Source organism: Aquarana catesbeiana, linkage group LG04 (assembly GCF_042186555.1).
Source record: "Aquarana catesbeiana isolate 2022-GZ linkage group LG04, ASM4218655v1, whole genome shotgun sequence".
NCBI lineage: Eukaryota > Metazoa > Chordata > Amphibia > Anura > Ranidae > Aquarana > Aquarana catesbeiana.
In genome coordinates this window covers 54,443,506-54,731,863 of record NC_133327.1, presented here as the reverse complement: position 1 = coordinate 54,731,863, position 288,358 = coordinate 54,443,506, and the positions used below count along the sequence as shown (strand labels likewise).

At 44.0% G+C, this 288,358-nt stretch overlaps 2 protein-coding genes and 3 pseudogenes across 2 annotated transcripts; all 5 read left to right on the top strand.

Annotated features, from left to right (window-relative positions):
• Positions 1–41,291: 41,291 nt before the first annotated feature.
• Positions 41,292–41,423, top strand: LOC141141919 (U2 spliceosomal RNA; annotated as a pseudogene).
• Positions 41,424–42,439: 1,016 nt separating this feature from the next.
• On the top strand, positions 42,440–48,350 carry LOC141139256 (uncharacterized). The gene has a single exon (XM_073625214.1). The coding sequence runs from the start codon at positions 43,304–43,306 to the stop codon at positions 47,207–47,209; it is 3,906 nt and encodes a 1,301-aa protein (XP_073481315.1). The 5' UTR covers positions 42,440–43,303; the 3' UTR covers positions 47,210–48,350.
• Positions 48,351–56,001: 7,651 nt separating this feature from the next.
• LOC141141890 (U2 spliceosomal RNA) lies at positions 56,002–56,135 on the top strand (annotated as a pseudogene).
• An 18,821-nt stretch (positions 56,136–74,956) lies between these two features.
• Positions 74,957–218,208, top strand: LOC141139255 (cytochrome P450 2G1-like). The gene is made up of 10 exons (XM_073625212.1): positions 74,957–75,103; positions 94,463–94,632; positions 104,826–104,988; positions 107,566–107,715; positions 127,851–128,011; positions 137,724–137,900; positions 141,857–141,998; positions 178,613–178,800; positions 217,596–217,737; positions 217,833–218,208. Exons 2-10 carry the CDS (start codon positions 94,465–94,467, stop codon positions 218,021–218,023), a joined length of 1,482 nt encoding a protein of 493 aa, XP_073481313.1. The 5' UTR covers positions 74,957–75,103; positions 94,463–94,464; the 3' UTR covers positions 218,024–218,208.
• LOC141141377 (uncharacterized) lies at positions 86,338–88,074 on the top strand (annotated as a pseudogene).
• Positions 218,209–288,358: the final 70,150 nt, after the last annotated feature.

Below are 288,358 nucleotides of genomic sequence, written 5' to 3'. Positions count from 1 at the left end.
TTGTCTGGCACCCTCTTTTAAATTTTATGTTAGCAGTTCTTTATGTAAGTAACTTTTTTCTTCCCCCTATTTCAGGGGTATTATTATCATCAATACCTCTTTCTTAATGTCCATTTTTTGATGTCCATTACTTCGGTGTCACTAGATTAATCTACCATTAATAATTGTAGCTTGGCCTTCTGGTGTGCCCTCTGTAGCGGCACGGCTCACCCTGCATTTCTTGCGGCGTCCGGTTGGTTTTGGTCTGGCAATACAGGAGGCTTTGTCCGGGTAAGCTACTAAATGGCTGAATGTGGCGAATAATGACAATATAATGCTATACAATGAGTATTGTTTATGTTTTTCTTAGAATTATAATTATACTCATTATACAATGAGCATTGTTTATGTTATTTTGTTTGATTCTTGTGTATATATTGTTCTTTTTTATTATGTTTTTTTCCTTCTCCTTTTCTTCTTTGATTAGTGATCTTGTTTGAATAAATCCCCTGAGAAAGCCCCTCTGGGAAACATGTCAGGATAAAAACATCATATCATAACTTACCTGCAGGTATGCCTTCCATGATGAGAAATAATGTTAATCTGCTGTTTTATGCTATGCATTCTTTTAATTATGTATTAATAAAATTCTGTACATTTTAAATAATTTTGAGGTATACTTTATGTCAAGGCACCACCAAAACTCCCACAACAAACCATCCTGCATAAACACTATGTTCAGGGATGTTGGTGCCTCTTTTGATTTTGTACCTAACTCACACTATCCATGTTTTTTATGCATAATATGAGTTTACCTGAGGATATTTGGCATGCTGTGCTAATACTGAGCATAAAAGTGTGTGCTAAGGAAACAAGTGATAACATGGCTAAAAGGGTGTGTTGAATATACAGTATACCGTATTTATCGGCGTATAACACGCACCGGCGTATAACACGCACCTCAATTTAGGTGGGAATTTTAAGGAAAAAAAACTTTTAGGAGGGAAGTTGAAGGGAAAAAAACTTACATTTAAATGCCCATCATTGCAGCCTTCTCAGTGCAGCCTTGCCCCAGTCCAGCCTTGCCCAGTGCAGCCATGTCAGTGCAGCCTTGCCAGTGCAGCCATGTCAGTGCAGCCTTGCTAGTGCAGCCATGTCAGTGCAGCCATGTCAGTGCAGCCTTGCTAGTGCAGCCATGTCAGTGCAGCCATGTCAGTGCAGCCATGTCAGTGCAGCCTTTCCCAGTGTCCAGTCCAGCCTTGCCCCAGTCCAGCCTTGCCCCAGTGCAGTCTTGCTGAAGCCTCTGAGCTTCAAAATCGCAGACCGCGATTTGAAAATGGCGCCGCCGGCGCCGAAATACACAGAGCCAGTCCTCGGCTCTTCTCGGCGGCTCTCGTTTACTTTCGGTTCCACTCGGACGGTGAGCGGAGCTATCCGAAACTAGCCGAGTATACTCGGCTAGGTTCGGGCGGCGCTCGAGTGAAACCAAAAGCCGCCGAGAAGAGCCGAGGACCGGCACTGTGTATTTCGGCGCCGGCGGTGCCATTTTCAAATCACGGTCAGCTATTTTTTAGTTCTGACAGGTCAGGATCGCAGGGGATCGGCGTATAACACGCACCCGCGATTTTCCCCTGATTTTAAGGGGAAAAAAGTGCGTGTTATACGCCGATAAATACGGTATTTTTCAGTTCTTAGTTGTATATGCATTATGGCATAATGATTCCAAGTAAGTGAAGAGTTAATTCTGTGGGTGTGAAGTATTAATGCCCAATTATGAAGAGTGGAAACATAAATTATACCTATTTGTTAGAGAAATATTTGCCTTGACTGACCTGGATTTGGCAGTAGATCTAAAATTATCAATATATATTCATCAACAATTGCAGCATAACATTTTCCTGTATGCCTCGTGCTTCCTTAAATATCTCTGATGCCGCGTACACACGGTCGGACTTTTCATCTACAAAAGTCCAACGGACGCCGACGGACTAAAGCTGGCTGGTAATCCGATCGTGTGTGGGCTTCTCCGGACTTTCAGCAGACTTTTTCAGCCTCAAATCCGACGGACTTTAGATTTGAAACATGCTTCAAATCTTTACGTCGTAACTACGACGGACCCCGAAATCCGCTCGTCTGTGTGCTAGTCCGACGGACAAAAACCCATGCTAGGGCAGCTATTGGCTACTGGCTATGAACTTCCTTATTTTAGTCCGGTGTACGTCATCACGTACGAATCCGTCGGACTTTTGTGTGGTCGTGTGTAGGCAAGTCCGTTCGTTAGAAAGTCTGCTGCAAGTCCGCCGAAAGTCCGCCGGAAGTCCGCCGGAAGTCTGTCGGACAGGCTGTCGGACTTTTGTAGACGAAAAGTCCGACCGTGTGTACGCGGCATGAGTGTGTACAATCTCTTTAAAAAGAAAACAATACTGAAGATTTTATTTTGTATGATAAGGCAATCAAACCAGTAGGTACTACACAGACGAGGTGGGAGCTTTTGTACAATTCCAATATTAAGCAAACTGTGAGATTAAGACATTTAAATAATTTAAAGGAGAAGTATAGGCAAAGCTTTTTGGCTATAGTTCTCCTATGGATCACAGGAGAGCAGTTCTTTCTGCCCTCCTGTGACCCGTTTGCAGCCGACAGTGGGCTAGAGCCCACTGTCGGCTGACGTCAAAGAACTGGTTCAGGCTCTGAAAAGATCCTGACCATATGGTCGGGATCCACCCAGATGCCTGAACTAGCAGCTGGCTCAGCCTCTCAGCGAGCAGCTTCCACCCCCTCTACACACCAGAGATCCAGTGAGCGCTGGGGGGGGGCAGAGCAGGGAGCCAGTGACTGACAGTCCCCAGTTTTCTGCTCAGCAGTGGCGGCTGTTGGTATATTTTTTTGGGAGGATGGCAAACAGTGCACCCACAGCCACCCTCCACAGTTGGTCGGGTCACCCACACACTTACCCCATCTATGGTGCAGGCAGCGCTACCCTCCAGGCGGTGACTTCCCCTGTGTCTCCTTTTCGGCATCATGGCGGCTTCCCCCGTGCATCTCCTCCCTCCTCCTAGGCCAATAGGATTATTTCTCCTTTCGGCAAATCTGGTAATGGGTCTTAGGACCCGCTTCCTGATTGGCCGGGAGGAGAATCAGTGTGACAATAGCAAATATTAATTCGCTATTGTCACACAACTGGGTGGGCTCAGTATGCAGTGCTCTGTGCCGTTAGGATGAATATATAACTTTCAATATGGAAAAGCTTGCATCTGAGTTTACTAAAGAAGTAAATAAAGTTTCTATAAAAGACCATGGTATCAATTCACTAAGAGATAAATACCTCATACATTTTTGTGTTAAAATAATTCATACAGTATTCGTTGGAAAAGTAGTCAATTCACTTAAATATGTGATATTTACCGAATGTGTAAAATATTTATGTTTTGTGATATTTATCACTTTAATTTAGCATTGTTTTCTTGCATTTTTTTTATACATGCTAACACTGCACCAGAGGAAGATAGTTCTGTAATTGAAGGCACATATAAATATTATGAAACTGTGAAAACATTTTGGTGTGCTTTCATTCACAGAATGTTCCTCTGGTGAAATGTTACAATTTATTTTCATTCCTGAGCTCAGGGAAGAACAATTCCACACTGATAAATTTTATAAAAAGAAAAAAGGAGTCATATGCGCTAGTGATAAATAAAGCTGAACACTATACCTCTGATACTAGGCACACATAAAACATGGAAAAAGTGGAGCACATGAAATCAAATTATGTGTCTAACATATATTTAATAGCAAATAAGAATCCATAGTGATAACATGTGGATAATGTCTTTAGAGAAATCCAGAGAATACACTGAGAAATGTACTGATATACTGTATAACCCTCAACAAAAATTGTGAAGTAAGTAGAGAAACAGTCTCAACTGAAGTTCCATGTTGGATTGGAAAGAGATCGAAAGATAGATGCTGTGACACCCACAGAGTGTCCACACAGGGGGCTTACCAAAATGCCAGTGACCCCCTTACACAGGGTGGTCCGAAAACATTCAACCAAACAATCAAGATGAATAACTTGGCAAACAGTCAAGCGAATCTCAACCCACTCTCAGTGGATCATAGGATATGCAAAATAAGGGCTCAACATAGTGAAATAAAACATCTACATTTATTAAGAGGTATTGCACTTACATTTCTTTAAGATGCAAGATAGCATGTAAAAAACGCCAATATCGAAGATAGGTCTTCCTCCAGAAACCAAAATGGTCGACACTCGGCTGAAGAATAGTTCTCCTATGGATCACAGGAGTGCAGTTCTATCTGCCCTCCTGTGACCTGTTTGCAACCGACAGTGGGCTAGAGCATGACCGCATATGTGTGTGGCTCTACCCTATGCGTTTTGTCAGATATGATGTAATCAGGGGCCCCTGGATGGGTTTGGTTGAGCGTTTTCTGAGCACCCTGTGTAAGGAGAAGTTTCCCATACTAGCTGAGGGGTTTTAATACTCCCCAATTGGGGAAAATAAAACCCCTCAGCTGAGCCACAGATTTACCACCATCTGACCACTCCCCCTTTAGCTGCAGAGGTTGCGGTTGGGTGTGTACACATACTGCGGCCATAATGCTTTGGTTCATGGCCACAGAAGGAATTATATGTCCTTACTTAATATTGGGGTATTGTAAGTAAATTTATTTTTCTAGAAAAATGAATTAATAAATGAATAAATGAAAAGGCGCACCCCAGTGATCTTTGATCTCTTTCATATTGTTCAGGTAGATCTCCACCTTTCAAAGGTTGGCTTCCCCTGGGTTAGAGTAAATGGGGATTTAAGCATAAATGACTATACAAAAGGCAGGTTTAGACACAGTTTGCTAGACAGTAGAATTACTAAGCCAAAGTACCTTAGAATAGAGTTCTGTACCACTAGACTGGAATTAATGCATAAATCAGCAAGATCAGTAGTAAACAGTGAATATAAACATTAACTGTGTTGTGGATAAGGATATTGTAACAGGCTTAAGGTGTACCCAAAGAAAATGACAAAATCCTATGTAGTATCCCCTTGGAGATACCTCTGAACTAAGTAACTAGCAAAGGTCTCTGTGTGGCAACTGTAAATGAGCATTCTTTAGTCCTGAATCTTCAGCCAGCTAATGTTGGGGCCCAGTTACTATTGGTGTACATGAGAACAGTCACAATAGCACCTCCATGTTGAGGGAATGTGGCCTGTTACGTTTCAGGAGAGGGAGGCTTGCTCATCCCCTCCCTTTCCTGACCTGCAGGGCTGCATGCTCGGATAAGGGTCTGGTATGAATTTTGAGGGGGACCCCAAAATTAATTTTTTTTTAATTTTGCCATGTGTTCTGATAACTGATAGCTGATGATTCATCCGTTGTTAAGAGCTCGACCTGCTCCTTAGAAACCAACTATTAGGGGGGACCTCACACTGTTTCTGACAAATACTGCATGTGATACTGCCAGCAAAACCCTGGTGATAAATATTGCATGTTTTTTTTACTCTCTTTTCCGTTTGTGAATTTGACTTAAGAGCTTATCGCATGGTTTTAATGCCATATTTACCGGCACATTTTTCATTTAGCGTTACATACCACACAATCGTTATTTTTTTTAGTGAATTGAAATTTTTTTACAGCATGGAATAATTTATGAAAATTAGTCAAGTGACCTCGTTATTGCATGCGGTAACTGTTAGTGAATTGACCCCAAAATGAGGGATGGCTGCTTAAAGTATCAAATGTCCTATTCTTTAATTCTGAAAGAGGCATCCATGTCTTTAAACTCTCCAGCAATGTGAACTATGCCATAGCAGGCCACTACAAATGCCATTAAGGTTTGTAGAACTATATCTATTGGTAACGTCTTATCTTTCTAATCAGCCAACGGCATATAAGAATGATGCTGGGCCGCTGAGAAGGGCACATGTGCCAAGTCCGACCCCCACCAGCCCTTTCCAGAATGAGGACACAATATTAGCCCCAAAAATAAACTTAATTAAAAAACAAGAATTTATTAAGGAAACAATTAAAAATCCAAACCAGGACAGATTCGCTCACCCCTACGAGACCCAATGCACAGCTGAACCAGAGATGGATACATTTCCAGGGCCACTGTGGCATGGAAGGGTGGATGGGATTGCAGCAGGTTTTGCAGAGGCTTTACTGAACTGGTGCAATTATCCTGTCACCTACAGCAGCCATTTTAGTTGGGTAAATAGCAATGTTATATTCAGGGCTTTTTTCAGTGGGAAACAGGAACAGAGTTTCGGCACCTCCAACACTGCTTGTATGGAATGGCAAGGTATGCTGGGGTGTTCTGGAGGGACTATTTATGCCGGCTGATGGGGGATCTATTATCGCTGGGGAGGTGGTGGGATTGTAGTATTGCTGGTGGGGAATCTATTGTTGCTGGGGAAGGGGGGTCTTACTTTGTTGGGGTTGTCAATTGTTGCTGGGAGGGATCTACTGTTGTGGGATAGGTGTTTTTGCTGCTGGAGGTCTATTGTTATGGGGATCTATTGTTGCGGGGGGGGGGGGGTCTATTGTTGTGGGGGATCTATTGTTACTGGGGGTGTCTATTTTTGTGGGGAGATGTATTGTTCATGGGGGTCTATTGTTGCCAGCTGCAGGGGATCTATTTTACTGCGTTTCTTGTTAACATTAACAAACTCCATACAAATTACTTGTACTTGCACCACAAAATGATACTTGGTTCTGCATTCTCTAAAATGAATGGTACTGGGAGGTGGGTAGGAATTGGAACCAATGAACGGTGCTTGGAGGTGGTTAAGGGGTGGAGACAATGGGTGACTTCAAACGGGAGAGTTCCTGTACCTATTCTCAGAGACGAAAAAAATGTCCTGGGCATATATTATGTAATACATACAACTTTTGCATTGCAGCCATAGTTAAGTTGCAGTCAACTTTTTAGCTTAGAATGGAGTTTGAAAGGTTTATAGAAAGGTTTTTTAAATTTGTGTGTTCCCACTTGGGAGATTTAGCATTACTTGATTTCTAATTAAAACCTGACAAGGGTTCTAACTCTTTCCCACTTAATACAAATCTAGTTATGGCTGGATTCGGCCCTGAACTATACTCACAACTTCTATAAAGGATAAGTTTACCTTTGGGAACATGTTCCCACTGCTGCAGCCTCTCCCTGTGGCAATCTCTCCCTGTGACAGCAATGCGGGGAGAAGTTCCCCATACTAGCTGTCAGTTTTTCAAAAGAGTGCTGCCATGTGGGTCTCCGCCCACAGGACCATCATTCATTCATGGAGTTCTGCGAATGAATGAACTACAAGTACTGACATCCTTTTCAGGTGTCGGCATGTAGTTTTTAATGAACTACCATGGTGATGTTGAGCGCTGCAGTAATTAATTGAGTCTACTTGTCAGTGTATAACTGCCTCCTCATATGAGGTATGAGCAGACAGCTCACACTGACAGTCTGCAGCAGACCTGCATGGCATCAGCAATCTGCTGATCGCTGGTGCTTTTCAGGCTTCTAAAAAAGATAGTAAATGCACATTTTTTTTCCTGCAAAAAAATTGGTATTTTTTTTTCTAAACCTATACTTTTTTTTGCCCAGTAAGTTTTATTGAAGTTTTTGCATGAATACAACAAAACAAACATTAAAGAACGTGGGGGTGTGTCCAAGATGGTGGAGTGACCAGACATCTTTGCTGGAGTTCTGCTGGAGTGTTCTCCTAGTATAATCCGTACCTCAGTCTGGTGCTGTTCTGCGTGGCTGGAGAGATGGCGGATGCCTTCTAAGTCTTCGGGCCATGGGAAAGGAACCAGGAAGATCGGTTTTACCCTGGGTATACCCCTTGTGGATGGCCCCAAACTCCATCCTAGGCCTGAGCAGGGGCAGCGTTAGGGTTGTCACCTCATCCCTTTAAACCCGAACACATATTAATTGCACAGGTTCTGCGGCTGATTAAGGTGGTAATTTAACTCACTTGGTGCCTTGTCTGCATTAAATTAGCCTCAGAACTAGGGATGAGCCGAACACCCCCATGTTCGGTTCGCACCAGAACATTCGAACAGGCAGAAAATTCATCCGAACACGCGAACACCGTTAAAGTCTATGGGACACGAACATGAATAATCAAAAGTGCTAATTTTAAAGGCTTATATGCAAGTTATTGTCATAAAAAGTGTTTGGGGACCTGGGTCCTGCCCCAGGGGACATGGATCAATGAAAAAAAAAGTTTTAAAAAGGGCAGTTTTTTCGGGAGCAGTGATTTTAATAATGCTTAAAGTGAAACAATAAAAGTGTAATATGCCTTTAAGTTTCGTACCTGGGGGGTGTCTATAGTATGCCTGTAAAGGGGCTCATGTTTCCCGTGTTTAGGCCCTTCAGGCCATACCAGGCCCTTCAGGTCTGGTATGGATATTACGAGAAAAACCGCGGCCAAATTTTTTTTTTTAAATGGCGTGGGGTCCCCCTCAAGATCTATACCAGACCCTTCAGGTTTGGTATGGATTTTAAGGGGAACCCTGCGCCAAGATTAAAAAAAAAATGGGTGACCCTGCCCCCCTCTGAAGTCACAGTCCCCGTCAAGTACCAAGTGCGTCAGAGGGGGGGCGGGGTCACCGGGTGGCCCCGCCCTCCATTATTTAAGAACCGTCAGAAGAGGAGAAGTGTCACACAGCGGGAGCCTCCCATCATGGTGGATGCGGAGCGGCCCGAGAAAACAAAGGGAAGAAGATGCCGCGGAGGAAGATGCCGGACAAGAACACCGGAGGAAGAACCAGAAGAACCAGGAGAAGAATAAGATGGAAGAAGAAACCGAAGGAAGATAGAAGATAGAAGATAGAAGAAAGAAGATAGAAGATAGAAGAAAGAAGAAGCATTTAAATAAAGAAATTGTCAAAAACTGTCTCTTGTCATTTTTAACATTTTTGACACTTTTTTTGTGAAATGGTAGGGGTACCTTACCATTTCACACAGGGGGGAGGGCCGGGATCTGGGGGTCCCCTTGTTAAAGGGGCTTCCAGATTCCGATAAGCCCCCCGCCCACAGACCCCCACAACCACCGGGCAAGGGTTGTGGGGATGAGGCCCTTGTCCCCATCAACATGGGGAGAAGGAGTTTTGGGGGGGCTACACCAAAGCACCCTCCCAATGTTGAGGGCATGTGGCCTGGTATGGTTCAGGAGGGGGTGCACTATCTCGCCCCCCCTCTTTTCCTGCGGCCTGATAGGTTGCGTGCTCGGACAAGGGTTTGGTATGAATTTTTGGGGGGACCCTGTGCCATTTTTTTTTTTAATCATGGCACGGGGTTCCCCTTAAAATCCATACCAGACCTGAAGGGTCTGGTATAGATTTTGAGGGGGACCCCATGCCATTTTTAAAAAAAAATTTGCCCGCGGTTTTTCTCTTAATATCCATACCAGACCTGCAGGGCCTGGTATGGAATTTAGGGGGACCCCCACGTCATTTTTTTTTTTAATTTTGGTTTGGGGTTCCCCTGTGGGAAATTCCAATGCCGTTTTTATATCAATGAACTTTTATGTGTATTGTCGGACCGGCAATTCATTAATGAGAAAACAAGAAAAAGAAAGCACCTCTGAGTGCAGGTATTTATTGATAGCAATAATCAAGTATTCACACTTATGCCCCGTACACACGGTCGGACTTTGTTCGGACATTCCGACAACAAAATCCTAGGATTTTTTTCCGACAGATGTTGGCTCAAACTTGTTTTGCGTACACACGGTCGCACAAAGTTGTCGGAATTTCCGATCGCCAACAACGTGGTGACGTCAAGCACGTACGACGAGACTAGAAAAGGCCAGTTCAGAACCAAGCGCGGCACCCTTTGGGCTCCTTTTGCTAATCTCGTGTCAGTAAAAGTTTGGTAAGAGGCGATTCGCGCTTTTTCAGACTCGTGGCTTTCAGATCGTTTTCTGCGGTTCAGTTTGTGCTTGTGGGTTTGTATCTGCTCTTCAGTGCGTGCAAGCAAGTTCCACGTGACTTTAAGTAGTCATTGTGTTCTTGTTCGTTCGTTACTGTTTTTCAGGTCGCTCTTCACAGGCATTGCTGTTCTTCAGTGCGTTCTGTTACTTTGTTCTGAGCAGCCGACCGTTTTCTAGCCATGTTGGGTATACGTACTCCTCGTAGAGTTCGTGCTGTGCGGGTGCTTGGTGTTGGGGTCCTGACCTTGACACATGTCCAGTCTATGAACAGGGTGGGGAGGAGTTCATGGACCAAGAATTGGTTGCTTCAGCGTGACCAGTTCTCTCATATGCCTTTGCTCCGTGAGATCCTTGAGAATAATCCTGATGATTTCAGGAACTTTCTCAGGATGATGGACCCCGTATTTCACTGTCTGCTGGCTTCGCTGACCCCCTATATCAGCAGGCAGGATACCTGCATGAGGCAAGCCATCACTCCGGAGCAGAGGCTCGTCGCTACAGTGCGGTACTTGGCGACAGGGAGAAGCCTGCAGGACCTCAAGTTCTCGACAGGCATCTCCCCCCAGGCTCTGGGTATCATTATCCCAGAGACCTGTTCTGCCCTCATCCAGGTCCTGCAGAAGGAGTATATGAAGGTAAGATTTTTATCCTTTAATATCACATTTTATTGTATTAAATGATTGATAATATATTGTATTTCTTTCCTCATTCCCTAATTACCATGATTGTAATATGCTGTGAATGTCCCCTTTGTTCTCATGCATGCTGGATTTTTATGTAATTAATTTTTTAAGTCCTTCATACATATTTGCCTTCAATAACCTCCCCAGCATGCTCTCCTGCCCTATATTCACCTCATGTAGTCAATTAACAATTTATTTTGTCAGCTCCATAGTAGTGCTTTACCCCAAACACCCCCTAAAATGTTTTTAAATGTGATTTGTGCTTTGAATTCAGACAGAGTGCCAGAGGCATTTTTTGTAGTGTCCCCAAATCATTTTTAGTAACCCTCCCTCCCCCCAACTGCTAAGTCAGCTGATCCCAATTCTCTATCTATCCTCAATCATCTATTTGCTGACTTTGCCAAACCCATACACACTATACCCATCTCTTTTGTGGTCAGATGTATGGATGGATTACCCAAAGCATGTAGTGCAAGGGCCTGCCTGTATACTTTAAAATGGTACTGTTTTAACTTTTTATATCCTATTATTATCTTGACAGGTAATAGCAGAATGTCCAAATGTCCTCAAATGTGTACAGTGTGTAACTAAGGAGGGGCTGTTCCAAGTAATACCCTGTATTTAGGCATTCATCTCTCAATGAAGTGGAGAGGGTTACCTGTCCTAGATTTCCCCAACCCCCATAATGTTAGAAATGGCCCATGAGAGGGGGGGGGGGATATGATAGGTGTACTTTATACTTTGGTGTTGTTAAATTCCCCTTAATAAATGCTATCTGGAGGTTGGCCAAGAATGTTTGTGTCTAATCTGCTTGCCATGTTTATGTGCAAAAATATTAATTTATTTTTGTTTTCCTCAACAGTTTCCTTCTATGCCACAGGAATGGCAGACTGTGGCCTCCCACTTTGCCCAGCGGTGGGACTTTCTAACTGCGGAGGGGCAATTGATGGGAAACACGTCCACATCGCCCCACCACCCAACTCGGGGTCGTACTATTTCAACTAAAAGGGGTTCAATAGTATTGTGATGTTGGCGGTGGTGTCAGCTAATTACGACTTCTTGTATGTGGACGTGGAGAAGAATGGCCGGATGTCCGATGGTGGAGTCATCGCCCCGACGGAGTTCTACAGGCGTCTCCATAATGGCAGCTTGGACTTGCCACCTCCAGAGGACAATGTGGAAGGACTCCCATTTGTCTTCGTTGCTGATGAAGCGTTTGCGCTGGGGGACCATCTTATGCGGCCATTCCCTATGAGGACCCTCACCCCGGAACAGAGGGTTTTTAATTACCGGCTGGCCAGAGCCAGAAGAGTGGTGGAGAACACATTTGGAATCCTGGCCATCCGGTTCCGCCTATTTCTGACACCCATCCATATGGCGGAGTATAAACTTAATCATATAATCCTGGCGTGCTGTATTCTCCATAACTTTTGACGCAAACATTCAGCCAACTATGCTGGCTCAGTTGGGCCTGAGGCCGGAATGATCCATGAAACAACACTGACAGCGCTTGAAAGTGGCCGTCCTCGCTTGCCCTCCCTGAGTGCCCGTGATATCCGGTTACGATACCTGGAGTTCTTTGCGGGTAGGGGGGCCATCAATATGCCAGCAAATTTGTGAAGCCTTTATCAAATAAAAAAGCAAAAAAAAGAAAATCTTTGTGGACATTTACTGCTTGTGTTTGTTTTAGCTGACCATGACAGAAATGTGTTGAGTCCAGAAAATGGCGTGATTGTGTAACCTTATACAAAGCACTGTTGGATGTTATTTACTAAACACTTTACAAGACACTTTGCACTACAAGTGCACTGAAACTGCAATATCAAACATGAGTATTTAGGAACTGTGTTTGATATTGCGTTCAGATGGGGTGAAGTCACCCCCGGAAAAGCCAAATTTGGAAGATGCACGCAAATTTACCAATGTCAACATGTGCTAGCTGCCATCACAGGGGATCAAGGGACGTGTTTTGGGGGAGAAACCCCTTCCTCACAGCTACTTTATTATTGAGGAAGGGGTTGCACCCCCAAAACGCGTCCATTGATCTCCCGTGATGGCAGATAGCACATGTTGGCACACTGTGTGCATCCTCCAAATTAGGCTTTTCTACAAATCTTTCAAACATTTTTAAGATTGTAGCACACAAAAAACAAAGGGATTGGGAGGGGTTTTAAATTCGCCCCAAAACATCAATGATGTTTTTATTTTTTAGAATAACATCATTGATGTTTTTCTGGAGGTTTTCCAAATCTAAATTACACCCCATGATCTCCCTGATCAGGATCTGGGCACTTTCTGATATGAAATGATCTGGATCCACAACATCACGATCACCTAAAAAGAGAAAACTAAAAAAAAAAAAAGGTATCAAAAATATGCCGTCATCCATCTCTTACCTGAGCGTGAGCGTGCAGACACTCCCTTGTTGTGGTGACAATTTCCACTACGTCTTCTTCCTCCTCCTGCACTTCTTGGGTTGGGGGTATTTCCCCTTCTTCCTGAGGTGGGGGGTCTGTGGTGTCCTCGGATGAGGGGTGTCCTCCGAGTCTTTTCTCCCCTATGTAAAACAAAAATGCTATACTTAGCACACAGATATTTGATGGCAGAACTATAAATATAAAACATTGCTTGGAAGTGGGGTACAATTGTCTATTTTTGCCGAGTTCCAAAATGGAGCATTTTCAGTGTCCTTTGTCAAGCTTCAATACTTTACCTGTTTGGTACAAGCTTCACAGATGTAGCCCCCCCCTATAGTATACACTGGAGCACCTGTGTGGCCCCCTAATAAAAATGGTGTTCTTGTGTCCCACACTAGTGCTCCAGTGTCCAGATGTGAAAACAGCTGCTGAGTGTCCTCTCCTTACACATAATCTAGTTTGCATTTCATTCTAGTAACAAAGCCATCTACCCAACCAAAATAGTTTCTGACAAGTAGGGCGTAAAAATTGTGGCCAAATGCATATGGCCTAAACAATGGTGTTTTATAGGCCGAAAGAAAAATGTTTGATACGAACGAATAATGTGCCCATGAACATGAAATTTGCCGTTTAAAAATGTACACTTGTAAGAAAAGCACATGGAGCATCACGAACGTAAGAAACATAAAGAATAGGAACACAGGACAACTACTTACTTTTTTGCAGCACTCTCCGGATCTTTCTGTACTGCTCATGTTCTCGTAATTTCAGGTCCAACCACCGCTTCCTGAGCTGCTCTTTCGATCGTCTTCCCCCGAAATGCCGGTGCAGACTCTTGACCACTTTCGCCATTATCTTGGCCTTTCTGACATTGGGGTTGGGGTAAGGTCCATACTTCCTCTCATAGTCGGCCCTCTTCAGGATGTCCACCATCTCCAACATCTCCCCAAAGGACATATTTGAGGCCTTAAATCTCCTTCTGGATCCAGACGTTTCAGGCTCCGGGCTTTCCTCCCCCTCCTCCTCATTATTATAATTAGCACGCACCTGCTGTGTATCCGTCATGTGCTCTTCCCCCACTGCACAGAACAAAAAGGGGCTGGGAATAGACTAGAAAGAACGTCAGGGGCGGGCGGAGTTACACGCATGCGCAATGTGTATAAAGCCTAACACGCGTGCGTATTACGTACGATCTGTGAGCGGAGGAAGGATCATCGAAAGCGCTGATCGTGAAAACGAAGGTAAGATCTAAACTTGGGCCTATACTGCTTCGAAATTGAAGCCTATATTGTAACAAGATTAGGAGAGTTTGGCCTGACCTTAGGGTTTGTCTTGTGTTGTGTCTTGCAGAGAAAATGGATGGGTTCAACAACCACAATTTCCTCCCCCTGTTCATAGACAAATACAGGGAGCTGCCCTGTCTGTGGCAGGTGAGACATCCCCATTATAACAATAAACAAAAGAGGCAGGCAGTGCTGGAGAAACTGCTGGAGTTGGTAAAGCCGGTGGTCCCCACAGCAACCATCCCCTATTTAAAAACCAAAATTTGTGGCCTGAGGAGCACTTATCTTAGGGAGCGCAAGAAGGTCACGGATTCCCAGAGGTCCGGAGCTGCAGAAGATGACGTTTATGTCCCCAGGCTGTGGTACTGTGAGAGACTGCGATTTCTGTCAGACCACACTGAAGTCAGGGAATCCCTCTCCACTCTTCCTTCCACTCTTCCTTCCACCCCAGCTGAGGCTTCCGATGTCCAACCTGGGCCTTCCAGCCAGGAAGAAGTGGAGGAGCCCAGCTGGAGCCAGGTATAGCATTCTTCTACAGATTTCTGGTCTATAAATAAATGATGTTTACTAGATGTCATTATTGATCACTAATTGCTGATTGAAAAAAGTGTTTTACATATCAATAGACAGTAGTGGGCAAAAAAAATTGGGGCAAGAATGAAAAATCCTGGGCTCAGAAGGATAGTCTGTTATATTTGTTAACATTCAATTTGCAACAGTCAGGAGGTGAAAACTGTGTGTGATTGATGAATAAAAAACTAAAACTATGTCCCTTTTTCATACACAGGAAGACCTCAGCCAGGAGGAGGTTGTGGAATGTGGCAGTCAGGAGGAGGTGGGGATTAGTGTCAGCCAGGAGGAGGCGGGGCTAAGTGTCAGCTAAGAGAAGCCTGAGACCAGTCGCAGCCTGACTGAATCGCAGGTTCCTCCCCTCCGCCTTCCATACAAAAGAGCGAGGAAGGCGACTCCCATGCAGGATTCAGCGCTCAGGCTCATTCAGGAGGCTTCTGTGTCCCTCCGAGCCTTACCCACTCCTGAAGAGGCATTTGCCTGCATGGCTGCCACCAAACTGCAGGGCATGCAAGAGGGTCAACGCCTCCTGTGTGAGCAACTTATTTATAAAGTCCTAACTAAGGGGGTGAGTGGGGAACTAACACCGAAGACCGACGTGATTGAGTTGGACCATCCTCCTCCTCCTGCTGTCACAACTCCACCACCAGAGCCACCGCGTGGAAGGAAGCGTGGAAGGAAGACCAGAGAGTGATGGCCCTGGGTTCAGTCTGGTCTGACAAAAGCTGCAGTCTCTCGTATGACCACAGCCTGGGGACACAGATGTCATCTGCCGCTTTCCGGATCTCTGGGACTTCTGGACCAGACTGCCCTCCCTTAGGCTAGGTTCACACTGCTGCAGTGCGAATTTACCGCGATTTTACCGCGAAATTTACCGCGATTTTACCGCGATTTTACCGCGATTTTACCGCGAATTTCAGGAGTTGGATATAGCTGCGATTGATAGTCTAGCCAATGGAATCATAATGTAAAAAAAAAAAGGGTCTTAACTTCCTGTGTACTTCCTGGTTTTTGTGGAGAGTAGTGTGGTGGAATTCGCACATATGTGAACCAATCAATGCGATTCAAGAACGATTTACATTGATGTCTATGGAGACTAAATTCGCAACGCAACGCAGTAAACTCGCACAGGACCTTTTTTTCACGCAGGTTATATTCGCAACGCGTCGATGTGAACGGCACTAATGTTAATCTATGTAATTTAAATGACTTGCGAATTTGAGCGATCGCAACGGCTCAAATTCGCAATAGAATTCGCAGCAGTGTGAACCTAGCCTTAGATAAGGACTCCTCAGGCCACCAATTTTGCTTGAAAATAATTGATGTGTGCCCTGTGGGTCCAAGGCTTCACCCATATCTGCAGTTTCTCCAGCGTTGCCTCCCTCTTTGTTTAGTTGTGACCCCTTAATAAAAGGTTTTTTTTTGGGAAAATTATACTTTCCTATGTGTGTTTTCATCCAAAAAGGACAGTTTGTTGGTGACGATTCAGGTACATTTCTAACATAAATGTGAAATTAACAAGGGACACCAACACCAAACAATCTCCTACAGATTAAATAGAACAACATATCAATGGTGTTGTGGAAACTTGACACAAAAAACACACACCAAAATTTTCAGGAGTACAAATAAAAATCCCAAAAACAAAAAATAAGCCTTGAAAAAAAATACAAACCAAAAAAAAAATAATCGGCCTTAAAAACAAAAACAAAAAAAACAAAAAAAAAAAAAAAACAACACCAAAAAAATGTTGTCAGATGTGACAAATCAAAATATATTGAGGGAATCCCGATAAATAGTAAAGAAATAAGTTTGTGAGAAGTGTGTGTAAATATGAGCAGCGAAACTACTTAATTCTTATCACATTATAAAGAAGAAGAGAGTGCGCTGTATTAAATCATTTTTAACATTGCAGCGTGACGAAAGTGCTGTATCCATTGCGAACGCTAATTTTACCAGACCGAGCTGTTCCGTGTCTGAATTTCTTCTGAGCATGCGTGGCACTTTGTGTGTCGGAACAGGCCACACACGGTCGGAATTGACGCGATCGGACTTTGTTGTCTGAAAATTTTATATCCTGCTCTCAAACTTTGTGTGTCGGAAAATCCGATGGAAAATGTCCGATGGAGCCCACACACGGTCGGAATTTCCGACAACACGCTCCGATCGGACATTTTCCATCGGAAAATCCGACCGTGTGTACGGGGCATTACAATGAAGTAAGGAAAGTTCAGCTCCGGAAGGGAAATTATCCTCGATCAGTCCCAACGTCCATGGCAGGAAGCTGCGAGATGGCTCCGAGGGGATGGCCACGGTCCCCCGCATGGAGAGACAGGCAGCTGGGCTAGATGGAAAGGAATAGAGAGGATTACACAACGCGTTTCAGAACATGCGCGAAGCTTACACTGGGCATGCACTCCTTTTTCAAGTGTGGAGTGAATGGGAAAGAAGGAAGACTTAAATAGCTCTGCATTTAGGACTAAAACACACTCCAGCTGGCACGAGAAAACAGACATAAACATAGCTTATTTGAGCTATTTAAGTCTTCCTTATTTCCCATTCACTCCACACCTGAAAAAGGAGCGCGCATGCCCAGTGTAAGCTTCGCGCATGCTCTGAAATGCGTTGTGTAATCCTCTCTATCCCAGTGATGTCACACACCCACGAGCGCCTTGTCAGACTTACGGAGCTTCCATCTAGCCCAGCTGCCTGTCTCTCCGTGCGGGGGACCGCGGCCATCCCCTCGGAGCCATCTCGCAGCTTCCTGCCATGGACGTTGGGACTGATCGAGGATAATTTTCCTTCCGGAGCTGAACTTTCCTTACTTCATTGTAAGTGTGAATACTTGCTTATTGCTATCAATAAATACCTGCACTCAGAGGCGCTTTCTTTTTCTTGTTTTCTCATGTTTGCCTAGAGAGCTGACTTCGCTCATCTTGAAAGCCTGCCCTCAGTGCTGGTGTCAGCAAAAAGACTTTGTTTTTTCCCATCACAGCCCTTAATCACAGTGGCTAATTGCTATGGACATTTTACAAATTTTACATAATTTCCAGCAACCATAGCTCTACTAGTCATTGTTATGTTATTTTATTCACTGAAATATTCACTGTAATTTATGTTATATCACCATTGGTCCTGAGCGCTGGCACATATGTGTGTATAGACTTGGCAATTCGTTAATAGCCGCGAGTAGTTTTAAATGACTTTTTTTCCTTTGAAATGTCATTTTGCTGTCAGCCTGTTATAAACATGGGAAACATGCTCCCCTTTACAGGCATACTATAGACACCCCCCAGGTACGAAATTTAAAGGAATATTGCACTTTTATTGTTTCACTTTAAGCATTATTAAAATCACTGCTCCCGAAAAAATGGCCGTTTTTAAAACTTTTTTTTTGCATTGATCCATGTCCCCTGGGGCAGGACCCAGGTCCCCAAACACTTTTTATGACAATACCATGCATATAAGCCTTTAAAATTAGCACTTTTGATTTCTCCCATAGACTTTTAAAGGGTGTTCCACGGCTTTCGAATTTGCCGTGAACACCCCAAATTGTTCGCTGTACGGAGAACTGGCGAACAGCTTGAAGCTCATCCCTACTCAGAATCTGTGTAATTCATATGTGTTTGGGTTTAACGTGCCAATATGGCATCCCAAACGGACACTTCTGAGGAGCCTGCGCCTTCTGAGGAGGTCATGGCGCCGATTGCTTCATGTCACTCTGCCATTGCCTTATGCCAGATGACCCTTACGAGTAAAATTGAGGCGGTGCAACTGGACGTGGGCCGTATCCAGCAGGGCATAGACAAGGTCCACTCCCATCTCACTAATGCAGAAGGGCAGATGGGCCAGGTGGAAGACACGTTAGGGGAGCATGATGGTCACAGCTACAGTATAGATTCTACTCATCTGCCTGTTAATTCTGGGTTGGAAGCTATAAGATCATCCTATTTTTTTCTTTTTTGGCCCTTTTTGGGGATCCCCCCTTTTATTTACCCTGCTTTATCCCCACTTCTTGTGTTTAGGGGGCTTCGCTCTTTGTTTTGGGCTCCCCCCAGATTACAGAGGGAATCAGGATACTGCTGCTGCATGGACCTTTTCAAGTTTTGTGCCCCTGGCCTAGTCTAGGTGAATACTCTAATTCAGGTAATATTACTCTTTTATCCAGCTCCTCCTGCTGGGCCCTGTATGTATCTATCGCTGCTATCATTTCTAGAAGGCTGGCAGGACTAAGGACTGTTATGGGTTGATTTTCACTCACGTTTTGATACACGTCTCCCGAGTTCCAGTTGCCTTCGGGCCGGTTATTGTGGATCTAAGCGGTCTCACATTATGGGGGATATGCAGGGTAGGGGGAAGGGAAGGTCGGCATGGTTGGAGAAGGGATTTTTTATGTTCTGTTATCTATTTTTCTGTGGTTATACTATGTACCATTATATTGTTGTTCCTGTATGGCATGGACTGGTTTTCCTTGATATACCAACTGGCAATATGTTACTGACGAGGGTTACTGCCAGTGACAGACTGGCTCTGTATGGGCAAGTCCCTCTGGCTGGGCTCCCTTGGGTGTTGGAGTGTGGGCTTATGTATACATGCTAAATTTCAATTATGTGGCACTATCCTTATGTCAACTGTATCTGTAATTTCCTGGAATGTATGGGGGCTTAACTCCCCCGTCAGAGGTCCTTGGTGTTTAAATCCCTCAAAAAATACAACCCCCAGATTGTTATTTTACAAGAGACTCATCTTGTGGCATCTCACATTCTAGGTCTCAAGAGGGGCGTGGGTTGGCTCGCATTATCATGCCACGCACTCTGGATACTCCAGGGGGGGGTCAGTATACTGGTGCACAGATCTCTTCCCTTTCAACTTTTAGACCTCAAAACAGACCAGGAGGGTCGCTATATAGTGTTGATATTTGCCAGCACACCAAGGATCGGCACAAAGTGGTGTCCAAACGAGTGGTTTATTGCATGATCACAACACAGGAAAGGTGCAATGTTTCAGAGTCACTCAGGACCCCTTCATCAGGCATGTGAGGGATCACGAAGGGGTCCTGCGTGACTCTGAAAAGTTGCACCTTTCTTGTGTTGTGATCATGCAATAAACCCCCCGTTTGGATGCCACTTGTGCCGATCCTTGGTGTGCTGGCAAATATCCAGCTGGTTGTTGCTGCGGCACCCAAATCTTGAGAGCTTATACCAGGAATGTGTGCGATGGGAATATGAAGTATTGCTATATATAGTGTTGCACACGTTACTAGAGGATGTTCTCCTGGTGTTAGTGGGCCTTTACCTACCGCCTCCAGCTGATACTTCTTTACTTGGTTCTATTATGCAAACTGTGTTGACTTATTGGGTGAGTGATGTACTCTTCCTAGGTGAATTTAATATGACCCCTGCTCCAGATCTGGACAGGCTCTCTTCTGCATCCCGGTGGTCTCCCGGCTTGGCTCAGTGGATGGGAGCGTTTGCTCTGGTGGATGCCTGGTGACACTTTCATCCCACTCTTTGGGAGTTCACGTGTCAGATGTTCTCACGCATTGACTTAACTCTTGCTACCCACACCATGCCTAATAGAGTGTCCAAGTTCACCATCCTTCCCAGAGGGGTCTCGGACCATGCCCCGGTGAGGATTGCACTAAGGATCGGGGGGGTGAAGGGGGAGCGGCTGTGGAGGCTGTCCAGGTACTGGATAGAGGATCCTGCTGTCCAGGAGAGTAATCATGAGGGGGTGTGCCAGGACTGGATTGATAATGCTGACTCTATTAACCCGGCGATCGCCTGGGATGCCTTTAAGGCCTGGTCTCATGGTGCTTACATCTCCCACATCGCAGCAGCTCTTCTCAGACACACGATGAGTTAGAACAGGAGGTGGGTATAAAAGAGGCCTCCTTTGTTGCTGATCCCAACTCAGTGGCATATGGGGCTTGGCAGTTTTCCCTACAGAAGCTATCCTTGCTCTGAATAGACAAGATCCAAAAGTCTATGTTAGATACAGCGCAGAGAATATTTGAACATGACAATAAGAATGGTAGGTTGTTGGCATGGCTTGCAAAGGGTCAGTTTGCTATGACGCACTTTAGTGGGGTTAAAGATGTCACAGGGGAAATACTTAGGTCCCCTCCCCGTGACATAAATAACAGATTTGGTAGTTGCTATCGACATTCATATTCTTCCGTGTGACTTATACTGTACCTGACTTATATATTTCTTTGGAGGAGGTTCAGCTGGCTTTGACTCAATTTAAACTAGGGAAGACCCCGGGGGCAGATGGACTTCCTACTGACTTTTTCACATGTAGCACCCTGATGTTTAGGCAGGGTTGCTAGTATATTTACCTGCCAGGTATAGTTGCCTTGGCAGATTGATAGGAGATCAATTGATTCCACTTTAATTCTGGAATTGCTGCACTTCTCTCTTCTGTCGCTAGATGGCCGGGTATCTGGTGACATTAAATAAGACAAGGGCATTGCAAGGACAGATTAGGATTTGGGTCCCTTGGTCAGGTGATCAATGTTCTGTGCCACCTGGACAGCTGTCTGGGTGGACATGTGTTGTGCTGCCCCAGGCTGCTAGGCCAGAGTCTGAGGCCTATCTCAGTGACATCTGGCTGCTAGGCTGTCTGAGGGCCTATCCACAAGCAAGAGAGCAGCGTAGGGTTGGGACTGCGGCTTGCAGTCCAACCTGAAGCATGGTTGCCAACATTGAAAAAAAATTTGTAGGGACTTTTTTTGGCTGTAGGTGGAGTTGCATTATAATAAGGGGGCATGGCATGCGTAAGTAGGCGTGGCATAGGAAACAAAAAAATGCGGCCAAAAAATTGGGCGTGGTTTAGGTGAAATAGTGGGTGTGGCTTGAAGGGGCATGACTTGAAGGGGGTGTGGTTAAAGTATGAGATGAACGAGGGATGGAGGTAGAAACAAAGGGAAAGAAAGGGATGGAGGGACAGCAGGCCCAGATCTTACACCACAATAGAAATATGTGTATTTCAGAAAGTTTAACAATCAGCAAATAAAGATACTCCAAACACCTGGTGTTAGTGCTTCAATCATCCCTTCACCATGGTTGTTATGGTGTCAGGATGATAGAAGCACATTATTATCATTAGTACATTGTAATAAAAAATTAAATAGTTCAACTCACCATAATGCAGAACCAGTGGGAGCCCCAAGTGTGTCACTTGTCACGTCGCCTGCCACCAGATGCCATCAGATTTCCCCAGTAGATTCCCTCCTTACATCTCAGGTGTCCCCAGCGGAGTGCTTCCTTACATCTCAGGTCGGTCAGTATGCAGTGTTGCAGTGTAGAGGTCCCTCTATGATAGGAGTAGGTGAGTGTGGGGGTCCCTCTATGACAGGTGGTTAGTGTTGGGTATAGGGGTCCCTCTATGACAGAGGGTAGGTCCCAGAGGGACCCCTACACTCCACACTGCCTACCCCCTGTAATAGAGGGACCCCTACACTCCACACTGCCCTACCCCCTGTCATAGAGGGACCCCTACACTCCACACTGCCCTACCCGCTGCCATCGAGCCTCTATGACAGGGGGTAGGTCAAGAAACATCCAAACTGGTGCACTCACTCACAGGGCTGCTGTTAGAAATTATTGGGACCCCGTACAGCCTATCTCATAGGGCCCCCACCCCCTGAGGAGGGAAAGAGGGAGGTAAGAGGAGGAGGTGAGAGAGGCAGTAGTGAGTGGGGGTGAGAGAAAGGGGAGAGGAGAGAGATGAAAGAGGGGGGTCTGACAGAGGAGGGTGGTCTGACAGAAGAGGGGGGTCTGACATTACAGGAGGACTATACGTAACAGCCTTTCATGTCCCACAATACAGGAGGACTACCAGTCCCAGACTACCATGCCCCCCAATACAGGAGGACTACAAGTACAGCTCCCAGCCTCCCATGTCCCAGCTACCAGGAGGACTACAAGTCCCAGCCTCTCATGTCCCAGCTACGAGGTGAACTACAAGTCCCAGCCTCTCATGTCCCAGCTACTAGGAGGATTACAAGTCCCAACCTCTCATGTCCCAGCTATGAGGAGAACTACAAGTCCCAGCCTCCCATGTCCCAGCTACTAGGAGGACTACAAGTCCCAGCCTCCCATGTCCCAGCTACTAGGAGGACTACAAGTCCCAGCCTCCCATGCCTCAGCTACTAGGAGGACTACAAGTCCCAGCCTCCCATGTCCCAGCTACTTGTAGTCCTCCTGTATATAGGAACATGGAAGGCTGGGAGGAGGGGGGTCTGACAGAGAGGAGGGGGGGGCGGCTGACAGAGCAGATGAGAGAGACCAACCTCAGGAAGCAGAGACACACAGCACTAGTTAGAACTCCAGGAGCATGCAGGGCTGGTGTGATTACCCACAGACACAGTCCAGCCCTGCATCCACATGTAACCAGTTCCCTCATGTCCTCCGTCCGTCCTGCACATGACCTGCTCGGCCAATCACAGGACACCTGCTGCTGCCCAATGCTGAGCTTGGCTCAAACACAGAGCTGATCAATGTTTAGGCAGCAGTGTGAACAGGCACAGAATGATCATGCACCCGCTGGTGGGGGGGGGGGGTGTGGGCAGCGCCGCAGCTCTCTTTCTATTGTAGCTTGAACCTGCCTGGTCCTCTGGAAAATGGCGGCCGACGGAGACACTATGTCCGCCGGCCACGGTCCTCTAGCAGCGGGAAAAAAAAATCGGATAAAAAAGGATTTCCCGGGAAACACTAAAATTGGGAAAAGGGTCCAAATCCCAGGAATGTCACGGGAAATTCGGGACTATTGGCAACTATGCAGAAGTGACGGTCCTGCCGGCCGGAGAACCTGGTGTGGTCAGAGGTAGAGGGGAAGCTGTCACCACTAAGGGACCAACCACCTTACTGCCAGGGACCACAGTGAGTAGCTGAAACAAGTACCAGAGCAGTGTTCTCACCAACTGGGGATGGTGAAAAATTGGGAAACTTCAACAGAGGTCAAGCCAGGGACCCAGCCAGCAGAGGTGACGCTTACAAAGCAGCCTTGTGTGCCAACCCAGGGATGGAGCAGGCCAGTGGGGTGACGCTTGAGGAATATCTGTGAGTGCCAAGCTGGGGACCCAGCAGGGAAGCGAGGGTGACGCTTGAGGAAGATACTCAGGGAGAAGGTTGGAAGAGCTCAGGAGATCCAGTGCCTGTGGATCTGCAAGTCTAGTGGGAGAGACTGGGAGCTCATTGGAGCGAAGATCTACAAGAGGTGATTGTAGAGAAAGCACAGTTTGTTACAGCTTGTGTTAGAAACTGTTATAAGACTGTTGCCATAGGAGACAGCAAGTCTACACATGCAGATGTGGTGTCCAGCTGGGAGTCTTTCCCTGCATGGCTGTCTACCTATAGAAGTCTCGGAGTCTGACAATTAACATTGCAACTACTAAAGGGTGTCCTGGCCCTAAATCCTCTCTCCCACAGTTCTGTTTAAGAGACAATACATTTCTTTGCATTCAAGAAGTGTCTGGCACCCATGAATCTACCTTGCACTACACCCATCATGCCTTGTAACCCACTCTACACTGAAGGATGTCAGCTATCCCTAACTCTGGAGGTCCTCATTAGACCAAAAGGGGTCCGGGACATCGCTACACACACACACACACACACACAGCATTTGGATCTGCTTACTTCCTTATTTAAACAGTTTTTTCTACTGGGGGCTCTGGCCGATTTTATGTCAGAGGTGGTGATGGTACTGGTGCCTAAGTCGGGGAAGAATACTGAAGACTGCTCCTCATACTGCCCAATATCTCTCCTCTAGTGGATGCAAAAATTCTGGCTAAGATTTTGGCCAATCGCTTATCCGGAGCATTGGAGCATGTCATTCATGTTAATCAAACTGGGTTCATGCCTGGGAAGGGCACTGATCTCAACCTCCGCTACCTTTTTCTGAATCTCTCTATTTCCCATGATAATTGCGGACAACAGGTCATAGCGTCTTTAGACGCAGAAAAGGCTTTCGATTTGGTGGAATGGGGCTTTCTTTGGGAGGTGATGGGTAGATTTGGGTTCGGACCCAAATTGCTTCAGTGGCTGAAGATGTTGTACAGTTCCCCTAGAGCTAGGATACGTACCAATAATAGAATTTCTGGTTCCTTTTTCGGATACAGCGGGGAACCAGGCAGGGATGCCTCTTGTCCCCTTCCCTCTTTGCCCTAGCCCTGGAGCCTCTGGCAATTCTTATTAGGGACTCTGACTCAGTCAAGGGTTTAGGGTAGGGCCTTTGAAGGAGAAGATATCTTTATACGCGGACAAATCTCCCCTCTACTTGCAAGATGCACGTCCCTCTCTTTGTGCAGCCCTGGACCTGTTCAATGAATTTGGCCACTTCTCAGGGGTAGGTATCAACTGGGATAAATCCACTCTATTTCCTCTTGATCCCCAGGGGCTAATAGATAACCTGACTACCCAGTTGATATTGGTTGAACAGTTTAGATACTTGGGCATCAAGGTTGGGAGGGATTCAGCTAGGTTTTCTGACCTTAATGTATTCCTGCTGCTGTGCCAACTTTGGGAGAAGTGTGCGGGGTGGGTGTCTCTGCCGATGAACCTGTTGGGATGTATTAATCTCCTTAAAATGATCTTCCTCTCTAAATTTTTCTGTCTTTCACAATTGCCCAACCTGGATACTCAATTCATTTTTTAAGATTGTGGAGCAATGTATGGGAGATTTCTTTTATGGGGGTGCCGTTCCCAGATTGGCAAGATCAACGCTAATTCTCCTGGTGGGTTGTGGTGGACTGGCACTACCAGACCTTAGGGTGTATTTCTATCATAGTCACTGTTCGATGGTGGTTTATGCAATTCCGGGCAAACGCGGCGGCATGTCTTGAAAACAAGTAAAGGCGCAAAAAGGTTGGGCATTCCTATGTTCCCATTATGTAGATGGCAAGAGGTAATTATGACTAATAAAGTCCATAAAAAGTCTATGTGGGCAAACAGACTTAGTTAAAAATTCAAAGTCCACACAGATGGCTGCCTTCCTGGAAGAGCTGAACCTAAGCCCCAAAAATCTGCAGAAAAAACACAAGGAGAGGAGGCGCCTCTAAGTGCAGTATTTAAAACCAGATTTAATAAAAAAAAACTCTGTGCAGAACACTCACATTTAGTAGAATAACATAAAGCGTGTAATACAGTTAAAATCCAGGGAGAGGGGGGTCCGTCAGATCCATCACAACAACGCTGGGTCCTGCTGTGCGTACGGCTATGCTTGAACACCGCTGAAGCCGGCCGCGGTGACGAAATTCCAAAGCGAGGCCTGGGACGCTGATGGAAGGCAGGCGCGGAGCTGTGACGTCACTGGAATGCGACGCGTTTCATGAGCGTACGGGCTACGATGTCACAGCTCCGCGCCTGCCTTCCATCAGCGTCCCAGACCTCGCTTTGGAATTTCGTCATCGCGGCCGGCTTCAGCGGTGTTCAAGCATAGCCGTACGCACAGCAGGACCCAGCGTTGTTGTGATGGATCTGACGGACCCCCCTCTCCCTGGATTTTAACTGTATTACACGCTTTATGTTATTCTACTAAATGTGAGTGTTCTGCACAGAGTTTTTTTTTTTTTTATTAAATCTGGTTTTAAATACTGCACTTAGAGGCGCCTCCTCTCCTTGTGTTTTTTTTTTGCGGCATGTCTTGAGGCTGCCCTATTAGGATCCATTGGGGAGGTGGGCAACCTGGTTTATCATTGATAACGGGCATACCCTGACCTGCCACATCCCACCAGGACAACGCTTAAAGTTTGGTCAGTGGCCAGAAGACGATTCCATCACCCCGACAGGTGGTCTCCTGTTACCCCGCTATGGGGCAATCCCAACCTTCTGCATCTTCGCTCCATCCCTGATGGGACAACTTTGGGCTAGGTATGGTTTAAAGACTTTGCCTGACATTTTGGTAGTGTGCATTTAACTTCCTTTTGCAGAATTTAGAGCCAGATTCCATTTGCCAGGTTGGATGATCTTTAGATACATTCAGCTGCGTCATGCGATACGTTCTCAGTTTCTTACTCCACCTAATTTTAAAATGGATTTTATAGAGGAGCTACTGGCCCAAGACTCCCTATTCAAACCTTTATCTGCCCTATACTTTGACTTGCTTAGCGTAGACTCTCCCAAGATGGAAGGCCTATAGAATAGATGGAAGGCTGATGTACCCAACCTTGACAGGGAGGACTGGGAGGGCTGCTTGGGAGACAGTGCCAAACTGTTGAGCTCTTGCCAGGATAGGCTTATCTAAATTAAATTTCTACATAGGGTTTATAACACACCCCAGAGACTGCATAATATATATCCTCAAAGATCCCAGGACTGTACTTGTTGTGGGGTGGATGTTGGCACTTATATACACATGTTTTGGACCTGTCTGAGAGTGACCAGCTTCTGGGAAGAGGTAATTGACCTTATAAAGTTCTGCCTTCAATTGGCCCTTCCAGTTACTCCTGAGTTGCTGCTACTAGGTGTCCATGATGATGAATACCAGAGGCCTAGGTACATCAAATTGCTAATTTTTTACTTGCTATAATATGCTAAGAGAGAGATTATCCTTAAGTGGAATTCCCATTCCGCTCCCTCCATAGCCTCTTGGGAAAAGGCAATAAACATTGCGCTTCCTATTTACAAAATGACTTACAGTGGGGACGGAACGTATTCAGACCCCCTTAAATTTTTCACTCTTTGTTATATTGCAGCCATTTGCTAAAATCATTTAAGTTCATTTTTTTCCTCATTAATGTACACACAGTACCCCATATTGACAGAAAAACAAAGAATTGTTGACATTTTTGCAGATTTATTAAAAAAGAAAAACTGAAATATCACATGGTCCTAAGTATTCAGACCCTTTGCTCAGTATTTAGTAGAAGCACCCTTTTGATCTAATACAGCCATGAGTCTTTTTGGGAAAGATGCAACAAGTTTTTCACACCTGGATTTGGGGATCCTCTGCCATTCCTCCTTGCAGATCCTCTCCAGTTCTGTCAGGTTGAATGGTAAACGTTGGTGGACAGCCATTTTTAGGTCTTTCCAGAGATGCTCAATTAGGTTTAAGTCACGGCTCTGGCTGGGCCATTCAAGAACAGTCACAGAGTTGTTGTGAAGCCACTCCTTCGTTATTTTAGCTGTGTGCTTAGGGTCATTGTCTTGTTGGAAGGTAAACTTTTTTCGTCCAGGATATCCCTGTACTTGGCCACATTCATCTTTCCCTCGATTGCAACCAGTCGTCCTGTCCCTGCAGCTGAAAAACACCCCCAGAGCATGATGCTGCCACCACCATGCTTCACTGTTGGGACTGTATTGGACAGGTGATGAGCAGTGACTGGTTTTCTCCACACATACCGCTTAGAATTAAGGCAAAAAAGTTCTATCTTGGTCTCATCAGACCAGAGAATCTTATTTCTCACCATCTTGGAGTCCTTCAGGTGTTTTTTAGCAAACTCCATGCGGGCTTTTATGTGTCTTGCACTGAGGAGAGGCTTCCGTCGGGCCACTCTGCCATTAAGCCCCAACTGGTGGAGGGCTGCAGTGATAGTTGACTTTCTACAACTTTCTCCCATCTCCCGACTGCATCTCAGGAGCTCAGCCACAGTGATCTTTGGGTTCTTCTTTACCTCTCTCACCAAGGCTCTTCTCCCCCGATAGCTCAGTTTGGCCAGACAGCCAGCTCTAGGAAGGGTTCCGGTCGTCCCAAACGTCTTCCATTTAAGGATTATGGAGGCCACTCTTAGGAACCTTAAGTACAGTAAGTACAATTTTTTTTGTAGCCTTGCCACAATTCTGTTTTTGAGCTCTTCAGGCAGTTCCTGTGATCTCATGATTCTCATTTGTTCTGACATGCACTGTGAGCTGTAAGGTCTTATATAGACAGGTGTGTGGCTTTCCTAATCAAGTCCAATCAGTATAATCAAACACAGCTGTACTCAAATGAAGGTGTAGAACAGTGATATGCAATTAGCGGACCTCCAGCTGTTGCAGAACTACAAGTCCCATGAGGCATAGCAAGACTCTGACAGCCACAAGCATGACACCCAGAGGCAGAGGCATGATGGGACTTGTAGTTTTGCAACAGCTGGAGGTCCGCTAATTGCTTATCCCTGGTGTAGAACCATCTCAAGGATGATCAGAAGAAATGGACAGCACCTGAGTTAAATATATGAGTGTCACAGCAAAGGGTCTGAATACTTAGGACCATGTGATATTTCAGTTTTCTTTTTTAATAAATCTGCAAAAATGTCAACAATTCTGTGTTTTTCTGTCAATACGGGGTGCTGTATGTACATTAATGAGGGAAAAAATTAACTTAAATGATTTTAGCAAATGGCTGCAATATAACAAAGAGTGAAAAATTTAAGGCAGTCTGAATACTTTCTGTCCCCACTGTATATCAGCAGGAACTGCCCTAGGAAGTATGATCAAGCTGTGGAAGGCATTGGAGGGGATGTTTCTTATGCTGGCCATACACTATACGAAAAATCGGCCGAAAAATCATTCGTATAGACACTTCGTTCGTTTTTCGGCAAGTTAATGGGCACAAATCGATAATCGTTTGTGACGTTTTTGTGGAAAAAAAACAAACGGGAAGTTTGGAAAATTTCTGCCGAACGTACGATAAATTGCAAGGTTAATGTGTTTCCCGTCCGAACTGTCTGCACTAGGTATATGTAAAAAAACGAACAAAAAATTATTTATTCATGTCCACTGAACAATTATATGATCATTATATGATGGCACGAACGTTCGTTTTTCGAAAATGGGTTCGGCCGATTTTCTGTATAGTGTATGGCCAGCATTAGTTCCTTTGCTTGTTTATGCACACAGCTGTGATGCTCTTTCCAGATACTCCTTACTTGTCTGTGTGTATGTGCTCTGTTATTGTGATATCTGTAATTTACCATTGCTCTGCAAGTTTAGACATGTGAACTCAGCTCCTCCCTTAATGTATATGTATATCAAGTGACATTGTTACTTCACAGTTGATTATTAATCAAACAAAAAAATATATAAAGTAGGCGCTAATTAAACTACATACATCCTAAAATTAGCATGTGCTAGATAATAAAGATTACACCCACTGTAATAATCACTATTGTGCAATACCACAAATAACAAAAAAATGAACACAAAAATCGCACAAAAAAGTAGCACAAAGATGCTGTAAAAAAACTTTTTCGTTAATGCCAGTGTTCTATCAGTCAAAACTTAGTGCATATACATTCAAAATAATGTTATAATCACTATTGTGCAATGTCAAAAACAAAAAACGCACAAAAAAATGCATACAAAAAAAAAATCACACAAAAATATCGCACAAAGATACTGTGAAAAAAGTCTAAAAAATTATTAATACCAGTGTTTTATCAGCGATAGCTTAGTGCATATACATATCAAAGATGAAAAGGACTATAAAAGTGTGCAGGTTGAAGTCCTTATTCAACTGTGACCATTTCCAAATCCTTGCACTTTAATTAAATGATTCCAATCCACAGTGCATCTTTATATGATTCCAAGAAAAAAACATGCTTCACCACCAATAATGCAAATGCTCACTCACCAGAACCGGCACCAGCTTGATCATCATAAACGTTTCAGTTCAAAGTTTTGTTGCAAGGAAACACTTCCACTATGGCAGTGGTTCTCAACCTTTCTAATGCCGTGACCTCTTGATAAAATTTTCCAAGTTGTGGGGACCCCTAACAGTAAAATTATTTTTGTATCGTGGGTTGTCAGCACCCAAGGCGAGACAAGTAATTTGCACCCCTAACCCACGGACATTTAGTGCTCTCCAAGTCCCTTCCACTCATATAGTAATAAAACCCCTTATGGTACATTTTAGGATGTACCACTCTTTCTCTTGGTTCTCCTTTCTTTCCCTTTTAGCTCTCTCTATCCTAATTTCTTGTTTTTTTTCCACCATCCCTCTCTCTAGACATCTTTCTTGTTCTTTCTCTTATTCTTTCTCTCCCTTTTTCTTTGTTCCTCCCCCTCTTTTCCTCTCCCTTCCATGTATTCTCTATTTTTATTCCCTGGTGGGGGGTGGGGGGAATGGAATGAGTAGCAGTGCTGGCGGGGAGTTGGGATGAGTGGCAGTTCTGGTGGGGGGTAGGATCAGTGGCAGCGCTGGGGGGGAGTTCTGATCAGACAACTTAGGTACTCTTGATCAAGGTCATCTGCTGATCCGAGAACTGTAGATGGGACTTTTAATGGCAACTCTAATCACAGGTAGTGTTACTCACTTTGTCTCCTGCATCACTGTGTCTCCAACTCTGTGGTGTCTCGCAGCAGTGACACCTATGCTGAAATCAGGAGATAGGGTCTCCTCCAGCCCCTCCCACTTCACATTCCTCACCTGTCATGCTGACCTCTAGTCTCTGCCCCCCAACCATGCCATGAACTGAATGGGTGGCTGCAAAGAGGCTGAGTGAGCGGCTGTGGGCTCCAGGAACAGCCCATCTGGGCAGCCACAGGTTTCAGAGACAGCCCTGCTGGGTGGCCATGAACAGGCTGGGAGAGTGGCACGGGCTTCAGGAACAGCTCAGGCTTTGGTGACCCCTGGCAAATCATCATTCGACCCCCGAGGGGGTCCCAACCCCCAGGTTGAGAACCACTGCACTATGGTTTTGGCTGAGTAGAAGTGTTTCCTTGCACCAATGACATTGCAACAGTGGGTATAAGGTCTTCGGGAAGAGGACGGGCGGCCATCAACTTCCTGATGAAGCTAAATGCATAGAGGTCAGATTGCCATCACTATTCCCGTGGACCGCATGTGACGTCACGTCTGTTTGAGCAGTGAGACGCACGCCGAAATCTGGTGAGACAAATGGCGCCTTTGTCTGTACAATTGTAACAGCAATGTGATGGATATTATCCTTTGAACGAAAACGTTTATGCTGGTCGAGCTGGTTGCCGGTCTGGTTTTAAAAGGGAACTTTAAAAAAAAAAAATTATGTTGCACTTTCACCGTGTTTATCTTCTTTTTGGGTGATTGATGTATATTCTGCTGAGGGGAAGGAGCTGTAAAGGAGAAAACTTGGAACCCCATGCTGGGAGATATAATAATATCATTACACAGGCTTTGTGGTCCAACAGGCTTTTGGGTTCTTATTAGTGAGCATTTGCATTATTGGTGGTGGAGCACATTTTTTTCTTGGAATCATATAAAGATGCACTGAGGATTGGAATCATTTAATTAAAGTGCAAGGATTTGGAAATGGTTACAGTTGAATAAGGACTTTAACCTACATACTTTTACAGCACTCTTTTATCTTTGATATGTACAGTATATGCACTAAGCTATTTTTTCACAGCATCCTTGTGGACATTTTGTGCGATTTTTTTTTTGTTGTGCATTTTTTTTGCGTATTTTGTTTTTGGCATTGCACATTAGTGATTATAATATTATTTTGAATGTATATACACTAAGTCAGGGGTCAGCAACCTTTTTCTACTTAAGGGCTTCAATGTATGTGAATGCATGGAGGGCCGCATTCACTAGCTAATAAATTAAGTTGGGGGGTACAGGAGGGGATACAGTGGGAGGAGGTGGCTGTGGGCAGGGAGGATACAGAAGTGGCTGTGGACAGGGGGGTACAGAGGTTGCTGTGGACTGGGGGGTACAGAGGTGGCTGTGGATAGGGGGGGATACAGAGGTGGCTGTGGACTGGGGGGGGATACAGAGGTGGCTGTGGACACAGGGGGTACAGAGGTGGCTGTGGACAGAGGGGGATACAGAGGTGGCTGTGGACAGGAAGGGGGGAATACACATGTGGCTGTGGACAGGGGGTACAGAGGTGGTTGTGGACAGAGGGGGTACAGAGGTGGCTGTGGACAGGGGGGGATACAGAGGAGGCTGTATACAGGGGGGGGTACAGAGGTGGCTTTGGACAGGGGGGGCGGGGATGCAGAGGTGGCTGTGGACAGGGGGGAAGGGATACACTGGTAGCTGTGGACAGGGGGGAAGGAATACAGTGGTGGCTGTGGACAGGGGGAAGAGGATACAGTGGTGGCTGTGGACAGGGGGGAGGGGATACAGTGGTAGCTGTGGACGGGGGGAGGGGATACAGTGGTGGCTGTGGACAGGGGGGATACAGTGGTGGCTGTGGACAGGGTGGATACAGAGGTGGCTGTGGATGGGAGGGACAACAATCCTGCACGTACAGAAGTAGCACCTTGTTGGGGCCTTTCCCTGTAAGGTTGTCCTCCTGTTGAAGTCTTGGGGTCTGCCATTTGAAATTACAACTACTTAAGGGTGTCCTGGCCCCAACCCTCTTTCCCCCTGCAAAAATACAAAAAAAGGACTGTGAAAGAAATAAAACCTCTTTTACATCCAAGAAGTGTCTGGCTCCCAATGACTTTTACCATCTTTGCACCCACTATGCCTCACAACCCACCTTATCTTGAAGGATGTCAGTTGTTCTTGGCCTTGAAGGTTCCCATTAGACTAGAAGAGGTGAGAGATTCTGCTACACGCGCTATAAACAACAATCTCTTAATTAGCACTAATATGAAAAGCACCATTAATCGTGTTCACTAACTCTCACCGGTAACTGACCAGTTGGGGGCATTTCCACAGCATATGAAGTAAATTCTCCAGAGATTGTCGGCAGCGTGGGCATTCTGGGGTGTCCTGACTGCCCCACTTAAATAACTTACCATTGTCCTATATGTCCTTTGTATGATAAACAATTGAGACAGGCGTTATGCAGATAATAGATATACAAACAGTACCCGCTCTAAAATAGTCTGCTAAACATCATCTGAGATGGCACCCAAGTTTTTCTCCCACCCTCTACTGCCTGGGCCAGTGGAGATATCTTGATAATTGGTCATTAGTTGGCTATATAGAGATGAGATAAGGCCTTTTTTCTCAGTAACCACTGCCAGTGAGGTTAAAAGTGGCATAGGTCGTATGACTATTTCGGCACGTTTAAACTGAGCCTGTAATGTGTGCCGTATTTGTGGATATTTAAAGAAAATGTGGCGGGGCAATTGGTAAGATTTCTGACGATCCTGAAAGGATTTCAGAACAGTTTGGGAATAAAGCTGGACAATATACTGGAGCCCTTGAGAATGCCAGCATTCAAACCCCTCCAGTTTACAGAGCTCTTCATAGTTTCTGTTCCCCCAGAACGGTGAGTAATTTGAAGCCCCTTCGTGGTTCTGTATATGTCTCATTCCCTGCCAGACTTTATTCATAAGTACCAATGTTCTGCGAAATTGGTCATGGGCAAAATTTAACGACTCTAGCTGGGCCAGCAGGTGATATTAGGGATAATGACTCAAAATCAGGGTCTGTATAGGATCTTCCCAGTTTATTACTTCCTAACCAGCGAAATGCTGAAGTTAGGAAACAATAAAGTATAGTCTCCGCTGAGGCACCGCCATCCACCCCCGTCCTTGGATAACTGAAGAATGGAGAGTTTAATCTTGAGGTTTTTTGCCTTTCATAACAATATAGGGAACAGTGGATCTATTTTTTTTAACCATTTAAGGCAGGGGTCGTCAACCCCCGGGCCACGGCCCACTCCCGGGCCGTAGCGTCTCTGCAGCCAGGCCGTGGCGGGCGGCATGACTATGTAAGGAGGGCGGGCGGACGGGTGAGAGAGAGAGAGAGCCCGGTGGATCAAAGAGGCAGGTGGGCTGGCGAGCAGAGAGGTGATGCTAGGCGGGCGGCCCGCCTAGCATCACTGCTCTTCCACCCTCACAGCATGCGGAATGTCAGAGGTGCGGAGGGGAGCAGAGAGATGACATCATCTCTCACTGCCCACCCCGCATCTCCGCTCTCCTTTCCTTACTCAAGAATGACCACTGAACCAGTGCCACCAATGCAGTGATAATCCACATCTGGTGGCACTGGCAGGTGACATGGCAAGTGGCATTCCTCATCTGGTGGCACTGGCAGGTGGCGTGGCAAGTGGCAATTAGGGATGAGCTTCGAGTTCGAGTCGAACTCATGTTCGACTCGAACATTGGCTGTTCGCAAGTTCACCGAACAGCGAACAATTTGGGGTGTTCGCGGCAAATTCGAATGCCGCGGAACACCCTTTAAAAGTCTATGGGAGAAATCAAAAGTGCTAATTTTAAAGGCTAATATGCAAGTTATTGTCATAAAAAGTGTTTGGGGACCTGGGTCCTGCCCCAGGGGACATGGATCAATGCAAAAAAAAGTTTTAAAAACGGCCGTTTTTTCAGGAGCAGTGATTTTAATAATGCTTAAAGTCAATCAATAAAAGTGTAATATCCCTTTAAATTTCGTACCTGGGGGGTGTCTATAGTGTGTCTGTAAAGGGGCGCATGTTTCCTGTGTTTAGAACAGTCTGACAGCAAAATGACATTTTGAAGGAAAAAACTCATTTAAAACTACCCGCGGCTATTGCATTGCCGACAATACACATAGAAGTTCATTGATAAAAACGGCATGGGAATTCCCCAAAGGGGAACCCCGAACCAAAATTAAAAAAAAAAAATGACGTGGGAGTCCCTCTAAATTCCATACCAGGCCCTTCAGGTCTGGTATGGATATTAAGGGGAACCCCGGCCAAAATTAAAAAAAAAAAATGACGTGGGGTTCCCCCTAAATTCCATACCAGACCCTTCAGGTCTGGTATGGATTTTAAGGGGAACCCCGCGCCAAAAAAAAAAAAAAAAAAAAACGGCGTGGGGTCCCCCCAAAAATCCATACCAGACCCTTATCCGAGCACGCAACCTGGCAGGCCGCAGGAAAAGAGGGGGGGACGAGAGTGCGGCCCCCCCCCTCCCTCCTGAACCGTACCAGGCCACATGCCCTCAACATTGGGAGGGTGCTTTGGGGTAGCCCCCCAAAACACCTTGTCCCCATGTTGATGAGGACAAGGGCCTCATCCCCACAACCCTGGCCGGTGGTTGTGGGGGTCTGCGGGCGGGGGGCTTATCGGAATCTGGAAGCCCCCTTTAACAAGGTGACCCCCAGATCCCGGCCCCCCCCGTGTGAAATGGTAAGGGGGTACTTACCCCTACCATTTCACGAAAAAAGTGTCAAAAATGTTAAAAATGACAAGAGACAGTTTTTGACAATTCCTTTATTTAAATGCTTCTTCTTTCTTCTATCTTCCTACATCTTCTGGTTCTTCTGGTTCTTCTGGCTCTTCTGGTTCTTCCTCCGGCGTTCTCGTCCAGCATCTCCTCCGCGGCGTCTTCTATCTTCTTCTCCTCGGGCCGCTCCGCACCCATGGCATAGGGGGGAGGCTCCCGCTCTTCTCTTCTTCTTTTCTTCTCTTCTGTTCTTCTTCATTTTCTTCTCCGGGCCGCTCCGCAATCCATGCTGGCATGGAGGGAGGCTCCCGCTGTGTGACGGCGCTCCTCGTCTGACAGTTCTTAAATAACGGGGGGCGGGGCCACCCGGTGACCCCGCCCCCCTCTGACGCACGGTGACTTGACGGGACTTCCCTGTGGCATTCCCCGTGACGTCACAGGGAAGTCCCGTCAAGTCACCGTGCGTCAGAGGGGGGCGGGGTTCACCGGGTGGCCCCGCCCACCCGGTTATTTAAGAACTGTCAGACGAGGAGCGCCGTCACACAGCGGGAGCCTCCCTCCATGCCAGCATGGATTGCGGAGCGGCCCGGAGAAGAAAATGAAGAAGAACAGAAGAGAAGAAAAGAAGAAGAGAAGAGCGGGAGCCTCCCCCCTATGCCATGGGTGCGGAGCGGCCCGAGGAGAAGAAGATAGAAGACGCCGCGGAGGAGATGCTGGACGAGAACGCCGGAGGAAGAACCAGAAGAGCCAGAAGAACCAGAAGATAGAAGAAAGAAGAAGCATTTAAATAAAGGAATTGTCAAAAACTGTCTCTTGTCATTTTTAACATTTTTGACACTTTTTTCGTGAAATAGTAGGGGTACAGTACCCCCTTACCATTTCACACGGGGGGGGGCCGGGATCTGGGGGTCACCTTGTTAAAGGGGGCTTCCAGATTCCGATAAGCCCCCCGCCCGCAGACCCCCACAACCACCGGCCAGGGTTGTGGGGATGAGGCCCTTGTCCTCATCAACATGGGGACAAGGTGTTTTGGGGGGCTACCCCAAAGCACCCTCCCAATGTTGAGGGCATGTGGCCTGGTACGGTTCAGGAGGGAGGGGGGGCCGCACTCTCGTCCCCCCCTCTTTTCCTGTGGCCTGCCAGGTTGCGTGCTCGGATAAGGGTCTGGTATGGATTTTTGGGGGGACCCCACGCCGTTTTTTTTTTTTTTTTTTTGGCGCGGGGTTCCCCTTAAAATCCATACCAGACCTGAAGGGTCTGGTATGGAATTTAGGGGGAACCCCACGTCATTTTTTTTTTTAAATTTTGGCCGGGGTTCCCCTTAATATCCATACCAGACCTGAAGGGCCTGGTATGGAATTTAGGAGGACTCCCACGTCATATTTTTTTTTTAATTTTGGTTCGGGGTTCCCCTTTGGGGAATTCCCATGCCGTTTTTATCAATGAACTTCTATGTGTATTGTCGGCAATGCAATAGCCGCGGGTAGTTTTAAATGAGTTTTTTCCTTCAAAATGTCATTTTGCTGTCAGACTGTTCTAAACACAGGAAACATGCGCCCCTTTACAGGCATACTATAGACACCCCCCAGGTACGAAATTTAAAGGGATATTACACTTTTATTGTTTGACTTTAAGCATTATTAAAATCACTGCTCCTGAAAAAACGGCCGTTTTTAAAACTTTTTTTTGCATTGATCCATGTCCCCTGGGGCAGGACCCAGGTCCCCAAACACTTTTTATGACAATAACTTGCATATAAGCCTTTAAAATTAGCACTTTTGATTATTCATGTTCGTGTCCCATAGACTTTAACGGTGTTCGCATGTTCAAACGAACTTTTTTCCTGTTCGCATGTTCTGGTGCGAACCGAACAGGGGGGTGTTCGGCTCATCCCTAGTGGCAATCCTCATCTGGTGGCACTGGCAGGTGGCGTGGCAAGTGGCATTCCTCATCAGGCGACGTGGAAAGTGGCAAGCTGCATCTGGTGGCAGGCAACGTGGCAAGTGACACACTCAGGGTTCCCACTGATTCTGCATTATGAAGAGTTGAACAATTTCATTTTATATTAAAATGTAATATAAGAAATAATGTGCTTCAATAATTCATACCAACCATGGTGCTGTGATGATTGAAGCGCCAACAGCAGAACACCAGTTTTTGCCCCGATGAATTGCCAGTGAAAAATCGCTTACCCCCCCCCCCCTGCATGTGCGTACATCCCACCCTCGCCGGGCCTTGGCACAATTTTCTTCCACGCAGCCGGTCCCAGGTGCCAAAAAGGTTGGGGACCACTGATTTAAGGGATATCCAGATAGGCGAGTTATGAAGGAAGTACAGTAATTGGGGGGCCCAGATTATTTTTTAAGATTTGCTCGGCCTACCACCGATAAAGGCAACTTTGTCCAAGTATGACTTTTAAGTTTAAATTTATGAAGAATGGGGGTCAAATTATGTTGAAGGTAATCTTCTAGCCTGGGATGTACCCAAATTCCCAAACATTTAAAAGATGACACAATTTTAATCTGATGGGCCCTTCTTGGTATGGATAAGTTGGGATCATCTAAGAGGAATAAGGCCAGTTTGTTCCATATAATAACAAAGCCCGAAAATGAGCCAAAGGTTTGCATAAGTGACATAAGGGAAATTAGGTAATTGTCTGTGTCCACAAGAAACAGCAAGGCTACATCTGCATATAGTGAACTTTGTTCACTCCAGACTCCCCTATTAAAGCCACAGATGACACCAGATTGCCTAATAGCTTTGGCCAATTGTTTGATGGCCAGAGCAAATAATAGTGGGGACAGGGGGCACCCCTGCCTAGTACCCCTAAATAATGGAAAAAATCTGAAGACTGGGCCATTAATTTGCATGTGGGCCCTTGGGGCAGAATAAAGTAACTTAACACAACATATAAATCTATTGCAAAGGCCAAACAACCCCAGGACCTTCCATAGGTATGTCCACTCAATGCTGTTGAAAGCTTTCACAGCATTGTAACAGAGGGCCCAGGCAGGAGAGGGTGTATATTGATTGGTTTGCGCAAAAGTTATAGCATCTACAAAATAGGGAATAGATTTATGGCATTTTTATTATAATTGTTTTTTTTTTACTAGTAATGGCGATAATCTGCAATTTTTATCTGGACTGCAACATTATGACGGACAGATCAGACACTTTTGACACTATTTTGGGACTATTGACATTTATACAACAATCAGAGCTACAAATAGCCACTGATTACTATATAAATGACACTGTCAGGGAAGGGGTTAAACACTAGGGGGTGATCAAGGGGTTAAGTGTGTTCCCTGGATGTGTTTTAACTGTAGGGGGGTGGGCTCACTACAACATGACAGAGATCACTGCTCCCGATGACAGGTCATGTTGCTAGGCAGAACAGGCAAATGCCTTGTTTCTATAGGCATCTCCCCGTTCTGCTTATCCTCGCCACAATTGCAGGGCCGCCGGGGAACATCAAGTTCACGGGACCTGGGGGAACGCTCCCGCGGAGCACAGCAGGCGCGCATGCCTGCTAGGTGGCAAATTCAAAGGGACGTACGTGTACACCCTTTTGCCTGCTTGTGCCATTCTGCCAACGTAAATTGGTGTGCAGCGGTTGGCAAGTGGTTAAAGTGCATTTAGGCCCCTTTCACATGGGCTGGATCAGTTTTTTGCTCAGCAGGGGATCCGTTCGCTGATCCCCTGCTGAGCTGAGTGGAGCGGGCGGATGACAAGTCCATGCCCCATCTGCATATGCAGAGTGGACACGGACACAGCCCCCTTTGTTCTATGTGCAGCCAGATATAAATTAACCGGCTGTCCATTTACACAGCTGCCCTCCAATATGATCCAGCGAGCCAGAGGAGAATGGATCCCCTCTCTATTTTTATTTGCCAAATCCAATCAGACCCAGAGGTAGCCGGGTGTAAAAGGAGGAGAATGGAGGGTCCAATTGGGTCCGGCTGTCCATTTTTCAGTCGGACCCGATTGGACCCTCCATCTCTCATGTAAAAGGGGCTTAAGGCAGCCTATATATTTAAATGAGCTTTCTAATCCACCAAAACACTTTAAGAAAGATACATGCACTATTTTTTGCAACACAACACCAATAACTTGTTACTGTACAATGTGGTGCCCTGCAACACAGTTGGATTGCCAAGATTTGTTGGGTGGAATGGCAAAATAGCACCCCAATGTACGTAAAGTGCATTATACAGCATTACCAAACCAAAACAGTGTAAACGTAGGCTAAGTTTTCAGTGAGGCACAAAGGATCAAACATCCAGTAACAAATGAACATTCACAGGGACACTGTAATGCTGAACTGGAAAATGTAAAAGAGAATACATTGTGCATAAACAGATCAATTTATGGAGGAATTTTTATTTCCAGGCAGGGGTACATTCTTGTCTCCTACCATTTAACAGACATGCAATGGGAGGCTTCTGTTAGTAATGTAATAATTTAAATAACAATCTACATTCCAGAGGCTGACTGAAATGCAAATCTCTCAGCTGATTGCAAGAACACAATGCTGCTGTGCTGGTTTTTCCATGCTTGCTGGTACTCCACCTTCCAGTGACATGAATGATGGTTCAGACTCGATGACTGTCATATTGGCTTAATTAAAACAAACTTAATTTGTTATTAGGCTTCTTTGTTTTTCCTTTGTTAGTTATTGTGCACAGATTGATATAGGGATGACATTTTTGCAAACATAAGGATGTCAGTAGCTGTCTGATCAGAGAACATCCTTCAAATATGCCTAACCATATAGATAAAGTACCAACAATGATCACCTTACCCACTTGTCAAATTTCAGTCCTTTTGGCTAAGATCAAGTGTGGTATCTGTTCTTATCAGTTTCCAGGAGGTGGCGCTTGCTTCCGTCCCTGATCTATGGCGAAATAGAGACGGGATTGCGGTTGCTATGCAAAGCCTGCTGGAGTAAAGGTGACCTAGAGCGGTTTGTAGCCGAAAGGGAAGCCTTCTGATGGGGATGGAGAACCACAGGGTCCGATCCGGAAGGTCGGGACCCTGGCCTTCTGGCCTAGATTGGGGCGGATCTAGCCCTAGACAGTTATTTGGGAGAGAACGCTTACTCCTGCCTTGCAAGGGGGGAAGGAGTGGCAAGTATTTCCCGAATGTAATTAGGAAGAGTGATGGGAGCGATGGCAGAGCCTGATGGTAAAGGGCTCTTTCCGGCTTCCTGATCTCCATATCCTTCCTGTCTGTGGTGGGGTCTGCTGTGGTCTGGGATGCTTCGAAAAGCCAGTGGTGAATGTGCCCCTGAAGTGGCAGTTCAGGGGTGCCGTATAGTCACGGTGTGAAAGCACTTGATTTTATGGCACCATGGTCACTTCACCACAACACACGTTTTTCGCACCTTCCTCTTGGGCCGGGCCTCACTTCTCGGCCTTTTGGCTAAGATCAAGTGTAGTATCTGTTCTTATCAGTTTCCAGGAGGTGGCGCTTGCTTCCGTCCCTGATCTATGGTGAAATAGAGACGGGATTGCGGTTGCTATGCAAAGCCTGCTGGAGTGAAGGTGACCTGGAGTGGTTCGTAGCCGAAAGGGAAGCCTTCTGATGGGGATGGAGAACCACGGGGTCGGGACCCTGGCCTAGATTGGGGCAGATCTAGCTCCGGACAGTTATTTGGGAGAGAGCGCTTACTCCCCTCTTACAGAGGGAGGGGAGTGGTTAGTACTTCCCGAATGTAATTAGGAGGGAGTGATGGGAGTGATGGCAGAGCCTGATAAAGGACTCTTTCCGGCTTCCTGATCTCCATATCCTTTTTGCCTGTGGTGGGTGTAACGATATCACGTACGGGACATGAAAAGCTGTAGCTAGCTGCCATCTTGTGTGGAAGTAGCCATGACAGTTTGGCTAACCATGTAACCTTACAGAAAACTCTGAACTCCCTCCTTCCTCGTCTTAGGAATTCAAAGCTTTTTAAGTTCAACAGAAAAGGTTATCTCAACAGAGAAAACAGAACCAGGTTAGGTCAGTAGAAAACATTTGTTGTAAGGGCAGTGTTCAGGCCTGTCGTAAAACTGTCACCCTCCCCATTCAGAGACCTAACAGGCCTCGGTTGTAAATTTTCTGAATACACCTCAGTAGAATAAGTATGAAATTTCAGCATGTTTCATAACTTCTGACTTAGTAATAGCACAGCCATAATCTGGACATATTTAGTTTCCTCAGATAATATGGAACGTTTCAAGTCCAGACACCCCTATGTCAGGTCATATGGGAAACCCCTGGGACCACTTATTCCTCCAAAGCAGGCTATACGTTATAGAGATGGCATGTTTAGACTTGTTTTGAAGGAAATCTCAAGTTGAATAATAATATGGATATTTGGAGTCTGTAAACACTATAGATGCAGATATATGAATATGTATTACAAAATCTACCTGGGACGTGGTCATGAGTGTAGACACCTCCCAGCAACCAACCCCTAAACAGGATGACCAGATGATTGGTTACTGGTCGCTGTCAACACCCCCTTTGATTTGACAGAAAAGAGGAGATGCCAAGACAATGGGCAGTTCTCCTTTTACCATCCAAGAAGAAACATCTGCCAAGTCGAGAACCGAGTACCTAGCTCATCGATCAAACTCTGATCAACCCTCGGATTAATTGCAAGTATTCTTTCTTCCCAATTCTACCTTATTTCTTTGTGGCTGTATATTGTCTTTATCTTTTGAAACATCTTTTTTCTGTAAATATTTTATTTGCATCAACTTTGACCTTTTCATAATAAACCCTTATGTTGAAAAGTGTTAACCTTGTCTCTAAAGCTCTTAATGCAAGCTATAAACGAACCTGCCTCTTGAAGGGCGCTACTGTTGTAGAGTAAGACTCTGAGCAGACCTGTCTGTGGTGGCAGTGTGTGTGGCAGACGCTTATTCTAAAATTATAATTGGTATTGCTAAAATTACGAGTCTCCCCCGGCTCAGTCTTTTAAACGGTGGTGGTGGCAGTTAAAGGGTTAATTGTGTAATTAGCCCAGTGACAATAACTCTCAGGTTGCTCGCACCTAGATTGTGGTCCTGCAAGCTGGAAAATCTTTGTGCTGGGCGCAGCTGAGAGTGGCATTGTTACGTAAGTGACAGCGTGGTGTGAGGTTGGCCGGTCCTTCGTTGCAAGTTAGCGAGGAGGGCGGGGATCTGACACCCGCATTCGTCACATATTGGCTGGCAGCGTAGCGGGATAGTTTCGCATTAAGAGCATTCAGTGCATTGTTAGGAATTAGCTCTGCACTGAAGGATTGTAACCTTTGTGGAAACAGTCCTTAGAGACAAGCTGGTGCATATTTTTTTTGATTTTTTTTTAAGAGAGACATACAGCAACAGCTCCTTTCTACACCTTCTTCCTATCTCTTCTTTCTGTTCTATCTTTTCTGCTTGCAACATGTCTGGGTTATCAGCATATAAAAAGATGAGCAAGAATGAACTGACTGTTGAGTGCGCAGAAAGAGGAATTGATGTCGGTGGCAAAAATCGTGAAGGCTTTATACATGCCTTACAGGAGTTTGATATCCGTGCAGACCAGAACCTGGGGGAAACTGGACCAGAAAGGGTTTCCGCTACTCCAGAGCCCAGTGGTTCAGAGGCGGCCTCACCAGATGGGCAAGCAGAGACTGACACTGGAATACCACGGATTGTTACCTCCAAGCCACCACAAGAGCAGGCCAGCATCAGATTGCCTGAAACCATTATAGACTCTCTTCAAATGCAAGAAACTCTACAAAACCTCAGGGAGACGGATCCTGTGGTGTACCTGCAGTTTCTTGAGCGCCAGGCTGCGGCCGAGAGAGAGGCTGTGGAACGCAGGGCTGAGCGAGAGGAACGCCAGGCTGAGAGGGAGGCTGATCGTCGGCACGAATTGGAGATGGCTAGGCTCCAGCAGCAGCGACAGGCTCAGAACCTCGGATCCCTAGAGCACAGGGATGCCTCTCTGCCAGTGATCCCGGCAGCCAAATTTCCAGTTATGGAAAAGGACAGTGACATTGACGTGTATCTACTGTCGTTTGAAAAAACTTGCCGTCAGTACCATCTGCCCCCAGCACAATGGGCCCGGTATCTGACACCAGGGCTACGAGGCAAGGCCCTGGATGCTTATGTCGAACTGTCAGAAGAGCAGTGCGACGATTATGAGGCCTTAAAGGCTGCAATCATCCAAAAGTTTCAGCTAACCCCGGAAGTGTACCGGAAGCATTTTAGGTCCTTGCAAAAGGGGCCTGGAGACTCATACATGGATGTGGTAGGTCGCTTACGCACCACATTCCGTCAGTGGACTAAAGGCTTGAAAGCCGATTCTTTTGAATCCCTGGAAGATCTTATGATTGAAGATCAACTTTTGCACCTCTGTCCTACAGACGTCAGACAGTTTGTGCTGGAGCGAAAGCCAACCTCTGCCAAAGCAGCAGCAGAACTGGCAGATACCTATATCCACTCTCGGGTATCTGACCATCGCAAGGCTCCTCTGAATGGCTGGAAAGGAGGGAAATCGCACACGGCAACCCCTCCTCTGCCTACCAAACAACTTCCTCAGCAGCCGGAACCTGCAACTCCTGGAGCCAAGGCCTTCCTAACTGACAAACGCAAATGCTACAACTGTGGGGAAGCCGGACATCTCAGGATGCAGTGCCCTGAGCAGAAGAAGATGACATCACCTGGCCATCCGGCCAGCAACCCTTCTTCCGTGCTGTTTGTCCGCAGGAAAACTGGGGTAACCACCGCCAACTTGCAGCCAGTCACCGTGGGCCACCGGATCGTTACTGGTTTCAGGGACACAGGAGCTGAAGTCACTTTGGTCAGACCAGAGGTGATAGAAAGAAGTTACATCATCCCTGGAAAGTTTTTTACCCTCACCGGAGTCGGGGGGACCCACTCACGAGTACCCTGTGCCTATGTTTTCATTGATTGGGGTGCCAGAAGTGGGATGAGAGAAGTGGGAGTCTCGGAGGAGATCCCCACTGCGGTGTTGTTGGGTGCTGATTTAGGTACCCTTGTTTCTTACTATGCCCCTGCTAAAAGCACCCAGGATGCTCCCACGGAACTCTCTGGACCTACCAAGGTACTGTTTACAGATGTTGGGGTAATATCTGAGCAACCTGTGGATGGACAGAGGGAGGGGGAGGGTGGAGTGGAGGTTCAGGGGTCTTCTTCACCTACAGAAGGAGAGGAGGCCCCCTTGCATGTGCCAATATCAAATGCTTGTGTAGCTGATGTTAAGAATGTAATTACTGAATGTAATGATGTTATGTCGTTGTTGGAGGTCACCCACAATGCTGGGAGGGTGGAGAAGATAGAGTCTCTGGCGGCAGAGCCCAGGAGTGGCCCAGGTGGCCCCATTCCTGACTCTGACCCAGAGTATTCTGCCTTGACTACACCCCAGCAGTTGTCCTTGTGTGTCACAGGACGGCTGGTTGGTACTTGTAGTCCCACGCCTCAGCCAGCACTGCTGAGAGACAAAGGCTTTGCAGTGTTCTGCAGGCCAGCTGTTAGCTCCCCTGCTGAGAAAAATAAACAAAAGCATGATAGGGACAGTGGGCAGAGAGGCTGTACTGGTCTACAGGCAGGAGGCCTGGAGACTGAAAGGGTTAAACAGTTGCTCACTGTGTCCAGTCAGCCTAAGGGGAATGTGTTGAAGGTGTCACCTGATATGGTCTGTGAAGGTCCAGGTGAAGTCAGGAAGGCCAGGGTTGGAGTGAAACACAATGGTTTGTGGCCTAACTTGATGTTCACACAATGTCCCAGCACAGCGCCTGTCATTGGCAGAGACCGTATACCTGAACGGAAAGAGTTAGGTGCCCTGGTAGAAGTGATAGCTGACACTCAGGGAGGGGGCTTAGGCCTTCAGTCCCACTCACCTTTCCTTCCACTCCAGGCACCCATGATGCTGGCAGTGCTTACAGCATGCCGTGTTTGGGTCATGGGAAACCCTGGGAGGGCACCCCATGGCGTCCACAAGGTGGGCGACCGGGTGTATCCTCCCCTCACCCTTGCAGCCCACCTTGCCTTGCAGGAGGCGCAGACAGGCGGGGCAAAGGAGACTGAGGAAATTATGCAGTTAGGGGTCCTTCAGGTAGCTCGGACAGTCTGGGCGCCACTGGTAGTCTTGGTCCCCAAAAAGGACCAGACGACCAGGTTCTGTGTGGACTACCGGAAGCTGAATGCCATCACTACTGCAGATGCCTACCCCATGCCCCGGATTGATGAGTTGTTAGATAGGCTGGCGGCCGCCCATTATATAACAATCATGGATCTGAGCAGGGGTTACTGGCAAATTCCTCTGGCCCCTGAGGCTCGGGAAAAGTCGGCCTTCATCACCCCATTCGGATTGTTCGAGTTTACCGTCATGCCGTTTGGGATGAAAAATGCCCCAGCCACCTTCCAGAGAGTCATGAATGACTTACTGGAGGGGCTGGAAACCTTTGCCGTAGCCTACCTGGATGACATCGCCGTGTTCAGCCCTACCTGGGAAGAACACCTGGTGCACCTGTCACAGGTCCTGGACCAACTGACGTCTGCCAATCTGACTGTAAAACCCAGTAAGTGTCAGATTGGCATGACTGATGTGCAGTACTTGGGACACCAGGTAGGAGGAGGTACCCTGAAACCCGAGACAGGGAAGGTTGAGGCCATCCTGGCCTGGCCTACCCCTCAAACCAAAAAGCAGGTTATGTCTTTCTTGGGAACCGCTGGCTACTATAGGAAATTTGTATGTAACTATAGTAGCCTGGCCAAACCTCTGACTGACCTAACCAAAAAGAAACTGCCCAAGGTGGTGTCTTGGACACCAGAATGTGAGCAGGTATTTCAGGCCTTGAAGGAGGCGCTGGCCAGCGCACCTGTGCTGCAGGCTCCAGACTTCACCCGCCGTTTCCTTGTGCAGACGGATGCCTCTGCCTTTGGATTAGGTGCAGTCCTGAGCCAGGTGGACGACGCCGGAGAGGAGCATCCCATCCTCTACCTGAGCAGGAAGCTGCTTCCCAGGGAAGTAGCATATGCCACGATCGAAAAGGAGTGTCTTGCGATCGTGTGGGCTCTCCAGAAGTTACAAACGTACCTTTATGGACGGCACTTCACTGTGATCACGGATCACAATCCCTTGAGCTGGCTAAATCGTGTTGCTGGGGAGAATGGCAAACTACTTCGGTGGCGCCTAATTCTTCAGCAATACGATTTCACCATCCAGCATAAGAAAGGCAGCACCCATGGCAATGCTGATGGGCTGTCACGACAAGCCGAGCCCGCAGGAGTCGGTTGCGTCAGGAGGGAAATTGTAGTTCCCTCCCATGCAACCACCTAAGGGGGGAGGTGTAACGATATCACGTACGGGACATGAAAAGCTTTAGCTAGCTGCCATCTTGTGTGGAAGTAGCCATGACAGTTTGGCTAACCAAGTAACCTTACAGAAAACTCTGAACTCCCTCCTTCCTCGTCTTAGGAATTCAAAGCTTTTTAAGTTCAACAGAAAAGGTTATCTCAACAGAGAAAACAGAACCAGGTTAGGTCAGTAGAAAACATTTGTTGTAAGGGCAGTGTTCAGGCCTGTCGTAAAACTGTCACCCTCCCCATTCAGAGACCTAACAGGCCTCGGTTGTAAATTTTCTGAATACACCTCAGTAGAATAAGTATGAAATTTCAGCATGTTTCACAACTTCTGACTTAGTAATAGCACAGCCATAATCTGGACATATTTAGTTTCCTCAGATAATATGGAACGTTTCAAGTCCAGACACCCCTATGTCAGGTCATATGGGAAACCCCTGGGACCACTTATTCCTCCAAAGCAGGCTATACGTTATAGAGATGGCATGTTTAGACTTGTTTTGAAGGAAATCTCAAGTTGAATAATAATATGGATATTTGGAGTCTATAAACACTATAAATGCAGATATATGAATATGTATTACAAAATCTACCTGGGACGTGGTCATGAGTGTAGACACCTCCCAGCAACCAACCCCTAAACAGGATGACCAGATGATTGGTTACTGGTCGCTGTCAACACCCCCTTTGATTTGATAGAAAAGAGGAGATGCCAAGACAATGGGCAGTTCTCCTTTTACCATCCAAGAAGAAACATCTGCCAAGTCGAGAACCGAGTACCTAGCTCATCGATCGAACTCTGATCAACCCTCGGACATTAATTGCAAGTATTCTTTCTTCCCAATTCTACCTTATTGCTTTGTGGCTGTATATTGTCTTTATCTTTTGAAACATCTTTTTTCTGTAAATATTTTATTTGCATCAACTTTGACCTTTTCATAATAAACCCTTATGTTGAAAAGTGTTAACCTTGTCTCTAAAGCTCTTAATGCAAGCTATAAACGAACCTGCCTCTTGAAGGGCGCTACTGTTGTAGAGTAAGACTCTGAGCAGACCTGTCTGTGGTGGCAGTGTGTGTGGCAGACGCTTATTCTAAAATTATAATTGGTATTGCTAAAATTACGAGTCTCCCCGGCTCAGTCTTTTAAACGGGGGTGGTGGCAGTTAAAGGGTTAATTGTGTAATTAGCGACAATCACTCTCAGGTTGCTCGCACCTAGATTGTGGTCCTGCAAGCTGGAAAATCTTTGTGCTGGGCGCAGCTGAGAGTGGCATTGTTACGTAAGTGACAGCGTGGTGTGAGGTTGGCCGGTCCTTCGTTGCAAGTTAGCGAGGAGGGCGGGGATCTGACACCCGCGTTCGTCACAGTGGGGTCTGCTGTGGTCTGGGCTGGGGGGGTCAGGGCTCCTTTGAAAAGCCAGTGGTGAATGTGCCCCTGAAGTGGCAGTTCAGGGGTGCCGTATAGTCACGGTGTGTAAGCACTTGATTTTATGGCACCATGGTCACTTCACCACAACACACGTTTTTCGCACCTGCCTCTTGGGCCGGGCCTTTTGGCCGGGACCAGAGGAAATTTTTATGCCTGGCCGGAGGGCCGGCCATTGTATAGCACAATGGCCACTTTCACTCTCCCATCTCACTATCTTCCCCACTCTTTCTTTTACCCCTGTTTGTCACCTTTTTGTCTTTTTTTTTGGTTGTCTTTGTATACACGTTTTGTCACTGTGTGGCGAGTAGGGTGTGGGTCCTCGGGCCTACTCTGAAAGTCTTGGGAGGGGGTGGACATAGGCCTTTTGGCTTGGTTCGCCCTCTCCTTTGAGGGGTCTCCCTTTGGGGGAGCCCCACTGTACTTGGGTCGGTCTGCTTCGGCAGACCTTCCAGTTGTGGGGATCTGCCTGGTTTCGGCCAGATCAACCCTTTGTCTGAGTACCTCAGTCCCTGTCTGGAGCCTAACGCCCCGGGGGATCAGGGTAAGGTCCTTCCCTAGTGGAGGACTCTGTACACCCGTTGCACGTTTTTGTGTTTTACTCTCTATGTGTGGGCACTTTTTTTTGGCACCGGGTGGAAGTTTTTGAGGTGTGTTTTGCACGCCACTGGCTTTTCAATAGAGAATAAAAGAAAAAAAAAAAAAAGTGGGTCCTCGGGCCTACTCTGAAAGTCTTGGGAGGGGGTGGACATAGGCCTTTTGGCTTGGTTCACCCTCTCCTTGGAGGGGTCTCTCTTCGGGAGAGCCTCACTGTACTTGGGTTGGTCTGCTTCGGCAGTCCTTCCAGTTGTGGGTAGGACCCCACTGTCGCCACGTTTTGTTTCAGCGATGTTTCTATTGTTTTATCTGGATTTACATGTGAGTGTATATCTGCTTATTTTTTAATAAATCACTAAATTTTACGGATTCACACTATGTGGCCATTCCTTCTTTTTCCCACGTGTCCACATCATCGTTTGGCTCCACTAATCTGATTCTGAGGGATATGATACCATCTGGCTTGCCTCAACTATGTTGTCTCCCCTGGTTTGGGCATCCACCAATCAAAGGGATATAGCATCAAGCCGGTCCATCCATCAGCATCATCTTTCCAGGTCGCTCTGAACCACTCACCACCCAAGCTTACCTGACCCAATTCGGCGTACGCCCTTTGGGTCCATACCATCTGGTAAGCCTTTCCCTCTTCAGGTGGTGCTGTGTTTATTTTCACCATAGATGTCTTCTTGAAGTATCCATTTTCTTGAAGGACTTCTCATACAATATACATAAATGTACTTTTTGGTTCCTTTTTGGGAGTATTAACCCAACACGTTTTTACACATTGGACATTTCATCCTCTAGCGCTACACCTGTTTTGTTTTTTTCAGTTGTGGGGGTCCGCCTGGTTTCGGCCAGATGGACCCTTTGTCTGAGTACCTCAGTCCCTGTCTGGAGCCTAACGCCCCGGGGGATCAGAGTAAGGTCCTTCCCTAGTGGAGGACTCTGTACACCCGTTGCACGTTTTTGTGTTTCACTCTCTATGTGTGGGCACTTTTTTTTGGCACCGGGTGGAAGTTTTTGAGGTGTGTTTTGCACGCCACTGGCTTTTCGAAAAAAAAAAAAAAACTTGTCAGATTTCAGTTTCAACTGTGTTTTCCTCCAATAGACAGATACGGATCAGTCCATCACAGTGAACAGATCAAAATTGCTACATAGTAATTAAGAAACTTTATGCTTATAGTTAATAGATGAGTATTGTGAAGGAACCAGGGTCGGTGCTAGCCTATTTTGCGCCCTAAGCAAGACTAATTGCACCCCCCAGAAAGGGGAGTTGAGGGGGAGGGAAGAGGGAGGGCTGAGAGGGGACGGGCTGAGAGAGAGGGGGTGAGAGAGGGCTGAGAAAGAGGGGGGCTGAGAGAGGAAGGAGAGAGGGGGCTGAGAGGGGGGTTGTGAGAGAGGGAGGGGAGAGGGAGGGCTGAGAGAGAGAGAGTGGGTTCAGAGAGGACTGAGAAAGAGGGGGGCTGAGAGAGGGAGGGGAGAGGGGGGCTGAGAGAGAGGAGGCTGAGAGAGGGAGGGAAGAGGGAGGGCCGAGAGAGAGGGGGAGAGGGAGGGTGTTGAGAGAGGGGGGAGAGGGAATAAGGCTGAGAGAAAAAGGGGGTTGAGAGAGGGGGCACTGAGAGAGGGGGCACTGAGAGAGTGGGGGCTGAGAGATGGAGGGCTAAGCAAGGGTGGCTTAGAGAGAAGGGGGGCTTGGAGAGGGGGGCTGAGAAAGAGGGGGGCTGAGAGAGAGGGAAGGGCTGAGAGAATAGGGAGGGCTGAGAAAGAAGGAAGGGTTGAAAGAGAGGGGGGCTGAGAGAGAGGGGGGCTGAGAGACTAAGGAAGGCTGAGTGAGGGGGGATAGCTTAGAGAGAAGAGGGGCTTAGAGAGAAGAGGGGCTGAGAGAGGGGGGCTGAGAGAGAGGGGAGGGCTCAGAGAGCAGGGAGGGGGCTGAGAGAGAGGGGGACTGAGAGAGGGGGAGGGCTGAGAGAGAGCGGGGAGCTGGGTGAGAGGGGCGAGGGAGGGGGGCGAGAGAGGGGAGGGCTGTGAGAGAGGGGAGGGCTGAGAGAGAAGGGAGGGGGCTTAGAGAGAGGGGGTTAGAGAGAGGGGGTGCTGAGAGAGAGGGGGAGCTGAGAGAAAGGGGAAGGTTGAGAGAGCGGGGTACTGAAAGGGGGGGTGAGAAAGAAGGGAGGGGGCTTAGAGAGAGGGGGCTGAGAGAGAGGAGGGGCTGAGAGAGAGGGAGGGGGGAGATGAGAGAGACCCCTAGCCCTGCCCCTGAAGTCCCTCCTCTGTCCCAGTCTCTGTCTGCAGATCTGCAGGCCAGGTCTGTGTATGATGTTAGAAGGTACCTTCCATTCCATGATACCAGCTTTGATCCATCCAATTCCAGGGGCTGCGCCTCCCACTTATCCTCTGTGACAGCTCTGTGCCCCCAGTGAGCCTGTCCTCCGGCACCGGGCCTTACGTTGGAGCATTCCATTTTACCAACAGTGAACGACCCAATAGGTGAAAGAGCATCAGACATAAAATCAATCATTTGCTCATGTGCTGCTCTATAAATAATGCCGCGTACACACGAGCGGACTTTACGGCGGACTTTGCCCGGCGGACTGGATTTCGTCGGACAATTCGATGTGTGTGGGCTCCAGCGGACTTTGATTTCTCAAAAGTTGGACAGACTTAGATTTTAAACTTGTTTAAAATTTATCCGTTGAAATCGAGTCCGGTCGAAAAGTCCGCTCGTCTGTATGCTAGTTCGACGGACAAAAAGGCACGCTAGGGCAGCTATTGGCTACTGGCTATGAACTTCCTTGTTTTAGTCCGGTCGTACGTCATCACGTACGAATTCGACGGACTTTGGTGGATTGTGTGTAGGCAAGTCCGTTCATTCACAAAGTCCGTCGGAAAGTACGTCGAAAAATCCGCCGGGCAAAGTCCGCCGTAAAGTCCGACCGTGTGTACGCGGCATAAGACCCTAGGTACCAGGACTAACAATGGAAGTTTATCAAATTTGTCCAAATAATTATGCCAGCCATCAGGATCAGTGTCATTTATCATTTCAGAAACCTTGTTTGAAAAAAATGTAACCAGTTTAACCTGTTAACCCCTTCTGAATGTAGGATTATAATCAATGATCATTTATTGTGGCTGTGGTGTAGAATGGGAACATCCAACAGTGTCTAGCAAATGGTAACTAGAATCAGCTTTATTGGCCATCTGTATATGGCATCCAAGAAATTGTTCCTAGGTTTAAAGTAGTAGAAGTACTGTAGTTGAGTCTGCCTAACCCTAGTAGGTTTAGATTATTTGTGCTGGCGCAATTCTTTCTTTTATTCTTTCTTTTGCAATTTGTGTTTTCACGCCCTACTCCCTACACTCCCTACACTGGAATTTCAGGCTATATATATTACATATAAAAGTTGGTAGGTATAATGCCCATTGATTTTAGTATTACAGTATATCCCTTATTTGGATGAGTTCAAGAAGTCCCCTTAATCAGTGAATAAAAATTTAAACACAAAAAGGAACTTTTATTTGAACTATTTGCTTACTGGGCACTTAAACCCCCCTCCTGCCCAGACCAGTTTTCAGCTTTCAGCGCTGTCACACCTTGAATGACAATTGCGCGGTCATACAGCACTGTACCTAAATTAAATTTGTATCATTTTTTCCCCCACAAATAGAGCTTTCTTTTGGTGGTATTTAATCACTGCTGGGTTTTTTATTATTTGTTAAAAAAGCAAAAAAAAAACGAAAATTTTGAAAAAACAAAACAAAACAGTTTTCTATTTTGTTATAAAAGTTTGCAGATAGGTAATTTTTCTCCTTCATTGATGTACACGGATGAGGCTGCACTGATGGGCACTGGTAGGCTGCACTGATGAGCACTGATAAGGCAGCACTGGTGGACACTGATAGATGGCACTGGTGGACACTGATGAGGCAGCACTGGTGGGTACTGATAGGTGGCACTGGTGTGCACTGAGCGGTGGCACTGATGGGTGGCACTGATGGGCGGCACTGAAGGGCACAGATGGGTGGCATTGATAGGTGGCACTGATGGGTGGCAGTGATGGGCACTGATGGGTAACACTTATAGGCAGCACTGCTAGGTGGCACTGATAATAAGGCACTGATGGGCACTGATTGGCACCACTGGTGGGCATTGATAGGTGGCATGGTGGGCATTGATAGGTGGCACTGATTGGTGACACTGATATGCACTGGTGGGCACTGATTAGCATTGATATGCACTGGTGGGCACTGGCAGGTGGCACTGGTGGGCACAGATGATGTGGCTGTGCCTCTTCCTCTTCGGGACTGGTGTCCCTTTCACAGAAGCCGCGGAAAAGCTTTTTTTTCTCCTCATGCTGTCAGCTCTCAGCGTGAGAAGAAAAAAAAATGATTACTGATCTTGTTTACATCACGTGATCAGCTGTCATTGGCTTACAGCTGATCATGCGGTAAGGGGCCGGGATCGGCCCCTTACTCTGATCTGCGATCAGCTGTCTCATTGATTCTGTGATCACAGAGCACGTCAGAGCAAAGTAAGTCCGCACTGTAACCGTCATTCGGCTATAGTGTGGACGCAAAGGAGTTAAATTGCCTGGAAAGTAGTTATAGGTGTTTTAACTTCTTGGTAATCTCCTCTAATTACCCTATTGCACATGTGTCAAACACAAGTCTCAGGGGCTGAATCCAGCCCTCCAGGCCATTGCATGTGGCCCTTACATCTCCCCTGCAGCTGCAGCACCCCCTTTGTCTCCACCCCCACTTTGTCTCAGCAATCGGCAGCAGAGAGGAAAACAGAACTCCTCCTACAGATCCTTTGCTTCTCCCTGCCGCCATGGAGAGGCTTGTCTTGGCCCCCCTCCCCTTCTCAGCAGTCAGCAGCAGAGAGGGGGACTGAATTCCTCCTACAGATCCGGTGCCTCTCTGTGAAGCCAAAGCACCCCCTAGTCTCCACTTCCCCTAATATCAGCATTCAGCCCTCCTCTGGTCCTCCTCCAGACTCTACACTTTCTGCTTCCCAGCTTTGCAGTAGCAGAAGGTCAGGGGGGTGCACTGTAATGTAAGGGAGGGTGGGGGACTCTTGACTTCTGATGGTGGGGGGGCTCTTGACATCAAAGGGGAGGTGGGGTGCTCTGGAAATCTAGTCCTACAGATAAAACTGGCCCTTTGAGGGCAACCATAATGCTGATACGGCCCGTGATGAAATTGAGTTTGACACCCCTGCCCTATTGTATTTGGTCCAGCTTCTTCTACATAAGGGTAATGATGAAAATAAAAAAATAAGGGATCCCAGGGTACTTACTCCTTAAGATCGACCATTGTTTTTTTTTGTTTTCTATATAGCATATACAGTACATTAATAGGGATTATTTCGGAACACAAAAGAAAAGTTTTCTGTGTATCACATGATAGACTAGGGACAAATTGAAGAGATAATTCAGTCTACTCCATTGGCATCCCCTGGATAAAAACTTCTGCTCCATCTCTCATATATGAATGTCACGTTAATTATTATCACTTACTATTATTATGACAAACACAAATTTTCTCACAGGCAACAACGTATAGGTAATAGGAGGGCAAAGCTCTTAAAATACAAAAGGTTACAGTTAGTCACTTTTCATGTTTAAATCAATATGTAGGTCAAGGAATGGCATTGATTCCTTATCTTTAGACATGTTCAAATCCCTGTTCTAAAATATGGGCATTCATATATATTATGATTGTACAGGTCCGGGACTCTTTGTTGCTCTGCCATAAACTGTAGCAAAAAAACAACACCAACAAATACAATACCAACAGATATCATTTTCAGCACAATAATGCAGATGTAAGCATTCTCAATCATGTCCATGAAAGTATTTGTGTCATGCAAGCCCATGGCTACATCTCTTTCTTTAAAACAAATAACTAAATAAACTGGACTTGGCCTTTAACTTTTTCAGGTTGTAGTATAACAGAAAATTTCCAATCAAATGCTTTGCAATTTTCCTTTCCTGATAGACTCCATGGCAGCATATATTCGGGTCCCCTTACTCCTACCCCATTCCCAGCACAGAAGATTTACTACTGTGCCACAACCGAAGATGCAGTCTCTCTCTCTCTCTCTCAATTTTGTTTGGGTGCAACGTCGCACGACCGCGCAATTGTTAGTTAAAACGGCGCAGTGCTGAATCGCAAAAAGTGGTCTGGTCAGGACGGGGGTAAAATCTTCCGGGGCTGAAGCGGTTAAGGACGCTTTATGGTGCGCCAGAAAGCGCCTCATCCACCAGCGGAAGAGGATGTCCATTGGGGACTGTTGTAGACTGGTTCACAGTCTGCTCAGAGACTATAACTTGATAGACTTTTAGGAGGAGGTCTGCTGATTTTCCCTTCCCCCACTCTCCCCTGTGTGTCTTTGTCTTTTCAATAAAGCTTCGGGCCTGTGAATTCCCCTTCCCCTATGCCTCTTCCCCACCCCCATCACACCCTTTGCCTGTTGAAATGTAATTTGTTTAAAATGTTACATGACTTGCTTAAGTGATATGTATTTCGTAAAATGCCTTCGGGGTAATGCAGCGTCATGCATGATGTGATGTTTCGGGGGAACCATTACTCTGCACAACACATCAGGCACCATACCGCAGGATGAATGTCATTTATTGTATGCTTGAAACTGTATTGTCATGTAGTGTATTTATGTGCTGCATTGCAGTACAGGGTGGAATGTACCCTGTCAAAGTATTTGTTTTTTGAATATTTAATGCAAAATAAAGTATACATTTTCAATCAAAAAAGCTGTTCTTATCAGTTTAATATCTGATACGTCCCCTATCTGGGGACCATATATTAAATGGATTTTTAGAACAGGGAGATGGAAGAAGAGCTTGCTCTGTCCAAAAAAAAAAAAAAAAATATATATATATATATATATATATATATATATATATATATATATATATATATAATAATTCTAATACAAAGCTGAGTGCAACCCATGTTGAAAAGGTGCAGAGGCGTATTCATATACATCAACACATTTCAGTAAAAAACACATTAGGGGAAAATATGCATAGGCTTAATTCCAGGTGGATTTATCAATGGGATAATTTAACACAGATAATAGAAAAATTGTAATGAAAAAAAAAATAAATGAGCATTTCTGTTTAGCAGCATTATATGTAATTTTGTAGCAATGTGAATGTTGGCAATAGGTATATTGTGTATAGTGTCATCAATTCTAGCAACTGCATGAACAGCGGTAGTAATGATGCAGTACACAGCGCCATCTATTGGTCTGTATATTATCTGTTGGCTTTCTTGTTCACGAATGTTGCAAACTCAGTACACACAGTGCCATCTATTGGTTTTAGAATGCTAGTTTCAGCCCTAGGAAGGGATGTAGCAGACTCCATAGCGCCATCTATTGGTTTTAAATTTCAATTGTCATCCCTAGGAAGGAGAGTTGCAGACTTAGTACACACAGTGCCATCTATTGGTTTTAAATGTTATGTGTCAGCCCTAGGAAGGAATGTTGCAGACTTAGTACACACAGCGCCATCTATTGGTTTTTAGATTTCGAGTGTCAGCTATAGGAAGGAGTGTTGCAGACTCAGTATACACATCGCCATCTATTGGTTTTAGATTTTATTGTCAGCTCTGTGAATGAATTTTGCAGACACAGAATACACAGTGTCATCTAATGGTTTTAGGTTTCTATTATCAGCCCTGTGAAGGAGTTTTGCAAACTCAGAATACACAGCGCCATCTATTGATTTTAGATTTCTATTGTCAAGCCCTGTGTAGGAATGTTGCAGACTCAGTATACACAGCGCCATCTATTGGTTTTAAATTTCTATTGTCAGCCCTGTGAATGAATGTTGCAGACTCAGAATACACAGCGCCATCTATTGGTTTTCGATTTCTATTGTCAGCCCTGAGAAGGAATGTTGCAAACTCAGAATACACAGCGCCATCTATTGGTTTTAAATTTCTATTGTCAGCTCTGTGAAAATGTTGCAGACTCAGAATACACATTGCCATCTATTGGGTTTATGTATCTATTATAAGCCCTGTGAAGGAATGTTGCAGACTCAGTATACACAGTGCCATCTATTGGATTATACCTAGCGACCCTGTGGACACTTCAGAGTAGACTCCGTATGCACAGCGCCTTCTATTGGTTATATAACAGAACTGTTAGAAGATGCACTAACTCCATTATATTTTATGGTGTTCACATACAGGTCGAATTGTGGATTGATTTTTCGCGTGGAAGAATAAAATGATTGGAAAATGGATCAGGCACCAAGCCACAAATTAAATTTATGGATTGGTCACTTCATGTAATTTTTTTTTTAATATACATTATTTTATATAAAATATAGAAAAAACAAGATACTTTATCAGAAAAATATGTATAATGGCTGCACTTAGGACAAGGATTAAGGTGTGCAGCCTCCCTAAAAGGAGCTTCCCTAAGGATCCTCCAAAAAGTATAAATAATCCACAATGGGGTAGGCGCTCCCTATAGGATTATATGGGATGACCAACTGCAGTGAGGGGGGGGGGGTAGTTTTCTCCTTGTGTCCTGAAACGTAGTAGTGTAAACTAAAATAAATATCTAGGTGAGGTTTGCAAAAACCACGTAAACCCTAGTGGTGGTCTGTGGAGACCATAAATAGATTGTGCCAAAATAATAACAATCTTATGTGATAGGAAAAATCATAATAAATGGTGAACACATGAGTATAAAAAGTGTGAGCTAGACACCAATATTTGGTAGTGATACAATTTCAAAAAGAGACCACCATATAGTATAGTGATTTAGCATTGAACAGAGACCTAACAATGCACCTCTACCTACTAATTCAGGTATATGCAAATAACACCAAACAAATTATAAATAGTGATCGTAGTCCATAAGGTGAAAAATTTCTGCAAAAATCGTGTACAAATTTTCTTCAAGAAAAGCCATGACTGGAGTGCTTTTAAATGTTCTTAGTGACTTTTGTGCTCCCCCTGAAGGGTCCCCACTCACCGGATCCAACAACCCCAAAGGTGCATACAGCATATGATTGTATCATCCACGATCTCCTCACCACCGCAATTATGTAGGGCACCCAGGGTAATCTCCGATCTCCGTATTGGTAATTAAATTATATTGATGGTAGCTCCCGGATCCAACAACCCCAAAGGGGTATACAGCATATGATTGTATCATCCATGATCTCCTCATCACCGCAATCATGTAGGGCACCCAGGGTAATCTCCGATCTCCGTATTGGTAATTAAATTATATTGATGGTAGCTCCCTCATGGAAAAAAAGGAAATATACGGCTCCCATAGTGTAGTAGATAGAAATTTTTTTATTGGCAAATCTCCATATTAAAAACGTCAAAAGGTAAAAATGAAAAAATTGAGAACAAGCCAAAAACTAATTAAAAATACAAAATTAAAAATGAAACTAAAAAAGTCCACACTGGCCTATTCTGTTGGAAGACCCTCATCTCAGAACCACAGTTGATACCAAACCTAAAGTGGCATATAGAAAATCCAGAAACATTAAGAGTAAAATTTCACCCAGTAGAATTAAGCCTACCCAACCCACCTCATCACCACTTACCCTGATACCCCTTAGAGGGATGTATCAATGCAAAAAACCCCTCTGCTTAACCTGCCAGTTCATACAACACGGTCAGAAAACCTTCACTGTTAAAGGAAAAAACTATACCCTAAAAGAATTCTACAACTGTTCAACTGACTTCGTTATATACTGCCTCACCTGCCCCTGTGGCCTAATATATGTCGGCAGAACCATCAGAGCCCTAAGGGCACGTTTTGGGGAGCACCGGCGCTTTATTGAAAAAGGCCGTGACCACCACAGCGTCCCTAAACACTTCCTGACTCACCACGGCCGATCTACAGCTGGCCTCAGTGTGTGGGTCATTGAATCAATCCCGGCCAAATACCCTGCCGCTGAGCGGTATAAACGTCTTTGCCAGCAAGAAACTTACTGGATCTACTCTTTGGGCCCTTTACTATCCTGGGGGGTTGAACGAGGATATTGAGGTGCACACACTACTTTAAGCCACCCCGTTTCCTCATGAGATCACCCCTACAGATGTAGCCTTGCTACAATATATATATCTTTAAGAACCCTGCACAGATATGTGCTTCCCTGTTTCTTGTGTTTTGCCAATACGCATGCTTTATCCATGTCCACTTCTTATACCATAATTTTTTCACCATTTTTTAGCCTTCCTCTTTTTTTTATTTTTTTTATTTTTTATTTTTTATTTATTTTTTTATTATTAATATTAATATTTTTATTATAATATTTTTATTTTTGTTCTCATTTTCACATTTATTTTTATTTTTATTATTTATTTATTTATTTAAATTTATTTATGTATTTATTATTTTTTATTATTTATTATTTATTTATTTATTTATTTTTATCTTTACCGTTGCATTTTCTGGTTCTTTTGTATCATCACCATGGGAATTGTTATTATGTTATGCTTTGATACTTACATGTGCACATATATATGTGTGTGTATATATATATATATTTTTTTTTTTTATACTTACCTCCATTTTTTACCCCCATTGTTACTCCCATTTTTACTATTGTTAATATTATTGTCTCCATGTTTTCTACCATGCACTTCTTCATATATATGTTTCCATGACACTGACTATTATATAACCTCCTTTTTTTCTCTGTGTATAATATGTTACCTTGTAGTTCCCCTCCTGCCCACAGGTGGCGCTGTGCTTTCTTTTGACAGATGCTGGGACCTGTTATCCCACAGCACTGCCATATAAAAGCACATTGCAGACACCTCCCTATTAGGCCTATTGAAGGAGCAGTGGCTCCGAGCACGTGGCCTTTTCTCAACCTCCCTGCTAGCCCTTCTCCCTGCACGATCCCTCCCCTGGATACCGAACCCAGAAGCAGACGGACGACCTGTGACGTCATGCACGCTCCACGTGCGCTCCACACCGGCCCCTAGTCTCTTTCTGATGGCCACAGAAGGAGCTCCTGGCTGGTAATCCACCTTCTGTAGCACAGCATCCCTGCAGCGTCACCACCACAGGATCAGAAGGCATTGAGGACCACATACCTATACAGATGAGCCTTTTATATGTTTTTATCCTGTAAGTGTGTTTTTACCTGGTGTCATTAAACATAATTTGTGAATACTACACTCAGGTGGCGCTTCCTTCTCTACCCCTCTCTGACCTTCCTTAACAACTATTGGAGGTAAAGCACATGCAAGTCCACCTAGCCAAAAGGCCCCACAGACACAGCTCCTCGTGGTCAGCCAAATCCAACCAACAAGTAGTAGGTGGGGGTTCAGAGAACAATGGGGTGGCCCCCTAAAGGTCACACATCAAGGTGTCCTGGAGTGGTGAGTAGAGTGGTAACCTCAGCCTGGACTCCAACCAAGCCATGTCCCCAATGCATTTCACTCTGCCCCTGGAGCATAGTCATGGGGAAGTAGTAGGTGGGGGTCTGTCCTGAAGGATGAGGAGGAAGGAACCCGATGGCCACACATGGAAAAAATACACTTTTTTGGAATGGCGACAAACTTTTACCTTTAAAAATCTCCATAGGTGACGTTTAAAAAATTCTACAGGTTGCATGTTTTGAGTTACAGAGGGGTTCTGGGGCTAGAATTATTGCTCTCGCTCTAGCAAACGTGGTGATACCTCACATGTGTGGTTTGAACACCGGTTTCATATGTGGGCGCTACTCACATATGCGTTCGTTTCTGCACACGAGCTCGGCAGGAAGAGGTGCGTTAAATTTTTTTTTTTTCATATTTATTTTACCTTTTATTTTTACTCTGTTCTTTAAAAAGTGTTACTTTTATTCCTATTACAAGTAATGTAAATATCCCTTGTAATAGAAAAAAAAACATGACAGGACCTCCTAAATATGAGATCTGGGTTCAAAAAGACCTCAGATCTTATATTTGCACTAAAATGCAATAAATAAAAAAAATGTCACTTTAAGAGCTATGGGTGGAAGTGACGTTTTGACGTCGCTTCCGCCCTGCAATGGTATGGAGCTGGGTGGGGGGGGCCATCTTTACCTCACTCAGCTCCATACCACAGATGAGTGAGGACGCTATCACCTCTGCCGGCGGCACCGGTAAGCGGCGGAGGGCACCAGAGCATGGCGGGAGGGGGGGCCCCTCACCCGCCGCCGATAAAATTAATCTTGCGGTGAATCTGCCACAGAGACCACTTTTATCTGAAAGCGGAACGCCTGCTGAAGAAGAGGATACTGGGGTTATGGCAGCTAGCTGCTACCATAGCAACAATATTCCACTTCAAAGTGCCGACGTATAACGACAGTGGGCGGTCCCTAAGTGGTTAACGGATTTCATTCATAGCCATTTATTGTGTACTGTGTTTGGTCACAGCAATCACAAGGTACAGACAGGGCCAATCACACATCTGTTACATGTGATAGCTGTGGCCAATCAGAGTTTTCACAATAGTACATAATGGCACATGAATGGACGCCATAAAAATTATTGCTTGAAACAGTGATCATCATTTGTGGATTTGAAATCTATTGTTGGACTGAACAGTGGTTAGGGATCTGCCCACTGCCATGCGCTGTCAATGAAAAATAAGGCAAACTTGATGGGGAACACTAGTCTCTGAGTTCCCCATCAGGCTCCGTCCACCCCTAGTACAAAAGTCCTCAACCATACCTCTGTCAGTGTGACAGGCACAGTTACTGGGGGGAAAAGGAAGTGAATTGTGGAAGTAATGTCTACTATAGACACTCCATCCTTAGAGAAGGCACCAACAGATTTATGTACCTGCCTAAAAAAGGTGCATAAATGGGGTGCAAGCACCATTTGAACTTTAAAGGGTGTCTGAGTTACCCTTAATAGATTCCCCAGATTATCAGAAACAGTCTGAAAATAAAAGGACATGTAGGGTGCACTTATACTGGGACAAGGTGAGCTAACCCACGCCTAAGCTTGCTTGTCCCTCCTTCCCACTCCCACTCCACTCGTTGCACTCACACTGGACCATATGGAAGTGTTCCTGGGACAAGCAGGGCCGGGGGGGGGGAGGGGTCACATGCGCCATGCGCTGGATCTATGTGAGGAGGAGTATGCTGGGAAATCCAACAGCTCCCTTCTCCCTGCCTCTCACTGACAGGAGTGACTGCAGTGTCACTCCTGTAAGCAGGGCTTTTTTTTTTTTATTATGTTATTATCCATCTGGAGCATGGTAATGCTTTTTACTGATGCTTCCAAAGATTTGGCTGGATGGCAATCCAGAAGTGGTTACTGCTCAGGACGTTTATGCATGTCAGAAACCTGTGCAGATACAGACACGTTTTGCATTATCCAGGAGGAAACTGCTTTGCACAAGGCCTGTTGAGGGCCTTGGAGTCAGAACTTTTTTTTTTTAATTCTTTATTTTTCAAAATTTTATCATATACAAAAAGCAGAACGAAGTAGGGGTAACAATTTGCAAATTTATTACAGTACAAAGCTCCCTCTTTGCCCCCTTTCCCTCCCTTACTAGACCCTACCTTCCCTCCTCTCTCTCCCAAGTTCACTCTTTCCCCCTTCTCTACAACCTTTTCACCTCACTATACTCCTTTGTTAGTTTGAACATATTCCACTTTTCCCACCTTTTGTTGAATCCCTCCTTTCCTCCTTCTTCACAATATCTAAGTCCTTCCATACTATATATCTCATCTATTTTATCTAACCATTCTCTTATTTTTGGACTGTCCACTATCTTCCATTTTGGGATCAGGCTCTTTGCGGCATTAATCAGGTATATCATCATTGAATTACTGTATTCTTTTATTGGGATGTCGTCCCATGGAATAAACATATCCAGGGGTCCTCGGGCACCATCTCCTTTATGTATCTTAATATTTCCTTCCAATATATTTTGATCTTAGAGCAACTCCACCAGATATGGGCCATAGTCCCTGTTTGTTTATATCCCCTCCAGCAATCCATCATTTGCCCCGTTTGAAATTTCCCTACTATGTCTGGGGTTCTATACCACCTAGTGAACTTATAGTTCATTTCCGCTGCTCTGATGTTTACTGATGATCCATGTACCAGTCTCATAATTTTCCCTACCTCTTGGTTCTTTCCTCTCTCTTCCTCTCCTAGTTCCCTCTCCCAATTTTTTATATATGTGGGGACTTCCAGCTCATTTCCTTCCACAAGAATTTTATAAATCCACGAGATACCCCCCGCACTGTTTCTGTGTCACATAATCGCTCCATAGCTGTTAGGTCTTCCCCTTCTCTCACCGGATGTGGTAACGCTGCTACAAAGTGCTTGAGCTGGAAGCACCACCATTCATAGATTTCAAACAAATCTTTTTTCATTTTTAATTCTTGCAGTGAGCAAATTTTCCCCTAATGTGTTATGTGTCGTAATTGTGCATATCTTTCTTAATCCAGTTTCCCCCTATCAAACTTTTACCTGGTGCAAAATAATTATTCTCTTTAAGTGCCATTAGTGGGGAGTTATATTCCCATTTATTTTGTTTGTGCAACAAATCCCAAACCCTCATTACGTTCTTTGTCAGTATATGTGTATTTACCCCTAGTGCCCTATGTTGTGGTGGTGTCCAAATATTTCTCCCTAAATTTTTGTCCGCCATTATGTGCTCTATTTTTACCCATCTTTTCTCTCTCTTCAACGTAGCCCATTCTACCATACGTGTTAGAAGAACCGCTTCATAGTACTTTTTAAAGTCTGGAACATTTAATCCACCCTGGACTTTCCCTTTCTGTAAAATTGCTAGGGCTATTCTGGGTTTCTTGTTTTGCCAAATTAATTTTGTTATTAAGGTTTTTATCACTCTGAAATACACTGGGCGTATATAAATGGGGAGCATCTGAAACTTATATAATATTTTGGGCAAAATAATCATCTTTAGTGCATTAATCCGACCGATCCAGGACAAAGGTCATGCTGCTATTCTCCTTATTTCTGTTTTAAGTTCCTCCAACAATGATATATAGTTTGCCTGGTAAATTTTCCCCAAAGATGTTGTTAATTTTATCCCTAAGTACTTTATTTCCGTCTTCCTCTAAGGAAACTGGAATTCCTGCTGGAGGCTATGTTCTTCTTTTAGGTTTATATTTATATTTAATACCTCCGATTTGCCTGGGTTAATCTTATAATTGGATAGATCCCCATATTCCTTTAGTACTTTCAATAGGTTGGGCATAGAGATACGAGGATTGAAGATATAGAATAAAATATCGTCTGCAAATGCAGCTAGTTTGTGTGTCTCCTCTCCTACCCTTACGCCCCCTATGTCCACATTTTCCCTCACCGTCGCCAATAATGTTTCCAACGCCAACACAAATAATAACGGTGACAGTGGACAACCTTGTCTCGTCCCTTTATGCATCTTAAAGGGGGTTAACAGTATTCCACTGACCTTTATGGCCGCAGTGGGGCTCTTATAGAGCACTTGTATCCACTCCATCATCCTTGGGCCTATCCCCATTCCCTCCAGGGTACCCATCATGAATCCCCAGTCTACCTTGTCGAAAGCTTTTTCAGCATCAATCGACAGGAGTAGGTTGGGGGTTCTCCCCTCTCTTATTTTCTGGAGCAGCAAGAGCGTTCTTACCCCATTGTCCTTTCCCTCACTTCCTGGTACAAAACCCACTTGATCGGGGTGGACTAGTTCAGACATTAACCCTTTCATCCTTGTTGCAAGCACTTTTGCAAACATCTTAGTATCTGTATTCAATAATGATATCGGTCTGTAATTTGAGCATAATGTGCTCTCTTTACCCTCTTTCAGAATAGTTGTTATTGTGGCCGTTGAAGCTTCTTTACTCATCCCATACCCATTAAAATATGTACATAGCTTTAGAGATAATATTTCTCAAAATTTTTTGGAATACTCCATAGTAAAGCCGTCCGGCCCTGGGCTTTTCCCAGATGGTGACTCTTTTAACACCTGGTTTATCTCTTCTACTGTTATTGGACTCTCGAGTGCCCGAGCTATTTCCTCTGATAACTGGGGATATTAGCTTTTTGTACATATTCTTTAATTTTTTATTTCTTACAAGCCTCCTGTTGTCCTTCCTGATTCTGCTTAACCGAATACAGCCGCTCATAAAAATCTTGAAACACCCTCACAATGCCTTTTGTGTTGTGTACCATCTCCCCTTTTTTATTTTGTATTTCCTCTATGAAGTTTATTGATCTTTTTTTTTTTTTTTTCTCATTTCCATCTCTAAGAGTTCTTTTAATTCGTCCCTTTTTATGACCAGTTCATGCTGCAGGCCCAAATCTTGCCTTCTATTATTGTAATTCTTTTTTTGCCCTTGTTCTAATATATATTTTTCCTCTATTAGTTCCTCCCTCTTCTTTCTCCTTTCCTTCTTTTTCTTTGCTCCCATTGAGATCAAGATCCCCCTGATATAAGCTTTATGGGCCTCCCACAGGGTATTATCTGCAATCTCGTCTGTTTCATTAAAGAAAAAGAATTGCTCTAACTCCTTTTTTATTATTTCCTCCCCCTGTTTATCTAGAAGGTCCTTATTGAGCTTCCATGAGTACGGTTGTTTCTGGGCATCAGGGATTTTAATTTTCATGGTCATTGGGGCGTGGTCCAATAATGAGGTTATTTCTATATTTGTAGATATTACCAGATCAAGCATCCTGTGTTCGATCAACCAATAATCGATCCTCGTATATGTCCCATGCACAGGGGAGTAGAACTTAAAATGTCGTGACTTAGGATGTTGTATTCTCCACGCATCTACCAACTGGTATTGGTGCAGTTTCTGCTTTATCATTTTTAATTTGGAATTCCTTATACCCTTTGCATGGGACGTACTATCCTGCTCAGGATCCATACAAAAATTCAAGTTTCCTGCTATAATTACCTTTCCTTTTTTTAAACTCCCATAACTTTCTCAAGGTTTCTCCTAGATAGATTGTTGGGCCTCTACTTGGGTAGTATATATTCGCTAAAGTACACTCCATTCCCCATAACTTCCCTTTAATAAAGAGAAACCTTCCCTCTGGATCAAATAATCTATCCTCCAGAGAGAAACAAACACCTTTGTCTATTCCAATAGCTACCCCCTTTGACTTGTTTGTCATCGAGTCACCGTAGTACCACTCTGGGTACCGTGGGGAGTACAGTTTCGCTTTTGTTTCATGGGACAAGTGTATCTCCTGAAGAAAAATCACACCTGCCGCATAGTGCTCAATCTCTTTCAGAATTTTGTGTCTCTTTGTTGGCGTGTTTAACCCTCTAACATTATAAGTCAAAAAATTAATTGTTGTCATGTTTAACTAAAAATGCCCACTGTTTTCCTATAGGTGGGGTCTGTGTCCATGTTTGAGGCTGTATTCTACGGGGTCTAAGTTGTGCCCTCCCTCCCTCTGTCCTATATTCCCCGTCTCCCTCCCCCCCTTCACCCCCCCCTACCCTCCCCCCAGCCACTGTTCGGCCCCAGTACCGCAGTCGGGGACCCACTCGGATCCCATCCCACGCACTTCACCTCCTAGGGTGTGACTCCGACCATGGCCTCCTGTGTCCAAACCTCTCCCCCACCCCCATCCCTCGTAGGGGAAGGAGAGGCAGGAGCAGGCGCATGGTGAAGGCCCGAAACCCCCCATGAACCTCAAGCCTCCCCACTTCTTTTGATCTTTGTTTTAAACCCTCCCCCAACTCCCCACCCCCTCATTCTCTTACAGTTCCTCATTTTATTTTTTTATTTGTTTAGCAATCCTTTACGATCTCTGCCAATTACCTTCTTCCCCTGTCGTTCTTCCTTTTTCTTGCCATCTGGGGAAATTTGGTAGTGGAATATCTAGTCTTTTGCAAAACTCCTGCAGATCTTCCAGGAACTTTAATCTCACTATTCTTCCTTCTTTCTGGGCTATTAGTGATGCTGGGAACCCTCAGCTGTATTTGATGTTGGCCGCTCTCAATTGTTCCAGTAGAGGTTTTAATTGTCGTCTTTGTGCCAAGGTTCCTGCCGATAAGTCTGTAAACGCCTGGAGATCCACTCTCTCATATTGCAATGGGGACAATCCTCTAAGTTTACTCCATATTTTAGCTTTGTCCTCATACAGATGGAATTTAATGATTACATCTCGAGGTACATCCTCATTCAGACCCAGGGGTTTCCTGACCCTATGTACTCGGTCAAATCTTTAAATCGTCTCCTTCTCCTCTACCTAGTACTGGGTTAAATATTTTTTTCTCTAAGTCTTCCCCGTTCTGTTCTGGTAATGCTCTAATCCCTAGATTTTGACATCTATTTTGATTTTCTTGATCTTCCAACTTATATAATATATCCCTGTGATCTATTGGCAGTTTTCTTACTTATGTTTTTAATTCTAATATTTCTTGGGCTTGTTTTCCTGTTTTTCCCTCTGCTTCTTCTACTCTCCTCAGCAGATGGCCCATATTCGTCCTTACGTTAGTAATCTCACTTTTGATCAAATTTTCCAGTTTGGCAAACATTTCCAACATTTCCATTTTAGTTGGAATTTGAGATATATTCCTTTGTTCTTCCATTTTGCTTATATTTAGTTCCCTCTCCATTCCAATATCTTCCCTGGTTTTATCCCCTTGGTCCCCTTTTTGTTTCACCGACTCTTTCTTCTTCTATTTTGCACCTTGTTGCTTTTTTCCACTCCTGGGCTTTTGGGACTCACCTCTTTTGTTGTTAAGTATTTCAGGATCATGCTCAAGTTTAAACTCTCTTTTGGGGTCTTAGGTTCCATCACTCTTTGGGTCCGGCCTCTCATATTCACTTTTATTCTTTTCTTTCTCCCCAGATTGATCTCCCTTTATATGAACACACCAGGGTATATGTGGCTTTACCAGACCCTTATTGAGGGAATATACTCTTTAGACACAGTCCTTATACCCCCTCCTCCCAGCTTTTCTACTCTCAAAAGGATTCGCAACTACTACACGGCCATCTGCACCTCCTTGCAATCTCTGAGTCCGCTATTTATATGGAGTCCAAGGGAAAACAGTAGTAGAGGTATATTTGATCACCAGAGATACACAAAACACACTCTTTCAAAATCGTTACAGTGACCTCTAGTCCTTGCCCATTCCTGCACCCTTTATTTTTTTTTTCCCTCTTTTGGGGATAATGCAGTCATTTCATAAGGCCCAGGAAAAAGAGAGATAGAAAAAAAATTCTAATACTTTATCCTCTCTTTTGGAGTCTTCAATATCAGTTCATTTTGTGCAGCTCAGCCTAACAACAAATTCCTTCTTTGCGTGGAAAAAATGCATTTGATTTGTATCTCTCTGGCTGAGCGTTTAACTAGATACTGACAGTTCAGAGATCATTTACCTGGAGAGAGATGACCTTCACAGATGCACCGTCCAGTCGTTTGTCTACGATCCTCCGGAGGAGCTCTCACTCCTACTCCGGGGTGCTCTGGTTTAAATGTGTAGCTCCAGGGACGTCCTGGTCCGCTCGATACTCAATCACCACACTCCTCAGGTAACTACCGCTGTCCTTCCATATCCAGCCTGAGCTTTTAACATGCAGGGGGTTTGGCAGGGGAAGCGAAGGGAGAGGAGGGTTAACAGGTTCAGACCGGTCCAAGGGGGTTCCCGGTGCACTCCCCCGCTCTCCTCTTGTACACCGCTCCCCTTCCCAGCCTGCTCTGGTCCATCACTCACGGTTTGTGGATTCAGAGGCTTTCATCTGCTGGAGCTTTGCGGTCTCTCACCCTGCTCCGCTCCCGCTGGTTCTCCAGAGCCTCCTCCATCCACTCACACAGGCGCCGCCGTCAGGCCCCTCCCCTATCTCGTGTGTGTCTTGTCTGCATCATGTGCCAATCAGCTTCTAACTTCACATCATCTTTTCTTAAAACTTGGAATCAGAACTTAAGGACTTTATACCACAGACTGCCATTACACTCTCTGGTGTGTTGAACAGTCTGCTCAGAGACTATACCTTGATGGACTTTTAGGAGGAGGAGGTCTAAAGATTTCCCCATCCCCTACTCTCCCCTGTGTGTCTTAGTCCTTTCAATAAAGCTTCGGGCCTATGATCTCTTTCCCCTCCCCTATACCTCTTCACTACCCCCATCACACCTGTTGCATGATGTGATGTTTCGGGGTACTATTACTCTGCACAACACGTTAGGCATCATAATGCAGGATGAGCCCTGGGCTCCCAAAGTTCTGCGGATGCAGTTACAAGCAAAGAACACCCTCAGTAGAGTAGCAATGTCGGGCACGCCCTACCACCCCTGAAGGGTTTCCTAAATATGACTGCGCACTTCACTCTGTCCAGTTTAAAGCCCCAGATGAAGTGAAACCCCGCCCTAGTGATGGCCTTGCAGGTGTTGACCCGGGGCAAGCCTGGGCGGGGTACTGCAACACAGGGAGAATCTCGCTGTGGAGTACCAGTGTTTCTCCTTCGATGGTAAGCTCTCTGAGGCTCCATAGTCCAAATTTTGCCTCATGTTGGACAGTCTTTCCTCCCAAGACTTCAGGGCTGTGCCCTCAGCTCCAAACTAGACCCCAAGAATTTTGATGAAGGTGATGCATGCAGAAGAAGGCAAGAACCACTTTCCGAAGAGCATGACTTCTGACTTCCCGCAGTTGACCTTTGTCCCTGAAGCTTTGCTGAAGTCCTCACAGGTCTGGAGGAGTGTGTTGATGGAGCGCTGGTCTGCACAGAACACCATCACATTTGTAGCACCCTTATGTTTAGAGAGGGTTGCTCCTAAATTTACCTGCCAGGTGTAGTTACCTTGGCTCATTGTTAGAGATCAATTGATTTTACCCTAATGCCGCGTACACACGGTCAGACTTTTCGACCGGACTTGTCCGACGGACGCCGACGGAAAATCCGATCGTGTGTGGGCTTCACCTGACCTTCAGCTGACTTTTCCAGTCGCAAATCTGACGGACTTTAGATTTGGAACATGCTTCAAATCTTTACGTCATAACTCCGCCGGACCCAGAAATCCGCTCGTCTGTATGCTAGTCCGACGGACAAAAACCCACGCTAGGGCAGCTATTGGCTACTGGCTATCAACTTTCTTATTTTAGTCCGGTGTACGTCATCACGTACGAATCCGTCGGACTTTGGTGTGATCGTGTGTAGGCAAGTCCGGTCATTAGAAAGTCTGTTGAAAGTCTGCCAAAAGTCCGTCGAATGTCTGTCGAAAGTCTGTCGGACGGGCTGTCGGACTTTTGTAGCTGAAAAGTCTGACTGTGTGTACGCGGCATAAGTCTAGAATTGCTGCACTTTTTTCTTCTGCTGCTAGGTGGCCAGGTACATGGTGACATTGGATAAGACAAGGGCAAAGCAAGGACAGATTAGGAGTATATGGGATATCCTAGCCAATGGGCAGAAGTTTTCTTAAGTCCCTTGGCCTGCTAACCTATATATTTGGGTGTATTCAGGTGATCAATGTTCTGTGCCACCAGGACGGCTGCCTCGGTGGACATGTGTTGTATTGTCCAGGCTGCTAGGCCAGAGTTTTGGCCTATCCTTGGCACATCTGGCTGCTAGGCTGTCTGAGGGCCTATCCAGAAGCAAGGGAGCTCAAGCAGGTCCGGGCCCATGAGATCCCACAGTGCTACATAGAGCTCTGCTGGGAGACCATCGCAGCCCGGGGTCCTGCCTTGCCTAGGATTTGATGGCAGAGTGCAGCTCCTCCAACGCCAAGGGAGTGTTGGTGGCCAACTAACCTGCAGGATCAATTGGGTTAGAGATACCTGACAAGAATCTGTCGGCTGCAGTCATGTCCGTTTCTTTCGGGGAGTAGAAGGTTGGTGTAGTATTCGCTTCTGGTCTCGTCCAACTCTGACAAGGGTATGTGTCCTGTGTGAGGTTTCCTGAAAAAGAAAGAATTACACTTCTCACCTTTCTCAAGATTCTCCACCTTGGCACTGAAGACAATGGGCCTGGATTCTTCCTCGAAGTGTCCTTTCAGGCTCTTCTTGGTGTCTTCCAGGTCCTGCATAACGTCCCAGCCACAGTGGTGAAGGTCCTGCAGGGACTGCAACTAACGTTGCAGTCTCCTGAGTTCCCTCTTCCTGGCACACACTTGCTGGCATCCCCTTGCCTGAAAGAAGCTGCGCAGCTTAACTTTCACAAACTCCCACCAGTCACTTTCCTTTCCGAAAAATCTCTTTTCCTCCTTCCAAGTGACGTAGGTCTCCCTGAGTTCCCCAGCAATTCCTCAATTTCCAGCAGGGTACAATTCAGCTTCCAGAAGCCCAGGCCAGGGATGAAGCCCTTGCCCAGGTTACCCCTAAAGTGCATGGCCCTGTGGTCAGAGAAAAAGCAGGGGACCATGAAGAACTCTCGATGCCTGACTGCCCTCAAGGTGAGCATGAAATTAATCCTGGAAAGCACAGATCTGTTGGGACGGCACCATGAATAGTTCACGGAACCTTTCCCTATGGATTCCATGGCATCCTGCAAGGAAGCCTTCGTGATCAACTCCCTGAGAAGTCTAGGATCAAGTTTCACATACATGCTGGAGCTGTGCCCGTCCTCCTCAATGGGACAGTTAAAATCACCGCTGATCACTACTATTCTGGTGGACTTTGGTGGATAGAACTTTAGACGCTGGTGGTAATGACATGTTCCGATTTTTCTTCCTACCTCTTTGGATGTCCCTTGGATGGGAAAAATGAGACACTACTTGGTATTACTTGAACACTTTGTAGTTTATCAAGGAGCAGGGGCTGCATGGAGTTAAGCCTGACTTGTGGAAGCCAAAGACTATCTACAAGTTGATTAGAGCCATTGACACTGTAGAGTCTGTTCCGAGCGTCCCTTCAGCCACTTGCAAAGTGGTCTGGAGGAATGTTTCTTCAAAGGGACTCACCAACAGGCACAAAGATATGGCATGGATGGCAATCCAAGAGGGGTTGCCACTCAGGACATTTATACATGTCAGAAACCTGTGCAGATACAGGCACTGCCCATTTTGTATCATCTATGAGGAAACGGCTTTGCGCGTTTTCTGGGAGTGCCCCTTTACACAGGACCTGTTGAGGGCCTTGGAACTCAAAGTCTTTGTACCACAGACTGCCATCACACACTGGTGTGCTGAACAGACTCTTTTGTGGGACTCTTTCTCAGGAGGAAATTGACAGCGCCTGGCGGGTGCTGTGTTGCTTTAAGGAGGCTTTATGGTGTGCCAGAAAGCTCCTCATCCACCAGAGGAGCGGATGTCCATTGAGGACTGTCACAGACTGGTTCACAGTCTGCTCAGAGATTATAACTTTATGGATTTTAAGGAGGAAGAGGAGGTCTGAAGATTTCACCTTCCTGTCAGGAACCATGAATCAGGCGGAGACAGAAAATGCAGTAAAAATCACACCTTTTAATATAATGGTAAAAATGGTACAAATGGTACAAATCAGTAAACGTAGTCAAAACATAGCCAGGGTACGGTAGCCAAAGCGGGTAGTCAGGACAAGCCAGTAAATCAGGAAGCCAGAGATCAGCATAGTCGGAGGCAGCAGACAGGATCAGGAACCAGAAGGGACATCAGCCAGGACATTCTACAGGAACACAGCAGAGAGTCTCCAGATATGTTTGACCAAGGCGAAGACAAAGAAGGAATGAACCAGGCAGTTTAAATAACCAGAAGGGGCTGGCTGATGAGCACGAAATGCTCACCAGATGAGCCACTGTGGAACGATGAGTGCTGGCAATTAACTGACAGCTGAGCCCAGCCCTGACACTTCCCCCCATTCTCCCTTGTGTATATTTGTTCTATCAATAAAGCTTCGGGCCTGTGAACTATTTCCCCTCCCCTATCCCTCTTCCCTACCCCTATCACACCCGTTGCTTGCTGAAATTGTATTATGTTTGAAATGATGCATGCTTTGATTCAAGTAATATGTACCTCAGTAACATGTTTTCTAGTAAATGCTTTTGGGGGTAAGCGGCGTCATGCATGACGTGATGTTTCAGGTTATTATTACTCTGCACAACACGTTAGGCATCATACCGCAGGATGAATGTATTTATTTGTATGATTGGAACTGTATTGCTATGTAGTGTATTTATGCTCTGCTTCGCAGTGCAGGGTAGAATGTACCCCGATTAAGAGTTTGTTTTTTGTATATTTTATTATGCAAAATAAGGTATACCTTGTCAACCAAAAAAAATAGCCCTGTGCTCCCGGCTTCTCTGCCTTTTGACTAAGATCAAGTGTATTATCGGTTCTTATCAGTTTCCAGTGGGGGGTACTATGCTTTCATTCTGGCTTAACCAGGAGCTGGGATGGCTTGCTATATGTAGTGTTCCTGCTGGTATGATTGGGGCTCTGAAGGCTATTACCAGTTGGAACAGAAACTGGGAAGCCCACAGGCAATTGGAGCATAGAATTACTTCCCCCAGAAAAACTGGATCAGCCCAGTTTATCCTGGTTTGAACTGATCCCCCTTGTCTGGCTTTGGCTGTGAAGGCAGAGAGTCAGTGGTGTCTGTGTCCCCTGGGAGTAGTCACCTTAGGGTTGCTCTTAGTAACACTTGGGTGTGTGGCCTAACAGTGTAAGATGGGATACGGTCACAGCACCAAAGCTTTTTTCTTAGTCTCTCTCTCTCCTATTGCTGGGCAAATGTAACAAATATAACATTTGATCCTAAGAGAAACAAAGCTGAGGAATATTTGACCATCAGAGTTATTAGGCTAAGAACATTTTCCAACAGGGGACATAATATAAGAGAAAAATGTTTGCACTATAAATCTCCAGGAACCTCCAGCTGCAGAGTGAAGCAAAACATCTAGCAGTGGTATTCATCTTTGTTGTTGAAAAATATACTTTATTTTATATAAAATGAATAAATATTATAAATGTCACTGGTTGTTAGGGAGCCAGCACCCATCAATTACTCATCCCCATCCAGCACTTTCAGCTATCAGCTTGGGGTTCCCAACTGATAGGTGAATGTAAATAAACAGCAAGGGATTTGTTATCCCTATTTACATTCACCTATTCACCTAGCTAAAAATAGCATGGGATCCCCCCAAATTCATACAAGGCTCTTTAGGTGTGATATATATTTTAAGGGGGCCCCCCATTAAAAAAATGACATGAGGTCCCCCCCAAATTCTATACTGGACCCTTCAATTCTGGTATGGATTTTAAGGGAGAATCTTGTGCAAAAAACAAGAAAGAGAAAAGTGTGAGGTCCCCCAAAATCCATACCAGACCCTTATCTAAGCATGCATTCTGGGTGGCCAGGAAAGGGGGGACCCCCTGGCAAAGCACATAAGCCATGTTATTGAGGACAGGGGCCTCTTCCCCACACACCTGCCCTAGTGATTGTTGGTGTCTGTGGTTAGAGGATTAGGGGCCCCGTTAAAAAAGGGGGCCCCTAGATACTGTCACCCCATTTGAATACTGCACCTACTCATTCACAAAAAAGAAGGTACCCTAGAAATAAACACACCCAAATGTTTGACACGTCCTTTTAATCCCACAATGTACATCCATCCATCATCAACCACGTTGAACTTTTGTCTTATATAACCATTGTGCCTGGTAGATGTTTACAAGTGATTTGGGTGTTTTTTGGGGTTAACGTGAGACTCCTTAATGCTGAAGCTCCTGCAGAAAAGAATTAAATAAATACATTCTTCAAGGAAGTTACATTTAGTTACATAGCTGGTAAGGTTGAATAAAGACACCAGTTCATCCAGTTCAACCTGTGTGGGTGTTGGTGTGTTTATGTCACGTTAAAAGATATTGTACGTTGGATCTGTGAGTGGGCTGTGTGGGCTGATAATGAATCTGTAAGTAGGCTGAGCACAGGATCTCTGAGAGTGTGCTGGGCACAGGAGAACCCTTCAGGACACGCTGAGAGGTGAGTGGAAGATGCTTGAGGCTGGGCAGCGGAAGCTGAGCTAAGTGGTGGACCCAGTGGTAATCGGCGGTGCTTTGAATTAGGAGTGGCAGGAGTGAGAGCTGAGGCTGTGTGAGAGGATTGTGGGAGCTGGGACTGAGTACTGAGGAATGTGACTAACTTGGAGCATTGTGAGTACTGACGAATGTGACTAACTTGGAGCATTGTGAGTACCGAGGAATGTTCTAGAGATAATAAGACCAAGAAGAAAAGAAAAATGTCTTAATACAAGGAGAAACCATTCTCATTTAGTATAAAATGTTATTCAACTGTCATCCAAACTAAACTGTCTACACTATCCTTAATCCAATGAAGCATTTATCATGAACAATAGGCTTTCTCAAAGGGGGGCCTATCACGTACAGTTAACCAGGAACATGTAAGTACAGAGACAAGAGATTTGGAGAGCACAGAATACAGGATTTACAAGAATGGCAGGACTGGGGTTCTGGTTTTACAGGCAGGCAGGAAATAAAATGCTAGAATGACCCACTTGCAGCACTGGGGTTCAGGGTTCACAGGAAGTCAGGTACACAAGATACAGTTGATGTGTACAAGGATTCTAGGGCAGGAAGGATACCTAATGGTACTATCTGGGGAGAATGCTGTATGTCCGCACATGCAATAATGGTGAGGGCCGAGGCGCAGAGTCCAAGGAATTGCCTTGTCTTCTCCATTGCTCCTTATGGTGGAGATGGGTTGTGCTGCAGACAGTTCCCCGGTTTCGGCCCTCTTACTCACCCAAGCAGGCAGACACCTATAACTAAGGGCCAATGGACAAATGAGAATCCCTTGTAGCGCTGAGGTGCTGGGATCACTAAACAGTAGGCATGCAAACAGTCACACAGGAATCTATAAGAGTAGGCAGAGTTGCATGTTGACACCGAACAGGAAACTGGCTTGAAATACACTTGGAGACACAAAGGCAGACTTGTTAGGGACATTAATATGCAAAGCCTAAAGCAATGTGCTTCAGCTTGAAAAGGCAATACTGGCTGGGCATGTAGCTAATTCAATTAACAGAAGGTTTAACTAGTCTTAAACACAAGTTTTGTGGGACAAGATACAACCGCAGACCTTATAAGTTAAAGGGGTTGTAAAGGTTCATGTTTTTTCACCTTAATGCATCCTATGCATTAAGGTGAAAAAACATCTGATGATTACCGGCCCCCCCAGCCCCCCGGTTTACTTACCTGAGCCCTCGAAAGTCCCACGCTCGATCCCACGCTCGATCGGTGCCCGGGCTTCTCGGCTCTTCATTGGATAGATTGATAGCAGCGCAGCCATTGGCTCGCGCTGCTGTCAATCAAATCCAATGACGCGGGCGCCGGGGGGGCGGGGCCGAGTCCTGCACTTGGCGGCTATGGCCGCCGAATGCAGGACTCAGGAGCGCGCCCGCAAGGCAACCCCCTGGGAGAGCGCTTCTCCCAGGGGGTTATCTGAGACGGGGAGGAGCTAGGAGAGCCCCGGGGGACCTCAGAAAAAGACATTCGGGGCCACTCTGTGCAAAACAAGCTGCACAGTGAAGGTAAGTATGACATGTTTGTTATTTAAAAAAAAATTAAATCAAACCTTTAGTGTCACTTTAAAGCAATGGAACTAAATGCCAATACCAATACAATACCAGCATACCTGCTGATCTTTGGGAATAGAGGAGACAGATCTGTAGAACAGCTGAAGACCTGTGACATAGGTCTAATTTAAAATCTTAATAATACCTAAGTAATCTTAACACTCAATGTAGTAACACTGACATACATTAATTAAATTGTTTTTTTTTGTTTTGTTTTTTACCATAGGTAGCTGTATGTTGGCTCTGTAAGATGTCTCTGGCAGCGCGCGCCTGAAGCGTGTCCCCTGAGCCGATGCAAGTGCCCGGCGGCCGCGATGACCACCAGGCACCATCGATTGCTCGTTACAGAATGAGAACGGGGATGTGTGTGTGCAAACACACAAATCCTGGTTCCTTCAGGGAAGTAGAGGCAGATCGTGTGTTCACACTAAGTATGAACACCGATCTCTCTCTTCTCCTAGTCAATTCCAATCCCCCCTACAGTTAAAACACACCTAGGGAACATAGTTAACCCCTTGATCACCCCCTAGTGTTAACCCCTTTCCTGCCAGTGTCATTTATAACATAATCAGTGTACTGTTATAGCACTGATCGCTGTATAAATGTCACTGGTCCCAAAAATGTGTCAAAAGTGTCCAATTTGTCCACCGCAATATCGCAGTCCCGATAAAAATTGCTGATCTCCACCATTACTAGTAAAACAAAAAATAATAATAAAAATGCAATAAATCTATTCCCTATTTTGTAAACACTATAACTTTTGCGCAAACCAATCAATATACGCTTATTGCGATTTTTTTTACCAAAAATATGTAGAAGAATACATATCTGCCTAAACTGAGGTTTTTTTTCTTAAAAATTGTGATATTTATTATAGCAAAAAGTAAAAGATATTGTGTTTTTTTTTTTTTGCTCTTCTTTTGTTTATAGCGCAAAAAATAAAAACTGCAGAGGTGATCAAATATCACCAAAAGAATCTGTGGGGAAAAAAGGGACGTATATTCTGTTTGGGTACAGCATTGCACCACCGCGCAATTGTCAGTTAAACCGACGCAGTGCCGTATCGCAAAAAATTGCCTGGTCATTGAGCAGCCAAATGTTCCGGGGCTGAAGTGGTTAAACTAGAGCAGCAATTATTCAATTCAATCTTACTAAAATTTTCATCTTAAAATAATATACAAAAACTATCTACAACTCAGTTTGCACCAGTGTGACTTAAAGTTGCAGCGACTTTGAAACGGTTTCTGCACTACTTTGATGCGACCTTCGATGCAACCCTGATCTAGAGACTGTAAAGTTGGACCAAAGTCACACTCCAAAGTCTCTGAATCACATGAGGAGTTTTCAAATCTCATACATGTCAGATCAGAACACAACAAAAAAAGTCTAGCACCTCATACTGTAAATAGGAACAAGAAACTGCTAAGTGATGACTGCACTAATAGGGGGAGTGAAACCCATAAATGTTTACATATGAAAATAGAAACACTTTAGGCCCCTTTCACACTGGCGCCGGAGAAGTGTCGGCGGGAAAAGCGCCGCTATTTTTAGCGGTGCTTTACCGTCGTTTTAGCAGCGGTATTCGGCCTCTAGTGGGGGGGGGTTTACCCCCACTAGCGGCTGAGAAAGGGTTAAAAACCACCACAAAGCACCTCTGCAGAGGCTCTTTGCCGGTGGTATAGCCGTGGTGCCCCATTAATTTAAATGGGCAGGAGCGGGGAAGGAGCGGTGTATACACCGCTCCTTCTCTGCTCCAAAGATGCTTCTAACAGGACTTTTTTTCCCGTCCTGCCAGCGCACCGCTCCAGTGTGAAAGCCCTAGAGACTTTCACATTGGAGGCAAAGCAGCAGCACTTTCAGGTCGGTTTGCAGGCGCTATTTTTAGCGCAATAGCGCCTGCAAACCGCCCCAGTGTGAAAGGGGTCTAAGAAGAATACTTCCATTGGTGAATTGTCTTTGAAGGCTGTGGTCTTCTTCTGTTCTGAAGACCTTAAATAAATCAACCCAATGAATACATGATTAGCCACCCCAGCAAGTGTTTAAATTAACGATTTTCAGCTCACAGCTTTTAGATTAACTTTTCTTTTAGAATAAGCAAACATAATATTTTACGTTTTCTTTTCCATATTAAATTTACCACAGTGCAAAATGACTACACATTGCACACGATTTTACAATTTAAGTCAATATTTACCCAAATTACATAGATCAAATTTTTCACGATTTTAAGTCAGAAATAACATTTTTTTAGTCTTTTTTTTGGTCATGCTTTACACACAAAATATTTTTCTTGCTTCTAAAAGTTGCAGTGACCAACATGTCACTGACTTGTTACCTGTAATTGTACTTGTGGCAATGTTACATTACTTTAAAACATACATAACAAAACACAAAACAAATCATCGTGCAACCAATATTCAATCTGTGTTATCAACTGATTTGTTGATACAGAACTTTAGGCATATTAATACAAGGAACACGACATAATAATCCATGGATCTCACACACCACTACACAACAAACATTACTCTCACACTTAGCCAACTACAACCTGTAGACAAAAATATTAGCACATTTCTTTAATAAAATTGCATTTTCCATGCCTGTCTATACCATATCTATTTCAATATAGGTCTCATCTTTCCACTCTTTTTTTTTTTTTTTTGACATACACATTTACAATGGGCTCTAATCCATATATCTATTTAGGTCAATATAAGTACGCTGGGGGATAGGGTATAATGTGCTTGTAGTTATTTTAGCAGTGTTATTATTAGGTTCATATTCATATACAGGACAATAAGTCTCTTTCATTTCCTTTTTTCAACATTTTTGCATTTGTCTAATGCCCCGTACACACGGTCGGATTTTCCGATGGAAAATGTCCGATCGGAGCGTGTTGTCGGAAATTCCGACCGTGTGTGGGCTCCATCGGACATTTTCCATCGGATTTTCCGACACACAAAGTTGGAGAGCAGGAGATAAAATTTTCCGACAACAAAATCCGTTGTCGGAAGTTCCGATCGTGTGTACACAAATCCGACGGACAAAGTGCCAGGCATGCTCAGAATAAATAAAGAGATGAAAGCTATTGGCCACTGCCCCGTTTATAGTCCCGACGTACGTGTTTTACGTCACCGCGTTCAGAGCGATCGGATTTTCCGACAACTTTGTGTGACCGTGTGTATGCAAGACAAGTTTGAGCCAACATCCGTCGGAAAAAATCCTAGGATTTTGTTGTCGGAATGTCCGAACAAAGTCCGACCGTGTGTACGGGGCATTAGCCTTCTATAGGTACAAAACCCCTGTGTGCCTTGGTTCCATTCTTTGAAGGGCTCGGCCACTCCTGTTCCCAAAGTGAAAATTCTTTGGCAATCCAGGAGGAGCTCCCGGTGGGATCACACAGATCCCCATCTGGGGTGTACTCAGTGGTAGAATTCCCCATCTCACACGGTGGTGAGACTTGCTCAAGAATTCATCTATTATTAAACCCCATGGTCACACAGACACGATTTACTTAAAAAGGTTGTATAGTCTTTTTTTGAACTTTTACCTACAGGTAAGCCTATAATAAGGCTTACCTGTAGGTAAAATTAATATCTCCCAAACTCTGGATTTAAGATATAAAAACACACTTTCTAAATAGAAACAGTCCACTTATATGCAAGATACATGGCAGGACATATGATGGGCACACAACTGAATAGGTGTTCAGTTACACAAACTCAATGGGGTTGGCACAGACAGATTAAAACAGTTCAAGAATGTAAAAAGCACTTCCATAGACAAGCCAAACAGGATACACACAGAATCACATATTCCAACAAATGGTGCAGTACAGTAACCACAAATCTCAATAAGAGAAAGCTCTAGAGTGTAGAATGTGACAAGTCATCCACATCAGTATAGACACTGCAGAAAGAAATGTAGCAGAATACATTTTGACCTAAAATTATGAAGAAAGATTATTTGTTTGCAAAATTTTATAACAGAGACTAAGAAAAACGTGTATTTAAAAAAAAAAAAAGTTGGTATTTTTTAATTTATATAGCAAAAAATAAAGAACCCAGTGTTGATCAAATACCTATTTGTGTGAAAAAATACTGTATTTGTGTGAAAAAAAATTATATAAATTTAATTTGCATACAGTGTTGCATGACCAAACAATTGCCAGGTAAAGTAGCACAGGGAATAAAATCTTCCGGAGGTTAAATGGTCTGTTTGTTTTCATTTCCTTTTTACAGGTGAAGGTGGCAGGTGGCGTTATGAAGTGGCCAGAAACACTGTTATACTGTGGGGTTGATCTACTAAAGCAGTGCGCCGTCAGTAGAGGTGCAATGTACAGTTTCATATTTATGACACTGTGCGCCGGTAGCAGAGCTCAAACCCACCATTTACTATAGCGATCTCAGCGCACGAGAGAATGCAATCTGTACACCACTATGGACATGGCGCACGGCATCTCCAATTCAATATTAACAGAAGATGGAGATGCCAATATTATAGGGTGATGTGAGGAAGTTTAGTAACAACTGCCCAAGTAACAGACATGCCCAAAATAGAATAAAAAAGTAACTTTTTTCCAAGTATGTTTAGAACTGCGTGAGATCCATGTAAGCATTGCGCATGCGCAAGCGGCTCTTACACCCATTCACATGAGTTTTTACATTGCACGCCCAAAATCTTAGTAGATGTTAAGCAACGTACATGCAGTTGCAGGGGTTAAAAGGGCGCACCTCATAACTAATTTTTTTTAAGCTGGTTCAGTTTATGTATTTTTTTTTTAGGAGATTTGCACACAGGTCATATGAGCATGTTACGTTACCAACATGTGGCATGTTCCTTGTTAAAATTATGTAAAAACACTCTCGCCCCTCTAGCTCTTTTTTTAAGGCCTAAAAGAGCATGAACTCCCCCCCTCTAATGCATATGATTTCCTTTGGCTACCTTTTGCTTTTAAAGGGGAACTCCAAACTCCACTCCATTCTCCAATACTCTTACATAGTTACATAGTAGGCGAGGTTGAAGAAAGACACAAGTCCATCAAGTCCAACCTATGTGTGTGATTTTGTGTCAGTATTGCATTGTATATCCCTGTATGTTGTGGTCATTCAGGTGCTTATCTAATAGTTTCTTGAAGCTATCAATGCTCCCCGCTGAGACCACTGCCTGTGGAAGGGAATTCCACATCCTTGCCGCTCTTACAGTAAAGAACCCTCTACGTAGTTTAAGGTTAAACCTGTTTTCTTCTAATTTTAATGAGTGGCCACGAGTCTTGTTAAACTCTCTTCTGCAAAAAAGTTTTATCCCTATTTGTAAATTGAAATCATATCCCCTCTCAAGCGTCTCTTCTCGGGAGAGAATAAGTTCAGTGCTCGCAACCTTTCCTCATAACTAAGATCCTCCAGACCCTTTATTAGCTTTGTTGCCCTTCTTTGTACTTGCTCCATTTCCAGTACATCCTTCCTGAGGACTGGTGCCCAGAACTGGACCGCATACTCTAGGTGCGGCCGGACCAGAGTCTTGTAGAGCGGGAGAATTATCGTTTTATCTCTGGAGTTGATCCCCCTTTTAATGCATGCAAATATTCTGTTTGCTTTGTTAGCAGCAGCTTGGCATTGCCTGCCATTGCTGAGCCTATCATCTACTAGGACCCCCAGGTCCTTTTCCATCCTAGATTCCCCCAGAGGTTCTCCCCCCAGTGTATAGATTGCATTCATATTTTTGCCACCCAAATGCATTATTTTACATTTTCTACATTGAACCTCATTTGCCATGTAGTCGCCCACCCCATTAATTTGTTCAGATCTTTTTGCAAGGTTTCCACATCCTGCGGAGAAGTTATTGCTCTGCTTAGCTTAGTATCGTCTGCAAATACAGAGATTGAACTGTTTATCCCATCCTCCAGATCGTTTATGAACAAATTAAATAGGATTGGTCCCAGCACAGAACCCTGGGGAACCCCACTACCCACCTCTGACCATTCCGAGTACTCCCCATTTATCACCACCCTCTGAACTCGCCCTTGTAGCCAGTTTTCAATCCATGTACTCACCCTATGGTCAATGCCAATGGACCTTATTTTGTACAGTAAACGTTTATGGGTAACTGTGTCAAATGCTTTTGCAAAATCCAGATACACCACGTCTACAGGCCTTCCTTTATCTAGATGGCAACTTACCTCCTCATAGAAGGTTAATAGATTGGTTTGGCAAGAACGATTCTTCATGAATCCATGCTGATTACTGCTAATGATACCGTTCGTATTACTAAAATCCTGTATATAGTCCCTTATCATCCCCTCCAAGAGTTTACATACTATTGATGTTAGGCTAACTGGTCTGTAATTCCCAGGGATGTATTTTGGGCCCTTTTTAAATATAGGTGCTACATTGGCTTTTCTCCAATCAGCTGGTACCATTCCAGTCAGTAGACTATCTGTAAAAATTAGGAACAACGGTCTGGCAATCACTTGACTGAGTTCCCTAAGTACCCTCGGATGCAAGCCATCTGGTCCCGGTGACTCTTGTCTCCCCCTCTAATCCATTTGATTTCCTTGGGCTAACTTTTGCTTTAAAAGGGGAATGCCACACTTCACTCCATTTTCCAATGCTCTTGTCTCCGCCCTCTAATCCCTTTGATTTCCTTGGGCTAGCTTTTGCTTTTAAAGGGCAACTCCACACTCCACTATATTCTCAAAAGGCTGTGGGCTGCCTTCAACAATCCAAACAAGATCCTTTTCCAGAGCATGCAAGAGGGCCAGCTAGGAAAGAGGCGAGAAGAGCGATCGCCCAACCCCCTTCTGAACAATATAAGGCCACATGCACTCAACATAGCTTGCTGCCTTTGGGGCATGTTGGGCTCAGCCCAATACCAACCACAAAGCACCTTGTTCCCCACTAGTTTAAAGTGGCTTTCCACATTCCGTAAAGCCCCCTGTCTGCAGCCCCCTAAACCCCAGCCTAGGGTTGTGTGGAAGAGGCCCTTGTCCCCCTGAATATGGGAACAAGGTGGTTGACTTTTGGGGTGCCTGAGCCCCTTCTGCTCCCAAGCATACATCCCCTTTCATGGGCTGGCTTGCTGTGTGTTTGGCTAGGGGTTTGTTAGTGTTTGGGAGGGGCACAATCTTTCTTTAGTTTGGGGTGGTATTTTTCATGTGGGGGTTCTAGTTTAAAGCCTTAACAGACCCAAATAGCCTGGTGTGTATTGGGGGGGGGGGGGCATGATTTTTTTTGGGGGTTAAGATCTTGCAGCTGCAATGTAGATTTGTAAGTTTTCTTAAAGCCCTACATCTTTGAAGCAGCATTTTGGATACATGCTACAGATGCACCACTTTACAGGCAGAGTACCCCCCCCCAATCACTAGCTTTTAAGCAATTTAGCATTTTTAAAGGCACGTCTCCTTGTGTGTCTTCACCCTATCAGGGGTGCAGACATCCCCAAAAACTGACAAGACTTCAAATCCCTCTGCACTCCCCAAGCAAAAATAACAAAGGATTTCATTTAGTTTAAATTTGCAAAGACAGACACATTCCTAAGTCCAACTGTGATGCATGTCAATGACCCATTTAGACTTTGTTTAACCACTTGCTGACCAGCCGCCGTCATTATACAGCAGCAGGTCGGCACGATCCCGTGAAAAGTCGTAGCTATACGTTGGTCCCTTTAAGCGGGATAGCAGGCGCGCGCACCGGCTGCACAGCGAGGGGGGCTGATCCTTGTGACCGGCGGTCACGATGACCGCTGGCCACGAGCACTCGCGGGCACAAGAGGCAGAACAGGGGTGTGTGTGTGTAATCACACACATCCCAGGTCTGTGGGGAGAGGAGAGAGAGATTGTGAATGCTTACGAGCTGGGAACCACGATCTCTCATCTCCTATAGTCAGTCCCATCCCCCACAGTTAGAACATGCACATAGGGAACACAGTTAACCCCTTGATCACCCCTTAATGTTAACCCCTTCCCTACCAGTGACACTTATACAGTAATCAGTGCATTCTTGTAGCATTATAGCAAAAATGTGTCAAATGTGTCCGATGTGTCCGCCATAATGTCGCAGTCTCGATAAAAATCGCAGATTACTAGTAAAAAAATAATAATGATAAAAATGCCATAAATCTATCCCCTATTTTGTAGACGCTATAACTTTTGCACAAACCAATCAATATACGCTTTTTGCAATTTTTATTACCAAAGATATGTAGAAGAATACATATCGGCCTAAACTGAGGAAAAAATTAGCCTTTTTAAAAAAAAATTGGGGCTATTTATTACAGCAAAAAATACAAAATATTGTGTTTTTTTCAAAATTGTCGCTCTTTTTTTGTTTATAGCGCAAAGAATAAAAACCTCAGAGGTGATCAAATACCTCTATTTGTGGGAAAAAAAGGACGCCAATTTTGTTTGGGTACAGTGCCGTATCGCAAAAAATGGCCTGGTCATTGAGCAGCCAATTCTCCTGGGGCTGAAGTGGTTAATAGAAAACACCAGTTGCCTCTCACTAGAAAGATCTGCATCTGCTTTCCTATTATTTGCCAATAAAGTTATGGGCCTGCTCCTAGATGCATGGCCGCTGTGTGCGCATGTCCTGTGGTGCATATCTGGTTCCTGGAAGGGTGGCCAGCACACAGGAATGACATCACGTCCCTACAGGAAGTTGCTTGTATTGCTGCTAATTTCTTTCCACCACCATGCCCCGCTCACTGTTCTCTGAGGAAGAGATGATGCTTATTTGCAAATTTTTTATTTATTTTTACATGGGGTGGTGTTTATGTTGGTCATGTGTGTATGTCTAAATGATTTGGCCTCAAAACACACACCTACTTCCTGTGTACAGATTCACTTCCGGGCCAATGTATATAGCTTCCTGCTTCAGTGTGTGTATATATATATCTCTATATATATAGCTCTCTCTATATATATATATATATCTATAGATGTAAGTTTGTGTGTCCACCAGCAGAGAGAAGTTGGGTAGGTGCCACACTCCCAATTCTGGAGGCATAATAATGGTCTAGTAGAGGGGTCTTCAAACTACGGCCCTCCAGTTGTTCTGGAACTACAATTCCCATCATGTCCGTGAATGTCAGATTTGTACAATGCCTCATGGGACGTGTAGTTCCGCAACAGCTGGAGAGCCGTAGTTTGAAGATTCCTGGTCACTCTAGCATGTCTTGAAAAAAGGTGGTTTCTCATGTGCCTTGTATAATGCCCAAAAGATATAGTTTGGAAAATACAAGTGGGTCATGGCACATCTACATTCCAAATTTTGCACTTAAGATGGTCATGCACTATGCAATCTGATTGGCCAATCTTTGTAAAACTTGATAATTAGGCAAACGGGTAATAGGAAGACACACTCGAACAATGAATTCAAATTAATTCAAAATATAGGAAATCAAACATGGTCTTGCACTAAATCTAATTTATTTAAGATCTAACTAATTGCAGTGTATGGTCACCTTTAAAGATCAAGGTCTGAAAATATAAATATATTGGGTTTATAAACACTTCTCTGTTCTTTGATTGCTTCTCGGCCTTTTGGCTAAGATCAAGTGTAATTTTGACTATAGCCTTTAGGGGTGTCTCTGCTTCACAGCTAGGATGTTGAGAACCACTTGTATCTATCCAAGCCATTTGGTACTTGTGGGGTACCCTCTGCTCGGCCTTTTAGGATCATTGATTAAATTCAGCTTCACCTACTTGCTACTATTGGGCAGAGGCTTAGCCCCACAGGGAACGAGATTGCGGTCTTCCTCCTCCCCCCCACTCCGCATTACCTCCAGGCAGCAAATGCTAGAGCCTTTGTAAAGGCTACGAAAAGAGCGAAGACGTCGCGGAACCAGAAGGAAGCCGCCTAAGAACACCTGAAGCGACCTCCAACTCCTCGACGATGGGGAAGAGAAACGAGAAGACCAGCAAGACAAAGAAGATCCCTGTTCCAGACACTTCATCCGAGGATGCCACTGCCTCAACCTCCACCTCTACCCCGGCCGGTGTCAGCCAACCAAGACCAGCCAAGCCATACCTGCCTGCAGATGGGCTCCCAGCTCTGGAGCCCTGGATGAAGCAGACGGTCATGCTGCAGATGAAAGAGGTGGACGGAAGAGTCCCCGACATGACCCCAGAAATCTTTGGAAAGAAGATGATCTTGGAACAGGGGTTCAGCAAAGCAGAGACGCTTTATGTGCAGACCTTCACAAAAGGTATTTTCTTCATAACTTTTATGTCCTTTCAGGTCTGCAGAAGATACTGGGAGATGGTGAAGACCAGTGGCCCTGAATCCCCTTTCCGTAAGTTCGTTGCAAACTGCCCCATAACTCGGGACAAAAAGCGGGTGACGGTGACCATGAGGAACCCCCATACCCAAGGAAAGGACATAGCCACCCACCTCCAGAGGTTTTGCACTGTGGTAAAGGACCCAATCAAAATCCTCAATGTCAAGGGCTTTTGGATAGGTAAGTGGTCTGTGCTTTTCAAATTTAGGAAAGACCCTTCGGGGGACATTTAGCACCTACAGCCGTGCTTCTCCCTGGGATCATCCGCAGGAATCCTTTTCTACCCCGGCATACCCCACAACTGCAACAGATGTGGCCACCAGGGACACATAGGTAAGGATTGTACAGAGCTTGCTTGCAGGTTCTGTAGGGTTACAGGCCACGAGACCAAGGACTGTCCGAGGTCTAAAGCCTGCAACCTCTGCGGATTGGCAGAGCATGTCTTCAGACACTGCCCCCAGAGGACCCGGACCTACGCTGGAGCCCTGATCCAGGGCAAGCCTTCCTCCAGCACCGGGAGGAAGACGCCAGAAAACAAACCAAAGAAGCCTCGAAAGGCCACAGATAAGTCCACTCCTGCCCGTCCTCGGCCCGCTGCTGACTAGACCTCATACCCTTTTTCATTATGGCTGAGATCTCAATCGTTTCCATTAATGTGAGGAGTATCAAGGATACATCTAGAAGGCAAGCGGTCCTGACCTTTCTTTCTAGTCAGCAGAGTGATGTCTACATGCTCCAGGAGTGCGCTCTTCCTCTTTTGAGGAGGTACACCCATCTAACCTCCCAGTGGACCCTTGGTTCCTCCTACTGGTCCGGGGCGGCGATTGCAAGTCTGCAGGGGTAGTCATTCTGGTCAGGGGTGGGCGCTTCACGGTTGACTCTATCCATGAGCTAGTCTGTGGCCATCTTTTGGTCATAGACGGCTCGTGGGTGGAAGGGCCAGTTAGGCTCATCAACATGTATGCCCCCACAGATAAGAATGCACGGCTGGAACTTTTGCGGACCCAACTTGTCACCACCAGAACAGTAGTGATCGGCGGTGATTTTAACTGTCCAATCAAGGAGGATGGGCGCAGCTCCAGCATGTACACAAAACTTGATGCTATTTCTAGGCTACTCAAGGAGATGATCTCGGAGGCCTCCTTGCAGGATGCCGTGGAATCCATAGGAAAAGGTGAACTATTCATGGTGCTGACCCGACGGATCTGTGCGTTCCAGGATTGACTTCATGCTCACTTCAAGAACAGTCAAGCATCGTGAGTTCTCCATGATCCCCTGCTTTTTCTCTGACCACAGGGCTATTCACTTTCAGGGTGACCTGGGCGAGGGCTTTGCCCGCGAACCAGGTTCCTGGAAGCTGAATAGCACCCTGCTGGAAAATGAGGAATTGATGGGGGAACTCCGGGAGGCCTATGCCACCTGGACGGAGGAAAAGAGATTCTTCGGAAGGGTAAGTGATTGGTGGGAGTTTGTGAAAGTCAAGCTGTGCAGCTTCTTTCAGGCAAGGGGACGCCAGCAAGTATGTGCCAGGAAGAGGGAACTCAGGAGACTGCAACATCAGTTGCAGTCCCTGCAGGACCTTCATCACTGTGGCTGGGACATTAGGCAGGACCTGAAGGACACCAAGAAGAGCCTGAAAGGGCACTTCGAGGAAGAATCCAGGCACATTGTCTTCCGTGCCAAGGTGGAGAATCTCGAGAAAGGTGAGAAGTGTAATTCTTTCTTTTTCAGGAAACATCACTCGGGACAAACACCCTTGTCAGAGCTGCGTGACAAGACCAGAACACTCCAGAAGGGGAAGGAGGCTGTGATGCAAGTGGTCAGCAACTACTACACCAACCTCTACTCCCCGAAAAAAACAGACACACAGGGGGCTGATAAGTTCCTGTCAGGTATCTCTAACCAAATTGATACTGCAGGTGCATCAGCCGTCAACGCCCTCTTGGTGTTGGAGGAGCTGCACTCTGCCTCTACATCCTTTAGACGGGTCAGGACCCCGGGCTGTGATGGTCTCCCAGTTGAGCTCTATGTAGCACTATGGGATCTCATGGGTCCAGACCTGCTCGGGCTGTATGAGGAGGTGGTGGTGGAGGGCAGAATGCCTCCGTCACTGAGGGAGGGGATGATCGCGATTTTGTACAAGCGCAAAGGGGAGAGATCGGACCTGAAAAATTGGCGTCCGATCTCTCTAAACGTGGACTACAAAATCCTCGCCAAGGTCCTGGCCAACAGGCTGAAGTCTGTCATCGGACAGATCATCCACCCGGATCAGACTTGTGGCAGTCGCAGGATTGCAGACAGCCTTCCGCTTGTCCGGGACACGGTCCAGTACATTCGTGGCCGCTGTGTGTACACGGCCCTGGTCAGTCTTGACCAGGAGAAGGCCTTTGACTGTGTCTCCCACGAGTTTAGAGCTCTGCACAGGTTTGGTACCGAGGAAATGTTTTGTTCGTATGTGAATGTAATGTATAATGACATTTGTAGTTGTGTAAATGGCTGGAAAACTGACCCCTTTCCAATTCAGTCTTGGGTGAGACAAGGCTGCCCTCTCTCACCTCTGCTTTTTGTCTGTTGTATAGAGCTCTTTGCCCGAAGCATCAGACGGAACCCAGAGATCAGAGAGATCACCGCACCAGGACTGGACAGACGGGAGGTCAAGTGCTCACTCTACATGGATGATGTGATGGTGTTCTGTGCTGATCGGCGGTCCATCGACACACTTGCCCAGACCTGTGAGAACTTCGGCCAAGCTTCAGGGGCAAAGGTCAACTGCGGGAAGTCAGAGGTCATGCTCTTCGGAAAGTGGTTCCTGCCTTCTTCTGCACCCATTCCTTTCAGCGTCAAAGCGGACTTCATCAAAATTCTTGGGGTCTGGTTTGGAGCTGAGGGCGCAGTCCTGGGAGGAAAGACTGGGAAAGATGTGGCAAAAGTTTGGACTTTGGAGCCTCAGAGATCTCACCATCGAAGGTAAAACACTGGTACTCCGCAACGAGATTCTCCCTGTGTTGCAGTACCTCGCCCAGGCCTGGCCCCCCCAGGTTAACACCTGCAAGGCCATCACCAGGGCGGTGTTTCACTTCATCTGGAGCTCCAAAATGGACAGAGTGAAGGGAGTGGTTATGTTCAAGGAACCCCGCAAGGGCGGTAAGGGCGTGCCCGACATTGCCACATTACTGAGGGTGTGCTTTGCTTGTAACTGCATCCGCAGGACTTTGGTTGACAGAACTGTAGACTCTGGTGGTAACTCCATGTCCCATTTCTTCCTCTTGCCTCTTTGGAGGTCCTTTGGATGGGATAAATGGGACAGCTCCATCCCCTACAACAGGGACACTCCTTGGTACTACTTGGACACTTTCAAGTTTATTAACAGCTTCATATCCGCGCTATTGCCAAATGACGGTAATAGCGCAGATCTACATTGCTGGGACTACGTCTATTGATGTTGTCCCGTGCACGAGCGGCCTGCGTGCCCCCTGCAGGGCACGCGCTGTGCGCTCGGTGATTAGCGAGTCTATGAGACTCGCCTGATCACAGATCAGAGTAAGGGGTCGGTCCCGACACCTTACCACATGATCATCTGTCAGCCAATGACAGCTGATCAAGTGATGTAAACAGAGTCGGTAATCGGCAATTTCTTCTCCTCGCGCTGACAGCGTGAGGAGGAAAAAAAGCAGCCGATCACCGGCGGCCATGAGAGGGACATCAGTCCTTATCACGGCGATCATCTGCCCCCTGCCAGTGACACCTTAGAAAAGGGAGCAGTGCCGCTTACCAGTGCCCACCAGCGTCACCCATCAGTGCCCACAGTGCCATCCATGAGTGCCCACAGTGCCACCCATCAGTGCCACCCATCAGTGCCCATAGTGCCACCCATCAGCGCCCACATCAGTGCCACAACAGTGCTGCACATCAGTGTCACCTACCAGTGCCCATAAGTGCCCATCAGTGACGCCCATCAGTGACGCCCATCAGTGCCCCCCATCAGTGCCGCCCATCAGTGCCCCCCATCAGTGGTACCTATCAGTGCCCATCAGTGCCACCTATCTGTGCCACCCATCCGTGCCACCCATCAGTGCCACCCATCAGCGCCCATCAGTGGCCATCAGTGCTGCCTTATCTGTGCCCATCAGTACCGCCTTATCTGTCCCCATCAGTGCTGCCTTAACTGTGCCTATCAGTGCCGCCTTAACTGTGCCTATCAGTGCCGCCTTAACTGTGCCTATCCGTGCCCATCAGTGCAGCCTATAAGTGCCCACCAGTGCTGCCTCAACAGCGCATATCAATGAAGGAGAAAATTTACCTGTTTGCAAAATTTTATAACAAACTATGAAGCATGATTTTTTTTTTTCAAAATTTTCCATCTTTTTTTGTTTGTTTAGCAAAAATAAAAATCCCAGCTGTGATCAAATACCACCAAAAGAAAGCTCTATTTGTGGGAAAAAAATGATAAAAATTTCATTTGGGTACAGTGTTGTATGACCGCGCAATTGTCATTCAGAGTGCGACAGCGCTGAAAGCTGAAAATTGGTCTGGGCAGGAGGGGGGTTTAAGTGCCCAGTAAGCAAGTGGTTAAGGAACTGGGGCTGCATGGAGTAAAGCCCGACTTGTGGAAGCCAAAAACTATCCACAAGTTGATTAGAGCATCAGACATTGTTGAGACTGTTCCAGGCCTCCCTCCAGCCGCTTGCAAAGTGGTCTGGAGGAATGTTTCTTCAAAGAGACTCACCAACAGGCACAAAGATCTGGCATGGATGGCAATTCAAGGGGGGTTGCCACTCAGGATATTCATGCATGCCAGAAACCTGTGTAGATACAGGCACTGCCCCTTTTGCATCATCCAGGAGGAAACTGCTTTTCATGTTTTCTGGGAGTGCCCCTTTGCACAGGACCTGTTGAGGGCCTTGGAACCTGAACTGAAAGACTTTGTACCACAGACTATCACACACTTTGGTGTGTTGAATGGACTCTTCTGTGGAACTTATTCACAGGAGGACATTAACAGTGCCTGGCGGGTGCTGTGTTGCTTTAAGGACGCATTGTGGTGTGCCAGAAAGCGCCTCATCCACCAGCGAGAGAGGATGTCCATCGAGGACTGTCACAGACAGGTTCACAGTCTGCTCAGAGACTATCACTTGATGGACTTCAAGGAGGAACAGGAGGTCTGAAGATTTCCCTCCCCCCCCCCCCTTTCCCCACTTGTGTATCCTTTGGCAGTTCAATAAAGCTTCGGGCCTGTGGACTCTTTTCTCCCTCCCCTCCCCATCACACCCGTTGCCCATTTGAATGCTATTAGACAGTGGATGACCTGACATTTTCTGACATGTTTTTTGAAATAATGCTTTCAGGGTAATGCGGCGTCATGGATGATGTGATGTTTCAGGGTACTATTACTCTGCGCAACACATTAGGCATCATACCGCAGGATGAATTTAATTTATTTGTATGCTTGGAACTGTATTGTTATGTAGTGTATTTATTCGCTGCGTCGCAGTACAGAGTGGAGTGTACCCTGTTGAAGTATTTGTTTTTTGTATATTTTCTTGCAAAATAAACTATACATTTTCAATCAACTTCTCTGTTCTTAGTAATGTATTGTGGGTAAAAAAAGAAAAAACACATTTCAAAGATATATTAGAAGTAATAGGAATGAGATTAGCATCAAAAGGGTTAATTAACTGAGAAATCACCCAATTAGATGAAATTAACCAATTGTATTGGGCGTGTGCTATTATCAACAAGAAAACCACAGTTACCCTAGCGGCAGTTGCAGTTTACATATGCAGGTATTTATTATCGCTATTTGAGCTTCAACGTGCGCTGGTTTGCACGTTCAATTAACGATTTTCCGGTGCACCAATTAATGTATGAACTGATGTAGCGCCTTCTCCTTAGTGAATGACCCTCCCCATGTTTCTTTATTATTAGCTAAATAGTTTAATTATACTATGTTTTTGATAAATGTATTCAAGGGTTGCTAATTTCCAGTCAATGAGGAATTTATTTTATAAAGTCATGTACACACAATCAGAAAATTGTCCAAAAATAAAGCTTTTAAAGCGATCATATGTACACTCTGATCATTAGTACACAACTTTCAATATTATTAGGGGCAAACACAAATATTTTTTCTCGTACAATACCAGATCGTACGTTTTTTCGTTTAATCAGTACAGTTGTTGTCCGAAAATACAATACAAATACAATACAATTTATTACATCACTTTTATTCTGTCGTACGAGAACCTTCGTATCTTTAGTAACTTTTTTTATTTTCGATATGAGACTAGCAAGGGGAAAAAAAATGGACGATCGTTCATATCCAATAATCTCATTGTGTGTACCAGGCATAATGAACGTGTTGATCTTTATTCTTGTGATACCAGATGATGAATCTTGATGGGTCCAAAACTTTCATTTTGATGAGTTTGTAACTTATAATAAATATACAAGGGGCTGCAGATATATATATATATATATATATATATATATATATATATATATATATATATATATCAAAAGTATTGGGACACCTGCCTTTACATGCATATGAACTTTAATGGCATCCCAGTCTTAGTCCGTAGGGTTCAATATTGAGCTGGCCCACCATTTGCAGCTATAACAGCTTCAACTCCTGTGGGAAGGCTGTCCACAAGGTTAAGAAGTGGGCCTGGCTCACAGTTCCTTCACCCAAAGTCGCTCATCCATGTCTTTATGGACCTTGCTTTGTGTACTGGTCCAAATCATTTGGTGGAGGGGGGATTATGGTGTAGGGTTGTTTTTCAGGGGTTGGGCTTGACCCCTTCGTTCCAGTGAAGGGAACTCTTAAGGCGTCAGCATACCAAGACATTTTGGACAATTTCATGCTTCCAACTTTGTAGGAACAGTTTGGGGATGGCCCCTTCCTGTTCCAACATGACTGCGCACCAGTGCACAAAGCAAGATCCATAAAGACATGGATGAGCGAGTTTTAAAAGAGTTTCACAGTGCTGTACAGAAAACACTGAGCCCATCACATCAATCTCAGCACCAGAGTATATTACACTCTAATGTCCCACCACAAACATTATTATTATACATTTATATAGCGCTGAAATACTCCACAGTGCTGCATAGGGAACACTGAACCAGTCATATTTGTAACTGCACTAGAGGAGGTTGCACTCTAATGTCCCTAGAACTGCTGAGAATAGTTCTCAAAGAGTTAGCAGTTTGTGTTTGTCAGAGCCATCCCCTCTGCCAGGAAGCTTGGCACGACTCTTGATTGGGTTTCCGAGAATCTTCCAAATTTGCCAAAAATTGTCTCTCTAGCTAACCTGTCCCTCCCTCCGTTCTTGGGATCCTGATCTACTTGGGGTAGTTGAGCTTTGGAAAACATTGGGTTACACAGTAACATAATCCTTTCCTTCAACGTGTTAATAATTGACAAAGATCTAGGATACATATACACTGTGGTTCTGTTTTGTTGTCAGACATGGATGTCCTCACGCTGTCTCTCTGTTCATTGCTACTCTTCTACTTCATTATCACTGTATGGAGAATACAGAAGACACGGCTCCGACTTCCTCCAGGACCGACTCCATTGCCATTTATAGGTAATCTGCTTCAAGTCGGCTTCGCATGGTACCGGTTTTATCCCAAGGTGAGTCCTAAACACAAGTGTAGAAGAGCCAAGCACCCATATACCTGAGTGTAGAGGGATTATTGTTGATAAAATGGAACTGGATAAGTGGAAACTCTTTAGTTGATTTGGATAACGGTCACTCCAATAGTAACAGGCTGCTGAGCTTACCTCTGCTACTGCATTATATAGAAATTGTTATTATCTATTGTTAATTACCATATTTATGGGCGTATAACATGCAAATCAGGGGGAAATCATGGGTGCATGTTATACGCCGAACCGCTCCCTCAGAGGGGAAAGGGGGAACAAACTCTCCTGCTGAAGAAATTCAAACCATCTATGGTATTATGGTACCGCCTCACTGGTATTATCTGATACAGTACAATTTTTGTTGCCTTTGTTCTCAGCCCCAACACCAAGGAGTAGTTTATAAGCATCAGATTTTAAAATGGGGAGCATACTTTAAAGCATATCCATTCTATGACCATATATCGCAAAGTGAAAGGTTTGTTTTTAGCCCCTCTTTTATTATGTTTCTTTCTTCCCTGCTGCTGTATTTAGCTACCAGCAGAGAAGAAAATGCCCAGTACTTACAGGTATTGATGAGCCTGTAATTCATCCAATATGACTGTGCTGGGCCAGTCACCAAACAGCAGCATTGACACATGTGGAGATTCCAAATCCATGTGTAAACTATTACTTGACTGATGTCACTGCAGACATACTGGAGGACATGGTTAGAGACTGTGAATATACTACAAGAGATGATCAGAGACTGCAAACTTACTAAAAGAGATGAAATGTAAAATCTGAAAAACTCCTCTCATAAAATACCAACATAAAAAAAAAACAAAAAAAAAACCGTAGTGATCAAATAAACCATAAATGTGAATACTAAGCACTGTAAATAGGACTGTGAATCGATATATGCATATCAGAGTTCATAAGTGATCTTGAATGGAGAAAATCAGAAAACCTCTAGGAAAGGTGAAGAAAGTCCCAAAGGCAAGTCCCTCTGTACTCTGCGGAGAAGACTTAAATATGACTGTATCAAAACACCGCTCACAGTGATCCTCCACCACATAGATTTTGTGCTTACCACAAAGCAAGCAGTAAAAGCTTGTGTGCAGACCCAAATCAGGGATATCCAGCTGGTAATGGAGCTTCTCTGTATGCAGCGTGACTGCGAAAATGCACTAGGAGATCCACCCACTCGAGATAAAATAAGATAAAAAAAGCAGTTCCCCGGCCGGCATAGCGAGCGCCCGTTCACAATAGGATCGCGATGACGTCAGAGCGTATACCTCCCGACGTACGTTTCGTCTAAAACTGACGTCGTCTGGGGAACGGGTGATGCTCTGAGTCATCACAATATATAGAGTACATAAAACCACGCCTCATTATGAGATCTCAGCAGCATGAAGGATAAGCCATCAATCACATAATTAGATTGTAGCCAGAGCTAAAAAAAAGGAAAAAAAACAGGAATCACTTGTTACCCACAAAGGATATACCTAGAACCATTAAAAATGGGATGCGTAAATTGTATAAAAAGGAATATTAAATGCATGAATGGTAAAACCCATCAGTATAAGGCCGATGGATCAAGCCAACAACAGCGCATAGCCTTACAGGCACACAGTGTATGCAGACGACACTCCGCCATCTTGTGGAACTGAGGGGAATTGTGTCTCTAAAAAAACTCTAAAAAATATTCATCCATAGATCATGCAATATTCATCCATAGATCATGCAATCTATATGGATGTGAACCCAAAAATACAAATATGTAGGATATATATATATAAGACATGTGTACTTGAAAAGCACATATGTCTTTATCAAAATTAATATCAAAATGGTGGTCATTATGAAACTAAAAAAAGAAGAAATATATAAACCAAGAGGCAAAAATCCTCATACAATATGTCACAAAATGGTTATATAAACCCATAATGTGAAGATCACTGAGGGGAATTGCGTCTCTGAAAAAACTCTAAGTAATATACACCCATAATGTCTGCACAATCTATATGGCTTTAAACCCAAAAATACATATATGAAGGATATATATATATATATATATATATATATATATATATATATATATATATATATATATATATATATATATATATATATATATATATATATATATATATATATTATATATATATATATATATATATATATATATATATATATATATATATATATATATATATATATATATATATATATATATATATATATATAGAATATATGTACTTTAAAAGTACATATGTCTTTACCCAAAATTCATATCAAACTAGTGGTCATTATAAAACTAAAAAAGAAGAATAATAAATATATCCTCATACAATATGTCACAAAATGGTTATATAAACCCATAATGTGAAGATCACTAAAAATAAATAGAAGTCAAGGGACAAAAATCAAGGACCAAAGAAAAACAAAAATTTATGAAAAAAGGGGGGGGGGGGAATATAAACTCCTATCAACACTGAGATGTCACATCGAGTTCACAGCGATATTATCAACATTAAGCATTATCAATAAATGTATTCAAGTCTACCTCCACATTTAACCCAAATGGTGTATAACATTTGATTTTATATATCCATGCCATTTCCAACCGCGAGATCCCTCGCACTAAAGATCCACCCCTCCAGGGACGTGTGTACTTATCTATCCCTAAAAAGATAGTTTTGTCCGGATTTTTATTATGAACTTCTAAATAATGCCTGGACACAGGATGTTTAGGGAAACCATTGAGGATATATGTCACATGTTTCTTTGAGTCTAACCCTGAGGGGGCGTTTAGTCCTGCCCACATACTGTAGCCCACAAGGGCATTAGAGCAGGTAAACTACCCCCTCAGTAGAACACGTGATGAAAGGCCTGATGGAAAACTCTTCCTGAGTGCTGGAAGACCTAAAATTGTTGGTTCTATGTGTACAGCCATTTAATGAACACACCCTACCTCTCCTACATTGGTAAAATCCTGTGATGTCATTAAAAAAACTTCTTTTGATAATGGGGGGTCGAAGATGTTAGTAGCGATGGTACCCCTAAGCGAAGACCCCCCTCTATAAACCACTTGGGGTTTTGCGAGAAGAATGGTATTAAGAGTGGGATCATTGGTGAGAATATGCCAATGCTTTTTAATCATTTGCCCAACTGTCCTATGCTGGATAGAATATGTTGTGATAAACGGAATGGAGGGCACCCCATTGTCATTAGGTGTTCTCTCCTTGAGTAAGTCATTCCTATCCATAGATAGTACTTCTTGAAGAGTGTTATTAAGAAGTATATCTGAGTACCCCTTCTCTGAGAAACGTTTAGTCAGAATGTTCGCCTGCATAAGGAACTCTCCATTATCTGAGCAATTCCGCCTCAGGCACACATACTGACTTTTGGGCACCGACCTAATCCAGTCTTTGTGATGGCAGCCATTGGTGGGGATATATGAATTACGGTCAGTGCTCTTAAAGTAGGTGGCAGTGGTGAACCGACCATCCCTCACTCTGATGGTTAAATCGAGAAAATTAATTTCATGCTGGTTAGCTTCATAATTGAGAAAAATACCCCTTGTGTTAACATTGAGCTCACCAAGAAAGAAGTCCAAATCAGCCCTATCTCCACCCCAAAGGAGGAGGATGTCATCTATAGATCTAGCCCACAGGACCACCTGGGGTCTCTGTTGGGCATAGATGACATCCTCCTCCCAAAGTGCCATAAAGAGGTTCGCCAAACTGGGGGCATATTTATCCCCCATGGCGACCCCTCTAACCTCTATCCCTAACACAATAGGGATAAAACTTTTTCGCAGAAGAGAGTTTAACAAGACTCGTGGCCACTCATTAAAATTAGAAGAAAAGAGGTTTAACCTTAAACTACGTAGAGGGTTCTTTACTGTAAGAGCGGCAAGGATGTGGAATTCCCTTCCACAGGCGGTGGTCTCAGTGAGGAGCATTGATAGCTTCAAGAAACTATTAGATAAGCACCTGAATGACCACAACATACAGGGATATACAATGCAATACTGACACATAATCACACACATAGGTTGGACTTGATGGACTTGTGTCTTTTTTCAACCTCACCTACTATGTAACTATGTAACTATGTAACCTGCTTATAAAACTGGCCCCCAAACCAGAAATAGCTCCGAGATGCGGCAAATTGGAGCAATTCTAAACTGAAGGAGATCTGTTCATTGAATAGGCCGGAATCACGCCTCAAAAAATATTCGACAGCAAAGAGACCAAGACTGTGTGGTATGACAGTATAAAGAGACGTAACGTCAGCTGTCACCACATCCACAGTCCTGGTCTCGGTGTGACTTCAGCCAATAAATTGATCACATGCCGTGAGTCTTTAATGTAAGAGGGTACTTTTACAACTAATGGTTGGAGGAAAAAATCTATATACCTGCCCACCCGGGACGTGACAGAGTCAATACCACTCACAATCGGACATCCCGGGGGGCAGGTAGGGTGCTTATGAATCTTTGGCAAGTAATATATCACTGGTGTCCTAGGTGCCCTAGGTATTAAATATGACTTCTCCTTTTTTGTTAAGAACACCTGATTCAAATCCCTTCTGAACAAGGACCTCTAGTTCCCTTTTAAATTTGATTTTAGGATCAAACTGAAGAGGGGTATATGTGTTAACGTCACCCAGTATTATATTCATTTCTGCAAGATAATCTTTTTTGTCAAGGATTATAATCCCACCCCCCTTAATCCTTAATTTAAAAGGGAACTAGAGGTCCTTGTTCAGAAGGGATTTGAATCAGGTGTTCTTAACAAAAAGGAGAAGTCATATTTAATACCTAGGGCACCTAGGACACCAGTGATATATTACTTGCCAAAGATTCATAAGCACCCTACCTGCCCCCCAGAACGTCTGATTGTGAGTGGTATTGACTCTGTCACGTCCCGGGTGAGCAGGTATATAGATTTTTTCCTCCAACCATTAGTTGTAAAAGTACCCTCTTACATTAAAGACTCACGGCATGTGATCAATTTATTGGCTGAAGTCATACCGAGACCAGGACTGTGGATGGTATCTCAGAGCTATTTCTGGTTTGGGGGCCAGTTTTATAAGCAGGTTAGAGGGGTCGCCATGGGGGTTAATATGCCCCCAGTTTGGCGAACCTCTTTATGGCACTTTGGGAGGAGGATGTTGTCTATGCCCAACAGAGACCCCAGGTGGTCCTGTGGGCTAGATATATAGATGACATCCTCCTCCTTTGGGATGGAGATAGGGCTGATTTGGACTTCTTTCTTGGTGAGCTCAATGTTAACTCAAGGGGTATTTTTCTCAATTATGAAGCTAGCCAGCATGAAATAAATTTTCTTGATTTAACCATCAGAGTGAGGGACGATCGGTTCACCACTGCCACCTACTTTAAGAGCACTGACCGTAATTCATATATCCCCACCAATAGCTGCCATCACGAAGCCTGGATTAGGTCGGTGCCCAAAAGTCAGTATGTGCGCCTGAGGTGGAATTGCTCAGATAACGGAGAGTTCCTTATGCAGGCGAGCTTTCTGACTAAACGTTTCTCAGAGAAGGGGTACTCAGATATACTTCTTAATAACACTCTTCAAGAAGTACTATCTATGGATAGGAACGACTTACTCAAGGAGAGAACACCTAATGACAATGGGGTGCCCTCCATTCCGTTTATCACAACATATTCTATCCAGCATAGGACAGTTGGGCAAATGATTAAAAAGCATTGGCATATTCTCACCAATGATCCCACTCCTAATACCATTCTTCCCGCAAAACCCAAAGTGGTTTATAGAGGGGTGCCTTCACTTAGGGGTACCATCGCTACTAACATCATCGACCCCCCAATTATCAAAAGAAGTTTTTTTAATGACCTCACATGATTTTACCAATGTAGGAGATGTAGGCTGTGTTCATTAAATGGCTGTACACATAGAAGAACCAACAATTTTAGGTCTTTCAGCACTCAGGAAGAGTTTTCCATCAGGCCTTTCATCACATGTTCTACTGAGGGGGTGGTTTACCTGCTCCAATGCCCTTGTGGGCTACAGTATGTGGGCAGGACTAAACGCCCCCTCAGGGTTAGACTCAAGGAACATGTGACGAATATCCTCAATGGTTTCCCTAAACATCCTGTGTCCAGGCATTATTTAGAAGTTCATAATAAAAATCCGGACAAAACTATCTTTTTAGGGATAGATAAGTACACACGTCCCTGGAGGGGTGGATCTTTAGTGCGAGGGATCTCGTGGTTGGAAATGGCATGGATATATAAAATCAAATGTTATACACCATTTGGGTTAAATGTGGAGGTAGACTTGAATGCATTTATTGATAATGTTTAATGTTGATAATATCGCTGTGAACTCGATGTGACATCTCGGTGTTGATAGGAGTTTATATTCCCCCCCCTTTTTTTCATAGATGTTTGTTTTTCTTTGGTCCTTGATTTTTGTCCCTTGACTTCTATTTATTTTTAGTGATCTTCACATTATAGGTTTATATAACCATTATGTGACATATTGTATGAGGATATATTTATTATTCTTCTTTTTTAGTTTACTAATGACCACTAGTTTGATATGAATTTTGGGTAAAGACATATGTACTTTTAAAGTACATATGTCCTATATATATATATATATATATATATATCCTTCATATATGTATTTTTGAGTTTAAACCCATATAGATTGGGCAGACATTATGGGTGTATATTACTTAGAGTTATTTCAGAGATGCAATTCCCCTCGGTGATCTTCACATTATGGGTTTATATAACCATTTTGTGACATATTGTATGAGAATTTTTGCCTCTTGGTTTATATATTTCTTCTTTTTTTAGTTTCATAATGACCACCATTTTGATATAAATTTTGATAAAGACATATGTGCTTTTCAAGTACACATGTCTTATATATATATATCCTTCATATATGTATTTTTGGGTTCACATCCATATAGATTGCATAAACATCATGGGTGTATATTTTTTAGGGTTTTTTTGGAGACGCAATTCCCCTCAGTCCCACAAGATGGCGGAGTGTTGTCTGCATACACTGTGTGCCTGTAAGAATATGCGCTGTTGTTGGCTTGATCCATCGGCCTTATACTGATGGGTTTTACCATTCATGCATTTAATATTCCTTTTTATACAATTTACGCATTCCATTTTTAATGGTTCTAGGTATATCCTTTGTGGGTAACAAGTGATTCCTGTTTTTTTTCCTTTTTTTAGCTCTGGCTACAATCTAATTATGTGATTGATGGCTTATCCTTCGTGGCGCTGAGATGTCATAACGAGGCATGGTTTTATGTACTCTATATATTGTGATGACTCAGAGCGTCACCTGTTCCCCAGACGACGTCAGTTGTAGACGAAACGTACGTTGGGAGGTTGACGCTCTAACGTCATCGCGATCCTATTGTGAACGGGCGCTCGCTATGCCGGCCGGCGAACTGCTTTTTTTATCTTATTTTATCTCGAGTGGGTGGATCTCCTAGTGCATTTTCGCAGTCACGCTGCATACAGAGAAGCTCCATTACCAGCTGGATATCCCTGATTTGGGTCTGCACACAAGCTTTTACTGCTTGCTTTGTGGTAAGCGCAAAATCTAAGTGGTGGAGGATCACTGTGAGTGGTGTTTTCATACAGTCTTCATATTTAAGTCCTCTCCGCAGAGTACAGAGGGGCTTGCCTTTGGGACTTTCTTCACCTTTCCTAGAGGTTTTCTGATTTTCTCCATTCAAGATCGCTTATGAACTCTGATATGCATATATTGATTCACAGTCCTATTTACAGTGCTTAGTATTCACCTTTATGGTTTATTTGATCACTACGTTTTTTTTGTTTGTTTTTTTATGTTGGTATTTCATGAGAGGTGTTTTTCATTTTTGCACATTCACACATGATTTATGGTATAGAGCAGTTTTTTTCTATATATTTGATTTTTTTTTTGTGTGTATCCCACAGTTAAACTGCTGCTTTTTTGGGGGGGGGGGGTTATTTAGTGGTAGCGCAGTATTTTTTTCCATTCCTTTTTTCCATTCCTTATTACTAAAAGAGATAATCAGAGACTCTAGACATACTACAAGAGAGATGGTCAAAGACTACGATCATACTTTAAGAAATGGTCAGAGACTGCAGATTTATTAGAGAAGATTGTCAGAGACTGCAGACATACTACAGGAGATGGCCAGGAGATAGAGCACAGGGGTCAGGTCCACATAGCGTATATCATAGCATATAGAGCACAGGGGTACAACACAGAAAAAAAAGCACAGGGGTCAGGTCAGTGAAACATACAACACAGAATATACAGTAGGGAACAAGGGTCAAGTCTATTTATGATAAAACATGAACAAAAAGAACATGCAATACAGCGCCAAAGACTCTAAAGTTCAAAATTTGTAATGATTGACAATCTGTGGCTCGCAGCTGCTCTGATTAATGGCAGAACTAAAAAACTAGTGTTGAAAAAATGATGGTGAAACAGCACAGATCTAACTAAAAATGCCCTAAATATATCTTATAATAGAAAATCTATAAGAACATGTATGATCTATGACCAATCTATGCAAACATTTATGATCTATAACCAATTAGTCATTTACTTTCTAGTGACATAATTCATATGTATGTAAAACATTAAAGTGCAACGTGCTTGTGAAAAAAACACATATACAATGAAGAAAAATTGTGAACAATAAAGTCCATAAATAAGTGACAAAAAAATGTTGTGTATAATGTGCGTAAACAAAAAAATTATTTTTTTACATTTCAATCAAAAATGTAAAAAATGGTGAAAAATATAAAGATGATTCTTCCAAACTGACTCACCAGATCCAATAGCTGTTCAGATTATAAACCAGCAGCTGCGCCTTTTTGCAATAAATGCTTGAGTCAGAGGTATTCGTTTGCAAGTGCATCAGGTCCTCTCAAGTGAATCATACCATGATATCCATATATATAAGGGAAGGAAGAAGGAAGTGTGATACCATTTATAAAAATATTTATTTAAAACATTAAAAGTTACACTCACACTTTTCAAGTGTCAGACAAGACACTAGGGATTTTTGGCATAGATATGTATCCTAATCATCTCCAGCCACTTTAGTTCGTATGCGAGCTGCAAGCACGATCATGGGCAGCATGTTGGCGTCAGCGTCCTGACCCTTCCCTACGCGTTTCATCATATTACGTCCTCCCAGCTATTGGATCTGGTGAGTCAGTTTGGCGCGGCTGTTGGAGGATCACTTTTTGGTGTTATTGTCTCAGTTTTTGATCAGCATACAAGTTTTGTGTCATGATAATGATGTGGATTATTGTTTGAAGAATCATCTTTATATTTTTCACCATTTTTTACATTTTTGATTGAAATGTAAAATTTTTTTTGTTTTTGTTTTTACGCACTTTGTACACAAACATTTTTTTATCGCTTATTTATGGACTTTATTGTTCACAATTTTTCTTCATTGTATATGTGTTTTTTTCACAAGCACGTTGCACTTTAATGTTTTGCATACATATGAATTATCTCACTAGAAATTGTATGACTAATTGCTTATAGATCATAGATGTTTGCATAGATTGGTCATAGATCATATATGTTCATATAGATTTTCTATTGTAAGATATATTTAGGGCACTTAAGATAAAACATAACAAATATAGTGCAATGGTCAGGAAAATGGAACATTGCCCCTTACATTTCTGATATCCCCCAGTGTTGGTGGTCAGTGGAATGAAAAAATGTCCTGCATTCTGTGGTCAGTAGGAAGAAAAATGTCCCGGTGCTCAAACAAGACATCTGCCACGATAGAAATAAATAGGCAGTTGCTCAGACAAGCTGTAGGCCAAAGAACAGCTTATTCAGTGGCTGCACATTCATTTTCATAGCAGATATAGCAACTTTTCTCCAAGACCTTCTATTCATTTCTATGGTGGGAAATGTATTTGACTAGGAAGACAGTGGGATTCTGCTCAAATACTGGGACAATCCTGAACAATTGGAGAAGATACTCCTAGGAAGCCAGTCCAAAGGAGTGACATGTATCAGACACTCGGAGGAGAATGTACATGTAGGCAAAAAGTGAGAGAAAGAGATTGGAGGAGATTAGCATCACTGAGATGCAAAAAATTATGAAAAATATGAAAAAAGAATTATCCTATGTGTTCTCTTTTACAGCTAACTAAGCAGTATGGACCTGTCTTCACTGTCTGGTTGGGTCCTAGACCAGTGGTTGTACTTTCTGGATATGCAGTTATTAAAGAGGCCCTGGTTAATTATTCTCATCAATTTGGTGCTCGTGGATCCTTACCAGTAACACAACGACTCACAGGAGGTTATGGTAAGGAAAAAAATATATATACAGTATCTTACAAAAGTGAGAACACCCCTCGCATTTTTGTAAATATTTTATTATCTTTTCATGTAACAACACTGAAGAAATTACACTTTGCTGCAATGTAAAGTAGTGAGTGTACCGCTTGTATAACAGTGTAAATTTGCTGTCCCCTCAAAATAACTCAACACACAGCCATTAATGACTAAACCGCTGGCAACAAAAGTGAGTACACCCCTAAGTGAAAATGTCCAAATTGGGGCCAATTAGCCATTTCCCCTCCCCGGTGTCATGTGACTCGTTAGTGTTACAAGGTCTCAGGTGTGAATGGGGAGCAGGTATGTTAAATTTGGTGTTATCGCTCTTACTCCCTCATACTGGTCACTGGAAGTTCAACATGGCACCTCATGGCAAAGAACTCTGAAAAAAAGATCTGAAAACAAGAATTGTTGCTCTACATAAATATTGCCTAGGCTATAAGAAGATTGCCAAGACCCTGAAACTGAGCTGCAGCATGGTGGTCAAGACCATACAACAGTTTAACAGGACAGGTTCTACACAGAACAGACCTCGCCATGGTCCCCCAAAGAAGTTGAGTGCACGTGCTCAGCGCCATATCCAGAGGTTGTCTTTGGGAAATAGACTTATGAGTGCTGGCAGCATTGCTGCAGAGGCTGAAGGGGTGGGGGGTCAGCCTGTCAGTGCTCAGACCATACGCCGCACACTGCATCAAATTGGTCTGAATGGCTGTCGTCCCACAAGGGAGCCTCTTTTAAAGATGATGCACAAGAAAGCCCGCAGACAGTATGCTGAAGACAAGCAGACCAAAGACATGGATTACTGGAACCATGTCCTGTGGTCTGATGAGACCAAGATAAACTTATTGGGTTCAGATGGTGTCAAGTGTGTGTGGCGGAAACCAGGTGAGGAGTACAAAGACAAGTGTGTCTTGCCTACAATCAAGCATGGTGGTGGTAGTGTCATGGTCTGGGGCTGCATGAGTGCTGCCGTCACTGGGGAGCTACAGTTCATTGAGGGAACTACAAATGCCACAATGTACTGTGACATACTGAAGCAGAGTATGATCCCCTCCCTTCGGAGATTGGGCGGCAGGGCAGTATTCCAAACACACCTCCAAGACGACCACTGCCTTGCTAAAGAAGCTAAGGGGGAAAGGTGATGGACTGGCCAAGCATGTCTCCAGACCTAAACCCTATTGAGCAGTGGCGGCTGTTGCTCAAAATTTTTGGGGTGGTGCAAACAAACTGAAAAATTCTGAAAAAAAAACATTAATTGCAGAATTACTGTGCCCATCAAATGCAGCCACTGTGCCCATCAATTGCAGCCACTGTGCCATCAAACGCAGCCACTGTGCCATCAAACGTAGCCACTGTGCCCCATTAAATGCCACCACTGTGCCCATCAAAAGTTACCACTGTGACCCCGCCCATTCGCCATCTGCCCGGCACTTACCCTATCTCGGTGGCGGGGCAGGCAGTGGGTGACGGTGGCGAGCTGTAGGACCTTGCAGCGGTGAGCTCTGTTCTCCAGGTGTCTCCTCCCCTCCTCCTGATAGGTGTCCAATCGCAGCGCCTGTCCTTTCAGACAATCAGGTGACGGGTATCAGACCCGTGCTACCTAATTGCTGGAGAGGTGGTTCAGTGAATATTCATTCACTTTTCTAACACACCTGGGTGTACTGCGAGCGCAATGCTTTGCGCCACAAGTCCACCTTTTTTGAAGCCTATTCGAGCCTATGGCTCTAATCAAACACAGCTGGACTCAAATGAAGGTGTAGAACCATCTCAAGGATGATCAGAAGAAATGGACAGCACCTGAGTTAAATATATGAGTGTCATAGCAAAGGGTCTGAATACTTAGGACCATATTATATTTCAGTTTTTCTTTTTTAATAAATCTGCAAAAATCACAACAATTCTATGTTTTTCTATCAATATGGGGTGCTGTGTGTACATTAATGAGGAAAAAAATGAACTGATTTTAGCAAATGGCTGCAATATAACAAAGAGTGAAAAATTTAAGGGGGTCTGAATACTTTCCGTCCTCACTATATATATATATATATATATATATCTCTGGTGAGATCTCTTCACTGAGTTCCGGAATCTTCAATACTGTTGTACCTATTATAAAGTGATCCCACTCTCCTTGCTGGATATTTTAATAATAATAATGTCTAAGCTGGAGTATCCAAGACATATAAGAATCCTGTGACTCTTGAACTTTCCACCTGTGCAAAAGAGGGGAAACATTATTATAGCTCAGTTCTACTTCTGGCGTACTAAAGTTCTGCTAAAAATGTTTTCTCTGTTCAAAATACATTATTATTGAAAATGAAACATTCTAGGATTCTTTTTTCTCAGTATGTTAGCTGGATCCTTGTGCACCTCTCTCCACATTGCCAAACTGATGAACAAAGGACTTTCCAGCTGTGGGGCAGTTTTAAGGGTATAGGAACTCTGCAGAGGTTACACCAAAGCTATTATGCCAAGATCTTGAAGTCATAACAGTATTTTGCAAGAAGCAACACCAATTAGTTTAATCTTTTATTTCCATATTTAGGTATTGTCACCACCAATGGAGAACGCTGGCAACAGGTTAGGCGGTTTGCTGTGACGACATTGAGGAATTTCGGAATGGGGAAGCGTTCAATGGAGGAGAGGGTTCAGGAGGAATCCCGTCACCTAATAAAAGCTATAGAGGATACTGGAGGTGAGATCAGGAGGAAGGAAGTCATTGACATGTCATGCTGTAACAGGCAGTCCAAGGCTCTGTCATAATATGTATTTTCAGCAGATGTTTTGGAAGGCACATAAAGGAGGACATATTATCAGGATTGTCCAACAAAACTGAATATGTCTGAGACTGCTCAATAGTTTATCGTTAATCTGTGCTCTAATAATACTTTTTTAAGCTGAGCCATTTCTTCACTTAATAAACCTATATCAGTGGTAATAAGGTTAATAGTCTCATCTACAATTCTAGTGTAATTATTTATTCTTTTCATTGCTTCAATTGCTCATCCTGTCTAGGAAGGGAACCATGACCATGCCTTGTCACCTTCAGTGAACAGCTCTCTTTTGAACACTAAAGGGTATTCTGTACTTTGATCTGGTTGCACTGTATCTTTGCGAACAGCCAAAGCAGGTGCTAACTTCCCAATATGACATGTACCTGTAAAATTAGTAGGAAGCCAGGCGTAAGCTTTATTTCCACATATATAAGATAACCCTCTACGTATGGATGGTATACCTGCTCCTAAAAAACTGGAAGCAATAACATGGAATCTCAAGGATACCGATATTTTCACATATTGGGAACTGTGAGCAATTTGTACTATAAAGGGTTCTTTTTCCATGTCTCAGTTCTCACAAACAACAAAAAGAAAAGAAACATCATAATTTTTTCAAAGGATATCATCACTTCAGGATTTTCTTGCAGTCACTGGCATGAATCCAGGTTTGCTTTCCTTCCAACTTGATAGCGGAACTGGTTGTCAAAAGATCCAAATGTGGTCCGTCAAATTATGGTTCTTGTGGCTTTCTTGTTGCTTGACCACTACCCAGTCACCTGGTTGGATTCTGTGAATACCTGAAACAGAATCTGGGTCTGGGATAGATTTATAAACACCTTCATGTATTTTATTCAATGTTCTTTGCAAAATCTGAACATATTCTAACAGACTAGAGTGAGAAGCCTGCAACTGTTGGGGAAAATATAGCCCTGTTTTGGGTGGCCCTCCAAATAAAATCTCATAGGGGGACAGCCCATGTGGTTGTTTAGGGGTAGTTTGTACAGAATATAGGGCTAATGTCAAAGCTTCCACCCATTCTTTTTCTGTATCTGCTTTAATTTTTCCACATCTGTTTTTCAAAATTCCATTAAGTCTCTCAGCTTTACCACTACTTTGTGGATGATAAGGTGTATGGAAAGCTTGCTATATGTGAAGGGCTTCAATTATCTCTTTCATTACTTCCCCAGTAAAATGGGTCCCTCTTGTCACTCTCAATAGTTTCAGGAACTGCATATCTACAAACTATTTCATTCAAATGTTTCTTTGCTGTTATTTTAGCATTTGCTTTGGCTACTGACCAGCACTCAGGCCAACTTGAAAACATGTCAACACACACACTAGAGCGTACTCAGAGGTGCCTATTCTGGGCATCTGGCATATGATAATATTGACCATAGTTTCCTCCATAAACTGTAATTTTTGCTCCAGTGCAATCTGAATTTCTCAACCGTGTGCATTTAGTGTTAAACGTGCATGTAATGTTTAAACAAATCTGTGGAGTGTCTATCTGTTTTGAAACCATCAAAGTTACTGATCTGTGCTCATTAGCTGTGGAGACTATGTACGAGCCATTTCTTCTGGTTTAGATCAGTGAAGTCGAGAGGCATTGTTCCTGTTTGGGGATGTAAATGAGAACACACGCAGCAGTTACTAGCGTTGCTATGGGATGCATACAATTTTAACATTTGGATGAAAGGGTTATTTTTCCCAATCAGAAATAATTCCAGAACACTATCAATAAAAAAAAATGATTTATCATGAAGACATGCTCTTTTGACCCATAGTTGTGTAAGGTGTACCATGTGAATGTCAGTACCTCCCTTTCACAGGAACTGGTACAGTAGATTGATACATGAGAGCAATCAATAGAATCACAAATTCAACAGTGACAGTTACATACATCATATTTTGGTGCATCTTTCCTACATGCTTAATTAATTCATATTTACAAATTAATTTTTCACAAGTGAGCCTGCAATATTAAAATTAAAACCGAATTCAAATAAAATTGCTTAGGGGCCATTTTACGTTTTTCCCCTGTTACTTTCCTTTTGATTGAAGCTTTTTATGGAGACGTTTGAAGGGAGCAGGAGAGAATTTTTTTATTATTTCAACAAGGTGAATAGTATTAGAACCAATGAGCTTTTCTTAAAAAAGTGACTCTTTTGGCTAGACCCTGGCGCTGGATTAAATGAAATCCTGGATGAGTTTGGGGGAATTATAGTGAGTCTATTCAAGTGGGCCTTAAATGTTTTTGATAGAAACCTCCATAAATGGTTTATGTGTGTGCAGATTAGCTGTACACCACTCAGTGATCTGGTGAAAAAGGTACTCATAATGCTGAAAAGGTTAAGAAAAAAAATTAAAGCTGAATTCCTTTTATAATCAAAATCTACCCTGGCAGTGGGTCTCCCCCACATATTGCAAGGGTTAAATGCTCATCCTGCTCTAGTGGGAACATAAACAGCAGTTTTAATTGCCATATCTCTCACTCCACCAGAAGTTGGTGCTCTCCTCTTCTCTTTGATGCTGCTGGTTATGGGTGGGCTCTTGGTGTCCTTACAATGCAAGATTGCAGGTGACATCAGAGTGCCTGCCACCCAGTGACTGAGGCTTTATATACATGATTTTTTTTTCCATTCAACTAGCAGGGTGAGGCTGATAGTGTGATTGTCACATATCAGTAATGGTGCGGTATGAGTTTTGACCAGGAATATGTCACAAGTTGGTAAAGGTGGTCAGGGTCTGATGCCATGTTTGCCACAAAGATGACTACAAAAACACACTAGGACTGCACCACCCTAGAGGATTCTTGGAAAATGCTTTATTGGGTAAAACACTCCAGAATGCTTCACTAGAGGAATTTAACAAGATGTTACCTAGGGTGGGATACAAAACAAAAAAGTGACAGGTACATTAATGGCACCTCTACCATTTGTGTGGATTAATACAGACCCTATGATACTCACCCTGATCAGGTGTTGCTGAGCCAAGCAGACTAGGCAGAAAGAGAAGTGGGGGAAACCTCAGATGAGGGAACCCTGGGAGATAAAGCGGCTACTAAGGCAGCAAAGGGCAATACTGAAGTCTGATAAAAATAAAAAAGAGTTTATTCAATTCAACAATATGGAGAATAAAAGCATGGCTCAGGTTATTGAGAAATGGGGTTACAGCTACACTGGTTACAGTTTATAAAGTCCCACACTACTAGAATAGAGATGTATTGTCCATCAGTGATAAGCAGCCATCTCAGCAGCAACTTTGGTGCATCTATTCAGTGGTCATTATAATATGCAGAATATTACCTGTTTGTTGCAGGACTTTCTTAAGTGACAGGAGCCATTTCTACGCATTTTCATCTGACCACAGTAAATACATCTTTGAAACATATGGACTCAGAGGCTTCATGCACTGATTAACAGTTTGCGATCCATCCCAGGAGCCCTAGTACTAGATATCTTCCGTCTGGCATACAGCAGGCTTTCCACATTTATAGCTGTCCCATACCCCCGGAGGGCCATATACACATAGATCACCTAGATAGGATTTCTCATTTGAGAACTCCCTTTTTCTTTACACCCACTTGTGTTTACCGCCGGTGATCTCTGTGTGTATGGTAATCTGGGGTCCGGACCTCTTGCTGTTATTTGTTTGTAATCTGTCTTTACATGATGTCTGTATGTCCATTGTCTGTGTACCACACTCTATTCTAGTAGTGTGGGACTTTATAAACTGTAACCAGTGTAGATGTAACCCCATTTCTCAGTAACCTGAGGCATGCTTTTATTCTCCATATTGTTGAACTGAATAAACTCTTTTGTATTTTTATCAGACTCCAGTATTGCCCTTTGCTGCCTTAGTAGCCACTTTATCTCCCGGGGTTCCCTCATGTGAGGTTTCTCCCACTTCTTTTTCTGCCTACCTAGGGTGGGACCATGACTTGAAGCACTTTCCTCTCAAAAACCTGATCTTGACAGGACAAGAGATCAACTATGCTTTACAAAAGTGTTGAGGTTGGACCAAGAGACTACCTTGAAAATTTACTGTGAGTATATGAAATTCCCTGACCTGGGGGGGAGAATGATAGTTACTTGGAATAGACTACTATGTAGGAGTGTGGAAATTACCCTGTCTGATAGACATTTTCTCTAAAGGGTTTCCATTTAGGATCCAGGTCAACAGTCCAAGGTGTGGTTGAACAATCTGATGCTGTAAAGGGAGATCCCTCCTGCAGAGAAGGACTATCAGAGGTTCCTCTGCCAGCGGTTGGAATAAAGAGAACCATACCCATTTTGGCCAAAAGCGGCTACCAGGATCAATCTGCAGAGGTTCTGAGGCGACTTTCCTTATAACCTTCCCTAGTAGAATAATAAGAAAAAATGCTTATACAGGGTCTAAGTCTTATTGCTCGGAAATAGTATCCAAGCTTTTTTGGATCCCCCTGAAGGGCTCCAGCTTGTTGTTTTGGGACTTCACAAAAAAATGCTTGTGGATGCTCCATGAGTTGCTTAGAAAATGAAATTCCTCTGATAAAGCCTAAATTCTCTTTATTTAAAGATATCTCTGTTTGGAACTTCTGCTGTGTGGCTCTTTATTAGACATGTGCATTCGTTTTCGTCCGAATTTAAGGTATTTTCGTTATCGTTTTAACAAACGATAACGAAAGTGCAGAATCCGGAAAGCGAAAGATCCGACATAAACAAATGCTTTATTTTCATTTTCGTTGTGACAACAGTTCGATATAGATAGGAGATTCGACATGATGCTGACAATAACAATCTGTGTCCATCGAACCTGTGGTCGAATGTGCCTAACCTTAGCTCTATTAGTCCAAGATTATTCTACATAGAGAGAAAAGATTCGACACAGAGAGAAAAGATTTGACAGAGAGAGAAAAGATCACTGCTGGAATTGGGTGGGGGAAGTAAAATAAAAATAATGATGAATGTTATTGGCCGATTGTAACCAAAGAGGAGGAGCAGTAAAATAGCTAGAACTAAGTACACACGTACAGCCAACTTACTTTCACTTATGATTGCTAGCAGAGAGAGACACATACACTGAATCATTTCAGAAGACAGTCAATCTCAGCTGGTCCGTTTGTCAGAGAACCTGAATTATTTAGCAATTAAGCATAAGCACAGCAGCAGAACATTAGTGAAGCAAGCTACAGTTCAACTTAACTTTTTCATAATAATCTGCTGCTATTGTGTTAGTGTTGTGAACTTGATAGTGATACTAGTGTTGTTATAGCTTCAGAGGCTGCCCGTGTTGTGGGGGGGGGGGGGGGGGATTTATTATTATAGATTCTATATTATAGACTGAGATTCTATATAGATTCTATATACCCTATCTTGTTACCTGTCTGATCAGTGATCACTATCACCAGTCCATTTTCTGTTTGAACTATATACATTCAACATGAATGATGAAGATTCGACAAAGCAGCGAAAAACATACAAACGTTGAATCTTTGGCTTATGGTGTCTGTCGAAAGTTCTAAGAAGATTCGATGGAGCAGCTAAACTATACAGCGTCGTACAGTTTAGCTGCTCCATCGAATCTTCTTTGAACATTCGACAGACACCATAAGCCTTCAATGACAGATTCGACCTTAATTAATTTGGATTTTCAGACGAATGCAATTTTTAACGAAAAACTAATTGAATAAAAACAAATTTCGGGAGTAACTAAATAAATTTATTTTTCAGACGAAAACGAAATTCCAAAACGAAATATTTAATTGTGCACATGTCTACTCTTTATCCCTTTGATGTACATTGGCTAGATTCTCTTCTCTCCTCTGCCCAGTGGATGGTGGGTTTTGCTGTCTTCCTTAATGTTTATGACACTTTTTCCCCTTCACAATTTGAGTGTGAGACTGTCATGAAATTGAGAGTACACGTTTATTGGGGTGATTATGGAATATGGTGATTGTGTACATGAAATGGAGGAGAGCTTCTCCCACTGCCTGTAGTTGAAGTGAGAGATTAGAGGTCCATTTCCTTTGAGCAATGTCTTCCTTCAGGTGTGCTCCTCAGCCCCAGCAACTGGTATCTGTGATGATTTTTTGCTTGGATTGAGTAACTCTATAGTAAGCCTTGTCTCAGGTGTTCTTCTTTGGTCAACCATCTTAGGGATTTTTTACCCAGATTGAAAGGCAGATGGTTTTCCAGGTCTTCCCTTCAATCAGACCACTGTTTTAATACTAGGCGTAATACTTAGTCTTGAGCCCAAACTACTCCCAATATGACATGGTAACTAGAATTTACATGGCCTTCCCGATGGACAGTTTGGGGGTCTTACTCACCTGCCTTATCTGGTCCACAATCCTGAGCACCTTCTTTTTTATCAGAAAAGATTTTATGTATTGAATCTAGGAGGTACCTTAGAAACAGAATTGACTGTTTTGAGGTTAATTATGTTTCTTCCCCAGTTTGGGGTCCAGGTTAGCTCCAGAAATAGGCTTGAGGTTTCCTACAGGTTCTTTCAAATAGCAGGAAGTTAACCTGGCATGAAATAATGACAGTCTTGTGCTTCTAAGGATGCCTATCAGTTCTGTCATGAATATGTTTGGCACAGAGACCAATTTGAAAAGTAAGGTTTGAAACTGGAAATGGCATGTTCTCTTTGAACCCTGCAATATGAAGTGCAAGCACCGCTGCTGATCTTGATGTTTGGGGGGGGGGGGGGTGACAATAATGAAAAGTGATAAACCCCAAACTATGGAGGGAATGGGGAAGTCATACTGAACACAATCTTACCCTCATTTCTCCAAAATTCCAAAAGTCAGTAACAACAGCAGTCAAATTTAAATCTCATGTCTGTTCTAGGGATTTTAGGCAGTGAAACCTTTGACGGAACACAATCCCACAATCAATATACAGCAGAGAAAGTTGATGGAAAGTAGATGGAAAGCAGCAGTGTTATTAAAGCTCCTCTAGCAGGGTCTGCTGTCTCACAGAGCATCCTTAAACAAGGAATATCCTGAGTCATTTTTTTTATAATTACCAGAGACAAATTTTATACATACAGTCCTCCTACTTTCAAAGGGTTATATGAACGTCTAAGAAGTTACCAATCAGGTTGACACCAAACACGCTTATCTTACATGATCCAAAAAGGCTACTAAAATACCTTAGGTATCCTAAGAGAAATATTCATAAGATCTATATCATATTTGATCTCTAACAAATCATAATTTCATCTGTTAAAAAATATCTTGTTTGTTGGATTGTGAAATCTTTCCATGTGAAAATATAGATGTATTCATGATGGTGGCCATTGAGGGCTTGTCAACTGAGCATTGTAAAATGCTCCAGCTTACCTTACAACACACCCCTCAGACACTTGACTGAATGTGTTAACTCTGTAATACTTTCTTTGGGAACCAGGAAACATGGCTGCGTTACTTAGTTTTCACTTTGAATATCTTTATTTTACTGTTGCTTTTTTCTGATTTAATACCTTTTCCGTCAATATTTTCTTTCATAGTATTTTCTCTTCTTTCTAATAAAATGATGTTTAAAAATCATTATGCTGAATCCCTAAATGCTCTAATTAGAAGGGGTATGTAAAGAGTTACCTGCTCAGTTAGCCTGCCCCAGTGATGATCAATATCAACTTACTGGTGCTCAAATTGTTGTCCCATGAGTTGGAAAATCATTCTACAGGTTGAGGGTATGTGCAGGGGGGGGGGGGCGCCTATCCGCCTGTAGGGGGCTCAAGCATACATGGGAGCTCAGTTTCTCTCCCTCTTGCTCCTGTTGGCTTTCAGCTGCTTAAGGGAAAGACACACAGGGCATAATTTCTGTAATTTTCACACCACACTGATCCACCTCCCTGTCTGGGCCACACATGTTCCCCCCCCATGTGTGCCCGGCCCCCCTCCCTCCCCAGCGCTGCCTGTTTTTCTCTCCTGGAAAACAGAGGGATATATCAGAACACCAAGAGTTTGGTAAGGGGCCGATAAAAATGTAATTCATCTCTACCTGTCACACTGCCTCTCTCTCAGGTAGTTGTTATCCCTTGCTCCCTTCTCCCAGATGGTTTGCCGACATCTGGAAGCTCTGATAATTTACAGCCTCTTCCCCGGCTGTCCGGAATTTTTTTCCTGATACTTTTACATCAATTTGTCCCTCCAGTTCACTGCCCTCCTAGTCTTCTTCTCTGCAGACACTTCACATTTATGCAGGTGTGTCCTCCCCCCATTCACAAGCACTGCAGGTGGCTGGAATCCCCCACCGAGCACACCCCCAACACTGTATCTTTACTAGTTAATGAAGATCACTCCCACTTAACCAACCCTGCCAGACAGCCCATTTGCTTTTATTATACTATGGCTATTCCTCACCAGCCCACAGTATTCCCCATGCCCATCCCTGACTATCCCTCTGTATTTCCCTTGACCCCCATATATTTGGCTCTCCTCCCCCTTCCCTCATGCCAGCACAAATACTCCTCCTTTATATCCCTATACAGACCAAGATCAGTATATCCCTATACAGACCCCCGCTCCCCCCCCCTTCTCCCTTACCCCATGTTTCCCATACTCATTCCATACCCCTCATTTTTTTCAGGGGCTAAGGCAGAACCCAGAGGCGGAGCATCTTACTATTGCTGCTGCTTGTATGGGTGGGATGTGTACTGTGCCAGTCCCTGCTTACCCTCTTCTCCTATTCATCCCATGTGATTGGCGCAGTACTCAGCAGTAATAAGATGCTCTGCCTCTGGGTTCTTTCTTAACTCCTGAAAAGTGCCGGAAGAGAGCCAGAAACCCTGGAGGGGAAGGTAGAGGGGGAGTTGTCATTTCAGTTGTAGATTTAGCCCAGTGACAGCCTGCCAGAATAGGTAGGATCTATAACAGCAGCTTCCCTGCACAGTTCTGCTTGAGGAGAACATATCTGTATTATACATTACTGCCCCTCTACTGTACCTTGCTGCCCCCTGTACTGTGATCACTTACCCTCCCCCTGTACTGTACCCTCCTGCTCCCCCCTGTACTGTACCCTGCTAACCACTGTACTGTGCCCTCCTCCCCCCATACTATACCTTTATGCCCCCCCGTACTGTGCCTCCCTGCCCCCTGTATTGTACCCTCCTGCCCCCCGTACTGTGCCATCCTGACCTCCCCCCACTGTACTGTACCCTCCTGTTCCCCTGTAAGTTTGTAAGGGATGTTGTGTTTGTATGCGCTAATAATGATTTTTGTATATTTTTAGCAAAATTATTATTTTAATATTTTTTTGGGGGGGCCTGCCAGGCAGGCTATACAGGGCCCTGTGATTTCTAACAGCAGCCCTGGTTATGTACATAAGACATCAAATTCTGGTTGCAGCAGTGGGACTGAGAGTCTTATTGTCACATGGAGACATGTAGATTATATTCTTTGATGTCTAGCATAGTTATTAAGGTTTTGGGGTGTCAATATTCCAGATGGTGTATGCGTTATATAATCTGCATCCAAAATTGTCTGTACTTTACCACCTTTTTAGTTTTATTCAGACTAATAATAAGTCAAAACTTACCCAATGACCTTCTTCATGATTTGGAAATAAGAGCCTTTATATATTTATGAGAAACAGTTTGGGACACCACTCTACCCATCAGAAAAAGTGTTCCTTCAACCCCTTCTGGGGCATCAGTGGGATTTGAAGATTGAATCAAAAGGGTTGAAGAACAACCCCTGCTTTCATTCCCCCTTCCCAAAAGTCTTTGCACCTCCTTTTTCAAATTGCTAGTTTTTTTGGTTGTTTTTTTGCATGTTCTTGTGAAAGGACTTCCTGATTCTGCTTATTGGGAAACCTTTTCTCTTGTTAGGTAAAGATGTGTGGATGGGAGTGGGGTGAGGGACACGTCAAAAGTCTATCCACCAGCGAGTGACCAAACTACCTCAAAGTAAAAAAAAGGGGTTGTGGGGAGGATGTGGTTGGGAGGTGTTGAGGATGTGGTTGGGAGGTGTTGCCTTATAACTTTATGTGAAATCTCCATTAATAGCTGCAAAATATTGTAATTATGAATATATTTCATTTAGATTAGTATCAATGTGGGTGTGTTAGATAGCTTCACCGAAGTCTCTGTTATACAGAAGATTCGGTGCCTAAGTTTGTGTATCTAAACAATGGGTCTCAAACCTCTTTGCTCTACAAATATTCACTTCAAAGGATCCCTCGTTTAGATATGCAATGAAGGCTGCCAGCCCGTCATCAATACTTAACTTCCCTGAAAAGGTCATGTACATACAAGTTAAAGTGGAGGTCCGCCCACCGCTTAAAAAATTAAAAGCCAGCAGCTGCACATACTGCAGCTGCTCACGCCGGGAACCCTACTGTGCATGCGCAAGGCTTCGCTTCCCCTCCTTTTGGCCCAGCGGCGGGGGAAAGAGGAGGGAGACGAGCAGTGATGTCAAGGGCCACGGCGCAGGCTCCCGGAAGTGGGGACAGGATACCTGTGAAAGACAGGTGTCCTCTCAACCCCCAAAAGGTGCCAAATGTGGCACCGGAGGGGGGACAAATCAAATGAGCAGAAGTTCCAATTTTGGGTGGAACTCCGCTTTAAATCTCCCACTCAAAATAGTCGGGGCCAAGCATTTGCATTAAAGGGTGCTGACTTCTGCAAAGTATAGGGATTGGAGATTTAGCCAGTCCTTAACTAGGAATAGGGAGGCCCACCAATCAGAGACATGCCTTGCCAACCAATGAGGCACCAGCCTGTAATGATAAAAAAAAAAAAAAAAAGAGAAAGTCTGAGAGCTGCTCCCTGACATGAGACACCTCCATCCCTATATTGCATAAAGAAACAAGGAATTTTGCCCGTGGGACTTTAAATGAAGTGTCCATGGTGATCACATATGAATAAAAAGAATATAATAGTAACAAAATTTATTGGAATATATAACATCCAGTATAGATCATACACATAGGTGACAGTTACATAGAAACAACAACATGATAAAAAGGTCCAAAAGGCATGGCCATCATGACATAACATCAAAGTATAAAGAGTACAGATATACATGATACATCTCTAACCCGACGCGTTTCGCGAGCTCTCCTCGCTTCATCAGGGGCTGATGTGTATATCTGATGTCTGTAATAACAAGTAAAGAGTATATTGAAGTATAATATGTAATTGAACAATAACATGAAGTCAGAGCTAGTAATCCGATACCTACTTGTCAGGTACTTGACCCCAAAGAGGGCGGCCCCAGGCAGGGGGCGGCGGGAATGCATCTCCCCCGGGAGCTGAGGGGGAGGAGACCACGACGCGGAGGTCCAGGACAAGGCACAGGGCAGGCATGGTAAATGCATGAAGAAAAGAAAGGAAAAATGGACCCGACTGGCACCCATAATAGTTGAAGAGCGTACCCACTGTAATAAAGTATAAACAAAAATATGTGTATATCTAAGATAATGGCAATAGCCATAACCAAAAATGTATGCAATAATATGCTTGAGTATGGTGGGTGCTGGGTGAACAGCAGGGCATAAAAAAGAAGAAAGGAGAAAGTAAAAACAGAACAAAAAACAGGAAAAAAGTAAAAATGATATCAGCCCACGTGTAACCCATGAATCTAGCAGGGCAAACTCTCTATAATAAAATGTATAGATGTAAATATATTAATTAATTAAGATCTACTTAATCACCTGAAAGTCCTACGTAGCATGTATATAGTACTAAGGTACATGAATATGTGTATTTAAAGAATTTAAATGGTTAATGTCCCATTGTAATGAAAGTATAGCATAGTAGGCTAGGGTACAAGAGATACAGGAGTGTCCTGCAGAACATGGGGAAGTGTAGTGTGAAGGGGAAGGAAGTGAGAAAGAAAGAGTGGGGGGGGGAAAGATGGAAGAAAAGGAAAAGGGGGAAAGAAAACAGAAATAAGAAAAGAGAGGAGAAAAGAAAAATGAGAGAAGTTAATTATTAATATATTTACATCTATACATTTTATTATAGAGAGTTTGCCCTGCTAGATTCATGGGTTACACGTGGGCTGATATCATTTTTACTTTTTTCCTGTTTTTTGTTCTGTTTTTACTTTCTCCTTTCTTCTTTTTTATGCCCTGCTGTTCACCCAGCACCCACCATACTCAAGCATATTATTGCATACATTTTTGGTTATGGCTATTGCCATTATCTTAGATATACACATATTTTTGTTTATACTTTATTACAGTGGGTACGCTCTTCAACTATTGTGGGTGCCAGTCGGGTCCATTTTTCCTTTCTTTTCTTCATGCATTTACCATGCCTGCCCTGTGCCTTGTCCTGGACCTCCGCGTCGTGGTCTCCTCCCCCTCAGCTCCCGGGGGAGATGCATTCCCGCCGCCCCCTGCCTGGGGCCGCCCTCTTTGGGGTCAAGTACCTGACAAGTAGGTATCGGATTACTAGCTCTGACTTCATGTTATTGTTCAATTACATATTATACTTCAATATACTCTTTACTTGTTATTACAGACATCAGATATACACATCAGCCCCTGATGAAGCGAGGAGAGCTCGCGAAACGCGTCGGGTTAGAGATGTATCATGTATATCTGTACTCTTTATACTTTGATGTTATGTCATGATGGCCATGCCTTTTGGACCTTTTTATCATGTTGTTGTTTCTATGTAACTGTCACCTATGTGTATGATCTATACTGGATGTTATATATTCCAATAAATTTTGTTACTATTATATTCTTTTTATTCATATGTGATCACCATGGACACTTCATTTAAAGTCCCACGGGCAAAATTCCTTGTTTCTCCAGCCTGTAATGATATACACAGTGTCAGGGCTGGGCTCAGCCCTTCTTTCTCTAAGCTGGCCGCTCAGCTGTCGGCTAATTGCCAGCTCCTATCTCTCCATAGTTACTCAGCTGTTGATGATGTCCTGCTCGTCAGTCCTGCCTACTTAAGCTGTCCAGTCCAGAGGAGCTCTGCCTTCTCCTTGGTCACATCACAGAAACTATCTCCTGCGATCCTGTTCAAGACTTTCTTTGCTGACATCCCTTCTGGCTCCAGATCCTGCTTGCTGTTCCACTACATTGATCCCTGACTTCTGGCTTGGCCGAATTTCCTTTTCGGTTACTGAACTTTGGCTATGTTTTGACTACATTTGTTCTTTTTACTTTATTGTTAAATTATTAAATTATTAAACAAATGTGATTTAACTGTACTTCTGTCTCGGCCTGATTTCATGGTTTCTGACAGTAGACGAATTCTGAAGATGTAGTCAATCCACTTGTTGGTAATATTTTTTCCAGATTGGATGAACTGGATAACCGCATGGATCAGTTTGCCATGGCGTTACAAACGCTCCTGAGTCGCACGGCTTACCTGGAATCTCCCACTGTGGCCGCCCCGGTACAACCTATGTTGCAGGCCGACCCTGCTGCTGCTCCAGTCTCTGTACAGGCACCCGCCTCTAGTATTACCTCTAAAAGAGGTATGTCTGGTTCCGCTCCACTTCCCCAGTGATTTGGGGGCAATCCAGTCCAATGCAGAGGGTTTCTCAACCAGGTTGAGATATACTTTGAGATGCTGCCCCAGGCGTTTCCCATGGACAGAAGCAAAGTAGGTTTTGTGATATCTTTGCTTTCTGAGAGAGCCTTTGCCTGGTCAAACCCTCTATGGGAGATGCAAAAACCTGTTGTCTCAAGCTACCCTGAGTTTATGGCTTTGTTTAAAAGGGTATTTGATGTTCCTGCATGCTCCGCTTCTGCTGCCAAGTGCCTCATGTCCATTGAACAGAGTACGAGAGCTGTTGCCGACTACACCATTGAATTCCGTACTCTGGCAGCAGAGGTTGCGTGGAACAATGAGGCCCTCGTGGCTGCTTTTTCTCATGGTCTCTCGGGTACCATCAAGGATGAGATAGCAGCCCGAGATATACCCACTGAGCTGGAGAAGTTGATCACGTTTGCCATCCTCATTGACTCCAGACTCAGAGAAAGACTCTCTTTTAAGGAGTGCTTGCGGAAGCCTCCTGTATGTTTGCAGTCCCACCAGTGCCTCCCTCACCTCCCATGCCTCCTGGTACCGAGTCGATCTTGCACTTGGGTTTCACGCGTCTTTCTGCGGGTGAGAGAGCTTTTAGGAGGAGGAAGAGATTGTGCCTTCATTGTTGCCAGACAGGTCACTTTTTGAAGTCTTGTCCTACCCATCCAGGGAATGCCCGAACCTTGAGGTCCTGTCACAGATAGACCTTAGGTGGCGTTGTTTACTCCCCAGTTATCCAGAAGGATAAGACCCTGGGTTTGGTCACCCTTTCTTGGGCTGAGTCGTCCATTGAGATACAGGTTCTAATCGACTCTGGAGCTGCAAGCCTGTTAATTGATGCTGCTTTTGTATCAAAGCACTCGATTCCGCTGCAGCTGACACTCCACTTGCCATTGAGGCTCTTGACGGGAGACCTCTACAGCCTGTCCATGTGACTCATGAGATGGTTCCGTTGTCCATGGTCGTAGGGGCTCTTGAGATAATTAAATTCAAAGTCATTTCCTCACCTAAGTTTCCGCTGGTTATTGGTTATCCTTGGGTACAGAGGAACAACCCCTCTTTTGATTGGCTCCGTGCTGAGGTTCTCTCCTGGTCACCACAATGCAGTGAGACATGCTTCCAGAAGGTAGCCAAGGTCCTGTATACCTCTTCACTCTCCTCCCTGCCAAAGGAATACCATGATTTTAGCGATGTTTTTGACAAAGGTCAAGCCAGTAGTATGCCTCCACACCAGCCGTATGATTGTGCAATTGACCTTCAACCTGATGCCATACCCCCCCCCCCGTGGCAGGGTTTACCCATGGAGTATGTTGCAGATGCACTTTCTCAAGGTTTCATCCGCAAATCCTTGTCTCCTGCTGGTGCTGGTTTCTTCTTTGTGAAGAAGAAGAGTGGTGAACTGAAACCTTGTATTGATTATAGGGGTCTCAGTCATTTCAAGATTAAGAATGCCTATCCGATTCCGTTGATTACGGAATTATTTGACCGCCTCAAGGGAGCAACGGTTTTCACAAAGCTTGATTTGAGAGGGGCAAACAATCTTGGGAATATTAAGGAGGGCGACGAGTGGAACACTGCTTTTAATACCAGATTAGGCCATTATGAGTACCTCGTAATGTGTTTTGGCCTTTGTAAAACCCCAGAAGTTTTCCAGGAATTTATTAACAATGTCCTCCGAGATTTGTTGCAGTTATGCATGGTGGTTTAGCTTGATGATATCCTCATATTTTCCAAGTCCCTGGAGAGCCACTATACAGATGTCTGTCGCGTGCTTCAGAAACTAAGAGAGAAAAATCTCTATTGTAAACTGGAGAAGTGTGAGTTCCATCGTGAACAGGTTAAATTCCTGGGTTATGTCATTTCCACTGCTGGTTTTTCGATGAACCAGAGAAACTTTTAGCAGTTCTACAGTGGCCCAGACCTGTGGGTTTACGTCCTCTGCAGCAATTCCTGGGCTTTGCCAACTATTATCGGAAGTTTTTTTGTAACTTCTCGTCTCTGATCAAGCCCCTGACTGATATGACCAGGAAGGACGGAAACACACAGAGTTGGTTTCTGGAGTCTATTAAGGCCTTTGAGAGTCTCAAGGCTGCCTTTGTTTCTGCTCCTGTGTTGGCACCTCCTGATCCTACGTTACCTTTTATCCTTGAGGTTGATGCTTCTGAGACTGGTGTTGGCGCCCTTCTTTCTCAACATCCTACCTCTGAGAGCGCTATGCATCCTCGTGGCTACTTTTCCAAGAATTTGTCACCTGCGGAGTGCAATTATGAGATTGGTGACAGAGAGCTGTTGGCGATCATTTTAGCCCTGAAAGAATGGAAATATTTCCTCTAAGGTACCACTGTGCCGGTTCTCATTCTTACTGACCATAAGAATCTCACATTCTTGTCTGAGGCTAAACGCCTCTCTCCCAGAAGGACGTGATGGGCTCTTTTCTTGTCAATTTTCAATTACATTGTCTCATTCTTACCCGGTACTAACAATGTAAGGGCTGACACCTTGTCACGACAATTTTCCTCCACTTCCAAGAAGGAGTTGGTTCCTGTGATTCCTCCTGATCATATTCTGGCTACGGTTTGCACCAGTCTCACTTCTCCTTTGGGTGACAAAATTCTTGCTGCTGAGGTCCATGCTCCTCCTGAGAAACCTTGTGACCACTGCTTTGTCCCAGAGAGTCTCCGTACTGCTGTGCTCCAGGCTTACCATTCTCCCAAGGCTGCTGGCCACCCTGGGAAGAATCAACTCTTTTGGGCCATTTCCCAACAATTCTGGTGGCCTAGTCTATGTGCTGATGTAACTGCCTTCGTAGCTGCCTGTTCCATGTGTGCTTAGAGTAAGACTCCTCGACACCTTCCAGTGGGCCTCCTACAACCCATACCCAACGGAGAGAGGCCCTAGACCCACCTGTCTATGAATTTCATTTTGGAGTTACCCAACTCCCAGGGCAACACAATTATCCTTATGGTTATTGACCAGTTCTCAAACATGTGTCATTGTATTCCACTTAAGAAGTTGCCCACTTCTAAGGAACTGGCTTCCATTTTTGCTCCGGAGTTCTTTCACTTGCATCAGCTACCCAAGGTGATTGTCTCGGACGGGGTAGTCAGTTTGTGTCCCGGTTCTGGTGAGCCTGTTGTGCACAGTTGGAAATTCAGCTTGCTTTCTCCTCTGCGTATCACCCGCAGTCTAATGGGGCCACAGAACGAGCCAATCAGTCCTTAGAGCAATTCCTACATTGCTATATTTCTGACCATCATTACAACTGGTCAAACCTATGACCGTGGGCAGAGTTTGCTCACAACAGTGCCTTGAATTCTGCTTCCCGATTGTCCCCGTTTATGGCGAATTATGGTTTCCAAACTCCCATGTTGCCTGACTTGTTTGTTCCGCAGAGCATCTCCGTGGAGTTCGTTCCACTTGGGCACACGTCCAGGAGGCTTTGCGACATGCTAATGATAGGTACAGACTCCATGCTGACCGCAGACGCCTGCTGCGCCTTCCTACCAGGTTGGGGACAGGGTCTGGCTGTCATCTCGCAACCACCGACTTCATGTTCCCACACTGAAGTTCGCACCTCGGCTTATTGGGCCTTTCCGTATTCTTTGCAGGATTAACCCAGTGGCTTACGCATTAGATCTTCCTTCTAATATGCGTATTTCAAATGTATTTCATGTCTCCTTATCAAAACCTTTGGTCTGCAACCACTTTACCACCTCGGTGCCACGTCCTTACCCTGTACAGGTTGAGAACCATGAGGAGTATGAAGTACAGTCCATTGTTGACTCCCGTAGGTTCCATGGGCACATACAGTACCTGGTGCATTGGAAATAGGTACGGTGCGGAAGAACGCTCTTGGGTCTCATCCTCGGATGCACATGCCCCTCCGTGATTTCCATAGACGTTTTCCCCTTAAGCCTGGTGGTCCTCCGAGGGGGAGGGGTCATTGAGGAGGGGGTATTGTTGGGGCTGGGCTCAGTCCTTCCTTCTCTGAGCTGGCTGCTCAGCTTTCGGCTAAGTGCCAGCTCCTATCTCTCCACAGTTACTCAGCTATTGATGCTATCCTGCTCGTCAGTCCTGCCTACTTAAGCCATCCAGTCCAGAGGAGCTCTGCCTTCACCTTGGTCACATCACGGAAACTATCTCCTGTGATCCTGTTCAAGACTTGCTTTGCTGACATCCCTTCTGGTTCCAGATCCTGCTTGCTGTTCCACTACATTGATCCCTGACTTCTGGCTTGGCTGACTATCCATTCCGGTTACTGAACTTTGGCTATGTTTTGACTATGTTCTTTTTACTTTTATTATTAAACAAGTGTGATTTAACTGTACTTCTGTCTCGGCCTGATTTCATGATTTCTGACACACAGACTAGATGGGAGGGGAGTGGGGACACTCTCTGGTAGAGCAGTCACCTGAATGGAACCTTTGTGGGCAGTAGCCTGTTAACTATGAAATGTCTGCCTTGTACTTGTATCTAAATGTTTGTCTCATGTCTTTCCTGCCTTACTTTTTTTAGATTATTGTTTTTTAGGAATATCCTCTGTATTCCTTCATTTAATACACAAAAAATATATGCCGGACCCTCTAGGTGCCGTCTACCTAATTAATATGTCAAAAGGGGTGAAATAATACAAACGTGGGGATTAGATACCCTCAAAAACGTTAGAGTAAAAATGACAAAATGAAAGTGGGAGAAGGAGAGGATGGGAGCTCACGGTATAGAGATTGGATGACAAACTTGAAATAAAAACCTGGTTTTTAGTATCTCAACCAACCCTGTGGTAGCACATATCTATGGAACTTCACTCACCATACAAGCATGGTTAGCAAAAAAGATTTATTGGTGTCAAAAATGAGAAAAAGACATTTAAAAAACATCATACATACATTAGCATTGAAGCTGTAAAAACAAAAGGACCATCTCTGGACAGGTGGTGCAATTCCACCCAAGTTGCAGGAGTTGAAAAAATGCTGTAGTACAGCTGGGATGATATCCCCAGATCTAAACGACCTATGAAGAGTGACCCAAGTGTTAAATCAAGGTTGAACTGATATTTAAAATAGGAGGATGAATGAAGTCAGAACACAAAAGTGGAAACGATAAGATGATATCAATGTTTCTCCTGATCTACCTGCATTGGAAAAAACTGTGGACAAGTAGATGATTGTAGTAGGGTAGAAGGTAGCTGTAAAGAAATGGGGAGCATTGCTGGGTTACAGTGGTCAAGAGGAGGTGTGCAAGTGGAATGGTAATGAGTATAAGTGTTCAATTAAATTATGTATGGCTCACTGGAACCATAAGAACATAGTCCTCCTTGACCTCCTTCTCACTGTACCAATCAGAGTCCCTATGAAGACTCGCTCTTACACCCCAAATAGAACAGCAAAGTGAAGAAGTAATCCTTTCCTTCATTTAACCTATGAGTTTCTTCCTTTGTCTGTATTACAGATAGATTGTGTGTTTTAGTCTAGGCCTCCTTACTATTTACCAATAAATTCTTGTTCACTCATGGTCAAAGAACTCTCATTAACCCTAATCATATCTAAGAGATATTAAATCTCAAATATAACTTACGGGTAACATAATTGGTGACCACAAAGGGACTCAAGCCCTCAATCTTCTACACAAGTCACCCACAGAGGCAGTCACAGTTACTCCTTCCTTCTGCTGCCCAGGGCCCGTGTGTACCCCTGATCACCCCCTCCTTGCAGCGCTGCAGGCTTTCCTGTACCACTCTGCATATGTGGGAGGAGCAGTCCGGTGTCGGCAAGGAAGGGATGCAAACTACCCATCTCCTGAAACTGACTGGTATATCACAATCCATGGGTTGCCGACCCCCACTTTAGAGCAATCAAAAATCATCTTATTAATTTTATGTGGGAAGAAAAAGGCCAGCCATTACATCTTACCCAAATAGCACAGGTAGGATCTAAATCTTTAACCACTTGTCCAATTATGTCCAACTCGTCCAATTGTAACTGTGTCCAATTATTAATTAGAGATCCAAATATAAGAGTAATAGTTTCAACTGTATTTCTGGTATGCGTAAATATCAATACTAATTCTTTACCCCTAGCAGACCCAGTACCAATGTAAAAAGACAAATATTAATAAATCCCATTTTTTAACCATAAATCTGGCACATCTTCTCTCTGAACAATCAGGCTTTTGCAGAACGTTTTCTGAATGTGCACTGCACGGGCTGAAACTTATTAGATATTCCACGATTCAGAATTTTTGAATATTGGAATAAAGATAGTTGTTTCAGAGTCTAGGTGAGATTTTACACCTAGTTTATGCTAATGAGTAATGCCAAATGCACTGTCTGGTGTTCAGTGAGGAATGTGAAAGATCTATAAAATCCCTGTTGAGCAGGCACACAAATCAGACATTTGGCCTCTCCTCTACACTGTATAGCTAAAATATTATGTTTATTTTGGGTTAACTTTTTCCTGGCTTCATCGTGATTGTGATGTTAATATGTTTATGAAAATAAGTGAAAATATTATTTGGACATTTTTGCTCTTGGCTGAATTATAACAGTCTTTATTCCCTGCATCTCTAGGTGAAGTGTTTAATCCTTTGACAATTCTTGGACGTGCTGTTAACAATGTGATAAACTTGGTGATGTTCGGCCGGCGTTGGGGCTATCAGGACGAAACCTTCCTAAAATTTGTCTCTGTCGTTAACAATCTGTTTACTTTCATCCGAAGTCCACTAGGATTGGTCAGTGCTTTTTAACATCATTGACATAAAGTATGCTTATCGAGAAAGAAGTAGGTGGCTAACCTCCTTGTGAAAATGCTGCCATTCTGACCTCCTGACATTAGTGCTTTGTTAGGGCCCATTCAAACCATTAGTGTAAGTTATATTAAGGCGGCCCAGATATGTACAGTATATACAATGCCTTAAAAAGTATTCATACCTCTTGCAATTTTCCACATTTTGTCATTTTACAACCAATGTATTTTAGTGGGATTTTATGTGATAGACCAACACAAAGTGGCACATAATTGTGAAGTGGAAGGAAAATGATAAATGGTTTTCAAAACAAGGCTTCGGACACGCTTTGTCAAAGCTCTCTGAAAGCCAGTCAAAGCTCCTGTCACTAAATAAAAGTTAGCTTACAGTCCTGTTTACACTTTGCTTTTACTTGGTGCTTCGGTGGGCTTTGATGAGGCTTCGATGGGGCTTTGATGAGGCTTTGGTGGAGCTTCGATGGGGCCATGTTTTGAAGCAAGTGTAAACTAGCCCTAACAGGTTTTCTTCTAAGATTGCGCTGTTTTTGGCTCCATCAATCTTTCCATCAACTCTGACCAGCTTCCCTGTGCCTGCTGAAGAAAAGCATCCCCAACAAGATGCTGCCACCACCATGTTTCATGGTGGGGATGGTGTGTTCAGGGTTATGTGCAGTGTTAGTTTTCCGCAACACATAGCGTTTTGCTTTTAGGCCAAAAGGTTCAATTTTGGTCTCATCTGACCAGAGCACCTTCTTCCACATGTTTGCTGTGTCCCCCACATGGCTTCTCACAAACTGCTAACAGGACTTATTATGGCTTTCTTTCGACAATGGCTTTCTTCTTGCCACTATTCCATAAAGGCCAGATTTGTGGAGTGCCCGACTAATAGTTGTTCTGTGCACAGATTCTCCCACCTAAGGTGTGGATCTCTGCAGTTCCTCCAGAGTTACCATGGGCCTCTTGGCTGCTTCTCTGATTAATGCTCTACTTGCCAGCCTGTCAGTTTAGGTGGATGGCAATGTCTTGGTAGGTTTGCAGTTGTGCCATACTTTTTCCATTTTTGGATGATGGATTGAACAGTGCTCCATGAGATGTTCAAAGCTTGGGATATTTTTTTATAACCTAACCCTGCTTTAAAATTCTCCACAACTTTATCCCTGACCTGTCTAGTGCGTTCCTTGGTCTTTATGATGCTGTTCGTTCACTAAGGTTCTCTAACAAACCTCTGAGGGCTTCAAAAGACAGCTGTATTGATACTGAGATTAAATTACACACAGGTGGGCTATATTTACTAAGTAGGTTACTTCTGAAGGCAATTGGGTCCACTAGATTTTAGTTAGGAGTATCAGAGTAAAGGGAGCTGAATACAAATGCACGCCACACTTTTAAGATATTTATTTGTAAAAAATGTTTAAAACCATTTATCATTTTCCTTCCACTTCACAATTATGTGCCACTTTGTGTTGATCTATTACATAAAATCCCAATAAAATACATTTAAGTTTTTGGTTGTAACATGACAAAATGTGTAAAATATCAAGGGGTATAAATAATTTTTCAAGGCACTGTATGCTATAGGCAACAATAATAAACTATTAAACATAGAAACACTTGCCTAACAATCCATGCTTCTGGCCTGGAATCAGCAGCATCTCTGCCATGGATAGAACATGTAATCTCAGACTCTCTCCCTCTATTCACTTCTGGGGTTTCAATGCAACAACCCAGAGACAGGAAGTAATATAGAAAATAATTCTGTGATAAGTAGCATGGCTATTTACAAATACAGACAGTAGAGGGAAGCAGATCCCTACACAGGAATAAGTGTTTAAATTGGAGTTGGAAGTCCTCATCTACATACTTACTCTAGGGCAGCAGATCAAACCCAGAGAGTAGGCATGGAAGCCAGGAAGCCAGCATTTTCAAAAAGAGGTCAGTAATACAGCCTTCACTTTTTAATGACAGGAGTCAAAGCTCATTAAAAATGATTACATAGATAGGTTAGTCATTTTAAATAGATATGAATAAATAGTAAATTAACATATTTTTTGTTAATGTAGGTAACACATTTTCTGGGATTAAGGTTGGGTGCAATTGTTTCTATCATGTTAAATACTAATGTATTTTCTTCTCTTTTCTGTTCTTTAAAAACTGTGGCCCTCAGTAGACATAGAACTGGTGAATATTAATTCCAGTTAATTCATTCCACTGTTCTATTTGAATTTAAGGTGTCCAATTTAGGGTGGTGTCAACTGGCCAGCAATCCTGACAGTACATGGGCTACTAATGGTAACTGTTAGAGCTGGTATGTGGGTGACAAACGGGCATTAGTAAAAGTATACGGCAAATTACAAATATATGAGTTTAGTCTTCCCCTTCCTTTCCTATATTCCAGGCCTCCTGTCTGGCAACCGTTAGAAGCCTCCTCCTCCCTCTGGTCATACATGTCCTTAGTGGCCAGAGAGAGAGGATGGAGACAGCACATCAACCATCTCCTTCCTTCTCTCTTCTCTCCACTTGCCACTCTGGCCACTGAATAGCAAGTAAAGAGATGTTGGTGTCACTACTCTTGTTAGTCAACCAGTAGTTGAGCCAAAGGAAACTCCCAATGTCCTGGAGACCAGGTAATTAAACCTTGTAGATTGAGTCTCCCAGTGCTTTCACATTGAGGCGCTTTGCACGCCCTAAAGTGCTAAAAATAGTGCCTGCAAAGTGCCCTGAAAAAGCCGCTCAATTCACTCCAATGTAAAAGCCCCGAGGGTTCTGCAAGCTGCATCTTTGGAGCGCTGTAGGAGCGGTGTATTCACTGCTCCTAAAGCGCCCCTTCCCATTGAAAACAATGGGGCATCGCTGAAAACCCTCTGGCAAAGTGCCGCTGCAGCTTTATAGCATAAATATAGCGCCGCTTTACCGCCAGTGCCCACCTGCCTCAGTGTGAAAGTAGCCTTAGGGCCAAAGCCATAAAGTTCCCAGCAATGGTATCAAACCAGCATATGAGAAAAATGCAGAGGTGCATTTTTTTTTGTTCTACATTAATAAATAAAGTTTTTAATACATTAATATAATCATCATTTCAGCCAAACATATCGGACATTGTAGCCCTATGGCTGAAGGACTGGTGGATGACTAGCCTGTAACAAGATCAATGCTATCTTTTCACAAACTGTACTAATAGTAAGGTAAACGGTTGTACCCTCTTATGCTGGGTACACACAGGGCAGCCATACATGGATTGACGTTCGGCTGGTTTAGCAGGGACTGGATGAATTTCGATCCATGTATGGGCAAGCTGGTTGTACACAAGTCCAGATAAAATGTATGTCAAGGGCGCTCAGAATGTCAGGACCAGGCAGATAGTGTCTTTATTGGATGGATGAAGTGGTCTTCAAACACTGCACTCAAAGAGGGAAAAAACAAATAAAAGAAAAAAGGCGCCTCTAAGTGCAGAATTAAAACTTTTAATATCCCCAAACAAGATTAAAAACACTTACAGAATCAAGGATAAGAAGAGGCATAGAGGTCATTGGCTTGAAGAAGGAACCAATCAGTAGTTCCGAAACACGTCCCATTTTGATTACATATTTCCTGTTTACGGTCCATGCTGGTTGTTGTCCCCTCCCGCTGACGTCATTTCCTGGATTCATGCTCCACGCTGACTCAGACGACGCGATTGCTTCACCAGTGTTCCCAGAGCCTAGGGTATTCACCTGCTGGAAATCCTGGGACCTTCTGCTGCTGCATATCGTTATCCCTGGAAAGATGTGATACACTGGGACCTCCTGATGCTGGATCACCTGCTTCATACATCCATGTTATGCCTCTTCTTATCCTTGATTCTGTAAGTGTTTTTAATCTTGTTTGGGGATATTAAAAGTTTTAATTCTGCACTTAGAGGCGCCTTTTTTCTTTTATTTGGTTGTACACAAGTGAGTCTATCAATCAACTTTTGTACAACCAGCCTGTCAGTTTTTTCCAAATGATCAATACTGCCGGCTATAGCTGGCAGCATTAATCATTGTATTCTGATGGAGGGGAAGAGTCCCTGCCATCAAAACACGGTGATGGAGAGGGAGTGACCCCCCCCCATCCACCTCGATTGTGTGGAATGTGGGAATCAGATTTTTTTTTTCATTCAACAGCAATCAAGCAACAGCAAGCAAGGTGGATGCATGAATCCTTCCTGCTGTACTATTGTATTCTGACAGCAGGGACTCCTACGCTGTCAGAATACACTAATCAACACTGCAGCCAATTGGATGCAGGCCACTGATCAAAGGTGGTTTTCCAGCAGGACTGCATGACAAAAGCTGATTTAATGATCGGCTTCTTTCAGACTGGAAGGGATACACACAGATTGGAATTCATATGGTCCCTGCTGAACCGAGCAATTTTCGATCCGTGTGTGTACCAAGCTTAAAGCGGACCTTCAGTAATTTTTTCAACTTTCCATCTATTAACCACTTCAGTCCCGGAAGAATTTACCCCCTTCCTGACCGGGCCATTTTTTGTGATACGGCACTACTACATCGCTTTAACTGACAATTGCGCGGTTGTGCAGTGCTGTACTCGAACAAAAATGATGTCCTTTTTTTGGTGGTATTTGATCACCTCTGCGGTTTTTATTTTTTGCGTTAAAGCAAAAAAAAAAAGCGACAATTTTTAAAAAAAACAAATTTTTTTTTTTACTTTTTACTATAATAAATACCCCAATTAAAAAAAAAAACAAACAACTTTTTCCACTGTTTAGGCCGATATGTATTCTTCTACATATTTTTGGTAAAAAAAAAAATCGCAATAAGCGTATATTGTTTGGTTTGCGCAAAAGTTATAGCGCCTACAAAATAGGTTATTGATTTATGGCATTTTTATTATTATTATTTTTTTTACTAGTAATAGTGGCTATCTGTGATTTTTTTATGGGGACTGCGACATTGCGACGGACAGATCAGAAACCTTTGACACTTTTTTGAAACCATTGACATTTATACGGCAACCAGTACTATAAATAGCCACTGATTACTGTATAAATGTCACTGACAGGGAAGGGGTTAACACTAGGGGGGAATCAAGGGGTTAAATGTGTTCCCTCACTGTGTGTTCTAACTGTGGAAGGATGGTACTGCCCGCGGGAGGAGACCGATCAGTGTTCCTATATACTAGGAATACACAATCTGTCTCCTTTCCCCTGACAGAATGTGGATTTGTGTGTTTACATCCATTTCCTGCTCTGTCAGGAGCAATCGGGGGTGCCCGGTGGACATCGCGGCTGCCGGGCCCATCTGCAGACGTCATTTGACAATACGCGGGATATGAAGTAGGTAAATCTTCTGCCCTTGTTTTAACTTTGGATAGTAAAACATTTTTTTTTCTGCCAGTAAATACCTTATACAGTCCACTTCCTGTTTCTTGGTCATTAGCCTAGGCTTATGACATCATGCACAGCTCTCTCTCTCACTCTTGTGAGAGTTTGCCAGGAAGGGAGGGGGGGTGAGTCATAAGAGGGCCAATGAGAGCTGCAGGGCTGCAAAGCGGAGGTGTGCTCCTGTGTGTCTGTGTAAATCCAGGAAGTGAACAGGCAGCAGCTTCAGCTGCCCACAGTTAAAATGGATGCAGCCAGACTTAGTGGAGGGAGATCTATGCAGCATATTTGGCAAGTACAGAATCACAGTATATATAAAATAATATACAAAGTGGTTGGAGGAAAGCTTCAGATTGGCAAAGATGTTTTTATTACAAATTATGTGAGCAGATTGCAGTTCCCTTTTAAGTTTTGCTTATTCTCACAGTAAAAACTTTTTTAAAAAGAAAATATTAAAGTGTATAGAGTAAGGAATGCTTAAGATCCCATGAAGTTATATTATGCAGAACCTCTCCCGGTACTTTATTACTCTCCCTGACAATTGGGGTCTCTGTTCCTTACCTAGCCACTCAGTCCAGGTGCCTGAATGGCACAGGCACCCTAATATATAGAGACCCACACCAAGATCCAAGATGCATTTAGTCAGATAGCTGCAACCTTTGTGACAACTATGGAGTTTGCAAATTTCCTTTTAGGGCTGGGTTCACACTGGAGAACACAGCGGCTCACAGTAGACTGGTGTGTCTCCATTCACCATTTCAAGTCCGATTTCAGCCTGAATTTTGGGCTGAAAAGACGGACCAAAAGACAATTCACACCAGAGGCGCTGTGGAGATGTGTGAACCGGCTCCATAGAGAGCCAGCCACAATCTCCTGCTATGCAAACCCGCATCAAATTTGCATAAGTGTGAACCTGTCAGAAACAATGAAATCAGACCGAGACAGAAGTACAGTTAAATCACACTTGTTTAATAATAAAAGTAAAAAGAACAAACGTAGTCAAAACATAGCCAAAGTTCAGTAACCAGAATGGATAGTCAGCCAAGCCAGAAGTCAGGGATCAATGTAGTGGAACAGCAAGCAGGATCTGGAGCCAGAAGGGATGTCAGCAAAGCAGGTCTTTAAACAGGAATGCAGGAGATAGGCTCTGTGATGTTGACCAAGGCGAAGGCAGAGATTCTTTGGGCTGGACAGCTTAAGTAGACAGGACTGGTGAACAGGATATTATCAACAGCTGAGTAACTGTGGAGAGATAGGATCTGGCAATTAACCGACAGCTGAGTGGCCAGCTCTGATAGGGAAAGGCTGAGCCCAGCCCTGACAGAACCCAGCCTAAAGCCCCGTACACACGATCGGACTTTCCGATTTGAAATGTTGGATGTCAGGCTGTTGGCGGAAAATCCGGCCATGTGTATGCTCCATTGGACAATTGTTGTCGGACTTTCCACCAACAAATGTTGGCCAGGATGTTTTCAAGTTTTCCACCAACAAATGTGTGTTGTTGAATTTTCCGATCGTGTGTATACAAGTCCGTCGGACAAAAGTCCAAAGTACAAACACGCATACTCAGAACCAGAAGTGGTCGGTCTTGTAAACTAGCATTTGTAATGGAGAATTAACATTCGTGACGTGGCAAATTATGAAATCTCCAAATGCAGCGCACAATTCTCTTTTTCTTTAATTGGATAATAATGAAGCTGCTTTGCTGGTGATACTGATGGAGTTATTAACGAATTTTCAAAGGATTTTTTCTTATTCTAGTGATATCAAGAATAATATTATTATGGTTTCTTTTTTTTATGTGTGCAAGTTACCACAACACCATTATCCCCTAGTTTATAAGATCAAAGATACAACGATGTTAGTGTCTCTTGTCAATTTTACATTGTATTTTTTAAAATGAAACTGCCTACTCCCAAACTGTCATTTAAAGTAAAACACATAGCCAAGAATTATTCTCCACAATTTTTTTATTGTGCATTAAAAAAAAAATTAGACTATCTGCCAATAGAACTTAACCAAAAAGTGCATTCTATGCGTCCAAAAATATAGAAAATATACCAAATCAAATCATTATTCAACCAAAAAAATAATGTCAAAGCAATAACTCAAAGGCATAATAAATAACACGTTATCTCCTCCGATTCCGCAACATGGCTGTTTGACGAACGGCCGTTCAGAAACGAACTGAAAAGCATGAAATGAAAAGCGCAAACTAAAAAGCGCTAAATGAAAAACGCGAAAAGAAAATCACGAATCAACACTCACCACACTTCTACTAACACGAAATTAGCAGAAGGAGCCTAAAGGGTGGTGCTAAAGAGCTGAAAAACCACGTAGTACGTCTAGTACATCAATATATTCGAAATTGTTGGTCAACATTTGTGTGACCGTGTGTATGCAAGACAAGTTTGAGCCAACACCCTTCGGACAAAATTTCACGGTTTTGATAGCGGAAAGTCCGATCGTGTGTACGAGGCATAAGAGTCTGCCCATCTGTACAGTGGCACAGTACCACCTACTGGATGGAGGCCAAGTTGCATCTGCCTACATACGCTTCAATAAATGACCAATTTGTTTCCCAATTGGTCCTGTCTGGTGGCATAACTGATCTATAATCAACAAGCCATTTGTTCAAAATACAATTGGATTCTCAAACAAAGCATCTCAGTGCTGCTGATTAATGCAAAACAACCAACAATTTTTCATTCTGGCTGATCGACTCAGTTTGATCAGATCTGACCTAAACGTAGTCTAAATAAATCAGAAAGAATGTTAGGATTATTGGATTGCTTGTAGGTTTGATCCTTGTGATCAAACCTACAAGCACGATAATCAAATTAAAAAATCAAAGTATGTGTGGTCACTTCTGGACAGCTTTCACTACTACAGGTTTACCCATTGGTAGATTTCCCTTCACCTCCTATTACTGTGACAGCTTAAAAAAATGTGGCATTTACCATCACTTGCTGTACTGGGGATAATGACCTGGACAGAGAGTGCCAATCTCCCCATATTGGACACAGATAGTAATACAGTCCTTACTGGGGTTCTAACCTTTTCCTTACCACTTTAAATAATCTTTAACTTGGAAGTAACATTTTGGTCATTAAAAACATTTGGTAGGTCAGTACATTAACATGACTTTGAAATGAGATACAAAAAAGATGATCAATGGGCAGTAGAAAGTGTCCTCTCTTTCCATTCCATAACTCCCCAGCCACTCATGCTGAACCTAAGTTAACATTCTTAGTACTTATGGGTATAGGAGGAAACATGAAACTTCCCTTGCCTCCCACAATAAAACCAAATGGTGCTCTTTACCAAGTCAGTCTCACATTCCTTGGTTTTGGTTCAGTGCATAGTCACTCTAACTCCAGATAAACAGCTGAATACTACTCAGATGAACTATAAAATATATATCTATCTATATATATCTATATATAGATATATATATATCTATATATAGATATAGATATAGATATATATTTTAACTGTCAAAGGATGTGTATCTCCATCATAGGCGTGCGCAGGGGATGTGCACCCAAATCACTACATGCTGTGCCAATTCCCCCTGCTGCCCGGGCTTCCCCCCATGTTGGCTCTTCTGCCCTGCAGTGCTGCTGGCTTCCCTCCTCTCCCCTGGCTGCTGCGGGGGATCTTTCAAAATGGAGAGAGGGGAAAGGGGCTAGTAAAGATGTAATTTACCGGCCCCTTCCTTTTCTAAATGAACACATTGAACACACTAGCTCACGGTGTTCATTCATAACTGAAGCATGGTAAAATATTTACTATGCTTCGGTTTGTGAATAAACAGCAAGCCACTCAGCACAGAGCACTTCCCATTAATTCACTGCCCAGTGCAGCTGAGGCTGCAGAGAAAGGCATGTGTGTTTGAGTTTTGGGGTGTACACCCTAATGCAATAGGCTGCGCACACCTATGATCTCTATTCATCCAGACTCAAGACTTACACAGCTCTGCCCCACAGCAAAGATGACCTGATCTTTCTCTTCAGCAGTTTCGCTTACTGGTCTCCTCCCTACCCATAGTAAAACAGTAAAAGGAAAAACAGCACATTGACAAGCTCATCTCTGTATTACTTTGCTTTTTCTTTTAATCAGCATGACCATTTGCACTCCAGCACACCTGATATTTGTGTTGCTTCTCCATCTCCCAGTCTAAGCTCTGCTGTACAGAGGCTGCAAGAGGCTCAGACTTCAGACAAATTCAGATATTTATGCTGCTTGAATTGAAAAAAATACCTTTAATGATATATTAATGATTACAAAGAAGCATTAACATTCAGTCTTTTATATCTTTGTTCTTCACCCCACTCAGGCATATGTTTCGTTTGTTAGAGTAATGAAATATCTTCCGGGCCACCATCAAAAGGTGTTTGCAGACTGTGAACATGTGAAATCTTTCATTGTGGAGGAAATCAACTCCCACAAGAGATCCCTGGATCCAGAGTTCCCCCGAGATTTCATAGACTGCTTCCTCATCAAGGCCAGCAAGGTAACAGAACATATACACCAGGCTGTACTGCAAAGTATCTGTAAATCCTACAACAGAAAATTTTGAGATTATGGTTAAAGCTGATCATACATGACCAGGCAGATTCACTGGGAATCAAACCAGAAATTTGAGCTGTAGGCCCCACCCGGCTCGACAAAAGTTGGTTTAAAAACCAAAGGAGCTGGGTGAAAACTTGTTGGCTGAACAGTGACTGCCTTCAATCAGATGCACTCACTTTTCTGACATTCAGACACCTGCAGGTATCTCAATACAATAGTCATCAGTGTAGATTTCCCCATCCACACTATTTAGTGTGGATGGGAGAATCAATTGAGTGAACTTTGATTAAGAAAGTATATTCTAAAAGCATTGTTGCCAACAGTCCCAATTTGCCCGAGACAGTCACGGAATTCAGATCCTTGTCCCGGTCTGAAAGTGTCCTGGGCAGAATCCCGGAAAATATGCTTTGTCCCAGACGGCCCCCTGGGCCACTTTGATTCCCCCGTAAAAAAGCCACAGCCTCTCCCCCATAAAAACATGGCCACGGGACAACTTTGGAACTGCACATGCGCTGTTCGGGCTCAGGCAAGCTTGGCCATGCTCAGCCATCTACAGCCAGGCTTGGGTGGGGGGCACATGCACAATGACATCATGGTGCCGCCCGTTTATGAATGAAGTGGGCACGCCCCCGGTGACACCGGCAAATGGAGCGGCCAGGATGTGAGCGGAAGAGTCAAGTGATGGACCGAGACAGGACTGAAGGGGATTATCACCCCCATCTTCTGTACACAAGTCCTCCTCATCTCTTTATGTGTTTATTGAGCAAACCGCACTGACCTGTGTAGTGAACTTACCTCACTAACATGCCTCCCCCATACACAGAACATTGTACACATTCATGGCCTATGTGAGAAGCCTACAGTGCTAGTTGTGTCCTTAGTCTCTGACCATCTCTATCATGTCCACAATCTCTGACCCCATTTCTTGTAGTAGGTCTGCAGTCTCTGGAATAATGTCCGCAGTCTCTGACCATCTCCTATACTATGTCCGCAGTCTCTGATCATCTCCTGTTCTATGTCTGTAGTCTCTGACCATCTCCTGTATCATGTCTGCAGTCTCTGACCATCTCCTGTATCATGTCTGCAGTCTCTGACCGTCTCTTCTCTCATGTCTACAGTCTCTGACCATCTCTTGTATCATGTCTGCAATCTCTGACCATCTCCTGTATCATGTCCGCACAGTCTCTGACCATCTCTTGTATCATGTTCCACACAGTCTCTGACCATCTCTTGTATCATGGCCGCACAGTCACTGACCGTGTTCTGTACTATGACTGCAGTCCCTGACCATCTCTTTTATCATGTCTGCAATCTCTGACTATCTCTTGTATCACAATAAGTTACAATAGTATACTGCGCTATAGACCTATAGATTAAACAGCTGCAAACACCACAATTTGACAAACATTGTGCATGATTATAGAAAGTTAAAAAGTGCTGCGCTATACATGTTCAATAATATACAGTGACTTATACAGAAAGGGACTTACATTGATGAGGCAAATGGTGTATCATGCACTCCTATTTAGTTTGGACCACTAATTTATGTAAATAAATAATAGTCTATACGTGACATCAAAAAGTAAAAAGAAAAATGTTCATAAATATAATAAGTCCAAAGTGTATTTATATATATATTGATAGAAGAAAGCCTTTATATTCCAAAGATCACCACGGTGTGTAAGCCGTCACCAGTATATAGGTTCAAAGGTGCTTAGTGTAGACATTAACATAGAGTCAGATGGGCATCAGGAGACTAAGCTCTCCCAGACTTTAACCACTTGCTTACCAGGCCAAATCTGACATTTCTCTCCTACACGTAAAAATCATCATTTTTTTGCTAGAAAATTACATAGAACCCTTAAAAAAATTACATAGAATTATATGTTTTTTTAGCAGAGACTCTAGGGAATAAAATGGCAGTCGTTGCAACTCTTTGTCTTGCACAGTATTAGCGCAGTGAGTTTTTTTGGGGGGGATAAAAAACAGTTTCATGCATTAAAAAAACTTAACAGTAAAGTTAGCTCAATTTTTTTTTGCAAAATGTGAAAGATGATGTTATGCCGAGTAAACAGATGCCTAGCATGTCACGGTTCAAAATTGCATGCGCTCATGGAATGGCGCCAAACTTCGGTACTTGAAAATCCTCATAGGCAACGCTTTAAAAAAGTTTACAGGTTACATGTTTTGAGTTACAGAGGAGCTCTTGGGCTAGAATTATTGCTCTAACGTTCACGGCGATACTTCACATGTGTGGTTTGAACTCTGTTTTCATATGCGGGCATGACTTACGTATGTGTTCGCTTCTGCATGCGAGCACATGGGGACAGGGGAGCTTTACATTTCTTTATTGTTAATTTTAATTTTATTTTTCTTGTTTGATACTTTTTTTACATTTTTTTTTGATCACTTTTTTCTTATTACAAGAATGTAAACATCCCATGTAATAGAAATAGTGCGTGCCAGGTCCTCTTTTCAGTGAGATCTGGGGTCAATAAGACCCCACATCTCACCTTTAGGCTGGGAAGCCTGAAATAAAAAAAATAAATAAAAATATCTCAGCTTCCCTATGGTCAGCATCCGGGGCAAGCAGATCCCTTCTGTGGCTCACCGATCGCAATGGTGAGTGGGCAGAAACTCCGGAGGGTGGCAGGAGGGGGGAGGACATCACCTGTAACCTCCTGTCACCAGTAAGAATGATCAAGTGGCTGAACAGCCACTGTGATCATTCTTATGGTGTAGGGAATCGCCGTCGCTAAAAGAAGATCTGAATGATGCCTGTAGCTTCAGTCATCATTCAGATATCACCGCTCAAACCGAACGATGTCATATGACGTGCGGCGGGCGGGAAGTGGTTAAAAAACTTCTTAAACTTCTCACTCAGTAGGTCAATTGTCATAGAAGCAAAAAGAATCTTCACATAGTATAAAACCATTTATATTGAATTTATTAAAAGAATACTGCACCTACATCCAACAGGAAGAAAACAGGCATGTCATCACAAAATCCAATAAACTATGGTAATCGAACGCAGTTGTTAGATGAACATCAACTCGACATGTTTCATCTGATAAGACATTATCTGGAGTAATCAATGTGGGCGCACTAATTGTTCTTTTATTTTTTTTTTTGCAAAAAGTGGACTATACCAGTTGTTAAAAATCTGTAGTTAGGTGAAAAACATACAGTATTTACTGGATAATTTAATAACGTAAATCAGAACTAAGACCCCTTTCACACATGCGGACCGTTCATTTCATCAGTTTAGTCACGTCAAAATGGATGAAGTATTCATCAGTTTTTCATCAGCTGCTCATCCGTTTCTCATCAGTTTTTTTTACATCCACTACCAGTGCAAAAACGGATGAAAAACTGACTTGTCAGTTTACATCCGTTTTTCATCCGATCTCGATTCCAATGGAGCTTTGATCCGTTTTAAAAAATGGATGTTGACGGATGCAGATGTAAATGAATGGATTATCCATTTACATCCATTTTTCCATAGAGATGCATTGATGTCCGTTTTTCATCCATCAGCAGACTGTGAGAAAGGGCCTTGAATACTTACCTGTCCAACGGTTTCTCACCAGTGTCATCTTCTTCTGAGTTTTGGTTTTTGGGCCTTATCATTGGCTGGTGGAGGATGACGTCACTCCTGCACAAATGTAGGAGCTAGTCATCCCGGCACTCAGAGACCAGTCCAGCACTGTAAGCTGAGCTATGCATACAGCAAGCAGGCAGGTAGGGGAATTTTATTACAGAAGAGATATAGGCCACAGGCAGAAAAAAAACTGATATAGCCATATTTAGAGGTGCCGCAAACCACACTACTGGGAAAAGTGACCAGAAGTGAGCCTTGGCAAGACTGAAATTCAGAATTCTTGTTCTTCATTACAGGAGAAAGATGTGAAAAATAGTGAATTTTGCCAGGAGAATCTGCTGGCTTCTGTGTTTGAAATGTTCGTTGGTGGAACAGATACCACAGGCAACAATCTGCAGTTCAACCTGTTGGTGATGATAAAATATCCAGACATCCAAGGTAAGGCTGTGACTGGTCAATGAAGAAAGGATCACACTGCATTCAGCACATCTGTATTTTAAGTGAGTGTGGCACTTGGAAGGTGAAGACTTCCATATTCTCACTGTACTTTTCTCACCCAAAATTGTGTGACTTTTGCTTCCTCCAGCCTGTGCATGGCCAGCCAGCATGCCCGGAAAGTGACCTGTCTGTTTTTACCCATCAGAAAATCAGGCACACCATCATTTTCTATGACCAACACCAAATCTTAAAGGGATACCATAATTTTTAAATGTTTGGTTTGAAATCTATTTTTAATATTTACGATTCAAAATTTAGTTAATGGAAAAAGGATTCTCACAGCACTATGAGTTTCAAAAAGAAGAGTAGATATCCTTTAATTCATTCTGTCCCTCTCTGAAACCTTCAGTATAGCAATATGGAGGGAAGACAGTGGGTGGGAGTCACTGAGTCATTGCTGTGAATCATTAACTCATCATAAATTGACCATTTAAAGGGCCTAAGCATTCCCGATGAAGCAGTCAGTGCTGTTACCCTGTTTCCCCAAAAATAAGACCTAGTGTGAGTGTCGGTGATGGCTGCAATATAAGCCCTACCCCCCAAATAAGCCCTAGTTAAAGTCCTTGTTGGTCTTATTTTCAGGGTAGGGCTTATTTTTGGGGAAACAGGGTAGGGCTTATTTGGGGGGTAGGGCTTATATTGCAGCCATCACAGACAATCACGCTAGGTCTTATTTTCGGGGAAACAGGGTAGTACATTGGGGCTTTAAGAGACACAGTAGAAATAGACTGGGCTTACTGAAATAGCCTTAGTCGAGTGTAGCCTATTGGCAGTTAAAGACCTACTGTCACCTTGGCCATGCAGGGCAAAGCGACAGTATCTTTGAAAAGTTTACCCCTCCCTCCGCCCTTTATACTTCCCTTGCCTGCTCTTCCTTGCCACTCCTTCCTCCATCATAGTCGACATTGAAATCACTGTTTATGGAGTGGTGATATGATACTCCCTCGGTCATGTGACAATGCTTTTGGCTGCTTGGCCCTAGCACTGTTACAAGGGAGGAGGCTACATGCTTGCCTATACTGGGAGGTTTAGGGTAGTGTTGCTGCACCGACAGAGGAAGCGGCAGCAGGGGAACACTTTCAGAATGAGTATAAGTGGGTGCCCTGTGCAGAGACATTGTCACTTTGTACTGCATAGGCATGGTGACAGAGTCTTTTTTATAGAGCTGTTTATTTAAGATATTTTTCATATTTTGCAGAAAAAGAAGAGCAAGTTAAATAGTACATCATAAATGTGATAACCAAGATGAGTAGCAGTACCATTTAGCAACCTAAGAAAAGAGGAAATAGGAAAGGACAATTCAACACTTGGTGCACAAAGAGCAGGGAGTGAGTAGTGGTGGTGGTGGGGAGAGGTTCAGGGTAGGAGAGAAAGTTAAGAGCTAGAAGGAATGGAGTGATGGGGGTTGTGGGTGGGGCCAGCTGTATGGTACCCAACATGAGGAAATAACACTCAGAGCCCAAGGCAGTTTCACAGTATTGTATTTAGTTCACTGCAGTTACAAAAAAAAACACTTTCACCTGTAGAGCACAATAGTGAGCACCAGCAGCTTTCTCTTACACAGGTGCAATATCTCTTGGGGTAACAGGCACAGCAGCACTCAGTAACAGGTTCAGTGATACTAGTAACAGGTTCAGTAACTCTCAATAACAGTTTCAGTAATACTCAGTATCAGGTTCAGTAACTCACAGTAATAGATTCAGTAATACTCAGTAATAGGGATGAGCCGAACACCCTCTGGTTCAGTGCGCACCAGAACCTGCGAACGGACCGAAAGTTTGCGCGAACTTTAGAACCCCGTTAAAGTCTATGGGACTCGAACGTTCGAAATCAAAAGTGCTAAATGTAAAGGCTAATTTGCATGGTATTGTCCTAAAAAGGATTTGGGGACCCGGGTCCTGCCCCAGGGGACATGTATCAATGCAAAAAAAGTTTTAAAAAGGGCCATTTTTTCGGGAGCAGTGATTTTAATGATGCTTAAAGTGAAAAAAAAATGTAATATACCTTTAAATATCGTACCTGGGGGTGTCTATAGTATGCCTCTAAAGTGGCGCGTGTTTCCCGTGCTTAGAACAGTCCCTGCACAAAATTACATTTTTAAAGGAATAAAAGTCATTTAAAACTGCTTGCGGCTTTAATGTAATGTCGGGTCCCGGCAATATGGATGAAAATCAGTGAGACAAACGGCATGGGTACCCCCCCCCCCCGTCCATTACCAGGCCCTTTGGGTCTTGTATGGATATTAAGGGGAACCCCACACCCAAATTAAAAAAAGGAAAGGCGTGGGGCCCTATATACTCTGAACAGCAGTATACAGGCGGTGCAAACAAGACAGGGACTGTAGGTTTGTTGTTAAGTAGAATCTGTTTGTAATTTTGAACTGGTACATTTTTAAAGTGTAGCTCCAGCCAAAAAATCTATTTTTAAGCTTTTTGGAAAACATAGGGAAGGGTTATCACCCCTGTAACATTTGTTTTGCTGTCTGTGCACCTCTTCAGAAGATTTCACCTCACTTTCTGTCCCAATGACAAATGTTTTTTGAAAATTTGGGGTTTTTAGTGAAACAAGGATTGGTGATAAAGCATCAGTGGAGAGGAGACACGTTTTTCCCATATTAACTCTTACAGGAGGGAATTTCCCTTCCTAGGGGTATATTTCATCTCACTTCTTGTTCTCTCCTTCCGCTTGCAAGTAGGAGTCGTTTGTAAGTTGGATGTTTGAAAGTAGGGGCCTGCCCTATATACTCTGCAGAAATTTGGGCCTTAGATGTTGGTGTTGCCACAACACTGTAAGCCCTCACAGTTACTCTTGGTGGGCGCTGGAACGGGCCCTGCTGTGAAATATTATATCAAGAATTGTAATTACATGCACCTGTTGAACAGGGTCAGAAAAATTGGGCCTTTGGTGGTGGTGGTGGTGTTGCCACAACACTGTAAGCCCTCACAGTTACTCTTGGTGGGCGCAGGAACAGGCCCTGCTGTGAAATATTAGATCAAGAATTGTAATTACATGCCATTGTTGAACAGTGGTAGAAAAATTGGGTCTTTGGTGGTGGTGGTGCTGGTGCCACAACACTAAAGAATTGTAATTACATGCACCTGTTGAACAGGGGCAGAAAAATTGGGCCTTTGGTGGTGGTGGTGGTGATGGTGTTGCCACAACACTGTAAGCCCTCACAGTTACTCTTGGTGGGCGCTGGAACAGGCCCTGCTGTGAAATATTAGATCAAGAATTGTAATTACATGTCCCTATTGAACAGGGGCAGAAAAAATGGGCCCTAGGCACTGGTGCCACAACACTGCAACCCCTCACAGATACTCTAGTTGGAGCGTAGGAATGAGCCCTGCTGCAAAGTATTGCATCAAAAATTGTAATTACGTGCCCCTGTTAAACAGGGGCTGAAAAATTGGGCCTTAGGCACTGGTGCTGTTGCCACAACACTGCAACCCCTCACAGATACTCTAGCTGAGCGCAGCAACGAACCCTCCTGCAAAATATTGCATCTAAAATTGTAATTACACACCCCTGTTAAACAGGGGCTGAAAAATTGGGCCTTAGGCACTGTTGCTGGTGCCACAACACTGCAACCCCTCACAGATACTCTAGTTGGAGTGCAGGAATGAGCCCTGCTGCAAAGTATTGCATCAAAAATTGTAATTACACGCCCCTGTTAATCAGGGGCTGAAAAAAAGTCTTGAAGGGATCTGACATTTCAAAAACAAATATTTGGTTACATCAGCATCAGGTGCTTGGTAGCTGGTGATGATCCAAGATTGATTAATTTTTATGAAGGTCAGTCGATCAACTGAGTCGGTGGACAGGCGCACCCTGTGATCGGTTGCAAAGCCTCCAGCAGCACTGAATGTGCGTTCCGAAAGAATGCTGGATGTATATTTACAGGAGAGAATTTCCCTTCCTAGGGGTAGATTTCATCTCACTTCCTGTTGTCTCCTTCCGTTTGCAAGTAGGAGTCATTTGTAAGTTGGATGTTTGAAAGTAGGGGCCTGCCCTGTATACTCAGCAGAAATTTGGGCCTTAGGTGTTGTTGTGGCCACAACACTGTAAGCCCTCACAGGGCCCTGCTGTGAAATATTAGTTTAAGAATTGTAATACATGCCCCTATTGAACAGGGGCAGAAAAATTGGGCCTTTGGTGGTGGTGGTGGTGCTGGTGCCACAAAACTGTAAGTCCTCACTCGCTCTTGGTGGGCGCAGAAACGGGCCCTGCTGTGAAATATTAGATCAAGAATTGCAATTACATGCCCCTGTTGAACAGGGGCAGAAAAATTGGGCCTTTGGTGGTGGTGGTGCTGGTGCCACAAAACTGTAAGTCCTAACTCGCTCCTGGTGGGCGCAGAAATGGGCCCTGCTGTGAAATATTAGATCAAGAATTGTAATTACATACCCCTGTTGAACAGGGGCTGAAAAATTGGGCCTTAGGCACTGGTGCTGGTGCCACAACACTGCAACCCCTCACAGATACTCTAGTTGGAATGCAGGAACGAGCCCTGCTGCAAAGTATTGCATCAAAAATTGTAATTACACACCCCTGTTAAACAGGGACTGAAAAATTAGGCCTTAGGCACTGGTGCTGGTGCCACAACACTGCAACCCCTCACAGATACTCTAGTTGGAACACAGGAACGAGCCCTGCTGCAAAGTATTGCATCAAAAAGTGTAATTACACGCCCCTGTTAAACAGGGGCTGAAAAATTGGGCCTTAGGCACTGGTGGTGGCGCCCAGAACCAAAAATGTTCTTACAAGCTATCAGCGTGATCATTGAGGAGGAAGAGGATAATTACCCAGGATAGTCACTCAGCATCAGCATAGGCAGTCTTTGAAGGGATCTGAGATTTCAAAAAAAATTATTCGGTTACATCAGCATCAGGTGCTTGGTAGCTGGTGGTGATCCAAGACTGATTCATTTTTATGAAGGTCAGTCGATTGAACGAGTCGGTAGACAGACACACCCTGTGACTGGTTACAAAGCATCCAGCAGCACTGAATGTGCGTTCCGAAAGAACGCTGGATGCAGGACAGGCCAGTAGCTCAATTGCATACTGTGCAAGCTCTGGCCAGTGATCCATCCTCAAGACCCAGTAACCCAGAGGATTTTCGGTGGGAAAGGTGTCCAAGTCAGATCTTGCCCCTAGGTATTCCTGCACCATGTAAAACAGACGCTGGCGATGGTTGCTGGAACTGATCATACCTTGGGGCTGCGGACCAAAAAATTGTCTGAACGCATCGGTCAAACGGCCAACTTCTCCACCGCTCCTTCTTTGACTGACCGAAGCCTCAGCAACACGTTGTCCAGAAACAGGAGTTTGTAACCTCCCAGTCTCTAGGAACGCGTTGCACAGACCTTTCTGCAAGGCCTCCCCAAGATGTTTCATCCTCTGCTCCCTCTGCAATGGCAAGATAAGGTCCGCAACCTTACCCTTGTAACGTGGATCAAGGAGGGTTGTCAGCCAGTATTGGTCCTTCTCCTTGATACCATGAATACGAGGATCCTTATGCAGGCTTTGCAGAATCAGGGAGGCCATGCAGCGTAGGTTTGCTGAGGCATTCGGTCCGAAGTCCTCTGGGTCACTAAGGACGACATGGTCCGCAGCCACCTCCTCCCAGCCACGTACAAGTCCATGTGTTTCTTGGGACTGATACCTTAAAGACTGCTGCTGATGCTGAGTGCCAGGCTCCACCTCCATACTGACACAATCCTCCTCCTCGTCCTCTTCCTGTGTGATCGGCGGGCACGCAGGAACACTGTCTGGATAAAGGGGGCCTTGAGAGCTAAGGAAGTCCTCCTCTTCCTGCCTCTGTTCTGCCTCAAGTGCCCTGTCCATTATTCCACGCAGCGTGTGCTCCAACAGGTGGACAAGGGGGACAGTGTCACTGATGCATGCACTGTCACTGCTCACCATCCTCGTGGCCTCCTCAAATGGTGACAGGACAGTGAATGCATCCCTGATCATGACCCACTGGCGTGGGGGAAAAAAAACAAGCTCCCCTGACCCTGTCCTGGTGCCATAGTCACACAGGTACTCATTGATGGCCCTCTGCTGCGTGTGCAGCCGCTGCAGCATGGCCAACGTTGAGTTCCACCTGGTGGGCATGTCACAGATTAGGCGGTTCTTGGGCAGGTTAAACTCCTTTTGGAGGTCCGCCAGCCAAGCACTGGCATTATATGACCGGCGGAAATGCACACAGACTTTCCTGGCCTGCCTCAGGACATCCTGTAAGCCCGGGTACCTGCCCAAGAACCGCTGAACCACCAAGTTAAGGACGTGAGCCAAACAGGGCACGTGGGTCATTTGTCCCTGTCAGAGGGCAGAGAGGAGGTTGGTGCCATTGTCGCAAACCACCATTCCTGCCTTAAGTTGGCGTGGCGTCAACCACCTCTGAACCTGCCCCTGCAGAGCTGACAGAACCTCTGCCCCGGTGTGGCTCCTGTCCCCCAAGCACACCAGCTCAAGCACCGCATGGCATCTTTTGGCCTGCGTACTTGCGTAGCCCCTTGAACGCCTACGGAGCGCCGCTGGTTCTGAGGACAAATCAAGGAAAAGGCCATGGAGGAAGAAGAAGAGGAGGGGGTGGAGGAGAGAGGTGTGTCAAATCATTAGTAGTGGCATTTTGTAGGCGTGGTGGCGGAACAACCTCCAACACTACTGCACCTTGTCCTGCATCCTTCCCAGCTGCCAGCAGAGTCACCCAATGCATGGTGAAACTTAGGTAACGTCCCTGTCCATGCCTGCTGGACCATGAGTCAGCGGTAATATGCACCTTACCGCTGACCGCCCTGTCCAGCGAGGCCAAGACATTGTCTTCCACATGCCGGTAGAGAGCCGGAATCACCTTCCGTGAGAAAAAGTGGCGTTTGGGTACCTGCCACTGAGGAACCGCACATTCCACAAACTCACGGAAGGGGGCAGAGTCTACCAACTGAAAAGGCAGCAGTTGAAGTGCTAGCAATTTTGCCAAGCTAGCATTCAACCACTGGGCATGTGGATGGCTGGGAGTGAACTTCTATCGGAAGTGCAGCAGCTGAGGCAGGGAAATTTGCCTGGTACAATCTGACGTTGGTGTACCGAAAGCAGATTACCCACAAGTACTTGGCTGTGACACACCTAATTCTACACCTTCATTCCTCTCAGTGCAGGTCTCAGAGAGGACTGAAGGTATAGTGGGGTTGGAGATCTCAGCTGATGAGGAGCAAGGAGAGGTTCTCTTTGTTCTTTGATGTGGGTCTTTTAGATACGCTTGCCAACAAACTGCATGGCAGGTCAAAATATGTCTGGTCAAGCATGTGGTGCCCAAGTGCGAGATGTTTGGCCACGCAAGATACACTTGATATGTTGCAAATAGCAGCGGTGCGATCTGATGCACTCGTCTCAAAAAAGGCCCACACCAAAGAACTTTTTGAATAACGCGCAGAGACTGCAGCGCCCTGTACATGCGGAGCTTTGGGGTGTGATGCAGTCAGTGTGCTGCCCTTAGGCTGGCCCCTGGAGGGCATCCTGCCTCATTGGTGATGTGCCTCCTCCTCCTCCTCTCTCCTATCAGGCACCCACATTGAGTCAGTGACCTCATCATCCCCTCCCTCCTCATCACTGGAGCAAACCTGGCAGCAGGGGGAGCATGACTGCCAGATTGCTGTCCTTCTTGAGCACCCCCTCTGTCCGTGCTCACGTTACTGCCTTCACCGAGCTCAGTATCATCATCAGAGCCTTCCAAACGCTGGGCATCCTCCTGGAGCATGTACCCAACACTGTGGTCAAACAGTTCGAGGGACTCCTCAGGAGGATATGGTGGGGCTAGGGAAGGAGTCACTGATGACATTGAGCTGAGGGAAGAGGCCACTGCTTTGCCAGACAAAGTACCCTGAGCATGGGTGAGAGAGGATGAGGAGGATGAGGACGGCTTGGTCATCCACTCGACCAAGTCTTCCGCATGTTGCGGCTCAACACAGCCAGCTGCCAAAAAAAAGGCCAAGCGTGTCCCACGGCCACGTGCTGATGAGGATGCACTGTCTCCATGACCAGCACTGTTGCCTCTAGACACAGAGCCTACTTGCCCTCTTTTATTGACTTGTGACTGTCTGCCTCTCCTTGTTGGCCTTCCAGACATACTAATGGCCTGTAGCTGCACTAAGCTGGGATATATATATATATATATATATATATATATATATATATATATATATATATACTCTGATACTGCAGCTAGCAAAATCAACTGCCTGCCTGTAGTATGAGAACACCACCAACCTTCTACAGGTAGCTTTAGCTGAACACTGTGCAGAGCTTGCAAAAAACTAACTGGTAGCTTATTTGGCTGCCTGCAGTAGTGATAGGATCAGGAAAACACCACCAACCTTCTACAGGTAGCTTTAGCTGAACATTGTGCAGAGCTCGCAAAAAAATAACTTGTAGGTTTAGCTGAACACTGTGAGGAGGACGCACTACACTAACTTGTAGCTTTAGCTGAACACTGTGCAAAGGTCGCACTACACTAACTTGTAGTTTTAGCTGAACACTGTGAGGAGGTCGCACTACACTAACTTGTAGCTTTAGCTAAACACTGTGCAGAGGTCGCACTACACTAACTTGTAGTCTTAGCTGAACACTGTGAGGAGGATGCACTAAAGTAACTTGTAGCTTTAGCTGAACACTGTGCAGAGGTTGCCCTACACTAACTTGTAGTTTTCGCTGAACACTGTGAGGAGGACACACTACACCAACTTGTAGCTTTAGCTGAACACTGTGAGGAGGACGCACTACCCTAACTTGTAGCTTTAGCTGAACACTGTGTAGAGGTCTCACTACACTAACTTGTAGTTTTAGCTGAACACTGTGAGGAGGACGCACTACCCTAACTTGTAGCTTTAGCTGAACACTGTGCAGAGGTCACACTAAACTAACTTGTAGCTTTAGCTGAACACTGTGAGGAGGACGCACTACCCTAACTTGTAGCTTTAGCTTAACACTGTGCAGAGGTCTCACTACACTAACTTGTAGTTTTCGCTGAACACTGTGAGGAGGACACACTACACCAACTTGTAGCTTTAGCTGAACACTGTGAGGAGGACACACTACCCTAACTTGTAGCTTTAGCTGAACACTGTGCAGAGGTCACACTAAACTAACTTGTAGCTTTAGCTGAACACTGTGAGGAGGATGGACTACACTAACTTGTAGCTTTAGCTGAACACTGTGCAGAGGTCTCACTACACTAACTTGTAGTTTTAGCTGAACACTGTGAGGAGGACGCACTACACTAACTTGTAGCTTTAGCTGAACACTGTGCTGAGGTCGCACTATACTAACTTGTAGTTTTCGCTGAACACTGTGAGGAGGACACACTACACCAACTTGTAGCTTTAGCTGAACACTGTGAGGAGGACGCCCTACCCTAACTTGTAGCTTTAGCTGAACACTGTGCAGAGGTCACACTAAACTAACTTGTAGTTTTAGCTGAACACTGTGAGGAGGACGCACTACACTAACTTGTAGCTTTAACTGAACACTGTGCAGAGGTCGCACTACACTAACTTGTAGTTTTAGCTGAACACTGTGAGGAGAACGCACTACACTTACTTGTAGCTTTAGCTGTACACCGTATAGAGGTCTCACTACACTAACTTGTAGTTTTAGCTGAACACTGTGAGGAGGACACACTACACTAACTTGTAGCTTTAGCTGAAAACTGTGCAGAGGTCACACTAAACTAACTTGTAGTTTTAGCTGAACACTGTGAGGAAGACGCACTACCCTAACCCCTAACTTGTAGCTTTAGCTGAACACTGTGCACTACACTAACTTGTAGTTTTAGCTGAACACTGTGCAGAGGTCACACTAAACTAACTTGTAGCTTTAACTAAACACTGTGAGGAGGATGCACTACAATAACTGTAAATAGTCTAGCTGCCTGACTGTGGTACTAATAGGATCAAAAGAACACCAGCAATTTTCTTCAGGTAGCTGTAAATACTGTAACAAGACAAGCCTGCCTGTCAGTAGGAAGATAACAGGAACGGATCTAGCTAAACTGAATAGTGTGTATATATATATATATATATATATATACATATATATATATACATATATATATATATATATACATGCAACTCCTGGGATGCATAGATATACACAACACACTGTAAGTGCAGCTAACTCACTGACTGTCCTGCCTAATCTAGCTAACTCAATTGAAATGACACTGTCTCTCTGTCTCTCAACGCCAGAACACACTACACAGGACCGCCGTGCAGGCGGCCTTATATAGTGTGGGGCGTGTTCTAAACCCCCTGAGCCATAATTGGCCAAAGCCACCCTGGCTTTGGCCAATTACAGCTCTTTCTACCGATGGCGCTGTATTTGGCCAAGCATGATAGTGCATGCTTGGCCAATCATCAGCCAGCAATGCACTGCGATGCCGCAGTGAATTATGGGCCGTGACGTGCCACACAAATTTGGCATGAAGGGCCCATATCGTTCGCAATTCGACAAACGATCGAACAGCTGATGTTCGAGTCGAACATGGGTTCGACTCGAACACGAAGCTCATCCCTATTGGGCAGGTTAAATTCCTTTTGGAGGTCAGCCTGCCGAGCACTGGCATTATATGACTGGCAGAAATGCACACAGACTTTCCTGGCCTGCCTCAGGACATCCTGTAAGCCTGGGTACCTGCCCAAGAACCGCTGCACCACCAAGTTAAGGACGTGAGCCAAACAGGGCACATTGGTCAGTTGTTCCTGTCGGAGGGCGGAGAGGAGGTTGGTGCCATTGTCGCAAACCACCATTCCTCCCCTAAGCTGGCATGGTGTCAACCACCTCTGAGCCTGCCCCTGCAGAGCTGACAGAATCTCTGCCCCAGTGTGGCTCCTGTCCCCCAAGCACACCAGCTCAAGCACCACGTGGCATCTTTTTGCCTGCATGCTTGCGTAGCCCCTTGAATGACTACGGAGCACTGCTGGTTCCGAGGAAAAAGCACAGGAAGAGGCCATGGAGGAAGAAGAAGAGGAGGGGGTGGAGGAATCGCCAGTAATAGCATTTTAGAGGCATTTTAGAGGCATGGTGGTGGAACAACCTCCAACACTACTGCACCTTGTCCTGCATCCTTCCCAGCTGCCAGCAGAGTCACCCGTGAAAGATAGGTAATGTCCCTGACCATGCCTGCTGGACCATGAGTCAGCAGTAATATGCACCTTACCACTGACCGCCCTGTCCAGCGAGGCCAAGACATTGCCTTCCACATGCCGGTAGAGAGCCGGAATCACCTTCCGTGAGAAAAAGTGGCGTTTGGGAACCTCCCACTGAGGAACCACACATTCCACGAACTCACGGAAGGGGGCAGAGTCTACCAACTGAAAAGGCAGCAGTTGAAGTGCTAGAAATTTAGCCAAGCTAGCATTCAACCGCTGGGCATGTGGATTGCTGGGAGCGAACTTCTTTCGGTGGTGCAGCAACTGGGGTAGGGAAATTTGCCTGGTACAATCTGATGTCGGTGTACCGATAGCAGATTGCCCGCAAGTACTTGGCTGTGGCACACCTAATTCTACACCTTCATTCCTCTCAGTGCAGGTCTCAGAGAGGACTGAAGGTATAGTGGGGTTGGAGATCCCAGCTGATGAGGAGCAAGGAGAGGTCCTCTTTGTTCTTTGGTGTGGGTGCTGAAAAAAAGGACAAGCACGGCCACGTGCTGATGAGGATGCACCATGTCCACGACCAGCACTGTTGCCTCTAGACACAGAGCCTGCAAGCCCTCTTTTATTGGCTTGTGACGTCTGCCTCTATTTGTTGGCCTTCCAGACATACTAATGGCCTGCAGTGAGATGTAGCTGCACAAAACTGGGATGTATATTTATACTGATTATACCGCAGCTTGCAGAATCAACTGCCTGCCTGTAGTATTATTAGTATGAGAACACCAGCAATTGTCTTCAGGTAGCTTTAGGTGCACACTGTGCAGGGTACACAGTACACTAACTGTAAATACTTAAAGCTGCCTGCCTGTGGTATTAATAGGATCAGAAGAAGAACACCAGCACTTGTCTTCAGGTAGCTATAGGTGCACACTGTTCAGGGTACACAGTACTCTAACTGTAAATACTTAAAGCTGCCTGCCTGTGGTATTAATAAGATCAGAAGAAGAACACCAGCACATGTCTTCAGGTAGCTATAGGTGCAAACTGTGCAGGGTACACAGTACACTAACTGTAAATACTTAAAGCTGCCTGCCTGTGGTATTAATAGAATCAGAAGAAGAACACCAGCACATGTCTTCAGGTAGCTATAGGTGCAAACTGTGCAGGGTACACAGTACACTAACTGTAAATACTTAAAGCTGCCTGCCTGTGGTATTAATAGGATCAGAAGAACACCAGCAATTGTCTTTAGGTAGCTTTAGGTGCACACTGTGCAAGGAACACAGTACACTAACTGTAAATACTGTAAAAACCGCTTCCTGCCTGTCAGTATATTAGGAAGAGAATAACAGGAATGGATCTAGCTAAACTGAATACAGTGTATGTATATATATATATATGTATACACACACACACACAACACCCGGGATGCATATATATACACAATACACTGTAAGTGCAGCTAACTGACTAGCCTGCCTACTCTATCTAACTTAAATGAAATGACACTGTCGCTCTCTCTGTCTATCTCTCTCCGCCGCCGCAACACACTACACAAGGCCCCCACGCAGGCGGCCTTATATAGTGTGGGGCGTGTACTAAACCCTCTGAGCCATAATTGGCCAAAGCCACCCTGGCTTTGGCCAATTACGGTTCTCTGTACAGACGGCGCTGTGATTGGCCAAGCATGCGGGTCATAATGCATGCTTAGCCAATCATCAGCCAGCAATGCACTGCGATGCCGCAGTGAATTATGGGCCGTGACGCGCCACTCGAATTTGGCGTGAACAGCCCATAACGTTCGCAATTCGATGAATGGTCGAACAGGCAATGTTCGAGTCGAACATGGGTTCAACTCGAACTCGAAGCTCATCCCTACTCAGTAACCAGTACTGAAATCACTCCACACAGGGACAGTGCAGGTGCCAGCCAAATACTACACAGTCCTTAAGGCACAGGAGTGGCAGAGCAATATAGCTACAGTAGGTTGGCTGATACAGGAAGGTTGTACTCCAGTATCATTGTACAGCAGTGTATTCTCAGCACACTAGATAACAACACAGCCTGAGTTGATCTTACTAGGGCAGCATCTGCAGGAGGGGTGGTGGGCTGGCAGGTAGCGGATATAAGGGGCAGCAGCAGTACTGGAGATCAGTGCTGACTACTACAGCATGCATGAAGTGTCCTCTGCTCTGTCCCTTCTCAGACTGGAACCTTTCCCTGATCCTAATTCTGTCTCTGTCAGACGGGTTCCTCTCCCTACACTAACCACGCACAAAATGGGCACCAAACTCATCAGGGCACTGCTACAGTATATATTAGCACTGCCTTCAACCAAAATGGCCACTGGGGGGGGCGTGGCCTGGACGGCAATGGGATAGGACGTGTGAAAACCAGCGCTCCGTCCATGGTAGATCCTGCAACCAGCATCCTGTGACCCCAAACAGTACTTTGTGCCCCACATCTGTGCCAGAAGGACCCGCTGCACCCGCCGAGCCATGTCTCCCCCGAAACGGAGCACTGTAGCCTCATCATCCCTAGACAGATACCGGAGGACGGAGCGGGACGGCGAGGGGCAAGATGGCGCCTCCTCCACAGCACACTCTGCTCCCCATACGGAGCATGAGGGAGCTGATACAGCGCGCGTCCTAGAGGCGATCTCCCTATGCCAATCCACCCTCACTACCAAGCTGGAAGAGGTAAAGGTAGACATATCCCTGATAAGACAGGACATGACTAAACTCAGGGAAAGGGTAACTGAAACGGAGGCCAGAATTAGCCGGGCTGAGGACACTTTATACCCCCTGCAGCACTCCCAGGATGATCTGAAGCGACAAGTTCAGATGTTGGCGCAGAAACATGACGACCTGGAGAACCGCGCTCGCAGATCCAACCTGTGCTTTATTGGCCTGCCTGAAGGTTCAGAAGGTACTGACCCAGCTACCTTTCTGGAAAAACTCCTCATCTCAACCTATGGCAGAGAGGCCTTCTCCACCACGTTCGTGGTGGAACGCGCACACCGCATGCCTGCCCGCCGACCACCTGAAGGAGCTCCTCCACGCACTTTTATCGCGAAGATGTTGAACTTCAGAGACCGCAATGCAGTTCTCCGCATGGCTAGAATTAAGGGCAACATTACGTTCCAGTCAGGATTTGTCTCGGCATTCCCCGACTTTTCTGCGGAGGTGCAGAAACAACGCTCCAGATTCACAGAGGTCAAGCGACGTCTCCGAGCGCAACACATCAAGTACGCCATGCTGTTTCCTGCTCGCCTGCGTGTGGTGGGGGAAGATCGAGCATACTTCTTTGATGATCCAACACTTGCCTTGGAGTGGATCGATCGACGGGATGCAGAGAGAAACAGACCTGCCTAAAGATGATGCCTCCATACGCAGTGGACTAGGTGAGACCCCAGACCCCCATGCAATCCATAAACATTTACTACACATACTGTACCCTGATCGGAGACACTGGCTCTATTAGGAGCTGCAAAACATTATCTGACAAACACACTGCAGTGACAGAACCCATATAGGGTTCACTTCGGAGTAGAACACACAATATGCCCAGTACCTATAAGGCTGCAGTGAATTGCCCATGTAGTCTCTGATCGGGGCACATCCTCTGAGCTTCAGTGCAAGATTTTGATCCACCCCGATCTGGGGTACACACACCCCTGTATCTCCTACAATGACTTTACCCCATCGAAAGAAGAGACTGTTCTCTCCCTATGGACCTTTTCTGCCTGGTTTCTTAGACTCCTAAAGATAGTTACAGTCATGTTTGTAACAAGAGGGATGAGGGAGGAGGTCACGGGGTCACCAGATCAGCATTAATAGTTATGGTTTACAATATATTTTTTATGGAAAATCTGTTACTTACTACTACAGACCACTACTGGGCGTAAGAATGGAACATATATTACTACCAAGTGTTCCACAGACGCATTGTCTAAAATCTCGTTGCTGGACTACCAACCAGCGGATTATTCGCCCCTACCACTAGTGTGACATATTGTCACCGGCACAGTTAAATAAGCTTTAGCCAGTGTCAATATAGGTAGTTTATACTATCAAGTGCCATGGTACCTACTATTGGTAGCACAGGTTACGGGTTTGATGCTCCAGCCAAGTTTGGGCGGCTGAGAGCAGGGAGGGGGGATTGGGAATTGTTTCACTTAAGTTTAAAGAGCATGTGTTCTGATATGATGGAATACACCTGTAATGAATATGTATGGTATTACTTGACACTAAGATGGATCACTGTATGGGAAATTGTGCGTGTTGGGGCTGGGCCTGCCCTGGGAACACCTATCCAGCCGCACCCCCACACACACCCATATGACACATATGATTAACGTAAAATTCCTAACATGGAACGTCCGGGGAATCCGGGATGGAATTAAGCGAACGGCAATCTTTGGCTGCCTTAAGTCCTATCGTGCCATTATATTATAATTATATTATATAATATAATTGTACTAGTCAAAACGCACATAACAGGCCAGCTACAGGTTGCACTGAAATGCCCATGGATAGGGTGGGCGTACCACGCCACACACTCTTCCTACTCACGAGGGGTTTCTATACTCATTGCTAAAACTACTCCATTTGGCATAATTTCAGTGCGGACGGATCCTCAGGGCAGGTTCATCTTTCTACACTGTACTATTAGTGGCTCACAATATCTGATTCTTGCCTTTTACATACCCCCACCTTACAACTCTGCTATAGTCACAGAAGGGTTACAATATATGTCCCAACACCCTGCCATCCCGGCTATTTGGCTAGGGGATTTTAACACAGTCCTAAACCCTACTAGAGATAGACTACAGTCCCCTCAGTGCGCCCAAACCCCTGACAGTACCAGATTTGGGCGATTGATGTCTGAATTCTCCTTAGTAGACACATGGAGATCTAAATACCCAAACACCCAGACCTTCTCTTGCTTTTCGGCAACACATTCCACCATGTCCCGCATAGATTTCATACTAATCTCAGAAATACTCCTCCCACTGTTAGCAGACGCAGGGTATCACACCAGATCCCTCTCAGATCACGCTCCTTGTTGGGCAACCCTACATCTAACCTCGAACACGGGATCCCATACATGGCGCCTTCATCCCTTCTGGCTCTCTGCCTTAAAAGACCAGGAGGATATCCAAGAGGAATGGCAATATTTTTTTAACCGTAACAGGGACACCGCTCCGGCAAATATGGTGTGGGAGACATTTAAAATACATGTCCGTACAATCCTTTCATCACGTATAAATAGATTAAAGGCCTCTTCTAAAGCTGCACTACACCTTGCCTCTGAAAAAGTAGAACTAGCAACTAAAGAATTTAACCTAGACCCCAATCCAGCCACGGTATCAGTACTCAAACTGCAAACCCGTACACTAAACCAATTACACTTTGAGAAAGCTAAACAAAAACTTTTCTTCTCAAAACAACGGATATTCGAGATGGGTGAACGAGCGGGTAAATTACTGGCGTATTTAGCCCACCAAGACACTAACCCACCGGTTGTGGTATCCTTGACAGACCCACATAATGTACCCTTAACAGACCCTATATCGGTAGCAACAGCATTCCGCACATATTATGCCGACCTTTACTCCTCTAAAGTAAATGTCACTGCTCAAGAGACACAGACATTTCTCCTCAATATACCATTTCCCCAAATCTCAGAATCTCAGATGACAGACATGGAGGCCCCTCTTACTGCAGACGAGATCGCAGCTGCGATTTCATCCCTAGCCCCAGCGAAAGCCCCAGGCCAGGATGGCATACCCCTAGACTTTTATGCAGAATATTCCGAGGTATTGATCCCTGAACTGCTTAAATTATACAATTATATCTTCGAATCTGGCTCCCTACCTGAATCCCTCCGACGGGCAGTAATCATAGTGATCCCAAAGCCAGGTAAGAATCCCCAATATCCGGAATCATATCGCCCAATATCACTGCTACAAGCAGATATCAAAATTCTAGCAAAAGTTTTGGCCATTCGACTCAATCAAATTATTCTCTCCATTATCCACCCTGACCAAACGGGATTCATGCCTGGAAAGAACACAGCCATGAATCTACGACGTCTTTACATGAATATCCAAGCGACCCATGAGAACACAGGAGACCGAGCAGTGGTGGCGCTGGATGCTGCCGAGGCATTTGACTCCGTGGAGTGGGAGTATCTGTGGGAGTGCCTTAGGAGGTTCGGATTCGGGCCCAGATTTATAAAGTGGGTACAACTATTATATTTCTCACCAGAAGCTAGTGTTCTTGTGAATGGAACCCTATCAGATTCCTTCCCGCTGGAACGGGGTACCCGTCAGGGCTGCCCACTTTCCCCACTCTTGTATGCCCTGGCAGTCGAGCCCCTGGCCATTTCCCTCAGGATGCACCCGGGCATTAAAGGTCTCAGGGTTGGCAACCTGGTAGAGATGGTGAGCCTATACGCTGACGATATGCTTTTATACTTGGAAGATACTGGCCCGTCTCTCTAGGCGGCCCTAACGACCATAGAGGAATTTGGGAAACACTCCGGACTAAACAAAAAAAAGGAGGAGAAGTTGGGACTTTATATGAAGCATGCGGCCGAATAGAACAACATGAGCAGAGAATGACTGGTGGGTGTACAGAAATAATGATAGTTAGCCCAGTCACATAGTGCTATGGCATGTACATAGTAACATAACATGAACCAGTATCCTGATTATACCATTTATTAGATATAGCAATCATATCGTAACAAAAATAACATAGGTAACATGAGTGGTACATGACATTAACAACATAATAAAAGGAGAGGGCGGCCACCAGATATACATTTCTGTGTTCACGCATTATAATAAGTTCATAAAGTAATTGGTAAAGGCCAATATGGAAAAGTAAAATCATAAACATATGGTAGAATATCACTCTTGGATGAAATTGGTATTAAGGGCATCTCTATAGCTCGACGCGTTTCATGGATACCTCCAATCTTCAGGAGCAGATGCAATAATCTATAAACATAACATATGATAAGTTGGTAAAACTGGCCGATTGAACAAAGGGGAATTGCCACATACAGGGGCTAGAGAGGCAAGGAGAGCAGAAATATTGATGAATGGTAACGATGTTGAAAATATATGGCACCCGTAGACAACTTACAATTGAGCTGTGATGGCATGCGACGGCGCAATGGGCCCGGGCCCGCTGGGGAACAAGCATCCTCCCGGGAGCTGAGGCGGCACAACCCATGGACAAGAGTGAGGAAATAACGTGTGGGAGGGAGATAACTGAGGGGTGACAGCCCAATTACCTGGAAGGTAAAGAGTGTAAACAAAAAAGTAAAATAATATAAAAATAAAAATAATATAAATAATAATAAAAATAATAAAAATGGTAAAAAAAGAGGGGTAATACTGATGTATGTTGGAAAAAAGGGGTGATAAAAGGTGGGGAAGATCACATGATAATTCATGATGGTATACCAGTAATAACTATAGTATAGGTGTTGTAACAAAAGTAGGGTGATCTAAGTGATAAGATGTCAGATGGTGCTCCATAATAGTGCAGTAATGATAAAAAATGCACTGGCTACTAATCAAACTACCAAAAAATGTATAGGTGTATATGGGGATGGTGTAGAAGGGTGATTACCTGAATATAGCGTGAGTAACCGTGTGGCCTGACCGGTGATGCTGTAGCGGTAGACACCGCTCAACAGGGATCCAACCATTCCACACGGGGTGGAGTGTAGATGTAGTCCCAGGTGTCCAATGGGTGTCCGCCAACGTCACGCAGGACGGCTGACTGGGGGAGGGGGCATCCGTACCTGAGCGGAAAACGCCCGCCCGGCATAAGGCGCCAAATTTCCCCACCAAGAGCCGCCCAGATAGAAACAGCGGCACGCGGCGTCATGACGTCATCGCGACGTCACACGCGGGACCCTGAGTGCGTGGCGTCGATGCGCAGTGAGGACATCAACCCGATCGCCCGCGTCAACTAGGGCGGAGGGGGAAGGGGAGGGTCCCAAGTGCGCATCGCAGCTCCCGGGAAGGAAAACCCCCAAAGTGGTGCCCAACGGCCCAGTCCACCATCACACACAACCACAGACATCAAGAAGGAGTGTATCCATCTGGGAACATAGCAGAGTAATTAAATAAAGTCTCTCTCCAAACCCCTCAGGAATACAAACTATTGGCCAGAAACTTCAAGAGAGATATATAGTATTAATTGTAATAAATAAGCTAATAATGGACAATACCAAGAATTGGGAATATAATAAGTAGTCGGGAACGCAAGCTTCCATCCCTAATATATGTATGTAAAGAGGGGGGAATTGTGGGACTTTATATGAGGCCAGGGCATCCGCCGTAGGTGGCCTCCATCCCTATTTGAATAAACAAAAAAAAGGAGGAGAAGTTGGGACTTTATATGAAGCATGCGGCCGAATAGAACAACATGAGCAGAGAATGACTGGTGGGTGTACAGAAATAATGATAGTTAGCCCAGTCACATAGTGCTATGGCATGTACATAGTAACATAACATGAACCAGTATCCTGATTATACCATTTATTAGATATAGCAATCATATCGTAACAAAAATAACATAGGTAACATGAGTGGTACATGACATTAACAACATAATAAAAGGAGAGGGCGGCCACCAGATATACATTTCTGTGTTCACGCATTATAATAAGTTCATAAAGTAATTGGTAAAGGCCAATATGGAAAAGTAAAATCATAAACATATGGTAGAATATCACTCTTGGATGAAATTGGTATTAAGGGCATCTCTATAGCTCGACGCGTTTCATGGATACCTCCAATCTTCAGGAGCAGATGCAATAATCTATAAACATAACATATGATAAGTTGGTAAAACTGGCCGATTGAACAAAGGGGAATTGCCACATACAGGGGCTAGAGAGGCAAGGAGAGCAGAAATATTGATGAATGGTAACGATGTTGAAAATATATGGCACCCGTAGACAACTTACAATTGAGCTGTGATGGCATGCGATGGCGCAATGGGCCCGGGCCCGCTGGGGAACAAGCATCCTCCCGGGAGCTGAGGCGGCACAACCCATGGACAAGAGTGAGGAAATAACGTGTGGGAGGGAGATAACTGAGGGGTGACAGCCCAATTACCTGGAAGGTAAAGAGTGTAAACAAAAAAGTAAAATAATATAAAAATAAAAATAATATAAATAATAATAAAAATAAAAATAATAAAAATGGTAAAAAAAGAGGGGTAATACTGATGTATGTTGGAAAAAAGGGGTGATAAAAGGTGGGGAAGATCACATGATAATTCATGATGGTATACCAGTAATAACTATAGTATAGGTGTTGTAACAAAAGTAGGGTGATCTAAGTGATAAGATGTCAGATGGTGCTCCATAATAGTGCAGTAATGATAAAAAATGCACTGGCTACTAATCAAACTACCAAAAAATGTATAGGTGTATATGGGGATGGTGTAGAAGGGTGATTACCTGAATATAGTGTGAGTAACCGTGTGGCCTGACCGGTGATGCTGTAGCGGTAGACACCGCTCAACAGGGATCCAACCATTCCACACGGGGTGGAGTGTAGATGTAGTCCCAGGTGTCCAATGGGTGTCCGCCAACGTCACGCAGGACGGCTGACTGGGGGAGGGGGCATCCGTACCTGAGCGGAAAACGCCCGCCCGGCATAAGGCGCCAAATTTCCCCACCAAGAGCCGCCCAGATAGAAACAGCGGCACGCGGCGTCATGACGTCATCGCGACGTCACACGCGGGACCCTGAGTGAGTGGCGTCGATGCGCAGTGAGGACATCAACCCGATCGCCCGCGTCAACTAGGGCGGAGGGGGAAGGGGAGGGTCCCAAGTGCGCATCGCAGCTCCCGGGAAGGAAAACCCCCAAAGTGGTGCCCAACGGCCCAGTCCACCATCACACACAACCACAGACATCAAGAAGGAGTGTATCCATCTGGGAACATAGCAGAGTAATTAAATAAAGTCTCTCTCCAAACCCCTCAGGAATACAAACTATTGGCCAGAAACTTCAAGAGAGATATATAGTATTAATTGTAATAAATAAGCTAATAATGGACAATACCAAGAATTGGGAATATAATAAGTAGTCGGGAACGCAAGCTTCCATCCCTAATATATGTATGTAAAGAGGGGGGAATTGTGGGACTTTATATGAGGCCAGGGCATCCGCCGTAGGTGGCCTCCATCCCTATTTGAATAAACAAAAAAAAGGAGGAGAAGTTGGGACTTTATATGAAGCATGCGGCCGAATAGAACAACATGAGCAGAGAATGACTGGTGGGTGTACAGAAATAATGATAGTTAGCCCAGTCACATAGTGCTATGGCATGTACATAGTAACATAACATGAACCAGTATCCTGATTATACCATTTATTAGATATAGCAATCATATCGTAACAAAAATAACATAGGTAACATGAGTGGTACATGACATTAACAACATAATAAAAGGAGAGGGCGGCCACCAGATATACATTTCTGTGTTCACGCATTATAATAAGTTCATAAAGTAATTGGTAAAGGCCAATATGGAAAAGTAAAATCATAAACATATGGTAGAATATCACTCTTGGATGAAATTGGTATTAAGGGCATCTCTATAGCTCGACGCGTTTCATGGATACCTCCAATCTTCAGGAGCAGATGCAATAATCTATAAACATAACATATGATAAGTTGGTAAAACTGGCCGATTGAACAAAGGGGCTCTCTAGCCCCTGTATGTGGCAATTCCCCTTTGTTCAATCGGCCAGTTTTACCAACTTATCATATGTTATGTTTATAGATTATTGCATCTGCTCCTGAAGATTGGAGGTATCCATGAAACGCGTCGAGCTATAGAGATGCCCTTAATACCAATTTCATCCAAGAGTGATATTCTACCATATGTTTATGATTTTACTTTTCCATATTGGCCTTTACCAATTACTTTATGAACTTATTATAATGCGTGAACACAGAAATGTATATCTGGTGGCCGCCCTCTCCTTTTATTATGTTGTTAATGTCATGTACCACTCATGTTACCTATGTTATTTTTGTTACGATATGATTGCTATATCTAATAAATGGTATAATCAGGATACTGGTTCATGTTATGTTACTATGTACATGCCATAGCACTATGTGACTGGGCTAACTATCATTATTTCTGTACACCCACCAGTCATTCTCTGCTCATGTTGTTCTATTCGGCCGCATGCTTCATATAAAGTCCCAACTTCTCCTCCTTTTTTTTGTTTATTCAAATAGGGATGGAGGCCACCTACGGCGGATGCCCTGGCCTCATATAAAGTCCCACAATTCCCCCCTCTTTACATACATATATTAGGGATGGAAGCTTGCGTTCCCGACTACTTATTATATTCCCAATTCTTGGTATTGTCCATTATTAGCTTATTTATTACAATTAATACTATATATCTCTCTTGAAGTTTCTGGCCAATAGTTTGTATTCCTGAGGGGTTTGGAGAGAGACTTTATTTAATTACTCTGCTATGTTCCCAGATGGATACACTCCTTCTTGATGTCTGTGGTTGTGTGTGATGGTGGACTGGGCCGTTGGGCACCACTTTGGGGGTTTTCCTTCCCGGGAGCTGCGATGCGCACTTGGGATCCTCCCCTTCCCCCTCCGCCCTAGTTGACGCGGGCGATCGGGTTGATGTCCTCACTGCGCATCGACGCCACGCACTCAGGGTCCCGCGCGTGACGTCGCGATGACGTCATGACGCCGCGTGCCGCTGTTTCTATCTGGGCGGCTCTTGGTGGGGAAATTTGGCGCCTTATGCCGGGCGGGCGTTTTCCGCTCAGGTACGGATGCCCCCTCCCCCAGTCAGCCGTCCTGCGTGACGTTGGCGGACACCCATTGGACACCTGGGACTACATCTACACTCCACCCCGTGTGGAATGGTTGGATCCCTGTTGAGCGGTGTCTACCGCTACAGCATCACCGGTCAGGCCACACGGTTACTCACGCTATATTCAGGTAATCACCCTTCTACACCATCCCCATATACACCTATACATTTTTTGGTAGTTTGATTAGTAGCCAGTGCATTTTTTATCATTACTGCACTATTATGGAGCACCATCTGACATCTTATCACTTAGATCACCCTACTTTTGTTACAACACCTATACTATAGTTATTACTGGTATACCATCATGAATTATCATGTGATCTTCCCCACCTTTTATCACCCCTTTTTTCCAACATACATCAGTATTACCCCTCTTTTTTTACCATTTTTATTATTTTTATTTTTATTATTATTTATATTATTTTTATTTTTATATTATTTTACTTTTTTGTTTACACTCTTTACCTTCCAGGTAATTGGGCTGTCACCCCTCAGTTATCTCCCTCCCACACGTTATTTCCTCACTCTTGTCCATGGGTTGTGCCGCCTCAGCTCCCGGGAGGATGCTTGTTCCCCAGCGGGCCCGGGCCCATTGCGCCGTCGCATGCCATCACAGCTCAATTGTAAGTTGTCTACGGGTGCCATATATTTTCAACATCGTTACCATTCATCAATATTTCTGCTCTCCTTTCCTCTCTAGCCCCTGTATGTGGCAATTCCCCTTTGTTCAATCGGCCAGTTTTACCAACTTATCATATGTTATGTTTATAGATTATTGCATCTGCTCCTGAAGATTGGAGGTATCCATGAAACGCGTCGAGCTATAGAGATGCCCTTAATACCAATTTCATCCAAGAGTGATATTCTACCATATGTTTATGATTTTACTTTTCCATATTGGCCTTTACCAATTACTTTATGAACTTATTATAATGCGTGAACACAGAAATGTATATCTGGTGGCCGCCCTCTCCTTTTATTATGTTGTTAATGTCATGTACCACTCATGTTACCTATGTTATTTTTGTTACGATATGATTGCTATATCTAATAAATGGTATAATCAGGATACTGGTTCATGTTATGTTACTATGTACATGCCATAGCACTATGTGACTGGGCTAACTATCATTATTTCTGTACACCCACCAGTCATTCTCTGCTCATGTTGTTCTATTCGGCCGCATGCTTCATATAAAGTCCCAACTTCTCCTCCTTTTTTTTGTTTATTCAAATAGGGATGGAGGCCACCTACGGCGGATGCCCTGGCCTCATATAAAGTCCCACAATTCCCCCCTCTTAACACTCCGGACTAAGTATGAACTGGTCTAAGTCGCAAATTATGCCCCTAGATCTAACACCACCCACGCGCCGATCAGCCTCCCTTCCATTGCTAAGAGTTGCATCTTTCAAATATTTAGGCGTATTAATTACTAGAGATCCCAAGGATTTTATCGTCAACAATATAGAACCCTTATTTACATACTTGAAATCCCGTACACAAACCTGGACTAGACTCCCACTGGGAGTGATGGGGAGAATCAACCTTTTTAAAATGATTCTGCTCCCAAAATTTCTCTATATACTGTGGAACTCCCCAGTACTTATCCCCCTAAAAATTTTCAAAGCCCTAGACCAGATAGTTAACTCCTTCATATGGGGATCCAACAGACACAAGCTAGCCTGGAATACCCTAAAAAACCCCACCACCGCCGGAGGAGCTGCTCTCCCGGACTTACATACATACTATATAGCTGCATAGATTTCACACCTTTTTCATCTACATAAAACTGACAAAGATAGATACCAAACTTTAGTATGTAGAGAACCAAATAAGAATATACATTCTCCTCTGCAAGTAATATTTAGAGGCAAGGAAGGCACGGGTAGAGGAATGACTCAGAACCACATGCTACATCAACATAAAAGAATTTGGGAGATTGCGCTTAATTTAACTGGAGCTGATTTCTACCACTCGCATACACCCTTATGGCATAACCGCCAACTACAAGAACTATTGCACATACCAGCTGCTACACTGTGGGCCACTAAGGGAATCATATACCTATTTCAGGTACTTACGCCTCTAGGGGTGAGACATTTCCAAGCACTTAGAGAGGAATTTGATTTACCCGCACATATGCTGTTTAACTATATGCAACTAAGACATGCTCTACGGGCCCAATTCACAGATGGATTCCCCAACACACAAACGTTACCAATAGTTGAAGTGATCACAGGCGAAGAGCCAGCTAAACTGATATCCAACCTCTATAACATCATAAGGGCGCGATCAGTAGCCAGAATTATAGATAGAGCTAAAAATAGGTGGGAAGAGGACATAGGCCCAATAGAAGACTCGGACTGGGAGGAGGCATTGGAGAATGTTAAGAAATCATCCCCGACACTATCAGACCGTTTGACTCAATTATATATTATCCACAAAGCCTACCTTACCCCCACACAGCTGGTCAAATTCTCACGTGACCAGGACCCAAACTGCCCAGGGTGCTTAGCTAACCCATGTTCGTTTGTTCATTTAATATGGGAATGTCCAAACATTCAGCACTACTGGACACAGGTTATCAAATTTTTACATGACCACATGGGCTCACCCCTACAACTTGATCCCAAAACATGCCTACTAGGTATATTGCCAGATGCTGATACTGAAAAGTATCTGGCAACTTTCCTATACGAAACCTTGTTCTGTGCCAGGAAAGCGATTGCCAGATACTGAAAGAGGGTAAATCCTCCCACAGTTCGAGCCTGGATTGCTGAAGTAAACAAAACACTGCCGTATAAGCAAGTATTATATAGACATAGAGGGTGCCCGGCCAAGTATAACAGAATCTGGGATAGGTGGCTCAACTCCAGTGAAACCTGTATTGAATAACTACATAAATGAGAGATTACCTGATGCAAGCAATACTTATAATGCGCTGTTTATTCCTTAATGTTAATTGAAATACCACTAAGACACTTAGATATGGCTGGGGAAATAAGGGGAGAATTTAATGATACTTAGCGCAATGTACCCAAGGACATTATCACAAGTATGACCCTCTGATGTAATGAAAACCATACCTAACAAAATCTTTTTTCTTTTTTTTTCTTCCTCAGTGTGTACAAGTGTACCTTGATTATTTGTATCATTGGAACAAATGTATTCCGTATATGTACTGTTGTTGTTTTCTTTCTCTGACAGTCAATAAACACGCTCTTGTTTAAAAAAAAAAAAATGGCCACTGGGAGTTGCAACATGCATTTAGATATCTGCCTGTCACACCTACGAAGGCTGCAGAGGAACACCATTCCCCTTAGGATTCTACTCTATCCCCAAGGTAGCAAGGCACTACCAGCTGGCTAGAATAGGAACTACAATTGCCAACAGTTAGGTGTCCAGCCATGAAGGTTCATATATTAGGAAGTCTACACACAATTTCCCTCTAAGTTCTTGCTTAATTAGTTCCCAAAGTTCCTACACAGCATTAAAGATGTCCAAGATGTTATGAGTTTTGACTAACAAGTGCTCCATCGATTGCACATTCCAATGTTATTAACTTCTTCAGATCCACGCTATAGCCGAATGACGGCTACAGCGCAGACCTGCTTTGCTGGGAGGGAGTCTATTGACATCCTCCCATGCCAGAGCGGCCTGCGGGGATCACAGATCGGAGTAAGGGGTCGATCCCAACCCCTTACCACGTGCAAAATTTTATAACAAACTATGAAACGTGATTATTTTTTTTTCAAAATTTTCCATCTTTTTTTGTTTGTTTAGCAAAAAATAAAAATCCCAGCTGTGATTAAATACCACCAAAATAAAGCTCAGTTTGTGTGAAACAAATGATAAAAATGTAATTTGGGTACAGTGTTGTATGACCGTGCAATTGGCATTCAAAGTGCAGCAGCGATGAAAGCTGAAAATTGGTCTGGGCAGGAGGGGGGTTTAAGTGCCCAGTAAGCAAGTGGTTAAGTAGTTTCCACTGTCAGGGTGAAGTATGTTTCCAATGCTTCACTACCAGGCATTTTGCTAAAGTCAGAATATGGGCTAGAAATTGGTTCCTTCAAATTTGGGAGAGGCACCCCTAGGAGATAGTATAGGAGGTCAGGATGCAGCAGATTATCTGTGAGTTTGCAAACTCAGGTGCTGCATTTCTGATTAGTCATCATATCGCTGAGTGAATTTATTTGAGTTAACTGTATTGTTATGTGGTGTACTGTATTCTAGAGGTAGAAGAAAGAATATATTGTGTATGGGGGTGCAATGTTGAGGTATCATCCCTTATGCAATCAATATATAGAAAATGTAAAGGAATGGGATTTTGTGTATACCTTTGTGTATGGTACAGACAGAGAATAGAAATATAACACTGAACAATTTATTCAGCATATACTGTATTATTATTATACAGGATTTATATAGCGCCAAAAGTTTACACAGCGCTTTACAACTTGAGGGTAGACAGCACAAGTACAATACATTTTAATACAGTTGGAATCAGAGGCCTTGAGCTTACAATCTAAGAGGAAAGGTCAAGAGATACAAGAGGTAATAACTATGGGGGGTGTGCTGATGGAGAAAATAAATGTACAGTTGTTAGGTAGGGGCCAGATAGGCTTCTCAGGAGAGATGAGTTTTCAGGGATCGTCTGAAAGTGGACAAAGTAGGAGAAAGTCAGACAGATTGGGGTGGAGCATTCCAGAGGATGGGAGAGGCTCTGGAGAAGTCCTGAAGGTGAGCATGGGATGATGTGAAAATGGAGTTAGAGAGCAGGAGGTCTTGGGAGGAGCGAAGAAAACGATTAGGTTGGAATTTGGAGACCAGGTTAGTGATGTAGCTGGGGGCCAGGTTGTGGATGGCTTTGTAAGTTATAGTTAGTATCTTGAATTGAATTTGTTGGTTGAGTGGCAGCCAATGGAGGGATTGGCAGAGGGGTATAGCAAACACTGAGCGGTTTGTGAGGTAGATGAACCTGGCAGCAGCGTTCATGATGGACTGAAGTGGGGATAGCCTATTTAGAGGTAAGCCAATGAGGAGGGAGTTGCAGTAATCGAGGCGAGAGATGAGCAGGGAGTGAAACAGAAGCTTTGTGGTGACATTGGTTAGGAAGGGGCGTATCTTGGAGATGTTGGAGGTTGAGGTGGCAAATTTAGATAGCGAAATGATGTTGGGCCAAAAGGTTAGTTTGGATCCAGGATAACACCTAGGACCTTGGTGTGGGGGGGACAAGTTGATAGTTGAGCCGTTGATATTGACAGAGAAATCAGGAGAAGTGGCACGTGGGGGAAGAAATATCATGAGCTCGGTTTTGGATAGATTGAGTTTGAGGAAGTGATGTGACATCCAGGCTGATATGTCTGTTAAGTTGGTGATGCTTGAGGAGACAGATGGAGAGAGCTGGGGGGGGTGGAGAGATAGATTTGGGTGTCATCAGCGAAGAGATGATATTGAAAGCCATGGGAAGTGGTGTAGATTGAGAAAAAGAGAGGTCCAAGAACAGAACTTTGGGAGACCCCGGCAGAGAAAGGAAGAGAAGAGGGGGAAGTAGAGTTGTAAGTGACACTGAAGGAGCAGTGGGATAGGTAGGATGAGAACCAGCAAAGAGTACAGTCACAGGGACCAAAGGAGTGGAGTTTTTTTTTGAGGAGGGGGTGGTCCACTGTGTCAAAGGCAGCAGAGAGGTCCATGAGAAGTAGTACAGAATAGTGTCTGTTGGTTTTAGCCGTTAGTAGTTAATTTGTGAGTTTAGGGGAGAAGAATCCATGGAATGTTGAAGGTGAAACCAGACTGAAGGGGATCAAGAAGTTTGTTCATGGTCAGATGGTCGCTTAGTTGGTTGTAGACCAGTCTTTCAAGAGGTTTGGAGGAGAAGGTGAGTAAGGAGATGGGGCATAGGTTGTTAAGATTGGTGGGGTCCAGTTAGGAATTTTTAAGTATGGGGATAACTAGCGCATGTTTTAAAGAGTTTGGGAAGATGCCACAAGAGAGGGAGAGGTTGAAAATGTGAGTTAGAGAGTGCAGAATCGAGTTAGAGGGTGAGCATAGCATTTGCGAGGGTGCAGGATCCAGGGGGCAGGTGGTTAGATGAGTGTTAGATAAAACTTTAGCAACCTCGTTAATACTAGCAGGGTTGAATGAGGGAAGTAATGATTGTATCTGTGGACATGGGGTGTTGAGTGGGGGAGGTTTCTGCGCATTGGAGATCTCCTCAGGAATTGTATCAATCTTATTTTTGAAGTGATTGCCGATCTCCTGGGCAGTGAGTGAATTAGAGGGTGTAGGCAGTGGTGGACAGAGTGAAGTGTTAAAGGTAGAGAAGAGTTGACGTTGACTGGATGAGAAGGTGTTAATGAGTGTGATAAAATACGTCTGTTTGGCAGTATGGAGGCAGGAATAGTATTTTAGGAGGCTAGATTTATATTGTTTGAAGTCGGTTGGAGGGAGAAAAGGTGGAAGACAGGGAGAGAACAAAACGAATATGGTGGTGATCAAAAAGTGGGAGAGAATTGTTAGAGGGGTTGCACGGAGTGTACAGATAGAAGAAGACAAGATCAAAGGTTTTGCCATTGGAGTGAGTAGGAGCCTGTATCCATTGCTTCAGGTCAAGAGATGAGGTTAGACTGAGAAGTTTAGAAATAATAGTAGTGTTAATGTTCACAGGTATGTTGAAGTCACAGAGAATAATTGTGGGGATTTCAGAAGAGAGAAAGTAGGGTAGCCAGGCAGAGAAGTCATCAAGGAAGTTTGATACTGGTCCAGGGGGCCGGTAGATGACAGCAATTCTTAGAGAAATAGGGGAGACTAGACTAATGCAATGTGCCTCAAAAGAGGAGAGTGTCAGAGAGGGAGCTAGGTGAAGTACCTGATAGGTGCTGCATGGGGCTAGAAGGGTTCCCACTCCAACTCCCTTCCGTCCACTTGGTCTGGGCGAGTGAGTCCAGAGAAGGCCACCATGGGAGAGGAAAGTAGGAGAAGTAGTATCTGATTCACGAAGCCAGATTTCGGTAATGGCAAGTAGGTTAAAGAAATTTGTGATAAAGAGGTCGTGGAGGGCGGTGAGTTTGTTACAGACATAGCATGCATTCCAGAGGGCACAGGAGAAGGGCAAGTTGGTTTTGGGAAGAAGAGGAATAGAGACTAGGTTCTGTGGGTTGCGGCTGCTGCCAGAGGGTGTAGATAGATGGGAGCACCGGGCAAAGATAGATGATGGAGGCCCAGGGTTTGGGGATATGTCACCAGAGGTTAGGGGAAGCAGGAGGGTGAGAGAGGAAATGTTGGAGTGTGATTTATATGAAGGGGCATGCCTCAGAGTACTGGAGATTTAATCAGTATATGGCTGTAGAATGAGCAAGAGTTGGTAGGAGCAGTAACAGGGAAAGGACAGAAGGCAGGGTGATATGTATAAGCAGTGGGGTGGAGAAGAGGGGTGAAGGTAAGAGATTTTGAGGAGAGAGGACACAACTGTCAGAAGGAGTGGTAGAGAGAACATGTTTCAGAGTGGAAGGAGAGCTGAATAAAGAGACAGGGTCACCTGCAGCCTGTTAGGTGCTTTCCAGTGCAGTTTGCTATGTATGTTCGCTTTGTGAAATCTCTGAAGTGTAGAGCTTGAAGTGCATATCACTTGTAGAAAGAATCACCCCTGCAACGTGCTGACCCCTTAAGGGTGCTCAAATTTATACTGTTATAACGGTGAGGGTGGAAGTTCGTTAATTAATCATGAGTGAATATAAGTGTAGTGGCCTCCCGGACCTCTAGAGGCCTAACGGTGGCCTCTAGAGTCCGGGAGAGCTGACATCCTTCTTGGTAAAGTAGGTTACGAGGCATGGTGGGTGTAATGCAAGATGAAAGGATTGGGCGCCAGTTACTTTTTGAACGGGAACAAAAGAGATTTATCGTCTCTTAACAAGAACTGTGGGAGAGAGGATGAGGACCAGGACACCCTTAAGCAGATGTAATAGTAATTGGCAGACTCCGAGACACAATAGGTAGACAGCTATACAGTTGAAAGCCTCCAGCCGAAAGCAACTTCTGTATTGGTAGGACCGGTGTCTCCTATGGTAACTGAACTTATAACAGTCAATAGAGATATTCACACATAACTCTTGGTAACACCAGATAGTTCTGTTCTTATCTCACAGTATCCCACTGTAGGTCTTCATTCACTGAGCTTCCAGTCTCTCACTAGACTTTCAGATCCCAGTCGTCAATGGATCCCCTGAGCTCTTCCATGGCTAACCTGCTGTATACTCCTCAAGCATTATCTCTGCTAACCCATTGGGTCCCTGGCTTGGCACTCACTGAAGCTTTTTCCCACTTCTTCACCATCCCCGGCTGGTGAGAAGTCTGCCCTGGTACTTCTATAGGCTTACTCAAAGTAGACTCTGGTAATAAGGTGGCTGGTCCCTTAGTGGCAACTGCTTCCCCTTTACCTCCAGCCACGACTGGTTCTGCATCTGGCTGAACCTTTGCAACTCGGTTGGACTCCAATCCTGATGTCTCAATCCTACGCTGCTTCTCCTGCTCCTGGATAGGCCTCAGGCAGCCTAGCAGCCAGGTGTCCCAGGGATAGGCTTCAGGTTTCTGGCCTAGCAGCCCGGGACGACATAACACACATCCACCAAGACAGCCTTCCAGGTAGCCCAGAACACTGATCACCTGACTCCACCCAAATAAATGGGCTCTCCTAGCAGGCCAAGGGACTAAAGAAACCCCTTCCAATTTGCCAAGACACCCCATCCACTCATAATCTGACCTTGCTATGCCCTTGTCAATCTAATGTCACCAGCAGCAGTGCACCTAGTGACAGAAGAGAGGGGTGCAGCAAATATAGACTTAGGAAAGAATTAGTGGATCTTCTAACAATTAACCAGGATGATTGCCACCTGGCAAACTAAATTTTTTTCGCAACCCTGCCTAAACACCAGGGTGCTACATCAGGATGCCTAACACTCAAAGTGGACCTTTCACTTCTAAAGTCAGAATAGCAAGATGCCAGAGGTAAAGATAAGATCAACACATAAAACTTAGGTAAGATAGTCCAGAGCAACAAAACAGTGGAAGATGTGGTTGAGCTGACACATACCAAAGCACATACACAGAAATATAACAAACATATTTATTAACCACTTCAATACCAGGCACTTTCCACCCTTCCTGCCCAGGACAATTTTTAGCTTTCAGTGCTGTTGCACTTTGAATGACAATTGTGCGGTCATGCAACACTGTCCCCAAACTAAATGTTTGTCATTTTCTTCCCACAAATAAAGCTTTCTTTTGGTGGTATTCTGCGGTTTTTAATTTTTGCGCTGTAAACGAAAAAAGAGCGGCAATTTTGAAAATAATAACTGATGGACACTGGTGGGCACTGATAGGTGGCACTGGATGGCAGCACTGATGAGGAGCTACTGACAGGCTTTACTGAATGGCACTGATTGGCACTTTGGGGCATTGACAGGCATTACTGATGGGGTCCTGATTGGCACTTTTTTGGGCACTGTTGTGGGCACTGATCTGCACTTTATAAAGGGGGACAGGCTGGCAGGCAATGGACATTGATTGGCAGCTGATGGGCACCTTTTGATGGGGGCTGTGCTGATAATCAATGTGCTGATTATCAGCACAGACCCCCCTGATCGGCGGCTCTCCCTATCAGTGTGAACCGAGGAAAGCCGTTTACCGGCACTTCCTGGTTCACACAATGATCAGCTGTGATTGGTCACAGCTGATTATCTGGTATGAAGCCTCTGTCAGAGGCTTCATACCATGATCGGAGTTGCGGTGTGTCAGACAGGCACACAGCACCTTTGATCGACACACTGCAACGCCCCCGCGGGTGCGCGTCGGCTCTGTTATAACTAAACCACTTTGCTGCCGTCATTTTGCTATATGGCGGGCGGCAAATTGTTAAAAAGACTTAAAACCATGTGTTCAAGTTAGCCATCTGAAGTCACTGTTCATATGGCCTCGAGATTAGCTTGAAAAGGTCGACATGTTTCACGGGAAACCATCAGGACCTAGGATCTCAATATAAAAGTGCTGTAACAGTACACAGATTATCATTAATATACAGAATCTCAAAAATACATATACGCCACATATCAAACATCATAATGAATAAATGACATTTCATCTTTATCATACCCATACTGGATAGAGAAGAGGGTGGGGGAAAAGGGATAAAGAAAATAGTGCAAAAAAAATATGTTTATGTGAAACAACCTTAATTATAAAAACATAAAGAAAATCTTCACCTTTAAGTAGGCTGACAAGGGAATGGTTAGTGGTATAAATATGCCGGGACCATGAGCAGAAACCAATTCCAAAGCTAAATGCTAAACATCAGAAAGAAATTATATATATGTCAGTGTAAAGTCCAATATTTATTCATACTACTCATGTATAAAAGAGAAGGAGAACAGGGAAAATTAGAGAAAAGAAGAGGAAGGAAAATGAGGGAGGTGGGGCGGGGGGGGGGGGGGGGTTAGGTGGGGAAAAAGAGGGGAGGAAAAGAGGAAAATGAGAAGGGGGAGGGAAAAAGGGGAAGAAAGATGGAAAAAGGGGGGGAAGGGAAAGGAAATGGGGGGATGAGGAAATAGGGATAATGAGAACGTGAAGGGGGGGTAGGTGGGAAAGGGAGAGGGGGGAAGGGAGAAAAAAGGAGGAAAAAGTTGGTGGAAAAGAAAAGGGGAGGAGACTTGAGGGAAGATAGGAGAGACTAGGAAAAAGGGGAAAGGGGAGTGTAGAAAAATTTTAGGACAGAAAATAGAAAAAAAGGGAACCAAATTCAAAGCGGGTGTCAGGGATCTAGAAATCCTACCTATCATAGCATAGATGATCTTAATTTTGTGTAAATTAAAAAGATTTGCAACCAAGAGAATTGGAGTATGAAGTTCACAGGCTAAATAGCTAGGTAAAAAATGGGGAACAGAGGGAAAGAGCACAGAATATCTGTCAAAATAAAGGCCTTTATAGGTGCTCTTTCCCCCATTTTTTACCTAGCTGGACTGCATATTCGCATTCTCTTCGTTGCAAGTCTTCCCCTCCTTTTTCTCCCTTCCCCTACCTTCCCTCCTCTTTCCCTTTACCCCCTGAACCCCATTGACCACCCTTTCCCCCCCCCCTTTTCCTCTTTTATCCCTCTCTTTCTCTTCCCCTTTTTCCCTTTCCCTCTCCCCTCTCCTTTTCCTCCCCTCTTTTTCCCTCCTCCCCTTCCCCTCTCCCCTCTTCCCTTCTCCCCCTTCCCCTTCTCTTCTTCCCTTTTCTCCTTCTCTTTTATACATAGCATTTTTTGGAATTGGTTTCTACTCATGGTTCCAGTAGATATATACCACCAACCATTCCCTTATCAGCCTACTTAAAGGTGAACATTTTCTTTATTATTTATTATTATTTCTTTTTTTTTCTATTTCAGGTTGTTTTACATAAATGCATTTTTTGCGTTTTCTTCATCCTCTTATCCATCCAGAATGGGTATGATAAAGATGAAATATCATTAATTTATTATGATATTTGATATGGATCTATAATATGTATTTTTGAGATTCTGTATAAATTTCTTTAATGATAATCTATCTACGTGTACTGTTACAGCAATTTTATATTGAGATCTGAGCTTCTAATGAAGCAGGGTTTTCCCGTGAAACGCATCAGCCTTTACAAGATGATCTCAAAGACATATGACAAGTGACTTTTAATGGCTAACTTGCACACATGGTTTTAAGTGTTTCAAAATGTCACAATATTGGAGCATATCCAATTAAGGTACCCAGCTCCACTCCACACCTCCAATACAGGTTAGAAGTGAAGAGGGTGCTCAGGGGTGTAATACCAGCGAGATAAGATCTTATAAGAACTTTCCTTGTACAAGGAGCATATGAAATTTTGCTGGCTTTATTCAACAAAGTTTTTGTAAATGCCCTCTAAACCAGAAGTAGTTGGAAAGGGACAGCAGTGGAAAAAAAAAACTTAAAGTAACACTAAAGCCTTGTTTTGTTCTTGTTAAAAATAACAAACATGTTATACTTACCTGCTCTGTGAAGTGGTTTTGCACAGAGCAGCCCAGAGCCTCCTCTTCTCGAGTCCCTCTTTGGTGCTCCTGGCCCCTCCCTCCTGTTGAGTGCCCCCACAGTAAGCAGCTTGCTATGGTGGCACCCAAGCCAAGTCACAGCTCCCTGTGTCCATTCAGACACAGAGCTATGGCCTGGCCCTGCCCCCTCTCACTCCTCATTGGCTCACTGACTTTGACAGCAGCAGGAGCCAATGGCGCTTCGCTGCTGTCTCAGCCCATCAGGAGGGAGAGTCCCGGACAGCCGAGTCTCTCGTGCAACATTGCTGGATCGAGATGGGGCTCAGGTAATTATTAGGAGGCTGAGAGGGGCTGCTGCACACAGAAGGCGTTTATCCTAATGCATAGAATGCATTAAAAAACATGCATCTGATGACTTTACAACCACTTACAAGTAGGCCTTTCAGAATCTACATTCCTAACATTCCTATATTCCTTTTTTTTTTTTTTTTTTACTAAAAATCAATCCTTGAGCTGAACTCCAATACGTATGCCTAATTATAAATTATGTCATCAGTCGGCTGCAAGAGGAAGTATTTCCTCTCCCCCAGTGATCAGACTGCACAGTGTAACTTTGTAACAAGTCACAAGGTAAAAGGTTGCAGTAAGGGTTTTCTGTGTCAGACATTTGTGAACACAGTCAAGAACTGCACAGGTATCATGCCGCGTACACACGGTCGGACTTTTCGTCTACAAAAGTCCAACGGACGCTGACGGACTAAAGCTGGCTGGTAATCCGATCGTGTGTGGGCTTCTCCGGACTTTCAACTGACTTTTTTAGCCTCAAATCCGACGGACTTTAGATTTGAAACATGCTTCAAATCTTTACGTCGTAAGTACGACGGACCCCGAAATCCGCTCGTCTGTGTGCTAGTCCGACGGACAAAAACCCATGCTAGGGCAGCTATTGGCTACTGGCTATGAACTTCCTTATTTTAGTCCGGTGTACGTCATCACGTACGAATCCGTCGGACTTTTGTGTGGTCGTGTGTAGGCAAGTCCGTTCGTAAGAAAGTCTGCCGCAAGTCCGCCGAAGGTACGTCGGAAGTATGTCGGACAGGCTGTCGGACTTTTGTAGACGAAAAGTCCGACCGTGTGTACGCGGCATCATGATTTACATAACTGTGACTTTTTCTTACTCATAAGCAAATTGCATTTTTTCTGCTGAATATCTGCATGGCTTGTTTAGTCGGTAAAGAATCCTACAATTCACAAATCATGATTTCAGGAATTCTGAAACTATGTGATTTCTTTATATCAGGGGACTCTGAATCCAAATATACAAATGAACAAAAGGAAATTGGTCTGTTTCTAAATTCAAAAATCACTGATCACGAAAAATGACTCTACAGGAAATTTTAGATACATTACAACTGTACATTTTTATTAATTTCTCATATGAATAAACATTGGTATGTTTTACTTTTTTTCTTAGAGAGGATACAGGAAGAGATAGATGCAGTCATTGGAACAGACAGACTGCCCAGCATGACCGACCGCTTCCAAATGCCGTATACCAATGCCGTCATCCATGAGACTATGAGATATATAGACCTTGCCCCAATAGGGCTTCCCCGTGTAGTGACTGAAGACACCAACTTCCGAGGCTTTATCCTCCCCAAGGTGAGAACCATCTGGGCACTTTTCTAGATGAGTGTTAGGGCAAATTGTCTGGATTAAACTAGGCTGTTATTCAGCGCTTATATGCAATACGATAAATATCACACTACTGTATAACACAATTTCTCTATGGTTTTAAATTTATTATAGGTTTAGCTGGATATTGGTTTATATAGGTCAAGAGTATTAGAACTCAAAAAATCAGTTGTTTCTCCCATATAAATATAATAGTAAGAACATTTAAGCAACATACCTTAGTAGATAATCACAATCCAAACTGAATTGGCTCACTTGGTCTGTTTCTCCTCTGGGGTTAAGATATGAGAAATGCAAGGTGCCCTCCTTTACTTTCTAGTCTCTGGCTATGTTAGAAGTCATGAAAAGTTTTCCCCTAGTTTACTGCAATAAAGTATCCCACTGATGTCCTAAAGAAAAAGAAAATATACCTGGTATAATATCATTTGTAGCTGCAGCTGGACTTCAAATCTATGGTGTGTTGGTTTTGCATAGGTAGCCCAACCATTTGTAGTAAACTGTACCCTCTTTCTCAGGAACCGAACACATACATGAGCCTAGCAAAGTCCACCTATAACTGCAATATCACCTTGTGTGGATTGTCCCTTTAAAAAATGGAATCAATTTGTCCTGCTATGTAACTCCCATAGTGGAAAAGGGTGTATCAGGGGCTATCTCGGTACCAGGGATTTAAACAAGATAGATATAAAAAAATATAAATTTATTGAAAAAAGAACATAGATAAAAAATATTGAGTACAACAATACATAAAGTGGTTATTGCATACAGTATATAAGTGGTTCAAAAGAGAACAAATAAACCCCACTGGTATATGGGGGGTGAAAATGTAGGTCCAAACATAATCCTCTACATGTTTTTGCGACACAAGTCACTTCTTCAGGAGGAATCAACCATAAACATGTATAGAAAAATACAGCCTCATAATTACATAATCACAGATAATGATAACAATAAAAAAGATAGGGAGTACAATTTTCATAGATGCAGTGAATTAGATTATTTTGGAGTGTTATAGTCAGGCATAGCTTACCAGTGGAAGCCCAAGGAGGGCCACCAGACAGCACAGTTTGAGGCACCCTAAATGGGTAATCCCCCCCCCCTCGGCGAACATCAGAGGCACTAAAAGGTGCAATAACTGAAATAAAAAAATATAAGAAATATTCAAATGTGGGTCTTTATAATCTAAGGGGACAAACAAGGAACCAGGAAGGAGGGGAAGGAGGGGGAGGGGCCATGGGAAAAGGGGGGGATTGGGAGGGGTAAAGAGGGGGAGAGGAGGGGAGAGGAGGGGAGAGGAGGGGAGGGAAGGGATGGGTGGGTGAGAAGAAGGGGAGGGGAAGAGAAAAAAAAAAGGGGGGGAGGGATTGGGGTGTTGGGAAGGAGGGGTGGGGAGGGGGAGGAAAAGGGGGGAGGGGAGGGGGGGAGAAAAAGGAAAAGGGTGGAGGAGAAAGGAGGGAGGAAAAGAAGGGAGGGAAGGGGAAGAATAAGAAACAGAGGATTGGGAAGGGGAAAGGGAAAATCAATCCAATCAGAAGACTAACCCACCCGATAGATAGCATGTTAGTAGTATGGCACCTGGGGATCCAAAGCAGAACTTAAAAAAAAGCCGTGTTCCAAGGAAAGGCAGGTAAACTTGTTTGTAAAAAATGATGTTCAGTGGTCAGACGTGGCCAGCAAAAGGTCCCCTACAGCCGTTGGGCTAATGAAACAGGTGCAGTAAGTATATATAAAGAAATGGGCCTTTAGTCCACATCAAAAATGATTACCACAAAGTGTGACAAATAACAGCAAGTACCAAGCAGCTTCCTGTCATGAAAACACAGGTTGCGCTGGCAGTAGCTGAGCAAGTCAGTCTTACCGTTAAATGCCTATAGTGGAGCCTATCCCCGGGCGGCAGCCATCTAAATGAGGGCCGCCCTAAGCATCCTTTTAAGAGCCTCCAACCCGTCCCACATCACCGCGCCGGCTAGTGCCGGTGCCCGACGTCACCGGGTCCATCTCGCCCACTGCACATGTACAATGTGCACATGCGCGTGACCCTCAATAAGACAAGGCCAAAGGGCCGTCATCGAGGGAAGAAGGGGAGGGCAATCCACAGAATGGAAGCCACTTCCTAATGGAGAGAAGCATGTCCGCCGCTGGGGGGAGTGTAACGCCTCAAGCCGCTGTTAATCACATGGCAAACCATGCCTAACAAGATTTATACAAAGAAAATCAGTTTAAACAATTAGCAAAGAAATGTTTGTGCCAAAGCAGCGATTGCAGCAACAGTTGCATCCCAGTCAATGCCAAGCAAATACACACATGTTATTGATGATAAAATTATTTTTTTTTCCAGTGATAATCTCACTACAAAGGATCACACTCGATTTCATATGGATCCTAAAATTAAATAAAATATACTTATGGAATATGTACTTAAACCCAAATCATAATCAACACTTGTCCTGATTATCAAAGGCACAGATGGGGTGGGAGGGGGCGGAAAAAAGGGGGGGGGGAGTAGGGAGGGAAAATAAGAAGAAAATAAAACAGGAAGCAAGAAGCAAGGGCCCAAAGAACAATAAACAGAGACGAGGAACAGAAACAAAGCCAGAATCAGGAGATAAGCAATTCACAGGTAGGGTTTATATGAAAGGCGTTCATTAAGGCCCGGTGGTATGAGGGCATTGAGCCGCTCGATCCAGGTAGTTTCACATCTCAGGATCGCTCGTTCCCAATCCCCCCCCCCCCCCCCCCGTGGGTCTTCTGGAATCATTTCCAGGACTAGGAATTTAACAACTTCGAGTTGGAATCTATGGTGTAAGCCTATGTGTCGACCCACCGTGGTAAGTTTGCCATTAGATGAATGGTATAGATGGTCTCCCATTCTCTGCCTTAATTCTCTAATGGTCTTGCCTACATAGAACGCATTGCAGGCACAGACCATTAGGTAAACGACTCCCCTCGTGCCACAATTTGCATGTTGAGGGGGAGAGAAGGTTTCCAAATTTGGCAGGATAAAATTTGTGCCTTCCTTGGGCAACGTGGGCAATGGCCATGCTGGAAGGTACCTCGGGGAACCCTCATCACCTGTGGATTCTCCCTATAGTGGCTACTAGTAAGTGTCCCTCAAAGAGGTTGCTCTATGGAAACACCAGTTCCGGATTAGGCTTTACATATTTGCCTAGAACATGGTAATCTGTTAAAAGATGCCAATGTTCTGACAGTAATGTACATAGTTGGTTGTGACGAGTAGCGAAATTGGTGACTATTTTGACTGTTTTAGATGGTTCTACACGAGGGGGGCCATATAAAAATGATGATCTAGTCCGTGCAAAGGCCCTATTATAGGCCTTCCTGAAATTAGTGCAGGTATAGTCCCGTGCTAGAAGGCATTCACGTAGAGCAGCCGCCTGAATGTACTTGTAGAAATCCCCGTCTTCTGTGCAGTTACGACGCAGCCTTAAATATTGGGCATATGGGATACTGTGTATCAGGGGACGGGGGGCCTTTGCACGGACTAGATCATGTAGAACCTTCTAAAACAGTCAAAATAGTCACCAAATTCTCTACACATTACAACCAACTACGTACATTACTGTCAGAACATTGGCATCTTGTAACAGATCATCATGTTCTAGGCAAATATGTAAGGCCTAATCCGGAACTGGTGTTCCATAGAGCAACCTCATTGAGGGACAGACTTACTAGTAGCCACTATAGGGAGAATCCGCTGGTGATGGGGGTCCCTGAGGTACTTTCCAGTGCAGCGACTGCCCATGTTGCCCATGGATCCAGGAAGGCTTTTATCCTGCACAATGGGGAAACCTTCTCTCCCCCTCAACATACCAATTGTGGCACAAGGGGAGTTGTTTACCTAATGGTCTGTGCCTGCAATACAGTCTATGTAGGCAAGACCATTAGAGAATTAAGGCAGATAATGGGAGACCATCTATACCATTCATCGAATGGCAAACTTACCACGGTGGGACGCCACATAGGTTTACACCATAGATTCCAACCCAAAGTTGTTAAATTTTGGTCCTGGAAGTGATTCCTGAAGACCCACAGGGGGCGATCCTGAGACGTGAAACTATCTGGATCGAGTGGCTCAATGCCCTCATACTACCGGGCCTTAATGAAGCCCTTTCATATAAACCCTTCCTGTGAACGACTTATTTCCTGATTTTGGCTTTGTTTCTGTTCCTAGTCTCTGTTTACTGTTCTTTGAGCCCTTGCTTCTTGCTTCTTGTTTTATTTTCTTCTTATTTTCCCTCCCTACTCCCCCCCATTTTTAACGCCCCCTCCCACCCTATCTGTGCCTTTGATAATCAGGACAAGTGTTGATTATGATTTATGTTTTAAGTACATATTCCATAAGTATATTTTATTTAATTTTAGGATCCATATGAAATCGTGTGTGATCCTTTGTGTCGAGATTATGACTGGAAACAAATTGATTCTATCATCAATAACATGTGTGTATTTGCTTGGCATATGTGTGTGCCTTGGCATTGACTGGGATGCAACTATTGCTCCAGTGGCACAAACATTTCCTTGCTAATTGTTTGTTTAAACTGATTTTCCTTGTATAAATCTTGTTGTTAGGCATGATTTGCCATGGGGTTACCCTGTTTCCCCCGAAAATAAGACCTAGCGTGATTGACGGTGATGGCTGCAATATAAATCCTACCCCCCAAATAAGCCCTACCCTGTTTCCCCGAAAATAAGCCCTACCCTGAAAAGAAGACCTACAAGGACTTTAACTAGGGCTTATTTGGGGGGTAGGGCTTATATTGCAGCCATTACCGACAATCACGCTAGGTCTTATTTTCGGGGAAACAGGGTAACAGCGGCTTTACACCCCCCCCAGCAGCGGACATGCATCTCTCCATTAGGAGGTGGGCTTCCATTCTGTGGATTTCCCTCCCCTTCTTCCCTCAATGACGGCCCTTTGGCCATCTCTTTGTGAGGGTCACGCGCGTGCGCACATCACGCATGCGCAGTGGGCGGAATGGACCGGTGATGTGGGCCGGGTTTGAGGCTCTTAAAAGGATGCTTAGGGCGGCCCTCATTTAGGTGGCTGCCACCTGGGGACAGGCTCCACTATAGGCATTTAAAGGTAAGACCGACTTGCTCAGTTACTGTCAGAGCAACCTGTGTTTTCATGAACCTTGCTGTTATTTGTCACGCTTTATGGTCATCATTTTTGATGTGAACTAATGGCCCATTTCTTTATATATACTTACTGCACCTGTTTCTTTAGCCCAACAGCTGTAGGGGACCTTTTGCTGGCCACGTCTGACCACTGAACATCGTTTTTTACAAACAAGTTTACCTGCCTTTCCTTGGAACACGGCTGTGTTTTAAGTTCTGCTCTTGATCCCCGGGTGCCATACTACTTACATGCTATCTATCGGCTGGGTTAGTCTTCTGATTGGATTGATGTTCCCTTTCCCCTTCCCATTCCTCTGTTCCTTATTCTTCCATTCCCCTCCCTTCTCCCCCTCCCCTCCCCACCCCTCCTTCCCAACCCACCCACCCCCTTTTTTTTCTTTTTCTCTTTCTACTCCCCTTCTCTTTTTTTCTCCTCCCCTCCCCTTCCCCTTTTTTTCTCCTTCCCCCTCCTCCTCATCCCCCCCCCCTTTCCCATCGCCCACCCCCCTCTTCCCACCTCCCCCTCCTTTCTGGTTCCTTGTTTGTCCCCTTCCATAGATTATATAGACCCACATTAGAATATTTCTTATATTTTTTGATTTTAGTTATTGAACCTTTTAGTGCCTCCCGTGTTCGCCGTGGGGGGGATTACACGTTTAGGGTGCCTCAAACTGTGCCAACTGGTGCCCCTCCTTGGGCTTCCACTGGTAAGCTACAGTATGCCTGACTATAACACTCCAAAATGATCTAATTCACTGTATCTTTGTAAATTGTTTTCCCTGTCTTTTTTTTATTGTTCTCCTTATCTGTGACTTATAGATGTATAGATGTATTTTTCTATAGATGTTTATGGTCGATTCCTCCTGAAGAAGCGACTTGTGTCGTGAAACATGTAGAGCAGGTGTGCCCAACCGCTGACCCGCGGCGCCCTACGATGTGGCCCGCCATGTCTTGCTCTGAGATGGAGGGTCGGCAAGCCCAGATTGTGGGTTCCCAACCCGCCATCTTCGAGCATTAGTGCGAATAAAAGAGCCGCCACTAGAGGAAGCAGAGCCGATGCTTCCTGTATAGCACCAGCTCCTTCACAGGCGGAGTGATACCAAATGTACTCCGCCTGTGACAGGAAGCATCGGCTCTGCTCTCTACTGCAACTGCATGCTTCTGTCACAATTATGCTCGGGGATGGCGGGTCGGGACACAGGAACCCGCAATCTGGGACAGCAGCCACCAGTATCAGTACCAGCCACCAGTATCAGTACCAGTACCAACCAGCAGTACCAGTAAGTAGTACCACTCATCAGTACCAGTACCTGCCAGAAGTACCCGTCAGCAGTACCAGTATCCACCATCCATACCAGTCATCAGTACCGGCCAGCAGTATAAACCAGCAGTACCAGCCAGAAGTACCCGCCAGCAGTACCAGTACCCACCATCCGTACCAGTCATTAGTACCAGCCAGCAGTATAAACCAGCAGTACCAGTACCAGCCAGCAGTACCCTCCAGCAGTACCAGTACCAGCCACGAGTATCAGTACCAGCCAGCAGTACCAGTACCCGCCAGCAGTACCAGTCATCAGTACCAGTACCAGTCAGCAGTACCAGTACCCACCAGCAGTATTAGCCATCAGTACCAGTCAGCAGTACCCACCAGCAGTACCAGTACCAGACCAGGTCGCTCTTCACAGGCCTTGCTGTTCTTCAGTGTGTTCTGTTACTTCGTTCTGACCAGCCTATTGTTTTGAAGCCATGTTGCGTGTATGTACTCATCCTAGAGTTTGTGCTGTGCGGGGGCTTGGTATTGGGGTTCTTACTTTGACCCAAGCCCAGTCCATGAACAGGGTGGGGAGGAATTCATGGACCAAGAATTGGTTGCTCCAGGGTGACCAATTCTGTCACATGCCTTTGCTCCATGAGATCCGTGAGAAATATCCTGACGATTTCAGCTACTTTCCCAGGATGACAGACCCCGGTATGAGGGGGGGGTATGAGAGAGAGGGTGGGTTTTTGTCCTTTGTAAAGCTTGAATACTTACCTGTTTTGTGCAAGCTTCACAGATGCAGACACCCCTATAGTATACACTGGAGCACCTATGTGGGCCCCCTAATAAAAAGGGTGTTCTTTTGTCCCACACTAGTGCTCCAGCATCCAGATGTGTAAACAGCTGCTGAGCGTCCTCTCCTAAAACAGAATCTAGTTTGCATTTCATTATAGGTACAAACCCATCTAGACAACAAACTTTTTTAAATAGAAGTAGGCCAGAAAAACGGTATTGAACTGCATCTGGCCAAAACATTTTATTTTAGTGGCCGAAAAAACAATGTTTCCTACAAACAATTAATGTGCCCATGAACATGAAAGTTGCCATTTTAAACTGTACAACAGTAAAGAAAAGCACATGGAGCAGCACAAACATAATAAAAAGAAAGAATAGGAACACAGGACAACTACTTACTTTTTTGCAGCACTCTCCTGATCCTTCTATACTGATTGTGCTCCCTTAATTTGAGGTCCGACCAGTTGATCTCACAGTTAACTCAGTTGATCTTTGGATCGCTGTACCCCAAAATTCCTGTGCAGACTCTTCACAACTTTAGTCATGATCTTGGCCTTTCTGACATTTGGGTTTGGGTAAGGTCCATACTTCCCATCATAGTCGGCCCTTTTCAAGATGTCCACCATCTCCACCATCTCTACAAAGGCCATATTTGATGCCTTAAATCGCCTGCGGGATCCTGACATTTCTGGCTCCGGGCTTTCCTCCTCCTCCTCATTGCTGAAATTATCACTCACCTGTTGTCTCTCTGCCATGTGCTCTCCCCCATTGCGCTGAAAGAGAAGGGGCGGGGAATAGACTAGAAAGAACGTCAGGGGCGGGCGGAGTTTCACGTATGCGCAGTGTATATAAAGGGTAACACGCGTGCGTCGTACGTACGATCTGTGAGCGGAGGAAGGAGTATCGGAAGCGTTGATCGTGATAACGAAGGTACAAGTTTAACTTGGGCCTTTACTGCTTATAGATTGAGGACTATGTTGGGAAAAGATTAGGAGAGTTTAGCCAGACATTAGGTTTTGTCTTGTGTTGTGTCTTGCAGAAAAAATGGATGGATTCAATGATCACAACTTCCTCCCCCTGTTCATAGACAAATACAGGGAGCTGCCCTGTCTGTGGCAGGTCAAACACCCACATTATAATCATAAACAAAAGAGGCAGGCAGCGCTGGAGAAACTATTGGGGTTGGTGAAGCCAGTGGTCCCCACGGCAACCATCCCCTATTTAAAAGCCAAAATTGGTGGCCTGAGGAGCACTTAACTTAGTGAGCACAAGAAGGTCCAGGATTCCCAGAGATCCGGAGCTGCAGCAGATGACGTTTATGTCCCCAGGCTGTGGTACTATGAGAGACTACAATTTCTGTCAGACCAGACTGAAGTCAGGGGTAACAGAAGCGCCGATAGTGATAACGAAGGTACCATTTTAACTTGGGTCTATACTGCCTTTAGATTGAGGCCTATATTGGGACAAGATTAGGAGAGTTTAGCCTGACATTAGGGTTTGTCTTGTGTTGTGTCTTGCAGAGAAAATGGATCTAGTCAATGATCATGACTTTATGACAATATTCATTGATATGTTCAGGGAGCTGCCCTGTCTGTGGCAGGTAAACCACCCCTTTTATAAGAATCAAACAAAGAGGAAGGCAACGCTGGATCAATTGGTGCAATTTGTGAAGCCGGTGAACCCCACGGCAGACATCCCTATTTGAAGGCCCTAATTGGTGGCATGAGGAGCACTTATCTTAGGGAGTGCAAGAAGGTCCAGGATTCCCAGAGATCAGGAGCTGCAGCAGATGACATTTATGTCCCCAGATTGCTTTTTCTGGCAGACCAGAGAGAACCCAGGCCAGCACTCTCCAGTCTTCCTTCAAGGCTTCCTTCCCCCCCAGCTGAGGCTTATGACGCCCAACCTGGGCCTTCCAGGCAGCAACATGTGGAGGAGCCCAGCTTGAGTCAGGTATAGCATTCTTCAAAATATTTCTGTTTGTCAAATTAATAATGTTAAATAGATGTTAGTTTTGATAACTAATTTCTGATTTCACAAAGTGTTTGACATATCAATAGACAGTAGTGGCACAAATGATTGTGAGAAGAATGAAAAATGCTGGCCTCAGAATGATAGCTTTTTTCTATTTATTAACATTCAATTTGCAACAGTCGTGAGATGAAAATTGTGTGTTATTGATGAACCAAAAACTAAAATGATGTCCCTTTTTTCATACACAGGAAAGTCTCAGCCAGGAGGTGGCTGTGGAAAGTGGCAGCCAGGAGGTGGCCAGGCCCAGTAGCCTGCCCGATACCCAGGTCCCTCCCCTCCGCCTTCCACAAAAAAGTGGCAGGAAGAGGAGTAACGTGAAGGAGGCAGCAATTAGCCTATTTTGGAAGGCTACTGCGGCCCTCAGAACCCCAACAGTCTTCAAGAGGACTTTGCCTATATTACAGCCTGCAAAATGCTGGAAATGGAGGAGGGCCAACACCTAATATGTGAGTATCTCATCTTACAAGCCCTAAATAAGGGATTGAGGGGCCAACTCACAAGCCAAAGCCACGTTTGTGAGTTCAACCATGGTCCTCCTCCTTCTCCACCTCCACCTCCTGCCACACCTCCAACACCAGAGCCACAGCCTGGAAGGAAGCATCTAAGAAAGACCAGAGAGTGATGGCCTGGGTTCAGTCTGGTCTGGCAAAAGATGCAGGCTGTGGTAGTACCACAGGGATATATATGTCGTCTGCTGCTGTTCCTGATCTCTTGTAGTCCTGGACTGGATTGTGATCAGTATTAGGGATGAGCTTCGTGTTCGAGTCGAACGCATGTTCGACTCGAACATCGCCTGTTCGACAAATTACGAACGATATGGGCCGTTTGCGCCTAATTCGAGTGGCGCGTCACAGCCCATAATTCACTGCGGCATCGCAGTGCATTGCTGGCTGATGATTGGCCAAGCATGCACAATCACAGCGCCATCTGAACAGAGGCTTTGGCCAATTATGGCTCAGGGGGTTTAGTATACGCCACACACTATATAAGGCCGCACGGCGGCCCTGTGTAGTGCGTTCTGGCGTTCAGAGATAGAGAGAGAGAGAGACAGACCGTGTCATTTGATTTAAGTTAGATAGAGTAGGCAGGTCGAGTCAGTTGGCTGCAGTTACAGTGTATTGTGTATATATATATATATATATATATATATATATATATATATATATATGCATCCCAGGTGTTTTGTGTATATATATATCTATCTATATATATATATATATATATATATATATATAGATAGATATATATATATATACACACACTGTATTCAGTTTAGCTAGATCCTGTTCTTCTCTTCCTAATATACTAACAGGCAGGCGTTTTTACAGTATTTCCAGCTACTGTACTGTGTACCCTGCACAGTCTGACCTACAGTATAGCAACCTGCAGCCAGGTGCTTGTGTAGGCTCATTGAAGTATTTCCAGCTACTGTACTGTGTACCCTGCACAGCCTGACCTACAGTATAGCAACCTGCAGCCAGGTGATTGTGTAGGCTCATTGAAGTATTTCCAGCTACTGTACTGTGTACCCTGCACAGTCTGACCTACAGTATAGCAACCTGCAGCCAGGTGCTTCTGTAGGCTCATTGAAGTATTTCCAGCTACTGTACTGTGTACCCTGCACAGTCTGACCTACAGTATAGCAGCCTGCAGCCAGGTGCTTCTGTAGGCTCATTGAAGTATTTCCAGCTACTGTACTGTGTACCCTGCACAGTCTGACCTACAGTATAGCAACCTGCAGCCAGGTGCTTGTGTAGGCTCATTGAAGTATTTCCAGCTACTGTACTGTGTACCCTGCACAGTCTGACCTACAGTATAGCAACCTGCAGTCAGGTGCTTGTGTAGGCTCATTGAAGTATTTCCAGCTACTGTACTGTGTACCCTGCATAGTCTGACCTACAGTATAGCAGCCTGCAGCCAGGTGCTTCTGTAGGCTCATTGAAGTATTTCCAGCTACTGTACTGTGTACCCTGCACAGTCTGACCTACAGTATAGCAACCTGCAGCCAGGTGCTTGTGTAGGCTCATTGAAGTATTTCCAGCTACTGTACTGTGTACCCTGCACAGTCTGACCTACATTATAGCAACCTGCAGCCAGGTGCTTGTGTAGGCTCATTGAAGTATTTCCAGCTACTGTACTGTGTACCCTACACAGTCTGACCTACAGTATAGCAACCTTCAGCCAGGTGCTTGTGTAGGCTCATTGAAGTATTTCCAGCTACTGTATTGTGTACCCTGCACAGTCTGACCTACCATATAGCAACCTGCAGCCAGGTGCTTGCATAGGCGTGCGCACAGGGTGTGCCAGGTGTGCCTGGGCACACCCTAATTGCCTTGTGTGCCGCATATTCCCCCCTGTTTTGACCACTGATATTTCATCCCCCCCAAAAAAAATGTTACACAAGCCCAAAAATTTGGGGAAAAGAAAATTAACTAAATTACACTGTCCACTGCCCTACTGACACCATCAGTACATATACACATGCATATGTATTTAAGCTTTAGGGTGCACACCCAAATGCAAGAGGCTGCGCACACCTATGGGTGCTTGTGTAGGCTCATTGAAGTATTTCCAGCTACTGTACTGTGTACCCTGCACAGTCTGACCTACAGTATAGCAACCTGCAGCCAGGTGCTTGTGTAGGCTCTTGACGTATTTCCAGTTACTGTACTGTGTACCCTGCACAGTTGCACCTACAGTATAGCTACCTGAAAACAAGTGCGGGCAGTTGATTCTGCTAGCTGCAGTATAATTGGTATATATATATATATATATATATATATATATATATATATACATCCCAGTTTTGTGCAGCTCACTGCAGGCCAATAGTATGTCTGGAAGGCTAACAAGGAGAGGCAGACAGTCACAAGGCAATAAAAGAGAGCAATTAGGCTCTGTGTCTAGAGGCAACAGTGCTGTTCATGGACACGGTGCATCCTCATCAGCACGTGGCCGTGGGACACGCTTGGCCTTTTTTTCGGCAGCTGGCTGTGTTGAGCCACAACATGCGGAAGACTTGGTCGAGTAGATGACCAAGCCATCCTCATCCTCCTCATCCTCTCTCACCCAGGCTCAGGGTACTTTGTCTGGCAAAGCAGCTGCCAATGCGGCCTCTTCCCTCGGCTCAATGGCATCAGTCACTCCTTCCCTAGCCCCACCATGTCCTCCTGAGGAGTCCCTCAAACTGTTTGACAACAGTGTTGGGTACATGCTCCAAGAGGATGCCCAGCGTTTTGAAGGCTCTGATGATAGTACTGAGCTAGATGAAGGCAGTAATGTGAGAACGGACAGAGGGGGTTCCCAAGAAGGACAGCAATCTGGCAGTCATGTTCCCCCTGCTGCAGCATACTACCAGGTTTGCTCCAGTGATGAGGAGGGAGGGGATGATGAGGTCACTGACTCAACGTGGGTGCCTGATAGGAGAGAGGAGGAGGAGGAGGAGGCACATCACCAACGAGGCAGGATCCCCTCCAGGGGCCACACTGACTGCATCACACCGCAGAGCTCTGCATGCGCAGGGCGCTGCTCTCTCTGCGCGTTATTCCAAAAGTTCTTTGGTGTGGGCCTTGTTTGAGATGAGTGCATCAGATCGCACCGCTGCTATTTGCAACATATGTCTCAAGTGTATCTCACGTGGCCAAAACATCTCCCGCTTGGGCACCACATGCTTGACCAGACATATGTTGACCTGCCATGCAGTTCGTTGGCAAGCGTACCTAAAAGACCCACACCAAAGAACAAAGAGGACCTCTCCTTGCTCCTCATCAGCTGGGATCTCCAACCCCACTATACCTTCAGTACTTTCTGAGACCTGCACTAAGAGGAATGAAGGTGTAGAATTAGGTGTGTCACAGCCAAGTACTTGCGGGCAATCTGCTATCGGTACACCGACATCAGATTGTACCAGGCAAACTTGCCTGCCCCAGCTGCTGCACCTCAGAAAGAAGCTCCCAGTCATCCACATGTCCAGCGGTTGAATGCTAGCTTGGCAAAATTGCTAGCACTTCAACTGCTACCTTTTCAGTTGGTAGACTCTGCCCCCTTCCGTGAGTTTGTGGAATGTGCGGTTCCTCAGTGGCAGGTTCCCAAACGCCACTTTTTCTCACGGAAGGCGATTCCGGCTCTCTACCGGCATGTGGAAGGCAATGTGTTGGCCTCGCTGGACAGGGCGGTCAGCGGTAGGGTGCATATTACCGCTGACTCATGGTCCAGCAGGCATGGACAGGGCCGTTACCTAAGTTTCGCGGCGCATTGGGTGACTCTGCTGGCAGCTGGGAAGGATGCAGAACAAGGTGCAGTAGTGTTGGAGGTTGTTCCGACACCACACCTCCAAAATGCCACTACTGGTGATTCTGACACACCTCTCTCCTCCACCCCCTCCTCTTCTTCTTCCTCCATGGCCTTTCCTGTGCTTTATCCTCGGAACCAGCGCTGCTCCATAGGTGTTCAAGGGGCTACGCAAGTACGCAGGCCAAAAGACGCCATGCGGTGCTTGTGCTGTTGTGCTTGGGGGACAGGAGCCACACTGGGGTAGAGATTTTGTCAGCTCTGCAGGGGCAGGTTCAGAGGTGGTTGACGCCATGCCAACTTAAGGCAGGAATGGTGGTTTGCGACAATGGCACCAACCTCCTCTCTGCCCTCCGACAGGGACAACTGACCCATGTGCCCTGTTTGGCTCACATCCCTAACTTGGTGGTGCAGCGGTTCTTGGGTAGGTACCTGGGCTTACAGGATGTCCTGAGGCAGGCCAGGAAAGTCTGTGTGCATTTCCGCTGGTCATATAATGCCAGTGCTCGGCTGGCAGACCTCCAAAAGGAATTTAACCTGCCCAAGAACCGCCTAATCTGTGACATGCCCACCAGGTGGAACTCAACGTTGGTCATGCTGCAGCGGCTGCACACGCAGCAGAGGGCCATCAATGAGTACCTGTGTGACTATGGCACCAGGACAGGGTCAGGGGAGCTTGTTTTTTTTTCCCATGCCAGTGGGCCATGATCAGGGATGCATGCACTGTCCTGTCACCATTTGAGGAGGCCACGAGGATGGTGAGCAGTGATAGGGCATGCATCACTGACACTGTCCCCCTTGTCCACCTGTTGGAGCACACGCTGCGTGGAATAATGGACAGGGCACTTGAGGCAGAACAGAGGCAGGAATGAGTATCAATGAGTACCTGTGCGACTATGGCACCAGGACAGTAATAAAAAGGTTACCATCCAGCTAGATCATGTATGTTGCCAACATCTCTAGATCGATGAGTAAAAAATACCCCCAATGAAGGTTGTGGGACTTTAACGACCACAGCGTAATGTAAAAAATGATTTTATTACATAGGAAAAAATATATATATATACAAAACATTGGCATAATTGATATACAAAACAACAATCACAACAAAAAGCTGAAAACAGCTGTACTGATGTGCAACAGATGGAGATACTTGTATGGTCTTCCACGAAGGCCTACGCATTTCGGGACTGAAACCCAGCCTACCCAAGCATATCAGTGTTGGAATACCCATTGCCAGAATCACGGCGGCGACTATGTCAAAACCACCCACGGATCCAAAAAGCGAAAGGAGCCGGGGTGTGTGTGGCTGGCCCCGCTCTGTCCACACTGATCCACCCCCAAGGAGACACCAAACAACAGAGCCCGTCCAAGGGGGTACTGCACCAAAAAGGCGCAGACCCAAATAGATGTCTAGGAAAAATAAACATGTATAGAATTCAATAAAAATATCTGAATCAGAGCGTCAATCCAAGGATCGAAGTCTAATAGATTGTTAATATCGTACCTGGGTGTTAGCAAGTGTGCAGTGATGGATCCAGGGAGAGTAGAGGAGAAGACATATAAAAAGAATGTGAGGTATGAGGTAAGATGTCAATGAATAACTCACATCAGTGTATTTGAAGCATTGATATTCACATCAGCAGAGTCAACAAATGAAAAGAGACAGTGCTGTGTGAGAAAGCATAAGTCAATATAATATGAGTGGGGTGCAACAGCTTCCATGGGATAGCAAGGGAGACACTTACATACCGGTATGAAGCTCCTTATTGCTGGGCATCGGATCCTAATGCCCCTACGTCCAGACAAATCACCTCCGTGCAGAGCAGTGGCAGGGTGATACCGATTAGTACAGCGTTTAAGAAGGCTTTAGGGGGCAGGATCAGGCGTGGCGCCGTATTGGGAATACGGCGTCATCAGTTCAATCAACATAATAGAGGAAGGAGGAAAGGGAACCTCCAGGTGAGAGTGATTGCGCGGCGGCACCGCGCCCTCTGCGGCGTCCCCACGTTCTCACTCCACATCTAGGGAGGACAGGCAGGATTAACAAGAGGCTCCTCCCACTAGTGCGTGAGAGGAGACAATACGTAACTAATTGTTTCCTGGCAACCAGAGGCATCATAGCAGTGTACTAGCAGACTGCAAAGCGAAACCACAGGCTATGAGAATCATGTGAAACACAAAAGCATTAGCAATTCTCCATACTTTATGTTGATAGTTGATATATTAGACAAAAAGAAATCCCATTACGTGTCCTGAATAGCAGGGGGGGGCATCATGTAAAAAGTGCCAAATAAACGGGGAGGACCCCGAGCCACCACTGCACGGCGCCCCCCAGAGGAAAGGACCTGAGAGGGGGTCATGCAGCGGCAGCCCACCAGCGCAAAAAAGGCAACCGAGTAAGCATCAAGGATGCTCGCAAGGACGCCAAGGGGAGAAGGCCCCCCAAAAGGATGAGGGGTCCCGGAGGGCCCCCCTGCGCCAGGCGGGGCAAAGCGCGGCCAGCAAATATACCCGAACACTAGTACGCCCAAAACCGGACGCGGCAATGAGAACTCCAACACATGTGGGGCACAGAGGCAGGCAAAATATACATCATATAAGAACTACAACATGACGAACAGGCAAGGGGTCAACACTATAAGTAGATAATTACAACATGACAGTGCACAGATAAACAACAGAAATTGAATGGTCAGAGACGTAGCCAAAGAAAAAGGGGGGGAAGGGGGGGTGGTATAGGGAGCTATAAATCCTTCTCGCATTCTCTTGATGCAAACCCCTCTAGGAATGGCCTGTAACTAAGCTGCTCATTTAAACCCGGGGGGCGAGGTGGCAACAAGGTCAACAATCCATCGGGCTTCCTGTTGTAAGAGGACTTTGTTCCAATCCCCGCCCCTGGGGTTTTGGTGGATTCTGTCCAGGATCAAAAACTGGATTCCTGGGAAAATCCCATGATGTTCATGGATAACGTGCCTTCCCAGAGGGAGATCTGGGTTTGCTTTTTTCATGGAAGTGATATGCCTAGAGGCTCGCAAGGAAAACTTCAGTTTGGTTTTTCCAACGTAGAATCGTTGGCACTGACAGGTAAGAAGGTATACCACCCCCTCGGTCTTGCAGTTGAAAAAGTGATGAGGTTGATATAGTTACATAGTTACATAGTAGGTGAGGTTGAAAAAAGACACAAGTCCATCAAGTCCAACCTATGTGTGTGATTATGTGTCAGTATTACATTACATATCCCTGTATATTGCGGTCATTCAGGTGATTATCTAATAATTTCTTGAAGCTATCAATGCTCCCCGCTGAGACCACCGCCTGTGGAAGGGAATTCCACATCCTTGCCGCTCTTACAGTAAAGAACCCTCTACGTAGTTTAAGGTTAAACCTCTTTTCTTCTAATTGTAATGAGTGGCCACGAGTCTTATTAAACTCTCTTCTGCGAAAAAGTTTTATCCCTATTGTGGGGTCACCAGTACAGTATTTGTAAATTGAAATCATATCCCCTCTCAAGCGTCTCTTCTCCAGAGAGAATAAGTTCAGTGCTCGCAACCTTTCCTCATAACTAAGATCCTCCAGACCCTTTATTAGCTTTGTTGCCCTTCTTTGTACTCGCTCCATTTCCAGTAAGTCCCTCCTGAGGACTGGTGCCCAGAACTGGACAGCATACTCCAGGTGCGGGCGGACCAGAGTCTTGTAGAGCGGGAGAATTATCGTTTTATCTCTGCAGTTGATCCCCCTTTTAATGCATGCCAATATTCTGTTTGCTTTATTAGCAGCAGCTTGGCATTGCATGCCATTGCTGAGCCTATCATCCACTAGGACCCCCAAGTCCTTTTCCATCCTAGATTCCCCCAGAGGTTCTCCCCCCAGTGTATAGATATTTTTGTCACCCAAATGCATTATTTTACATTTTTCTACATTGAACCTCATTTGCCATGTAGTCGCCCACCCCATTACGGGGTCGGCCGTTGGGGAGAATCATGTTTTGGCTCGTATTCATGTATCTGCATATCGAGCAGCCACCACAGGTAAAGGTCCCAAGCCTTTTACATGGATCATTTCGAAAGTCGCCCACAAATTCACTATGGACCAATTGGTCTCTCAGTGAACTTTTTGGTGCAGTACTCCCTTGGACGGGCTCTGTTGTTTGGTGTCTCCTTGGGGGTGGATCAGTGTGGACAGAGCGGGGCCAGCCACACACACCCCGGCTCCTTTCGCTTTTTGGATCCGTGGGTGGTTTTGACATAGTCACCGCTGTGATTCTGGCAATGGGTATTCCAACACTGATATGCTTGGGTAGGCTGTTTCTCTTGTTTGTGTTCACAAGACTTGATGTTCTTTATGTAACGTTAGGGCAAATGTTATGTGGTATAAAATTATGTATTTATTATATTTTTTTCTAATTTTGTATTTCACTATACAGTGAGAGCTTGTCCCACGAGTTGTCCCTGATGAAGGGATGGTCTGTTTCAGTCCCGAAACGCGTAGGCCTTCGTGGAAGACCATACAAGCATCTCCATCTGTTGCACATCAGTACAGCTGTTTTCAGCTTTTTATTGTGATTGTTGGGTTTTGTATATCAATTATGCCAATATTTTGTATATATATATATTTTTTCCTATGTAATAAAATCATTTTTTACATTACGCTGTTGCTGTTAAAGTCCCACAACCTTCATTGGGGGGATTTTTTACTCATGGCACCAGGACAGGGTCAGGGGAGCTTGTTTTTTTTTCCCCACGCCAGTGGGCCATGATCAGGGATGCATGCACTGTCCTGTCACCATTTGAGGAGGCCACGAGGATGGTGAGCAGTGACAGTGCATGCATCAGTGACACTGTCCCCCTTGTCCACCTGTTGGAGCACATGCTGTGTGGAATAATGGACAGGGGTCTTGAGGTAGAACAGAGGCAGGAAGAGGAGGACTTCCTTAGCTCTCAAGGCCCCCTTTATCCAGACAGTGTTCCTGCGTGCCCGCCGATCACACAGGAAGAGGACAAGGAAGAGGAGGAGGATTGTGTCAGCATGGAGGTGGAGCCTGGCACTCAGCATCAACAGCAGTCTTTAAGGGATCATTTACAGTCCCAAGAATCCCATGGACTTGTACGTGGCTGGGAGGAGGTGGCTGCGGATCATGTCGTCCTTAGTGACCGAGAGGACTCCGGACCGAATGCCTCAGCAATCCTGCAAAGCCTGCGGAAGGATCCTTGTATTCGTGGTATCAAGGAGAGGGATCAATACTGTCTGGCAACCCTCCTTGATCCACGTTACAAGGGTAAGGTTGCGGACCTTATCTTGCCGTCGCAGAGGGAGCAGAGGATGAAACATCTTCGGGAGGCCTTGCAGAAAGGTCTGTGCAACGCGTTCCCAGAGACTGGGAGGTTACAAACTCCTGTTCCTGGACAATGTGTTGCTGAGGCTTCGGTCAGTCAAAGAAGGAGCGGTGGAGAAGGTGGCCGTCTCACCGATGCGTTCAGACAATTTTTTAGTCCGCAGCCCCAAGGTATGATCGGTTCCAGCAACCATCGCCAGCGTCTGTTTTACATGGTGCAGGAATACCTAGGGGCAAGATCTGACTTGGACACCTTTCCCACCGAAAATCCTCTGGGTTACTGGGTCTTGAGGATGGATCACTGGCCAGAGCTTGCACAGTATGCAACTGAGCTACTGGCCTTTCCTGCATCCAGCATTCTTTCGGAACGCACATTCAGTGCTGCTGGTGGCTTTGTAACTGATCACAGGGTGCGTCTGTCCCCCAACTCGGTCGATCGACTGACCTTCATAAAAATGAATCAGTCTTGGATCATCACCAGCTACCAAGCACCTGATGCTGATGTAACCGAATAATTTTTTTTGAAATGTCAGATCCCTTCAAGACTGCCTATGCTGATGCTGAGTGACTATCCTGTTATGCTGAGTAATTATCCTCTTCCTCCTCAATGATCATGCTGATAGCTTGTAAGAACATTTATGGTTCTGGGTGCCGCCACCAGTGGCTAAGGCCCAATTTTTCAGCCCCTGTTTAACAGGGGCGTGTAATTACAATTTTTGATGCAATTCTTTGCAGCAGGGCTAGTTCCTGTGCTCCAACTAGAGTATCTGTGAGGGGTTGGAGTGTTGTGGCACCAGTACCAGTGCCTAAGGCCCAATTTTTCTGCCCCTGTTCAACAGGAACATGTCATTAGAATTCTTGATCTAATTTTTCACAGCGGGGCCCATTTCTGCGCCCACCAACAGTAACTGTGAGGACTTACAGTGTTGTGTCACCAGCACCACCACAATCACCAAAGGCCCAATTTTTCTGTCCCTGTTCAACAGGAGCATGTAATTACAATTCTTGATCTAATATTTCACAGCAGGGCCCTGTGAGGGCTTACAGTGTTGTGGCAACACCAACACCTAAGGCCCAAATTTCTGCAGAGTATATAGGGCAGGCCCCTACTTTCAAACATCCAACTTACAAACAACTCCTACTTGCAAACGGAAGGAGACAACGGGAAGTGAGATGAAATCTACCCCCAGGAAGGGAAATTCTCTCCTGTAAGAGTTAATATGGGAAAAACGTTTCTCCTTTACATTCCCAAAAAAACTTTTGTCATTGGGACAAAAAGTGAGGTGAAATCTTCTGAAGAGGTAAAAAGCAGGAGTAGTAATGGCGCTGCCCTTGTGGGGTTAGAATTGTTTTTTTTTCTATTAGTGGACAATTCCTCTATATATTACCTGGTGTACATAACTCCTATAGATCTAGAGTATTATTCTTAAAAATGATATTTATGAGCGAAACAAAAAGCAAAAAAAAAAAACCTATATGTACCAAAATAACGTGAGTGTTTTAGATCTGGAATCTGTGACTGGTACTCGGTTACTAATAATCACATTGTAATAAAAGTGAAATATCAACATAAAATACTTCAATTATTTCCACAAAGTGCATTTGTGCTAAACCAGTGCTATAAATGTCATAAAGTGACTGCTGCTAAATCATACAGAATCATACAAAATGTCCAGTGCTATGAATTCCATAAAGTGACTGGTGCTAGATCATACAAAATCATACTAAATGTCCAATATAAAAGGTGACTGATGTGTTTTTAACCAGTAATCTTGGATAGGAAAAGTCCCATTAATGAAAAAAAAAAAAAAAAAAAAAAGTTCTTTTTGGAGCATTTTAGGATGTTCAATCTCTGAGAAACAGATTTCTGTGGGAAAACTTCTTATCCAGGTGCTGGCTCTTTAATTAGTGCCTTATCTGCATGCTCTGATACTGCTTGCACTCACCAGATTTTCTTTCCCCTGCAGGGGTGCAGGCAGTCACAGTATCTGCCACTGTGTAGCAATCATAGATGTCTCCAAACTTTACTTTCCGTGTTGTTTTAATGTATTACATATAAAAGAAAGGAGGGATACCCATAGCGTAAAACCGTATAGGAACTTTTATTAAAGCTTAATAACACTGTGGTACTCACATTTTCAATGATAAAAATGAGCATGAAAAAGATATCAAAATCGCTTTGCTAGAGGTGCTGCAAGACGTCCGTAAGCTCGCCCTACGCGCGTTTCGTCATCAGACTTCTACTGGGGCGTCTGAAGAGGAGCACAGACTGCAAAACAAATGTCACAGGGGTGATAACCCTTCCCTATGTTTTCCAAAAAGCTTAACCACTTGACAACTGGGCACTTAAACCCCCTTCCTAACCAGACCAATTTTCAGCTTTTGGTGCTCTAACATTTTGAATGACAATTACTCAGTCATGCAACACTGTATCTATATGAAATGTTTGTCCTTTTTTTCACACAAATAGAGCTTTCTTTTGGTGGTATTTAATCACCGCTGGGTTCTTTATTTTTTGCGCTATAAAAGAAAAAAGACCGAAAAATCTGTAAAAAAAATACATTTTTCTTCGTTTCTGTTATAAAATTTTGCAAATTAGTAATTTTTCTTCATATATTTTGGCCAAAATTTATACCGCTACATATCTTTGGTAAAAAAATAACCCAAATTGGTGGATATTATTTGGTCTTTGTGAAAGTTATAGAGTCCAAAAGCTATGGTGCGAATATCTGAAAATTGATCACACCTGAAGTACTGACGGCCTATCTAATTTCTTGAGACCCTAACATGCCAGAAAAGTACAAATACCCCCCAAATTACCCCTTTTTGGAAAGAAGACATTCCAAGGTATTTAGAAAGATGCATGGTGAGTTTTTTGAAGTTGTCATTTTTTCCCACAATTCTTTGCAAAATCAAGTTTTTTTTCTTACTTTTTTTTTTTTCACAAAATTGTCATATTAGCAGGTTATTTCTCACACACCGCATATGCATACCACAAATTACACCCCAAAACACATTTTGCTATTACTCCCGAGTACGGCGATACCACATGTGTGAGACTTTTACACAGCGTGGCCACATACAAAGGCCCAACATGCAGGGGAGCACCTTCAGGCGTTCTGGAGCACCCAGGCCAATTCTGACATTTCTCTCCTACATGTAAAAATCATCATTTATTAGCTAGAAAATTACATAGAACCCCAAAACATTATATATGTTTTTTTAGCAAAGACCCTAGAGAATACAATGGCGGTCGTTGCAACTTTTTATCTCACACGGTATTTGCGCATCAATTTTTTTAACGCTTTTTTTTGGAAAAAAAACAGTTTTGTGCTTTACAAAAACCAAAACAGTAAAGTTAGCCCAATGTTTTTGCATAATGTGAAAGATGAAGTTACGCCAAGTAAATAGATACCCAACATGTCACCTTTCAAAACTGCACGCGCTTGTGGAATGGCGCCAAACTTTGCTACTCAAAAATCCCCATAGGCGATGCTTTAAAATTTTTTACTGGTTACATGTTTTGAGTTACAGAGGAGGTCTAGGGCTACAATTATTGCTCTCGCTCTACCAATCGCAGCAATACCTCACATGTGTGGTTTGAACACCGTTTTCATATGTGGGCGGGACTTACGTATGCGTTCGCTTCTGCATGCGAGCACACAGGGACAGGGGCGCTTTAAAATTTTTTTTTTTTTTTATTGTTCATTTTACTTTATTTATTTTAGTTTGATGCTTTTTTCCCCCCCAAAATTTTTTTTGACCACTTTTATTCCTATTACAGAGAATGTAAACATCCCTTGTAATAGGAATATGGCATGACAGGTCCTCCTTACAGCGAGATATGGGGTCAATAAGACCTCACATCTCACCTCTAGGCTGGGAAGCCTGAAATTAAAAAAAAAAAAAAAAAAAGATCCTGGCTTCGATCGTAGCGGTGAGTCGGTAGAAGCACCGGAGGGCGGCGGGAGGGGGGGACATCCCCTCTCGCCTCCCGTAAGAACGATCAAGCAGTGGAACAGCCGCTATGATCGTTCTTATGGTGTAGGGAATCGCTGGCTGAAAAAGCTGATGTCTGAATGATGCCTGTAGCTGCAGGCATCATTCAGATATCACCGCACAAAGTCAAGGACGTTCTATGACGGCCGGTGGGCAGGAAGTGGTTAAAACGCATGATTTTTTTTTAACACAAAGTTATCCATTTATACAATATTTCTACCACATAACATGTACATACCAAAAATTACACCCCAAAATAGATTCTCCTACTCCTCCTGAGTACGGCAATACCACATGTGTGAGACTTCCACAGCCTGGCCACATAGAGAGGCCGAGTACAGCCGAGTATGGCTCAGCATGGCAGGGTATGGCGGGGTATTGCAGAGTATGGCAGGGTATTGCAGAGTATTGCAGAGTATGGCAGAGTATTGCGGGGTATGGCAGAGTATTGCGGGGTATTGCAGAGTATTGCGGGGTATTGCAGAGTATGGCGGGGTATTGCAGAGTATGGCGGGGTATTGCAGAGTATGGCAGGGTATTGCAGAGTATCGCTGAGTATGACTGGGTATGACTGGGTATCACCAAGTATTGCAGAGTATTGCGGGGTATGGCAGAGTACTGCGGGGTATGGCAGAGTACTGCGGGGTATGGCAGAGTACTGCGGGGTATGGCAGAGTACGGCAGAGTACTGTTGGGTATGGCAGAGTACTGTTGGGTATGGCGGGGTACTGTTGGGTATGGCGGGGTATTGCACGGTATTGCAGAGTAGTGCGGGGCATTGCAGAGTAGTGCGGGGCATTGCAGAGTAGTGCGGGGCATTGCAGAGTAATGTGGGGGTATTGCAGAGTAGTGCACAGCATTGCAGAGTAATGTGGGGGTATTGCAGAGTAATGTGGGGCATTGCAGAGTAGTGCACAACATTGCAGAGTAATGTGGGGCATTGCAGAGTAGTGCACAGCATTGCAGAGCGTTAGGGATGGCTGAGCATGGATGGATGGATGGATGGATGTCTCTGTGCAGCGCTGTGGGCACTACACATCCAGCCCACAGCGCTGCAGCCATCCATCCATCCCCCTCTCTGCTCACAGTGTACTGATCGGTACACAGGAGGGGAGGAGAGGAACCGGCGTCATCAGATGACGCCGGTCTGTTTACATGTGATCGTGCCGTCATTTGACGGCGCGATCACATGGTAAACGGCCGCGATCAGCGGCCATTTACCGGGATCCATGATGTGCTGGGTCCGGAGGACCCGGCGGTCACGGATGTGTTCGGGTGCGCGCCCCAGAGGGCGCGTGAGAGGGGAATTCTGGGAGGACATCATAGTACGTCCTCCCATAGTTATCCAACCGCCCTGCAGCCGTCATTTGGCTATGGGCCGGTTGGTAAGTGGTTAAAGTGGATGTAAACCCGAAATGTTTTTTTTTTTATTTTTTTTTTATCATACTGTAGAGCAGTGGTTCTCAACTCCAGTCCTCGGGACCCACCAACAGGTCAGATTTTAAGTATTACCTTGGGGAGTTGCAGACTAGAATACTGCAATCACTGAGCAGCAAGTGATATCACCTGTGATGTATTTAAGCTATCTTGCAAACCTGGCCTGTTGGTGGGTCCTGAGGACTGGAGTTGAGAACCACTGCTGTAGAGTATAAGATTTGCTATCATTTGAGCCCAGTCTTGCCACCCAGAGTTAATCCATCTCTGAGCAATCCCCTTTTATTGTTCAGTGAGTCAATTCTTGACAAACTGAAAAAAACTTTGTCAAATCCTCCCCCTTGCTGTGAGTGTCGGGTGATTTACATCTCGTGCATTAACCTAAGAGACATGCAGTGTTTTTTAATTCCCTCCCCCACTCCTTTCTTCAGCAGCTCTGCAAGGATTGGCTGTTCCACACCTCAGCATGATTTGGCATGCTGAAGTCATGTGGTTACTTTCCTGTCTTTTCACTGGATGTTACAGATCATAGCAGAAGTTCAGCAGAAGTTCAGTGTTAGAAATACACAGGAGAAAATGCATATTGACAAGGGGAGTGTAGAGGTGGGCGGGGAATCTACTGACATCACGACTCCACCCACCGAGCTCCAGACAACAGACCCACCCACAGAATCTGCAGTTTTTCGGGTCTAATAACAGACAGAGGGGACATTTGACAGGTAAAGATACATGCAGGAGGCATGTATATCCTTATAGATAACCTCTATGGCAGTAGTTTTGAAAGGATGACATTGGATTTACATCCACTTTAAAATAGATTTTTTGGCTGGAGCTAAACACGTTAAAAATGTACCAGTTCAAAATTACAAACAGATTCTACTTAACAACAAACCTACAGTCCCTGTCTTGTTTGTACCGCCTGTATACTGCTGTTCAGAGTATATAGGGCCTGGTGGCCCCACACCTTTCCTTTTTTTAATTTGGGTGCGGGGTTCCCCTTAATATCCATACAAGACCCAGGGGGCCTGGTAATGGACTGGGGGGGTACCCATGCCATTTGTCTCACTGATTTTCATCCATATTGCCAGGACCCGACATTACATTAAAGCCACAAGCAGTTTTAAATGACTTTTATACCTTTAAAAATGTTATTTTGTGGAGGGACTGTTCTAAGCATGGGAAACACGCGCCACTTTACAGGCATACTATAGACACCGCAGGTATAATATTTAAAGGAATATTTCACTTTTTTTTTTTTTTTTTTTTTTTTACTTTAAGCATCATTAAAATCACTGCTCCCGAAAAAACAGCCGTTTTTAAAACTTTTTTTTGCATTGATATATGTCCCCTGGGGCAAGACCCGGGTCCCCAAACCCTTTTTAGGACAATACCATGCAAATTAGTGTTTAAAATTAGCACTTTTGATTTTGAACGTTCGAGTCCCATAGACGTCAATGGGGTTCTAACGTTCGTGCAAATTTTCAGTCCGTTCACAGGTTCTGGTGCGAACCAAACCAGGGGGTTTTCAGCTCATCCCTACTCAGTATTATAAGGACTCCTCAGGCCACCAATTTTGAGTGTAAAATTATTGATGTCTGCCCTGGGGTACAAAGGCTTCGCAAATTTCACCAGTTTATCCAGCGTTGCCTTCCTCCTTATTTTGTTATGACCCAGAATAAATGGCTATTTATTTTTCACAAATACTTGCCTATGTGTTTTACTTCGAAAAGGACAGTTTGTTTGTGAGTAGGCAGGTACATTTCCAAAATACAATGCGAAATTAACAAGGGACACCAACACAAACCAACTTCCTTGAGATTCTAAAATACAATATAATAATGGTGTTGTGGTAACTTGACACACAAAACCCACAAAAATAATTATGGAGATCACCAAAAAAAATTAACAAAATTAACAAAAACAGAAGATCTTGATTAAAAAAAAAACAACAAATTATCAAAAATATAAAAACATAAAACCAAAAAAAATTTGGTCGATCTGACGAATACAAATATTATATTTATGAAATCACAATAAATAATAAAGAAAGAAGTTTGTGAGAATTCTGTGTGAATATAAGCAGCAAAACAACTTCATTCTTCTAGCATTATAAAGAAGAGAGTGCGCTGCATTAAACAATTTAAAACATTGCAGCGTGACAAAGTGCTATATCCATTATGAACGCTAATTTTACCAGACCGAGCAGTTCCGTCTCGGAATTTATTCTGAGCATGCGTGGCACTTTGTGCGTCGGAATTGTCCACACACGGTCTGAATTTACGCAAACAGATTTTGTTGTCGGAAAATTTTATAGCCAGCTCTCAAACTTTGTGTGTCGGAAATTCCGATGGAAAAAGTCAGATGGTGCCAACACACGGTCGGAATTTCCGACAACAAGCTTCGATCGCACATTTTCCATCGGAAAGTCCGATCGTGTGTACAGGGAATAACTCTTCATTGAGTGAAAGACGTTGAGGGTGTGTGTACCTTGGATAGTTAGATTTGTTTTTTGGATGGATTAATAAACTTTCTTGAACCCACCAATGATACACTGTGGCTGGATATTGAATCAGCCTTAGTGCCAAGCCCAGATGTCTATACATTTCTGACACTCAAACTCCCTTTGCCTACTCAAGCCTCTTTGCTAACTTGGAGAACTATTCAGTCCTCCTCAACACACAAATTATCTACTGGAAAAAATAACATTCCCAATCTCAGTCTTAGAATCATTTATTCCGCATCTCTCTCAACTAAACTGTTGTCACATTATGGCATATCATCTGTAGCCGACATGCTACAGGAATCTACACTCAAACAGGTAGTGGACCTACTTCTACTCCGACCCACTGCCAACACTCTCCATCCATCATAAAGTATGAAAATTATTTACTTCTTCCTCACAAACCAATAAAGGCCTTTCCCTTTTTTACAATCTGTTACAAGATAAACTATCATTTGTCGTTAAAACTGCACCTTTACTTAAATGGGAAACAGACCTGAGCCATAGTTTCACTCCTACTCAATGGACCATAGCATTTCAATCTGTGTATGATGCTTCACACTGTGTTAACCATTGGGAACTGGAGCAGAAAATACTGTAAGTGGCTGTTGGCATCTCACCCCCTTAGTCTAGCTCAAATATTCCCCATCCACTCTCCACTTTGCTGGTGGGAGTGTGGACAGATAGGTAATTTGATCCATATTTTATGGTCATGTAAAATCTCAAAAAATAGTTTTGGATGTTACAGGGATTCTTACGCCTCTCTGCCCAGCTTTAGCTCTTCTAAATCTGGAAATCGATAACTATACAACTAAGTGCTGCACCATAGTCACCCACATACTACAGGTAGCAAAATATACCATGGTAAGATGGTGGAAGTTCTCACCTAATCTGTCTAACACTGTAACCTTAATCAGCACACACTATGCTTTTGAAAAATCCTTGTATTTTAGTTTGAATAACTTCACAGCTTTTGACCGCTCTTGGAAACCTTGGATCGACTGTTGTAACCTTAACCGTATCCAAATATAACAACTGCTGAAAAATTTCTATACCTGCAACACAAACATATTGTATTAAACGAGTTTCTTCTTTTTTTCTTTTTTCTTGCTCCTATTTGTCACCTCAGGTGAGCAGTTTTCTGGCTGCTATTTGTATATTTTTTTGTCTGAAAACCCCCAAAAAAGTTACTTTTGTAAAATAAACATTCTTGAGGCTTTTCAATATGCTGAAGCGGTTCTCCTATTTTCTTCAGTTATAGACACTACACTACAACTACAGAGGACCAGCTCCTGTTGTGGCAGCCTGAGGAATAGAGCCTGTAGCAGGATATCTTTTCTTTTGCCTACACGTGTTTACACATGTTTTTTTTGTTTTTCTAGTACCATTTACAGTACATCATAGATCAGCTAGGCTGTCCTTTCCATTGGCAAAAAGTATAATGACCTTTTTTTACCATATTTAAACACTGTTGCTAATTAAACTAGTTCTGCAACTTTCATTGGTATACGTGGTCTATGGACCATCCTGTGGACTCCACCCATTAAAAGGGGGTGACATAGTCAAGTCTCTTGCCGTGTACATGGTAGTTATGCAACAGCAGATTGATTTGTTATTGCCTAGGTGCTATGCCTTTAAAAATCTGGGGGTGGGGTTAGGGCCCCTATATCTCCACCTCCTGAGATAGCACACACATAAGGTGTTGCATAATAGAAGGTGGGAAAGAGGCACATGCAGTGTTGATATATGTCTGTGAATGATCACGTTTATCCAGGTCATGTTATAGCTAGTAGTAGTTAGTCACATTCAACTAGACTTTTTCTGTAAAGTTGAAGACATTTCGCTGCTTATCCAAGTTGGGTAAATCTCCTTAATCTGGTTACTATAAATTATATACCTACACTGTATATTATGACATGTCAGGAATGTATTCATGGAAAATTGAAAGTTCAACTTTTTCCACAATTCTATCTTAAAATTAAGTGTGTGCACTTGGGTTCTTTTTTATTTCTGAGGCTCTGCTGTCGCCAACTATTTGGAACTTACCGGCATGGTTCCCAATCTTGTGATTACCGGTCAGGGTTTGTTTTTGTTTTTGTTTTTTTGTTTTACAGAGCTCTGTGGTGCTGTGCTTATTGAAAACCTGTAAAAAAAATGGAATCACAATGCACAGAAAAAAGTGCACCAGGGTAGCGTAATGAACACTCAATCCCAGAATTGCCCTGGGGTACAAGGATCTTGACAGGAACAAACCACTCTAGTCCACCTAAATTAAAACCAGGTGGACTCTACTCCTTAGGGACCTACCAACGCCTGACCTCCAAGTGCTTAGTGAGGGTAGAAAGATCCCCAAGGGAAGAGGAAAACGACCCGATGGCCACAGATCCTTTCCCTGACTTCAGGGCACCTGTTATCTATGTGACAAAAAGAAAAACAAACTTGAGATTAAGTGCAGTACACAAGACAGGCCTTTGGCCACTATAAAAATTTAAATAAAAACCTTATATTTTTTATAGGACAATTTCATGGGTCAGATGGTAAACACTCCAACTAGAAACAAAGTGTTACTAGACCTACTGATTACCAACAATACAGACCTGATCACGGATGTAGAAATATGGGGCAATTTAGGAAAAAGCGATCACAGGTCATTTAGTTTTAGTTTAAATCACACTAATAGGAGACATAAGGAGCATACAAAGACACTAAATTTCAAAAGAGCCAACTTTCCTAAACTACAAGCCTTGCTAGAGGCTACTAATTGGGATATAATTTTAGGAACAATGAATACAGAGGAGCAATGAGTATGCTTTAAGAGCATATTAAATAAGGGCATTAGGCAGTGCATCCCAATGGGAAATACATGTAAAAGAGCTAATAAAAGTCCTGGGTGGCTTAACTCCAATGTAAAAATGCATATAAATGAGAAGGCCTTCAAAAAATACAAGGCTGAGGGATCATCATCAGCATTCCAACTTTACAAAGAATGCAACAAGAAATGTAAGGGTGCAATCAGGGAGGCTAAGATAGAACACGAAAGACACATAACGGAGGAGAGTAAGAAAAATCCCAAGAAATTCTTTAAGTACATAAATGGTAAGAAAGGGAGGTCAGATCATATTGGTCCCATAAAGAATGATGAAGGGAATCTAGTTACTAAGGATGGAGAGATGGTGAAGGTATTGATATTATTCTAATCCTCAGTCTTCATGAGGGAATCGAGCGCTTCAGTAACTAAAACTGCAACGTTTATCCTCATGACATGTCACAGGAAGCACCCTCATAGCTAACAGAGGACAGAATTAGTAATAGACTTGAAAAAACGTAACATTAATAAGTCACCGAGACCAGATGGCTTGCACATGAGGGTCCTTAAGTAATTGCCAGACCATTGTTCCTAATTTTTACGAACAGTCTACTGACTGGAATGGTACCAGCTGATTGGAGAAAAGCCAATGTAGCACCAATATTTAAAAAAGGGCCAAGATAAATCCCTGGGAATTACAGACCAGTTAGCCTAACATCAATCGTATGCAAGCTCTTAGAGGCGATGATAAGGGACTATATAAAAGATTTTAGTAATGACAAGGGCATCATTAGCAGTAATCAGCATGGATTCATGAATAATCATTCTTGTCAAACCAATCTATTAACCTTCTATGAGGAGGTGAGCTGCCATCTAGATAAAGGAAGGCCCGTAGACGTGGTGTATCTGGATTTTGCAAAAGCATTTGATACAGTTCCCCATAAACATTTACTGTGCAAAGTAAGGTCCATTGGCATGAACCATAGGGTGAGTACATGGATTGAAAACTGGCTACAGGGGTGATTTCACAGGGTAGTAATAAATGGGTAGTACTCTGAATGGTCAGGGGTGGAAAATGGGGTCCCCCAGGATTCTGTCCTAGGACCAATCCTTTTTAATTTATTCATAAAGGACCTGGAGGATGGGATAAACAGTTCAATCTCTGTATTTGCGGACGATACTGAGCTAAGCAGGGCAATAACTTCTCCGCAGGATGTGGAAACCTTGCAAGAAGATCTGAACAAATTAATGTGGTGGGCAACTACATGGCAAATGAGATTTAAAGTAGAAAAATTTAAAATAATGCATTTGGGTGGCAAAAATATGAATGTAATCTACTCATGAGGGGGAGAACCTCTGGGGGGAATTTAGGATGGAAAAGGACCTGGGGGTCCTAGTAGATGATAGGCTCGGCAATGGCATGCAATGCCAAGCTGCTGCAAGCAAAGCAAACAGAATATTGGCATGCATAAAAAGGGGATTAACCCCAGAGATAAAACAATAATTCTCTTACTCTGCAAAACTCTGGTCCAGCTGCACCTGGATTATGCTATCCAGTTCTGGGCACCAGTCCTCAGGAAGGATGTGCTGGAACTGGAGAGAGTCCAGAGAAGGGCAACAAAGCTAATAAAGGGACTGGAGGACATCAGTTATGAGGAAAGGTTACAAGCACTGAACTTGTCCTCTCTGGAGAAGAGACGCTTCAGAGGGGATATGATTTCAATGTACAAATACCGTACTGGTGACCCCACAATAGGGATAAAACTTTTCCGTGTAAGGGAATTTAACAAGACACGCGGCCATTCACTAAAATTAGAAGAAAGGCGATTTCACCTTAAACTAGAGGATTCTTTACTGTATGAGCGGTAAGGATGTGGAATTCCCTACCACAGGCAGTGGTTTCAGCGGAAAGCATTGATAATTAAAAAAAAGGATTAGATAAGCACCTCAACATACAGGAATATACAATATAATACTGACATAAAATCACACACATAGGTTGGACTTGATGGACTTGTGTCTTTTTTTCAATATCGCCTAGTATGTAACTGGATAACTATGTATATGTCCTTGAAAAAATGTAAAAAGTATTTGGGTATGCAAATTATTCATAGCGTTACAGTCCAGTTAACAAATAACAACACAGCTAAATATAGTCTGTGCATCTACACATCAATGACATAGAAAGGGTTAACAGGCTTATCATGCTGAAACTAGTTGGCAAGATATATAAGGACAGACCATAGGGAACTTTAAATGGCTTAGTCAGCATTTCTGCAAGTCAGCCTGTCTCTGTGCCAGATATGGATACAGAATGTTCTAGTAAACTATTAACTTTTAAACAATTTGACCTTATTTTAAAAAGTATACATTAACCTGCCTATCACCCAGTGGAAATGTACTGTATATCTGACTAGGAGAGAGGGGACATTAAAGTGTATATAAACCCAAGAATGAAAATGAAACTGCAGCTTACCAGTTTGTAAGAGGAGCCAGATGTTTGGTACCCAATTGGAGTAAATGTACATGCAGGTCAAGGAATGCAGCACAATGTATTAACTCAAAGTTCCACCAAGGTGGCAACAGGACCTGAATATCAAGACTGAACCCAGTATGGCAGTACCTTACAGGAGAATTCATAGAACACAGTGCCAATACCGTAGAAGAAATGTTAGCAAGTTTATGATACCCAACAGCATCTGACAAAGAAGGTGGCCAGTAAGAGGTGTGGCAACAAGGGCTTCCAAGAGGCAAAAAAAGGAGGTCCAAGGCAGCAACTCAGGTGTAAGGTCCCTAATCTGTCCCTTCTCTACCTTTCCTCAAACCTCTATTTTTGTAAGCCACACTGTCCCACACCAGCGGGTTCCTGTCCCTGACCTAATCATTTCACAAATGCGCACCAACTGCAGTGAGACAGTGCTATTAATTAGCTATTAATTAGCACTGCCCTCACTAAAGATAGCCACAGAGGTCATACAGCGCAGCTGCATACATTCAGATGGCTGCTCCCCTGATGACACCCAGAAGGCCTCAGAGAAACAAGAGACCCTCTTCTCCTCCATCCTCTCTGCATAGCGACTGTTGTAACTGCTCCTGGTACCTCCAGCAGTGAGGGGGTGGAGACAGGGGGAGGGGGGCAATTACAAGCACCAATCTACCTCTATGGCTTTCCATGAAGCAGCTGATAGCCGCTTCTCCTTCTCCTCTTACCACTCCCACGGCTTTTAGCTGCTTCATGGAAAGCCATAGCGAGAGATTGGTACTTGTAATTGCTCCCCCTGCAGTGGTCACCCCGACTGCCCATCAGATTTCCCTTGCTCTCTGGGCCCCCCTGTGTGCTCACCAGGCCCCCCTCACCCCCCCCCCCCGCAGTGATGCCAGCCTCCCTCCTCTCTTCTCCCACTGACTGCTGCCGGGGATATGTCAGGATGGAGAGCAGAGATGGGGCCAGTAGATATGCCATTTATCTGGCCCTTCTTTGTCTGAATGAACAGATTCCATGATTGGTACTGATCACTGACTTTGTTCATGCATAAGTGAAGCATAGTAAACAGAGTTTACTATGCTTCAATTTATGAATGTACAGAGCCTCTGTCTCCTGTTGAAAAAAAAACAAAAACATAAAATTGTCACTGCCAGCCCCTCTATTAGACTATGTAAGTTGTTTTAAAAAAACAAGCATTATAAATACCGATTCTGAGCTGTCTTCGGGCCGGTCACGTGACTCGCGGCCGCTTTACAGCTACAAGACAGAGCTTCTGCGGGAGGAGACGAGCGGCCACGTGATCTCCCCAGCTGACATCAGAGGGAGATCACGGCCCCTCCCGCAGAAGCAATCCATCGGAGCTGTAAAGCAGCCGCGAGTCATGCAACAGGCCTGAAGACAGCCCAAAATCAGCATTTACAAGCCTCATTTTTTAAAACAACTTACATAGTGTGCTATGCCAGCCTCTAATAGAGGGGCTGGCACTGACTTATAAAAATGGGTTAACAAATATTTTAATTAGCTAGTGCGAAATGAGAAAATGTGTTCATGATAAAAACAAGTGGAATAAAGTCTTATATCTGGTGTCCCTGATAGGTTGACACTAATAGGGTTTTCTACATTTGACCCAGGGCCCTCATTCTCTGATAGGGCCCCAGGTGGCCCTAGTCTACTACAGTTAAAGTGGTTGTAAACCCTAGAAAAAAACAAAACAAAACAAAAAAAAACCTGCAAGACAAAGGTATAATGAGCTAGGATACATAGCATCCTAGCTCATTATGAATTACTTATCTGAGATCGAAGCCCCTGCAGCCGTCCTTGTACCTCGCTCCGGTGGCCGACATCGCTCCCGGAGCTACTTCTGGGTATCGCGGGCTCCGATGCTATGATTGGCCAGAGCCGCGATGACCTCACTCCCGCGCAAGCGCATGGAAGCCGCCGGTAATGGCACAGTCTAACTGGAGCAATGGCACGTACGTGTCGTTGCTTCAGTGCGCATGTGCCAATGACGTTGGCACATGCAAATACAGGGAATATCCCCTAAACCATGTAGGTTTAGGACAGTGGTTCTCAACTCCTGTCCTCAGGACCCACCAACAGGCCAGGTTTGCAAGATAGCTGAAATACATCACAGGTGATATCACTTGCTGCTCAGTGATTGCAGTATTCTAGTCTGCATCTCCCCAAAGTAATACTTAAAATCTGGCCTGTTGGTGGGTCCCGAGGACTGGAGTTGAGAACCACTGGTTTAGGAGATATCCAGTGTAGCTACAGGTAAGCCTAATTATAAGCTTAACTGTAGCAAAAAGTGGTATAAAGAAAAAATAGTTGCCAACATCCCTCTCATAGCGCAGTTGATCTTGAAATCTCTGAAATGATGGTTTTGCTTAAGTAGCTTAACCATCTGTAGCAAACTAGTCCACCTTTTCCCAGGAACAGCGAACATACATGCTAATGATAGAAGATGTTACTTTGCTGCAGTATACTTCCCAACCAGAAAAACAAATAATGACAAGTAACTCAGAGGTGGTGGAACTGATAATGCCAAGTATCTCAAAGGTGGTGTGACAGATGATGCCAAGAATCATAGATGTGATGGGTAAGATAATGATATATGTTGGCGAGTATTTTTTTTTTTTTTACAGTTAAATAATGCTAAGTATTTAGTTGGTGTGGGACAGTGGATGACTAATGATGCTAAGTATATCATATGTAGTGCTATTCCTGAAGGAACCACTGAAAGTTTGCCCAGGTTCTTTTCCCAGTGGATTGCCCCGCAGCCAAGCACACATTCACAGTCACTCTTTGGCTCAATATCAAGTCCAGGGGTGTTCTTTTTGTTTTTATTTTTGGAGAAACTTGGATAGGGTTGAGGGATTTGAGTGTGATACTCCAAAAACAGAACTATGTTCAGGTTGAGGACAGTAAGCTTCTTTCTTTAAAGCTAAAGCAGAAGCCCTTGCATATACATAAGCAAACCGTGGACTTGTAGTAGAAGCAGTCAAATGCAGGCGTCTTTCTTTAGAGCACCAAGGGCAGAGCCCCTTCACAAAGAACTGGATAGTCTGAGCTCTTCAGGACATCAGCCGATGTCCCCTTTGGTCAAACACACACAGCTGACACACCAGCACAAGAGGGGTGACAGCAGCCCAAAAGTCTCTAAGATTTTTCAAGCAGTCTGTACTCACAAAATGTCCAAGGAAAGTTGGTTGCCTTCTTCAAAAATCCATGCAACACCCTTCTCCAGTGATACCAGAATAAATCTTCAGCAGACAGCCCCTCAGTCAGCTCTCTGTAGCTTCAGCATCCAGGCCCTCAGGTTTCTTATCTGAGTCCTCCCAAACAGCAAGCACATGGCCCTCCAGGCTGGACTGATCCTCAGCATGAAAAGACCCAGAAACCCAGTCTCTCAGCATATTTATACACTTTCCCAGCAGCCTTCAAGGCCCTGGGATTGGCCAGGGCTGCATAAATATTCATACTGAACACCAAGCACGTGGCAGCATTGCCTTGTACCATGGCAAGCCCTCCAGGCTGGACCTTCCCTCTGCAGGCAAAGACCCAGAAGCTCTGTGTCTCAGACTATTTTTGCAGACTCTCAGCATCCTTCTGGGCCATCCTCCCTGGGATTGGCCAGAGCTATATAAATATTTATGCTGCTATTGGCATTGCTCCACACCTATGATTCAGAGAGTTATCAAACTCTCTGGAAACCAGAATAAACATGCAAACCAACAGCCGCAGAAACACTGAGCATACCTAACTAATCACATGCAGCTGCACTGATTATAGTGAGCATATATATATAGTATGGTGAACCACACAGGGAAATAAATATATAACCCTTAATAAAGTGTTGCCAACATCCCGGATTGTATTACAAAAAGAGTAAGGACCCTAAAAGGGAAACCTTTGTACCGGGACTTTGCAGGCGAACAAAACAATTAAGTATATGAGTAAAAACCTATTTATTAAATGAAAATGCTAAAAAGGCATAACAACATGAAAATACAGACATAGATTTGTGCAAAATACTTATACAAAGTATAACAAATTCTTTTTCATGATGTATTTCTTTACACTTTTGAATACACGTTTCTCCATGAGCCTGACATGTTTCAGGACAGGTGTCCCTTCTTCAGAGGCATATTAAGGAGAGAAAGTTTTTTACAGGTGTATTCTGAAAAACAGGTTAGATCAATTTAGACATAGAAAAATTCAAAACAGGAATTCATTCACACCATGAGAGCTGAGTGTGTCCAGTATACATACCAATATCCAATATTTTCAAAGGTGTATGAAAAAGAGGAGGACTCTCAATATAGAGAGATGAAGAAATAGATGTAAGTATATAACCGCCAATTAGCAAATGGCAAATGTGGCGGCTTCGCAAAGGCCCCCAAAGAAAGAGGATGAGCCCAGCCAGATCCACAATGGAGCCCTAAGGGGATCATTTTGAAATAATTAATTAATACATTTTATCTCTGAAAAAAATAACAGAGAATGAATCACATGAGGTTATATACATTGTATAGAAAAAAGGGAGAGAGAGACTGTTTGTTCACCAATCTAACTATGAATATAAAAATTGCATTTTTATATTCCATAATGGAATATTATCTATTGTGTGTTCGCTTAAAGGCGAAAACATAGAAAATATATAAGTGTATTAATAAAGCCTTTCTATGAGAATATAAATAAAAAAGGGAAAGGAATAAATCATCCTATAATCTACATATCATAGAAACATTGTTTTATATATACACACAGGAAGCAACAAAGTTGCCTGTGTGTAAAACAACAATAAATCTGGAACAAGGAAACAAATTATCTCTAGACTCCATAGCGAATGAAAATAAAAAGATGCATGACTTTTTTTACTTACTTTTTTAGTTTGGAAACTTTCAAACGCAAATGCAAAGATGTGATTGCTGATGGCGTGTGTAATTGACTGGGCAGAGAGCCGATTGCGGACTTTTAAAAGACCGCTGGCACCTGCGCAGTGTGGTTGGTTTGATAAGTGTCAGCAGTGTAGGATAGACTGTGTCCTCGCGAATGACGCACAGGCGCAGTACAATCCACTTGAGCAATACTGACCGAAGACAGAACGGAAGCCCCGAAAGGACTGCATCCTCGCGTAGGACGCGGTGACGTCAAAACGAGGAGACAGGCGGGGGCAGGGCTACAAAACTGGAATGAGGGAAGGGAAAAAACAGAGAGAATGTGAAAACGTGTGATTGGCCACCTCGGACACGCCCAGCATCTCCAAGGCAACCACTCACACGGAACATCTCAAACAAAACAAAACAAACGAAAAACCTATCTACAAAAGGGAGGCCGACTGGGGACATGAACCAGGAACATCCAGGGTAGGGTCCCCAGGGACAGGTCTGCACAGCGCCTGCCCAGCACTGAAAGCACTGGGGGAGCGTCATGCAGAGAAGGCCCACATTTGCCATTTGCTAATTGGCGGTTATATAATTACATCTATTTCTTCATCTCTCTCTATTGAGAGTCCTCCTCTTTTTCATACATCTTTGAAAATATTGGATATTGGTATGTATACTGGACACACTCAGCTCTCATGGTGTGAATGAATTCCTGTTTTGAATTTTTCTATGTCTAAATTGATCTAACCTGTTTTTCAGAATACACCTGTAAAAAACTTTCTCTCCTCAATATGCCTCTGAAGAAGGGACACCTGTCCTGAAATGTGTCAGGCTCATGGAGAAACATGTATTCAAAAGTGTAAAGAAATACATCATGAAAAAGAATTTGTTATACTTTGTATAAGTATTTTGCACAAATCTATGTCTGTAGTTTCATGTTTTTAGCATTTTCAATTAACAAATAGGTTTTTACTCATATACTTAATTGTTTTGTTCGCCTGCAAAGTCCCACAGTACCGGGGGGTACAAAGGTTTCCCTTTTAGGGTCCCTTACTCTTTTTGATTATAGTGAGCACAACTAATTTTACCTAGCACAGCAATTTCAGCCACACTGGTTACAGTGATACAAGCTAAATTTACCTAGCAAAAGAAATGCAGCTCCACTAAACACAGTTAGCCAGCACTAATCTAACCAATCCTAGCCCCTATCTAGAAGGGTGCTACACATAGGTGGAAGGACAAAGGAGGAGAAATGGTTCTCACAGGGGCTGGGACAGATGATGACGAATGATCTATATGAGAATTAAATGTGTGTTTTTTACATGAACTCTTACTGAAAAATGCTTAATTCAGCAAAAATCTAGATGCTGTATGAGTCTTTTGCAGATCAACTCATCATTAGAGGAGGGATCCGACTGGTTAACTCTTGGACATTCCTAAATAATGGAACTCAACAGCCTGTGCTCAGCTCTTTGGCTAAAATCAAGCAAGCTAAACTTGTGTGGTGACTGACTCAGCACAGCACTGCACTATGCCCGCTGCACAGTGCCTCCTAGACACTTTTTTTGGGGGAACCCTAAGCTACGTTAGTAATACCAATGAAGGGATCTAAAAAAATACAAATATACTAAAATTCCCAACTAAAAGTTGTTTATCGCACTATAAGATGCAATGAGTTTGTTTCCAAGGCCTACACACAGATCTAATGCTGGGCTCTATATGTGAAAATTATTTACTGAGTAGGATCTTCGTAAAAAATGCTTGTGCCATAAATGTCTTCCTTGTCACTATGTTACAGGGGACCACCGTATTTCCTCTCCTTTGTTCTGCTCTATCAGACCCAGAGTACTGGAAGTCGCCCTATGACTTTAATCCAGAGAATTTCCTGGATGAAAATGGAAAGTTCCGTCCACAGGAAGCTCTGATCCCTTTCTCCACAGGTAAGAAACAGAGAGAGAAAAAAAATCAGTGGTTTCTTCTGCCTTGTAATGTGGCCATGTGATATCTTCTATCTGCTGCTCTCTGGTTGTTCCAGGAAAGAGGATCTGCCCAGGGGAAGGTTTGGCCCGGATGGAGATCTTCCTATTCCTCACTTCTCTGCTCCAAAAATTGTCCTTCCAACTTGCAAACCCCACAGACACGATCAACCTGGAGGTGCTTCTACGTACCTTCCATAAACAGGGGTTCGCTTATAATCTGAGAGCCATTCCCAGAACAAAAAAATGAATGAACATATAAGACGAAGACTGGAAGACCTACTCCAAAGAAAAAGGAAAATACCGCTCTTTCCAGCTCTTAATAATGATCACTTGATTCTGTAGGTTCTTACATACTGTACTTAACTGAGACTCCCATTTCCTCATTAATTTCCTCATTATCATATTCCCAAATAAATTTTTTTCTCTCTAGAAGTCTTATAACTTTCTTCTGATAGGGAAGGGAAAGGGATCACCGCTAAAAAACAACTGACGCGTTTCACACTTAACAGTGCTTAGCTATGACTAAGCACTGTTAAGTGTGAAACGCGTCAGTTTGTTTGTCCCATTTTTTGCTATGGCTTGTATCTGTTGGACTTTTTACAAATGAGCGCTATATTCCAGAACTTCCTTTATGCCTCATGTAACTTTCTTCTGATACCACTTTTTGCTTACTTTGTTTATGCCGGATACTACAACTTGAGTGTTGGTGGTGATAGGTCAAATTAAGTCTGATCATTGCTGTTATGTCAACTGCCTGACCTTGCACACTATTTCCTAACAGTGGCAAAATTCATAGTTCTGTTGTTAAGATGAATGTAGGAGTTGGGGCACAATATGTGAGCTCAGGAAGTTGAGAAGACAGAAAAAAAATAGATTTCAAGTAACCACTAATACTTAAAGCGGAGTTCCACCCAAAAATGGAACTTCCACTTTAAGTGATGGTGACCCCCTGACATGCCACATTTGGCTTGTCATTTTTTTGAGAGGGGAGCATGAAAAGGTTAAGAGCTTCAATCGAGCTCAAGATCATCTGCTGCTGTCTCTAATTGGAAAGTGTGGATATGCATGCATATAAAAGTAAACACTCTGAGACACGCTCAGCACCGTTACTTCTTACACTTCTGATTTATTCAAGGCGGTGCTAATGTTTTATACACAAAAATACGTCATTGCTATGTTAGTCTAATAGGTACATCTCGTTGGTTAAGATAGAAAAGAAGATGGAGAATCTTCATAATGAGGTTTGGCTGTCCTTGGTTTTATCTTCAGTTCCGCGTTCTTCTGATGTGTGGGATGTAGGGTGTACCCGCCATCTTGAGAAAATATAGGAACAGAGCAAACCTGTATACTTATATAATGAGTAAGGAGAAAAATATGTATACACATAAGGAAATAGACATTTTCAGATTATTATTATTATCTACATCACATTCCTTCACAGTCCCCCCTAAAATGGCTATTTTCTCTTTTCTGTCCCTAATACTAAAGGTCCTACTTCGCCTGGCCCATTCTCCTCAGCAACTCTTTTAGGCTGTATATAGAGTTTTTTTGATTGAAAAATGTATACTTTATTTTGCAAGAAAATATACAAAAAAACAAATACTTAAACAGGGTACATCCAATCTGTACTGCGACGCAGCACTTAAATACACTACATAACAATACATCGCCAAGCATACCAATAAATTACATTCATCCTGCGGTATGATGCCTAATGTGTTGTGCAGAGTAATAATACCCCGAAACATCACATCATGCATGACGCCGCATTACACTGAAAGCATTACTTCAAACACATGTCACAATAGTCAGGTCATACAGTCTAATAACATTCAAATGTGCAACGGGTGTGTTGGGGGGGGTGGAGAAGGTGGGGTAGGGGAGGGAGAAAAGAGTTCACAGGCCCGAAGCTTTATTTGAACTGCCAAAGGATACACGGGGGAGAGGGGGGGGGATGGGGAAATCTTCAGACCTCCTCTTCCTCCTTGAAGTCCATCAAGTGATAGTCTCTGAGCAGACTGTGAACCAGTCTGTGACAGTCCTCGATGGACATCCTCTCCCACTGGTGGACGAGGCTCTTTCTGGCGCACCACAAAGCGTCCTTAAAGCAACACAGCACCCGCCAGGCACCGTCAATGTCCTCCTGTGAATGAGTTCCACAGAAGAGTCCGTTCAACACACCAAAGTGTGTGATAGCAGTCTGTGGCACAAAGTCTTTGAGTTCAGGTTCCAAGGCCCACAACAGGTCCTGTGCAAAGGGGCACTCCCAGAAAACATGCAGAGCAGTTTCCCCTTGGATAATGCAAAAGGGGCAGTGCCTGTATCTGCACAGGTTTCTGGCATGCATGAATGTCCTGAGTGGCAGCCCCCCTTGGATTGCCATGCCTGTTGGTGAGCCTCTTTGAAGAAACGTTCCTCCAGACCACTTTACAAGTGGCTGAAGGGAGGCCTGGAACAGTCTCAACAATGTCCGATGCTCTGATCAACTTGTGGATAGTTTTTGGCTTCCACAAGTCTGGCTTCACTCCATGTAGCCCCAGCTCCTTAATAAACTTGAAGGTGTCCAAGTAATACCAAGGGGTGTCCCAGTTGTAGGGGATGGAGCTGTCCCATTTGTCCCATCCAAGGGTGTATATAGAGTTAGGCAGCAACTTGTTCACTACCCTCCTCAATACAGCTGGAGAGGTGCAGTCATGCGCTATCTATCCCTATAACCCTATAGGATTGTGAGGTTATGGACAGGGAGTGACTGTAGAGGAGTGAAGGGTTTGTCATCTTCCATCATAAGGAGGTCCTCTTCTTCTTGGTGGAGAAATGTAGGTGTGCTATTGTCTACAGCCTTGCTCATTAACTTTTTACGAAAGGTAGAATACAGCATACAATCAGGGCTAAAAGAAACAGGATTATTAATACTGTTACCCCTATCTGGGCGAGCACCTTCTGCCACTCACTCATCCAGCTAAAGTATTGATCCCACGGGTCTGTGATACCTGAGTTCTTCTTCAACTCCAATGACAGATCTTCTGATTTCTTTATAGCTAAAGTAACCTTACCATTTGGGCCAGTATTATCAGGAATGTAGGTGCAGCAGGTTCCCGTTTTTTCCTATGATTTTACAAACACCTCCTTTCCCAGCTAACACCAAGGCCATCCGGTTCTGGAATGTCATATAGGAAGTGGGGGCTTAACTGGTCAGCAATTCCCTGGAGGGCGTCTTTAGTGTAATTTACGCATCTCTGTTGGTTATAGTATATGTAGTTAATCCAATCTACATTCTTGTTGACAGTTATTATGGGGATCAAAGACTCAAAACCAGCTTTTACCTGGTCCCTGGCTTTAAATTCATCAGGGACCCCCCTTGGAACCCCTATGGCATCTATGTACACACGAGGGTCAAAGCTTCCGGAGAGAACTGCTCACTTCCTCCTCTGACTGTGTGCTGGGTCAATGTATGTATCAGGGGTATCATCGGTTAGGATATGGGGTGCATAATGACCATTGCAAGGACACATTCACCGGTCCATATTCCCTCTAATCTGGTCCTGATTTTCAAATTCCCACAGATCCAATACACATCACCAAGGGATTGGACCCGGTTTAATACCTGTCTTCTGCAAAGTCATTCTGCTTATCAGGGGCTTTCTATTTTCATCTTTCTTGTCTAATGCACTCTGGGGTCACCCAGTCTGGCCCTGTGTTCCAACCCACTGGCCCCCCCCGGAACCACAACTCTGTCCCCAGTAACTGTCTGTGTGGCATACATATATATCCTTACCGTCAGGGATGTCACTGTACTGATGACATTGCCATAAAGGGTCAAATGGACAAGGTACTATGTCACAGTAATCTAAGGTAAAGATGATCACATGTGTACCTGAAGAGTTATACCAAAACGTAATTATGTTATCATTTTTGTGATGGCCACCTCCTGGGCCCCTCCCCCCCAGATCGAACAGAAAAAGGATATGCGGCACCCGAAAACACGCTCTCCTGCAGTGATAAGCGTGCATTCAGGTGTTCTTCCTGGCCAACTTGACTGAGGTGGCTGTGGTCAGCAAAACTTGCAATGGACCATCATATCTTGGCTCAAGGATCTCCAGACAGTAGTTGGTGTGTTCCTGTATCTAATTCAGGATCTGGAATGGAAGAAAACATCTGGGCATGCATTTGGGTTAATTCTCATGATAATGTGGTTACATAATTAGTCAACACATCAGATTGCAACTGTAACTGTTATGGAAAGTAACAACCAAGTCTGGGAGCTGAAGCAAACAAATTTTCATAAAGGGATAGGGCATGTTTCCCCCGGGGGTGTGTCTGACACTGAATAGGGCAATGGGCAAACTGTCTGGCCAACTCATGTTAGTCTCTTGGGCCATCTTTAACATCCTGTATTTTTTAGTGTCCCATTCATCCTTTCTACCTTCCCGCTACTTTGAGGGTGGTATGGGGTGTGTAGTGCCAACTGAACCCCCAGTGCTGCCCAAATCTTTTTTGTAAGGGTTGCTGTTAAGGCTGGGCCCTGATCTATCAATATCACCTCTGGGACCCCAAATCTACATACTATCTCACTCAGTAGTTTCTTAGCTATGGTCTGGCAGTCATGACCACTGCCACTAGGGCGTATTCGAATCTGCCACTTCTTGGCACTTGAGAATGATCAATTTGCATCCTCTGGAATGGGTATAGGGCTTTTGCCAGGTGCTTCTTCTGTGTTTTTTTCTGTGTGTCCTGGGTTACATTTGGTGCAGATAATGCGTGATTTTCAGAAGTTGTCGTCAGTGGAGTAACTCTTGGTGCAACGCTTGTTGATAAGAGTGGGCTCCATGTGCCCATTGCACCATGGCTGGGTACATACTCCTGGGTAGACAAGGCTTCTTGTTGCACTGGAATAGTCCATTTCTGAGAGTTGCTCCTCTCCATTTCCAGCTTTCCTTCTCATCCGGACTTGCTGTTTCCTGTAGTTCTTTTAGATAAACTCTGTCCACTGGGAGAGTCTGTAAGGTAAGCACGGGGTGGTCTTCTTCTACCACCCTGCTGTCCACTTCCTGTGGACCACTAGCTGTCTGTTTGGCAGGTGAATTGGCTAGATGATTGCCTCGAGCTTCCTTTGAGTTGATTTTGTCGTGTGCTTTTACTCAGAATAGTCACTTGGGTTGGGAGAAGCAAGGCATCCATCAAGTTTTCACAGGTGTTCCTGCAACAAGTCAAGACTCTACTCCTCCTCCTCCTTTCCCCCCCTCACACTATCCCTAGACTGACACTAAACTTATATTCTCCACTAACAATTGAAGCAAAATAGCACAGTATTGCACACTAACTAATAGCACTGAACAGAGCCCTGTTCTATCTCTCTCCATGCCAAAATCACACTGAAAATGGCTGCCATTGAAAGAATACTTTTATACTGTGGGGCGGGAATGAGCCATGATTGGATAAAGTCATGATGACAGTGTCCAATCATGACTTTGACAGTGCTCTGTGCCCTGATTGGCTGAAGCTTTCACTGCTTCAGCCAATCACGGCTTGCAATGCACTGTTCAGTGCCACAATGCCTTGTAGTGGGTTCAGGGGGGGCAAACAAACGGTCGAACGACCCGTTTGTTCGCTGGTAAACGAACGTCCGAACAAGAAAAGTTCGGCCCGAACTTATGCTTGGGCCGAACTGTTCGCCCATCCCTATTTGTGAGGCTCTAATCTGGAAGTTTACAGATCATATAAAAGTGCAAAAAAAAAAAAAAAATTAAAAAAGTAAAAAATAGTTGTGGTTTTATTTTTCTTCTTTCTTCATTTTTATCTCTCTTATGTTCCCTCTCTATAGTCCGCTCTATTGTTTGATCTCTGTTGTTCTATATCTATTGTTCTCTCTCTATTGTTCCTGTATTTTAGAACTGTAATGTTTTATTTTTACTAAGTTTTATTGTATTTGCTTTGCAGGTATGTCTTACTGTTATACTGTAATGTTACTTTGTTTTATTGTTAACCATCACTTGCTTAGCAGATGACTCCAGTACTGTAGGAGGTGATTTCACCACCACAGTTAAAAAAAAAGCATATATGCCGAAGCATGGGGGCAGGGGTGGATTGCCCCCATGCTTCGGCATATATATTTTTAGGCACAGATTGTGTTAAAAAAATTTTGTTTTTATGCATCTTGACAACAACAACGTTTGCTCTCACTATACGTAAATCAGCGACTCCAGCGCTGTAGGAGGTGATTTCACCACCACAGTTAAAAAAAAAAGTGCATGTATGCCCATCATTAGAAGTGGGTGGATGAGGGGCGGAATTCTAATGGTAGGCATACCCACCGATCAGTCTTTTTTTTGTTCAGCCCACAGGCTGCATGAAAAAAAGAACATTACAATATATGCCCAACAAGGACCAGCAACGTACTAGTATGTTGCTGGACTTTGAGTGGTTATACCAGAATGATGCTTGCAGGTTTAGGTATCATCTTGGTATCATTATTTTCAGCCAGCGGTAAAAGCAATCCTAGAAGCTAATTAGCCTCTAGACTTTTACAAGCAGTGGGAGGGAACGTCCCCCCCCACCATCTTCCATGGTTTTCTCAGGCTCACCTGTCCCAACAGGGAACCTGAGAATGCAGCCGGTGGTTCTGCAAGCTGACCATAGAGCTGATCGGAGACCAGAATGACTCCAATCATCTCTATGGCCTAAGAAACCGGAAGCTGCGAGCATTTCATGACTTAGGTTTCGCCGGATATAAACAGCGCCATTGGGAAATCTTGGTGTGGTCAGATGCTTTGAGGGCAGAGGAGAGATATAGGGTCTAATAGACCGCATTTTTTAAAAAAAGAGTACCTGTCACTACCTATTAACATAAAAGAAAAAAGCAAAAACAAATAATAATAATATTAATAATAAAAATATCTTTAAGTTTTATTGTATTTGCTTTGCAGGTATGTCTTACTGTTATACTGTAATGTTACTTTGTTTTATTGTTAACCATCACTTGCTTAGCAGATGACTCCAGTACTGTAGGAGGTGATTTCACCACCACAGTTAAAAAAAAAGCATATATGCCGAAGCATGGGGGCAGGGGTGGATTGCCCCCATGCTTCGGCATATATATTTTTAGGCACAGATTGTGTTAAAAAAATTTTGTTTTTATGCATCTTGACAACAACAACGCTTGCTCTCACTATACGTAAATCAGCGACTCCAGCGCTGTAGGAGGTGATTTCACCACCACAGTTAAAAAAAAAAGTGCATGTATGCCCATCATTAGAAGTGGGTGGATGAGGGGCGGAATTCTAATGGTAGGCATACCCACCGATCAGTCTTTTTTTTGTTCAGCCCACAGGCTGCATGAAAAAAAGAACATTACAATATATGCCCAACAAGGACCAGCAACGTACTAGTATGTTGCTGGACTTTGAGTGGTTATACCAGAATGATGCTTGCAGGTTTAGGTATCATCTTGGTATCATTATTTTCAGCCAGCGGTAAAAGCAATCCTAGAAGCTAATTAGCCTCTAGACTTTTACAAGCAGTGGGAGGGAACGTCCCCCCCCCACCATCTACCATAGTTTTCTCAGGCTCACCTGTCCCAACAGGGAACCTGAGAATGCAGCCGGTGGTTCTGCAAGCTGACCATAGAGCTGATCGGAGACCAGAATGACTCCAATCATCTCTATGGCCTAAGAAACCGGAAGCTGCGAGCATTTCATGACTTAGGTTTCGCCAGATATAAACAGCGCCATTGGGAAATCTTGGTGTGGTCAGATGCTTTGAGGGCAGAGGAGAGATATAGGGTCTAATAGACCGCATTTTTTAAAAAAAGAGTACCTGTCACTACCTATTAACATAAAAGAAAAAAGCAAAAACAAATAATAATAATATTAATAATAAAAAAAAGCACCCCTGTCACCCTGTGCTCCCGTGCAAAGGCGAATGCAAGCGTCGGTCTGGTGTCATATGTAAACAGCAATTGCACCATGCATGTGAGGTATCACCATGAAGGTCAGATCAAGGGCAATAATTTTAGCAGTAGACCTCCTCTGTAAATCTAAAGTGGTAACCTGTAAAGGATTTTAAAGGCTTTTAAAAAATGTATGTAGTTTGTGCACAATTTTAAAGCATGTCGTGTTTGGTATCCATGTACTCGGCATAAGATCATCTTATTTATTTCATCAAACATTTGGGTAATATGGTGTGTTTTAGTGCATTAAAATAAAAAAAAGTGTTTTTTTCCAAAAAAAATGCATTTGAAAAATCACTGCGCAAATACTGTGCGAAAAAAAAATTGCAATAACCACCATTTTAATCTGTAGGGCCTTTGCTTTAAAAAAATATATAATTTTTGGGGGCTCAAAGTAATTTTCTAGCAAAAAAAATATTTTTTCATGTAAACAAAAAGTGTCAGAAAGGGCTTTATCTTCAAGTGGTTAGAAGAGTGGATGATGTGTGACATAAGCTTCTAATGTTGTGCATAAAATGCCAAGACAGTTCAAACCTCCCAAATTACCCCTTTTTGGAAAGTAGACACCCCAAGCTATTTGCTGATAGGCATGTTGAGTCCATGGAATATTTTATATTTTGCCGCAAGTTTCGGGAAAATTACAAACTTTTTTTGTTGTTGTCACTACATGATATATTGCTCAAACATGCCATAGGCATATGTGGAATTACACCCCAAACTAGTCTGCTGCTTCTCCTAAGTACGGGGATACCACATGTGTGAGACTTTTTGGGAGCCTAGCCGTGTACAGGACCCCGAAAACCAATCACTGCCTTCAGGCTTTCTAAGGGCGTAAAATGGTGATTTCACTTCCTCACCACCTATCACAGTTACGGAGGCCCTGAAATGTCAAGATAGCACAAAAACCCCACAAATGAGCCCATTTTGGAAAGTAGACACCCCAAGGTATTTGCTAAGAGGCATTGTGAGTATTTTGCAGCTCTCATTTGTTTCTGAAAATAAAGAAAGAAAGGAAAATTTTTTTTTTTCAATTTTTAAAACTTTGTGACAAAAAGCGAGATCTGCAAAATACTCAACATGCCTCTCAGCAAATATTTTGGGGTGTCTACTTTCCAAAATGGGGTCATTTGGGTTTTTTTTTTGCTACCTGGGCATTTCATGGCCTCCGAAACTGTGATAGGCAGTGAGGAGTGAAATCAAAAATTTACGCCCTTAGAAAGCCTGAAGCCGATGCTTGGTCTTCGGGGTCCTGTACACGGCTAGGCTCCCAAAAAGTCTCACACATGTGGTATCCCCGTACACAGGAGAAGCAGCAGAATTTATTTTGGGGTGTCATTTCACATATTCCCATGGCATGTTTGAGAAATATATCATTTAGTGACAACTTTGTACAAAAAAAAAAAGTTTGTAATTTTTCTGCAACTTGTGGCAAAATATAAAATATTCCATGTACTCAACATGCCTCTTGCCAAATAGCTTGGGGTGTCTACTTTCCAAAATGGGATCATTTGGTGGGATTTTGTGCTATCTTGCAAATGTATGGCCTTCAAAACTGTGATAGGTAGTGAGGAGTGAAATAAAAAATGTACTCCCTTAGAAATCCTGAAGGCGGTGCTTGGTTTTCGGGGTCCTGTACGCGGCTAGGTTCCCAAAAAGTCTCACACATGTGGTATTCCCGTACTCAGGAGAAGCAGCAGAATGTATTTTTGGGGTGTAATTTCACATATAACCGTGGCTTGTGTGAGCAATATATCATTTAGTGACAACTTTGTGTAATATTTTTTTTTTGTCATTTTTCCATCACTTGTGACAAAAAATAAAATATTCAATGGGCTCAACATGCCTCTCAGCAATTTCCTTGGGGTGTCTACTTTCCAAAATGCGGTCATTTGGGAGGAGGGTTTGTACTGCCCTGTCATTTTAGCACCTCAAGAAATGAGATAGGCAGTCATAAACTAAAAGCTGCATAATGCCAGAAAATGTACCCTAGTTTATAGACGCTATAACTTTTGCGCAAACCAATAAATATACACTTATTGACATTCTTTTCACTAAAGACATGTGGCTAAATACATTTTGGCCTAAATTTATGACTAAAATTGAGTCTATTGGATTTTTTTAATAACAAAAAGTAGAAAATATCATTTTTTTCAAAATTTTTGGTCTTTCTGTTTATTTTGCAAAAGATAAAAATCGTAGAGGCAATCAAATACTGTCAAAAGAAAGCTTTATTTGTGGGGAAAAAAGGACGCAATTTGTTTTTTTTTTGCATGACCGCGCAATTACCATTTAAAGCAGCGCAGTGCCAAATTGTAAAAAGTGCTCTGGTCATTGAGCAACCATATCTTCCAGGGCTGAAGTGGTTAATGAGGAATTTCAGCCCCCTTGATCGTGGCACTGCCTACCACCCCACCACCACAACCAACGCGCTATTTTTTCTGGTGCATGCGACAAAAGCTCTGTCCAGTCTTTGGGACTGCTCACACATGTGCAGTGAAGTAGGTCCCAGATCTTCACTGAGACGTCTTTGAGCACTTGGAAGTGGAAACCCACACATAAGCAAATGTACCAAAGGTATCTGCCAGGACTCGAAGCACAAAAGAGCCCTTTAGCACATCTGTGCACACGTGTGCAATGTCCTTCTAACCGGGGCTGCCTTGCAGCAAAAAGAAATAAATAATATAGCACTTAACCACTTAAGGACCGAGCCTCTTTCTAAGATTTGTTGTTTACAAGTTAAAAGCATTTTTTTGCTAGAAAATTACTTAGAACCCCCAAAACATTATAATTGTTTTTTTCTAACACCCTAGAGAATAAAATGGCGGTTGTTGCAATAATTTCTGTCACACCATATTTGTGCAGCGGTCTTACAAGCGCACTTTTTTGGAAAAAATAAGACAACAGTAAAGTTAGCCCAATTTTTTATATTGTGAAAGATAATGTTACGCCAAGTAAACTGATACCTTACATGTCATGCTTCATTCCGCTTGTGGAATGGGGACAAACTTTTACCCTTAAAAATCTCCATAGGTGACATTTAAAAAAATTCTACAGGTTGCATGTTTTGAGTTACAGAGGAGGTCTAAGGCTAATTATTGCTCTCACTCTACCGATCGCGGCGATACCTCAAATGTGTGGTTTGAACACTGTTTTCATATGTGGGCACTGCTCATGCATGTGTTCACTTCTGCACGAGAGCTTGGCGGGGCGGGACACGTTTAAATTTTTTTTTCTTATTTATTTTACTTTTTACTTTTTATTTTTACACTGTTCTTTAAAAAAAAAAAAAGTGTCACGTTTATTCCTATTACAAGGAATGTAAACATCCCTTGTAATAGAAAAAAGCATAACAGGACCTCTTAAATATGAGATCTGGGGTCAAAAAGACCTCAGATCTCATATTTACACTAAAATGCAATAAAAAAAAAAAAAATGTTGCTTTGAGAGCTATGGGTGGAAGAGAGCAACGTTTTGATGCTGCTCCCGCCCTGCAATGGTATGGAGACGGGTGGGGGCCATCTTCTCCTCACTCACTCAAAGGGAAGTGCTTCCACAATTCTTATGGGAAGGATATTTTTCCCATCTGCCCTCCGGCACAATGAAAGAGAAGTGCAGAAGCACTTATTTTATGGCAGAGCAGGTCAGAGGGAGATCTTTACCACCTCTCCGCCGGCAACAGAGCAATATGGCAATGCATACGGAGTGATTAGGGTGATTAGGTGCTAGGTCAGTGGAAGGGCACAGGGGCCAGGAAGCTGTTGGAGTGAGCTGAAGGTTGGAAACACATAAGTCCTTCCAGTGGTAGTATTGAAGTCTGGTCACAAGCCTTGTTCTGCAGCAGCCAGGCAGACAGGTGCAGGGCCAAGATTAAGTTCAAGGTCAGAAACAGGCAGAAGTTGGTAATGTGCTGTCAGCGAGGTACCAAGTCAGGAGGTGGAGACGTAGTCAGAAATCCATGCCGAGGTGAGTAACACAAGCGAGCAGCAGATATAACATGCAGAGGTGATCCAAGAGAGGTGTCAGACATATCTGGGTCAGGAACAAAGTTAGAAGACTTTCAAGAACCAGGAACACAGGAACCACAGCTGAATACTATCCAGCACCAAGGCCAGACAGACTGTCAGTTTAAATAGACTGCGATCTGTGAATGTGTGCGCACATGTACGCCTTTGTTTATGCCCGCACGTATGCACCAATACTCATCTGCGTGCGCACTATTGTCCTTGCCTGTCTGGTTAGGTTTCTATGCTCATGATCCTGCACATAAGAATGAGCACCTGCTGCATGAAAATGAATGTCTGTTGTATGAGATCCCCGAAAACCACTCTCCCTTGTGGCATTCTGCCGGTCAGAGAGATCTTTTTGCTCTCTCAACCGACACATTATTTCTTTGCCTGCAGATTCAGAATGAAAGGGAAGTGCTTTCACAATTCTCTTATGGCAGTCTATAGGATATTTTTCCCATCTGCCCACCGGCACAATGAAAGAGAAGTGCAGAAGTACTTATTTTATGGCAGAGCAGGTCAGAGGGAGATCTTTACCACCTCTCCGCCGGCAACAGAGCAATATGGCAATGCATACGGAGTGATTAGGGTGTGTCAAAGCACACTCATTGCACCCTGTATGCACTCCTAATACTGTGGTGCAGAATTATTTGGCAAAGACCATTGGTTGCACAAGAAAGTGGAATCAACTTGTGTGAATACGGTACCTATTCCTTCTGAGAGGAATGTGTACATATATCAAAACAGAGGCCTAAACATCATATGGGTACTAAAGCTTGAGAGATTCAACTCTCCAACATAGCTCTACAAACAATAAATACAAAGCACTCAAACCATCGCTGTTGCTTGACCAACCAAATTACCTGAAATATAATGAATCTAATAAATTGGCCAAAGGGAAGAAGTGCCCACCCCACAAGAAAAGGTTTGCCATTAAAACAAGAAAATAATTAAGGAATGGAAAATGAGTAAAAAGAAAAGGATGAAGTAGAGAGAGAGGAGAATGGTCCAAGAGAATTAACACACAAGAAGCTGTGGAGAAAGAAAAGAATAGAGGAGGAAATGAAAAAAGGGGAAAGTTGAAAGCTGAAAAATCTCATATTATGTAGACAAGTAGAAAACCAACTTAGGAATTTCTTTGCTAGAACAAGCTTGGGAAACTACATGCACTACTATACATAAAGGCTCTTCGAAAGTAACAAAGCAAGAACACAATTACAAAATATATTCTCGCTGGTATAAGACACCGTCACTTTTTCATAGAATATTTCTATGTGTCAGACCAATGTTAACGTTGCAATCAAGCCGAATTGTTGATGCTCCATATTTTGTGGCTGTGACGTCCAAGATATAGCTTCCTTCAGTCTGGACCCAGGAACCAGGTATTATAGCTGAATATTGCACCCAAGACTAGGCGGCACTAGCTTAGATGCAAACTGGAACTGTTTATTGAAAACTCACTCAGAATATATAACACACAATTTCAGATAGGGCCTGATCACATTACCCTAACAATACAAATTGTAAATGGTAATATAATTAACGTAGCTTAAGAACAGCCGACTCAGTGCTTTGATTAATCAGGAATCCCAACACAGCTCAGACTGTCTGGCACCAGTCTACCGCCCTGGATACACAAAGTACATTACACATTATCATAAGAATAAACACATAACCATCCCACAATGGTTAGATAACAAGGTAGAGTTGACACAAGGCTAATCCCATCATAGGAATCTCCAAGATTTAGCCAAATTAGCCAACAGACAGAAACAAAAGGTGACTCAATTAACAATGGAAATTCACACCTAGGTGACACACAATGGCAGAGACACAATCTGTCAACTAGACAAGTCATCAGAAGACAAACAATGTTCCAGCAATCTGATCCAGGGGAATTAATTTATCTTCCTAGATTTCTTGAGGGATGTCAATATCAATATCAGTCTGCAGGAGGGCCACCATATTCCCTCTGACCATTAACATGTACAAGATTAATTTTACACCTTTCCATCCATTCTTGAAGGGATGCTTTCACACTGGGGCGGTGCAGGCGCCAGAGCTGGCGGTAAAACGGTGCTATTTTTAGTGCCGCTTTACCGTCGTTTTAGCTAGTGGTATTCGGCAGATAGCAAGATGGTTTTACCCCCTGCTAGCAGCCGAGAAAGGGTTAAAACCACCGCAAAGCGCTGCTGCAGCGGTGCTTTGGTGGCGGTATAGCCGCGCTGCCCCATTCATTTCAATGGGCAGGAGTGGTGAAGGAGCGGAATACACACCGCTCCTTCCCCACTCCACAGATGCTGCTAAGCAGGACTTTTTTTTACCGTCCTGCCAGCGCACCGCTCCAGTGTGAAAGCCCTTAGGCTTTCACACTGGAGTGTGAGGAGCGGCTCTTTCAGGGCGCTTAGCAGGCTCTATTTTTAGCGCTGTAGTGACTGCAAAGCGCCCCAGTGTGAAAGGGGTCTTATTGTCTTTATTCAGAGAATAAGTCCAAGCCTTGCTCTCAGAGCAAATCTTATTAAGATGATCTGGACCCCACAGTTCCACACTCTATATCCGTCATAATTCCCCTGTTTGGATTACATCACATTAGTTCTGGAGGATGGAATCTCTTTTTCAAGAACTTATTTGGTAGAAAAAAACTATCTTGTATAAAATTTACCTCTCTAATGCTAGCAAAAGATGCAGGAGACCTCGCTATTCCACATATAAAAAGTTACTTACTAGCCTCACAATTACAGCAATTTTCTGGTTGGACAGAAATATCGGAGTCTGACCCTATACAGGGCTTGCTGTTACCGTTATGTAGGGATTACTCACTTGTCTCCTTATTAGAGACAGGGAATCTTCAAAGGGTAAAAGGGTTTATGACGGGCAAATTATTTGATAGAGTATGGCAAGAAATGAAAAATATCACTAATATAAAGGGGTATAACAACCCATACCCCAATATGAGGAAACTTAGACTATGAGGAATTGGGAATACTGGAAGGATTCGATGTGTGGCAAAAACAGTCAATTATTTCAGGGGGATACTTTAAAATCTTTTATTCAAATAATGGAAGAATATGAAATCCCAAAGAATAGTTTTTTTTCCAGCTTAGACATACTATAAAAGCACAGTCTGTGGTTTTATTTGTTGGCATCTGTATCTGGATGGTATTTAGAGTTTGTAATGTACTTTTATTGAGTATGTAAAAATCAATAAAAAGAGTTATTTGATAAAAAAAAAGAACTTAGGCAGGCCATACATGGTTGAATTTCAAACTAATTTTCTTTTCAAAACCAGAAAGTTCGTTTTTTTTGTGATCTGATGATGCCACCATTGATTTTCGAAATTCGGCCAAAAAAAGCCTTCAATTTCACCTCATGTTGCTATTGAAAAGCAACAGAGAAGAATTTTCATGGCTGGGAATCTTCTTTTCTCTCCGTAAATTTTCTTTTCTTATTACATTTCTCGCACGATTCTCATTGATCATCATTGATTAGAAAATCTTTTGTTTTTCTAAAAATTTCCAACATTTCCGATTCCTCAAATTTGATTGCCGCACGAAAATCAGCCGTTGCTGCAGCCCACTAATGGTGCGAAATTGGTGCGAAAATTCTTTGATGTGATTTTCAAAAGAAATTCTTTCGAAATTTGAACAGTGTATGGCCAGCATTAGAATATCTACGCTATTTTTTGATAATAGAACAAACAAACAGCAGCCAGCATTAATTCGTTGTTTGCAAATATAACACTTGAAAATATCAATATGCAGCCCTAACCAATGTAATTAAATACAGTCCCTATAATAGATGATAAAAGAAAACAGATGAAACATTAAGAGCCGCATGTTTATTACATAGCTGCATGCCATGTGATCGGGGGCTACACTGAGTGTGCACATGATCGTGATACCAGTTGATTATATTGGGAACCTTATATACAGCCCTAAAGATTCTGATGGGAGCCAATTCACCTGCTACTTGAAGTTGTGGAGGAATATAGTTCTGTGTTACATGCTTTTTTGACCTCTCTATAATATGAGGGTCAAACTCCTCTGGTAAGGAGACTTGCTGGAAACACTGTGGTGTGGTGTGTTTCTATCTTCACATTGAAGCTGGTGCGGGGTTTTAATCTGTTTTCTTTTATCATCTCTTATATGAACTGTATCTAATTACATTGGATTAGCACTACATATTTATATTTTAAGGTGTTAGAATACAATGTCCTGGTAGGGGGGGTTTCTCCACCCACACCTCATTCATGTAGATGGAGGAATCTGTTAATTTTTTGTATTCAGCCCTCTGGCCGAACAAAAAAAAACAAATGACCTATCTATGGCCAGCTTAAGGGTGCTTAAACAACAACAGAAGCAAATATAAGGCAGTAACAACCCTTCTCTTCCCTTCCTGAACCTGAAATGCCAAATATAAGAAAAATTTGGATTGGCATTTAGCTATCTGAATCTGTCAATTTTTTTCAAATTTAACATAATTTGCAAGCAATTCTCATCCAAAGATGTATGCAAGTCACAATCCCTACAGCTGTTGGTAAACATGGATTAAAACCAATTTCTGAATAATGTCAGAGTAAATAATTATGCTTTATTAATATCAATGGCAAGTAAAAAAAAAGGGCAAGTAAACATTTTGTTGTGTTAAAAAGAAAAGAGAAATTGAATTCCTTGCATTTCATTTAAAATTTCTTCAGCACTTACCCTGCAAAGGTGAATTCATCTACATAAAGACGTTCTAATAAATTATAAACTCCTTCATGGATGTGAAAGATCCCTCCAAGCATAATATCTCCAGGTTTTTGAGCCACAACTGTTTTGGGGGAACGAAAGGAAAGTGCAAATCCAAAAAGAGAAGAAAGTGTGATTATAGGAGGTAAAAACATGCAGTGTATTTTTAGATCATACTCTCTGTGCTCTAAAGAATGAAGCCATATTGACTGCTCACATTTTATAGGACAGCTTTGGATTTTTTTTCATAAGGGAGTGTCCAAGATTCAAAATTAGTGTTTTCATAATTCAAAACATAAATAAACTTAAACAAACTTGTTCCATTAGTAATTTAGGTTAGTGCATACCCATCAAGTTAATCCTTTCTTAAACTATATTTTTTTTCCAGAGCAAGGTAAAATGAATTCCCTTGGGAATCTAGAGCTAGTGTTGTCTCATTGAGTCAAAAATAATCCTTCCTGACCCTATAAAGAAATATACCAAATTTTGGGGAAACTATTTTGAGTGAAAACTTTAAACTGATGACTCTTTTTATTTTTTGTAATATTTTGTATATTTTTTTTATTCATATATTTTATTTATATTTGTTTGGCACATTTTTTTATATACACTACTGGTCAAAAGGTTTAGAACAACCCAATTTTTCCAGTTTTCATTGAAATTTCTGCAGTTTAATGTTTCAATGTACTGTGAAAATAAAGCCTAGGACAAATAAACAATTGGACATAAAAAAGAAATCATGGAATTATTTTCTTTAACAAATTGTAAGCTCCTGTAAATTATTGACTTATCAAAGTAGCCACCTTTTGCAGATATAGCAGCCTGACAGACTTGTGTCTTTCTTTCTATAATGGAAATCAAATATTGTTCGGAAAGTTCTTCCCAACACTGTTGCGGAAGTTCCCACAAATGTGTTGCACTTGTATGCTGCTTTGCTTTCACCCTTCTGTCCAGTTCATCTCAAACTGGCTTGATGGGTTTTAAATCTGCAGACTATGCTTGTCATTCCATAATTTGAAGCCTATCATCTCGTTCTTTTCTTCTAAGGTAGTTCTGATGCAGCCTGGAGGTATGTTTTTGGTGATCTTGCTGTAAAATGAATCCCTGACCAGCAAAAGAGTGCCAGACCACCAGTTTCTCCTCCATATTTGACAAACCGCTTACATAAACCCTGCATGATGAACTGAAGATTTCATATTTTTGATTCATTGTTCCAGGAGATCTTTTTCCAAACTTCAGTATTTCACTTGCAATGCTTCATAGCCTAGGCAAGCCTCTTTTTCTCATTTTGCCATCTTAGCAATGGCTTTCTTACAGCCATTTGACCTGTGTCAGAAACCATGAACCAGGCCGAGACAGAAGTACAGTAAAATCACACTTGTTTATTAATAAAAATAAAAAGGTAAATAGAGTAAGCATAGTCAAAGCATAGCCAGAGTTCAGTAACCAGATTGGGTAATCAGCCAAGCCAGAGTTCAGGAACCAGATCGGGTAATAAGCCAGGCCAGAGGTCAGGGATCCAAGTACAGGAACAGCAAGCAGGATAAGGAGCCAGAAGGGATGTCAGCAAAGCCAGTCTTTAAACAGGAACGCAGGAGATGGTTTCTTGTGATGTGACCAAGGCGAAGGCAGGAATGAAGTGAGTTGGAGATCTTTAAGTAGGCGGGACTGACAAGCAGATCCACAACAGCTGGCTAACTGTGGAGAGAGATGAGAGCTGGCAATTAGCGGACAGCTGATTGGCCAGCTCAGAGAAGGAAGGACCGAGCCAGCCCTGACAGTACCCCCCTCCTCAATGACCCCCCCCCTTGGAGGACCACCAGGTTTGAGGGGAAAACATCTATGGAAATCACAGAGGAGGGCAGGAGCATGTACGTCTGAGGATGAGACCCAGGAGCGTTCCTCTGGACCGTACCCCTTCCAATGCACCAGATACTGTATGCGCCCACGGAACCTACAGGAGTCAACAATGGATTGTACCTCATACTCCTCATGATTCTTAACCTGTATAGGGTGAGGACGTGGCACCGAGGTGGTAAAGCGGTTGCAGACCAACAGTTTCAATAAGGAGACATGAAACACATTTGAGATGCGCATACTAGGAGGAAGGTCCAACACGAAAGCCACTAGGTTAATACTGTGAAGGATACGGAAAGGCCCAAAAAAACAGGGTGCGAAATTCAGTAAGGGAACGCAAAGTCGGAGGTTGGGAGATGACAGCCAGACCATGTCCTCAAACTGGTAGGAAGGTGCAGGCAGGCGTCTGCGGTCAGCATGGAGTCTGTACCTATCATTAGCATGACGCAAAGCCTCCTGGACTTGTGCCCAAGTGGAGCAAAGACCACAGAGATGCTCCTCTAGTGCAGGAATACTCTGCGGAACAAACGAGTCAGGCAACATGGTAGGTTGGAAACCATAATTCGCCATAAACGGAGACAATCGGGAAGCAGAAGTCAAGCCACTGTCGTGAGCAAACTCTGCCCATGGTAATAGGTCTGACCAGTTGTTGTGAAGGTCAGAACTATAGCAACGTAGGAATTGCTCCAAGGACTGATTGGCTCGTTCGGCGGCCCCATTAGACTGCTGGTGATATGCAGAGGAGAAAGCAAGCTGAATTCCCAATTGTGCACAACAGGCTCGCCAGAACCGGGACACAAAATTGACTACCCCTGCCCAAGACAATCACCTGGGGTAGCCCATGTAAGCGAAAGATCTCCCAAGCAAAAATGGAAGCCAGTTCCTTAGAAGTGGGCAACTTCTTAGGTGGAATACAATGACACATCTTTGGGAACTGGTCAACCACCATAAGAATAACTGTGTTACGTTGAGAGTTGGGCAACTCCACAATGAAATTTATAGACAGGTGGGTCCAGGGCCTCTCTCCATTGGGTATGGGTTGTAGGAGGCCAACTGGATTGTGTCGTGGAGTCTTATGCCCCGTACACACGATCGGACATTGATCGGACATTCCGATAACAAAATCCATCGGATTTTTTCCGACGGCTGTTGGCTCAAACTTGTTTTGCATACACACGGTTGCACAAAGTTGCTGGAATTTCCTAACATCGAGAATGCGGTGACGTACAACACGTACGACGGGTTTATAAAAGGGCAGTTCAATACCAAGTGCGCCACCCTTTGGGCTCCTTTTGCTAATCTTGTGTTAGTAAAAGTTTGGTGAGAAAGGATTTGCGCTTTTTTAGACTCCTGGTTTTCAGTTTGTTTTTCTGCTGTTCAGTTTGTGCTTGTGGGTTTGTATCTGGTCTTCAGTGCGTGTAGTGCGTTCGCATTGATTTATCATTGTGTTCTTGTCCGCTCGTTGCTAATTTTCAGGTCGCTCTTCACAGGCCTTGCTGTTCTTCAGTGCGTTCTGTTACTTCGTTCTGACCAGCCGACCGTTTTAAAGCCATGTTGCGTGTACGTACTCATCGTAGAGTTTATGCTGCGCAGGGGCTTGGTGTTGGGGTTCTTACTTTGACACAAGTCCAGTCCATGAACAGGGTGGGGAGGAGTTCATGGACCAAGAATTGGTTGCTCCAGCGTGACCAATTCTGTCACATGCCTTTGCTCCGTGAGATCTGTGAGAATAATCCTGACGATTTCAGGAACTTTCTCAGGATGACGGACCCCGTTTTTCACCGTTTGTTGGCTTTGCTGACCCCTTATATCAGTAGGCAGGATACCTGCATGAGGCAAGCCATCACTTCGGAGAAGAGGCTAGTCGCCACTTTGCGGTACTTGGTGACGGGGAGAAGCCTGCAGGACCTCAAGTTCTCGACAGGCATCTCCCCCAGGCTCTGGGGATCATTATCCCGGAGACCTGTTCTGCCATCAACCAGGTCCTGCAGAAGGACTATATTAATGTAAGATTGTTATCCTTTAACATCACATTTTATTGTATTTAATGTTTGATAATATATTGTATTTCTTTCCTCATTCCCTAATTGCCATGATTGTAATATGCTGTAAAGGTCCCCTTTGTCCTCATGCATGCTGGAATGTTTTAACTTTTTTTTTGTCCTTCATACATATTTGCCTTCACTTACCTCCCCAGCATGCTCTCCTGGGCATATATCTACCATATATCTACCTCGCCTAGTCACTTAACAATGTATTTTGTCAGCTCCATAGTAGTGCTTTACCCTAAACACCCCCTAAAATGTGTACAAATGTTATTTGTGTCCTTAAATTCTGGCAGAGTGGCAGAGGCTTTTTTTTGGGTCCCAAACTCATTTGGAACCCTCCCTCCCCCCCAAACGCTAAGTCAACCCATAACAATCCTCTGACTCTGAAGTCTGCTGACTTTGCCAAACCCATACACACTATACCTACCTCTTTTGTGGTCAGATTTCTGTATGAATTCCCCAAAACTTGTAGTGCAACGGCCTGCCTGAATACTTTCAAATGGTACTGTTTAAAGTTTTTCTATCCTATTATTATCTTGATAGGTAATTGCAGAATGTTAAAATTGTGCTCCAATTTGGACAGTGTGTATTCAAATTTTTGTATTATGACACTTCTTACCTGTCCAGTGGGCTGCCAATAGTGTAAGAAAGGAGGGGCTGGCCAAAGTAATACACATTATTTAGGCATTCATCTCTCAATGAAGTGGAGAGGGTTACCTGTCCAAAACATCCCCCCCCTAAAATTTTAACAATGGGCCATCAGAGGGGGTGAGGAATCTGATTGGTGGACCGTATACTTTTGTCTTTAAATACTCCCTAAAATAAATGTTATACTGATGTTGGCCAAGAATGTTTGTGTCTAACCTGCTTTCAATGTTTTGTGCAAAATGACTAATTTTTTTATTCTTGTTTGACTCCACAATTTCCTTCCAACCCACAGGAATGGCAGACTGTGGCCTCCCACTTTGCCCAGCGGTGGGACTTTCCTAACTGCAGAGGGGCAATTGATGGGAAACACATCCACATAGTCCCACCCCCCAACTTGGGGTCATACTATTATAATTACAAGGGGTTCAATAGTATTGTGATGTTGGGGGTGGTGTCGGCTGCATACGAGTTCCTGTATGTGGACGTGGGGAAGAATGGCCGGATGTCGGATGGTGGAGTCATCGCCCAGACCGAGTTCTACAGGTGTCTCCAGAAAGGCAGTTTGGGCTTGCCACCTCCAGAAGACAATGCGGAAGGACTCCCATTCGTCTTCTTTGCAGATGAAGCTTTTGCGCTGGGGGACCATCTTATGCGGCCATTCCCTATGAGGACCCTCCCTATAGGACCAGAGGGTTTTTAATCACCGGCTGGCCAGAGCCAGAAGAGTGGTGGAGAATACATTTGGAATAATGGCCAGCCGGTTCCGCCTATTTCTTACACTGATACACATGGTGGAATATAAACTCAATCACATCATCCTGTGTTGCTGTGTTCTCCACAACTTTTTCAGGAGAAATTCTTTGAACTATGCTGCCTCAGTTGGGCCTGAAGCCGGAATTCATATTAATGAACCAACCCTGACGGGGCTTGAAACTGGCCGTCCTGGCTTGCCCCCCCCCAGAGTGCCCGCGAGGTCCGTAAAAGATACATGGAATACTTTGCGGGTAGGGGGGCCATCGATAAGCCAGACAATGTCTGAGACATTTTTAAAATAAAAATATCTTTGAACTGAACAAATATTTGCTTTGATTTACTGCTTGGCTTTCTTTTAGCTGTCTCCTCGGTTATGTTTTATTAATGTTCAAATTTTTTGGCCTTTTTCTTCAACAGTGCAAATTAAATTTTGTTGAAACATGAGGTACAATCTCTTCTTCGGCTAACTATTATTATTATGTTGTGGGTCTGCTACACACACACCTTGGTTTTTTTTGTTAATGTATGTAATGCATTACTGACAAAACTATTAATCATTTTCAACACCATGACAGAAATTTGGGGAGCCATGAAAATGGTGTGATTGTGTAAAATTAGAAAGCACTGTTGGGTGTTATTTACTAAAGGAAAATCCACTTTGCACTACAAGTGCACTTGAGACTGCACTGAAACTGCACTTGTAGTGCAAAGTGGATTTGCCTTTAGTAATTAACCCACATTGTCACTGAAATCAACAACTTTACTACAAAAAATGCTTTTTAGCATTGAAAGAAGAAGCCACACGTTGTTGATTATCAATCATTTTAATCAAAGCACAATCACATGTGCGTTTCTAAAAGGGTTTTTGAACAAACCAACATGTTTGTTGTATAACATTTTTAAAGGTCACATTTAGTAGAAATAGCCTTTTAAGGTAAAACAGGCATGTTTAAACCCATAAAACAATACACAACTCTGGAACTTACAAAGTTCAACTTTTATAAAGTGAAGGCAATATCAGACATGAGTATGTACAAACTGTGTTTGATATTGCGTTCAGCAGATGGGGTGATGTCACCCCTGTAAAAGCCAAATTTAGAAGATGCACACAAATTGCCTAATCTCAACATGTGCTAGCTGCCATCATGGGGGATCAATGGACGTGTTTTGTGGGTGCAACCCCTTCCTCTCAGCTACTTTATTATTGAGGAAGGGGTTGCACCCACAAAATACGTACATTGATCTCCCATGATGGCAGATAGCACATGTTGACACACTGTGTGCATCTTCTAAATTTGGCTTTTAACATACGTAAAAAAATTGTTACAAAAAGAGAAGAAATTTAGGGATTTCTGGGTGTTTTAGATTCTCGCTAAAACATTAGTGATGTTCTTCATTTTGTTTTGAACATCATTGATGTTTTGCTTTATGTTTCCTAAATCTCAATTACACCCCATTATCTCCCCGATGAGGATCTGGGCACTTTCACTGGTGAAATGATATTCCTCTTCCACAACATCCCGATCACCTACAAAAAAACAAACAAAACACACCATGTATTATAAATATGCAGGCATACATCTCTTACCTGGGGCTGTGGTCGCAGACACTCACCTGTTGTGGTGACAATTTCCACCACGTCTCCCTCCTCCTCCTCTGGTTGGGTTTGGGGGATGTCCCCTTCTTCCTGAGGTGGGGGGTCCCTGCTATCCTCTGATGAGTGGTGTCCTCTGAGTCTTTTCTCCCCTATGTGAACAAAAATAGGTATACTTAGCACACAGATATTTGATGGCAGGAATAGGAATATGAAACATTGCTTGGAAGTGTTGTACAATTGTCTGTTTTGGCAGAGTTCCAAGCTGAAGAAATTTTTTTGTCCTTTGTAAAGCTTGAATACTTACCTGTTTTGTGCAAGCTTCACAGATGGAGACACTCCTATAGTATACACTGGAGCACCTGGGTGGGCCCCCCTAATAAAAAGGGTGTTCTTTTGTCCCACACTAGTGCTCCAGTGTCCAGATGTGTAAACAGCTGCTGAGTGTCCTCTCCTTACACAGAATCAAGTTAGCATTTCATTCTAGTTACAAACCCATCTAGACAACAAACTTTTATTAATAGAAGTAGGCCCGAAAAACCGTATTGAACTGCATCTGGCCAAAACATCGTATTTTAGTGGTCGAACGAACAATGTTTCCTACGAATGATTAATGTGCCCATGAACATGAAAGTTGCCATTTTAAACTGTACAACAGTAAAGAAAAGCAGCACAAACGTCATAAAAAGAAAGAATAGGAGCACAGGACAACTACTTACTTTTTTGCAGCACTCTCCTGATCCTTGTATACTGATCATGCTCCCTTAATTTGAGGTCCGACCACCGTTTCCTCAGTTGATCCTTGGATCGTCGTACCCCAAAATTCTTCTGCAGACTCTTCACAACTTTAGCCATGATCTTGGCCTTTCTGACATTTGGGTTGGGGTAAGGTCCATACTTCCCATCATAGTCGGTCTTTTTCAATATGTCCACCATCTCCACCATCTCAACAAAGGCCATATTTGAGGCCTTAAATCTTCTCCTCTGGGATTGTGATGTTTCTGGCTCCAGGCTTTCTTCCTCCTCCTCGTTACTGCTATTATCATGCACCTGTTGTCTCTCCGCCATGTGCTCTTCCCCACTGCACCGAAAGAGAAGGGGCGGGGAATAGACTAGAAAGAACAACAGGGGCGGGCGGAGTTTCACGCAAGCGCAGTGTATATAAAGCGTAACACGCGTGCGTCATACGTATGATCTGTGAGCGGAGGAAGGAGTATCGGAAGCGTTGATCGTGATAACGAAGGTACAAGTTTAACTTGGGCCTTTACTGCTTATAGATTGAGGACTATGTTGGGAAAAGATTAGGAGAGTTTAGCCAGACATTAGGTTTTGTCTTGTGTTGTGTCTTGCAGAAAAAATGGATGGATTCAATGATCACAACTTCCTCCCCCTGTTCATAGACAAATACAGGGAGCTGCCCTGTCTGTGGCAGGTCAAACACCCACATTATAATCATAAACAAAAGAGGCAGGCAGCGCTGGAGAAACTATTGGGGTTGGTGAAGCCAGTGGTCCCCACGGCAACCATCCCCTATTTAAAAGCCAAAATTGGTGGCCTGAGGAGCACTTATCTTAGTGAGCACAAGAAGGTCCAGGATTCCCAGAGATCCGGAGCTGCAGCAGATGACGTTTATGTCCCCAGGCTGTGGTACTATGAGAGACTACAATTTCTGTCAGACCAGACTGAAGTCAGGGAATCCCTCTCAACCCTTCCTTCCACTCTTCCTTCCACCCTATCTTCCACCCCAGCTGAGGCTTCCAATGTCCAACCTGGGACTTCCAGCCAGCAAGAAGTGGAGGAGCCCAGCTGGAGTCAGGTATAGCATTGTTCTACAGATTTCTTGTCAAAACATAAATGATGTTTACTAGATGTTATTATTGATCACTAATTGCTGATTTAATAAAGGTGTTTACATATCAATAGACAGTAGTGTGCAAAAATAATTGTGACAAGAATGAAAAATGCTGGGGTCAGAATGATAGTCTTTTCTATTTATGAACATTCAAATTGCAACAATCATGAGATGAAAATTGTGCGTGATTGATATAGAAAAAACTAAAACTATGTCCCTTTTTCATACACAGGAAGACCTCAGCCAGGAGGAGGCTGTGGAATGTGGCACACAGGAGGAAGCTGTGGAATGTGGTAGCCAGGAGGAGGCGGGGGTTAGTGGCAGCCAGGAGGTGGCCGAGGTTAGTGGCAGCCAAGAGGTGGCAGGGCCCAGTAGGAGCCTCACACAATCTCAGGTTCCTCCCCTCCGCTTTCCAAACAAAAGACCCAGGAAGGGGAGTAACGTGGAGGAGTCAACACTCAGGCTGATTCAGGGGGCTTCTGCGTTCCTCAGAGCCACTCCCACTCGTGAAGAGGCCTTTGCTCCAAGGCTGCCACCAAACTGCAGGACATGCAGGAGGGCCAATGCCTCATGTGTGAGGAAATAATTTATAAAACATTAAATATGGGGTTGAGGGGCGAAATCACACCCAATACCCAGCTGTGTGAGTTGCATCATCCTCCTCCTCCTCCTGCCACAACTCTAACACCACAGCCACAGCATGGAAGGAAGAGTGGAAGGAAGACAAGAAAGTGATGACCTGGGTTCAGCCTGGTCTGACAAAAGATGCAGGCTCTTGTATGACCACAGCCTGGGGACATACATGTCATCTGCTGCTGTTCATGATCTCTTGGACTTTTGGACCAGATTGTACTCCCTTAAATATATGGACTCCTCAGGCCACCAATTTTGCCTGAAAATAGTTGATGTCTGCCCTTATGCTTCGCCAATTTCTGATGTTTCTCCAGCATTGCTTCCCTCTTTATTTGGTTAGGACCCCTTAATAAAGGTATTTTTTGGAACTAATGTGAAATTAACAAGGGACACCAACACCAACCAACCTCCTTGAGATTAAAAAAGACAAGATAATAATGGTGTTGTGGTAACTTGACACACAAAACACACCCCAAACTATTCTGGAGATCACCAAAAAACATAAAAAAAAAAAATTAAAAAAAAGAAGATTTGTATTTTAAAAAAATACAACAAATAATACCAAAAAATAAATAAATAAATAAAAATTTCGGTAGATGTGGCAAATCAAAATATTATATTCATGAAATCACGAGAAATAATAAATAAAGAGGTTTGTGAGAAGTCTTTGTGAATATGAGCAGCAAAACAACTTCATTCTTCTAGCACTATAAAGAAGAAGAAAGTGCGCTGCATTAAACAATTTAAAACATTGCAGTGTGACGAAAGTGCTATATCCATTACGAACACTAATTTTAACCAGACCAAGCAGTTCCGTCTCGGAATTTATTCTGAGCATGCGTGGCACTTTGTGCATCGGAATTGGTCAAACACAGTCTGAATTTACGTGAACAGATTTTGTTGTCGGAAAATTTTATAGCCTGCTCTCAAACTTTGTGTGTTGGAAATTCCGATGGAAAAAGTCCGATGGAGCCCACACACAGTCGGAATTTCCGACAACAAGCTCCGATCACACATATTCCGTCGGAAAGTCCGACCGTGTGTACAGGACATTACTCTGAGCATACACGGAACAGGCAGCTACGAAGGCAGTTACATCAGCACATAGACTAGGCCACCAGAATTGTTGGGAAAAGGCCCAAATGAGTTGATTCTTACCAGGGTGGCCAGCTGTCTTGGGAGAATGGTAAGTCTTGAGCACGGCAGTATGGGGACACACTGGGACAAAGCAGCGGTCACAAGGTTTCTCAGGAGGAGCATCGACCTGAGCAGCAAGAATTTTGTCACCCAAAGGAGAAGTGAGACTGTTGCGAACCGTAGCCAGAATACGATCAGAAGGAATCACAGGAACTGGAACCGACTCCAACTTGGAAGTGGACGAAAATTGCCGTGACAAGGCGTTAGCCCTTACATTCTTAGAATGAGACAATGTAATTGAAACTTGACAAGAAAAGAGCCCATCGCGCCCTTCTGGGAGAGAGGCGTTTAGCCTCAGACAAGAATGTGAGATTCTTATGGTCAATAAGAATGAGAACCGGCAGTGGGGTACCTTCAAGGAGATGTCTCCATTCTTTCAGGGCTAAATTGACTGGCAACAGCTCTCTGTCACCAATCTCGTAATTGCACTCGGCAGGTGACAATTTCTTGGAAAAGTAGCCACAAGGGTGCATAGCACTCTCAGAGGTAGGACCCTTATAATCAATACAAGGTTTCAGTTCACCGCCTCTCTTCTTCACAAAGAAGAAACCAGCACCAGCAGGAGATGAGGATTTGTGGATAAAACCCCGAGAAAGTGCGTCTGCAACATACTCCTCCATGGCTTTATCCTCCAAGACTGACAAAGGGTAAACCCGGCCACGAGGGGGAGTGGCACCAGGTTGAAGGTGAATTGAGCAATCATAGGGCCGGTGTTGAGGAAAACATGACTTTTGTCAAAGACATTGCTAAAATCATGGTACTCCACTGGCAGGGAGGAGAGTGAAGAGGTACACAGAACTTTGGCTACCTTCTGGAAGCATGTTTCACTGCATTGTGGTGACCAGGAGAGAACCTCAGCACGGAGCCAATCAAAAGAGGGGTTATGCCTCTGTAACCAAGATAACCAATAACCAGCGGAAACTTGGGAGAGGAAATCACCTGAAATTGGATTATCTCATGGTGAAGAGCCCCTACGGCCATGGACAACGGAACCGTCTCATGAGTCACATGCGCAGGCTGTAGAGGTCTTCCATCAAGAGCCTCAATGGCAAGTGGAGTGTCACGCAGCTGCAGTGGAATCGAGTGCTTTGATACAAAGGCAGCATCAATGAACAGGCCTGCAGCCCCAGAGTCGATTAGAGCCTGTATCTCGATAGAGGACTTAGCCCAAGAAAGGGTGACCGAAACTAAGAGCTTATCCTTCTGGATAACTGGGGACGACACAACACCACCTAAGGTCTGTCCATGACAGGACCTCAAGGTTCGGGTGTTCCCAGGACGGGTAGGAAGTGACCTGCCTGGCCACAATAAAGGCACAATCTCTCCCTCCTCCTAAAGGCTCTCTCATCCGCAGAGAGACGCATGAAGCCCAAGTGCATGGGTTCATCTTCACTGACGACTTGGTACCAGGAGGCATGGGAGGTGAGGGAGGCAAGGGTGGGACTGCAAAGCTCGGAGGCAAACATACAGGAGGCTTCTGCAAGCGCTCCTTAAAAGAAAGTCTTTCTCTGAGCCGGGGTGTAGAAAAGAGGCCCAGGGACCCCTACAGATTTTAGGGGTCCCTGTGACATTATATAAAAAATGCCAGCCTCAAACTGTCATTTAACATGAATAGACTTTTTTTTAAATAAGGCTGGTTTTGCTGGAGTACATCCTACAAATTTTACAGATGCATTACTTCACAGGCAGGTTCAGAGCATTCCAAAGCATGCTATTTAAGTATTTTTAAATGAACTGCTCCCCTCTGAACTGAACATTTGTAAAGGGCATATCATTAAAGTGAAAGTTTAGCCACAAACTAACTCTAAATCTACTCACAGTCACATTCTAAAACTAATCTATCTAACCCTGTAAAGCAAAAATCGCTATGCATACCTTTTCTGAAGCCCATCTCGTCCAGTCTCCAGTGGCAGATGCTGTGTGCAGCAGACAACTGACAACGGCTGTGAAATGCCTGGGTATTGACTTCACCCACAAAGTTACTATGGAGCTTTCTATTGTTGGCTGCCTCTCCTGCAGAAGTCACTGCTGACAGCTGCAGAAAAGGTATGTATAGCAATTTTTGCTTTACATGGCTAAATAGATTAGTTTTAGAATGTGGCTGCAAGTAGATTTATGCAGCGTACACACGAGCGGACTTTTCGACGGGACTGGTCCGACGGACCGAGTCCTGCGGACAATCCGATCATGTGTGGGCTTCATCAGACCTTCAGCGGACTTTTCCAGTCAAAAATCTGACGGACTTTAGATTTGAAACATGCTTAAAATCTTTCCGACGGACTTGAGTCTGGTCGAAAGCTCTGCTCGTCTGTATGCTAGTCCGACGGACCAAAACCCACGCTAGGGCAGCTATTGGCTACTGGCTATCAACTTCCTTATTTTAGTCCGGTCGTACGTCATCACGTACAAATCCGTCGGACTTTGGTGTGATCATGTGTAGGCAAGTCCATTTGTTCAAAAGTCCGTCGGAAGTCTATCAAAAGTCTGACGAAAGTGAGTGACAGTGTTCCTGATGAAACCGTGTAAGGCAAAACATGATGAAGGAAACATCTACTGGAAGTTGAAAAACACGTGGAAATAATCTGACTACAATAGATATTGTCTTTGACTTACTAAGGTTTTCATCATATACTCAATAAATTGTTATATTTTAATATATATTTGGATGTATTACACGGTACCATCAAATTCCCAAATTGTTTAGCTATTTGTAAAGGGCAGTGGCCAGTGTTCTATACCATTTTTTGATAATCCTTTGCATAAAAACCTTGAAAATTAGTTAAATTGATTTTAACCTTTTCACTGCCAATGGAGGGTTTCACACACAATCCGGTGGCTGCAGCTACTGGGAGATTGTGTGTAAAACTGACAGGCAGACTCCTGCTTCCACAAACCCCTGGTACTGGCACCCCCCCCCCCAGCCGTGCCCCTGCCATATATTCCAGGCTCCGCTTGCCCATCTGCAGGCCTGGGACCAATGTGGCAGGTGCCAGTGTGTGGAAGGGAGGGAGAAGAGCGGACACATGCCCATTCTCCTCCCCTTTTGCTGTACCCAGAAAGTGACGTGTATGACATCACCTCTGGGTCACCTGTCACTTTCCCTGGCTACCATAGCTGGGAAGGAATGTGATTGCAATGCGATACATTCAGTGGAGCCTAGAGGAGACATGCAGGGTTTTTTAGACAACCTGTCACCTAAAAATCATCACATAGGGCACTTTTTGTGCCTTATGTAATGAAAAAAATTAGGCAAGCACACCCAAGCACCCAAGCACATAGCACATAAAATCCCCCCCCCGCAATTTTTTTGAGGCCCCCCCCACCCCCACATATACGCACGTACAAACGCAAAATGTTACATATCGCCACACACGCCAGAGTGAGAGGAATAATTCTAGCACAAGACCTCCTTCATAACACTAAACTGATGACCTATAGGGTGACTTTTAAAGCGTTGCCTATAGCAAATATAGGGTACTGAAGTTTGTCGCAATTTCACGGGCACACACAATTTATGGTTCGACATGTTGGGTGACTATTTACTTGGTACAACCTCGTCTTTTATATTTTGCTAAAATTTGGGTAGTTTATTGTTTTTTTACCAAAAAAAATCACTTTAGTGTTTTTTTACAGAAATTTTGCATTTCCTAGAACTTTGCGGTAATATCATGAGACGTAAAACATTGAAACTACCACTATTTTATTCTCTAGAGTGTCTGATTTCAGAAAATATATAATATTTGGGGGTTTTGTGTAATCTTTAGGCCCAAAAGAATTTTTTAAACATGTGTGCAAAAATGCAAAAACAGCTCTGGCAGGGAAAGGTTTAAATATTTTGCTCCTTTTGACTTTAATGTGTTCTGGAATAACATTTAAACTTATGAGCAGTTTGGCAAACGTTCAGCTGAAAATAAACCCAAGTGTATTTGGCTCATCACTAGTAAGCACCCAAAATTGTGAGCTTTTTACACCCCTCACCCCTCACATTTTTGTAAATCATTTAATTATACATTTTGTGTGACAACACTGAAGAAATTACACTTTGCTACAATGTAAAGTAGTGAGTGTATAACAGTGTAAATGTGCTGTCCACTCAAAATAACTTAACACACAGCCATTAATGTCTAAACCGCTGGCAAAAAAAGTGAGTACACCCCTAAGTGAAAATGTCCAAACTATAGCATTTTTTTCTCTGAGTGATTTGCAGGCATTTGGCACTTTACAATGACATATTAATCCAATATTGCGCTAATATTACTCTCGTGTACCAAGTAATGTGCATCAATTGTCTAGTTCCCTTACCTGAAGACACATCATTTGTTTAGTATGTTGTTTTTGGATATTTATAGTTAAACCATATAATTATTATCATACTATTGCATAATGTTGATCTCTATCTCTTATGAAACAATCGTCATATTTCACAAACATTGTAGAGTAGGGGAGTGGATTTTTTTTTCAGGAGTTGGGGAGTAGGGATGGGGGTTAGGGCATGTTTTAGGGGGGAGATAAACATGCATTTTTTAGGCACACCTGCTATCTAATGCAATTCCCTGTTGGAAAATACAATCTGATGGGATGAAGCTATACATATTTATGCTTATAATTAATTGAAAAAAACATGCATAGCACAATGAATTGAAAATTACTTGTTAAACTATTGCTAGACTTGCCAGGCTTCACAAGTTTGTTGCACATTTGCAGCAAGTCCGCATTGCATGACTCCAGATCAACTTTCTTTGCAAACATTCTGCAAGTTCTGGTTCTGTTATGTTATGCAATAGTCATCCCACCACATGGGTCACTGTGGCTGAATTTTCATGCTGTAGACTTGCACAGCTCTTTCTGTAGACTCGCCACTGTAACTTTTCTCTTGCTAGAGACTTGCCATACAAATTTGCTACAAATTATATAAGTGTCAACTAGAACTTGTGCTTCAAGTGCTCTACAAGAGTATAACTTGCCAGTGAAAATGTGCAGCAAGTTAACAGACTTACCATTCAACACCACCACAAATGTGTGGCAAGTTATCCTGGCTATCTGGTATTTAAGTACAGGGGGGGAGCTGGAGTGTGAACATTTTGCATTTTTTAAAAATATATATATTTTTTAACTTTCAAAAACTGTCAAGGCTATAAGTACACCATTCTTCTGGCAACATATCTAGCAGTAGTTAGTGACATTCAGTTGGACTTGTTCTATGGCTTAATGTTAATTGGTGTGAAAATTGTGGAACCACCCTGTTCTATTTATATAATCTCATCCTTGATGTAAGGAAGACTTCATAGGTGGTAATCTTCTGATTTATATGGTGAAGTTGTGAGTTGTTGTCAAAACTCTGGGGTATGAATATTCCAATTTGGATGGCTATCTCATTTTGACATAAATGGTCTCTTTCTAGCCTCTTATGAACCAGTCATCCTCTCAGTCAGTCACTGCCTTCAAAATAATGTCCCATTATCTCAAAGTGTAGTAAGACTGCTGAGTCTTGGCCTGTGCATTCCGCCCTCTTATGTTGGGCCATTCATTTGTTAAGAGGTTGCTTGGTCTTCCTAAGTGGTCTTTGCATACTTCACTACTTTGCACTAAATATAGCAAGTTACTTTGCTTGTGTTTGGGTGTTGGGTCTTTCTTTTGGTGCCACAAGCTTCTGTTTAAGTGTATTGCTGATCTTGAAATATACAATGTTTTGTTAAAGAGCCTTCTGAGTTGTTTTACATAAGGTGACATATGTAGGCTATCTCTTATTCTTACGGTGCTAAATCACTTGGATGAAACAACAACAACAAAAATTGTATGAAGAAATATACATGCAAAAAATACTAAGTTACTAAACTACCACCCAAACCAAATGAGTGGATGTCAGCACATTAAAATACACTAGATTCTCAGTACATGAATCTACACCCAGTAGTGCATAGATATTGCAGTTATAGGATAAAATAATATTATAATATATTTTAAATAAGCGTGAAATAACAAATGAACAAATAATTTAAGGAATATCAGTACATAAAACATCCCAAAAGCCATTCAGTGTAAAAATATACTGAGTAACTGTTCCAGTGTAGATAATATATTGCAAAGTGTCCATTTAGCCAAATACATTCCACAGAAACTTTAACTTTTTAAGTATAAGCTTCAATCCATCTTCATATATTCGCAATCACCGCTGTGACTTGATCTGAACAGTGCAACCTGCCACCAATTTAAGAATAAGGGATAGTTATATTACTCTATGTTTTCTCCCTTTCCCCTTAGTGATCAAATGGTGTAGTGTAGTGTCAGTGTAGTGTGTTAGTGTAGTGTAGTGTTTAACACATTACATAACATTTAGTGCTGCATACAGTGTTGTATACCGCTTTTTATTTTTTGGTGCTGCATGTTTTGTTTTTTTTTTGGTTTTTTTTAGTCCCCTGCCTGACCCCTCTTTATAAATTGTCAGCTGTGGTTTTTCAGACTGACACTGGTGTTCCCCCTTTTTAATTTTTTTAATAGTTTTTACATTTCTGTCAGCATCAGTCCTCAATTTAATGTGCACCAAACACCACTTTTTCATTCAATAAAGTGCATCCAATCACACATTTCCCAGTTTCTATTAAATTTGGGTAATAAGTCCCCCTCTCACAATGTCTGGGAGGCCAACAAGGAGAGGAGGACATTCACATGCCACTATGAGGGGGCCAGCAGCGTTTGTGTCCACAGGCAAAGGTCCTTCCTCAGGCTGGGCACATTTGTCTCTGTTTAGTGAAGTTGCCTGTGCTATCCAGCCAGCCACAACATGCAGAGGAGGTGGTGGGCTGGCATACTAAACCATCCTCATCCTCCTCATCCTCTATGACCCAAGCTGACACTAGTGTTCAGTCCACTGCAGCTGCCAGAGTGGCTTATTCTCCCAGTCAGCTGAATTTTTTGAACACAGTGTCAGCTTCTTGAGGATGCACTTGATTGTGATGTTGGTTCTGAGGTTGAGGAAGGGAGTAACATGAGCCTACAGAGAGGGGAGAACACTGATAAACAACAATTTGGCAGTCATGTTCCCCTAACAGCAGAGTATTGCCAAGTTGGCTCCAGTGATGATGAGGATAAAGGGGATGATGATGATGAGGTCACTGATATGACTTGGGTGCCGGATAGAGCAGAAGAGGAAAGTGAGCTGGAGAAACAACCCCAACGATGCAGGATGTCCTCCAGAAGCAGCCATCATTGAAGAGTAGAGAGCAGCCACCCTATTCAATCAGATTGTGGAGCTGTTATCGCCTGACCCACTTCCCACAGCTTAGCTGTGTGGGCCTTTTTTAGCACGCGTCCAGTTGATTGAACTGTTGCAATTTGCAATCTCTGACGCAAGCAGATCAAGGGTGACAAAAACACCAGCCATTTGAGTACCATATGCTTGACAAGGCATTTAACCTCCCACCACTCAGCCCATTGGCAAGAGCGCCTGAAAGCTACATACAAGGGACACAATTCTTCTCCTCCATACTCCTCACCTTTCATGTCTACCCCCCTAGACATGTGCAGTTCATTTCGTTCTGAGTTAAATAATTTTCAAATTCAAATTCAAAAAGTATTCAAAAAGTTTTCAAATTCAAAATCTTTTCGAATTTCGTTCGAAAATGAATAAACGAAATGAATTCTGAAAACAAATTAAACAAATGAAACGAATATAACTAAATGAATTTATGTAAAATATGAATCAAAACAAAATGAAACAAAACTATTTTTTTCGTTCTGCACATGTCTACCCCCGCTATAATTCATAACCTCTCAACAGCCTCCACTGACAAGGATGATGGTAAAGCAAAGGGTAACACAGGTCCTTGCAACACATCTGCAAGCAGAAAAATACCAGCTGCACAGAGTAGCAGGCAAATTTCTCTGCCCCAGCTGCTGTAGCAAAAAAAAACTCCTGCCTTTCCATCTGGTGGATTCTGCCTCCTTCCGTCAATTTGCAGAATGTGCTGTACCACAATGGCAGGTTTCTAGTAGCTATTTCATTGCACGTAAGGCCATTCCAGCTCTGTACCATCACGTGGAAGGCAATGTTTTGGCTTTGCTGGGCAAGGCAGTCAGCTGCAAAGGTCCAAATTACTGCTGACACGTGGTCCAGCAAGTATGGACAATATAATTTATTTACACACTGGGTATCTCTGCTTGCAACTAGGAAGGATGCAGGACAGGGCTCAGTGTTGGAGATTGTTTTGCTGCCACGTCTCCATACAGTTGGTGGTGATGATGCAAAATCTGTCAGCTCCACCCCCTCCTCTTCCTTCTCCATGCCTTCCTCTGCTGGATTGTCCTATGAACCACCAGTACCGCTAAGCTTTCAAGGAGCCCTTCAATAAGTCAGGCTAAAAGATGCCATGCAGTGCTTCAGCTGGTCTGTCTAGGGGACAGGAGCCACACCGGAGCAGAGATTCTTTCAGCTCTGCAGGGGTAGGCCCAGAGGTGGTTCATGCCACGAAAGCTTGAGCCAGGAATGGTGGTGTATGATAATGGCGCTAACCTTCTGTCTGCCCTTCGACAGGGAAAGTTGACTCGTGCCACGCCTGGCACATAACCTCAGTTTGGTGATGCAGCACTTCTTAAACAGGTACCTAGGTTTGCAAGATCTTCTAAGGCAGGCCAGAAGAGTATTTAGCCATTTCAGGCAGTCATACACAGCCAGTGTTCGGTTGGTTGAAATTCAGCAGGAATTCCGCCTGATTTATGACATGTCCACCAGGTGGAACTCAACTTTGCAATGCTGCAGTGGCTGCACATGCAGCAGAGGGCCATCAATGGGTACCTGTGTGAAAATGGCACAAGGACAGGCTCAGGGCAGCTCAGGTTTTTTACCTACACCAATGGCTGCTGATAAAGGGTACATGCACTGTACTGTCCTCATTTGAGAAGACAACATGGATGGTGAACCATGATAATGCATGCATCAGTTACACAATCCCTGTTGTGTTCCTGCTTGAGCATACTCTGCGTGGCATTATGGACAGGGCACTCGTGGCAGAGCAGAGGGAGGAAGAGGAGGGCATCCTTTCATCTCAAGGCCAGCTTTATACAGATACCATTCTCGCAACGCCACAGAACACATAAGAGGAGAGGGAGGAGGAGGTGGATTCTGGCAGTTTTGGAGGCATAGAAGCATACGAAGACATAGTCAAACCTTAAGAGATGGTTTTCAGTCCCCAGAAACCTTGGGAGTAGTATGTGGCTGGGAGGAGGCAGTTTTAGATACTGTAATACTCAGTGACCCAGAGGACTCTGCTTCTCATGCCTTCGCAAACTTGCAGTGCATGGGCCCCCCTATTCTTCAAAGCCTGTAAAAGGACCCAAGAATTTGTGGCATCAATGATAGGGATAATTATTGGTTGGAAACCCTCCTTGACCACCATTACAAGGGGAAAGTTTTGGAACTTATCCTGCCCTTGCAGAGGGAGCACAGGATTAAATATCATGAGGACACCTTAAAAAGGAGTTTATGTATTTATTTCCCAGACTCTGGTATGTTACAGTTTCATGGAAAAGGTAGTTTTGAGGCCTCTGCTGGTCAAAGGAGGAGCAGTGGAGAAGGGGGCCACCTCTATAATGCATTTCAAAAGTTTTTTAGTCCTCGGAGCCCAGGGCTGTCAGCTTAAAGATTCCAGTGTCTGCATCATATGGTGGAAGATTATCTAGGGGCGAATATAGACATGGAGAGCTTTCCAGTAGGTGATCCACTGGGTTTCTGGGTCATGAGTAGGGATGAGCTTCGTGTTCAAATCGAACGCATGTTCGACTCGAACATCATGTGTTCGGTCGTTCGCCGAATTACGAACGATACGGGCCGAGTGGCGCGTCACAGCCCATAATTCACTGCGGCATCGCAGTGCATAGCTGGCTGATGACTGGCCAAGCATGCACTATGACCCGCATGCTTGGCCAATCACAGCGCCATCTCTACAAAGAGCCATAATTGGCACGGCGGCCCTTTGTAGTGTGTTCCAGCGTTGAGCGAGAGATAGACAGAGAGACAGTGTCATTTGATTTAAGTTAGATAGAGTAGGCAGGCGAGTCAGTTAGCTGCACTTACAGTGTATTGTGTATATATATATATATATATATATATATATATACATCCTAGGTGTTGTATATATATATATATATATATATATATATATATATATATATATATATATACACTGTATTCAGTTTTCTAGGTCCTCTCCTGTTATTCTCTTCCTACTACTGGCAGGCAGGCAGGTGTATTTACAGTATTTACAGCTACCTGAAGAAAATTGCTGGTGTTCTTCTGATCCTATTAGTCCTATTAGCTACAGTATTTACAGTTAGTGTAGTGAGTCCTCTGCACAGTGTGCACCTAAAGCTACCTGAAGAAAATGAGTGGTGTTCTTCTGATCCTATTAGTACAGTACCGCAGGCAGCTGTAGTATTTACAAGTTAGTGTAGTGAGTCCTCTGCACAGTGTGCACCTAAAGCTACCTGAAGAAAATTAGTGGTGTTCTTCTGATCCTATTAGTACAGTACCGCAGGCAGCTGCATTATTTACAAGTTAGTGTAGTGAGTCCTCTGCACAGTGTGCACCTAAAGCTACCTGAAGAAAATTAGTGGTGTTCTTCTGATCGTATTAGTATAGTACCGCTGGCAGCTGCAGTATTTACAAGTTAGTGTAGTGAGTCCTCTGCACAGTGTGCACCTTAAGCTACCTGAAGAAAATTAGTGGTGTTCTTCTGATCCTATTAGTACATTACCGCAGGCAGCTGCAGTATTTACAAGTTAGTTTAGTGCATCCTTTGCACAGTGTGCACCTAAACTACCTGAAAAAAATTAGTAGTGTTCCCCTGATCCTATTAGTACAGTACCGCAGGCAGCTGCAGTATTTACAAGTTAGTGTAGTGCGTCCTCTGCGCAGTGTGCACCTAAAGCTACCTAAACAAAATTAGTGGTGTTCTTCTGATCCTATTAGTACAGTATTGCAGGCAGCTGCAGTATTTACAAGTTAGTGTAGTGCGTTTTCTGCACAGTGTGCACCTAAAGCTACCTGAAGAAAATGAGTAGTGTTCTTCTGATCCTATTAGTACAGTATTACAGGCAGCTGCAGTATTCACAAGTTAGTGTAGTGCGTCCTCTGCACAGTGTGCACCTAAAGCTACCTGAATAAAATTGGTGGTGTTCTTCTGATCCTATTAATACCACAGGCAGGCAGCTACAGTATTTACAGTTAGTGTAGTGCATCCTCTGCACAGTGTGCACCTAAAGCTACCTGGAGACAATTGCTGTTGTTCTGCTCCTATTAATACCACAGGCAGGCAGCTACAGTATTTACAGTTAGTGTACTGTGTCCTCTGCACAGTGTGCACCTAAAGCTACTTGAATAAAATTAGTGGTGTTCTTCTGATCCTATTAATACCACAGGCAGGCAGCTCCAGTATTTACAGTTAGTGTAGTGCATCCTCTGCACAGTGTGCACCTAAAGCTACCTGGAGACAATTGCTGTTGTTCTGCTCCTATTAATACCACAGGCAGGCAGCTACAGTATTTACAGTTAGTGTACTGTGTCCTCTGCACATTGTGCACCTAAAGCTACCTGAAGGGGGCATATCCAAGATGGTGAAGGGAGCGGACGTCTTTTAGCCTCGCTCCGCCGTCCGGATATATTATTCTCTGATCCTGCGGTGCTGGTGACCCATCCGCCGGCTTAACAGCTCTCTCTTGACCCCTGGAATCCCCTGCTCATGCCCAGTTACAAGCGGGGGGGAGCAGCGCGCCGACAGAGCCAGAAACGGACCGGGACTATACAGCGTGCTGAGGAGAAGGCCGTCGCCATATTCCCCACTATGTCAGCTAATGGACAGGAGGTGAGTCACGAGGCTGCTGCTCCTCAGGTCCCTCCAGAACACACAGCACTCCTGAAAGCCATAAATGGGTGTAAAACGGCCCTGATTGAAAAGATTGATCATGTTTACACTGAACTGGGTTTGGTAAGGAGAGACATTGATGCATTTAAGGGCAGGGTGACAGAGGTGGAGCAGCGTGTGTCTGCAGCTGAGGATATACAGAGAGAGCACACGGATGATCTCTATTCATTAAAAGTCACAGTTAAACACCTTGAGTCGCGTGCTGAAGATGCTGAGAACTGCAGCAGATGCAATAATCTGTGTGTCATAGGGCTCCCTGAGGGAGCAGAGGGCAAGGACACCACCCTGTTCATGGAGCAGATGCTGCGGTCTCTTCTGCCCCATGCCTCTTTTTCTCCCCATTTTGTGGTGGAGCGGGCTCACAGGATCCCCACAGTCAGGGGTCCGCCAGGGGGCCCCTCCACGTACTTTTATTTTTAAACTGCTCAACTTTCGAGACCGAGATCTCGTCCTGAGGGAGGCCAGAGGAATAGGAGATCTGAAGTATGAAAATGCTAAACTGCTAATATTTCCAGACTACTCCATTGAGACACAGCGTCAACGGAAATCATTTGATCACATACGCTCCCGTCTTCGCCCCAAAAATCTGAAATACAGCATGCTGTTCCCTGCCAGACTCCGGGTCCAAGATGGTGAACGAGTGAGATTCATCATGTCCCCAGAGGAGGCGTCCTCCTGGCTTGACACGATTCGAGCGGGATAATGCAAGTATATGCTCCGCAGCTTGTGCTCCACTTGAGTTTTGGAAAAAAGTTTTTGCTATGCATTCGTCTGTGGCTTTCTGGCTTTCTTTGTTGATTAACTCTGCTTCCCCCTTGCTGACACTGCATTTACAGAGGGCAAGACGAGTCCTTTGCCCAATTGTTTTCTGGAAGAATCAGGGCCCCATGTTCTAGTGCTCCTCTGTTGCCAAAGACTTATTATCATTTCCCCCTTGCACTTCTCATCCTTGTTTGCCCCATCTGCAGTCCTAGGGGGAACACCATTTTAAGCCAGAAGCCCATATATGCCTCAGGAACACTTGAATACCTGTACTAAGTTTTGTACCCCCAGCTTGCTTGGAGATGGCACCTCATTTATTATCCGGATGACCCTAGTTGTTATGGGTCAGCAAGTTTATGTACACTAAGCCTCTTGCACACGTTACCTCCATGGCTTGGCGTTTTGCCGAGCGGTTTTTGGGAAGGAATGCCACCCACTGTTTTGGGGGGGTTGGCGGGGAGGGGGGGTGGGGAATGTTTTGTTTCTGTTTTTACTGTTTTCGTTTTACTGATTGTTATGTGTACATCTACCTGACACAGAAATGTGGATTACCATTTTACTGCCCCTTGAGGGCTCCTCTCTTGAAGTAACAAAGATGTTTGTTGCCGCTTTATCCGGGTTAGGCTTGTCTTCTGCAAAATCTCCTAAATTTATGTACTGGAGGATTGAATGGCATCCCTAACGATTGTCTCATGGAACACCAGGGGCCTTAATTCCCCCGTGAACCGGTCACTGGTGTTCCAGTTCCTTAAAACATATAGTCCTCACATATGTGTTCTCCAGGAGACGCATTTGGTTGGGAGGAAGACCCTTGGCTTAAAAAAGCCTTGGGTTGGTCATTTATATCACTCAACTTACTCAAATTTTGCCGGGGGGTTAGCATCTTGGTGCGCAAGTCCCTACCTTTTAGACTTCTGGGGCTGGTGCTCGACCCGGATGGGCGGTACATAATAATACATGCAATGGTGGAATGCTTGGAACTGTTGTTGGTGGCTGTCTATATACCTCCTCCTGCCTCAACTAAACTACTCCATAAACTGAGCCCTCTTATTGCTAATTATGGTACAGACAATTTGTTGCTCATGGAGGATTTCAACATGACACCGAACCCTGGGTTAGACCGCTTTAACGCACTGGGGTAATCTACATCGGATTTGTCCGTTTGGGCGGAGACGTATGGGCTGATAGATCTGTGGAGATGGCGTCACCCTAATGATAGGTCTTTCACCTGCCACTCGGCCATGCATAGGACTCTCTCATGCATAGATTTGATATATTGCCCAGGGTGCAACAGATTTCCATCCTGCCAAGGGGAATATCCGACCACACACCACTTCTTCTCCAGTTGTCCCTGGGGAGTTCCCCTGCGGCTAAATTGTGGAGGTTGACGAGATTTTGGATCTCTGACCCTAGGGTTGACGCGGGATTCCGTCAACAAATGAATACTTATTGGACACAGAACCCTGGGTCGGCCTTGGCGGCGGTGGTGTGGGATGCCTTTAAGGCTTCCTCCAGGGGTCAGTATCAAACGCTCATTGGTGGAGTCCGTAGACAGCATAGAGCAGACTTGGTTAAGGCAGAGGATAGAGCCACCTCCCTGGAGCGACAATACACCCAGACTCGAGATCCGGAGCTTATTTTGTCTGAGAACAGTCGGTCTCCATGAACGTTCCCTCATTGATTGACAAAGACGGGGTCAGACAGGTTTCCTATAGATCAATTAGTGAGGGGTTCACGGCATATTACTCAGACTTATACTCCTCTCGGGTAGACTATTCTATGGAGGACCTCCACATTTACCTTTCAGATGTTGATTTCCCTGTCCTGACTGATACCTACAGAGACCAACTTGATTCCCCTATCACCCTTGAAGAGGTCCAACGGGCCATCTCCTCGCTCCAGGCAGGAAAGACGCCGGGCCCGGATGGGTTCCCGGCTGAGTTCTATAGAACGTGTGCTGAGGATCTAGCACCCAAATTTCACTCTATGCTCCTGTCCTCACTGAGAGAGGGTGCCTTGCCGACTTCCATGTCTGAGGCGGTGATAGTGGTTATTTCCAAGCCGGGTAAGGAACCTGAACTCTGCAAATCCTATCGCCCGATCTCCCTGATCGATGTGGACGCTAAACTGCTGGCGACCCGGTTGAACGGGGTGATTACAGCCCTGGTCCAACCGGATCAATCCGGCTTCATGCCAGGCAGAGGAACGGACATTAATATCCGTAGGCTGTTCACCCACGTTGATCTGGCTGGAGAGGGCGACATGGGACTCGTGGCTGCGCTTGATGCCGAAAAGGTATTCGACTCAGTCGAATGGCTTTTCCTCTGGGAAGTGTTGAAATGCTTTGGATTTGGACCTCGGTTCATCTCCTGGATCCAGCTTCTTTATAGAAACCTGACTGCCTGCGTTAGAGTAAACGGCCTATTGTCACCCCCATTCAGCTTGCACAGGGGTACCAGACAGGGTGCCCTCTGTGTCCGGGGCTCTTTGCCCTGGCGATTGAGCCCTTGGCGATCCTGATACGTCAGGATCAGAGAGTGCGAGGCCTTCAGGTTGGGGCAATCAAGGAAAAAATCTCGCTCTATGCTGATGATACCCTGTTGTATCTGGCTGACGTGGGTGCATCCCTAAACACTGCCCTTGAGATAATAGACCAATTTGGGAAATATTCTGGCGTCCGCATTAATTGGGACAAATCAGTCCTGTTCTCCCTCCACCAGTCGGGTCATAGGGCGATTACTGATACTCCACTCCAATGGGTTGACGAATTTAAGTACCTCGGCGTGATTGTTAGAGGATCCCTTCAGGTACACATGGAAGACAATATATCTCCCCTATTGACCCAGTTTAGCAAGAAATGCCATCTCTTGAAAACACTCCCCCTGTCCCCGGTGGGGAGGGTAAACCTGCTGAAAATGGTATATCTCCCCAAGTTTGTATACTTCTTCAGGAATACTCCATGTCCTATTCCTAAATCCTTCTTTCAAAAATTGGATTCCATTATTTCTACCTTTGTCTGGGCTGGGAAGATCCCGAGGCTGGCGAAGCAGATGCTCCAACTCCCCCTATCTCAGGGTGGCTTGGCAATGCCTCACTTCCAGCTCTATTACTGGGCAGCAGTTTTGGTGACAGTCAGGTGGTGGTTTGCCCAGTGCAGACAGAACCCGGCGGTGACCCTCGAGGCAGCCATCCTGGGATCCTATGCGGCCCTGAGTAATCCACCCTATAGGGGGATTAGAGCCCATCCCCAAATAACGACTCCAATGCGTACAACCGTACAAGTATGGCAAAGGGCTAGGGCTCTCTACAAAACGCAATCTGTCATCTCACCTCATACACCTTTATGGGGCAACCCCATGCTACCTCACCTCTACAAGCTTCCAGATCCCCAGTTATGGGCGGCAAGATGGATAATTACAGTCAAGCATATTTACATGGATGGGTCCTTCTCCTCCCTTGAGACCTTAAAAGGCAAATATGCCATTCCAGCCTCCATGACATTTAGATACTACCAGCTCAGACATGCCACTCAGGCCCAGTTCCCCGATCCCCTGACTTTACAGACTGACAGTGTGGAATGACTGCTTATAGCTCAACACTTGGACAAACCCCTATCTTCCCTCTATTTTTATCTGTCAGTTGATCATATGACGTCCCTGACTAAGGTATATAACAAGTGGAAGACTGATATTCCAGAGCTGACAGAGGAGAGTTCGGAGGATGTGGTATCTGACTATACTACCAAGATGATTTCAGCAAGGGATCGTTTCATTCAACTTAAATTTCTACACAGAGCTTATTACACCCCTGTTAGACTAGCCAATATATACCCAGGAACGAGTACCCTGTGTTCCAGATGTGGTTCATCCCCTGGATCATTTCTCCATATGGTATAGTCCTGTCCGAAACTAAGCCTCTATTGGGAGGGAGTGATAGAGACATTGGGATCCTTCGGGGACAGGTCGCTTAGACCAGACCCGGCCCTGACATTGCTTGACAGTATGGAAAATGTTGAGGCCTCACGACATGACAAACTGTTCTTGTTTTATGCTTTGTACTATGCCAGAAGAGAAATTCTCCTCAAGTGGAAGCTTCCCACCCATCATATGTGGATTTCCACTATCAATTCTGTCCTCCCACTATATAAGTTAACGTATGAGAGTAGAAACTGCCCACAAAAGTTTGATAAGGTCTGGTCTCAATGGAAAGATGCAAATGGTCAGACCCCCTAGAGCACATGGCTACCCTGAGTAATACTACTGGCTCCTGTGGTGCTTTTTGTTTATATCTGGATATGCTGTTTTAATGAGTGCCTTTTGTCCCCCCTCCCTCTTCCCCCCCTTTCTCTCTCCCCCTCTCTCTCCCCCCCACCCCCTCCTCCCCCTTTTTTCCCCTTCTTTCTCACTTTCTTCCTAATCTACTCTCTTTTTTAAATCCAGTATTGCTGCTATTAATCAGACTGCTTTACTGTTTAATACTGATAGAAACTGTTAACCACTCAGGAAACTAATTATCCAATGTAAATGAACAACTATTTGACCAATTGTGACCTTATGTACAATGTAATGTCCATATACTGTGTCATTGTCAACTTTATAACTTTTAAATAAAAAATCTATTTACTGTTAAAAAAAGCTACCTGAAGAAAATTTGTGGTGTTCTTCTGATCCTCTGCACAGTGTGCACCTAAAGCTACCTAAATAAAATTGGTGGTGTTCTTCTGATCCTATATTAATACCACAGGCAGGCAGCTACAGTATTTATAGTTAGTATACTGTGTCCTCTGCACAGTGTGCACCTAAAGCTACCTGAATAAAATTGGTGGTGTTCTTCTGATCCTATAATAATACCACATGCAGGCAGCTACAGTATTTACAGTTAGTGTAGTGTTAGTGCAATTTAAATTGCCGGCAATACAGAAATTTAAAAAAAACGGCATGGGGGTCCCCCCCAATCCATACCAGGCCCTTTGCATCTGGTATGGATTGTAAGGGGAACCCCACACCATTTTTTTTTTAAATGGTGTTGCCCCCCAATCCATACCAGACCCTCATCTGAGCATTCAGCCTGGCAGGTCAGGAAAGGGGGGGCAAGTCCTTAACATGGGGGAGTGCTTTGGGGTGGGGAAGTGCTTTGGGGTAGGGGAGCCCCCCAGATCCAAGCCCCCCCCATGTGAATGAGTATGGCGTACCCCTACTTATTCACCAAAAAAGTGTCAAAAAGAAATAAAGATAGGAGGCAATTTTTGACATCTTTAAAAAAAAAAGATTTAAAAAAATAAAATAAAATAAAATAAAATAAAATAAAATAAATGTCCCCTGATATAGATCCTTTGTAAAGCACAAAGCCGTTGCTGAAAAAATAAAAACGATCCGCCTGCAACTAAGGCTAACTGCTGAATGCCTGCTCTTTCATTCGACAGTTCTTAAATAGGTAAATTTGGGTGTTCCCAAATTTGGGTATTAATCAAACGGGCTAACAGGTGATGTTCAGGAAAACAAGCTGAGCTATATAAAGGTTGCCAGGCATAAGCTGGGGGGACTTCATCATGCATTAGAACCAAGGACACTCAAATCTGTTCCAGCCAAGAAGAAAGTGCCTGGTCTCCAGGAGCAACGGAGATCATTAACACACAGTAAGCGGAGTTAAGTAACTTTTAAGCGTATTTCTACTGTTACAGACCATAGTTCCTGCTTATTTGCTAGGCATTTTGCTTGTTATAGATATTTGTCAGTCTTGTACTGTATTCCTAATATTGCAATAGTTTTGTATGTACAGCATTTTTGTTCAGTAAAAGCACATTTACACACTGCAGAGGTCTCAGCTTCCTTGCTTATACTGCAAAGTAACCTTGCTAGATAGACGAAAGCAAAACATTTGGGGGCTCGTGACAGGATTGTGCTAAAGTTCAACTGAAGCAGACCTGTTTTTCTGTGGTGGGTTGTGTAGCTTGTGCTAGGTAAAAATGCTGTGTAAGCTGTTTAGGAAAAGCAAGGCTGCAAAGGGTTCTGGTGGCCAGAAGGAAGTATGCAGCTTACCTATCTGGGCCAGAGACAATGAGTGGGAGCCTCTTGCTAAAGAGTTTGTAAAGTATGCTTCTCCCTTAAATAGCACTTGGGGGTGATAAAGTCGCAGATCATTTTGTAGATTTTAGCCTTAAGGAGTTGGATTTAAGTAAAGCAGAGAAGAGGACAGTGTCCATAGTGGCTTGGTACTTCCTTCATGCTATCTATACTGTATCACAGAGAAGGGAGAGGGCAGAGGCAGAAGTTAAGGTATTAAAAGACCAGCTAGCAGTTGCTTCAGATTGTGTTCGTTCAACTGCTAGTCGGGCTACTGATTTGCAAGAGCGGTGTGCAGCCCTCATGACCAAATGAATTCATGTCTTAAGGAAAAGGAAGGGGCGTAAACCTGTTAGTAAAGCCAGGGTACGTGCCATTGTCACATCCCAAAACTGGGATTGTGAGGATGTGCTCCCCTCAAATGATAGTGAGGATGAGGAGATAGAGTTTGATGTTTCTGATGATGATTATCCAAAGGGAAAGAAAAAGTGTGCGAGACCTCTTGTTACTAAGCATAGGAAAAGGCAACATGATAGAGAGAATATGGCATATGGGGAGGTGCATTATCGCAACCCCAGAGATGTGGAATTTGAAGAAGTACGGGAGTTTACAAAAACTGAACTCCACGAGATGGCAAAACAATACAAAGTTCCGGGGGGCCCCTATTGAGTTAGCTCCTACTCTTGTGGGATGAAGGGACGGACAGTGTTGTTTTGTCAGGTAAGAAAGCAGTGGCTATGGGAGTGTTAACCCATGATCCACAATTGCGTCAGGCAATGTGAAAAGCCAGAGAGTTTAGTGTGAATTTTTCACTGTTATGCCGCATACACACGATCGGACATTGATCAGACATTCTGACAACAAAATCGATGGATTTTTTCCGACAGATGTTGGCTCAGACTTGTCTTGCATACACACGGTCAAACAAAGTTGTCGGAATTTCAGAACGTCAAGAACGAGGTGACGTACAACACGTACGATGGGACTAGAAAAGGGAAGTTCAATACCAAGTGAGCCACCCTTTGGGCTCCTTCTGCTAATCTTGTGTTAGTAGAAGTTTGGTGAGATATGATTCGTGCTCTTCAGGCTCGTGCTTTTCAGATCGTTATTACTGCTCTTCAGTTTGTGCTTGTGGGTTTGTATTTGGTTTTCAGTGCATGTAGTCAGTTCATATCTGTTTTTTCAGTGCATTCTTGTCCGCTTGTATCTGATTTTCAGCTCGCTCTTCACAGGCCTTGCTGTTTTTCAGTTCTGTTTGTTCGTTCTGACCAGCCGACCATTTTGAAGCCATGTTGTGGGTACGTACTAATCGTAGAGTTTGTGCTGTGCAGGGGCTTGGTATTAGGGTTCTTACTTTGACCCAAGCCCAGTCCATGAACAGGGTGGGGAGGAGTTCATGGACAAAGAGTTGGTTGCTCCAGCGTGACCAATTCTCTCATATGCCTTTGTTGTGGGAGGTCTGTGAGTATAGTCCTGATGATTTCAGAAATTATCTCCGGATGATGGACCCCGTTTTTCACCATTTGTTGGCTTTGCTGTCCCCTTATATTACGAAGCAGGACACCTGCATGCGGCAAGCCATCACTCCTGAACAAAGGCTCTTGACGACAGGGGGAAATCTGCAGGACATCAAGATCTCTACAGGCATCTCCCCCCAGGGTCTGGGGATCATTATTCCAGAGACCTGTTCTGCCATCATTCAACTCCTGCAGAAGGACTATATTAGGGTAAGTTTTCTCCTTTAACATCACATTCTATGTATTTAATGTTTGCTAATGTATTGTATTATTATTATTATAATACAGGATTTATATAGCGCCGACAGTTTACGCAGCGCTTTACAACATTAGGGCAGACAGTACAAGTACAATACACTTCAATACAGGAGGAATCAGAGGGCCCTGCTTGTTAGAGCTTACAATCTAGGAGGGAGGTCAAGTTATACAAAAGGGTAATAGCTGTGGGGGATGAGCTAATGGGGAAAATAGTGCAGTTGTTAGATGGAGGTAGGATAGGCTTCTCTGAAGAGCAAAGTTTTCAGGGATCGCCTAAAAGTGGATACATTTGGAGACAGTCTGACAGATTGGGGTAGGGAATTCCAGAGGATGGGCGAGGCTCGGGAGAAGTTCTGGAGGCGGATATGGGAGGAGGTGATGAGGGAGCTAGAGAACAGGAGGTCTAGAGAGGAACGGAGAGGGCGATTAGGTTGGTATTTTGAGACTAGGTTAGTGATGTAGCTGGAGGCAGAGTTGTGGATGGCTTTGTAACTTATTGTTAGTATTTTGAATTTAATTTGTTCGGCGAGTGGTAGCCAATGGAGGGATTGGCAGAGAGGGGTAGCAGACACTGAGTGGTTTGTAAGGTGGATGAGTCTGGTAGCAGCATTCATGATGGACTGAAGGGGGATAGTCTATTTAAAGGTAAGCCAATGAGGAGTGGGTTGCAGTAGTCGAGGCGAGAGATAACCAGGGAGTGAATCAGGAGCTTTGTGGTTTCATTGGTTAGAAAGGGACGTAGTTTAGAGATGTTGCGGAGGTTGAGGCGGCAAGCTTTGGAAAGTGATTGGATGTGGGGCCAAAAGGAGAGTTCAGAATCCAGGATAACACCTAGCACCCTGACATGTGGGGACGGGTGGATGGTTTTGCCATTGGTTGAGTTTGAGAAAGTGGTGTGACATGCATACAGATATTGTATTTCTTTTATCATTCCCTAATTACCATGAATGTAATATGCTGTGAATATCCTCTTTGTCCTCATGCATGCTTGAATTTTTTTAAGTTCCTTTTTTGTCCTTCATGCATATTTGCCTTCACTAACCTCCCCAGCATGCTATCCTGGGCCCATATACACCTAGCCTAGTCACTTAACAATGTATTTTGTCAGCTCCATAGTAGTGCTTTACTCTAAACACCCCCTAAAATGTGTGCAAATGTTATTTCTGTTCTTAAATTCATGCAGAGTGCCAGAGGCTTTTTTTTGGTTACCAAAATCATTTGGAACCCTCCCTCCCCCCAACCGCTAAGTCAAACAATACCAATCCTCTATCTGCTGACTTTGCCAAACCCATACACACTATACCTACCTCTTTTGTGTTCATATTTATGGATGAATTCCCCAAAGCATGTAGTGAAAGGGTCTGCCTGAATACTTTCAAATGGTACTGTTTAAAGTTTTGTTTTCTTATTATCTTGATAGGTAATTGCAGAATGTAAAAATGTGCTTCAATTTGCACAGTGTGTATTTTTATTTTTGTATTATGACACTTCTTACCTGTCCAGTGGGATGCCAATAGTGTAAGTAAGGAGGGGCTGGCTAAAGTAACACACATTATTTATGTATTCAGCTCTCAATGAAGTGGAGACGGTTACCTGTTCAAAACATCTACCCCCCCTAAAATTTTTACAATGGGCCATCAGAGGGGGGGGGAGGAATCTGATAATTGGACCTTATACTTTTGTCTTTAAATACTCCTTCAAATAAATGTTATACTGATGTTGGCCAAGAATGTTTGTGTCTAATCTGCTTGCAATGTTTATGTGCAAAATTACTAATTTTTTTTCTTGTTTGACTCCATAGTTTCCTTCAACGCCACAGGAATGGCCGACTGTGGCATCCCACTTTGCCGATCATTGGGACTTTCCCAACTGTGGAGGGGCAATAGATGGGAAACACGTCCACATAGACCCACCCCCCCAACTCGGGGTCATACTATTATAACTATAAGGGGTTTAGTAGTATTGTGATGTTGGTGGTGGTGTCGGCTACATATGAGTTCCTCTATGTGGACATGGGGAAGAATGGTCGGATGTCAGATGGTGGAGTCATCACCCAGATGGAGTTCTACAAGCGTCTCCAGTATGGTGGCTTGTGATTGCCACCTTCGGAAGAGAACGTGGAAGGACTTCCGTTTGTCTTTGTTGCTGATGAAGCATTTGGGCTGGGTGAACATCTGATGAGGCCATTTCCCATGAGGACCCTCACCCTGGACTTTCCTTTCCTGATAGTTCAACCCTGATGGCACTTGAAGCTGGCTGTCCTGGCTTGCCCCCCCAAAGCGCCTGCAAAGTGAGACAAAAATATCTGGAATACTTTGCGGGTAGGGGGGCCATTGATATGCCAGCAAATGTCTGAGACATTTTTTCAATAAATATTTTTTATAATCTGAAATAATATTTCATTTGATTTACTGCTTGTTTCTTTTAGCTGTCTCCTAGGTTCTCCAATGGGCTTTTTTTGGCCATTTTCTTCAATAGTGCAAACATAATTTGTTTGATACATGAGGTGACAATCTCTTCTTCAGCTAACAATAATGTTGTGGGTCTGCTACACACACCTTGTTTTTGTTCTTAATGTATGTAATGCATTAATGCTAAAAATATTCATAATTGTAAGCAACATGAAGTAATTTTTGGGAATCATGAAAATGGCGTGATTGTTGGAAATTATAAAGCACTGAGGGTGCTAGCTACTAAAGGAAAATCCACTTTGCACTACAAGTGCACTTAAAACTGCATTGAAAGTGCACTTGTAGTGCAAAGTGGATTTGCCTTTAGTAAATAACCCCCATTGTCACTGTAAACACCAACTTATTCCAAAAATTCTTTTGAGCATTAAAAGAAGAAGCCACACATTGTTGAGTATCAAACTTTTTACTCAAAGCACATTCACATGTGCATTTATAAAAGGGTTTTTTAACAAACCAATATCTTTGTTGTATAACATTATTTTTTGTCACAGTAATTAGAAATAGCCATTTTTGGTTAAATAGGCATGTTTCAAAGCATAACATACACAACTCAGGAACTTACAAAGTTCAACTTTGATAAAGTAAAGGCAAAATGAGACATTATTATGTCCAAACTGTGTTGATATTGCCTTCAACAGATGGGGTGATAACCCTGTAAAAGGCAAATTTTGAAGATGCACACAAATTGAGAGTCAAAATGGGGATTTCCCTCCTAATCCCATGCCTAATGTCAACATGTGCTAGCTCCGATCAAGGGGGATCAATGGACATGTGTTGGGGGTGCAATCCCTTCCTCTCAGCTACTTTAGTTGGGAGGAAAGAGTTTCACCCACAAAACGCGTACATTGATCTCCCGTGATGGCAGATAGCACATGTTGACACAGTGTGTGCATCTTCAAAATTTGGCTTTTAAAATACTTTCATTTTTTTTTTAAAAGCAAAATACACAATAAAAAAGTGTAAAATTTTTGTGTGGTTTAGATTCTCCCTAAACCATCAATGATGTTCTTGATTTTTTGTTGAACATCATTGATGTTATGCTTAATATTTTCTAAATCGCGTTTGCACCCCATTGTCGCCCCAATGAGGATCTGGGCACTGTCACTTGTGAAATGACTTTCTTCTTCCACAACATCCACATCACCTAAAAAAAAATTAAAAACACCATGTATTATAAATATGCAGGAACAGATCTCTTACCTGAAGCTGTGGTCTCAGACACTCACCTGTTGTGGTGACAATTTCGCCCACTTTCAAAACATTTCCCTCCTCATCCTCTGCTTGGTTTTTGGTGACTTCCCCTTCTTTCGGAGGTGGGGGGTCCCTGGTGTCCTCAGGTGTCCCGAGTCTTTTCTCGCCTATGTGAATAAAAAAAGGTATACTTAGCACACAGATATTGGAGGGCAGAAATAGGAATATGAAAAATTGCTTGGAAGTGTCGTACAATTGTCTGTTTTGGCAGAGTTCCAAGCCGAAGACATTTTTATTTCCTTTCCAATGCTGGAAGACTTCCCTTTTTTGGACAAGTTTCACACATGGAGACACCCCAAGTATCCACTGGAGCACCTGCATGGGACACCCTAAAAAGGGTGTTCTTGTGTCCCACACTAGTGCTCCTGCGTCCAGATGTGTAAACAGCTGCTGAGTGTCCTCTCCTTTACACTGAATCAAGTTTTCATTTCATTCTAGTTACAAACCCATCTAGACAACAAACTTCTTTTAATACAAATAGGCCTGAACAAATGTAGTTAACCTGCATGTGCCCAAAACATCGTATTTTAGTGGGCGAATGAACGATGTTTCCTACGACCTATTAATGTGCCCATGACCATGCAAGTTGCCATTTTAAACTGTGCAACAGTAAAGAAAAGCATATGGAGCAGCATGCAAGTAATAATAATAATAGGAACACACGACAACTACTTACTTTTTAGAAGCACTCTCTTGATTCTTCTGTACTGATCATGCTCCCTCAATTTGAGGTCTGACCATCGTTTCCTCAGTTGATCCTTGGATCGTCGTACCCCAAAATTTTTCTGCACACTCTTCACAACTTTAGTCATGATCTTGGCCTTTCTCACATTTGGGTTTAGGTGCAGTCCATACTTCTCGTCATAGTCGGCCCTCTTCAAGATGTCCACCATCTCTACAAAGGACATATTTGCCTTCAATCTCTTCCGGGATCAGGACGTTCTTGGCTCAAGGCTTTCCTAGTTGCTGCTGCTGTCTGCCTGCACCTGCTGTGTCTCCGCCATGTTCTCTCCCCACTGCGCCGAGAAGACAAGGTGCGGGGAATAGACTAGAAAGAACGCCAGGGGCGGGCAGAGACTCACGCATGCGCAGTGTATATAAAGCTTAACACGCGTGTGCTGTATGTACGATCTGTGAGAGGAGGACGAAGTAACGGAAGCAACTATCGTTCTAACGAAAGTACAATTTTAACTTGGTGCATCACTGGCTCTATACTACTTATAGATTGAGGACTATATTGGGTAAAGATTATGAGAGTTTAGCCTGACATTAGGGTTTGTCTTGTGTTGTGTCTTGCAGAGAAAATGGATGGGTTCAAAGGCCACAGCTTTCTACTAATCTTCATAGACAAGTACAGGGAGCTGCCTTGTCTGTGGCAGGTGAAACATCCACAATATAATAACAAAATAAAGAGGCAGGCAGCGATGGAAAAACTGCTGGAGTTGGTGAAGCCGCACATCTCCACGGCAAACATCCCCTATTTAAAAACAAAAATTGGTGGCCTGAGGAGTACATATCTTAGGGAGCGCAAGAAGGACCAGGATTTCCAGAGATCAGGAGCAGCAGCAGATGACATTTATGTCCCCAGGCTCTGGTACTATGACAGACTGAATTTTCTGTCGGACCAGACTGAAGTCAGGCAATCACTCTCCACGCTGCCTTCCACTCTTCCTTCCATGCTTCCTTCCACCTCAGCTGAGGCTTCCGACACCCACCCTGGGCTTTCCAGCCAGGAAGAAGTGGAGGAGCCCGGCTTGAGCCAGGTATAGCATTGTTCTACAGATTTCTTTTAAAAAAATTAATGATGTTAACTAGATATTATTAGTGATCACTAATTGCTGTTTTAATAAAGTGTTTTACATATCAATAGACAGTAGTGGCCAAAAATGATTGTGACAAGAATGAAAAATGCTGGGGTCAGAATGATAGTCTTTTCTATTTGTTAACATTCAATTTGCAACAGTCATGAGCTGAAAATTGTGTGTGATTGATGACCAAAAAACTCAAACTATGTCCCTTTTTCATACACAGAAATGCCTCAGTCAGGAGGAGGGCGTGGAATGTGGCAGCCAGGAGGAGGCTGTGGAATGTGGCAGCCAGGAGGAGCCTGTGGAATGTGGCAGCCAGGAAGTGGCAGGGGTTAGTGGCAGCCAGAAGGTGGTCGGGCCCAGTAGCCTGACAGAATTACAGGTCCCTCCCCTCCACCTTCCACCAAAAAGGCCCAGGAAGGGGAGGAACGTGGGGGAGTCAGTGCTCAGGCTGATTGGGAGGCTTCTGCAGCTCTCGCAACCACCCCCACTCTTCAAGAGGCCTTTGCCTCCATGGCTGCATGCAAACTGCAGGAAATGGAGGAGGGCCAACGCCTCTTGTGAGAGGAAATCATGTACCTCACACTAAATAATGGTTTGAGGGGCAAAATCACCAACAAAACCCACCTGTGTGAGTTGGACCATCCTCCTCCTCCTCCTGCCACACCTCCAACACCTCAGCCACAGCCTGGATGTAATCCTGGAAGGAAGAGTGGTAGGAAGACAAGAAAGTGATGGCCTGGGTTCAGTCTGGTCTGACAAAAGATGCAGGCTGTGGTATGACCACAGCCTGGGGACATATATGTCATCTGATGCTGTTCCTGATCTCTTGTAGTCTGGGACCGGATTGGGATCACTATTATAAGGACTCCTCAGGCCACCAATTTTGGCTGGCAAATAGTTGATGTGTGCCCCAGGGTACAAAGGCTTCGCCAGTTTCACCAGTTTATCCAGCGTTGCCTTCCTCTTTATTTGGTTATGACCCTTAATAAAAGGATATATATTTTTTAGAAATACTTGCCTATGTGTTTTCCTTCAAAAAGTACAGTTTGTTTGTGAGTAGGCAGGTACATTTCAACAACACAATGTCAAATTAACAAGGGACACCAACACCAACCTCATTGAGGTTAAAAAAATACAAGATTCTAATGATGTTGTGGTAACTTGACACACAAAACCCACCCAAAAAATTAGGGAGATCACCAGAAAAAAATAACATAAAACAGGATATCTTGATAAAAAAAAAACCCAAAAAAATCACTATAAAAAAAAACTTCTGGAGATGTGACGAAAATAAAAAAAATATATTCATGAAATTGCGAGAAATAATAAAGAAATCAGTTTGTGAGAACTCTCTGTGAATATGAGCACCAAAATAACTTCATTCTTCTAGCATTATAAAGAAGAAGAGAATGCGCTGCATTAAAAGATTTTTCAATTTGCAGTGTGACGAATGTGCTAGCTCCATTATGAATGGTAGTTTTACCAGACCGAGTGCTTCCATCTCGTAATTTATTCTGAGCATGTGTGGCACTTTGTACGTCGGAATTGTGTACACACAATCGGAATTTGCGCGAACGGATTTTGTTGTCGGAAAATTCGAGAACCAGATCTCAAATTTAGTGTGACGGAAATTCCGATGGAAACTGTCCGATGGAGCCTACATACAGTAGGAATTTCCGACAACAAGCTCCGATCACACATTTTACATCAGAAAGTCCAATCGTGTGTACGGTGCATTAGACCTCGTGAGAGATGGCATAGTCCGAGTATACGTTAGTCCTAATGACCTGGAAAATACATACTCCTGGAGATCAATAGGAGAGGGTATTTCCAGGTTACGTGAGATGGGTTGTATAACCGGATTAAATACATTTCCTGAATGGATGGGTCCAGATATGGAACCCTTTACGTCTGCTCTGCTCTCTAAGCTGATGAAGTCTGCGCCATTTAATCTCAGGGCTCCTTTATTGTCCTTGGTGGGAGGCCTGGAACAGAGAAGAAAGGGAATGGGATAGAGAAGACAGGAGGTAAAGAGAAAACCAGGCTAGTTATTTCTAGGAAAGAAATGTGGGTGGACCTATTAAAGGCAGGAGTACCTAACAATGAGATAGATGGGATTTCTACTTCAGAAATGTTGAAGAGGTGGAAATATTTTGTGGGGAAAACTGTCAGGGTTAGAAACAATACTCAGAGTGAAGATAAAATCAGCCTAAATTTAGAGAAAACAGAACAGACCCCTGCTGTTAGCCCCAAACCAATTCCCAACACTGCACATGAACCCAAACCTAAGTCCCTTTATCCTGGGGAGCAGTTAGAGAGACTCAGGAAAGGGGATTGGGAAGTTCCTTGGGCCTCCTGTAATAGCAGTGAGGGCAGTGACAGCAGGAGACCGACGCCCATATGCACCTGGCACTGTATGGTGGGGAAAGTCATCTTCTCCTACACATGTAATGGCCTTAGTTGATACTAGAGCTGAAGTTACACTTTTGCAAGGAAATCCTTCCCATCACAAAGAAGAATTGATTTATGCAGAAGGTTTTGGAGAGCAAACCATACCAGCAGTTAGGATAAGGGTGAAATTGGCTATTGGCAAGGGATCAGGATTCATGACAAATGTTTTGGTAGGAGAGTTACCCGAAAATATTCTTGGGATGGATGTACTTCAAGGTCAGTCAATTCACACTGAAGGGGATACATTCACATTTGGGTATCCTGATAAAGCATATCTGGTTAGGGCGGTGAAGGCTGTGGTCAGAGGTCATGCAAATGGACCCCTGTCTACATTCCTCCACCAGAGAAGCCAGTCTGCCTTAAACAGTACAGACTTCCTGGAGGCCCCAAAGAATTTGGGGAGACTATTCAAGAACTGTTGAGAGTAGGGATCCTTAGACCTGCTGTAAGTCCTTTCTCGAATCCGGTGTTTCCAGTAAAGAAACCTGATGGGACATATAGAATGATTGTCAACTACAGAGGTCTAAACAAAGTGGTACCTACATTGAAGTCATCTGTACCGGATATGATCTCATTTGTTAAGAAAATTGCTAAAGAGGCATGAGAATATCATGCTGTGATAGATCTGGCTAATGCTTTCTTTTCAATTTTGACAGACCCAGAGTATCTAGACCAGTTTGCTATGGTGTGGAATGGCCGCCAGTATAATTCCACTGTCCTTCCGCAAAGCTATCTTCATTCTCCAATAATTTGCCAAGGACTGATTGCTCCAGATTTTCACTACATTGATGACAACATGATTTCTGAAACGAAAGAAGAGGTAACTGAAGCACTGCACCTGCTGATACAGCACATGGAGAACAGAGGGTGGGCTATCAACAGAGACAAAGTCCAAGGACCTGCCACAGAGGTGAAATTCCTAGGAATGATGTGGACTGGGCCACATAGGAAAATTCCAGAGACAGTTATGCAAACTATCCAGGCGCTGTTGTCCTCTACTACCAAAAAGGAGGCACAGAAGTTCATTGGAGTTGTGGGATTCTGGAGATCATTCATCCCACATCTTGGACTGATTATGAGGCCTATAAACAATGTTACTAGGAAAAAGACTAAGTTCTCATCGGGTTCAGAGCAGCGGACCGCATTCCTTGCTGCTAAAGAAGCCATTTTGCAGCATCAGGGATTGGGACCCGTGAGACAAGGAGTACCATTTTAGCTGGATGTAGTGGAGCAGGATGGTACCATATCTTGGAGTCTGTGGCAGCCAAATGAAAAGAAAGGATTGAGAGCAATACCCATTGGATTTTGGTCCAAACAACTGATGGGGCACAGAAGAGATACACGCCCCTAAAGAAGTACCTGTTTGGGGCCTACACAGCACTTCAACATGTAGAGACCATTACATGGAAGCTGGGAGGTGAGGTGAGAGGGTGTGAGAGCGTTTGTGCAAGGTGAATCAGGCTCTAAATTCACAGTGATTCCAGCGAGAGATGACGGTGGTAGCTGACTCCCTTCCCGTGATGGCTGAGAGAGGAGAGGTTTGGTGAGGATTGTATGGCGGGCAGACAATGGAAGGTCTCCGGCCCCGGCCCCCACCTCCGTAGCCTGTAGCTCTCTGCAGTTTCTGACGGTGGATTGTGGACATTTTCTGACCCCTTTCTCCTATCCAGGCTGGTCGGATATTGGAGGCATAACCAGGTGAAGTGGCGGAGCAGAGCGGAGAAGACCACATGTGGGGGTGGTGAGGAGGGAGGGACTGTGGATGAGATTGTGGGCTATAAGCTACTTCGTAAGAAGGGGGGAAAGCGTGGAAGGCTGCACAAGGAGGAGAAGAGGAGAAGTGGTGAGGGGAACGAAGAGTCTGCCTTGCAGCTGGAGACTTCCAGGAAATTCAAGGTTCCCTTGATAGTGGGTCTGGATGGCCCCAGGGAAGCCACACACTGCAAAAGCACAGATCGTTACCCCCTGCTCCTCTCCCACTTCAATGGCATCAAAGACAGCAGGAAAGTGGGTAGCAAAGTCCTCCCACTTTGGAATATCAGCAGAGACTCAGAGAACAGTAGATAAAGAGGTAGAGCTGGCTCCCACTGACAAGGATATTATGGCAGCAATCAAAGCATGTAGTTAGACCCTCACAATAAAAATTGATGCTCTGTCCATAGACTTTAATATAATGAGGCATGAGTTTGATAAAGTCAAGCAAAAGATGAGGTCAAGGGGAGGGGAAAGATCCTTTTTGCAACCACCCATGGATGGATGGGGCTGTAGATTAGGGAGGGGAGCGAAGAAGGATAGGGCGGGATGGGAGGTAGGGAAGAGGTAGAGGTGTGGTGTATAAGGGTTCAGGGATGGTGTGCTTTTGTTGCCCTGTTGATGTTTGCTCTAGGAGCCATATGGCTCAAGATACTGTGGAGATGTCCTTCTGTTCCTTTGTGCAAGCATGCAGCCAGGTAAAGATAATTGCTATTCTATAATATCCTGGAATGTCCGAGGTCTAAATTCTGGGTTTAAAAGAGCATTGATGTTCCAATATGTAAGAAAATATAACCCCCAGTTGATTCTACTTCAAGAGACACATCTAGTGGGAGGGAAACTAGCAACTTAAAAAAAAGCATGGATTCAAAAAGCATATCACGCTTCTTACTCTTTCTACGGGTTTCAGTGTTAATAAATAAATCTTTTTCCGGTCTAATAGAGAAGGTATATATAGACATGCAGGAAAAATACGTTGTCTTAGTATACACGTTGGGACAACAAAAGTATATTATATTGGCAATATATATTCCACCTCCTTCCTCTTTGGAAATATTAAATGAAATACTAGAGAAAATTATCCAACATTTTCCAGCAAAATACTGTTTATTGGAGAATTTAATTCTATTTTATCCCCAGAATTAGATAGACCGAAACCTCCCAAGCAGTATTCAGCTGATTTATATAATTAGGCCCAGGCAACAGGTCACTTCTTACAAAACTTCATCTCAAATAGATTTAGCCTCTGCAGATCCAACATTAGTAGCAGATATTGTAGAGGCAACATATTTACGTAGTTTGATGTAGTGATGCGGCGTATGGTCTGAGCACTGACAGGCATCGTCTGGGGTAGCCGAAATTGCTCTCTCAGATCAGGGAAGGGGCTCAGTTTACCTGCCGTGAAAATGTGGTGTAAGTGTGTGACTCCGTGCTTCCTTCACCGAGCCCCACATGTCAGCATCTGTAGTTCCGGGTAGTACCCATTGTTTCATATAGTGCTAAATTTAGTGAAGCCTTCTACTGATTGTAACTGTCTGGTCTTATTCCAAACTTTTTGGACTAGGGCATAGGTGGGGAATCTCTTATTGAACTTTTACTTTTTACTTTTAGGGAGTCAGAAGTGTCTCCCAGTAACAGCATTGTGTCATCTGCTTATAGCATGATTTTCTCTTGTATTTCCCCGAACTTAAAGCCCTGAACCTGCTGGTTAGACCTAATCAGAGCAGCCATTGGTTCGATTGCCACCGCAAACAAAAGCGGTGACAATGGGCAGCCCTGACGTGTCCCCCCTGGAGCCTGAAGGGAAGGGAAATGTGTCCTGTCTCTCTGATGACCACCTGTGGGGAACTATAAAGCAGCCTGACCCAGGACAAAAACGTGTCTCCGAATCCAAACCTGCCCATAACTGCCCAGAGGTACTGCCATTCTATGCTGTCGAATGCTTTATGGGCATCCAATGACAAAAGTGCCCTGTCACCCATGTTGTCTGGTTGTGCTTGAAGATTGAGGAAGAGTCTGCAGAGATTTATAGCAGTGTATTTTTGGGGGATAAAGCCTGATTGGTCCGAGTGTATTATGGAAGTGATCACCCTGTTGAGTCTAAGGGCCAAGACCTTTGTTAGGAGTTTGATGTCACTTTGTAAAAGAGATATTGGCCTGCCTACATGAGCCCTGGTCTAGAGGGTCCTTCCCCGGTTTCAATATAAGGACAATATTCGCTATTGTCATGGATTCTGGTAAACTTTGGCTGGACCTAGCCAAGTTCAGTACTCTAAGAAGGTGGGGCAGGATGGATTCACCATATTGCTTGTATATTTCAGTTGGGAGGCTGTCGTCTCCCTGTGCTTTAGAGTTGGGGGAGGGGGCTATCGCCTCTTGTAGGTCCTCTATAGTAATAGGGTCATCTAACATAGCTTTTTGGGATGCAGAGAGGCATGGCAGTTCTACCGTCTGCAGGTAATACCCTGCTCTGGACCAGTAGAGGTCTGAGTAGTACTCAACCAGCACTTGCATGATTAATTCCGGAGTGTTCACCATCCTCCCCTGCTTTGTGCAAAGAGCACCAATCGAAGGGGAGGTCTGGGAAGACTTCACAATCTTTGCCAGCAGCCGGCCTGTCTGCTCCCCCTCCTCATAATAAGCGAGCCTATTAAAGAACCTCTTTTTATCAGCGGCTGATTTGGTGATCTGGACCACTGCTTCCTGTTTGAGTTGCTAGGGTCATCTGTAAACTTAGTCTCGCCTGTTCCCCCTGTGCCCTTGTCTTGGTTTTAATATTGGTCACTTCTTTTATGAGATAACCCCTCATATTTGCTTTAAAAGCATTCCATGCAATGTTGAGGTCATTTCTCTCCCAGAATTCTCCAATTGCCTTTAGTAGGTCTTCTGAGAGGGAATCAAGTTTAACCAAAAGGCATTGAGTTTCCAGGGGGCCCTTTGCAGGTTCGCTGTTGTTCTGGCAAGTATTTGAATCAGAATGGGGGAGTGGTCAGAGATGCCCCTGCCAAGATATTGAATTTCTTGTAGGAAACGGGATGTCTGGGCTGTGCAAAGGCACAGGTCTATCCTCGACAGGGACATGTGTGTCTTTGGAAAACATGAGAACTGCTTCTGTAGAGGGTTACGGTCCCACCCTGGATCCAACCATCCCACCTCCTCAGCAAACTTCTGCAGTGCCGTTCGGGCAATTTTGCGACCATTCCCTGGGGGTGGGTGCTTGTCCAGGACGGAGTCCATGTAGCAGTTCAGATCTCCCACAGCTATTAGCGGGAGATCAGGGTGGCTTAATTGGAAGGCCAGGAGTGTTCTCAATGCCTCTGAGTTAAAGGGGGTGGGATATACAGAGCAGCTAAAATACATTTCAATTGGTACACTTTACATTCTAATATAACATATCTCCCCTCAGTGTCAATCAGTCGGTCATATACCTGAAAATCTATCGACCTATGCACTAGTACGCTCACCCCCCTGGCGTAGGAGGTTTGTGTAGAGTGATACACCCCTCCCAGCCATACATAGTTTATACAAGATACCGTGTCGGGAACCAAGTGAGTCTCCTGCAGGCAATAGAGGATGTGGGGGAAAATATGAAAAAGTATAGGCAAGTTGGATATCAGAACCCAGAACGGCCTCTGGGCAAATCTAAAGAAACAGCTGTAATAGCAAGAAGAAAAGTAGTGAGACATCTGATAGGAAAGGCATAGAGATATAATGTAACAAACCACACCATCAATATAAAGGTTTATAGGGAAAAATGAATGTTTTTGTTATTGTAATTATTATCAATGAAATTATGTGAAAGCTCCTGCGAGAGTGGATAAGTTGAAGATAAAGTATATGTTGTTAATGTTTTTCTATTGGAAAACTAATAAAGAGATTTATAAAAAAAAAAAGGAGAGCATTACGGGAAAGGACACAGTCACCATACATACTGTATTGCCAATAGCGTAAGAGATAAACCACTAGGGCAGCTGTAGCCCAGAATCAGACACTGATGAAATGGAAGTGGTACCTTCAAGAAAGAAGGGGTATTGCATCTGGGAATGTCAAAGATGTTTCGAAACAGTTGGCAGGGCTTGGAACTTTCACCAGCACCCAGCCAGAAGAAGAAATTCCTTTGCTGCAGTCATCCCCCATTCAAAAGGCTCCACCATTTGAGTCTCTGTCAGAAGACATGAAGGAGTCAGCGTGGTTCACTGATGGTTCAGCCATAGTTGCCTCGTCTGGGCGTAAATGGACAGCAGCATCCAACAACCAAAGTACAGACACAGTGCTGGAGGAGACCGGAATTGGAGGGTCCAGTCAGTATCCAAAGTTGAAAGCTGTAGTGATGACTCTTTCTGAGGATCCTTCTTCCCATGTCACTATCTACACTGACAGCTGGGAGGTCTTTAACCACTTCAGCCCCGGACCATTATGCTGCATAAGGACCAGAGGACTTTTTCCAATTTGCCACTGCGTCGCTTTAACTGCTAATTGCGCGGTCATGCAATGCTGTACCCAAACGAAATTTGCGTCCTTTTCTTCCCACAAATAGAGCTTTCTTTTGATGGTATTTGATCACCTCTGCCGTTTTTATTTTTTGATCATATTTTCTACTTTTTGTTATTAAAAAAATCCAATAAACTCAATTTTAGTCATACATTTAGGCCAAAATGTATTTGGCCACATGTCTTTAGTAAAAAAAAGTCAATAAGTGTATATTTATTGGTTTGCGCAAAAGTTATAGCGTCTACAAACTAGGGTACATTTTCTGGAATTTACACAGCTTTTAGTTTATGACTGCCTATGTCATTTCTTTAGGTGCTAAAATGGCAGGGCGGTACAAAACCCCCCCAAATGACCCCATTTTGGAAAGTAGACACCCCAAGGAAATTGCTGAGAGGCATATTGAGCCCATTGAATATTAATTTTTTTTGTCCCAAGTGATTGAATAATGACAAAAAAAAAATTACAAAAAGTTGTCACTAAATGATATATTTCTCACACAGGCCATGGGCATATGTGGAATTGCACCCCAAAATATATTCAGCTGCTTCTCCTGAGTACGGGGATACCACATGTGTGGGACTTTTTGGGAGCCTAGCCACGTACGGGGCCCCAAAAACCAATCACCGCCTTCAGGATTTCTAAGGGCGTAAATTTTTGATTTTACTTCTCACTACCTATCACAGTTTTGAAGGCCATAAAATGCCCAGATGGCACAAACCCCCCCCCAAATGACCCCATTTTGGAAAATAGACACCCCAAGCTATTTGCTTTGAGGCATGTTGAGTCCATGGAATATTTTATATTTTGACACAAGTTGCGGGAAAGTGACAATTTTTTTTTTTTTTGCACAAAGTTGTCACTAAATGATATATTGCTCACACAGGCCATGGGCATATGAGAGCTGCAAAATATGTATTTTGCAGCTCTCATTTGTTTTTGAAAATGAAGAAAGACAAGAAAAATTTTTTTTTTTTCTTTTTTCAATTTTCAAAACTTTGTGACAAAAAGTGGGGTCTGCAAAATACTCACTATACCTCTCAGCAAATAGCTTGGAGTGTCTACTTTCCAAAATGGGGTCATTTGGGGGGGGGGTTGTGCCACTTGGGCATTCCATGGCCTCCGAAACTGTGATAGGCAGTGAAGAGTGAAATCAAAAATTTATGCACTTAGAAAGCCTGAAGGCGGTGCTTGGTTTTTGGGGTCCCGTACGCAGCTAGGTTCCCAAAAAGTCTCACACATGTGGTATCCCTGTACTCAGGAGAAGCAACAGAATGCATTTTGGGGTGTAATTTCACATATTCCCATGGCATGTTTGAGCAATATATCATTTAGTGACAACTTTGTGCAAAAAAAAAAAAAAAAAAATGTGTCTCTTTCCCGCAACTTGTGTCACAATATAAAGTATTCCATGGACTCGACATGCCTCTCAGCAAATAACTTGGGGTGTCTACTTTCCAAAAAGGGGTCATTTGAACTGTCCTGGCATTTTATGCACAACATTTAGAAGCTTATGTCACACATCACCCACTCTTCTAACCACTTGAAGACAAAGCCCTTTCTGACACTTTTTGTTTACATGAAAAAATTATTTTTTTTTGCAAGAAAATTACTTTGAACCCCCAAACATTATATATTTTTTTTAAGCAAATGCCCCACAGATTAAAATGGTGGGTGTTTCATTTTTTTTTTTCACACAGTATTTGCGCAGCGATTTTTCAAACGCATTTTTTGGGGAAAAAACACACTTTTTAAAATTTTAATGCACTAAAACACACTATATTGCCCAAATGTTTGATGAAATAAAAAATATGATCTTAGGCCGAGTACATGGATACCAAACATGACATGCTTTAAAATGTCGCACAAACGTGCAGTGGCAACAAAATAAATACATTTTTAAAAGCCTTTAAACGCCTTTACAGGTTACCACTTTAGATTTACAGAGGAGGTCTACTGCTAAACTTACTGCCCTTCGCGGTGATACCTCATATGCATGGTGCAATTGCTGTTTACATTTGACGCCAGACCGATGCTTGCGTTCGATTTAGCGCGAGAGCAGGGGGGACAGGGGTGCATTTTTTTTTTTCCTTTATTTTTTTTGCTTTTTTTTCTTATTTTTAAACTGTTCCTTTCATTTTTTTTTTTAAATCATTTTTATTGTTATCTCAGGGAATGTAAATATCCCCTATGATAGCAATAGGTAGTGACAGGTACTCTTTTTTGAAAAAATTGGGGTCTATTAGACCCTAGATTTCTCCTCTGCCCTCAAAGCATCTGACCACACCAAGATCGGTGTGATAAAATGCTTCCCCAATTTCCCAATGGCGCTGTTTACATCCGGCGAAATCTAAGTCATAAAATGCTCGTAGCTTCCGGTTTCTTAGACCATAGAGATGTTTGGAGCCACTCTGGTCTCTGATCAGCTCTATGGTCAGCTGGCTGAATCACCGGCTGCATTCTCAGGTTCCCTGTTGAGACAGGAGAGCCAGAGAAAAACACGGAAGACGGTGGGGGGGGCATTCCCTTCCACTGCTTGTAAAAGCAGTCTAGAGGCTAATTAGCCGCTAGGATTGCTTTTACATGAAAGCCGACCGCTGGCTGAAAAGAATGATACCAAGATGATACCTAAACCTGCAGGCATCATTCTGGTATAACCACTCAAATTTGTGAGTGGCGTACCTGAAGACAAAAAAATGGTTAACAATAAAGCACAGTAAACGGTAAAGTATAAAAAATTGCATACCTGAAAAGCAAACATGATAAAACATAATAACAATAAAACATTGCCGAATAGAATACAATAAAAAAGAGCAGAACAATAGAGAGAGAATAGAGAGAGAGAGAACAATAAAACGACAACTATTTTTTTTTATTTTATATTTTTTTTTTGTGTTTTTTTTTTTTTTTACACTGTTTTTGTAACTGTAACTTTTATAACGGTAACCGGTTCCAGGTTCAGGTCTCTCAAAATGCGATGGCATCTTGGGAGACCCTGTGAAAGTGTGCCTAGTCTGTGCAATGCTGTACCCTACGCTAATACTCAACTAGTGTATGGTAGCGTTCAAAACATTCACCAATGCAAAGACCAGGATTGTCAGCACAGGAGGGACAATAATAGCGGGTGTCACGCCTATATCCGTGCTTGCTGCAGACACAACATCTTTTTTGGGGGGTTCGTTGGGTAGGGGTACTCGGGAGGACATAAAGAAAATGCCTCTCATGCAGCCGACTGCATTTGGTTGGGGATGTGAATGGGGGGGAAGTACGGGTGCTGCAGAAGTGGTGGGTTAACAATTAGGATTGGCGAATGCAGCAGGAAGGGCACTATGGGCACGACGGGCCTGTGTTTGTCTTCTTGGTGGCAGCGGGACACTACTTGTGCTTGCCACCTCACCAGCTTGAACTGCACTTATGGGACTCGCCACGTCACCAAGTCTTACTGCAGTGCTGGTTTGACTACGACCGGGGTGTACTAGGCCGCTGGTGCTTGCCAGTTCACCAAAACGCTACCAAAAAAACTGTTAGTGATCGCAGGGATCAGGCCTGACTCTGTGAACGATACAGTTATGCGTTTAGTGTTTTGTAAGTGACAGTGATCGATCGATACTGCACTTGGGTGGGCTGGGCTGGGCCGAGCGGAGGGGCAAAACGCAGGTGTTAGCAGGTATCTGGGCTGATCCAGCTAACACTGCGTTTTTGGGAACCCTAAACTGCTGAGGACGCTAGTATAGATCTGATCGGATCAGATATTGATCTGTTCAGATACTATACCACTAAGGGGGGGCGTATGGTGCGTGCGTGGGTGTTGGCACTACTGGCGCTAACCTGACGCTGCTTGGGGCTGGTGCTTGCCAGTTCACCAAAACGCTACCAAAAAAACTGTTAGCGATCGCAGGGATCAGGCCTGACTCTGCGAACGCTGCAGTTATGCGTTTAGTGTTTTGTAAGTGACAGTGATCGATCGATACTGCACTTGGGTGGGCTGGGCCGGGCGGAGGGGGCAAAACGCAAGTGCTAGCAGGTATCTGGGCTGATCCCGCTAACACTGCGTTTTTGGGAAGCCTAAACTGCTGGGAATGCTAGTATAGATCTGATCGGATCAGATATTGATGCGTTCAGATACTATACCACTAAGGGAGGCGTATGCTGCGTGCGTGGATGTTAGCGGTACTGGCGCTAATCTGACGATGCCTGGGGCGACGCATATCACCGCCGGGCGATCAGGGGGCTAAACCTTTATTAGGTAATAGACGGCGGGTGCCCTGACACTATAAAAAATAATCAAACTAACCAGCGTCACCCGTAACGGTTATACAGTGATCAGTGGTGAAAGGGTTAACTAGGGGGCAATCAAGGGGTTAAAACATTTATTAGGTAGTATATGGGGGTCCTTGTCGCTATAAAACACTGACGGCGAACCTAAATATTTACGTCCCTAACTAGCGTCACCAGCGACACTAATACAGCGATCAGAAAAATGATCGCTTAGTGACACTGGCGATGGGGGGTGATCAAGGGGTTAAAACTTTATTAGGGGGTGTTAGGGGGGTACCCTAGACCTAAAGGGGGCTAATACTAACTGCCCTAACACAGTAACTGTCACAAACTGACACCATGCAGTAATCAGAAAAAAAAAACTGCTTGGTGTCAGTGTGACACAGGGGGGAGGGGTGATTGAGGGGTGATCGGGGGGCGATCGGGGGGGTCGGGGGTGTAAAGTGTGCCTGGCATGTTCTACTGTGTGTGTTTGTGTTTGTGCACTTACATTACAGTCTTCTCTCCTCGGCGCCGGTACGGAAACTGCCGAGCCGAGGAGAGATGACATCACATCCTCTGCCTGTGTGTACTACACACAAAGTGGTTATATGATGGACAGAATGATCGAAGACTGTAAGAGCTATCGAGAGCAAGGCCTTTGATGTATTACAAGCCTGGACTTGTTTCTAAAGAACTTTAGAATTAACTTTCTAATGAACATTTAGCCAAAGACTGAAACACCTTCTCAATGACAGAAATATGGGAGGGGTTGCATTCAAGGAAAATTAATGTTTAGAATGAGTTTTCTTAGTAATGAAGTGGTTTTCTGTATGGAATCTGAAAGAAAGAAAAATCAAGGGCGGAATGTGTTGCATTTGATATAAAATACTTTTTTTTATTATAACTAGAACATGACTAGAACAGCATTCAGACACAGAACTTCTCAAATAAATGCTGTTGAATACAATGGGAATGTAGATACCATTGTTGTATTCAATTGACAGTTTGAATAGGCTATTGTCTCTATAGCTACAGTAAACAGGTAAGAGAGGGTCTCTCAAACTGAAAAAATTACTGTTAGTCGGTTGTTATGAAAAACAACCTGAACTATATAAAGGTTGCCAGGCATAAGCTGGAGGGACTTCATCATGCATTAGAACCAAGGACACTCAAAGTTGGTTCCAGACAAGAAGGTTCCTGGTCTCCAGGAGCAACGGAGATCATGAACACACAGTAACCAGAGTTAAGTAACTTTTAAGTGTATTTCTACTGTTACAGACCATAGTTGCTGCTTATTTGTTAGCCATTTTGCTTGTTATAGATAGATGAAAGCAAAACAGTAGGTAATATTTATCTGGACTTGTTCTGTAATGTTGGAAATGTTTCATAACATAGCTTCCTCAGTATTTAAAGAAGATCTATGAATGAATAGCAAAAAAAACTATTAGATTGTAAGCTCTTCTGAGCAGGGCCCTCTTAATCCTATTGTATTGTATTGTATTGTATTGTATTATAACTGTATTGTCTCCCTTTTATATTGTAAAGCGCTGCGTAAACTGTTGGCGCTATATAAATCCTGAATAATAATAATAATAATAATGCCTCCAATATCACAAATATAGATGAATGCAATCAACTACTACTAGATACAGAAGCCAGATTAATTGTCGTTACCACAGGTTCAAAAGAGGGACATTAAAAAAGCCCATTGTTTCTTATGGGGTTTCTTCACACAAGTATGCCATAAAGTGCAGTAAAAATGCTTTATGCTTCTTTTTTGATGTATTGATCTGCACTTTTCATTGGACTAAACCAATCACATACAGCCATTACCAAAACATTTGTTAATTCTTGCAAGCAAGCACATGCAGTTTAAAATAGCCCTAATATTGCAGTATTGTGGAAATATTAGTATTAGAGATGAGAAGAACTGAGAGTTTTTATTTACCAATAATTTCATAAAATGTGAGATTTCATCAAAATGTCAGTATTGTAACAGAACACAATAGTCAATAGGAATGCAAAATGAACGCGTTTTTGGTGGGATTTAAGGTTGCAATGGGCTATGACTCGTGAGTAGGGATCAGCCGAACTTTCTCTGGTTCAGATCGAACCACTGTATTGGACACTTTCACCCCCTTCCAGGCCAAATTTCAGTGCTGTCACACTTTGAATGACAGTTACTCAGTCATGTAACACTGTACCAAATTACATTTTATCATTTTTTGAGACATATAGAGCTTTATTTGGTGGTATTTATTCACCACTATGTTTTTTATTTTGCTATATAAATGCAAAAATGCCGAAAATTTAAAAAAAATACGTTTTCTGTTAGTTTCTATTATAACATTTTGCAAATAAATAATCTTTCTTCATAAATTTAGACCAAAATGTATTCTGCAACATTTCCTTGGCAAAAACAACCAAAATCAGTGTATAATATTTAGTCTGTGTGAAAGTTATAGAGTCTACAAGCTGCATATTTCATTTCTTATTTCTTGAGGCCCTAAATAGCCAGGACAGTGTAAATAACCCCCAAATGACTCCTTTTTTCTTAACCAGCTGCCGACCGCCGCACGCCGATGTACGTCGGCACAATGACACAGGCAGGCATAAGGGCTTACCTGTACGTCCCTGCCTGCCCGCGGGCGGGGGGTCCGATCGGACCCCCCCGGTGTCTGCGGCAGTCGGATTAGGTCCAGGAGTGATCCGTGCTGAGGGGGAAGCCACTGATACATGGCCACCCCCTCATGATCACTCCTGGCAAATAGAATGCTTCCTCTGCTTCTGAACTGTAAACAGAAGCAGAGGAAGTGATGTCAATGCTCCTCGTGAAGCCTTTTCGTTCCGGCTTCCGAGGAGAGAAGACATCAAGTAAGTTTCCACCAACACTACACTTACAGTAGAACACGCAGGCACACTAATCACCCCCCCCAATCACCCCGATCACCCTCTCTGCACCCCCTGTCACAGTGACACCAATAGCAGGTTTTTTTTTTACTGATTACTGCATTGGTGTAATTTGTGACTGTTATAAGTGGTAGAGCAGTTAGTGGTAGGCCCCTTTAGGTCTAGAGTACCCCACTAACCCCTCCTAATAGAGGGTTAACCCCTTGATCACCCCCCAGTTAACCTCTGTCTCCAGTGTCACTAAGTGATCTTTTTTCTGATCGCTGTATTAGTGTCACAGGTGACGCTAGTTAGCCAGGTAAGTATTTAGGTTCAGCGTCAAGTTTTTATAGCGTCAGGTACCCCCATATACTACCTAATAAATTTAACCCCCTGATTTCCCCCTAGTTAACCCTTTTACCAGTGATCACCGTATAACTGTTATGGGTGTCGTTGGTTTAGTTAGTTTGTTTTTTATAGTGTCAGGGCACCTGCCGTTTATTACCTAATAAAGGTTTAACCCCCTGATCGCCCGGTGGGTGATATAAGTTGGGTTTTAGGGTCAGTTAGGGTCTGCGCTGCCCCAGGCAGCGTCAGGTTTGTGACAGTACCGCTAACACCCACGCAGCATACACCTCCCTTAGTGGTATAGTATCTGAACGGATCAATATCTGATCAGATCTATACTAGCGTCCCCAGCAGTTTAGGGTTCCCAAAAATGCAGTGTTAGCGGGATCAACCCAGATACCTGCTAGCACCTGTGTTTTGCCCCTCCGCCCAGGCCAGCCCACCCAAGTGCAGTATCGATTGATCACTGTCACAAAACACAAAACACATAACTGCAGCGTTCACAGAGTTAGGCCCGATCCCTGCGATCACTAACAGTTTTTTTGATAGCGTTTTGATACAGTTGCTGACAGTCAGGAGCTTTTTTATCTGTGAGTCTCATTACTGTACCACTAAATTTAGAGCCCAAAATGGCAAATCGAAGGTACAGTAGTGAAGAGGCCTACACATTTCTGAGCATGACAGATAGTGAAGAGGAAGTCACTCATCTGTCAGATTCAGGCTCAGACTACGAATCTGTAGACAGAATCTGATGATGGATTTGTGGTCACTGCCAAGGTCAGGCGTACCAGACCCCAACCTTCTTCTGCTGTTGAGGTGCAAGAACCGCAGGGCTCTCGTATGGAGCAGAGAAGTACTAGCGACGCTATTACTTCTGGTGAACTGGAAAGCACCAGCGGCCTATTACACCCTGGTCGTACAGCCAGCACTGCAGTAACACTTGGTGACATGGTGAGTCCCATAAGTGCAATTCAAGCTGATGAGGTGGCAAGCACAAGTAGTGTCCCACTGCCACCAAGAAGACAAAGACAGGCCCATCTAGCCCATAGTGCCCTTCCTGCTGCATTCGCTAATCCTAATTGGGAA

Bases quoted from the DNA above. Each gene is read 5' to 3' on its own strand.
- LOC141139256 (XM_073625214.1), top strand. From the start codon at position 43,304: ATGTCTGGGTTATCAGCATATAAAAAGATGAGCAAGAATGAACTGACT.
- LOC141139255 (XM_073625212.1), top strand. From the start codon at position 94,465: ATGGATGTCCTCACGCTGTCTCTCTGTTCATTGCTACTCTTCTACTTC. The intron at 137,901-141,856 runs GTAACAGAACAT...TCTTCATTACAG, and splicing joins TCCTCATCAAGGCCAGCAAG to GAGAAAGATGTGAAAAATAG. The intron at 141,999-178,612 runs GTAAGGCTGTGA...TTTTTTTCTTAG, and splicing joins AAAATATCCAGACATCCAAG to AGAGGATACAGGAAGAGATA.